This window comes from Sphaerodactylus townsendi, linkage group LG05, assembly GCF_021028975.2.
Source record: "Sphaerodactylus townsendi isolate TG3544 linkage group LG05, MPM_Stown_v2.3, whole genome shotgun sequence".
Lineage (NCBI taxonomy): Eukaryota > Metazoa > Chordata > Lepidosauria > Squamata > Sphaerodactylidae > Sphaerodactylus > Sphaerodactylus townsendi.
The window spans coordinates 34,744,524-34,988,811 of record NC_059429.1 but is presented as its reverse complement, the minus strand read 5'-3'; the positions used below and the strand labels follow the sequence as shown (position 1 = coordinate 34,988,811).

At 41.2% G+C, this 244,288-nt stretch overlaps 1 protein-coding gene across 4 annotated transcripts; it reads right to left on the bottom strand.

Moving 5' to 3' along the window:
- Positions 1-17,303: 17,303 nt before the first annotated feature.
- Positions 17,304-210,790, bottom strand: VAV3 (vav guanine nucleotide exchange factor 3). Of its 4 annotated transcripts, XM_048497152.1 has the most exons (28): positions 210,421-210,790; positions 173,136-173,252; positions 152,466-152,524; positions 151,453-151,518; positions 148,858-148,966; positions 147,526-147,618; positions 146,277-146,345; positions 143,528-143,631; positions 140,639-140,738; positions 138,601-138,696; positions 131,557-131,625; positions 129,656-129,742; positions 128,740-128,825; positions 124,180-124,312; positions 123,273-123,382; positions 96,431-96,532; positions 91,636-91,736; positions 79,668-79,690; positions 76,468-76,513; positions 53,179-53,315; positions 49,122-49,187; positions 45,459-45,493; positions 40,944-41,060; positions 39,891-39,978; positions 33,091-33,220; positions 25,014-25,097; positions 20,668-20,819; positions 17,304-19,851 (listed from the first exon to the last, which is right to left on the bottom strand). In XM_048497152.1, exons 1-28 carry the CDS (start codon positions 210,622-210,624, stop codon positions 19,810-19,812), a joined length of 2,625 nt encoding a protein of 874 aa, XP_048353109.1. In that variant the 5' UTR covers positions 210,625-210,790; the 3' UTR covers positions 17,304-19,809. The 4 variants fall into 4 exon arrangements, with proteins under 4 accessions (XP_048353109.1, XP_048353111.1, XP_048353110.1 ...); XM_048497154.1 differs by lacking the exon at positions 25,014-25,097; XM_048497153.1 differs by lacking the exon at positions 146,277-146,345.
- Between the last annotated feature and the right edge of the window lie 33,498 nt (positions 210,791-244,288).

Here is a 244,288-nt window from a genome sequence, read left to right as displayed (position 1 = left end):
CTCGACATTTCAAATGGCCTCATAAATATATATTGAATTTAATCTTCTAACATGCAAAACCCATTTTCCAGTTGTTTAGGTGGTTTGGGGGATGGTTAGGAGAAACGGGTTCTAGAAGTATTTTCGTTGTACAGTGCTAATTAGTTCATAAATCAACATGTCTAAGTATGGGGTGCAGATTACCCTAAAGCCAGTACAGAGTGAATTGTAGCACACATAACTGCACTTTAAAGACCTTTTACCTATCTCTAATGCACCCTTCTTCTCAGACTATTAACTTTCCTGTAGCAATTTAGCTAAGTACTTAGTGGTAACTCAGCAGGTTTTTATTCTGCTTTCTAAAAATTTCAGGTGTCTGGGGCATTTTTCTCCCTTTCTCTTTTTTGCCTAACTCTTTCAATGAGCAAATGTGAGAAGCACACCTTCTAGTAATTTTAATATTTTCAAGTAGATACCAAAGAATGCAAATATTGCCTCCAAAGGGGTAGACATAATGTCACATTAAATAGAACTACACCATTCTAAGCCCATTGATTTCACTGAATTTAATAAGGGAGTAACTCTGCTTACAAAGGCACTATTATAAATAACTAGCTATTTTCTACTTTTTAAGGTACTTCCCAAATCTACTGCCTAAGGTAGGAAACCTCATCTTATCTTAATAGCAGGGAAAGTATATTCCTGTCTTGTCGTTTTAGTGCTTTTTAAAGGTACTAATTGAAGAACCAGCAACTACATATGGTTGAAACCCCTGAGACTATGACTTCATCAGCTAAACATCTCCCCATTCTGGTTGTGGTGGGTTTTCCAGGCTGTGTAGCCGTGGTCTGGTAGATCTTGTTCCTAATGTTTCGCCTGCATCTGTGGCTGGCATCTTCAGAGGTGTATCAGAGAGGGAAGTCTGTTACAGTGTGTACAGTGTGAAACAGACTTTCCTCTGTGATACACTTCTAAAGATGCCAGCCACAGATGCAGGCAAAACATTAGGAACAAGATCCACCAGACCACGGCCACACAGCCCGGAAAACCCACCACAACCAGTTGAATCCGGCCCTGAAAGCCTTCGACAATACATCTCCCCATTCGTTTGCAGGGGTTCTAGTTAGAAAGGAAAAAAATAATATTAATAAGAGACCAACCCACCCACCCCCAAAAGATCTATAACCCCAGAAGCATCATTTTCCTAATACAATTTTTTCTGCTGCTTTTATACAACTCATTACACATGAAGCTACTCCAAGATTGAAATTATCTTCTCTCACATGTTCCCACAGCTAAAACGCAATGGGTGATAAATGTCTTAATTTTAAAAGCAAGGGCAATATATCTGATCCCATTTCAATCCAGTGGGAGAAAGCAGCTCTCAAAATCAAGCTGTTTGCTTGCTTTCAGCAGTTATTGTTTTCTTCCTCCCTTCCTCCTGCTCATTTAATCCATGTTAACAATTAGTACTGAGTTATCCTAAATGGCACACATCCCATACGATAAAAAGCATTCACCCCCCCCCCCCCCCGGTCCCCCCACCACCACCACCATTAAACAATTATGTATTCATGGCATTATTGTTAGACAACTTGATAGCCAACAGGGAAATACACTTCCAACATATATTCAAGTGCACTGTTAGAACTGTGTGTTCTCTTACTGGAAAGAGGTCAATGCAGAGGATGTTCGATTGTGAAATGAGAGACCCGGGTTCAAAGTCTATTGTGGCATTTGACAGTCATTATTTCTCAGTTTTCCACTGAAAACCTATGTGCATGTAAGTGAATTCAGTGGGATTTGGTCAGTTTGGCCAGGGGCAAAAGTCTCAGCCCTTTAACAGAAGTTTAACATATGGGTATGAGCAATTGAGGTTTTTTTATGACACATCTAAATTATTCCACCTAATCATTGCTGCAGATGCAGCTGTTATTAATGAAGTTTGGAGAAGAGACCTTCAGGGACTTACTAGAACCTTTTTTTTTCTCTAGGACCACATGACTTCATATTCCTACATCAGTGATGCCAACGTAAACCATGACTTCTGGCTCCAACCAGAAGCCAACACTATCAGTCTATGTAGGCAGGAAACAAACTACCATGCAGGCAAAATGCTTGTCACAGACCCGTTCTTTCTGTATTTCTGTCAAATCATTCACTATCATTAGCCAATCTCCCCGCAACCTCAGAGGGGTGCTCCAGTATGAAAAGATATTGGTCTGTCACCCAAAGAAAGGGTCCCTTCTAAGGCACTACATCCTCCTCAGATTGACACCCACCCACCCCCACCTCAATAGCAAAAGAACTGTCAGCTCAGGAGTGGGACTATTACTAGGCAGAAAGTTAAAGGCCAAGACCCCAAAGGTGGCATTCTCAGAATTGCTACTGATTGAATGTGCAGGGCCATCTAGAAAGGCACAGATCTGGGGTGTCAATACATGGATGAGAAAGGGATGCCCAGAGGAACTGTTTAGATTTGTAGGGCAATAGTTAAAAGGAAGCTGAAAGGCAAACAAAAGATTTTAACCCTGGAGGATGCTTGGAAGCTATTTAAAACCATGTTAATTGAAGCTCAGATAGAATACATTTCCCGAGTTAGGAAAGGCCTAAAAGAATTCCTGCATGATTAACAACCCATGTCAAGGAAGCTATGATAATTAACAAAGTTATATTGTCGCACCCATACATTCCACATATGGACGTGGAACTTGAAATCAGAAGTAAGCTTTTGACAGCAACCTTTTGACCAGCAATCTTTTGACAGCAAGCTCACAGTTATTCACATATCTAGCTCTACATGGGGACACAGAAATTATGTTGTTTTTGCACAGACTTTTCCTTCACCAGCCTGACAGACAGAAATTGAGCAACCTTTAAAGGCACAGGAGCAGGACCCACTAAAAGCTGGGGGGAGAGATCATACATGTGAGAAAAGGGGAGAAGTACTGAGACAAGTAATCATAATGTTGTTGACCTGTAAATCATAGCAGAGTGAAGTGAATGACTGAATTTCATAGCTGCATCATTCACTGGGGAATGAGAGAGAAACAGACAGGAGAAAGAAGCAGTAAAACAATGGTATTTCAAGCTCTCTCCCAAAATACATTACCAAAGTTTCTCCTTTCAGATTCAATTCGTCACATTTTCAGCCATTTAAATAAACTCAATGTGAATCAAATGTATAGCTGAAAGGATAAAACATTTGAGTATGTAATCTATTTAACTCAGCTGCAGTACTTAAGATTGTATTGCTCCGAAGCATAGGGGTGAGAGAGAAGAGACTTTAATTTTCTCTAATTTGTCATGGTTTTCAAAAGTATTTGAATGGCTGCAGCAAAAAGGTCTCCTTTTTGGCAAAATTTATCACAGTAAGCTCTTTTATAGTTCTGGACTTGGCCTGTGTTCATCAACATCACTCGGTCTCATTCTGTCTTGTGGGTCCCATGGTACCTGCTGACACTTTCCTGACACCTGTTGAGTGTTTTTAGAATATTGGTGAGGCTCCTGCTCCTGATCGGTCATTGGAGAACTGATTTGCTGGGCAGGGTAAAATAACATTGTTTTTATGGCAGCTGCCACTACAGTGTTGGTATTGTTCTATCACTCCTTTCCCCCCCCCCCCCACTTTAAAAAAATTATTCTTGTGTTCCCTACACTTGGGTTTCCGGGGGCGGGGGGTGCTCTGCCTTCTATAACAGTCATTTTGTGGTTGGCTGCATCTCTGTTAGTGGTCATTTTGTGATTAGCTTCACCTCCTGTGGCAGACAGTTTGTGGTTGCACCACTATCCTGTATCAGAGGGTCAATGTGTTGCAGTGGTTAAGTGGCAGACTATAATCCAGAGAAGAAGGGGGGGAAGAGTTGTTTTCCATATTCTGCATCTCTCAAAGTGTCTTACAATCACCCTCCCCTTTCCCTCCCCACAAGGGACACTTTGTGAGGTAGGTAAATCTGAGAGAGTTCTGAGAAAACTTTGACTGGCCCAGGGTGCAGCAGCTTCATGTGTAGGAATGGGGAAACAAACCTGATCCACCAGATTAGACTCCACTGCTCATGTGGAGGAGTGGGGAATCAAACCCAGTTCTGTAGATTAGAGTCCACTACTCTTAACCACTATCCCAAGTTTGATTCCTTGCTCCTCCACATGGGTGGCAGACTGCAATCTGGAGAACCAGTTTGATATCCCACTCATCCACATAAGGCCTGCTGGGCTAGTCATGGTTATCTCAGTAAGTTATCTCAGAACAAAGTTATCTCAGAATTTTGTCAGCCTCACCTACCTCACAAGGTGCCTGTTTGTGTGGACAGGAAGGAAAGGCAATTATAAGTCTATGGTAGAAAAAAAGCATGGTATCAAAACCAACTCTTCTTCTTCAGAGTTTCAAAAGTACCCACAGACTCAAAAATGTTGGTGACTCTAGGTCTAAAGTCTTGATGAAGACCTTTTTTACCTTTTTTCAGAGAGAAGGATAATTTCTTTGCACCCTGTGATAACAGAATAAGTGTCAAAGGTAGGAATTTGGAATGTTTGGGACAGTATCTTAGAAAAACCCTTCTTCCAGCCTTGGCTCAGTGGAAGAATATTTGCCTTGTATGCTATAAGTTCCAGGTTCAATAACTAGCATTTCAAGTTGAAACAATCAGATTGTGAGTGATATAGAAGGTCTCTGCTTAAGACGCTGGAGAGCTACTGCCAGTTAGAATAAACAGTAACCTTGCTAGACTAATGGTTTGACTGCAGTCCTGTATACAGGGTCCTTCTGCATGTTAACTGAATACAGAGAAAAGAAGAGTGCGCATGAGCATGCTGGTCACATTCCATCTTTGCGTGATCACTGGCTCACAAAAACTACCTTTTTATGGCTGGCAATATAATAACAATAATAACAATAACAACAACAACAACCTTTATTAGGCATTAAAAGAAGAAAACAAGCTTGGCAAGTCAGATTATTCTATGTATGGAGAACCAGTACAGAGTAAATTATTCCAAAATATCTGATAGAACCTTGGCTGCAGAGGTTACAATCAAAGGAGAAGAGTTGTTTAATAAGAATATGACCTTCCCAACTGCTGTATACTTTACAGCAGTGATTCTCAACCTGTGGGTCAGGACCCCTTTGGGGGTCAAACAACCCTTTCACAGACTCTCTGCATCAGTGTTCTCCATCTGTAAAATGGATAAATGTTAGGGTTGGGGGTCACCACAACATGAGGAACTGTATTAAAGGATTGCGGCATTAGGAAGGTTAAGAACCAATGCTTTACAGGGAACAAAGCAAAGAGCCTGCTCCTGAGCCCCTCATATTTAGAGCAGTAGAGCAATATATGTTCCATAGATTGAGTCTCAGAAATGCAGTGAGGGCATTTTTGATCTTGTGGGGCAATCTTAGTAAACCTCCCTTGTAATATAGAGAAGGGGAAGGAGTTAGAGTTAGGGTTGGCCTTCATGTTGAAAACCTTCATGTTGAAAACTTTCAAGGCGGCAGGTATGAATCTGTTGCCTTTTGTGAAGAAGTTTTCAACACCCACCACTGTGGCTCTTCAGGATTTCACAGCATGGTCTCTATGTTTGGACCAGTGGGCTCTATGGTGAAAAACAATCTCTAAGTATTTGCAGAATTTAACCTGTTTGACGGATGCGCCATCAAGCATCCATCTAGTAGGCTTAAAGGTGTTAGCAAACGCAATCACTTTGGATTTAGCGAGATTGATGAATAATGAATTTCGTGTGCCATACTTGCTGAGACAAGAGACAGTTTAGGCCAGCCCTTGTTCTGGAGAGTAATAGTGCATCATCTGCAAACAAAAGAAGTGGGAGAGGTTCATTTCCACAGCTAGGGCAATGTGAGTTTGCAGATCTCAAGTCCAGGGACAGATCATTAATGAAGAGATTAAATAAGAGTGGGGCCAGGACACAACCTTGTTGAACGCCTTTAGAAGATTGTGTTTTTGGTGTTAATTTTCCCAATGGCGTGCATCTCACTTGATAGGTGGTGTTAGTATGCAGAGCTTTGACAATGGCGAGAAGTCTGCCATCTATACCCATCTTCATGAGTTTCTCCCAAAGAAGTTCCCTACTCACAGAGTCAAATGCTCCCTTGAGGTCTAGGAAGGCTGGTAATATTCAAAAGCACAATAAATTCGTGTTGCACCAAACCGCTATTTATAATACACTGTGTAATATATTATACCTGATATAATTCAAGTGCAATTACACAACAAACAATAATACTATACAAAATTCTAATCAATATCAAGGTTCCACGTCCTTCTTAAGGTAACAGTAACTTTGGGAGTCTTTTAACTCAGGTTCTCATACTTGAGAGTCATGAAGGTCCGTCTTAAACGGAATACACATTAATATGCCGTTTTTGATAATGATCTTCCTCAGATATGATTCTCTCATTTGTTAATCAGCCATCATAGGGGTCTATACAAAATCAATACGTTTGGTTTACATATGCAATGATAATATCGCCAATTAACTATCAAGTTTAAATGTTATCTTATTCTTAACACTATTGTATATATAAAACTCATTCTTATTTTGTTATTTTGTTAAATAGACAATTACAACTTAAGCACAACCTGCTTTCAATGATATACCAATTTGCATATATTATAACTTCTGTATGTACATATTCATTGAAAAAATTATTATAAAATTGATGTTAATAATTCATAGTTAAAATAGGAGTAAATGTTCATAAGCTTGAATAATACTATCTACATGTTATTAATATTACTATGTCTACTCTCAATAAATATTTTTCTATTTCATTACTAAATATCAGAATAAATATTCCAAACCATATATCTTATTAATCATTGTGCATTTTTAGTTAACTCAATCTGAGTCCTATTTTTCTAAGTATCATTGCTTATAACTTACACAAATTCCAAGTGAGTCTATCACATCTCTACAGATCCCAATCTAGGCTTCCTATCAGCTGTAAGGCTATTTGGTTCCTTATACTGATGTAACATTAATGTAAAACAGCTGTAAAATCACTGAAGGTAGTTAAAGTTATATCCTACAATTCTTCTCTACCATATGGATTCACAGATCACATGAAAAGCCCAGTTCCTTATTAAGACCATTTCCTAAGTGGCTTCAAAAATCTATAAATCCACTTGGTCTCCCACTGCAATAAATGTCTTTTTATATTGATGGATTTATCTCCCGGAACATCACAATGGTATAATATCACAAAAGAGAAATCTTTCTCAGAATAGTTAGCTTGTCTAAAATGATGCACCAACAGAGCTTCTTCTTTGTGGAGTCTGATATTTGATGCGTGCTCCAACATTCTAGTTTTCAAAGATCTGGTTGTCATCCCAATATAAATGAATGAACATGTACATTGTAATAAGTATACACATTTAGCCGTATTACAATTAGACAGATGTTTTAAATACCATCGGTACTTGGTAACAGGATCAATGACAACTTTTGAATTTTGAGATTGGATACACATGCTACAGTGATCGCACTTATAATGCCCTACTGTTGGAGGAATATATCTAAGTCTGGGTCTCTAATCAGAATGTATTAATTTTGTTCAACTTTCTGATCTAGGCATCTAATCAGTGTTAACATTCCCATTATGCAGATGACAGGGCAATTTCCTAGAAGCAGGTGGTGGGGGCAGCTCCCTTATGCTCTTTGTCCTTCCCAGCACATTCACATTAACTCAAACATGGAGGGGTCACATGCAGAGGGAAGACAAAGAGGAGGAGGGGTTTGGATTTACACCCCACTTTTCTCAATCATAAAGAGTCTCAAAGCAGATTATCAACTTTTTCTCTCTCCACAGGCATCTTATGAGGAGAGGCTGAGAGAGTTCTGAGAACTGTGACTAGTCCAAGGTCACTGAGCAGGCTTCATGTGAGGAGTAGGGAAACAAACCCAGTAATCCAGATTAGAGTTCACCACTCATGTGGTGGAGTGGGTTATCAAACCTGGTTCTCCAGATTATTCTTATGTTCCCTGCACTTGGGTTTCTGGGGTGTGTGTGTGTGTGTGCGTTCGTGCGTGTGTGTGTGTGTGTGTGTAACATACTTCCCTCTGTGATACACCTCTGAAGATGCCAGCCACAGATGCAGGTGAAACATTAGGAACAAGATCCACTGGAAAACCCACCAGAACCAACTATTTCTATCACTGTTTCTCTTATATGCTTTCTTGTTTAGTGGATTGTTGAGTCAGGTTGGGTAGCTTGGAAGACATTTACAGAAGTGTATTATTTACTTGTTAAAAACACTGTACTCCCCCGCCCCCAAAAAACCCACTGAATTTTTTGAAAAGTTGGTAATTCTCTGGCTGCAACACAACAACCCATGTTGAACTGTTGCCTGTCATACAATTGTTAATTGCCAGGAATGCTTCTAGAAAAGTGGGAAGTATGTGTGCGTTCTTGCACTTAAACTATATTGTACTGCAGGAGGGTATGATGTTAGGTATATGGAACGAGTACAGTTCCAGAAGCCACATTCTTAAATAACCCTCTTAAGTATCAACTGTTTTTATTGTTTTCCGAAGAACTAGATCAGAACGTCAGAGTGCTGTTCCTGTGAATTCACATCAGAATTCCAGTTGCGTTTACTTGGAAAGGAGTTCATTTTATATCAGGAAAACTAGTGCAATACTAACATTGTTTCTAATACGAATATACTACATTTCTGGTAAATGGCTTTAGGATTGCAACTTTACATAGTCATAGTAGGGTTTCTACATCCGGTTTGAACTCTATAATCTCACCTTCCTCAAAGAAACTAATGGAAATCATTCTCCTCTCTTGTTTACAAAGCTGTGATCAGGATAAGAAAGTGACTGGTTCAAGGTCTCCCCAAAAGAAATGCCATCTCCAGGTTGGGAAATATCTAGAGATTTGGGAGGTGGAGCCTCAGGAGGTCATGATTTGAGGAGGAGAGGGATTTCAGTGGGGTAGAATGCCATAGAGTCCACAGAGTCCTTCAAGATGATCATTTTCTGCAGGTGAACTGATCTCTGTCAACTGGCAGTCAGCCATAATGCCAGGAGATCTCCAGCCACTACCTGGCAGTTGGCAACCCTGCACCCCATGTGCATCATGGCTGAGTGTACTCTTCCAGCCAATTCTAACCAGAAAACAAAAACAGCTTTGAGCCCATATAGGGATTTTTGTAAGTGTTGTACCAGTTGCAAAATGCAAATGCAAATCTCTGGGCCAATCTGCAGAAAAAGGCAAAGGTGGTGACATTTTCCCTTGTACAGAACTTGTGTGAGCTTCTGTGAGCCTTTCTCTGGGCCTGGGTCCACTGTTTCCAGAGCTAAAAGGGCTCTGATTGCCATTTTGTCAGCCCATCAAATTACTTAGTGCTGCATGATCTAGATTGGTCATAGATTTTATAACCAAAGTAAACAAAAACAAAAACATCCCTACTTTCTGTCCATCACCTTCCTTATTTTTAGGAGGTTGAATGTACCTTCAACATTAGTCCATGTTCAAGTAAGCCTGACACCTCGTGGTCACTAAGAATATCGCAGCCTATTAGCAAAAACATCTGCACACCCTCTCAGATGCAAGCAAGCATGCTAATGACTGCATTATCGTTTAAACAAAACACAATACAGTCTGGAGCCATGCAAGATGCAATTATTTCACCTAATTAGATCTGGGTGCTGGTTTTAGGCCTGGATACTGATGAGACAAGTTGAAGCATGATTGGGAAGATTAAAACACATCGATCAGCAGTTTGGGTTTTTGGGTCTTTTTTACAAGGATAAAACTAGGGTTAATCTTTCAGACATCTTTTTCCTGGAAGACTCAATTAAAAGAAAAGATCTCCATAGCAAAATGTACTGTAAACACGTTTATAAAGGGTTTTTTTTAAAATGTCAAAGGAGGTCAATTGATTCTTCCAATCATTAAAGTGTTTCAAAGCAAAGTCCTCTCTCAGGTTGGTATTGGAAGATCAAATCAATAGGAAAAATAGAAATTATTCACAATATATTTCTAAGAAGGATCTTAGATTTGCCACCATCTACCCCTGCTCCCTTACTCCATTTGGAAGTGGGCTTACCAGCTATCACTACTAGTGTGGATCTCAGGTTACTCATTTACTATAAAAGGTCATATATTTAAATAATGATCACTTGGTCAGTCTGAGCCATAAATTGAAGGAGAATCTGGGGAAACCAAATTCATCCTTTACTTGTACAATATGAAATACCTTCCTTTGATATCATTACATCTTGGGAGAGAAGCAAAATTCGTGATTGAGTATTCAATAAGGATGCCTTACAAGACAAAGCCACAGTGGTGTAACGCCAAGGGGACAGGAAGGTTGCGACACCCCGAGTAGAGCCGCAGCGGATGAGTGGCTGGGATGTGGAGGGGGTGTGGAGGGGCATTCTGGGACAGGGGCAGGCAGCATCACGTCAGGGACGCAGGGCACAAACGCGCCCCGGGTGCAGTTTTCCCTCGCTCTGCTTATGCAAAGCCATAACTACTAGGACAAATTATGCCCCATGGCTTCCAAAGGTAAAAAACAAAAACAAAATGGCCAGATGGCCCAATACTTAAATGCACTTAAACAGGCCCATCTAAAGATTGCATTTACAAGCTTAAGATTTCAGACTTTTAGGTCGTAATGCTTACAAAGGTGATTTGACAAATGCCCAAAGGAGTCTAGGGTAAATGTGGTTTAAAGCAGGTTGAAGCAGGTTGCAAATCTGGCTTAAAGCAGGTTGAAGATATCAGACATTATATTCTATGTTGCCCTTTCTATGCTTATATGCATTACAAATATCTACACAACATTATAAGATATATGATATGTAGCGAAGACAAAATCTTCTTTCTCATGGCTGACGTTTTTGAAGATGTTTCATATAATGTTGTAATCTTCATGTCCTTAGCTGCTAGGATTAGGGAAAAGTTAATTGATGCACAAGCTATAAGAGATAAATTGTAGATATGCCTGTTATATAAAATAAGTGATTTTAATATTTATATTTTGGAATGGGATAAGCTTTATACTGCTGATTTTGTTATGTATGGTTTTTAGGGTGTCTTTGGATTTTTGGATTCTATGTTTTATGTACACACAAGCAAGGTCTATGGCTATCAATAAACATGTTGATTGATACAAGAATAAACTTGGTTCAACGTCAGGATATTTTGTGTGATACTCAGTAGTACTGAGTAATGGCACCTTTTGGGGACTCTCCCAAGTCCTAAGGTGGATATTGGTCAAAATCAACACAACCTTACATATGGAGCATTGTTCAACAGTAAATATGCACATGATGTATGTGATATGCACGTAATTGATCAGTTAGAGAAACCTACTTCTACACAAGCAAAAAAATTTGGCTCCTGTCACAGCTTTTCAAGGGATAGAAAAATCAAACCATGACAGTTAAGAGCTGTATCTCTACTACACATTTCAACTCACTTATTTCAATGATTTTTTAAAATTCTGCCAGACACACCCATATCTACCGAGTGTACTGAATGTAGGTTTATAATGGTGTAAACACATTTCTTTTTGTGCATAACTAAGAAATGGTTCCTTTTTAAAAAATCTTGGTTAATTATGTGAGCTTTAATGAATTAATAAAATGTGCATAAATGTGCATATGAATCTATCCCAAAATAATCAGTGGCCTGTTTCCAGTGTCTCCATCTTCAGCAATTAAGCAGATGATTTTTGGTGGCTCAATGCTGGAACACCCTGCCCTAAGTGGCCCACCTTGGGTGTACTCCTAAAACCTGATTTAAATGTGATGCTTGCAAAAGACTTTATCCATGCATCTTTTCATCCCAGCATCTTGTTTGAACTGGGTTTTCAAGCTGTTGAGCAGCCAACTTTAACATACCAGGATCCTTATCCTGTGTGGGCATTGCATAAGTCTGCTAATGTTATGCTCATAGCAGCACAGTTTAAACAAAACGAGCTCTTTGTTTCCATTGGCAATATATTTAAATCCGGCTTATTTAAATCAGTTTATGACTGCCTCTCAGTTTTATGGCTTTTACAACTTCAATAATTTTTATTACATCAAAGCATTTTAGTTTGTCCCCAGCTTTGGATGGCCCAGGCTAGGCTGATCTCATCAGCATAAGAAGGGCCAGCCATGGTTAGTACTCAGAGTCTGGGGTTGCTACAGAGAGGCAGGCAATGGCCAAGCACCTCTAAATGTCCCCTTCCCAGAAAATCTTATAGGGTTGTCATAAGTTAGCTGTAACTTGACAGCACTTGAACACAGCAGTACATTGATGAATCATTCCTGTAGCAAGCTTTATCTAACATCCAATTGTCATGGTTGCAGAAACAACTACTGAACACTGCAGGCTTAAGTTGTGCACAGGTTGGGGCACACTGACATATCTTCATGAGGTTCCATACATACACTATAATGTACAAGTCTGGCCCACACATGCAATATATCCTTTAAATCTCAATCACTTGGAATAATTTCACTCTAGCTGGTGTTCTACGGCTGCTACTGAAGAGCTACAGTAATCATTTGCAACTGGGTTATCAAATGTGGACAAGTCAGTAAGAATAATTATTGAAATAATGATAGCCCAATTTCCAGCAAAGTATGAATGTAATTTAAGAGATTATCTACATACAGATTAGCCATCTGAGACAAAAATTTTGTTTTGTGTTATTTATTTATTTAAAGCATTTATTAAAGTGTCCTTTCTCCTCGACAGAACTCGATGCCTTACAGTAACAAATATTAAAAACAGAATAAAAACAATATTAATAAAACAATGATTATAAAAATACACACAATGTCACAGTTCCTAGAGCTCAGTTATCCCAGATGCAGGCTAACAGAAACAGTGAGACATCCATCCAGTTCAGGGCAGATGGCTAAACACGTTTGAAATATATCACTGGGAAAATGTTTTAATAGACATATGGCTCCAGCCGTGTTTGGGAAAGAACAGAACTGATCCAGTACAGAACTATGCCACTTGGTTCTTCTTGAAAATGCACATAACAACAGTATTTAGGCAACACTTAGACAATGCTTTGTAATCCAACAGTCTAAGTTTAATGGCCATTTGGAGAATGAGGAGAAATACACCTGCAAAGAAACGGGATCAAAGCCCAAGGAAACTGGGTAACAATTAGTTCTTCATTACTCTCTAAACCGGCCGACTAGCAAATCCTGACAGCTTGACTTAGATATATGTAGCCTTGCCAATGCCATGCAGGCAAATGTCACTTACGTTGTTATTAGAAATCGCCCTTAAGCTAACATCATATGTCTTTTTGACAAGACAAATGGTTGGCTTCTGACACTGAATAATTTTCATTTAGACTGAAAGAAAATGTTGAAAGATAAGACTTCTCCAATTAAAGAAAGCATACATAAATGAGATTTGGGATTATTAATTGAGAATTTTATACACACATCCAGGTACCTCAATTATCCCTTCAGGGCTTTTCAGCAGATCATTTTCAAACAAAGTGAGCTTTATTATGTCGCTGGGTAATGCTTATTCAGTCCCCCCCCCCCCCCCAACACCACCACCATCTGTTGTGATTATGGCTGTTGTGTGCAGTACAGCCCTCAGTCACAGCTTTAACGATATCCCTCAATTACCCTCGATCCTTCAAGCAGGCATTTCTTAAGCCCTTTTGCCCCCCCCCCTTCTTCTAAGGAGCTCAAGAAGATATCCCAAAGATCATTCCAGTTTATCCTTAGAAGTAAAAGAGACTGAAAGATATGATTCATTGCTTGATATGTTTATCAACTACAGCATCAAGGCTATGACTTTCAAGTGCAAATAAGCCATTCAAACACTACAGCCTGACTATTCATGTAAGCATCTTAAATGTAATGCCTTCCGAGGAATCTATTGACATATTTCACTGAACGTCATCCAGCATTCTATGGTATCAGCTGACAGTAGCTTCCTCAAGGGTATCAAAGAGTTTCATGGTTGACCAGGATTTGAAGCCACTGGATTACTGCAATGCACTCTGTATGGGACAGCTCTTGAAGACAGCCTGAAAACGACAACGGGTCCAGAATGTGGCAGCCCAACTGCTGAGTGATTGAATAATATATGTTGCCCATTTTGAAACAGCTTCATTGGCTGCCAGTCTGCTTCCAGTTTCAATTCAAGGTGCTGATTATGGCCTTATAACCCTTCACAACCTAGAATCCACATATCTGAAGAACCATCTCCATCCATATGTCCCTCTGTGCCAACTATGGTCAGCAAACTATCAGGCAGCCTCTGTTGGCTATCCTGTTGCTCAGAGTAGCCTGTCTGGCATCAACCAGATCCTGGGTCTTTTCCATTAAGGCTATAGCTCTGTGGAATTGGCACCTGAAGACTTGGGATGGACACCCTCCTTGGCAATCTTCAAGGCCTCTCTGTTAGCCTGAGATTTTGAGGGTATTTGAATAGTACTCATCTTTTAAGGGGGATGGCAGATTTGGGGCTTGCTATCTTATCTGTGGTTTTAGAGAAAGATGTTTTAAATATTATTGTAAGCCACCTTGAACCAACAGAAGATATGGGATATAAATGTTTTCATAAATTAGTTAATGTTCCATTTTGCCATCAAGTATTCCACACACCACATTTATGCTGAAGACCTTTTGCTACATAAACATGCTGTTATAATCACACCACCAGAGAGATAATACAGTTTGTTTTGCTAAGTGAAGACATATAATAAGCTAGTAATCTGCAACTCTTTGTATGACACTGGGCTGTTGGATTACAGGATCCCATTGATGAGTACTAACAGCGACTTACAGTGCATTTCGAAGCAGAGTTACATTTTTTATTGAAGTCAGTGGGCTTAGAAATGTTTAACTCAATTTAAGATAGCACAATCAAGTATTGGTAGAGGGGCCACTTATGATCTAGACTGCAACCTGATAAATGAAACATTGCAGTTTCAAAGCAAGACATAGTTCTTGATGTTGATCACAAACATCCCCAGCATTAACAAAGAACAGCTGTTGGTTTGCAAAAGGCAGCTGTAACTGCCATACAGTTAAGTATTTGAATATTAATACATTCTTAAGGGCTGGAAAATGATTTTCCTTCCTGTGGTTTTTCAATTTTCTCTCTCATATAGAATTAGAACTTGGAGTTACTCCATGAAATTGATTGCAGTATGATAAAATATGTGAAAAGTAAGTACTTTTTTTTTTCACAACACAGCTCATGTATGGAACTCCCTGCCATAGTATATGGTCATGGGCTTAGATGGTTTAGATGGCTTAAAAAAGGGACTAAATAAATTCATGGAAGATAAATCTACCGTGCTGTCATTTTGTGCAAAGAAATCTAGTCAGCCAGGGCTAAGACAGAAGCTTCTGTGAGCCCATGGAAGCCCCAGGGTTGGTTGAAAAATCTGGAAATAAGAAGTGAGAAACCCCTTAAAAAGCAAAAGTTCAAAAACACAGCTCTTGTGAGACAACAGTGTGGATCCCCTTCTTGTCAATGACTTTTAGAGATAGAAGTTAATTGGAAGCATGTTCAAACAACAGGACAGGTTGTTGCCTCATTGCCCACTTGTATGTCTTTCTGGGAGCCCTTGGCTTGTCTCTGCTGGAAACAAGGATAGTGTGATGGACTTTTGTGTGATCCTGCAGAGTCCTTGTGATTTCTTGTCTTTGTAGATACTAGTGATGCTGCAAGGCTTTTTTTAATGAGCAGTATCTTTACCATCATCAAGAGATCTAGTTTTCAGCATGACTGATGCTTGAATAGAAAGCATTTTCTGTTCCCTACATTTAAAAAAGGGGCTGTATTTTGGAACTTTGTTGATGGGACATAAAAGGAGGTATCTGAAAGCTGAATGCTTTTCTTTTAGGGTCAGAAAACTTACAGGGACCCAATCTTACTTGTGTTAAAAGAATGGGACTTTTAAAGGAAGCCCAGGACAGACACATGTAGCACAAGGTAGCATCTTGGAAAGTAACATTCAAATCGAGAAACCAGTGGCATGTAAAGTATGCCTAATCATCTAACAGAAGAACCAGGAAAAGATTCCATTTATTCATAGAGGTGATCTTGGCCATCAAGAGAAGAAGCAGCACACTGAGCTGAAATTACTCCATTGTGCAGAGCTCTGACTTTTTTTCTCATTGCAATATATCTCGTGATGCTTGTCTTGTGTTTCCTGACCCAGGCTTCCTTGGTCTCCTGCCCATCATCCTGGCCTTGACACCAGTAAAATAATCATTTTGGCTTCCTTTCTTCCTAGCAAATGACCATGTAGCCACATGGTTGCAGCTCACTGGATCTCATTTGGCTGACAGCTAACATTGGGCCCAAGATGTAGAGAGGGTTTCAGGGTTTATAGTCCTTAGGGTTTGCATGGTTCAATCACCTGGCAAGAGCTGTTGGGCCTCACTGTTGCTCTACAATGCTCTGCATTGCAGAGGAAGATTAACGATAATTAGGGCAGTCAACATTTGTACTAGACTCCTGATGGAGTGCCTGATTTGTATATCTTACCAGGTCAATAATGCTCCTTTCCAGCTAAGAAAAGTGCTGGTATTTGAAAGTGTCTGGCACAACATGAAAGTGTTAACTTTCTGATTGTGTGTAAACAGGATGTTGAGGCCAAATTCTGATGAGCTGGCCTATAGATGAGCTGTTGGCCAGTTTGATAGCCCTTGTTTTCATGTTTGTGAGCATGTATACCTGAAGTTATAAAGTTGTTTTCTTTGTTCTCGCTCAGACACCTTCTCTGTCAGTTTTTGCCATGTGCGGAGACAACTGTAAATATGTAACAGTACAGTATAGTATTTATTGTTTTACTTTCATGCTCCCCTATCCTTTTAGGTAGTAAACATTTACACAAAACAACTCACTACTATCTGGATCTTTATTGGTATCTGCTAAATTCTGCTAATAATGTATATACACAAACAAAAAGGCTATTTTCATGCTGACTGGAAATCAACACCTCTATTCAAAGGCACATAGGTAGGCTAAATCAGGTCACTTTTTACTGGTCAGTTGGCAGCTCTAATAATAGTGGACAGGCTGTCTGCTACTAAGCTTCCAAGGAATTTTCAAGTACCCTTGAACACAATGCAAAAAGCACAGCCCCAGATCTACAGGAAAAAATGCTGTATGCTTTAAAGGAAGAAATACAGCCTCGTATACTGCTACAATTCATCCTTATAAAACAATATATTTGCAAGTGTGGGATTTATATTTGAAGTACTCTGTAGGAAATGCGTGAGCTTTATGTTACAAATGACAAGGAATTTCCTTTTTTAAAAAAATAACAAATCAATACCTGGAAATTACTAGTCAAAGGTCTGACTCATTAAACAAAAAGTTAATCCATTTATTAATATATTCACATATTTACACAATATTACAAAGTGTTGTCCATGCTTAGTGCATAAGACCAAGGTTTAGAATAAAGGCAAACATAAAACGTATTGGCAATGGTGGGGGGGATGGGGGTGGCTCTGGCATACTATATCTTTGGTATTTGAAATAACGTGGAGCAGCATTTAACTTGTTCAGTGCAGGGCAGGAAACAAAGACAAACCACTGCACAGCCCTGGTGCAGAGCTCTGAAGGTATGCCAGTGGGCACATGGGACTCTGGTTTCTCCTTGCTGGAAAAAGAAGGGAAATGTGTTGAGCAGCCAAACTATGATTCAGAGACCCTTTGTCTCACTCTCACAGTTTTACAACAACAAAACAGGATGCATCATTGCCCTACTCTTCCATCTCACCGGATATGGGGCAAACATTCTGGCAGGCAGGCAGAAGCGAGAACATCATGGGACTGAAGGATGAGCAGGGTAACTAAAGTTGTGGCTCCATGCTTTTCATTGTGATAGAGGTGTATGTGATAGACAGGATCTCTGGTTTCAACCTGGTGATCTTCCATGCACACAAATAGTTCCCCCTCCCCATACCCACTTAATTTAAAGGAGAACCATGTAGGACTTTTGCCAACAAAACATACTGCATGATACAAACAGGAAGGAGGTGTTTATATATGGCTTGACACTTCTGAGTTCCATTGCCCCCTGAGCTAACAGAAACTTTAGAATATCTAAACTGCTTTTTAAAAGGTTTTGCTGAAATTATACATTTTTAATCTCAACATGAAACCAACTGTCTCTCAATAAGACATACAAACAGTGATGACAGTGCACAATACATTTCACAGAATTAGAGTCATACCTGTACCCAACTTTAAACAGGCAGTAGCTCCTAGCAATGCTATTTTGCTTACTTATGTATCAAGTCGACCAGACAAAACTAGCTATTACAGAGAACAGCAATAAGGAAACATTCCTATTCTAACACATAAGGACAGATCTTTTTATCAAATACAATCCATTGCAAATGTTGTAACTGTTCCATCAAAATAAAATGCAACTGTTCCCATCAAAATAAAAGTTCACAGAATTTTGATTCAATTAATATTTCTTATGGCTTATTTACACAGCCATCATGTCAATTGGGGAACAACATAGGGCTTTTCACTAGATGTGCAATTTTGTGCCTTCCCCACAGACCCTGGCTCTTCTCTGCTTATGACCAAAACAGGCAGGGAAAAGCACATCTGGTCTATCTACTGGGCCAACAGATGCTCCACTGGGTGATTTGCAAATGCAGACTAATTTCTTTGTGACTGTTTTGGTTGCAAGTGGAAAAGAGTGTGCGGGAGGACCAGAGCTCCCATCACATATCAAATGAAAGTCCTTGAGTTGTTCCCCAATGAACACAAGGACTTTGTAAGTTGTAGTTGGACCCTCAGAAGTGGAATACCAGCAATCTTCAGGGGTTGGTGTTTTTTTAGGGCATACATGGGGGCACAAAAAAAATCCCCAAATCTTTCTAAACCCTGAACAATGACATCATTTGCATACCACTCTTTTTTGTTGTATGCTACAGATATGTTTGAACATTCTAATTCGGGTTTGTTTATGAAGTCATCCACTAGTGTGCCCATGGAGTCAGGGATTCTCCACAAATTTATTTCTGTAATTCTTCTCTGCCCGCCAAATTGGGGGCTTCAACGTAATAAAAATTGTGCTCTTAATGTTCTAAAAGACAGCAATGCTGCCATGTGTATTATTCTGTAAGAAACGAATGTGTGTTAGGAACCTGCAGTTTTCAATTCTATACCATTTCTTTTTCAGAGTGTACCTATATGCTGAAGCACAAACCACTTCTTAAAGTTTGCTGCTCTCACAAAACATATAAAAGCTCAAAGTCAGTTAAGTCCTCTGGAATTAAAGACCAAAATATTTTTGTGTTCCTCCCCCTGATCCCGAATTGTTTGGTAACAGTAGACAAAGTGCTGCTGAATTCTTCAAGTCAAATAACATTGACAGTTTTGACCAGTGGAATGATTAAGCTTCCCCACCCCTGTGGATGAAATGATAAATAAGCCAAAAAAAGCTGTCATCTTCTAATGCTATCAGAAATATCTGCTAGTAAGAAATCATAAAAGTTAGTAAATTGCTACCAGTACTTAGTATTCACTGCATTCAACAAGATGGAATGAAAAAGCATTTCCCACCCCAAGACTGCTTTGAAGCATTTTTTCTGGAAGCTGGGGTTAGAGTTTGGCATTGGTCCCCAGTGGTGGCAGGCAGGCAGGCAGTTTCTTTGTATGCATCTGACTGGGATATTCTTCTGTCAACAGAAACTTCTTCAATAATCTCTGCGTTAAGACTGGAGGGTTTTGACAGACAGAAGCACTGCATTTCAAATACTTAACAAGAGGAATAATGCTTCGCAGATGGCTGGTTTTTATAGTCCCTGAAATTTATAATCAGTAGTCCCAACACAATGTCCAAATCATTCATCCTCTTCAACATAAGTTGATGGAAACCAGCCCACCTAAATGGGAGGGAAAGAGCAGATGAAAATTAGACTGGCATTTCTATTGCTCAGCCTGAAAGTTGCAGAGCAGAATGCAGATGGTGACAAAGGCCAGGGCATTTTTAACAGATCATATATACTATGCAGGCTTCACCCCTCACTGAAAGGAAGGAATTTATCATACTTACCATTGTTATTGTGACCTCCAAGGCTAATGATTGAAATACTTTCTATTTAGAGGTTCTTTTACAGATGACCAAGAAGCTACAGCTGCTTCAGCTGTGCTAGTCTCATAACAACTTCTGCTGGCTGCCAGTTTTGTTCTGGGATAAATTTAGTGCTCTTCATGACTATGGACCTTTGAAAATGTTCTTCCTTGAACAAATCCTACAGCAGGTTCAATTCTGCATGCTTGCACTACTTAAAGTGACTTTACTTTAAAAGGTCAAATATCAGTTGTAAGGTGCAGGGCCTTTACAGTAGCTGCCCCAATGTTTTAGAATGTCCTCTCTTATTATATTGCAGAATGGCATCTCTTTCATGACCTTCCTTTGAGACTTTTATTATTTGCACTGTTTTGGAATGTGCATGGCCACTGATCGGGTTGCTGTTACAATTGCTTGTGCTATTATAGCATGTCATTTTTTTTAAAAAAAAAATTCTGTTTCTTTTACTGCTGTTAAGCACTCTACATGTCTGAGCCTCAAATGCTAATGGCACAATAAGTGAATGTAAAGGATCTTCAGTGGAAATCCGTAATAACTCCGTTACATGTTCCAAAAATTTTAAAAACAAGTTATATGTACAATTATGCAGCCTAAAAAAGAAACTTACCCTTCCATTTACTTCACCTCTCCACCAGCCATTAGCACTAATCTTTGTGTAAATTTTGACAATGTCTCCTTTGAGCAGTGATAATTCACGCATGTCTCTGGCACAGAAGTCATAGCGGGCAATAGCAATACCAAGAACCTTGGGACTCAGCACTGGAGAGGAAGACAGAAAGGCAATATTATTATAAGTTTCACTAGTAACATCAGCATTTTTTTTGCAGTAATTCTAGTACAAATGCAAGCAAAGATGTTTTTATGCAAAAATAAAAACTGACCATATGAAAAAGGACAATTTTTTTTATTCCATCTAATATCTTCTTGGTTCTTTGAAGGAAATCTTTTAAAATGTAGGGAAACAATCTTATGTTCACGTAAGAATATTGGCTGGGATTCAGAGGATCACACGCAATGTTCTGAACACATCCCAGGGCTTTTCCAGCTCCCCTTTCTTAGTGAAGGCCCTCTGGTTCTAAAATCAATTTCTGAAAGTCAAAGGGTGTTTCAGAGTGGGATTCAATGCGACATCCAAGATGAGAAGAGAAAAAAACTGTGCACCCTCCCCTACCCACAATCCCTATGGATGTTTGTTATGGTGCTCCTTAAATTTCAGCCATTTTGTTGAAATCAACGGAATATAATTTCAAGGAAATATATTTTGGATCTGGTAGACAAAACCAAAAATGCTAGCTGATTCATGTACAGTAAATTTTGCAATGGTTTTATGTTTGTAGTAAAACGTATGTTATAGGTCATGGGGTTTTTTCCCTAAAAAGATTATTAAAATTCACAATGGGTTTAGCTTTAAAACTTTAGCATGGCAAAACAAACAGCATATAGAAGTGGAGTTTTAGAGGAAAGTCAATCGAATTGAACACTCATATACACAAGATTGGAAAGGGTAGTACATGCAAGACACCATGGGAAATATTTCCACCATAAATGTGGACCTCTGTTTTATATACGGTGGAAATATTTCTATATAATAATTTGCATTATTCTCCCTTTCCCAGTCATTCTGCTACTCTAATAAACAGTTACTTGGATGATACTGGCAACTTCGTGAAGAATCCACATAACATGATTAGAACCACTGTGACATAGTGGTTTGACTGTTAGACTCAGACTTGAGGGAGGGGACCCCTATTCGAATCCTACTCAGTCATGAAACTCACTGTACGATCTTGTGTCAGTCACTTTCTCTCAGACTAACCCACCTCAGAGGTTGTTATGGAGTTCAAATGGAAGAAGGGAAAACATTGTATGCTACTCTGAGTGCTCTAAAGGGTTAAAAATGGGAGGCTATGAAGCAGCCAGAATGTAAGATTAAGGAGGTGCTATTCTTTGGGGGAGCAGGAGATGCAGGTAGGAGGATAATGGGTAAGAAGATTTGAAACTGCTTGTAACAGAGGTAAAGAATTGGGAGATCGTAAAGAGTCTGCACTATTATTCTACAGCGTTATGAACAATCTCAATGCCCACATTCATCATAAATCTGGAGATGGTCCCATAAATAAAATAAAGCTTGCGTGGAACTTAAGAAGGAACCAGCTGCTGGTTCTCCTACGTAACTCTTTTCTATTTCATCTTTATAATTTGAGTTGTCTTTCTAAAAAAACACCCAGTGTGAAAATACAACATAGCAGAAAAAAACAGATGAACAAAAAAAACCCCACACGTTAAAACCAACAAGAAGCTGCACAAAAATGGAACAGCTGGTACTAAAAGGACCCTGTCCTGGTTCTTGAAAGAACAATACTTTGTTCTCTAATACTTTGTAACTAGTTGCTATTTTTAAAATTTAGGCAAACAAACTAGTTCATTAGAACTTGGGGAAATCAAAGAACCTTCTCAGTCCATGACAAAAATAATCCCCAGGTATACTGGGAAGAAATGTTTAGAGGAAATGATGGAATTGTGGGACTCAAGTTCTTCCACAGTACCAAAATTCCCCTCGTCCAATAACCAACATTCAAAAATGTTAAGAAGCCTTCATAGACAGTGAAACTGCCTTTTCCCGATTTAAAACCAGGAGATACATAAAATGGGATCCAAACTAGAAAAATATGTAGACAGCGCTGATAAAGATCACCATTTACATTTCAAAATTGCTGCATAGGCTTTTGTGTCATATTTTATTGTGGTCTCACATGGTACCAAAAGGCAATATTTTACACATTACAGCAGCTTTCCCATAACAGTAACAGATACTGTGCTTTGAAAAAATAATAACTGTACACACTTCAGTGACCCAAATTGAAATGCTTAAGATCAAATTGTAGCCTGAAAATGAATTATACTCTATTTTTCCCGCTATAGTATCTAGTGCATAATCCCTTTATGCAGCCAGCATTATAAATATTCTTCTAAGAGTACAAAAATATTTGGGGCCGGGGGGGGGGGCACAGAGTCTCCACTATTTGATATTAATTTACATTTCAATGTTGTCCACAACTGGCTATGAAACAAACACTTCTCTCAAAATTGTCAAATGTTGTTATTGTTCTCCTAAACCATCTTAGGAGAAATCCATCAAATATGACAGCAGAGGAATAGCAAGGGTAACGATAGGATCAGTGAGAATTCACAGAGGCAAAACATTAAATAAAGAATTGCTCTTATTGGGCAAGACTTTATGAAAGAAGTCCCAGACTCAGCCAGGACTTTATTTTTCTGCCCATAACAACAGAAGAAGAGTCTGTACAACATGTAGAAATTTTAAAAAGCAACATGATTTGCTGGATCAGACCAAAAGTCCCCCCAGTCCCAATCCAGCTTTAATTTCTGGGAAATTTACAATCTGGGTACATTAGGTTATGGCTTAGAAGTCCGACATGTCCAAGGAAGGGCCATGATTTTTGCTGATTCCAAGAGCAGCCCATACCCCGGCAGTCCCCAGGAATAGCTTGGGGGGGGGGGGGTGTGAGATGTCTATCACAGGAGGAGCCACTTGCACACATGGAAATGGGTGAAAATCACCCCTCCATACACATGGACACACACACATATCCAGGATCCAGCCAAATAACTTTTCTCCAGTTGTTCATGCCTCTCCTATCCAGCATGCAAGGATGCACTGGCAATATACTTGGAGTTTTCTTTTAGCAACATCCATGAATTGACCTAAGATCCTTTTAAAATCATCCATACGAATATTTGTGGCAAGGACCCTATTAATTAAGTATGCATTGTATCAGTAAGTACTTTTACTTGTGTGCCAGTCAAGTTCATTGAATGATCCAGATCTATGGCTGAGAGAAGAGAGCTCGCCTGTAGCTTTCAGCTGAAATGTGAGAGGTATCAAAATGTGTATTGTTCTTTATTAGTTTCCCTCGCACACACCATTTCTGGCTCTAACCACTTAATTTTAATTGTAACTTTAAATCACAAATTGGAAACCCTAAATGGAAAAAATCATTCCTTATTTATTTTATTAAACTAAATTTGTCCTGTGAGCATGTCTATCGCCTCTGAATATGTAAAATTTCCTTTTCAAAAGGCCTTTTCCTCCACGTATTTGTCAAATCATGTTGCAATTGTGAAAAAGGGATTTAATAAGGAAAAAAAATCATTCTGCACAATGGAATGTTTATGCTTTCACCTATTATGCACACGGTAGGAATTTAAGACAAGGTAGGCTATGAATAAATATATATGATGGGAGAATCTGCACCTGAAGATTTTTCAGGTTTTAAAGAGAAACTGTTCTTGTGGGGTATAGAAAAACTCTAAATCTTTTCAACATAGACAGACATTGAAAAGAGAAGAAAAACAATACATGCACATAGAAAAGCAGACAGATAACATTAACTTGCAGAAAAAAGCACATGCAAAAATCTAATATCTTTTTGCTAAAACAAAGTACTTTATCAATACGTTTTTCTTTAGGGATGGGACGAATATTTGAGTTACAAAAGCATGCCCTTCATATTTGAGGCTACTTTGATTACAGGAATTTGAGTTTTTCAACACTTATTGTCATAAGATTTACACATTAGACTTAACTGGGTTTTGTAGCTATGGTGCTCTTTAACTGCTAAAGCAATAGCAGATCCTGCATCGCTCTGACTGTGGTAACATTTAAACAACGGGAAAGACCCATACAATCACCCCTCGCTTCATGTGTTTAGGCCCTTTACATATTTTCAGGGCCATGCAGGAGCTGCCCATAGGTCAGTTACTCTGATTATTTATAACTGAGGTGCACTTGGTCAAATTGCGGTCTTGTGAAGGAGGAAAGAGCAAATCCGTCCCTTCCCTAGCTTGCATCGCACAGAGAAACAGAAGTATTATATTTGCAAGAAACAGAAGCAAAGTGAGAGGAAATATAAAAAGCAGTTAAAGCAGTACCTGACCAGAAAGGAGTAGAAGAAGGGGGGACAAAGCTGTAGTCTGGAGAAGTTACAAAAGAAAACCCAAAGAACAAAGAAGGGGCTTAGAGAAAGAAAGAAAAAGAGAGAGACAAGCAAAATGACATTGAAATATTGGTAATGTCAAAACAAGTCATTATATCACTTAAGTTTTTGATAACAAGAAACTAATGTCTTTTTTACTCCCTCAACCTCTCAAATTTGTATTGTCATTCCCTCTTGCCTCAGCAGGTATGGGATTTGCTTCTGTTGCTCTACTCTTGCAGCTGCCTTTCCCCACTCCCTCCTTTATTGTAAAATTAGTATCAATATACCTGATACAGAATTGGGGATACCTAAGAGGAAGATTACCATTTTAGAGGATGGCTTCACATTTGCATCCCTGGACATTTTGCTCATGTGGTGGTCTTTGTCACTTAGAGATGTGCATGTGCAAAAGTTGCTTCCATGGCTGCTTTCACCAACCCATCTGCAAGTCAGCAAAATGTATTTATTATGGATGCTTTTAACTGGGCGCTAAAAAGCAGTCATGGCATACACGTCCCATTTGCTATTTTGAGAAATACCATAGAGAGAGCAAATTTGTTTGTTACAGGCTACATCTAAAAGGGGCCCTATCTCCTTAGCAAGTGCACAACAAGGCAGTGTTTTAATAGGTGCAGTTTCTCCCATCATAATTCTGCAACACGAGAAACATTGGAGTATAGTCAAGGCAGGTAGAAAAAGAGTATATGTTTTCTTTCTCCTTGGAGATCATGTCTGTCCTCATTCACTCATCTTATCTTACATGTGGTACTAGCGTAGTAGTCTTCTGCTTGTTGAGCTTGTCGGCACTTTTGGAATTTTGAAAACTAGTAGTGGGTACCATTGTACAATGGTGCCATGGGAGTAGGGTGGAGCCAAATCAGGAAGTTCCAAGCCAAGTATCCCTCTACAATGGAGGTAAGTGTTTATGGATGGGTTCTCCCTGGAGGCACAACAGTGATGCCCCTTGGATGCTTCTGAACCATCTACTGCTCCAGTAAGGTGGACAAAAAGTAGCACTGGCTCAGGACTTTAGGAAAGAAGCAAGTGGAAACGAATAAATACACAGGGAGGCACCATGGCACCCTCAGGCACTGCAGTGGGAATCACTGCATTAGCCCTTATGGTGTGGGGAAGGAAGAAATACAGCAGGAAGCTGAAGGAACTCTGGCCCCTTCTGCACACGCAAAATAAGGCGTTTTCAAACCACTTTCACAACTGTTTGCAAGTGGATTTTGCCATTCCACACAGCTTCAAAGAGCAGTTTGAAAGTGCATTATTCTGCATGTGCGGAATGAGCCTAAGTCTCTGAGAAAGCAATAGTGAGCATAGATCAACTAGTTATCACAATAGGCTTCCTCATAGCTCAGAGACAGCACAGAGAGACCTAACAATCACAAGTAACAGAAATTGTTGTAACAGAAATAATTAGCCAGCTGTTGATAACCATTCTGACCAGTTTACTGCTGCACACAATCTTTAAGAGTCTGAACCCTTCTTTTTGCAAGATGTCGACTTCACACTAAGTGATAGAGAACAGGAAGGATACCAGATTATTCATCCTTTCAAGGGGTTCCAGGAAGAAGGAATGTAAACCAATACAGGAGTACAGAGTAAACATCTTAGTGTAAAATTCATTTGCCCCTTAACTTATAACCAAAATATTGAAACCAAAATGTGTAAAACTGGCTCTTATGTGGTTTACACCTCCAGCATTTTATAACCCCAGTTCAAAAACTTGAACAGGTGACCAATAGTATCAGTCTATTAATTGCAGACTAAAGTTTAAAAAGGTTTAACATTATGCAGTCTTTACTGCCAGGTGGTTTTCTGAATCTGCAAATTCAGTTCCATTTTCCAATTCTACCACAGTTCTTCCATTATTAGTTCATGACCAAACATCTTTTTCTATTTTTCTGTTTTTTTCCACAAAACTTTAATGAAGCAAGTAGAAAAAGGCAGTGTTTTCTAAAGGACTTTGTGAGGTGAAGGTTCAGATCACACCTGCGTAGTAGGAAGGCACCAACTTCATATCCCATAAGCAAGAGAAAGAAAATAGCAGTCATACACATTTTGTGAGAAAACTGTTCCACAACTGTAACGTTTATCGAGTTGTTTCTGTGCAGTCCCACACTGGTCTAAGCAGCCACAGGTCTGCCACAGGAAAACGATTGCATAAGTTTGGTTAACACCAATGATGAACTCCACTGTGGGATTAGAAGTTTAATGGGGGCATGTAAATTGAGAAGGCCTTTCAGGAACGTTTTTTTAACTGTGATGTAGAAAATATTCTTGTATCTCTGACACCAGTATGAAAAGCCAATATTGCCACCAAGGGCACTTTCAGAGGTGATTTGCTAACCCTTCATCCTGAAAGTGATAGTGGATAAATTAAAAATATGCCATAATGGGCATGTATCTGATGGTATTCCATTCTGAACAGAAAGCATCCTAGATTGTGAAATATTTATATGTTTACTGAGACCTCTCAGGTCTTATCTATTGCAAATATCTCAAGTAGAACCCTGGATGTGCATATGAGGTATGGACTTCCCTTACTGCCCCCTTTTTACATGGTCAAACACTTCGGCCCTTTCCGCATGGGCCTCTATGCGCCCCCACGCCGGCAAGAATTCTGCCGGCGTGGGGGTGGAGGCCATTCGCGCGCAAGCGTGCGAGCTGCCCCAGCAGAGGCCACCGCAGGAGAGGCGGCTCCGCACGGAGCCGCCTCTTCCCCCTTCCCTCTCCAGGGGTCAGAGGACAGCGAGGGAGGGACTTAGGAGGCCAGCAGGGCGACGACAGCGACAAGGTAAGTGGGAGAGGGAAGGGGAAACAGCGTGTTCCCGGCGGTGCTGTTCGCACCGCGCCGCCGGGAAGACGGTGTTCCCTCAAAAACAACCCTTTAAAGGGTTGTTTTTTAGGATGGCCTGACGCCGCCCTGAGGGAGGGGAAGGGGAGCCAGGTCGGCGCTGCTGCGTTTCAGCAGCGCCGCCTGTGCGAACGGCGGCCTGGGAACGGCGTTTTTGCCGTTCCCAGGCCGCCTTTTTTGGCCCGTGCGGAAAGGGCCTTCCTGAACCAAAAAGTGTCCTGTGCGTTATTGCTGACCAAACCTGCCCAAAGTGACTAAGGAGTTGACCTGCAGGTGTTGGAAGAAGTTTTCAAAGTCCTTACCCTTAATCCTACAGAGATTTTCCACCTTTTTGGTCAATCCATGTCCTGATGCTGGTATTGCTCATATGCTGCTTGCTATATCCAGAATTACCTGGATCACAGGAATGGCAACCAGACCCAAATCTGACTCATAAAGTACCTTCATGATAGGCTCTGAAGGCTTGCGTTCAGTAGAAAGATAATCTAATTCTAGTGCCTTAGCCATCCTAAGTTGCTCTGAATACAGCTTCAGATCTTCTGTGGGAGAAACTGGAGCAGGTTCCTTAACTGTGTTCTCAAAATGTCCTTGAAGGGCTATGATCAAAGCCCTCATCCCAGGGGCGTAACGAGGCAACCCTGGGCAAACTGTAGCCCTGGGCAAAACCTGAGTTGGATGCCCCCCCCCCCATGGGCGGCCTCTCCACCACGACCAAATTTTTTTTGCACCAGGACATTGGTGCCTGCAGGGGGTGCATTTTTAGACATATCAGCACCAACATTTCAGCATATCATCAGGAGACTGTCCTTATGCTATCCCCCAAGTTTGGTGAGGTTTGGTTCAAAGAGTCCAAAGTTATGGACTCCCAAAGGGTGTGCCCCTATCCCCCATTGTTTCCAATGGGAGCTAATAGGAGATGAGAGCTACAGTTTTGAGGGTCCATAACTTTGGCCCCCCTGAACCAAATTGCACCAAACCTGGGGGGTATCATCAGGGTAGTCTCCTGATGAGACCTTGAAAGTTTTGAGGCTGTGCATTCAGAAATGTGCCCCCCTCAGCCTGCAACCCCCATTGACAGCAATACAGAAAACTCAATGCAGAACAAAGATTCTTGGGCAAATTTCTGGGATGTTCCTGAAGGGGGCGCATTTGTGGATGTATTGGCACCAAAATTTCAGGATAACATCTGGAAACCATCCTGATGGGACCCCCCATGTTTGGTGCAGTTTGGTTTAGGGGGTCCAACGATATGGACCCTCAAAGGGGGTACGCCATCCCACATTCTTTGCTAAGGAGAAGGGGGCTACCCTTTTGAGGGTCCATAACTTTGGACCCCCTGAACCAAACTGCACCAAACATTGGGGGTGCCATCATGACAGTCTCCAGATGATACCCTGAAATTTTGGTGCTGATACGTCCAAGAATGCACTCCCTGCAAGAACATCCCAAAATTTGCCCAAGAATCTTTGTTCTGCATTGAGTTTTCTGCATTGCTGTCAATGGGGGTTGCAGGCTGGGAGGGGGGGGCATTTCTAAAGGCACAGTCTCAAAACTTTCAGGGTCTCATCAGGAGACTGCCCTAATGATACCCCCAAGTTTGGTGCAGTTTGGTTCAGGGGGGCCAAAGTTATGGACCCTCAAAACTGTAGCCCTCATCTCCTATTAGCTCCCATTGGAAACAATGGGGGATAGGGGCACCCCCTTTGGGAGGCCATAACTTTGGACTCCCTGAACCAAACCTCACCAAACTTGGGGGGGTAGCATGAGGACAGTCTCCTGATGATACGCTGAAATGTTGGTGCCGCTAGCCTAAGAAATGCGCCCCCTGCAGGCCAAAAATGGAAAACCACTAAAAATACCCAAAAACGAACCCAGCATTTTGATGCCCCCCACAAGGTGATGCCCTGGGCAGCTGCCCACCTTGCCCAATGGGCATTACGCCAGTGCCTCATCCAACTTTGATGGCTGACATTCCTGCAGTCCTGTCAGATGCTGTGATTTTTATTTCACTGAAAATCCCTCTAAGTGTTGGAGCTGACGTGTGGAGGTGGTGGGAACATATAGGGAGGACTGACTGTGATGCACATGGTAGATAAGGCCCCTTGCAGTGGGCATCAGGAGAACAGAGTGCTGGGTGCCTACGCCTCTTGATGCTCCTGATGCATGCAAGGATGATTCATCAATGCCAGAGGAGTGAGCGCTTCAAAGATGTCTCTGTCACATGCCTGTTTGGGTGGGAAACTCCAGCATATGATGAAGAAGAGGCGAGGGTGCTCCTAGACTCATGAATCTTCTGAAAAGTTTTATAAATCATTCTCTAGTGGCAAACCTATGGCTGTGAGACTGCACCCTATGTGGGACTGTACAGAAGCCATGAGGATGAACATTCCTAGTCTTCCTATAAGATGTATAAACTCTTGTGCCTTCCTGCAAAGCCATGTAAAGATAGAGCCTTAATGATTACAGCCATGAGTCATAAACTGCAACTCCAAATCAGATTTTTATAAAGCTTCCTAAAAGCCCCTCTGGATCACATTGCTTCTTCCTTAGTGGGTCTTATCAGAGATGCATACAAGCATGATACTGTAGAGACAAGTCAACTGGGCTTTCATAAATAAAAAAGGAAAGATTATCCTGGAAATTAAGGATTTAAATAACTACACAGCAATTTATAATGCTGATAATGAGGACAAAGACAAGAGCTTTTAGAAATCCTTTCAATTAGACTTTTTATATCACATGAAACAAAAGAAGCAAACTTTTCAGGAACAAGAAACTGCTTACAAGATATGAAATACATGGAATATACTCATTGTTAACTGTTCTAGTGAAGTGATGTGAACAGTGAAACAACTTAAGAACTAGCTGTAACAACAAGAATTTTGTTCTGATTATATTCAACTCTGGCCAAAAGAAACAAAGAGAGTAAAAATGGTGGACAGATAAAAAGCTCCTGGCACAGAAATCATTAAATCAAACTAAGGGTTGTAAGACTTAAAAAAGAGAGCAATAGAACAATCTCCTGAATCAAATGAAATAGCTAAATGGAATTTTATCAGGACCAAGTCCTTTTCAAAGAACATAAATAGCTCATTGATTTGTGTGTCATATCACCAGCTTACCCCATGGACTCTGGAATCTTAACCGGAAAATTGTACTGAAGGTTATTTCAGGAATGGCATTAATAAATTCATTTTGCTGTTGCATTAATTAATAGATTAGCTGAATTCCAGGTTATGAAATGTTCATACTTTTGGTAGCTCTTCATCAACAGCTATAGTTGAACAGTTCTACATTTGGACTGTGGTTTTTATACCCCTGCAAACACACCTACACAGCAGCTTGTGTATTTTATTCAATAATATATTTTATACATTTGGAAGAGTTTTCAAAGCCATTTGCTATATGGTATGGCATGAGGAGCTGCTATTGGCAGACAGAGGTAGAGAAAACAGGAGTCACAAAAGTTTAACTTGGGATGCCAGAGTCTACAGATTAATTATTTAATATCCTAAGCCTTCCAGTATAAATCCACATACATACTACGGTATCTCAAGACACAATGTCAACATTAACACTGTAGCAGCATGCACAGCATGTACTTACTAGTCTAAGAGGAGCACTTGTGATATCTGTGCCTGCTCCCACTGGTGAATACTTAGTCTAAAAATAAAATACCGGACAAAGCAAGAAAACTATGCATCTCACAGAAAATTGGGACACAAGATAGAGAGGCATGGGGCTATGGAAAAAAACACTGGGAACAGAAATGCACAAACACTAACTAAACACCAAAACACAGCCTCAGAAGGATGTAGAAAACCAGAAACTCAAATGAGTTCATTACGAAAGAAAACAGACTTGCTTGGTAAAGAAAAAAAATACTGAATGAGAACAGGAGACGAGAAATGAAAGAAAAAGATGTATTAAAAAGACAGTTTTCATTTGTGAGGTTATCATGTTTGAGCAGCTCCTATTTATGTGAAATGTGGGAAAGCGTGATGAGGAGAAGGACGAAGTAAGGCAAATGAGAAATCTGACCGTACGCACTGCAAAGTGCATTGCAAAGTGCTTTCCAGGTGTACTGCAAAGTGATTTCAGACTATGTGAAAATATCCCTAGTTTTTCCTAGAAGCCTGTATTTCAAATAAATTAAAGAAAAATGATGAAAGCAGTGAAGACAGAAAAACAAGGCATAGTACAATCAAAACCAGAGCCCTTCTCCTTAGCAGTTTGAATTAGTTAGTAGTATTTGTATTTTCCCTTTATTGTCAAGGATTGAGCATGCTATGGCTTGTACCATATTTCAAACGACGAACTTTAGGTTTTGTGGTGGAAGATCAAAACATCTACAGACCATTTGGCAGTTTTCCAATGGACCTACATTCAGCATCAAAATATTATTCCTACCTGTGCCTTTTCCAGTATTTAAAAAAAAGTTATATATAATGCAAATCACCCCAGCCAGTTACAAGGCAGATTTACATTTGTGTCTGTAGGTGAACACATGCTTCAAAGCTTCAAGAAAAAGAGTTACCATCTAAACACTGTCAACCGTATTATTTAGTTTAATTTCCATCACCCCAGGAGCACAAAACCACAACTAGACACTGGGTGGAGATTTCTATCATTGCACATCTCAGGGAGGAAGCAAACCAAACTTTTCCCCTCATGCTTTTTAGATGTTAGAAGGAAGTCAAGTCTCCAACTGACCAGCTGGTTCGACCCACAAAAAGAAATCTTCTTTTGAAACAAGTAGAACTAGAGAGAGAATCTGTAGGAATTGAAGAGTCTGTTTCTGGTTTACGATCTGTGGTTTTAAATCACACAAATAATTTACCTATATGCCAAATGCAAGATTAGAATTACATGTTTATTAATTCATGTAGCTGAAAACAGCAAATCCAATGCAAAATGTCTGTTTACAAATCAATCGCTCACTTACATTTTTAATAGGTGTTGAGCAATGATTTGATTTAAGTATAGGCAATCAGGAAATCTAAATAGACCTGTTCATAAACCTGTCAGCAGATCTAATTCTGCTTAGCTGCAGAAAAATCTAGCTAAATGCATTATCATTTTAATTGGTTATATGACATGAAATTCAAAATGAAGACTTTTTTAACCCACTGCAGGGCCTGTAGTATTAAATACTAATGCTTACAGTTGCTAGTTGGTCGGTTACTCCTTTGGTCCACTGTATGTTCATATTCCTTAAATGGATACTGAAGAGTTGTGTCCAAACATCTGAAGCCTTCTTTGAGAGAATGATGCCTGTAGTACTCCACAAGTTCCTTCAAGAGGAAAATATAAAAAACACTTTGAAGCTTCAGTTTGACCTTCCCTCCTCTCCTTCAGTGCTTGTACATAGTATCTTTAATGCAACCTTATTTTAAAAGTAGATATTCTTAGTAGGTACCATAATGGCAAACTACTAACAATAATGTAGCTTCTACTACTTGTTATTGCAAGAAAGCTTATTGAACTTTATGATAAAAAGAGGAAAAATCAGAAAAGTAAGAAATATCAGTAGTATGAAATATGAGAGCTTGATTCACAAAGAGATACTGAATTATCTACATACTGAAATATGAAATATGGCCCACAAAAGACTTAAGCCTTACTGTCACAAACAGCAGATATGAGGGTTAAGCTTGTTTATTTAAATATTTATACCATGTTTTTCCCTTATGGCTCAAGTCATCTTATAATTCTAAATTAAAACTATGGCTAATATAATTTACCCTATTAACACCCCTCCCAAAATGCCTGCAGTTTAAACCCATTTAAAAGGCCCAGCAAATAAGATAGATAAGAAGTTCCTTTTAAAAACAATTAAGGACGGTGCCTTCCTTAGAGATCCTGTTCTACAAGGTGGGAGCCATCATTGAAACAATTGAGCCCTAATAGATGCTAGGCAGGTGATTTTAAAGTGACAGCTAGAAGAAGATAACTTGTAAGAAGGCACATAGTGGGAGAGATGGTTCTTCAGATATGTGGGTCTTACCCAGTACATGAATTGAACTTGGAAACAAACTGGCAGACAAAGTAGCTATATTGAAATAGGTACACTGTGTTCCCCTAGGCTAGCCTCTCAGAATAACTGGAATGCCACCTTTTTGAACCAACTGCCATTTCAGGACAGTCCCATGCTGCAGTAATCCAAAAACAAGGTTATAAAAGCAAGCAATTAGAACAGCCAACTCAGCTGAGTCCAAGAATGAAGTAAGTTGATGAACCAGATGCAGCTGACAGAAAGTACTCCAGGCCACTGAGTCAACCTGTGCCAGCATCTCTTCTGCCTTATCTAGATTCAACTTCAACTTGTTCTGTCTTAGCTTCTTGACTACAGCCCGGATCAGATCCAGCTGATGCAAAGGTGTCAGAGACACACAAACACACAAACTTCATTGCGACCATTACTACTGCTCTGCAGACCTTCAAATGAGCCAATGGAGGGATATGAATTGTCTGTCTGGTTCGTCCTGAGTCTTTCACCAACGATGCTCCAGGCATCTCCCAATCTGTTGCACTACTCCCACCCTCATAAACACCAAGGCATGACTATGATTGTCGCCCCAGCCAGACCACATTCCATGAGGTACCAAGACCTCCACAGAGGCACTGTTGATGCTTTCAGAATTTTCCAGTCCCCTGGAATCCAACAGCATTTTCTGAGGGTAGACCTTGTCAAGAAGTTCCCTTACAGCAAGGGAAATCCCTGGCTAAAAATACTCCTGCCCTGACCCAAAGTTGGAAACAAAGCAGCCAACCAGCCCTTTAAGGTAAGCTAAGTTGTTTAACTGGTAGTGTGGTAACCAAGGAGTTTACTGAATTTGTATTGAAGCCACAAAAAAGAACAGAAATGCTGATTACAAATTCATTAAGTAGAATGCAACAAGTGACAGCTAGACACATTCAAGCAGCAGGAAAACAAATGTAAGTTTCACAAAGCACATCAGTTTTAGGTAGAACCTTCTTAATCAGGAAATCCAATGTGGGGTGAGACTCCGAGGCCAACCATGCCAGCTGCCCAATCTAGATAAATCTGCTGATGAAATTGCCTTAGGAATCCCCATCCCTCCTGACTAGACAGAATCAGGAATGAGGCCAAATGGCCCATCTCCCCCACACCAGAATGATTTCCATTATATGACTGAAAACAAAACCAATAAAGGGAAGTGAGAAGTCAGCCCAGAATGCCGTTCGCACCTGCAGGCTTATCGCATCTGACAATTAAGCATATAGTTATGCAAGGTCACTGTTGGTGTCAGCCTTTTGTTATCTCACCGAAGGCAGAACACAATTTTCAACTTACATTCAAAAAATAGCTTCATTAAATCTTCCCAACTGCTACTAATTCAAGAAAGAACTAAAACAAGACACAAGGACTCTTCAAAAAAGAGGGTTCATGACAGTCCCCAAGGAGGAGTATCCTTAACACCAGGCTAAAGACCAGTTCTGTTAGCTCAGCCAGACAGCAAACCAGCAGGATTCTTAACTCATCCATCCCTTGTACCCAACACAAGTCACATACAATTAAGGATGGCTTCTGTTGTATCTACTGGTGGGCCCCTTCCGCACATGCAGAATAATGCACTTTCAATCCACTTTCACAATGGTTTGCAAGTGGGTTTTGCTATTTCGCACAGTAAAATCCATCTCCAAAGTGCATTGAAAGTGGATTGAAAGATGGTGAAAGATCCCAGGGAAAAAAAACTGCTACTCCATCCTCCCCAGTCATAGCTGGTGGAAGACCTTATACCAAGACTGACACCACCTGTGACAAAATGACAACATTAGAATCTGCCAGCCAGATTTCATTCAAGCTACCAAGAAATACCTGTTCTTCATACCATATGCCAGATATTTCAGAGAACTTATTGTTTCAAATCAAGGCTGAAATTTGATTGTAATATTTCAGAACATAAATGCACTGCTTTAGTGTAAAAAAAATCTCTGCATATAAAGTCTTCTCAGTGATGTGCTAGAACAAATCTTTTCAACATTTTTATTGCTATGCAGTCTAAAATCGTGCAGTTCAGAAATAAGTTTATCTCCTCATCTGTATGTATATGAAGATTAAGGCCTTAGATTCTCAAAGTGTTCAGAGTGTGGTTACTATTGATTTTTTGGTTGCTAGCATGTTTGCTTCAGGCATGTGCAAAAATGTGATGTGACCCAAATGACTTTGGTTTCTTGGCCAGTAAGTAATGCAGATGATGCCTGGGTCCTTGAGAAGTCTGTTGCTTGAATTATTTTTAATCATTCCTGAACCATCACATGGATGAAAGTGTTTACATGTACCGTCCTTGACCAACGTGTGAGAAAAAAAGGAAACAGCAACAACCACATGAGAAAAGGCACATAAAAGGAGCCTGAAATCACCTGAGTCTTTCAACAAGCTGTTTAAGTGAACATGTGACCCTTAGAACAGCTCATAGGAGAGAAACATTTGCAATTCAAAGGTGTGTATATAAAGGTGTAATATAAATGTACATTTATATTATAACGTGATTTCAACAAAAACTGCTTTAAATTCACACATGAGGAGTTTCCAAACATTGTGAAAAGTTTTAAATCCAGTTAATCTCTAGTGGGAGAGATTTGAGTACCTGCTTAACACTCCAATTAAAATCAATGGGACTTAAAAGTGTTTAACTCTGAGGACTGGATTGTGCCTATTACCTCCAGTTTTGAAATGCCAGGCTTCTGTTATGAATAGATATATGATCTATGAAGCCTCTTATTGGCACAATAAACCTTTTACAACCTCTTCAGGGGTTTTTTTCCAGCAATGAAGCTGTCAGAACATTGTTCATGTTTTACATTCTCCACAGTGTAGAATAGTAACTTCTCTGTTTAGTGAAATCAGCCGTAAAAATATAAACACTGCAAAAGCTTGTGCACCCTAAGTAGGCAAGATGAATGTCCTTCCTCCTTTAGCAATATTCAGATCCCCACTTGCCATGAAATATACTGGGTGTCATTGCGTCAGTCCATCTTTCTTAGCTATACCAATTCACAGGGCTGTATGAGGATAAAATAGAGGAGACAGAGATCATGTACTTATTGTTTGACTTTTGGTCTGTCTGTCTCACTAATCTACTTCACAGGGCTGTTGTGGTTATAAAAAGGAGTGTTTACTGGGTGGCTTGGGCCAGTCACTCATTATCTCAGTTTAATCTGCCTCACACTGTTGTTGTAAGGATAAAATGGAGTAAGGAAGAATCATTTACTTTGCCCTGGGCTCTGTGTAGGAAGGATTTTATAGAAAGGCATTAAACAAACTGTACTCTGTAACTGATATTTATCATCAGTTCATGTTATATCATCTCATATCGGCTGCAGATTTCTAGGCCAGAAAAGGCTTCAGTCTCCTGGGTTCGAGGCAAATTTGCCTCGTTCAGTGAGGTAATTTAAATGTCTGCTTTTGAAAAACAGCTATATTCTGTTCTACTAAAAGATCTCAGGAGATTTGTGAATTGGTCTGCCATTTTCTGGGTCATCTTTGTCCTAGAATGATCCGCTTGGGTCCTAGTGCCTTGAAGACAGCACTATGTAAACACTAGGACCCAAGCGGAACACTATAGAACATAGACAGTCCAGGTAAAGGCAGATCAATTCACAAATCTTCCAAGATCTTTTGGTGGGACAGAGTATAGAAGGAAATGTGCCTGCAGACAATTCATCATATTTTCTTTGTTTTTTTTAATATAGAGAAAACAATATTTATACACAGAATGTTTCTAAGAGTCAAAATAGACATCATAGCAGTCATGGGATCAACCTGTGGTCACTGATGCCATTTTAGAGGAGAATTTAGCCATTTAAAAATTGCTGTGGCACGGTGGAAACAGAAGAGGCAGACATGTCGGCAACCACCCACCCCATGGCCCCTCTGCCGCACAACCCAGAACTTCTGGATGTAGCAAAGCTGTGCTAGTGTCCAGAATGGATGCCGGCTTGTGGGGTGGAGGTTGGCCAGAGTATTCCCAGGGGCAGAGCCGACATTAGTCGGCTCCTACCCAGGGTTCAGGGACAGGAGCACAGCGCCCCAGCCCTTGGACTTACGCTACAAGTCCTTTTAGCCCTATGGAGGGCTTCCTGACACCAGGATGGTGGTTTTTTAAGTTTTGTGCTCCCCGCTCCACCGGAAAACCCTCTTGGGAGTGACAGGGTGTGCTGCAATGGTGCCACGTCCCACCACCAAGGACTTTGGATGGGGCTGTTACAGTACAATTCTAAACAGAATTATACTTTTCTAAGCCCATTGGCTTCAATGAACTTAGAAGGATATAACTCTGCTCAGAATTGTACTATTAGAGTCTGTTTTCATACAAGTCCCCCATTTCAGACATTATCAGGAAAAAGCAGATCATAAAAAAATCAGAGCAGTGCAAGAAATATACCCATACCCTATTGGTTCTAGCATTTAATAACCAAAGACACTTTGTTTATTAATGTGAATAGGTTTTGCATTTTTTGAAATTATCCTGGCTGCTGTTCACCAATTCTCTTTGAACTTACCTAATCTAATAAAACATTTTCATCAGTTTCCATGAAATAACTCATGAGTTATTTATTAGATACACTGTATATGATATTTTTTCTGCATTTAATCATAATTAGCCTGTTGCTTCCAATCCTAGGCCTGGTCCCCACTCCAGGGACAAACCATATTTATTAATGAAAGACTTCAAAATCCTCATAGGAAAATACATTCCCTGAAATCAGAAAACAACCCCACCTTTGCTACCTCTCAAGAACACACCAAACTATAGATACCGCTTTCTTCCATTAAAAATGAAACCCCAGGTTGGCTGGACACATGCAGCTAACTGCTGCGCTTTAACTGATCTGAGAGGAGAGGACACAGCAATGGCAAATAATAGTCCAAACCAAATCATGAAAATGCTGCTATTATCTATCGGTCCAATACATTTTAAAATGGATGGTCCAATGGTAAGTTCAAGGTAGCCTACACTGTTCACCTCTCTTCCACTTTATTTTCACGATAACCCTGTGATGCAGGGTTAGGCTGAGAGATAATAACTGGTACAAGGTCACACCAATAGCTTCATGGCAGACTGGAAACATGAATGCAGCTTTCTCAAATTCTAGTCAACACTCTATCCATTACCTCTTGTTGGTTCTGGGCATAACTTTTTACATATCCATTCAAAAACTTCATGGAATGGAAATTGTGCAGAATTCTGCAGTTTCTAGGTTGCTAACGCATGCAGAGTACTATCAATGCAAGATTGGTAGTGGAGGGGACATGAGGAAGGGGCAAGAGCATAAGAAAAGAATGTAATGCAGTTACCCAACATTTCTTATCATTGGCATTATTCCAGTATCACCTGGAAATGTATGCGTCAATATGCATTTTTATTAACACAAGCCAAAGTAAATTTTTGTTAAGGCAATGCATGAGATTACGACAACTTAACCACCAAAAAAACTGAAAAGTGTGTAGACTGAGAAAAATCCAAGATGGACTAAATTGTAGAGAGAGAGAAAACACGTCCTATATCCTTCATGTATAGTGAGGGTAAATAAATCAAACTGTGAAGATTAATAAATCAAAGTAGCTGGAATCTAACACATATTCAAGCTACCTGATGTCCTCAAAATGTGTTGTAAAGAAGTAAGTAGTCTTTGATTCTATGTAGCTGCCATTGTTCTTTCTCCCTTGGATAACATACTTGCTGATCGCACTTGTTTTTATTCAGATTCAAGTTTATCACCCTTTTAATCATCTCTCCGATCACCAAGATTGTGAATACAAATGTGTAGGAGCATCCATCACGCGAAAGAATGGTAAAATGCATGACTATATCTAGAAATGTTCAGCTTCGATATTTTTTCCCCACAGATCCAGAGACTCAGACATCAATACAAGTAACTAGGTGAGTGTGTTGTACATGTGGAATATGGAATAAAATCAAAACTGATGCTTACCATTAAACTTTTAAATCTTCTATTTTCTGCAATGTGAAAAAAGCCATCTCTTGTTAAAATCTTGATGTGCTTCACTTCATTATGGTACCTATAGGCAATGAATAACTTATGAATATAAATGTGTTTTTAATCAGCAAAGATCAATAATTACTTGAGGGCATGCCCTACTCGTACGAATAAATTTTTAAGACAAAACATATATCCATGCCAATACATGGCTGACACCTAATTAACGAAATACATTTATTATGGTCTGGCAGAAGATGCAGTCTTAATTCAGATTTTTAAAAAGCTCTTCAGCAAGATCTAATTATGGGATCCCATGCTAATGCTTGCATTCAAATTCATATTGAGAATCAGCTTTGAAACAAAATAAGATCCCTTTAAATAATTTGCATTGCCAAAACAGACCAGCAACTTTTTAAAAATCAAAATTCTGTAAGACACTTTACAGCTTGTTCTAATTTACATTCAGGTCCAAGAAAAGATTCTGTTTGACTTCAATTTATAGCCAAATCAATTCTAAACATTTTCTACTTAAAATGCAAATAGACCAATACATCAGCTTTTGCTAACTAGCATAAATTTATTTATGCCCCAAGTCACAGACCCATTAATGTACTAAACACTTATGGATCTCTCATCACACCCACTCCTTCCTCAAACAGATTACTAGCAGATCAGGGAAAGGGCATGCATGAACAATATTACCCCTTCTCTAAGCATGGGAACATCAAGAAAGAGAATAAGAGAATATATACACATGTTCTAAGCATGTAGCTCTTTAGTTTGGGGCAAAACATAAGGGCTCAGTGCCTAAATGCAAGAAGAATTATGCCCCAGCAAGGTCCATGAAAAGAAACCCATTTATGCACATGGGCTGATTCTTGCTGGATTTGGGTACAATGATTTCAATAAGTAAATGTCCCAACCAGCTGAGCCCATAAGCAAATTAACAGAATGCATATTCTAAATATGTAAGCAAAACTGACATTTGTTTCATATCACAGCAATAATGAAACCTATTTGGAGAGAAATTTACATTTCACTTACTTAATGCTAATGGCGTATTCTCCTGACTCTTTAGTCCTATATCGTACCAGGTAAGTACTATTTATCCGGTTAATAAGCTCAGTCTCTGCTTGCAACCTTTCCATTGCTCCTGCATACCTACAAAGAAGGGAGGTAAATATTAACCATATTAACCATACTTTCTATCAAAATAAACATGGAGGGCAAGGGCCAGAGAAAAAAAATATTTATTTATTTATTTATTTATTGGGTTTATATACCGCCCTCCCCCGAAGGGCTCAGGGCGGTGCACAAAATATAAATAAGACACAATCAGATTAAAAATAAACCCTTCCCAATTAAAATGCAGCATCGAATTAATATTGACATTGACATTAATATTAAATTTAACATTAGCACAAGATGGCACCTCCTATCAGTTCCCTCTAACCCCAAGGAGGGACGGCAGGATTCACTAGATGTCATAAAAACGGAAGGGCCCCTAATCAACGGCTAGCCTCCCCAAAGGCCTGGCGGAACAGCTCAGTCTTGCAGGCCCTGCGGAACTCAGTGAGATCCCGCAGGGCCCGGACAGCTGGTGGGAGAGCGTTCCACCAGGCCGGGGCCAGAGCTGTAAAGGCTCTGGCCCGGGTGGAGGCCAGCCGTATCATTGAAAGGCCAGGGATCACCAGTAAATTGGCCTCCGCCGAACGCAGAGGCCGATTTGGAACGTATGGGGTAAGACGGTCCCGCAGGTACGGAGGTCCCAGGTCGCGTAAGGCCTTGAAGGTTAGTACCAACCCCTTGAAAATGATTCGGTATTCAATTGGTAACCAGTGCAAGCGGCGGAGCACAGGGGTAATATGTTCTCTAATGGCACCCCCTGTGAGCACACGCGCTGCTGCATTCTGGACCATTTTTAGTCTCCGAATCAGACGCAAGGGAAGGCCCGCGTAGAGCGAGTTGCAATAGTCTAGCCTGGAGGTGACCGTTGCATGGACCACAGTGGCTAGATCGGCTTGGGAGAGGAAGGGGGCCAGCCGTCGGGCCTGACGAAGATGGTAAAACGCGACCCGGGTTATATGGGCCACCTGGGTCTCCATTGAAAGAGACGAATCCAGGTGGACCCCCAGGTCACGAACAGAGGGGGCTGGTGCCAATATAGCCCCCTCCCACACCGGCGGCTGGAAATCCCCCGCCTCCCCCTCACGTCTCAGCCAAAGGATCTCCGTCTTCGATGGATTCAGTTTCAGCCTGCTCTGTTTCAACCAGCCAGCCACAGCCTCCAAACAATGCTGGAGAGCTGCAGGGGCGGCGGCCGCTCCCCCCTCCATCAACAGAATGAGCTGGGTGTCATCGGCATATTGATGACACGTCAGCCCAAAGCTCCGCACCAACTGAGCAAGGGGTCGCATATAGATGTTAAATAACAGCGGGGACAACAGCGCTCCCTGAGGCACACCACAATGAAGTGAGCACCTCCGGGATGCTTGGTCCCCACACCACACTTGCTGCGTCCGGTCCCGGAGAAACGAGGCAATCCACTCAAGGACAGTGCCCCGCACCCCGGAAACGGCTAGGCGGTGGGTCAAAAGGTCGTGGTCGACCACATCAAACGCTGCGGTTAGATCCAACAAAACCAACAGCGCCGATCCGCCTCGGTCTAGTTGTAAGCGGAGCAAATCTGTGACAGCGACGAGAACAGTCTCCGTCCCATGCCCAGCATGGAAACCGGACTGAAAGGGATCAAAAGCCGATGTGTCCTCCAGGAAACCCCAAAGCTGCTCCAACACCACTCTCTCAATTACCTTCCCCAGAAACGAAAGATTCGAGACGGGGCGGTAATTGGCCAGATCACCAGGATCTAAAGATGGTCTTTTCAAGAGTGGGCGGACCACTGCCTCCTTCAACCCACCAGGAAAAACTCCTTGCTCAAGGGAGCTATTGATGATACTCAACAGGTGGGGTCGTAACTCCGCCTGGCATGTTTTAATAAGCCAGGAGGGGCACGGATCCAGAGGACAGGTAGTAGGTCTAACAGCAGCCAGGGCCCTGTCGACAGCGGCTTCCGAGAGCACGGAGAACTGGGCCAAACAAGGCCCGGAAGACGGCAAGGGTGCCTCCAGTTCGCTTATTGTCTCTAAGGTGGCAGGAAGGTCTTGGCGGAGCGACATGACTTTATCTGCGAAAAAGCTCATAAATGCCTCACAGCTAATAGCCAATTGACAATTTATAGACCCCTCGGACAATGAGGTCAAGGACCGAATAATACGAAACAGTTGCGCCGGGCGAGAGCTAGCAGATGCGAGAGAGGAGGAAAAGAAAACCCTCTTCGCCTCCTTCGTCGCCACCTCATAGGCCTTCATAAACGTCCTATAAGATGTTCGTGTAGCCTCGTCACGAGCTTTCCTCCACACTCGCTCTAGTCGTCTAAGTTCCCGCTTCATATGGCGTAGCTCCTCAGTATACCAAGGAGCCAGCCTTGAGCGGGGACGTAGAGGACGCTGGGGGGCAATTTCCTCAATGGCATTGGAAAGACGGGAATTCCAGTCTTCCACTAGCTCATCGAGGGTGCCGGCGGGTTCAGAGTCCCGCAGAGCATTCAGGAATCCAATAGGATCCATAAGTCTCCAGTTATGTCTTGCTTGCTTTCTTTGAGTAGCAGTTACCAACTTATTATTATGATAAAGTAGCTTATGATTCGGGATGTAGGAGAGTTCCATGGTTAGTATGAAATCCCTTGTATTTAAATCATTCACAAAAATGAGCCATCCTTGCACTTCCAGTAATCATGTACAATAGCTCAGACAGAGACTACTAGATTGTATCTGGATGTGGAAGTGCAACAAATCCCATTTCTATTACCATCTACCAAGATCTAAACTCAATGGTAAGAAGAGCATTTGCTGGCCCACAATCAAGCAAATGTACTTCTCAACCAGCTTTAGGTCCCAGGAGACAGTAACCAATACATAAGGATGGAATTCGTTTGTACATGTATCCAGGTATGATCTAGCAGTCTTTGTCTGGGGTTACTACACAGTATGGAATCAAGATTCCCATAAGTGAAAGCAGAGCCATAAACATGTTGTATGCATTCTGCTTTTGCCTTAGCAAAAAAAAAATGGGTTTTTTTCTGTTTTTCTAATTGTATCCAGCCTTACATCAGGCTAGGAATTTTTAAACTTTTTTTGTAGAATACTCTCAATTTCCAGTTTAACCAATATCACAAATCATTCTTATGAGAACACACAATGGTATGACCTGGAAGAACCAAGAAATAACTAAAGCCTCCTGTGAGGCCTTGGAGATACTTTTTATCAGTTTTCAGGGAAGACTACTGTATCTCTGCATCTACCAGCCAAACAGAGATGCACCAAAATTACCTCTACCAGGTGGTCACCTGTGCATGACTACTTGAGTTTTGACTTTGTATCTGCTTCTTTCCAGTTTGTGTGTGTGTGAGAGTGAAGCATGCCTCAGATGTTCATGTATAAAAACTGTGTGCCAGCTATCAAAAGCTGGAAAAATGCTACATCCATGAAGTCAGATTGCTTTATCATCATCATCATCCTGGAAGCCTGAAGCGTGACTTCAGTTGGATAATTCAGGGAGATGATCAGAAAAAGTTCTTTAAAGCACTTAACGTAACTAAAGGTTACCTACAGCGTGTCATCCTAAAGGTTACAGTCTTTTACCTGTAATTTGAAATCAAAGTGAATCTACAAAGAGAATACACACTTATCATACACAGAGAAAGGAAATGACTGGGAATCATGACCTGAGATGTCAGAGAGAATGGCAGTCTAATGGAAAGAAAGGAAACAAATGCATAGGTTGAAAGCACTTGCTTTCTTGCACTTTCCGTGGCCAAACTAAATAAGACATTTTTAACAAGTTGGGTCTGGATTCCATGGACCCAACTTGCCTTCCCCACAACAACAGCATGAAATGTCCTCTTAAACCTCTGAAGGAGCCTGATTCAGTTTCAGTTGCCTGCACTTGATATGTGGGAGAAAGGAAAGCTACTATAGTCTGGGTCTCATGTAGTATGTGGTGGCTCTCAAATTTCAGCTTAAGACTCTTAGGCTTCAGAGCTTTAGCCATATATTTTTTACTACATCATTTCACTGACCAAAGGGATACAAATTTATATACATACATAGAGTTAGGTCTAGCTAGCTTTTTCATTCAGACTTGCCTGATTTTCCTTATTTATTACAGTCCCTACCTCAAACACCTGTCTCATGATACCTAGAAAAGTCTTTTTGATGGTCCCTCCCTCTCCATTTTGTATCAGCAAAAAAATGATTGGATCCAACTCACTGACTTGTAAACAAATATTAAACATATGAAGCTTGCTATGTTTACAGAAATATTGTTATACAGTGTATACATTCAATAATTTTTGCTTGCTTTACAACAAAATGTCTTGTGCTGAAGATTAGCAAGGTTAAACTACAACAAATTAGATAGCTGTTAATACCAGGGTATATATTTTATCTCAGGCTATTTCTTTAAACTTGCTCCCTTCCCAAACAGTTTTCAGGTACTCACCATGGTTGAGAAGAATAGTCTACTGGTTTGGGAACCTACAGTTTGAAAACATAAATAGATGAAAATTATTTTCAGCTTTCCAAAGAACCTCGGTTAGTTAACTTCTCTAAAACCTGCACAAAAATGTACAGAAAACTGAAATGATAAATATGTATTTTAAAAAATAAATTGCTAAATCACACTTCATTATTATGACAATGGTGCAGAATTTTTAATATTGTTGTAAAAAAAGATCACATTTTACAAATTTATTTGAGCCACCTTTTTTTTTAAATCCCCACATGCAGACCATAAAAATGAACATATACTGGTGCTTATACATGCACTGAATCCTGTCAAGCATTCATTCAAAGCTGGAAGCAGATGTTACGATAGATGCAGACCTCCTGCTGTAAAAAAACCGCCCAGCATTGGGTGTTAATTCTTTTTCTAGTTAGGCAAACTTTCATGTGTCACTGTGCTGCAAATTATGACAGAACACACGTAGATCTTTCCCAAGAGAAACAAGGGGGGGGGGGGACTGCCCCAAATTCTGTGTTTTTTGGGGGGGATGAGGGGCTATGTTTTTCTGAGATCAACAGTATCTTGGAAGTAAAAGTGCCTCTCCAAGGGATTATGATATACAGCTAGCATTTTCTCCCAATGTAGGTACTAGCATGTCCTAACCTGAATGGGCCAAGCCAGCCTGATCTCATCAGATCTCAGAAGCTAAGCAGGGTCAACCCTGGGAAGTGTTTAGGCAAGAGATCTCCAAGAAATACTAGGTCATGATGTGTTGGCACGCAGTGGCAAACTACTTATGAATGTCTTTTGCCTTGAAAACCCCACCATGGGTTGCCATAGGTCAGATGTGACTTGATGTCAACAAAAGGTTCCAGCATTTTGCTGGAAGGCACAAGTTAGAAACAGGGGTTTAGCCAGTACCTAGATGAGCCTCCTTCATGTAATCTTCTCCCATGATGGGAGAAAAGTTGGGTACAAATGTAATAAATGAAATAAAATTCATGTCAGTGAACTGGGGCCAATTGCAGTAGAACACATACATTTTCAGGCAAGGTGTGTAAACTGAATTAGTTTCTCAGCAGCCATGGTTCCCTGACACCAATTTACCTCACGCATGAATTTAGAGCATGAGTAGAACTGTTGCTTTGCCACATTCTTTTCTTCTAGAACAGAAGAGATTGTAGCATTTAGATCAGCTTCTGTCAGCCTATTTTATTTCCCTCCCCTTTGTCTAACAGACACCTTACAGTTTTCATCAAGTGGAATTTGTGGAATTTTTGTGGAATTTGTTTAAGTTAAGTGGAATTTGTTTAAGTTAATTACAACACGAGTCTCCACCCCTTCTCCCCCTTAGTTCCATTCACAGGGCATACAAATAATAGCGAATAAAAGTGTGCAATCTTGTGCCACTTCCTGCAAGGTAAATCAAGGCATGGCTGCTAAACTATAGCACATGAGATGGTAGTCAGCTGTACCTTTTTTTCTTTTAATACAGCAGCAACAAACTGTCATAAGGCAGTTGAGAAAATTAATTACACAAATTTTTACATGATACCTAAACATAATACTAATAACAATGAAGCTGAAAGTCAGCTAGTGAATCTAAGCTGTTATTTATACTATTCTGAAGTGTTCTGCTGCCATACAGAGGAAACAGAAAAGCCTATATTTTAGAAAATACTGAATTATAGATATTCCAGAGCTCAGCTGTTTTTCATTCAGTATTTACTTTTTGTGCCTTTTGATATATGTATTTTATGCTGTTTCTGGGCACTTTTATATGGGCAAGTTGTAGAGGCTGTTATTTAATAATAATAGTAAACATTACGGTGCCTTGAAGATTTGATAGATGCTTCAGTGTCTCCAACTGTATCATTTTTCATAACAGAAACTTTATATTTTGCCTTTCCAAGTGAACAACAGTGAAGCATCAATTTATCTTTCTAGTAATACTTTGCCTCAATTTGCCTTTAATATTCCAGAACAGATGCTTATTCATATTTGAAAATTCAAGCAAGTTTGCAATTGACCTCATTTTTGTGAACACCAACATATATTTTAAAAGGCCCCAGCAGTGCCCTGAAATTTTGACATTACCTTCAGGGCCCACCCCCAAAAAAGAATACCAGATGTACAATTTTCACAGTTCATACATGGTTTTTGCACATTTTGCCTGTGAGGAGCCACTGAAGTATTTTGTATCAACTGTAGGGGCAAATGCACGGGGGGGGGGGGGGGGGTCACTTACCCAGGTGACCAAGCACCGTGGAGCAGTACACTGTCTGACCCAGAAGTCGCCACTTGTCCCCAGGCATGCTGGTACAAAATGTGCTGGCATGGCCAGCAGCATTCCAGGGACAGGCCAGGGGATGAAGCTGACCTTAGCCAGCTTTTACTACCCATTCACTGCTCATTTTCACTGCCTGTGTGCCAGCAAAGCCAGTGATGGAGAGACACGTTTTATGTGGTGTATCTCCATAATACCCTATGGGGGATTCTTGGGGCTGTTTTTTGTCTTTTACTTATTGGGCCTTCTCACACTGTGAGAAAGACCTTTCTCTGGATGGGGCTGTAAATGTACACAAGAAATGAACCATTTTATGACAGATATTTTGTGAGTTGTATTCTAGTGCCTCAGTTTGGAGTTTTTTCTTTCTCTAAGAAGAGAAGCTGAGGAATTCTAATTTTATCTCCAATACAACTTGGTTTATAAATGTTGCTTACCCTTAGGATCTAATAAACTGATCCCCTAAGATACTGAGAAACAACTACTCCCAAACACATTGGTTCAGAGTTTTCAAATTTGTTCTTAACCTTTCCCTTGCAACATGCAGCTTGGCAGTCTCACCTGAGCCAGATTCAACTATTTGTAAGATCCTTTCTTTGGTATAATTTCTGTCTCTGTATTCCATGAAGCACAGGAGGAGGATGGGAAGACAATTTTTGACATATTGAGAGGGCGGGACGTCCACTGACCTTTCAAGTCCCTATTCAACGGTCTGAGTCTATGAACTTTATACAGGATGAGATATTCACACAGAGCTTTGCTTGCACTCAAAATTATAAAAGCATATGCCGCAAACTAATTTTCTTGTGAGCAATTTCCAATATTCTGGGATTATGAATACTTTCGTGATAAAAGAAGGGGAAGAAAATCAAAACACATAGGCATATGATAAAATAGGCTGAGCACTTCGATTTTATAGCTTTCCTGGTTTTCACAGGTTCATTTCTGAACCCATTATTATGGTCTAATCTCTCTCTATAACCCAGGGTGACTGGTGAATAGATTAGAAAAGGAAGCACGCTCGCCTCACTGTACAGAAATCTGCCACTTTACTGCACAACTCATTTATTGCCGTTTTTAAGTACATTTTATTTGAAAACTAGTTAAAACAATTGAACTGATTAAATTCTGAATTAAATCTGTCTTTTATGCAGGTTTCTATTAGATTTCCAATTTGAAACCCAACAACCAAATGCATAACAATGTTACACTTTCAACTAACACTGTTGGCAGAACGGCATTGCAAATAAATAAATAAATAAATCCCACGAGGTAGGATTAATACAAATCTCAGCCAGAACTAGGCAAGCTTACCACAAATATTTTTGTAAAAACAATTACACTGACAAACCCAATTACGTAATTCTACTTACACATGGGCAAGGTTTTACTGCATCACTTGGAAAGAAACCAAGTTCCCCTGTCACTAGATTTCTACCCTACAAAGAGAAAAGAGGATCCTATTAGAAGACACAAGAAACAATATAAAAATGATTTTTTTTGTTGACCTGTGGAAGCAGAGACAAACATTGGACCAGATAACCTTGGCACAATGTCTTTTATATACAAGTTAAAGAGCAGGGATGATAAAACACCCTCCTCCCTCCCCCCCCCACCCCATTTTACTCCCTCTCCCATTGAAATTTTGCTTATTAAGGAGCCCTTTTTTTGCATGTATGTGTGAACATAGCTCACATAGGAAGAACAATCTTTTATCAGTATTGACCTCAGTCAATTTCTCCAATAACTGGATTCCTCTCTTTTTTTGTAACTTCTTTTCTAATTTTCTGTAATAAAGTTCTATTTTGTTTATATTTGGTGCGAGTTTACTGACCAAACCAAGAAGCACTCGGCAGTGTTACTGTACAGCAGCTGGCCTGTCACTACACCATCTTTCCAAGGACCTTGACCAGTAAAGGGATGGGGCATTCTACATTACAGAGAAAAAGAGCATGACAGAGATCAAACCTAGGAGATGACAAAGATCGAAATGCAGGAGATGACTGAAGAGAAAGTGAAGACAATGATCAAATAATAGAGCAAAGCTAGGACAGGTCCTCTCTTACAAGGAGCCAGAAGAGAATTGATGGAAGATGGCCTCCCTGACAGCACATGTTGGTTTGGACAGGAAAAGACCGCCAAGCATGCTGAGGGAGAGGAACATCCTAACTTCCAAGCTCTAGGAAGTTAGAATGTTTTCTCCTGGCTGGCCTGCATAGCCCCACATGTGAGACTGCATGGAAGATCGACAATGAGCCATCCATTGCTAAATGCCAGATATTGTTCCCTTCAGCTTGGAGAAACCTTTGTCTTTGATAACCCTAGCTAACTTCTACTTGATGCCCCTACCCACTTTTTCTATGGGAAGAGGAACGGCAGGAAAATACTGCTGGCCTCATGACAATTTCAGCATGAAGCTCTTCTTTCTCCCCAGAAAACATTTCCCTCCCTTACTAAACATGAAAGTCCAAATCCTAATATGCATTTAGAAGTGGCAATAAATGGAAGCAGGGAAGAAAAATGAAGAAATGGACAAAAGGTGCCTAGCAGGTGAAGTTCGAGCTCTTCAGAACTTAGCTATAGCCGGGGCAAATCTGCAAGTGCTCCCTCATCCCAAACAGATAACCAAAAAGCTTGCCTTACCCCAGAGGTCAAGAAATTCCTTTCCATCAACAATGGAGACCAACAGTACATTTGTTGTGGGTCAGCCCTAGGCAGTGATAATTCTTCAGAAGAGTTGGGCCTGGAGAGCTCAGCCCAGCCAGAGATTCAACAGGATGAAAGTTCATGCCAATTAGAGCTCCAGCAAAGTAAAATTGAACAGCAGGCTAACTATGGCACAGAGCCCGAAGTGTCTGCAGAAGAACCTCCTACTCTGACTCAGCAACAGCTGAGAAGTTACAGGTCATTAGTCGACCATGGCCACCTGAGTCTGCTAATGGGAAAAACAGGCTAAAAGGCAAAGTGCCTGATTGCTGGCCCACCGCCAAAATCTTTGGAAGAGGAGAGGAGTGAGTCCTCACACAATGAAGAGCAAAAGGACTGTTAGGGATGCAGATAGATGTGGATGCAACCATGTTCTTTCAACATGGTTGAAAATTACTCCTACTTAGACCTTTGGAGAGGACCCATGGTACTCTGACCTTGCTTAATGGACTCACAGTCTCCTGCTTTGATAAACATGACTCAGCATGGCTTCCTGATTTCAAACTCTCTGCAACTGGCTCTCCCAGCCCAGGCCAGACTCACTGTGTAACCTGAAACTCCTGGCCTGCAGCCAAGCTAGGCAAAATAATGTAGAATTCTCCCCAATATGCTACTTCTCTTCATTCAGGGACTATTCTATGTGAAGTTAAAAAAAAGATGATACCTCACTTGTATTCTCAATTGGCATACTCCTAGAAGAACTTTTTGACATTTGCTGCTGATCAGTCCTCCTTACATTTCCTTTGCTAAGGAAAAGCTCCCAGAATAAAGCAAAAAGGCTGACTCAGATTTATAAACAGTAAATTTCATACTGAAGGTGGCGGGGGGGGGGGGGGGGGGGGGAGAGAAGCAATGAAAAGCAATAATTTAGTGCATTTAGTGGCAATTACAGACATTCGGTGGCACTTACAGACATTCAAAGCGCAGAAGCAAAACAGAGCCTTTGAAATACAAGCTGTCTTTTATTTTTTGATATGGGATATTTTTATTTTGAATTTGAAGTGGAACGATCTTTACTCTAGGGATAAACTTCCAGCTCTGCCAGTATATATAGCAAAAAACTTGCGATACAACATTCACTCTGCAGGACCTCCTGGCAATTGCACAACATGCTTTGGGCCACTGTAGTGTTTTTCTGAGTACTCCAAAAGAACACACACATTTTTCCTATTGCTTGATGCTATTGCTTTGGTGTTTAAAAAATCTTGCTTTTGGACACAGATGAAGGCTGAGCTGAACATGCTTACTAGGAACAAGCTCCATTAAACATTCTGTGCAGACTGGGTATTTAGAATTGTCTATACTTTAGAGTAATCTGCCAAGGATAAATAAGTGTTCTGATCAAAGTGCAACAAAAACGTAAAAAAATACAATTATGTTTACTCAGCATTGATTTTGAAGGTTCTGTTAAGTGGCAGAAATTGAAAAAATAAAGATTACCTCTGTTCAGTATTCCACTAAACATGGAACAGTGAGGAGACAAAGGCTAGAAACGGTACAAGTAGGGACAACTGCTAAAATGTTACCCTCTCTTGAAATATCATGAAGTGTTTCTCAAAAACTTAAAACGCTTCAGGGATGAAACAGCACAATGAAAATACTCTCCACAGAACAGTGAAGAGTTTTCTACTGCTTGTGTCACCTTGCCCAGGCCTGTCTCCAACCTAGGTGTGCCATGAAGAGAGAACATACCCTTCAAGAACAGGCAATGCCAGAAAGCCTAGCGATAATAACTTGTCTAGGAGTAAACCCAGCAAGCAGGCTGTGTGTTCCAAAAATAACATCATATCAGACTGGAAAGCAGCAATGACCAAGGTAATAAGTATAGAAAGTCACTGTGTAGCAATGGTTAGTGCACTTCACTGGAACTGGGAACACCCAAGTTCAAGTCCCTACTCAATCATGAAACAATATATACTTGGGTAATCTTTTGCCAGACATTCTTCTCTCAGTCGAACTTGTCTCACAGGATTGTTTGTAAGAATAAAATGGAGGAAGGGTGAACCATCCAATGTTGCCTGGAGCTCCTCAGATAAAAATGAGATCAACTAGTGTAACAAGTTTGTAGCTGAGTGTCTGGAGTGAGGGGAGATAATGCAATGCAGAAGACTGAACTAGAACCAGTAGTGAGGATTAAGGACCATGAAGTGAAACTGGTGACAACCATTGTTGACTACTATACTCTTTTCCATCGAAAGATCTAAGTAGAATTGTATCTGCCACACATTGGACTGTCCTTGTTTTAGAATGCTCCATTTGGGTCCATAGAGCCTACCTAGTTCTTAGGCATGCACTAGGACCCAAGCTGAGCATTCTAAAACAAAGATGGTCCAGCATGTGGTGGATGAATTTACAATTCTAATCAGATCTTTCAGTGGAAAAGGGTATAGATGACTACTGTTTTGCTAAAACAAAGATGCCAGATCTGCTGTAACTCTCTACAACATTATCCACAAGAAGTTCTTGGTTACCCTCTGCTGCATGGCTAAAGTTCTTTTATGATTTAGTCCAGATCCAAAGTGATAGCATTTCCAACCTGACTTAGCACGGACCTTGCCTTCTTGAACAGGAAGTTGATGCAGTGATCACTTGGGTATCATCAATTATTAGGCTCCAAGACTCACATTCTCTGAGGAAAACCTGGGCTATGCTTTACATAAGTCAACAATACCATGAGTACCATCATCAAATGAAACAGAATTGTCCCTGGGTTAAGTACTCTACCTGCCAAAATAGACTATGTGCATCTCCTCTGATGAGTTCAACTATGTCCCCAGTCTGGATGTGTAGTGGAGGGCCATCATGTGGAGCTGGCTGTGGTATCCCGCTGTAATTTCTAATTACTTGCATTTTTGGCAAGCCTGTTTTTTTTTAAAAAAAACACATACACAGGTTAGTTATATAAGATAACAAGGATAACTTTTCCCATAAGATTTACCACCACCACCCCCCACCCCCAAAAAGCAACAGTTGAGTCTGTGGCCACCAGTGTTGGAGAAAAGACTGTTATCCACTAGAAAGTATATATTCTTGGCAGCGGCCCCCAGTCTGTGAAATTCTTACCTGAAAAATTTTTTTACAAGATCCATAGCATTAACAATTTTGATTATTTTTGTTCTATCAGGCCTTTTGGTATTATGCTGCTGGCTTTGTTGTCTCTTTAAGGCAGTGGTTCTCAACCTTCCTAATGCCACGACCCTTTTATACAGTTCCTCATGGTGTGGTGACCCCCAACCCTAACATTTATCCATTTTACAGATGGAGAACACTGATGCAGAGCGTCTTAGGCGACCCCTGTGAAAGGGTCGTTCGACCCCCAAAGGGGTCCTGACCCACAGATTGAGAACCACTGCTTTATGGTTACAATGTTAATGCTAATTGCTATTTTATTTATCGACAGCTGCTTTGCAGACGATCTGCTGTACACAATCAACTCTGGCATGTACAGTGATAAGCACATAAATAAAGCAAGATTCCAGTTGTAAAATTTGGGGGGAGGGCAGAATTCAGAATTTTAGTGCTTTAAACAAACATACTATTTCTAATGAGTCGTTTAAAGCAGGGGAAAAGAAACAGTTAAGCATTTTTCAGTATCTTACTGTACTTGACATATGAACTAAGCGATAAAAGGAGGCAATGTTTTCCCATTTGCCTCTCCTTCTCCCTCTCTCTTTTTGGTTATTCAAGAAAAATATTTTCCTTAGGCTTCCGCTTAGTTCATAAAAGCACAGCACGTACAATTTAACGGAAAAGAATCAATTTTTTCATCAGCTCAGTCCTGTCCTCCTATTAATTCTCTCTTGAGGCAATAGTCGATTTCATCACCATGGAGGCTCATCCTTTTCTGAGAGTATACACAGCTTTGGCTGTATAAAAGATTTATATCTTAAGGTTATCTTTCTAATTTTAGACCCAAAAAAGTGATAGATGTGATTAAGTAACATGTTGGATACCAACAGGGAGAAATTCTGCCGGCTTGCCTCAGTCTGACTCAAGCATCTCACTGAAAAGGAAACATGTCCAAAGACAACTGGAATTGCAAACCATTCCATGTTTCTGACAAAATCACTGGAAAAGAAAAATCTCATTTTTCTTTAAGTGCTATTGGATTTACAGAGTAATTTAACCTTTCAATTGGACCCTGCAAGCAAGAAAGGCTCTGCCAGAGCACAACAGGTTGCCTGTACTGCACTTTTTAATGAATAGCAGTGTTAAAATGACATCTCCCACTAGAGCTCCAACCTCTGCAGCGGAATAGCGCCAACGAGGCAGGGGGCGTGAAGCCCTGGACACGCACCACAGCAGGGGTGTGGCCGGGGCATGGAGGGAGTGTTCCGGGGCAGGTGGTGCCGCAGCAGGGGCGCAGGGCACGTGTATGCCCCAGGCGCAGTTCCCCCTTGCTCCGCCCCTGAACCTCTGCATTCTTTTCATACTTTTGCATAAACACAGGCACACAAAGTATCCTTTATTTTTCCAAAAGAATCCAGATATTTAAAATAAGAAAAGGTATTTTTCCAATATAATGTAAACAGAGTTATACTTTCTAAACCCAACAGGTGATCAGCAGCAGTGGGACCAACCAGGAGCCCTGGACCTGGCAGCTGCCCCACCTGAAAGTATGATCATGCAGGTTCTAGTTGGGACTCAAAAGTGGATCATAGAGCCTTTGAAAGTAGGTCACAGGACAGCCCTCGTTAATGGCTGCTCTTTGCATCCTTCTCTTTCTTTTTTCCTGACCAATATCTCACATTCTCATTATGGACCTTTTAACTTGACAGTGTTCATGTCAGGGTGCCCACAGCCAGAGTCCCCTCTGCCCAGTGGTGTAGCACCAAGGGGACAGGGGGGTGCGGAGGGGTGGACGGGGGCATGACAGGGACGTAGGGTGCATGCGTGCCCCAGGCACAGTTCCCCCTTGCTTCGCCCCTGCCTACTCTGAAGGTCCGTAAGGTGAGTGTGGGGCTGCCACACCCTGACAGAACGAAAACAAGAAATGTCATTTGATGAGCTATAAACAGAATCTTGAAGGTTCCTAAAACAGCAGAAATGTCTTAATTTTGACATGCTTCATTTCTAAACACATTCCTTGTGAAATTAAAACTGTAGAAATGAAACTCCAACTAGCACCCTTTATTTTGCTACTGTAAGGAAGAATATATTACTGAAAAATAATACCCATATAGACCACTCCTGAAAAGACCTACTAAGAAGTAAATCCTATTTTATCTAGTGAGGATTAATCCCAGGAAGCGTTTGCAGAATTTCAGCCTGAAGAAGCACCCAAGCAAATATCATCTTATACAACAATAAGAAAGATCAAGTCTATCAGACAGCTTTATCAATTTACTTTTATTATATCATTCTATTTGCTCCTCACCCTAGAATGTTTCAGATGGATTTGATCTTTCTCCTTTAACTTACTATGGCTTAACCAAAGCCTTTCCAACTGTCTCATTTCCATCATGCTTAACAGCATCCATCCCATTCGTAAAAGCAAATATCTCTTAAGTTAACCAACCGGCATCAGGAGGGGCAGGAGAGAAGGACTGCATAAAAGATGAGCTGCCTGTTTCTCTGCCATGGAGAAAAAAACCAGGTGATTAGCTTGCCCTCTCCTGCCCTGTGCTCACCCTCTTTCCTTCTCCGCACCACTGCTACAGCAGCTGCTTTTTCTGTCAGTGGATGAAAAGAACAATACAGATCTTTTGGAGGGTAGGAAGGGAATACCATTTTAGGAAAAGCTAAAAAGGTTTTCTCTTCAGTGAGACCAAAAAGCCATAGGGTTGCATAAGCAGAGAAAGAGGCTAGAGCCCATTTAAAGCAATGGCTGTTCCTTTCCGTTCTCTCCACCCAATGAAATCATACCAGCTTCTCTCTAGTTAAACGATTGTTAGCAGACTAAATCCCTTTTTAGACGTCTCCAGGAGTCTGACAATTGTACATTTCAGGGTGCGTGGTAGCATGTGATGCCTCAGTCACCATTTTATCTGAATAGGGACACGTGCATAAAAAGGGACATTCAATTTCATGAACTCCTGCTTACTGTCTGAAGTAGCAAACTCTCAACACAGGTCTATCATGTCAGCTATTGTTTGGTAAGTATTAAATCAGAATTTCAAGCAGAAGTAAATTAACATTACACACAACATATATGGGCACTAGGCAGCATGCACAGAGAGGGAAATCTGATAAAGGGGACTGGTCCTGACCAATGAAGGTGTCATCACCCCCACCCCACCTGGGTGCATTCACCACAAGATGGGTACAGAACCTACTTGTATGGACTGGAGGTGGTGCCAGAATTTGACTGAAACTTGTGTGGAAGGCTTTTCTTTAAAAAAAGTCACATCTGATCAAGCTTCTCTTCAATGTTCACCAGTGGTAGAAAGTGCTGTCAAGTCACAGCTGACTTATAGCTACCCCACCAGGTTTTTCAAGGCAAAAGATGAACAGAGATGGTTAGGCTCTGCCTGCTTCTGTGTAGCAATTCTGGACTTCCTTGGTGTTCTTCTATCCAAGTAGTATCCTGGACCAACCCTGATTAGTTTACAAGATCGGGCTAGCCTAGGCCATCTAAATGTTTACTGCACAGATGTGAAACAACCTGCATATATTCATTTGGAAGTCATCAGGGAGCATACTGAACAAGGGTGCAAATGCTGATCTGCCAAGGAAAGTGACAACACTCTTGAGTCATTCTCAACCCATTGACCTCACTGAGATATGATCTCAGCTTGAACAATTTTACAGGTACCTCTGCTGTAATATAGGTAATATGATGACAGATTTGACAAGACAGACCTCTGTGACTCCTTGTCAGTGGCAGAATATTCATACGTGTTAACAGAAGTGGTACATTTCGATGTGTGCCTCTTAAGACTGCTAAAGGACCAGAAAAAAAGGTGGCCAACTCAATCTTAATTTTTTAAAGTATGCCAGATGGTCTGGCTACCTTTTTTAAAAAAATTAAGGTAAGATTTTTTGCCACTGAAACCACTGAATGTGTTTTTCATGATTTAATAAGCATGGTTCAGCTGTACGGCACACGAAGCTGTTTACCGTGTTCTTGGAATGCCATTTTAAGCTGCTGCCACATGTGAGGCTACAGTGTTTGCATAAAAGACAGAGATTTGTACAGTCTTTATGCAGTGGACAGCTCGGAAGTGCATGCACTGCCTAGTCCTGAAAACAGCTGCACTGCGACATTCTGCACTAACTGGCATTTCTGAGCTGATTTTGGGGGGAGACCTATATAAATTGTATTACAGTAGCCTAGTCTAGATGTTACCATGGTATGGATCCAGAAGGCCAGATGCACTGAGTCAAGATAGGGAATTATTTCCCAGGCTAAACTAATTGGAAGAATTTTTGTGGCTGCATTAATTTGCTTCTCCAGCAGCAATCTTGGGTTCTGTATAACCCCTAGGCTCTCAAACATATCAGAAAAGATCAGGTGAACCCTATCAAAAATGAGAATCCCGATTTCATTCAAGATCTCAATCTTCCCAACCAGCATTATCTCCATCTTGTCAGGATTCAGTTTCAATTTGTTCACTCTCAGCCATTTAACCACAGCAGTCAGGAAGTGACTGCATCCCCAGGAGATTTGGATTAAGAGATACAGGTGTTGTCAGCATCCTAATGACATCTTCGAAAACTACAAATTATTTATCCTAAAAGATCCTAAGAGCTTTACATGGAAATTGAATAGCATGGAGTACAAGACTGCACCCTGTCAAACCACAAAGGACAAATCCCACACCACAGCAAAGCTTTGAGTCAAGTCGAGTCATAAAGAACAATTTAATTAACTCCAAAGAACATCCATTGATGCAGACTTCTGTTTCCAAATGTTTCCACAAGTTAGTACGATACTATCTACTGTTTCAAAAGCAGCAGTTAAATTCAGTGGGAGCAACAAAGAAGTATGGCCTTCATCTACATCCAGATGGAGATCATCAATTAAAGCCACTAGTGCTGCCTCTGTCTCATTGCCTGGGCTGAAACTAGATTAAAGAGGGTCCAGAGCACGAGTTATTCAAGGACGGCTAGAGTTGGTTCCCTCAATTCCCTTTCCCAGAAAGGGCAAACTGGAGACAAAGCAATAATTGGCCACACCATTTTTCTATAGAGATGGTTTTTAAGCAGGGGATAGGTGACTGCCACTTTGAGTGGCATTTGGTCAGAAAAAAACACATTTGGATCACATCTATATGTGCAATATAGACGTCAACATGTTCCCAAAGCCCCCATAGTATTTACTACCTCTTATATTTTTTTAGATAATTCCATGATTAGGATCCTGTTTGAGAGAGCTTTTGGACTTGGGCGCTAGCCTGAATGGTGTACTAATTATTTGACCTGTTTTTAATCTTCTCAGTTGCTGGAGTTTTTGCTTCATTTTACTTGTGCTTTTAATTCTGTAAGCCATTGCAAAAGCCTGTGTGCTGAGCATACGGCTCAAAGGTGTCTAAATAAATATAACAGTATGCATAAACATGCAAATACACTATAGACTTCCCATAGAATAATCAGTAATGCAGTTTCATACTTTTAAAAGTAATCATGGAAGGCATAGATAGACAGACAGACAGACACATATTTATACATGTATACACTATATATAGTACACTACACATACACACATACATGTGTATGTATGTATAGATGTATGGGTGTATGTATGTATATGTATATATCTATGGGAAGTTAAATGTATATTCTGCTATTTTAGCAGTGAAAATATTCAAGAGTGTTAGATAAGCTCAGCAGATACAAACACAATGTTCCCTGCGAAAGTGAACTTCAGGGTAATGTATGAAAATGGTTTTGCATTTTTATTTTATTTTTATTCATTTTCATTTTTAAATAGGGAACCCTCAAATGTTCCTCCCTCTATGCCCACAGTCCTTCTATCCTCTCATTTATTAAGGCTCCCCAAGTAAATGGACAATTTCCAACTTATGCACAGCATGGCTCACCTGAGATTTCAGCATATCCAGACATCTAGAGATTGCCTGTATTGATTACGGATATATAGAACTAGCTATTCTGAAGGTAAGATGCATTATTCATGAGTTTGAAAGTTTCAAAAGGATGGAAATGCATCAACTCGATCATGTTAACAAGGAGAAAAACTGTTATACTTTATCAGAAGCAGGAACCAGATAGGCATTACGAGATGGGAATGAATTAAGCAAATATTTCTATTAGTTTGTCTGCAGAATTATTCTTCAGGGTCCAAGTAAAACAACAAACCACAGCTTCTATATTTTAATTCATGTTAATTGTATATATTAATAGCATAATGCATGACTGAACTACAGCATTTCTATAAAACTTGGAGGTGGACCTGACCTGACCAACGTATCCATTATAAAATTTTATATCCTCAACCAGACTCTGATTTTTAAACATCAATACTTGAACAATTAAAACAGCTACTGGATTGGTAATTTCAGCTACTACACAGGAAATTCATAAGAACCCTAGTCAGTTGATTAGTCATTAACTAACTTTAACAGTATTTGGATTTCTCTCCTGCCCTACTCCGGCAAGCCAGGCTCAGAGCAGAGAACAACAATCCTCAAGCAACATAACATTCAAATCTAATTGTCAGTTCCTAAAACAGTTAAAACATTGTAAGAAACATCTACAATAAATTAAGAATGATGGTATCATAGAACTTCCCAGTTTAAATAATGGAGATGTCCCAACATGAGACCCTCTTTTAAAGTAATATATAAACCTAATAGCCTCACCTTACAGGTATTTCCTAATATATCAATAGAAAAAGGGGGGACATGAAGGACAAGGGGAAAGGAAGGAAAAGGAGGGAAACGGAAAAGGGAAAAGGGAGGGCAGACCAGATGATAAACCACAGCTTCCTCAACCATAGGCCTAGTGGAATATCTCATTTTCAGAGCGCTGCAGAACTGCACCACATAAAACAGGTTCCTGTTCTCAGATGGCTGAGAGTTCCACCAGGCTGGGGCTAGAAGGTTGCTACTGGAGGAACATAAGGTCCTCTGGGGATGGTGTTGGGAGATGCAGTCCTGTAGATATGATAGCAATTCTGCAGGTCTCTTATTATGGCTGAATCCCCACGGAGAAAATATCTTGGGATACTCACCTTAGATATCCTGGTTTGTGCGAGGACTCCTCGCAGCTCCTGGCCCAAAATCGGCTCTGTTCCAGCCCTGTCAAGCACTATCCTCCTTATCCCGGGATTTTCAAAAATCGCCAGGAAGGTAGATCTGTTTGAGAATACTGGACCGAGCCCAGTTTCGTGGGGAAACCAATCAGGTTTATTTTTCCCGCCCCGCTTGCCCAACAGTTCATTTAAGCTGCCACTCCAAACACAACAGTCAATCAGAGTGCAGTGGACTGGGCATGCTCAGAACAGCAGACTCCAGGCAAGCTGGGACGCACCTGGGGGGGGGGGGTGTTGCGTGCTCTGCATGGCTACAAAGCCACAATCATGCCCCCCAAAAGTGCTTAGATGGCGTTGCTTCCTCAAGCAGAGGGGAGAGGACGCTCTTTCACTTTCCCGCCCCCAAACAAACAGCCAATCGGGAATGAGCAGCCGCAGAGCAGATCATGGGCTTGTGGAGGTTTTGATCCCGGCATTAACTCGACCCCTCCACAGATGCAGGCTGTGGTGGGAAGGGAGAGACCAGGATAAAAAGGTATGGGGTTTTATGGAACCAAACCAAACCAGGCATATTTTCAATGTGGGCAAACGGTCTATGATAACCTTCAGTGTACTGCCAAAGGCTTTCGTGGCCAAAATCGACTGGTTGTTACGTGTTTTCCAGGCTGTGTGGCCATGGTCTTGTAGTTTTTGCTCCTAACATTTCACCCACATCCATGGCTGGCTTCTTCAGAGGCATGTGACAGTGAGATTTTCTGAGATTCTCTCATCATGACATGTCTCTGTAGATGCCAGCCATAGATGCAGGCAAACATTAGGGGAAAAAACTACTAAACCACAGTCACACAGCCCAGAAAACTCACAACAGCTAACTTTCAGTATGTTATACCCAATAGTCACTGGTACGGTTACAATTCTTGGCAGTGCTCAGCTGCAGAAACTAATTTAAATGATAATGCTCAACCACTGTACATGGGAAGCACGTGCAGAGTCCTTTGCCTCAACCCTCAACTCCCTGCTAGTTTACAATTAGCTGAGATGAAGAGGCAAGAGCTTCCAGGTAATTTTTAAGCAACAGTGTCAAAAATATTGCCTGTACATAATATAATAGTTCCTCGAGGAGAGTCTGGCACCACCCATGCTTTACAAGATAATCTTATCTATTCTGAATACACTGCTAATCTCATCAAGTACTTATTACAGAAATGCAGGAAGCAGAGTAACTGGGAGCAAAGGATTCTGGAAGGTGGATTAAAACCATAGCTATAAGTCCTTTGAATTCAACATAAAAGCAAAAGGGTAATGGGCTGTCTGTTTGAGGCATAAGAGATCTGAGCCTACACCATTGTTCCAGAACTATAGGTCATTGTTTCAGCTTTGGAAACCAATGCAGGGAGGCGGGGCAGAGGCAGAAACCCTCATCCCCATGCAGGATCAGGGCCCCACAGCAATTTTAAAAGTAAAATAAAGGATCTAAAATGGTGCCAGGGATGTGAAATCATCGAGTGAGGCCTTTACACCTTATATGCACAAGTAGCTATCACATGAGAGATTCCATTCTTTTGCCATTAAGAATATTCTTTCTTATGTATCACATAGAGATAATTTCAAACGTATCAAAATTTTGCCTTTTTACAACAATGAATCCTCAGCTTATTTTTAATAAAGGAAGTCTTTAATGTAGAAACTGTGGGTCTCACGTAACTGCTTTCTATATGCAACTGGGTGAAGACAACCAGGGAGGGACTATAGGACACAAACATGGTTCTGTTTTTAAATGCGAGAGCAGATGCTTTTGTAGCTAGATTAGAACAGGTTCAGAGGATAGCAGTGAACTTTAGCAAGCCTGCTCCCCTGCACCCGCCCCCCACAAAAAGTAGTACAAAAGTTATTTTTAGCATGCATCAAAATAATTTTAAAATGTAGTAGCTTGGGATTGTAGAACGCACCCCTACTCAAAAAGCACCCCCTCTTTTTAACATACACTTCAGCATGGCATGTAATGCTTTAGCATTCAGGCAGTGCAATCATAAGGGGGAAGGGGGTAAATGTGCCACGGCCCAAGAATGGTGTAACAGCATCAGCTGTGCTGAAGCTGGCAAGCCAACAGGGATGTTCACACAATTCCCACGCAACTGCTCCATGGACCTCACCTAACTTTTTGCCGGCATTAATCTATGCCAGCAAATGGGAGCATTTCCCAGCTGAAAGAGCTCAGGAAGTCAACTAAAGCTGTCCCAGCCCCAGGAATACCCTCTTCAGCACCTGAAGAGTGCTGGTGCCAATGCCAGCATAGGTGTCTCTGTGCTGGCATAAATGCCCCTCCCTTATGCCAGCCCAAGTGGCATTTGCATCAGCACTGGAATCATGCTGTCTCCTGAGAGGTCCCCCCTCCGCCTAGGATTGCACTGAAAATAATGACACTTCTATATGGCTGCATTATTTTAATGTTAATGCATGTCATCTGCATAAGTGAGAAATCTTCAAGAGTCATATGGAAGACATATATTTATTTATCCTCTGCCATCTACAGTTCAATTTACACATATACAATATAATTGGAAACCTCCAGCGAACATTTATATTCTTTTTACATGAATATAGATTTGTTTTAAAAATGTTAAAAACATCATTCCTCAGGGCAGACAACCCTATTATCAAAATCCCCATTATTTCTAGAAACTCATTTAGTTGTTTTGACATTTTAATTCACCCTTACTGACTCATTAATAATTCCTTAGTCCTTCATAATCCTATATCATTATATTTAATTCTGAACAATGGCCTCACAGTGTAGATTAACAAAATTGTACAATTGGTTATATACTGATAGAGGGATTTTTTCTACAAATCTGAGGAAAGACTCGAGTATGCAGAAACATGGACTATCAAAAATACATTATAGGGTTAAAAAACCTAAAATCTCAGAAACGATGTCTGTTTCTTTAAGAAAATAATACCATCAAAATTTCCTGAGATTACACTGTAAGATCTTGGTTATCATTTTGGGGGTTGCTACACAAGCCTCACCAGCACTGCAGAGACTTCCAAGCTTTGGTTAGTATCAGTATATGGGGGTGGACGGGACTATATTAAAATAGGTAAAATAAGAGGGAAGAAATGAGGGAGGATAGAGAACAAAAAGAGAAAAAGAAAAGGATAGAGGATGGAAACAGAAAAGGCTAGTTAGGTAATTAGGTGAGATGGAGAAAAAGAGACGGACAGGCTGCAGACACTGCTAGGCGGTGACAAAGAGGAGAAGTAAGAGGAGGAGACAGATGGGGAATGGAAGTCCTCAAGGGTCCTTCCACTTGTAGTTTCATATTTTTCCTGGTAAACAGAAAAATAAATATCCTCCTTCTTCCAGCCCTGCACTTTGCAAGCTTCATAAAGAAAAAGAAGTGAAGGAATTTAATTTAATCACTGGAGCATTCTACAAAATGGTGTGTTATCTTATCAGCCTCTCTGCTTTAGAGACTCTTACCTGCCATTATGAAAACAGCAGTGGGGGGGGGGGGAGGATGCTGATAAGAAGGCACAACAAAAAGCAACAAAGGATGGCCTTGTTAATTACTCTTGACAGGGCCACATTAATAATTTTACACTACATAATGGAGTAATAAAAGCTTGAGATACCCCTTCTAAAAATAATAACAGTTCCACAATACAAACCTTGACTGAAGAGCCTTTCTACTCAATCCTCACTAAGGAAAGAGGTGACACTTTCATGTGCAGGCTATAAAACTGGGAGATCTTTTTAAAATGTAGTGTTTAAGAACTGATTAATAAAGTTATTATGACTACAATTATGATGCCTCACAACATGATTAAATGAACACCAGCCAGGTCTTTAATTAACTAACAACCTCTAAATTGTGCCACAAGCAAGACTAGATTAAATATCATCTCAGATCACGCTGCTGTCCAAATTTGGGATTTTCCTGCTGTATAATTATTCAAGCTCTCTCAAGTAAACAGTGGACCTATCCTGAGCCTGTGTTCTCTTACAACTCCTCAGAGATCAGAATATTAAGGTTGCTCCTTTGTCATGAAATAGAAGAACCACCAACTCATTCCTAATTGTGGGAACGTATAAAATACTGGCTGCCTGCTTAGTAATGGAAAGTATAGTTGGGATTTTAAAGGTTATCATAGCAACATAAGAAATGCTCACTGGAATTGGTCTCCCATATGGATTGGATACTGTTTAAGTGGCTCATACAGAAATGGACCAAACGCATGGAACTTTTCCATAGAAGAAGCCAATTCGATGATAAAGACTACCACAATCAGCTCTTGTTCACATGGCTGAGTCTTTTAAATGTTGAGTCACATGGGAGACACATAAATACAGCTTCCTCATGTGTAAGTAAGTTTGCCAACTTTCAGAGGGATCCCCCACTATTACAACTGGTCTCCAGACAATAGAGATCAATTCCCCTGGAGAAAATGGCTGCTTTGGAGGAAGGACTGTTAGCATTGTACCTTGTTGAAGTTCCTCCCCTCCCCTAACTCCACCCTCCACCCTCAAAATCTCTACTAGGATTGTGTGTGTTGTTTTAAGTGCCATTCAGTCGCTTCTGACCCAGAGTGACCCTATGAATCAGTGTCCTCCAAAATGTCCTATTGTTAACGGTCTTGCTCAGGTCTTCCAAACTGAAGGCCATGGTTTCCTTTATAGAGTCAATCCATCTCACAAAGAGTCTTCCTCTTTTCCTGCAGCCTTCAACCTTTCCTAGCATTATTATATTTTCCAGTGACTCTTGTCTTCTTATTAAGTGACCAAAGTACAACAGCCCCAGTTTAGTCATTTAAGCTTCTTGGGACAGTTCAGCCTTGATCTGATCTAGAACCCACATATTTCTTTTGGGAGGGGGGGGCAGTCCAAAGTATCCATAACACTCCCTTCCAGCAGCAAATTTCAATGGAATCTACATTCTTCCTGTAGGTTTCTTTATTCGCCAGCTTTCACACCCAAAGGAAAGGATTAGTCAATGTTAAAATTTCATAATGAGCATGCTTTGAACAACTACCCCCTCTCCATAATTACATTAAGGAATTTCTTGGGCACATACACACAACTGTCAAACATAATCCTAATGGCAGCCTATTCTTTTTTTCAAGAATGTCACAAGTCAAGTCCAAAGTCTAAAAGATTATCGTATACATATGCAGCTCTCCTTCTGACATGCTGTGGTTTTCCCTCTAGTCTTCTGTAAGCAGTAAACAGAGCAGTGCTGGAGAGACAGGCAGGAGTCAGTACAAGTCATTCTCTGAGCTGCTATAAGGCATACAGGTCCTCCAGCTCTAGTATAGTAGCAGCACACGAACACGCAGGCTGTGATTCTTGAGGCACATGAACCATTGACTAGCACCCATAATTTACCTCATTCTTTATGAGGCAAAGACAATTACTTTGATAAAAGAGGCGAAGAGGCTTCTCTTGTAACCTTGAGGCTAACAAACATGGTGCCTCATTTGCCTAAAGAGAGATTTCCAAATATGGACATCACCACAAAAAAGATTCTGTCTCCACCAGCCAGACATCTCCCCTCCACAATTCAAGGATACATAGTGAATGGCTTTGCATGAAGATCTTAAACGATAAACAGATCATTTCAACAAAGGCTAATCCAGCCTTTTTAAAAGTTAGCTCCAGTTCTTTGAATTGAGCACAGAGATAACCAGAGCAGAGAAGCTGAGTAGTCAAGTAGTTATAGAAGAACTGCACTGAACCCAGCACAGATGGGAAATGATGGGGTACAAATAAAATAAAATTAAAAATGGAGAAGAGAGGCACAGGAAGGACAGTAAACAGAAAACAAGTGAAAGAGGGATGGGGAGAAGAAGAGTAGGCTGTCTTGATCTTTGACCTTCTGCCATCCCTTTCTCCAAAAATAGCTAGAAGTCCATCTGACAAGTACTGGTGGGCAAGAGCTCCCACTGGGATTCACAGTGGGTTTATTTATTTATTTATTTATTGTTGCATTTTTATACCGCCCTCCCCCGGAGGGCTCAGGGCGGTGTACAACACTAACCAACAAACAATAAAACAAGATAAAAATAAATTAAGATTTAAAATGCAGCATTCCATATCAAACCTTATTTAAATTTTAAAATAGATGGCATCCGACTATTTAAAACCTCCTCTTAAGAGAGGGACAGAGGGTCTAGGATGTTTCTCAGCATGTTTGTTTCGGGCACCCACATCAGCGGCTGGTCTCCCCAAAGGCCCGGTGGAAAAGCTCAGTCTTACAGGCCCTGCGGAACTCATTGAGGTCCCGCAGGGCCCGGACAGCTGGAGGGAGAGCATTCCACCAGGCAGGGGCCAGGGCTGTAAAAGCCCTGGCCCTGGTGGAGGCCAGCCGCATCATAGAGGGGGCGGGGATCACCAGCAGATTGGCCTCCGCAGAACGCAGAGACCGACGTGGGACATATGGGGTTCTAATAAAAGCTGAGCAAACTACTGTATGATTCTGCCCAATATCTATTTCCAAGTACAATGTGCCTTTCTGGGCAAAACAGTATGTATGCACACATTTCTCTCTGTAGTGCACGAGCAAGGATGCCTGTTCACATTCATACAGGTGTACGTGTACTGATTATGCGGGGGTTTCAAATGCATGTTCTGCACCTGTTTATGCAGACTTGTATGCATGTTCATATCTTCTGCTGAATGCATGGAGATTAGGGCCAAGACGGCATACACAATGCAGCTCTCTTCCACGAGCATTCATCGTATTCACAAAGGAGTATCTTAACAGGGCTACTTTACATTCCCTTTTCTGACTCTGAAGTTTATTATCCCTGTCTTTTTATTGGTTTAGTTAAAGCTAAATGAAAAATTTCAGTACAAAAAGTAGTCTAGCCTCAAGGTTCTGTCATGCATTGCCACTTTTACAAGTAGAGCTATGAGGGCTGGATCAGTTGTCAATGTGTTTTGAGAGCTGTGACTCATCTCTGCAAGACCTTTGTTCACACAGTTGTTCAAACTATCATATTTCACAGTTTGTTCCTGTCAAATGCAGCTCAAATAAAACTCAGCGACAATGTCAGGCATACAGGTTCGCACTACGAGTGAGAAGCCATTATTTTTTTTAAAGGGGCCACTCATTAAGTTAAAGAATAACCAGAGATATTACTGAGAATGGAGAAAGGTTTCCAGTGTTTTGTTCAAAGTTATTATTGAATTCAATGACCTGTGTTAAAGTTGAATAAGACAACTTTAAATGTAATTATGTGACATAAAACTGTGCCTGCTCTATAAACCAAAACCGTTACGCTTATCTGCAGAATAGCAAATATATCTGTATTATGGTATCTTCATTAATGGAGCTAATCTGTTGCTTATTATGGCTCTTGACCCTCTTTTATCATGAGCAAGTGCTATCTGCTAGACCATTATTTTTCAGGATCCACTTTTACTTATTATTATATCTCTGTTCCATTCTTTCACCAAGGCATTCTCAGAAGGTTTGAACTTACCCATGAGAGAGTAATAGGAAACCCTTGTAGAACAGGACATTCACAGGGGTTTCCCAGAACTCTCCTAACCAGGCATTGGTTCACCTGAAACTCACTGAGAATGACATCAGGCAAATGTCAAGCAACAACAAGGGGCCCTGTCATAAAGCCTCTTCTGCCAAAAAGCCTTTGTGCTGTTTCCTCCCCACCCCCATTACTATAATATTATATGGTATTAATTCTGTATTGGTGGCAGTTGGGAGTTTTTTGTGAATTATTCTGTGTGAACTGTTTCTTGTGAATTAACAAAGGGCCAATACAGCAGTAGGGGATGACTTTGAATAACTATAAACTCAATTGCCAGCAGAGATAAGGCAGCATGAATGAATAATATCCAACTGGTCTTTTACTCCCTTTGTTGGCTTGGCATCCAATCATATATTGTAAATCAATTTGTCATTCCAGTGAAAGGGGGAGATGGCCCATTTGCCCTAAGGAGGTGTCCTGGATTCTGCCTAGTCATGGGAAAGGGGGAATTCCAAAGATAATGCCATCATCAACTTCACCTAGTTTGGACAATTTACATGATTGGTCCAGGGATCTCACCCCACGTGGGATTTCTTGATAAAAGAATGGGTTTTACCCATCCATGACGCACTTTATGAAACTCTACAATGAGGGTCCAGGGTTGCTGGGGCCATCCTGGATTGGAGGCTGGGCTATGAGCTGCATAAAGCCAGCCAAGGAACTCAGAGGAGCTGGAAAAGATAACTATCAAGAAAGCCTTGTCATTGTCTGTACTGTTTGTTAGACAAAGTCTCTGTTTCAGACTAGCCAGGTTATTTGTTTTCTTGCTGTTTGAGGTGTGTTCTGTCTAGCTACCTGCACTCTTCATTAAATAAATTTATCACCAGCATTGCTGTGCTCACCTACTACCTTATCTTTTTAACTGAAGATGGTGGAGATTGCCAAGCAAATGCTTACCATTAACCCATGGCCATTCCTGAAGCTCCTTTGGGTCCCCACTGGGGAAAAAAGTGGAATAAAATACACCAAATAAAATAAAGTAAAACATTTATACACTTGTCCTCTAGATCAATTTTTTTCATTTTGCCACCTATCTGGGGATAATCATGGTATCCTTATGTCCTTTATAAAAAGAAAACTATCAGAAAACCATAAGAACTATCAAAACAACGCATGTGCAAATGACTCCCCATTTATAATTCCCTCTACACTTTAGCAACACACATACACAAAAACACAGAGCCCATGTTTATGCAATATATCACACCTAAAAAGAACTATGTCACTATAGGCATCTTTACCAAATGCTAGTGGAGAGAAGAATTCAAGGTGGAGAGAAGAATTCAAAGATGCACACAACAGGTGCTCTGAGGACAAACATATCACTTTTACAGCAGATTAACATTTGGGCGAAGGCTAGGCCTCAATTCCCCCTTTTCACCCTCCAGGGCAGAGTATACCTGAACCTATATAAAAACACCATCAGCAAATTCACTAAGCAGCACTTTTCTTCTCCTGCAAGGAGAGGAAGGATCATGGAGTCATCAGTAGACGTACAAGGCTTTGTGTGGGCTATATTTGGAAGCAATGGTTGAACTATGATTGATTAAATGAATGAGTCACTGGGGAGGGGGGAACTGACTCTCGTTACATTTTTGCTAAAATTCAGTGACTCTTCAGGATATTATTATTATACATCAGTGATTGATCTCTTAGATTTCTCAGGAACATTCAGATAACTAAAAATAGTAATGGTATCTTTACAAAATGCTTTGAGAATCCCAGAGCAAAAACATTTCTCGAGCGGCAGGACGGGGGGAGAGAGATACAGATTGCAGACAGGATTCAAGTCCACAATTAATGCAAAAGTTGAAGGATCTCCGACAAGAATTCAGTCAGTGAATCACCACCAAGTTCTGGATGAACCAGTGTGAAAGCTTTTTAACAGGAACGGGCCAGACGGAGCCATGTCAGATGATACTGAACCACTATGAGGTGGCTCAGTGGTCTGAATAAGGGGACTCTGGTGGGATTGTGGGTGGCTTTACCCTGACCTTTCTTCAACTTGAAAGAATCTAGGTCCAGATTGACTGTCAACCCAATTCAAATCAAGGTTATCAGCATGAAATATGAATGGGTTTAGGCATGCTCAAATGTTCACAGAATCAATCTGCCAGTTTCTAAATTCCAAACTGTTAGAAGTTTAAGATGAACTGAAATTCTATAATTAAAATGGCATGCAACTTTCAGGCATCTGGATCCTGCCATAAACAATCTATTGGATTAAACTAGTTTATGGCTTGAACACAACATATACCAACCAAGAAAAACATTCAGTCAAAGCACGTGTATGGAGAAGATATTTGCAGGAATGAGGCAAGCTGTTTCTTGTCCTGCAGCTGAGAGTTAATGAATTCTTTTGGGGAGAGGCACAATAACTGGCATTTCAATTCAAGGTAAAATTATACAGGCAACCATTAAACATGTTGTTTGATGGAAAAGACACACATGAGATGGGGAAACCACAGAGCAGTTTATTGCTATGACTGAGTCACTCGATTTGCAATGATTGGAGAAGCAGAAGATAACTGGTAACCTGAAGGGCTCAGTATAGCTATGGGTGGAACTCGTGCGTGTGTGTGTGTGTGCGCGCGCGCATGTGTGTGTGGTGTTTCACAACCCTTATGAGACAATCCAGCTATGAAAACATTGAAGTAATTGAAGTACGTAAGACATAAAGACAATGGTGGGTGTGAAGTTTATGTTTATATACAACCCTATGGCATTAGACAAAAAGATACCAAATAGGCTAGACTGATGGTTTTAAGAGTATGATGCAGGCCTCAGCCAGGGAGGTATTCATGTACCAAGATATAATAAAAATAGTTCAAATGCATTCATTAGGAAGTCAACCATTAAACTGAATGGAGAAAAGGAGAATGATAAAGCCACTTTGGGTCCACATTGGAGAGAAAAGCTGGGAATAAATTAATTACATAAATAAATAATAGATTATCCATGCTCAGAATCAACAAAGCAACCACCTGCCCTCTTTCCCCAATCTTCCTGATTTGCAGATGTAAATCATGTTGCAAGCTCTCACTGTCTGGTTCCCCATGTTTCATGTAATCTGTTTATCGCAAACTGAAGATAACAACAAAAAATGGCAGCCAAATCCTTTATCTGTTCGTGATTTGTGGACATCTGGAGAGTGAGAAACTGCTGAGGGTTGGCCTTCCCTGAAGGACCATTTTCTGTTAATGAAATGTCTAATCAATGCCCTTGCACACAATTCTTCACCTGGCAAAATGTAACTGGATCAAATCATAGGCAGAACTCAGAACTTTATGCTTGTAGTACATTTAAGTTAAATTTAGCAGTTCTCTAACAGCCCCTCTATCCAGTAAAAGTCCCACTCCGTGTTTTGATTGATCCAACAAGAAGGTTTGGGGCCTATCATGGAAGATCATATCCTTCCGCCCCACTGTTTTCAGTTGGCAGGGGCTCATAGAATCATAGAGTCGGAAGAGACCACAAGGGCCATCAAGTGCAGCCCCCTGCCATGCAGGAACACACAATCAAAGTACTCCCAACAAATGTTCATCCTGCCTCTGTTTAAAACCCTCCAAAAAAGGAGATTCCACCACCAAAGCAGTGAATTCCACTGTCTAACAGCCCTGACAGTCAGAAAGTTCTTCCTAATGTTTAGGTTGAATCTCTTTTCCTGCACCTTGAATCCATTACTCAATTATTTTAATATTCAGAAAGTAGCCTCGCAGCACACTTTCACAGACCAAACTTTTTTGTTCATCTGCAAAGACTCCTGGGAGCAATTATTACCAATGTTTTTATGTCTGTCAACATTGGAGTTACCACATGAGCCATCTCTTTGAAGTTTCCAGTAAATAATGAGTAAATCTTGACTATATGCTTTTTGAGTCAAGTCAGCAGATCACTATTAATCCTCCCAAACCGTACCACATCCACAACAAAAAGGTATGGAAGCCAAGGAAGGATGCCTCATAGCTATTCCCATGCAAAACAAGTAGAGACTTATTTTGTGCCAAACCAAACAAGATGTTGAAAGATCAGTTTTCCCCAGAAAGTCAGACAGCAGTGCCTGCTTGAGAAGAAAAAAAACTGGTACAGGAGGAAAAATTAACCCTACACTTTCCTCCACAGTGATGTTCAGAGGAAAAAAATGTCTGTGATATGATCATGAGTGTCCTGGTTTGGCTCCCTCCAACTGCTGCCAATGTTTGTCACGCCAGGGAAAATCCCCACATTTCCCTCACAGAAAAACTCAGGAGCACCAGAAGAAGATGAAGCTTACACACACCCCCACTAGGGAAATTTCAGTTTCTTCTTTGCGTATTACCTAGAAGTGCGAACAGCAGAAGTGATTTTGATTCTTACCACTTCCTTAAAAACCCTCAGAGAACCCTCTCAGAGTTTTTCTTAGTTCTCCTGCTCGTGGCTGCCAGCCATAAACAGTCCCTTTCAAAGGGTTTTAAGTCCTTCTTACACTGAAACGGAAGCCAGATCCAACCTTTCAAATTCTTTTCATTCTTGTCCAATCCCGTTCTACCCATTTTGGGTCCAACTTTTAGATTTGCTATATAGAATTTAAGTGGGGAAACTGCATCTTCATTAGCGAATTTTAATAAATCCACATTTTTTTAAAAAAGAAAGAAAAGTAATGCTATTTGATATCAAGTTCTCATTGGTCAATTCCACACAGCAAGTGTATAACAGGTTGCAGTCATTATAAAGGAACCCGTTTTCCTTTTTTCCCGTTCACATGCATGCCATGCAGGCAGCGACTGGAGCCCATGGAAACAATCTGTGTTGATTTTGTGCCTTCACACAGAGATGTTTCTTTTATTTCCTGCAAACCATGCGTAGCTGCGCAGGCATACAGAAATGAACCCCTACATCCATGCCGCTCGTCTCACAATACGATCAGCTGCAACAGCAGGGCAATGGCAGATTCTCCCTGACTGTGGACAGCACTGTGGAAGGGAGGGAAATAAAGCGCCTCCTGCCTGACTGCTGCGTGGGAGTTGCTCTAACCCAGAATTTTGCAAAAGGGTTGTTGGTATACCAATTTTCCAGGTTAAGGAAAATAAAACAGGTCAGACTTGTTTTGGGGACGGGACCTGTGCAGAGCCCCCCCCCCCCAAAAAAATGGTTTGTATTGTGTCCTACACCCGTTATATTTGCCCTGTGCGGAATCTACCTTTGTTATTCTGACTTCTAGACCTCTGTTGTAGACTTCATAGAATTTAGAGAGAGGATAATAGGAAATAATGTAACTGACATGCCAGATTTCCTCCCTCACACTGAGCTGGTTTGGCCTTGGACTGGAGGCACCGCTGCTGACCCAGCAAGGCAAAACAGAAGGTTGGCAGCCAGGGGATTCTGTCCCTGATCCTTCTGGTACCTCAGTGTACCCTAAGAAACATACGACCAGGGTTCTATATTTATTTTTAGGCACCCTGGGACTATATTTCCCAGGGTAAATTGAGGCATATGTCATGGACATGTCAGAAAGGATGTCTAAAGAACCAGAGTGACAGGAGGGATGATTAGCTGTATTTCTGGTTTGGGTAGCAGCTCTAGATCCAGCCACAGCCTGGGACATAAAGGAAGCTGAGGACTAATGATAATGAAAATGAATAACCACAAATGGGATAGGGTGATAACTAAAATAAGAAAAATGAGTGCATTTTAAAAGTTTAAATTTACCGTGCCTCAAAAAAATAAATTGTACTTGTCCTTGATAGAAGACAGGTCTGATATAGAAACACTTGGAAAGTAACACAAGCAAGACACACTGCAGCTATTTATACATTATGCGCAGGTCATAGATTTGTTCTGGGACCCATAGTTTCCAGACATGTTGTGGCCCAATCATGGCAAACAGAGAGAGGGGACTTGCATCCAAGCATCTAGTTTCCCTGACCTGAAATGACCCTAAGAGAGCTTCTATTTGCCCTGTTGGGGGCAGTAAATGTACAGACATACGAATGAGGGGCTTCTTTCAACTAGACCAGGGGTCTGCAACCTGCAGCTCTCCAGATGTTCATGGACTACAAATCCCATCAGCCCCTGCCAGCATGGCCAATTGGGGATGAGGCAGCATGACCAATCTGAGGCAGCATGGCCAATTGGGGATGAGGCAGCATGACCAATCTGAGGCAGCATGGCCAATTGGCCATGCTGGCAGGGGCTGATGGGAATTGTAGTTCATGAACATCTGGAGAGCCGCAGGTTGCAGACTCCTGAACTAGACCACATCAGTGATCCAACCTGGGATGTACTCAGGAAAAATACAACGCATAAGGACAAACAAGATGTTAAAGGAGACCAACTAAGCTAGAAACTGTGAAATGGTGGAGGTGGGGATGAGATTTACCTTTCCCTCTGAGCTGTTTTCCCAAGCAAAACAGAGCTGGGGAGTTATTGCCCCCTTTTCGGCTGATCCCTGTGCAGCATTCTATGTTTCTGCTTGGGGAAAGTGAGGATCATAAGGATCCCTCGCTACCTCATATTGCAGTTCCCAGCTCCATCTGGCTGTTCTTTATTTTTAAACTGCTGTGTGATTGTGGAGAAACAGAGTCAAAATGTAAAGTCTAGTTTGGTCTGTAATTAAGGTCTTACCTTAACTTTCCTATAAATTACTCTCCAACTCAGTTTGAAAACCAATATCCAAGAGCACCATAAGGCAACATCAGCCAGATTTCCTCTAAAATATTACATAAACTGACTTTTTACTATATTTTTTGAGGGAATGACTTTATTTTTTGAGGGAATGATTTTAATAATTTGAGTTTTAGGCTCCCATGTAAGTGACCAATAAGAATGGTGGCAATGCAAAAGAGCAGCAATGTACTCTTTCATTTCTTTCCTGCAGGTATGAAAATACTCCCAGTCATCTAAACTGCTTTCTTATTTTATAGCTGGATGCAAATCCTTCTCACATTGCTACATTTAGAAATATTTAAACTCATAACTTGTCTTGAATCGGAATCCTTTGTAATTAACTGAGGAAAAAGAACTCATAACCACTACCACCCCACACCACCACCACCTTACACAATTATCATAAAGAATTAGGAATGCTTTTGGAAATGCTAAAGAAATGAGACCATGTGAGTTGACTCACACAAAAAAGGAAAGAACTAAGAACTGTAGGTCCAAATCATATTTTCATGTTGCCACTTTACAATCACAATAACAAGTAGAAGAAAAGTTACAGTGTGGAGAGCAGCCGGTGGGAGAAAACACCAATCTTCTTACATAGATCAACCTTTTTCTGATTCTTCTTTGCCACAGAGAAGTAACAACTAAGATTTGGAACCATGACCTGGCCACGTAAGGTTTTGTTTTTGTTTTGTTGTGTTGCCATCAAGTGGCAGATGCTTTACAATGCCCCACCCCCTGAGGTTTTCAAGGCAAGAGGAAAGCAACTGCAATTGCGAACAAAACGCCCTGCAAGAGTAGACTCCACAGCCAAAAACAGTTGCTTTGTTTAAGCAGCATCAGGTGAGGAAGGATTAACCAACAGCCCAAAGGCTTCTAGTATGTACATAAACAGTATGAGCACCACTTATAAAAAGAGAAAAGAAAAACATACCAGGAGTTCAGTTAGTCATATGACTGTCTTATGACTGTATCCTTGAAACCATGGTGAGAAAACTAATTATGGGCCTGATATGCAATCCAGTTTAGATTGGTTTTGAACTTCTGCCAACAAGCATAACAAGCAGGAACTAAAAGGTCCCAATCATATTAAATAATGCTCTGCCATCAAAACACCCAGAATTAAAGATAAGATTTCCCCAACAGTACAATGTACGGCTCTGTACCAGTGAACACTAAATTGGCTATCAAAACCAACAAAACCATGTGGTGCCATCTATGGAGTACCAAGTACAGAACTGGGCAGGGTTCTCGCTGTGCCATATTCTGAGGCAGCAGAATTTTAATTTCACATAGTATCATCCTAAACAGAGTGACATCCTTCCTAATTCAGTGAAGTCAACTAGTTTAGAAGGGTGCAAAGGATGGCATTATAAATACAGGACACCACATACAATACTGCAGGCAACTTTCTTTGCTGTAGTACAAAACTTGGTAGGGAACTGTTACTTGCCAGGCCTACAGTATTAAAATGAGTATAGATTTATAATATCTACTGCATGCCAGCTTAAGTCTTTGCATTCTGGGTTTTGGTTCAGCTTTTTTGTGTAGTTTGGGTAGTCTGGGTCGCTCAAAGGAAAGAGATGATATAAATCAGCAAATACAAAATTGTTATTCTTCCATGGCAATTCAAGGTTCAAATTAGGAAAAAGAATGAAACAAACCTGGGTCCATAAGCCTGGAGCTGTTTCGTAGTCCATTTGGCCGTTTCTGTGAATTCAGGAAAAAACACACACTAGAGTTTGTACATAAAACAGTCCCATCCAGACAGTTTCAAGCAAAGCAGTTATCAAAAGCCACTCATTTGATTTTCAAACAAGGATTCCAATTGGTTTACACAAAAAAATTCCCTTTTGTATATATCGTTCCCAAAATATCACAGACAATATTTTACATGGTGTAAAAGCGTGAAACAAAAATTATACTCTGAGAGATCACCACACACAAAGGTGATGTTACTCACCTACAGGAGCACTACCCACCATTATTTGCAAACAACTAAATCCAACTTCTTTCTTAGAAGCATGACCTTAAAGTTCTGGTTTCCATTTATACCAAAGCTCTACCTAACCACATGAAACACAGGAAGCAGTTTCCAAGGTAGTTAAAGAATAATTTCTGCTCACTTTAAGTTCCTTGCTAGAGCTAAAGAAGTGGGCTGCAATTCTGAGCAAGAATGGGACGTTTATTATTTCCACATACTACAGCCTGTGGAAGCCATTCAGGTGAAGAAAGATTTCTTAAAAGAAATTACATTCAATCTTCAGAATCAAATTGGTACGGGGGGGCAGGGGGAGCAAAGTGCAGTTCATAATCACTGAAATTAAATGGTGCCTTCATCAGCCAATGTGGAACTGGATTTGCTAGCAAGTCTGCTGCAATTGCAAAAAGTATGTTGACACGCCAGACGACATGAGGATTGAGTTCAGTGAGAATGAGATGCTTTAAACCAAACAGATTACACCATATTTTTAAAACAGTTATATTTTATATTGTTAGTAACTTTCTCAAAATACCTATTGAAAAACGTAAACATTAAGAATAGGTTGAAATGTCACTTGCAGGTTGTAGGAAGCAGACATTAACAAGGACAATTTGGTTCCTGCTGCATAAAATGAAAATGAAGGGTAAAAATACCATGTATTAGTCTTCTTTTCTCTCCTTTTAAAATAATTCTACACTTGCCACACCTAACGTCAGTTGAAAAATTTCTAGAATGTTTTAAACTGTTTTTAAAAATAGTTCAATATACATTTTTGCTGCTCTTCAATGGTATTTCCAAAAGCAGTTGCCTGAGCCCAGCCAATTTATCCAGCAGAGACCCAACAGATGTCTCTAGATCTAGGCTTCTCTGAAAGAAGGGACTTTCAATAGCTTCTAGATTGGACCCCGCCCTCTGTTTTGCTTAGGTTTTTTCCTCTTCTCCTTCTTATGTAGTCCCTGTCCCACGTGGCTTTTGCTCATGTAGGGTCCATTACACCATAGGAGTTTTTGTGTTCATTACCCCTTTTTAACCAGCTGTAATTGGCTGGATTCAGCCCTCAGTTTGACACTGCAGAACCAATAGTAAGGTACACCAAATGAAAGGAACAAGAGTACTTTGGTATACAACAGTCAAAGCAGCAGCAGGGGGAGAAAAATGTTTCCCTGCTTCTCAAAGATCTTCAGGATTATAAAATCCACTCGAAAGAAAGAAAGAAAGAAAGAAAGAAAGAAAGAAAGAAAGAAAGAAAGAAAGAAAGAAAGAAAGAAAGAAAGAAAGAAAGAAAGAAAGAAAGAAAGAAAGAAAGAAAGAAAGAAAGAAAGAAAGAAAGAAAGAAAGAAAGATCTTACCCCTATCCACACTGGCTTCCAAACTGACTATAAATAATTGTGCAAACTCACTGATTGCATTGGTGAACATTAGCCAGTAGGTAATAATTAACACATTTTAACACCACTTTCAATCTTAGCAATCAAAGTGCTATGTTAGGTGTAGCACTCAGTGTCACAGCAATAGACACCTCATTCTTGGGCAGCCTTCATGGTTTATAAATAATTATCTGTGACTTTAGGCTTCCTCAGGACTGGTTAACACAAATGCTTCCAATCCTAGGTGGGTCATATCCATCTTGCTGTTTTTTAATCTATTTTGTACATTTTTAAAGTATGAACAGCACTGTCCCTGGATGTCTGACAGTGCTTTACAGACATGAGAGAATAAAATGCAAGGCAGACAAAAAGGGAGTATTTCTACTTTCACCTTCATGATCCGGGAGAAGTGTAATTCTGAAAACCACTTTAATTTGCTCAGGGATTAATTATCAATTCCAAGTAAAAAAAAAAAACCCTTTGTATTGCACTTCACCAAAGAATGAATGGCTTAGGAGTAAATCCACAATTCTAAATACACCTTAAACTTCCAATTTCACCGAAAGCCCTTCTGAAGTTAAGAAAACTACACTCCAAAAAGTTAAGTGCTCCTCTGAATCATAGCAGGGTACAAATCGAAGAATTAAAGAATGGTCCCAAGTAGGCTTTTTTGATTCATTTTTTTCCTCAGCCTTCTATATTTCCAGCAGTATAAAGGGATAAGAAAGAATTAGCACACTGGTGCCCTGAATTTTTGAAGTCTTGCCCTCTTCCAAGACCCCATCATACAAGAAGCCATTTGCCATTGCTATTGTTGGCATCATGGCAAAATATCAACAAATAATTCTACCAAAAATAAATCAGTTCAAGCAAGCATTTGGCTACATACTCTGCAGCAACACCCCAAGAACTGATGCAAATTGTGATCATAAATTTGTCCTGCTGTTAGTATGTTATGAAAAATGTTATCTACTTGGAAATTCTGTTCCTAAATTACATTATTGCTTAGAATCTTGAATTTAAACAGAACCGCCACTGATGTAAGCTGTAGGCTGCAAAAACCTATGCTGGAATGAGAACCTGCTATTCACAAGTGCCGCTAAATTTGCTTATTTTTTGCTAGGATTGACTCTCTCTGGAATTATTGCCTTTCCTAGTTTCCCCATACTTTTGTGCAAATGCATTGAATTTGAAGAAACCCATATAAATTGCCTGCCATTCACCACAAATTTAAAACTCGACCCAACTATGGTTAAGCACATCCCATCCCATCACTTTTAAAGGGAGAATTACACATTTGCTTAACTCCCTCATGCTGAATGAGAATGGAAGTCTTCAATCTTGAGTAGAATATGTTCTTTGTTTCACTTTTAAATTCTAAGCCTGCAGAAGGGGTTCAAGCTCTGAATTTGTCAACTCCTTTAAGGATCACAACTGTGCAGGATGGCAGAAATATGCATTTTAAGTCGTTTGCAAAAGAAATGTCAAACCAAGCCTCAAAAGAAACACTCACCTCATGTTTCAGGGTCCCATGTTCTGAAACAAATGTAAAAATTGGCATGATCAGCAAAGGAAAATGTGCTCTGTGCAATAATAAGCTGCAGCTACACAGTGTGGCGAGAGTACACGGAACTGCTTTGTTTTGCTAGCTGATACCTGTCCTATGCTCCAACAGCCCCAGGGCTCAGCTAGTTATTTTGCAAACTGTGCTCACTTAGTTTTTATTGGCTGAATTTAAACAGCACTGAATAGCTATAAACAGGGTAGAGTTTATGCTTAACTTTGTAATATGGAGTCTTCCAAATCAACTCAAGCTTTCTGAAAAAATGACAGAAAAACACAAGAAACTCACATAAATCTTTCCAAATTTAAAATCTGCATTACAATTTAGATCCAAACTTCAGTATGGAGCATATTAGTTTTGTATGGCTTGAATCAGATGTAAATTCTTCTGTTCCCTAGTGAAAATCATATTAAAATGTTATGTCAGAATGCAAAATGCATATAGATCTTCTGCATTCAAACGTTAACATTTTGTCATGTTGATTTTGCATTTGGCTGTTACATGTGTAAAATCTATTTTTCTATAGGCATGCCTTCAAGCAAGAAATATACTAAAGCTAGAATCTCTCTTAAATAAAACAAGGCCAATAGTATATACAGGCTACATCATGAAAAGGACATGATGAATTGTCATCACTTGTTATTTTCCTATCAGATGCTAACAGGAGCATTGAGCAGCATCTAATTAATGAGCCAATCATTAGTGAGCCACCACAGATCATATACCACTTAGAGGAAATTATGTGAATATCAAATTGAGACCTCAGAGACCGGTGTCAAAACTCACAAGGAGAGTTGCAGTCAGTTAATCTCAAGCCTAACCTACTTTAAAGGGTTGTTGACTTAGTCTTAAACTGAGATGCTACACTTAACTTCTTAGCTGACAGGCATAACAGATAGTTAGGCAACTAGGCTTTCTATATTAATGCACAATGGATGGGATCCAATAAACAGTGCAATCAGCTCTGTACTTCCTAGGGAGATTCTGAAGTTGTTTCCCAAACAGTATCTCCATCCTCAAGGTAGCTTCAAAACTATATTGTAACATGGCATGAGACTCTGCCATTTGAAGGGAGAAAGTCAAAATATCCAGTAAGTACACCCAAGCCATTGTTACCGATCTAAAACAGCAGCATAGGATCCTCCTCCCTCACCCCCAATATCATTGGTTCACAGGGTTCAGCTATGAGAGGTGACTAATCTAATGATGTGTAGACATGTATGTACAAACATGCCTTCATTTTTTTTATCCAGATACTGTGCGTATACCAACTTCAATCAGCAAGAAAGTAGCTGTGGAGAATTTTAAAAACTAAAATTTAATTCAGTGGTGAAAACTGAAATCCTTTTATTTTATGGAGCATGATACACTTGGGTATATGGCAGTGTTTATACTGAGTTAATCATGCACGTGACAATGTGGACATTTTGTGGCAAAACTAGTGATTTTCTGTTAAAAAAAGTGTGAGTATTCATATATGGTTGTGCCGATTTCCATCACCCCTAAGAGACTTGGGAGAACCCTGGAAAAGGGTGCCAGTATCCAGTTTCACTGAGTAGCATCATAATAAACAAAAAAAATGCTGCAGGCCAATGGAATACTGCTCAAATCGCCATTCCTAAAAATCAGGGGGGAATCCTCCAGAGAATGAAAAGCTTTTCATTGATTGATTGATTGATTGATTGATTGATTGATTGATTGATTGATTGATTGATTGATTGATTGATTGATTGATTGATTGACTGACTGACTGATTGATTGATTGATTGATTGATTGATTTTCTTGCTGAGACTCAAGGCAATTAATACAATATAAACAATGTAATGAGACAGTATAAGATGACCAACAAACAATGTTAACAGTAATAGGATTACAAAGGGTTTTTTTAAATGCAGAGGATATAAACAACACAGAAAATGGGATTTTTAAAAAGTAGACAATGCAGTAAGAGCAGGATAAACATTTACAAATACACACACTTTATTAAATAATCTGCACATGCAGATAGGGTTTCCAACAGCCCTAGAGAAAACTGTCCTGTTTCTTTAATACATGCCTGTTTAACTGTGTGGAAATGGACAGCTGATGTCTTCATGGCATGGAAGTAAACATCACTGGGCAACTAAAATTCCATTATCTCTTTATTAAAAAGCCAGGATGATTTTCTCCAGGCTATTAAAAGTCCTATGTGCAGCCTCAATAATGGCACACAGCCTTCTGGGACAGTTTCTGATTAGGAAATGAACTTACCTACCCCCCCCCCACACACACACACACACACACACCCCAAACACAATTCTGATCTAAATCAGGCCTCAGCAGTCGGGACACTTGGAAACTTTATTTTCTGAAACTGCAAAAGACCTGTGATGCACAGTCTTGCAGAAGACAAATCCAAATGAACAAAAGCACTAATCCCCACCCCCAACATGGTAACCTTGCTTAGGGGAGAAAAGGCATCACGGTACGGCCCAATCTCATTAGACCTCAGAAAATAAGTAGGGCTGGCACTCGGAAAAGAGACCACCAAGGAAGACCCTATCTGCAGAGGAAAGCAATTGCAAACCACCACTTCTTCTGACTTGCCTTGAAAGCATCTTCCTGGGGTCACCATAAGTCAGCTGCCACTTGTGAACACTTTACACACAAACACACATACTGCACATGTTACAACAATTTGCATCTCTCTTTTTCTAGGATTAGGTACATGTTTGTTTTTGTTTGAAAATAACTAATACGTTTCATGTTTACATTGTACTATGTATGCACAATGTTATAAATAAATTATGAAAAGATGCATTTATGCTCTTAAAACAGAAAGATAAGTTTTGGTTTGATAAGAAAATAAAGAGTTGGATTCAATCATTTTTTCTCCAGAAGTCAAAAAGAGGAGTGTGATCATCTAAAAAAACTATTCTGGAAATTATGAGACCTGCATGGATAAAAACCATATGGGTCAGCAGCTGTGGTAAGAAGAAGACTTAGGCAAGATTAAGTTTTAAAACTGGCTGGATTCAACCTAAATATCACAGGCGTTCCAGCTTTCTGCAACATTTCCGGGTGCTTTGCAGAAAAAAAGAATTCCAGAAAACATCTCTGCACGATCTCCTCTCCTCTCGCCCCAACGTGCATAATTGAATTTGAATAGATATTATAAAACACATACTAAATCTTTTTGCAAAAAAATCTATTCTCAAAGGAAAACCAATCTAAAGTTACTGAAGAACTCCTCACCAGTGGGAAATATGAAACAATATAGCTGACCATAAAGCGTAAAGGGGAGAGTAGAGAAGCAGCAGACAAACATCTCACCATGACCACTCCTCTGAACAAAGTTCAACGTTTGCAATTTTTTGATGTGTACTTAGAGAAGTATATATTTCAAGACGTGAGTGGACCTGCCCTCGATTTTATTTGAACAGCTTATCATGAAATCAAATAGACTTCTTTCAATTTGGCAAGATGAATTACGTAATCCATGTACTCAGTTTACTTCTGGGCAGGTTTCCAAGAGTTTGTTTCTTAACGGCACTTTGTCTCACTGAACGGGACCTTTTAGATGTCTCATGTCTTAACTAGTTTTTAGTACACAAGTCCTCCTGCACTGAATCAGGGAAAATTCAAGTAGTCAAGGACTCCATTCCTAAAAGCCATCCACAAGACCCAGGAAGACCAAAAGAACAACATTCACCATGTCTTAAAAAATCACTACTTATTTAATGGAACATATGAGTAAAAAATTTAAAAGTACATGTGTGAACCATGTCATTTTCACTTTAACGTCTTATTTCTATTCAAAGGTTTAGAATTTAGGCCTAGGGAGCAAAAGGTTACAGAGCATGGGCAGTTAGTACAGTAGTTCACATACTACCAACAGCTTTAATGTTATTTATATATCTCAATTGCTACAAATTTTTATTGGAAGCTGCCCTGAGCCTGACTTGCTGGAAAAGGGTGGGTTAAAGGCCAAACAAACAAACAAACAAACAAACAAACAAGCAAGCAAGCAAGCAAGCAAGCAAGCAAGCAAGCAAATAAATAAATAAATAAATAAATAAATAAATAAATAAATAAATAAATAAATAAATAAATAAATAAAAATAAGAGCTTCACCCCCTCAGCTAGTCTGGCTGGCAGCAGGAATGAAAAGGCCCAGAGATTGAAGGAAGGTTTCTTTGCAGGCACAAGCTGATTTCTTTGCAGGCACAAGCCACTGAAGAGCATATGGGAAAGAAGCAGCCCTATACTTCTTTAACATTTTGGACTTTCTCTTTTCCTTGTGTTACTGGGCCCTGTTTGCAAGAATTTGCTATTGTTTTGAGCTCTCTTCTTGAAGGGCATTGAAGATCGTGTCGCTTCAAACGTTGCTATGTTCATAGCCATTATGATTCAGGTTCACCTCTGGTTGTAAAGTTGTTGGGTTTGTGATAAATGTTTGTTTCCTTGAAAGCTATAACACCTTAAATGTTTTTGAAACAATTTCACATTTCTTTTGGAAGCAATTTCACATTTCTTTGCCAAGCCCCAAGAGTGCTGTCATTCATTGATTGGAATCTCCCCCCCCCCCCCCCAACTTTCCAACTGGAAAAGGTAATTTAGGAGAGGAAACAGTGTAGCCAGAGTTCTGCTGGATTACACATGCATGCAAAATGATTAAGCTTGAATTCCAAGGCATGTTTCCACCGGTGGAAGGAATTTCTATCAGTGGAACAGCACTTTCTTACCTCCTGTCACAGCCCTTGGGGGACAGGAACAATGGTAACAAGACTTCAGTGAAAACAGCCCTACACTTTTACATCTTCCTTTTATGGAATTTTTCTGGGACATAGCTGACAGAAATACATCAACTGTTACATGCATTGTACAGATTTACAGTGTGCTTACATAGGATTGGTAACAGCAGCTGTCTATGGTAGTAAAAACAGTAAGGCTACACAAGCATACAAGCCAATAGCCTCTTTACTTCTTACATTTTTAGGTTTACACTTAAAATATCTCAGTGTACACCAAAACATTGAAAAATGTGAGGTAAATCTGTACTGTAACAATTGCACTCATCAGAATGCCATGATTAGTTCTCTTTAGAGCATACGTGCTGCGACATACCCAGATTTAACTGTGTGTAATCTCCGGACTATCTCTGACTCACTGCAAATATTTTAGAAATACTGCTTACTTCAAAGCAATGCAAACAGATTTGTGCAAAATCATCCTCCTGCAGATTTTATACTGCTCAAATCCATACATTTGCAACAAGTCAGTGAATCAGGTCAGATTCAGCAGTTTTAGCCATAAAATTGTCACCTGGTCGAGCTAACCTAGCTTTATCTTCTTGCAACACTGAAGCACTGCAGAGAGCAAATCATTACCCTGGCATGTTTTGGGCAGAGAGTAATAGACCAGGATCCTGGTGCCAGAGTCAGTAGCTTATGGGGGGGGGGGGGAATGGCGCATGGAGACAACAACAACTCTGGACACCCCCACCCCACCCCTGGGCTCCCTGCAGCCTGGCTTTTGCCCTCTCCAGAGACTGGGGAGAGCAGAAGCCAGCCTCCAGGGACGTGGTTTTAAAAGCACAGATGCTGGGGGCAGGGCTCAGGGGCGGGGGAGGCTAGGGAGTGCAGCCCTGCCCCCAAGCCCCACCCCTGTGCTTTAAAAAGTGTGTCCCTGGATACCCCCCAGGGAGGGCAGAAGCTGGCCTTCAGGGAGGCCAGGAGGGGGGCGGGGCACCATGGCATGCACACACCATTTTGTCTCATGGGGGAGGCATCCGGCGCACCCCACGTGACCGAAAGGCGTTCATCCGGGGACATGAGTGTTCCCATGTCCCTAGGTCGGTATGCCCCTGGCCAGAGTTGATGATTTGCTTCATGGAAGCATTTACTTTTGGTTTCCACAATCATGAAGCATCAATGTCATGCTGCTTTTTTGTTAGCAAGTTACTTTTGGTGCCTGGACCACAACGTAAGTCAATGCTACCAAGCACCTTAAGGGTCTGGTTAACGAAGAGGGAGATCTGCAAAGGAGGACAGAGTCCTACCTTCAGCAGAGAAGAAAAGTATTTTCAGCAGGCGCAGCTTTCACATTCTTGCATGATGAGCTGTACTTCTCCCCAAAATACTGCCTTTTATATAACTACTAAAAGGTATATCAGATCTCTACTCTTTTGCATTTTGGTCAGTGTAATGACTAAGGTGAGCAGATTCTTATCAAATCTTTTACAGTTTGCAGTTCAACAACTTTTCAATTGCTGGAGGCAGAAATAACACAAGACAATATCTAGGTCTAATGAGCTGAATAAATTATCATTTTACGACATCACAAAGGTGCAGGATGTTCTTTTCTATCTTTATTAAAAACTTCTGCCCTAATTACTTAAAAAATAAATCCACTGCTATATAAGTGTTCTAATAATGAATATAGTTTTTCTCAGTATACTTTTGCATTCTCTTTGTGCAAAGTATACTGATTACCAAGTATGGCCTCCAGAGTTAAAAAAAAAAATCCCCCTTGTATCAAAATGGCAAATTAAAATTAAGCATTCTGCAAAAAGAACAATATACCAGTATATACTCAAGTATAAGTCGACCAGAATATAAGTCGAGGCACCAAATTTTACCACAAAAAACTGGGGAACTTATTGACTCGAGTATAAGTCTAGGGTGGGAAATGCAGCAGCTACTGGTAAATTTCAAAAATAAAATAGATACCAATAAAATTCATGAGGGTATCTCACAGGTTGTAAGAAAAGTTGACTAAAAGCAATCTTCATGATCAGAGGACGAACAGGATGAAGGCAAGAAGGGAGACTGCCTGGCTGCTTCATGCCAAAGATTGTGAGTACCCACAAGGCCTCCCTCAAAAATGGCTCACTAGAATTTTAAAAATGTCATTAAGCAAGGCAGTTTTTAAAGGAAGCAGATACTGTTTGCTAGCACCACCTTGTGAACAGTGTACGCTTTTATCCTTGCATGTTCAGGGACATATTTTATTCAAAGGTAAGATTTAGCTATTAGGAAGATCTACAGTGTCTCTTTGTCTCCTACCACACTTACTAAATAGCACAGAGGGTATTTCTATCCTTAGAACAGTATGACCATCTCTTTTCAGCTTTAATTTGTACTGCTTTACAGAGAGGAATTTGCACAAAAACTCAGCTTGACCTGATTTACTAGTAACAAATCTTGACTTGCATTTTGCAGTCTTTAAATGCTACAAGTGCAATGGAATCTCTCTCCAAGAGGATGCCATGCCTGTCAGGACACAATTTTCAAAGGCAAAGAGTAATACCTAACACGGCATTCAGAGCCAATGGAGCAACTCTAATTGAAAAGACTGTGGCTTTATCAAAGCTGGAGGATTTACAAGCCTAGCTATACATAAAAACACAAAAGGGAATGATGAATTTAATATTCAAAGTTGGATGCAGGCAAAATGCTTCTGCCACAGCTGGTGTGATCTCCTTTCTCAGTATACTACAGCTCCAGCGGCAATCTTGGAATTACCGTATATACTCAAGTATAAGCCAAGGGGGGCTTTTTCAGCATTAAAAATGTGCTGAAAAAGTTGACTTATACTCAAGTATATACGGTATATATCTGTACTCAAAATGCTATTCTTTGTGTTATTTTTAAGACATAGTTCTATTTGAAAGGGAAAGGAAAACATATACAACAAGAATCATTCCTATATGCACTTCAGAAAGAAGCAACCAGCACTAGTTATACAGGCCCTTTGCAGCCATAATGTCCTATGAACCTAAAAAGACCAGGGTATTTTTTTATTTTATTTATTTTATTTTTATCACATTTATATCCCCCCCCCCCCCAAATCGGGCTCATATGTGCCATCTATGAAGACGGAAACCTTTCAAATTCACAAACAAGGCTGGTACAGTAACTAAAAAGCCTTTTGTGTACGATAAGATATACACCCATACAGCCCATCCTTATCAGGTTCTGACACCCCAGCAAGGGATGGGATAGGCCGAACAGGCATTGCCTGGCTTCACCTTGTCCAGATACCTCGGTTGACTGGGCACCTTTTACTCAGGGCAGATCAAGCAGGCTTTCTCTTCCTCCTTTGGAGGTGGCTGGGGTCAAGGCAGGGCCAAGGCAGGATGGGTTGGGGCCCTCCCCTGGTCTGCCTCTGAACAATGCATTTCCAAACCTTGGTTTATGTTCATTCTGGTTATGTGTTACATCAGCACTGAGCAATAATGTCTTGGGACTTTGTTTCCAGTTTCTCTGCTCTCAGTGTAATAAGCAGATTTTGAAAGTATCAGACTATACATGCTCTCTGGCGGAGGGGCTTAAGCTTCATATATGACAACTGAGTATCTGGCAGAGGTCATGATTATTACATGTCTTATTCAGCTACACAAATTGTACTTGAAACCATACAAGGATCTGATGCCAGATCACAGACAATTATCATGCTCAGCTCTACAAAAGCTAATGAGAATACTATCTAATTTAACAATATTTAGAATTGCAGGCTGGGGGGGGGGGTAGGTAAAAAGAAATCCAGTTTTCTAAGGCTTTTTCGTTCAATCTTCGTCCTTAGAAGTGAAAAGGAAAGGCACCCAGAGCAAGGCTACAAATTATGTGTTTGAGGTCAACACAACTTTAATTTCAGCTTGTTCTGACATTTGAATGAAGTCTTCCATCATATCTGACTCCTTTATGTTTATATTGCTTCTTTTCTTTTCTTTTAAAATGGCTCTCATGTTTTTGCTTACATTTTTTAATCTTCTAATCTTTTTAGAATTGAACTATTCTTATCAGCCAATAACTTATTCCTGTTACCTTGCCCTACCTTGTATTTACCTATTTAACCTGTTCTACTTCATTTGCACATATACAGGCAAAGGTTCTATTTAACTGAATAGAGCTCTTAGTATGCTTTAGATATTTAACTATTACAGTAATGTTAAAAAGCCTTTATTGGTTGAACAGTCTGTGGAAGCAGCAGAGATGAATAGCAGTGGAGAAGAGGACTGGGACAGAAAGGGATGAGTGAGCTCTGGTTTTCTTTTTGGAGGGCTTTTCTCAAAGCCACATCTTTTAAAAAAAATTTAACAGGGTTTTTTGGGGGGAGGGTTTTCTCAAAGCCATATCTTTCAAATTTTAACAGGGGTTTACTTTTGGGAAGGCTTTTCTCTAAGCCACATCTTTTTAACAGTGTGCTTTTAACAGGGGTTATCAGAGGTTATCTTTTGTCTCTTTGTCCCTTTGTCCTAGCTGTGTGCTTCACCCAGACTTCTTATTAGCTGTGTTGCTCAGTCTGTGGAAGCAGCAGAGTCGAACAGCAGTGGAGGAGAGGACTGGGACAGAAAGGGCTGAGTGAGCTCTGGTTTTCTTTTTGGAGGGCTTTTCTCAAAGCCGCATCTTTTTAACAGTGTGTTTTTAACAGGAGTTATCTTTTGTCTCTTTGTCTCTTTTGTCTCTTTGTCCTAGCCATGTGCTTCCCCCAAGCTTCTGAGAGGTGGGGCTTCCTGAGAGGCAGGGCTTGCTATCAGCTGTGTTGCTCAGTCTGTGGAAGCAGCAGCGCAGGTGTTTTGCTGAATAAGGACACATCTTGAGGTATAGTACAATATACAGAAAACTCTAGGGGAAGGCACTCTTTACAAGCTGAATATTTGAATATCTAAACAGAATTATACATGAAGGCAGGAAGCCAGCAGAGGGGTGGGGTCTTTCCAATGTTTTGCACTGAGTGTCACATGGATGACTATCTGCCACTAGGACAGAAGTCGTGGGTGTGCCCTTGCTGCAATGAGCTCCTGGCACTCAGGGAATGTGTGTGTTCCCTTGAAGCCCGGGTGGCAGACTTGGAGAAGCTAAGAAAGGCAGAGAGGGTGACAGACAAGGCTTTCAGGGACCTAACAGCCGGGTCCCACTCCCAAGGTGACATCTCTTCAGATGTCATGGAGAATGAGAGTCTGGGGAATGGAGGGTGCCAGTCTGAGGTGGTGGAAAATGCTCCCTTAGATGGGATCCCTTCCTTAGCTGGTGATCAGCTATCCTTTCGCACTGAGGATACCCCTTGCGGAGATGAGGGGCTCCTCGTAGTGGGCAATTAAATCATTTGGAATGTAGAGAGTTGGGTTTGTGAGAGCCGTGATGACCGCATGGTGACTTGCCTGCCTGATGCGAAGGCTGCGGAAGTCACGTTTCGTTCAGATAGGCCGTTAGACAGTGCTGGGGTGGAATCAGAAATTGTGGTCCACATTGGCACCAACGACATTGGGAAATGTAGTCAGGAGGTTCTGGAGGCTAAACTTAGGCTGCTAGGTAACAGGTTGAAGTCCAGGACCCCCAAGGTGGCATTCTCAGAAATACTACCTGTTCCACGTGCAGGGTGAGCTAGGCAAGCGGAGATACAGAGTCTCAATGCATGGATGAGAAGGTGGTGTAAGGCTGAAGGTTTCAGATTTGTTAGGAACTGGGGAACCTTTTGGGACCGCACTTGGAGTACTGTGTTCAGTTCTGGTCGCTACATCTCAAAAAGGATATCGAAGAGATAGAAAAAGTGAAGAAGGGCAACGAGGATGATTGAGGGATTGGAGCACCTTCCTTATGAGGAGAGGCTGCAATGTTTGGGACTCTTTAGTTTGGAGAGGAGACGTCTGAGGGGGGATATGATTGAAGTCTATAAAATTATTCATGGGATAGAAAATGTTGACAGAGAGAAATTTTTCACAATACTAAAACCAGGGGGCATACATTGAAAATGCTGGGGGGAAGAATTAGGATTAATAAAAGGAAACATTTCTTCACGCAATGTGTGATTGGTGTTTGGAATATGCTGCCACAGGAGGTAGTGGTGGCCACTTACCTGGATAGCTTTAAAAGGGGCTTGGACAGATTTATAGAGGAGAAGTCGATCTACGGCTACCAATCTTGATCCTCCTTGATTTGAGGTTGCAAATACCTTAGCAGGCCAGATGCTCGGGAGCAACAGCAGCAGAAGGCCATTGCTTTCATCTCCTGCATGTGAGCTCCCAAAGGCACCTGGTGGGCCACTGCGATAGCAGAGTGCTGGACTAGATGGACTCTGGTCTGATCCAGGCTCATTCTTATATTCTTATGACAATCCATTTCCACATTAAATTCAGGATGCCAATATTCACTTGAAAAGTCTGAACCAACTTAGATTTAAGGTAACTTAGAGACTATCTCCTCCCATAAGAGCCTCTGCCTGCATTAAGATTCTCTAGATTAGGAATGTCAAACTCTGACCCTCCAAATGTTCATGGACTACAATTGCTGCCAATCCCTACCAACATGGCCAATTGGCAGGAGCTGATGGGAATTGTTGTTCATGAACATCTGGAGGGGCAGAGTTGGACACTCCTGCTCTAGATGCTTCTGAACATAAGACTCAGTGGCATTTCAGATGGAATGTTCTACCCTCTGACGTCTTTGGGGTTTCCCACTGGACTTCATCTGGTTTTTAAGGCAACAGATCTTAATGCCAATTTGTGTTACTATACATCTCTTATAACACTGCAAATGACATCAATGTTGCTCTCATAGTACATTACTTTGAAAAGGTGACAGGTTCAGATCCTTGCCAGTTTCAAAAGCAGTTTGCCATGAAGCTGATATGCAGAAGCTACTTGGGAATGCAGAACAAGGAGCATAGGAGCAACCAAAAACAGAATTCTGGCATATCTGACAGTAAAGTCTCCCATCCTTGCTCTTTTTCATTACAGCTTAAAATTGAGGAGAATAATACCAAAACACAAACCCATAATATCAAAACACAATTATAATTGTGCTAATAAATGACCATTTCAAAAATATTTGTGATACCATGAACACAAATTAGAGGGAAATTAATCCTTAATTATATCTGGCAAGTTTTATAGCCTAATTAAAAATCGTATCCCAAACAATAAAAATGACTTACCGCCCAAATTAACTCTGCCACAATTGTCTAGTCTTCCCAAACATTCTTTGTGAGCTCCAGCGCCACATTTGGAACACAAATAGCCTTGATAAAAAGTTCCTCTGGAAAGTAAAATTACATTGTGGAATGATTAGGAGAAAACTACTTTGTGTGAAATGTAATTTGCATAATGGAGTAACAAAAGGGACAATTTGGAATGCATTCTGTAGAACATCTTTGCTCCTGAATGAAATTTAAAATGAACATCTTAAGTCTGGTTTTTGCAGACCAAACAAAAATACAGAGGGATAATTTAAGCTTCTGAATGTTTTAGCAGGATGGCCCTAAACATCAGGAGATGTTTATCTTACAGTGCAATCCTATTGCTTGCCATTTGTGATGGTAACACAGCTTCTAGGCAATAATACCCCTTACATTACATTGCAGACAATGAGCTTACAAGGGTGTTAGCCTGTTTAGAACTGCACTGTCAATTGCCTAAACTCACTGATAGCAATGGTGCAGCTCATTCTGGAATTTAAAATAATAATGTTACCTCATACACTATTGCTGCCATGCATACACCATCAGCAGAGTATTTCTATCCCTCATCAGGGATGTAGAACTGAGATGCTCTTAAAACAACTTTATCTTCACTGATAGAACTTTCATGTCATGGGGCCTGTTCACATGTATGTCCTCACTCATGCAAACCCTTCTAAGGTAGTTACTGTGACAGCAACAAGAAGACAAACCTAATTGAAATAATTTGATTTAATTAATGTAAATAAGTTTTAATATATTAATAAGGTTTAAACTGCTGGGATATATTAAATTAGCCTGTTGATTACTACCAACTCCATGGTATAACTTTTTTTAAAAAATGTTTTTTTAATAAAATACTTTTCATAATTCATACTTTTTATCTCACTTTAGTGTAAAATAATATTTTCTCCAAGGGCCATTTTGGAAAGCTGTATTTATGGCTTTAAAAGAAAGACAAGCAGCCAGCAATTCTAATACTGGTAGCAACTACCCTAGCAGCAGCCAATTTGAACTAAGAGGTTTCCCACAGATAATGCTCTCCCATGGTAGACAATAGAATACAGATTCATCATTATTTTGCTCTCACAGAAAGGCAGTGAATCATCACAATTTCTGAATTACTTTCAGTAACTGAGAACATATTACAATATAAATACATTTTTTAAAGTGCAATAAATCTTTCAGGGTGATGGAGGAAGGAAAAATGGCTTATCTGTGAAAAAATAACTTTATGGATCATTAAAAATAAAAGATTTTCAGGGTTAGGGGGAGGGTCCAGCTGAGATTCCTCTCCTGATTCAAAAAGCATGTTGAATTCAATAACAGTCAGAAGTTGCTTTAAAATGGTCAAGAAATGAAGCCCAGTTTTTTTTAATTGCCTTTAACAGATACCTCATCCTGCAACAAAGGGTAAAATTTACTGAGGAAGAGGCAAAAGGGTTGTGGAGTCAGTGTGTCCCCACTGCCAGTGTCAGTGCCAGTCCAGATGGCATAAGTGGCACCTATGCTGTTGAGAGGAGTACTAATGATGGCAGCAGCTCCATGCCATCTGGATGCTACTGTGGCTACTGAAATGGTGCTCCTCTGCTGTAGGAGCCAACACCAACACTGGTGGGGCATTCCTGGAATGTTCCTGGGAGTGGAGCCAACTTTAGTTGGCTTCCTGAAGGCTTTCAGCCCAAGAACGCCTCCTTCAGCTACTAGCAACTTACAGCAACTTACTTTCCCTCATTTCTGTGGGTCCTCATTCCTCCTTGGAGGTGACTGCAAAACTTACTTCCCCCAGCCCCCAGTGTTCTGTCCTGGCTATGGTAAAGTCCTAAAAGGAGGAATTTATTTAGATCACTTATGGAGACCACTTTATTTAGATCACTTATTTATTTAGATCACTTATTTAGATCATTTATTTTTGTATGCAACTCAAGAGCTTTGGAAGTATTATCAACCTAATTGCCCACCATTTTGATTTCATGAATTTGACCTCTTCCATCAGTGCTGAGAATTACTATAACATTCAGCTCTTCAAATCTCACTAGGAAATGATCAGCTTCTGCACTCTGCCTTCCAAACCATCATGAGACACGGGGGATAGAGAAGGGCATTTTTGCCAACTCAATTGGCCATCATGCTCTATTTTAAAAAGCTGACAATTCTGAAAACAAAAAAAAGCACCATCTATACCGTTTTCAACAAAAATAACAAAGAAAAGTTGTAACTTCATCTGTCACATGCTGGACCGTCTTTCTGTTAGAATGCCCCACTGTAATTTAGCCCCCCTAGGTTCATTAACAAAGCCCCCCTCAACATATTTTTAAATGATCTACCATTGGCACTCTCAGAAGTTAATGATCATAGTCCCAGACTAGGTCCCTCCAACTTTCCCATACTATTATATGCAGATGATGCGGTTTTATTGTCCCACTCTAGAATTGGACTATCCCGCCTAATGAATGCTTGTGCCATCTACTGCGAGACTAATCAATTAAAGATCAATTTTGAGATATCTAAAGTCCTAGTAATTGCCAAAAAATTAAAAGTTTTCAAGTGGAAAATACAAGATAGCCCAATCAAACAGGTAAAGCAATTCAAATATATTGGGATAACATTAGGCCATAATCTATCATGGTCTACCCAACGGAAAGTAGCCCTTGATATGGCATCTGTCAACTCAAATGCAATTCTGCGCTTCTTCTACAGTAGAGGAAACCAGTATATATTCTGGCTGCTTTGAAAGTTTTTAATGCCAAAATACAATCTCAACTGCTATATGGGCCCCCCATTTGGATTAAATCAGTAAATTACTCTTTAAATTCAGTCCACTCTAAATTTCTACACAAAATCACGGGGCTGCCAAATTGTGTGCCCTATGCGGCATTGTGTTTAGAAACTGGACAATCAACCTTAGAAACAAGGGCTTGGTTGAGAACTTTTAGGTTCTAGTTACGTGTCCATTTTCAACAGGACCCTTCAAGCTATTTATATCTAATGATAACAGAATCCAAATTTTACAACTGGCTCCCATTAATTACAAACAAAATTGAGGAAATTGGCATTTCTATTGAATTCTTAAGTATGTTGCCCCATGCTGAATCCTATAATAGTCTGAAAGAAACAGAATCTCAAAACCTATTTGCAGCGATATCTAAAACATGTTCACTCCTTAGCTCCTTGATAACATTTAAACAGGGATGCATAGCAGATTATATATGCATAATGCTGAACCCTAGCCTTAGGAGAGCTATATCATTGGCTAGGTTCAATGTTCTGCCTTCAGCACTGCTTTATGGTATATTTTTTAAAAATAGAGGGTGTGAATAGATTCTGCTCCTGTAACGCTAATCAACTGGAAACTTTAGTCCATTTCCTCTTCTACTGCACTAAATATGAGGGAACTAGGGGAAAATATGCAAATGCTCTTCCCTTAAACTGTACAGGATTCCAGATACTCAAAATATCTTATACTTGCTAAATAACCCTGATCTTGTAGTTTGTGAATTGGTGGTCAAGTTTTTACTAGAAATTATACACCCTAAAGCAGGGGTAGGGAACCTGCGGCTCTCCAGATGTTTAGGAACTGCAATTCCCATCAGCCTCTGTCAGCATGGCCAATTGGCCATGCTGGTTGGGGCTGATGGGAATTGTAGTTCCTGAACATCTGGAGAGCCGCAGGTTCCCTACCCCTGCCCTAAAGGATAGTTCTGTTTTTTAACTTTGTTGTGTCACTCTGTTATTAAGACATTCTTTTTCTAATTTTTCTAATTTTTATATTTAAAGTCTATTTTGGAGCAGTAGACTGTAGCAGTGAACGTAGTGAAATTAACAAGGCTAGGTTCATTAACAAAGCTTTTGCCGGCCTTACTCATCTTCCCCTCCCCCCTAGCTGTTGCAGCCTTCTTTCCTGCCTACTTTCTTTCTTGCCTACCATGCCTCACCCCAGCTGTACTTTGCCCCATTGGGAAGCTCAGCTAAGCGCCAGCAAGCAGGGCTTGCCCCACCCCATTTCCACATGGAGGTCAGGTATGATGCCAGCTGACCCCCACACCTGATCTCCATGTGGAGATAGGGGTGCGAAGAGCCTGGCTAGCCCCACCCCCAATCTCCCATGGACAGTTGAGCTCTTCCTACCCCCATCTCCATGTGGAGGTCAGGTATGAGGCCAACCACACCTGATCTCTACATGGAGAACAGAGCAGCCAGGCTCAGACTGAGCCCACAGTCAATCCTCCTATATATTTATACTGTTGGCTCCGCCCTCAAGTTCCACCTGACCGGAGGGGAAGCTTGAGAGTGAAACCAACAGTGTGCTGCTGGCTTCAGCAAGGCTGGAAACTGAAGGCTGGAAACCTGGAGTTTAAAGCCAGCTGAAACCAGAAGCAAACCACCCGCACTTGAACTCCACATGGAGTTTGGGGGTAAGGTCAGCTTGGCAGGCCTCCTCCCAAGCTCCACATAGAGTTCTGGATTAGCCAGTCATTAACTGAACTCCAGCTCAAACAAGACTTGGGCACAGTTGTGAGGGGAGGTGCAGCAATGCACACCCCCAAGAAGTGGCGCCCTGGACTCTAGCTCCCTAGTGCCCCCTCATTATGCTAGTGACTAGCTTGTGGGTATGTGGCAGGGAGAGGTAATTGCCCTGAGAGAATTGGTGGAAAAGAGAAGAAACCTTTATTCTCATTCATTTATTCAAAACAATAATTCCTCTCAAGTTTGGTGTAATTATTTTTTGTTCATTCCCCCCCCCCCCCCCCCCCCCCGCCACTTTACCACTTACCTTAGAAGCATCTGACAGACTTTGCAGGATGTTACACGACTGAAGGTATGCATTTTGAAGTCATGAGTAGTTGATTCTACATAATGAGGCCGTATGTTGGATCTGGAAAGAGAAGATGCATGAACTTACTAACCCCGGGGGAAGGGGAGAAGAATAGGCACAAATCAAATACCAATACTCAACTATACCACTGTTCGATTATCTTATTTTCAAACTTTAAAAAGAAAATCACATTCATGGTTTCTTTGACTTTTTAAAGGAACAGTTTCATGTTTATATGGTAAGCCATAACTGAGTATAAAACCATCAGAATAATACTAGAACACATTCAACATTTTGGACAAATTTTACTAAATACCTTCCAAGTAATGGATGAAAGAAAAACATGCAAGGGCTACATGTAATATCCTAGATTAGTGGCATGCTATCAGAGAAACAGATTCGGGACAATATATTGAAGGATATAGAGCAGGGGTAGGGAACCTGCGGCTCTCCAGATGTTCAGGAACTACAATTCCCATCAGCCTCTGTCAGCATGGCCAATACTGTCAGCATGGCCAATACTGTCAGCATGGCCAATACTCAGTTATGGCTTACCATATAAGCATGAAACTGTTCCTTTAAAAAGTCAAAGAAACCATGAATGTGATTTTCTTTTTAAAGTCTGAAAATAAGATAATCGAACAGTGGTATAGTTGAGTATTGGTATTTGATCTGTCAGCATGGCCAATTGGCCATGCTGGTAGGGGCTGATGGGAATTGTAGTTCCTGAACATCTGGAGAGCCGCAGGTTCCCTACCCCTGATATAGAGCCTTTGGGAGAAGACTACTACAGTACAGAGCCTCAGCAACCCCAAACTAAAATCATGAGGACCCACAGCAATAGCAACTTTCCCATCGTCTTATCTTAGAAAGTTAATAAGTTTTATGTTTTTACGCTTTTACTAATTTCTATTTCCACAACCAAACTACTGACAAGTATGTTTGAATCAGTGTGTGAAACTGCTCACATCCTTGCTTCCTATTTCAAGTTCGGGATCACAGTAAGTATGAAGTATGATAACAGAAACAGCTAGAAGAATGTCCCTGTATTCAACTCCTTAAAGCAGGCAGGAAAATATAACAGTAAACCTATACATTTGGCCTACATGGACACTGACTTGCAAAATCCCCTTGCTTATTTACTGCCACAGTCTCTCATGTCCCTGTGTGTGGTTTACCCCAGTCTTAACAAGCATCTTTCCCCCTCAATAACAACTGCATGTTTCCATTGCCCATTCCTGGTCCCTGCATATCAGTCTTTTTTGGTTGACTGGAAGGGAGGCTGAAGGAAGCTGAACTGGAAGTACTTCCAGTCTAGCACAGAATGCCACCCTTCCTTAACTTATGCATTGTAAATTTTCCTCAGAATCCTGATCAGCCTTCCCTTGACTGCCTTTCACATTTGCTCTTTCCTCTCAATCCACCCTTGTCTACACCCTTCCTGAAACCCTGTTGCCCTTGACTGTCATACCTCCTGGCCCTCTATCTGGTACTTCATCTTGTGTTTCACTACTTCACTACGCAATTATTTAAACAAAACGTAAAATTATAGCTGATTTAGATACTCCTGTTTATATCGAGCTCTCAACTTCTGAGATTTTTAAATAAAATAATAAAATATTCCCACAATCAGGAACTCATTTGTTATGAGCCTGATTTTTCTTATTTCTATCCCTGTTTTTTACCTACTCCCATCTCTTCTTTATAGAATTCCGCCCCTTTGTGCAGTTAGAGTACCTTGATCATGGCTTACAATCTTGATCCTCCTTGATCTGAAATTGCAAATGCCTTAGCAGACCAGGTGCTCGGAAGCAGCAGCAGGGCATTGCTTTCACATCCTGCATGTGAGCTCCCAAAGGCATCTGGTGGGCCACTGCGAGTAGCAGAGTGCTGGACTAGATGGACTCTGGTCTGATCCAGCAGGCTCGTTCTTATGTTCTTATGTTCTGTTAGTTAGCTCAAGTGTTATCTGTTCAAGTAACTTTAAAAATAGTCAGCAGTGAAACAAAAAAAGCATTTCCATATTCCCAAACTACAACACTCTTTTTAACTACATATAATGCCTGATTCAATCTTAATAGCTGGCTTAATGTAAGAACACATGGCAGTAATGCAAACAAGAATCATATTGGTTAAATTGTCATTTGTTCATGTATAGATTTTTCAGCAAAGTTATATTTGCTCAAATTGCCATCTGCGAACAGACCTGTCTAAATAGGCAATTGGAAATGAACCCACCAACTACTAATGGAACACATTACCCTTAAGTTTGTGACTCACATGTGCAATTTTTATAATGCCAACATTGATTTCCACTCACAATAAAGTGCGGTTTGTGTCACAATGTAGAACATTTCTTTATAGTTTTGTATAGTTCACAAGTGAACAGAAAGATGTAAAATGTGTAAAACCCACCAAAGGAACACACATAAAATTAATTCTCAAGCTCACTGGATATGTACAATGCAATTTTGCAGACAGAAAATTTTGAATGGGAAGAATAATACAGAATGAGATTCTTTCATGGGTCTGAATTATTTACCACTGATAAGAGCTGACACACTGAATCACACATCCAGGTAAGTCACCAGAAGATCAGCAAGCTGGGACCTCAAGCCTGAACTGAGCCACTCAGCTAAATCATTGTAATGTTGATGTTCTCCATAATTAAACATTATTGCTTCGCAAGAAAAGCAGAGTGGTGCAGCAGTTAGAGTGTCAAATAAGGACTAGAAAGGTACACATTCAAATCCCCATTCAACCTTGAAGCCGAATGACAGGATTACGTTGGGATCATCACTTTCATTCAGTCTAATCTATCTCACAGGATAATTGTGAGGTAAAGGCAATATTCTTTACTAGTACTGATTCTGGTGCTGTGACAGACTGCAGAGAAATGTGTATTTTTTAAGCGCAGTTTTGTCAAAGTAAAATTCTGTTTACCTCCTGAGTGAGGCACAGAAACGCCACCTGATTGGTTGTGGCCTCCTACATTCTGATTGGATAACTGTATGATGCAGAAAGGGAGGAGGTTAAACTCCTTGTTAGTACATTCTGTGAGCCTTTCAGTCAGAATGGTCAATTCCCCACTCACAATTAAATGGGTGCTCGTCACTCCAAACATCCAGGTTTCCAGCAGAACTCCCCACTGCACCAGTGCCGAATGCGCATTCATCCCGTTTCTGCCACTCCCCCCCCCCCAGCACGTGTTATTTCAGAATCTGGAATAAAGCAGACCTTTTCAAAAAACGTGCGGTCGTGCGGTCAATCTGGAGCAGTGGGGAAGTTGGGGCGGTGAATCCAGATTCGAACTACCCGCCCTTGTGAGTGACGTGGAGCCTCCCATCCAATCAGGATGCAGTAGGCTGTGCGCAAAGTGAACAGAGCCCTTTCAAAAAAATTTCACAGAGCTAAGATCCACGTCTATATGAAACAATGTGAGGCCAGTTTGAATGCTTCACTGAGTAAAAGGCAATACAAAGTAGCGCTAAATGTCATATGAGAGGACAAAGCAGCACTGAAACAGGGCTTGCCCTTAATCGCCCGTTTCCCCGTAGAGTTACTCTGCGCATGCTCGCACGTCCCTTTTTCATTTCCCGTGCCCGAGATTGACATGGATACGAGGCAATGTGGGGCCAGTTTTGAATGTTTCATTGAGTAAAAGGCAATAAAATGAAATGCTAAACGTTGTATCCATGTGGATATGAGGGGACAATTGCCTGTTTCTTCGTTCCTGCATAGGGTTGTCTCTGTGCATGATCCCAGAGACGTGGATCCATCAGTTTGAAAATTAAAAAAATCCTGCCTCAGCACAACACAGCAGCCAATCAGGATAGCCCCTGAGCAGATCGCGGGTTTGATCCACCAACAGCAGGGACCCCTGCGTGGCTGCTGCGTTTCTGAGAACAAGGGGGGAGAAGCTGCAGTGTGGACCATGAAACCATGCTCAAAAGGTCCCAAATCTTACCAAACCGGTTTGTATCTACTTTCAGTTTTGAAATGGGGAATCGACCAATCACTCTTGATGTTAAGTGATGCCTACATTAACTGTGTGATAAACGAAACTCTGAGGGGAGTAGATCAGCCAAAGAGAGTGGCTGATTGTGCTGGTTATCAGCCTAAGTGCTGGGAGAAAGCAATTATACACTGACCAAGTGTCCTGGTGGGAAAGGATTTATAGGAGAGCCAAGTTGAAGGCCATATAAACCAGGATAAGAATTGCATCTAGAGAGGGGAGAGTTCTAGTACACTAGTGGGTCTGGGGAATAGGGATTTGATTTAAGTTTACCTCAGTAGCAAGGGGTTTTTTTTGTTTTTGAGGGTTTTACCTAACTGCAAGGGTACAGTGAAAAAGTACCAAGCCAGTATTAGGACTCTTTATGGGAATAGTCATAAGCCTGAACTTCTAAGCAAAGGAACTGTACCAACTGTCAGCTTTCTATGAAACTAATATCTTAGCTAAACTGAGTTAAGTAATCTTAAGTGCCATACTGAAGAAACCAAAAACTGTCTCTGTGCCAAGCTCTCTTGTGTATAGATATTTATCATGCCTCCTGTTAATCTCCCTTTACTATCTCCTGTCTGTTGGATAAATCTGTTATTCTTTTTAAGTTTAAATCTGCCTCAAGTGTTTATTTTATTTGTGCCTTTGTGGGGGGAGTGCCTGTGGAAAAGAGAAATAAAAGTCAGTGGGCATCCTCCACCTTCTGAGTGTAAACAGGGCTGAAGGAAAATGCCAGTGTGGTGTAGTGGTTAAGAGCAGGTGCACTCTAATCTGGAGAACCGGGTTTGATTCCCTGCTCAGCCACTTCAGCTGTGAAGGCTTATCTGGGAAACTAGATTAGCTTGTGCACTCCAACTGGGTGACCTTGGGCTAGTCACAGTTCTTTGGAACTCTCTTAACCCCGCCCACCTCATAAGATGTTTGTTGAGGAGAAGGGAAAAGAGCTTGTAAGCCCCTTTGGGTCTCTTTGCAGGAGGGAAAGGGGGGAGCTAAATCCAAACTCTTCTTCTTTTTACCTTAGGCTGCTATTTATTAGAGCCACTTCAGTCCCTCAAGGGAAAAAGGAGGGAAAATATGACAAGCCTGGTCGCTGAGGTTTCCTAGCCTGAAAAAATATAGAAGGTGAAGAGGTTCATGTCTCAGGTGCAGAATTCAAATTGGAGTATTCAAATTATTTTTAGCCTCATCCAAAGAGAAGGGAGTGGCTTGGGGCCACCCTGGTGGATTGGGCCTCCCAAAGCACTTGCCCTGGTGAAGGGGTAAATCCACCTGTGCGTGGTGTTGCACCCCCCCCTCCTTGGCAGTGAGACACAGCCCTGAATGCCACACCAGCATCCCTGTGCTTCCACTGCCTGCTTAAAGGGGGCAGGCCTGAAGAAAAGCCGACACTAGCATAAGTCCATTAAGTCTAATGGGGGCTTTCCATTGATGTGGAAACATTTTCATGTTTGTAGCCTCCTGACACTGCCAGGAAACCTCATTCAGGCAGGTTGGCGCAGATGTTGCACCATGGCCAGGCACCTGGCTCGTTAGATGGGGCCGCCCATCTGCAAAATGCTTTCAAAATGGGTCATAGCATACTACCATATGTTCTGATGCTCCATACAAATAGGTTCCCTTATCAGGATACAGCTCTACCGAATGGTGAAATATGGTGGAATTTGGACACAATGGTTTACTTTGCCACCATTATTGCGACAAAATAGATGCTTAAATTGGCTCCAGAAAATATTTCATTCAGACTCAAATATACTCTTTCTTCACTGGAATTCCATCCAATGTCCCTCCTAGTTTATCACCCTGAGCTGCCATGAATAGCAAGACGCCAAACAAGCTCTAAGTCAAGGAAGGAAAACCTTGGGATCAACCTATATCCCTAGAACTATGTCAGTAGAAAATTCCCCAAGAATTGTCAAGAAATCATCATCCATTTCTAAGACAGACCAAACAGCCTCACTGGCAACAGAGTTAGAAGACAGTGCTTGAACTAGAGAAGAAAACCTCCCAATTTCCAAAAGGGAGGAAGGAAAATCTTATCAAAATAATATAATTCTGCATTAAATGTGGTCTAAAAACTCTCTTGCTCATTTCAATATTTGACCAACCATTATGCATTGTGTCACAGTCGTTTATGCATTCAAATTATATGTCACATCTGATGAAACTGAAATAATGTGATATGAAACACAAGAGCAGGATGTGTCAAATCATAAATTTAATCTAGTGTTCTTTCCTCTAGTGAAGATTTGTAAAATGTTTCCTTATTTCAATATTCCCACACACACCAATTATGTGCACAGCATTTTATACTTCCTTACCAACTATTCCCACGATCACAGTCAAAGTTTTAACTGAAGCTGTTTAAATCTTAGCATATCAATTTAATTGACTTGTAGATATAAATCAATGAAAGTCCATTCACACATGCATGTGCAACCTGATGATTAGGCTGTGTCACACATATGTGGTGAGTCACCAGCAGCACTGAGAATTTGTGAACCATCTGTATAAAAAATATTCAACTGATGCTAGTCAATATTAAAAAACTGACAGTGCTGTGGTATCCATCTAACAAATAATGTTGAAGCCATTAAAATTACTTAAAAAATTACCGTGGGTTTGAAAACTCCCAAAATATCAGAAACAGTACCTGTAGTTTTAAGGAATTAATAACCCATGGCCATTGCTAGGCAACCACAACAATATTGCCAGCCTTCAAGTTCTAGTTTCTGTTAGTAAAAGGAAGGGTAGGGTACATCAGGGGTCTTCAAACTATGGCCCTCCAGATGTTCAGGAACTACAATTCCCATCAGCCCTGCTACTTGGCCATGCTGGCAGAGGCTGATGGGAACTGTAGTTCCTGAACATCTGGAGGGCCATAGTTTGAAGACCTCTGGGGTACATGGTCCTTTCCAGGACTCATTGAGTAGACCAGTCAGCAACCATCAAGCAGCTAGCTAGCATGCAACTTGCACAACTTAACAAAGACCTGGCTGATAGCTACTTACTGTTCAGCAGAAGCTGCTCTATGAAAGTCAGTGTGGTTTAGTGGTTACAATTTCTGATGAGGATCTGGGAGACCCAGGTTTGACTCCCCACTGGCCTTTGGATCAGCCATACACCCTCAGGCTAACCTACCTCATAGGGTTGTTGTAGAGGAGAGGTGAATGAAGTAAACTGCTTTGGGTGCCCACTGTGGTGAAAGGTAAAAGGAAGAATATAACCGGAGTAAATGAAAAAATATATAGCTGAAAATGACAAGTATGGGGAGGAAGGAGAGAAGAAAATAGTAAAAGGTAAAACTATGGGGGCTGTCAGGACAGAAAGAAGCAACAGTGTGCGGGAGGGGACACAGGGGGAAATTAATTTCCCCCGCAAATCCTTGCAGACTCTCCACTGTGCAACTGAATCTGGCTCAGCCTGCATTTTCTAAGTGGAGCAGAGATTTCCAGGGAGAAGCTGCCAGGGTAAAATAGTTCATGGATGTCAAGGAAAAAAGGAAGCAGGAAAGGGGGAGAGGCTGTGGGGGTTTTCAAGAAAGAAAAACAAGAAATAGTGGGGGAGAGGAAAATAGGATGGCCCCACCAAGTCCTTGTGGATCTCCTGTTTATAAATATTATATCAGTGAAAATACGGCAAGGATCCTTCCTCGAAACATATGAAGTTTTCATATGCAATGAGTCTGCTACAAAAGGAGAGGGAACCATCTAACCATGTGAGCATCTTACCTGCATCCTCAAATGGTATAGTCCAAAGAGGGCTGTTCAGTGTGCTATTTCTGAAAATGTAGTTCTAACTCTCTTTGGGCTCTCATATTACAGATTATGGCATATTGTGCTACTGGTGTTGAAATATATTAAATAGTATTAAGGATAAAACCTGTATTAAAAAAAAAATACCCAAATGGTCCTCTGTGTGTTACACTAAAATCCATACGACTTCCTCCCTTCTTCCAGACAAAACTTAGTTCCCCATTATCTGTCAAGTGACCCATAAATACACAGAAAGGTTGGAACAATGTCCAACAGCACTAACCATTTATCAAGCATTTATCCCCATCCCACCCCCCACCCCCACCCCCACACACAAAGGATTTATCTGTTGCTGACTAATTGCCTTTCATAGGAGATTTCCAGTAAGACACAGTGGGCTGGATCCAGGTTGAACTGGCAACTTCCACCAATTGACCCTTCCAGCTGACGACTTCCAGTGTTATTCCTTGGGGACCTATGTTCCGTAGGAGCAACATTTCATGAAGATTAGTAGTAGGCTGAAGTACCAGTAGTAGAAGGGAGGCAGGAAAGTTCTATTCAGCCACTGGAAAAATTAGCCTGGATACAACCCACTATCTTGTGTGGGTTTGTGACAGCTATTGGAACAATTTGCTTGCATCTAGGTAAATAAATGGTTGGATCTCATATGTTATGCATAAATGTTTGTTAACAGCCCCCAGGAAAGCGTGAACAATAAATCAATAATGTAACTGAATATAATTGAGGGTGTCGGGGAGAGATACTACTTAAACAGATAGGAAAATCAACCGAGATCTTAACAGTAAAACCTGGCTCCTTTGCTCAGGTAGGGAGAGATACTATTTAAACAGACAGGAAAATCAACCAAGATCTTAACAGTAAAACCTGGCTACTTTGCTCAGGTAGGGAGAGATACTACTTAAACAGATAGGAAAATCAACCGAGATCTTAACAATAAAGCCTGGCTACTTTGCTCAGGTAGGGAGAGATACTACTTAAACAGATAGGAAAATCAACCGAGATCTTAACAGTAAAACCTGGCAACTTTGCACAGGTAGGGTTGTGCAAACACCAAAGCAGGGGAGAAACATTCAAATTCTTCAGCTTGGACACTACATTTGCTGGCACCCATGCAACAAGGAAATTTGCATTTTCTTCTAGCAGTAATCAGTCTCCATACACCACTAGAAACCACTGGTTTAATCCGTCATCTATTTTACACGGTGCTGCTAGCAATTACAAAGAGACTGCACCAGACAGCAACTGTACTTCCATCTGTAATATTTCATCATGCTAGCCCAAACATGCATCACCCTATAAGTGTGTCGGTGTTTGATTGTTTGCCTTAAGAGGATAGATTAGAAAGGAATTCTGAAGTACAGTAGAATGGTTTTTCATTCTGTTGAGGATTCTTCTTTCCTGTAAAGGTCAGGTTCCTAAAAATAAGGAAGTATCCAAACCCCTTCAGCAGAAATTCCACAACACTAAACATATATTTCCTTCCATGCAATATTTCTACTCAACAGCCAACTAGAGAAAGAAGTATCATGTATTTTAGCATTAATATTAGGTTGATTTGGCTCAAACATGAACAAGGTCTTCCAGACAAACTTGGGGTATTTAAAAATGAAACCTTTATATAATGCAACACGATACAGGACCGATTATGTATTCAAAGACTAAGTAATGTGTTTATAAAAATCTGCACAGCCAATTAAATCTCCAGTAGCCAATGAGAAGCTTTGTTGGACAAAATCCCTCCCTGGGCCTCCCATTTTCTACAAATACTTGGCAGGCAGCAGGAAAGGTGTTAGTAGACGCTGTGGTGCTCACAGGCACGACACTTGGGACCTCTGGTGTAGAGAGCCAATGCATCAAAGTGCAATTTTCAAACTGTATTCTGGGGCCTGCTATCATGCCATGAAAGTGTGCTGAAAGAAATAAATTCACTAAATACTCTTGTGAGTCTAAAAAAATCCAATGAGGCTTTGTGCTGTATCTCGGCAAAATTTACTGCTCTAGTAATGCTTTTCAACCAGCCTCTGCTGGGAATGGAGAAACACTAACATGCATCTGATAAAACTGTGATAAGCTCTAATGCAGACACAACAGAAGTGCTCACCCTCAGAAAAAGTTTACCCTGGGAAGTAATATTCCTGACGACTTTGCACTGGTGTATCTAGACTATTTAAATATTCTCCAGTCAGCTGCTGTAAACTGACTTGCCCTCAGAGGAGACTAACTGCTTCATCATTGCTTTGACCTTGCCTGTTTCAGATCACTAACTCATTCAGAAACTGAGGCCAACAGGCAGTGGAGTAGCTACGGAAAATGGAGCCCGGGGCAGACTCCAAATTTTCCGCCCCCTATGGCCGCCCTGCGCCCCACTTACCTTAGTTGGCAGCCGGGCCTGGCAGGGCAATGGGGAAGGAGGAGGGCGTGGCTGGTTCTGGGCCAACATCAGCCGACCTGGTGGCCCATGGGCGTGCTCCCCAGAGAGACAGAGAGCATGGCCTACCAGGCCAACCAACGGGTTCAGGCCTCATCCCTGGTGGCATGTGCATGTCATGCCCAGGCCCAGTCATGCCCCTCCTCCTTCCTGGGGTGTGCATGTGCCACCTGGACAGGCCTCGTCCAGGGCAGCGCACACATGTCACACTCAGGCCTAGCCACACCCCTTCTCCTTCCCGGAAGTGTGGGGGCGATTTTCCACCCCCACGTAACACAATGGGGGCTGCCCGGGGCAAATGTCCCCACATGTCCCCATTGCAGCTATGCCTAGGCCAACAGGTAATTCTTACTCTTGCACCAGTTTCAAATAAAAAGGTGAAGTACACAGTGCATTATAATTCAGGAACTATGAATCAGAAAGCAGCATTTGGGGAAAAGGAATCTTTCAAGATTTGAAGGTGGCTTTGCAAATAAATCCACAACAGTCAGATGGGCAAGCAAAAAAAATTACTAGCACACTCACTTACACCATACTAGTCATTTGTGACCTGAAAGAAAAATGCTAACTACTATACCAATTCCTTGCCTAGAAGCGATTCCTATTCACTACAGGTGATTGGAAAGAATTACTATTTACAACTTTGAGTTGAAACAAAATAATTTTGAGGTCACTAAGGCTCTTTCAGCACGGGGCCAAAAACAGCGGCCCAGGGACGGAAAAACACCGGTCCCTGGGCAGTCATTCGCATAGGCAGCGCTGCTGCAATGCAGCAGCACCGTCCTGTGCAGCCCCAAGCGGCGTGAAGCCGCCGCTTTCCACCTCCCTTCCTGAGGGAGGTTTTTGGAAAGCGCCGCCTTCCCCCTGGAGGTCAGAGGGCAGCATGGGCGGGTCCCTGCAGCCCTTCAGACCGTTGCTGGAGGATGAGGTGAGTGGGGGGGACGCAGAAGAGGCGGCTCCATGCGGAGCTGGCTCTTCTGTGCTGGCTTCTGCGGGGGCCGCTTGCACGCTCCCGTGCGAACGGCCCCCTCCCCTCCACTGGCATATTTTCTGCCGGGGGAGCAGCACCCTTTCCGCTGTGTGGAAAGGGCCTTAGTTTCCATAGGTGTTCTGGGCAGACAATTTCAGATTTTTTTCTGTTTTTCTATTCCCAGCCCCAATTCATTACAGAGCCAACTGATTGTCATTGGTTTTATTGTTCACATTTGTTTGCAGCCTAAAATAATTGTCCTACAAGGATAGTATTGCTGTCTCTGAGGAATTTTCAGAATGTAACCGCATTCCATTATGCCCTCCTTTTTTACAAAGCCACTGGCTTCTCTGGCAGCTATTCAATACTGACCAGCCTTCAGCAATTAAAACCCATGCACATTCTCACCTTTCCATGTCAAGGCCACAGCAGAGTCATTGCTTAAACCCATTACAAACATTTCAATTAAATCTTGAAAAATTGCTTTCCTGGGGCACTTAATTAACAACTCACCTCTTCCCACCTACATGCCAAGTAATTTCAATTTAATTAATTTCCCCCCAACAATTATGGGGGGAAAGCGTATTTAAGTGAAAAATACCTTTCTGCATAAAAAATTCAATGATAAGGAGTAAACCCTGGTTTTTACAACATACCTAGTCAAACTTAATAGCAGCTAAAGGGGGCAGCTGGAACATTAGAGGTCTAGGAGAAAGACTACTGTAGGTTTCCACTGCTGTTTTCAGATTCGTTTGGGGTTTTTTATATATATTTTGGCTCCAACATGCATCTGAGGGGAAGAGAAGTGTATTTATAGGGTACATAAGACACAGGTTAGGTAATGGAAATCAGCAGTATGTATGTAGTGATTGATCCATTCCAGTCAATCACTCAGTCTGAGTGACCTTGTTAACCATGTCAGTGAACTGAAGGATCTAAATGTGCTATTACTGAACACCAGTCCAGTCCAGATAAAAACACTTATTCAATCCTGTGTGCGAAAGCTGATCTGTCATAAATCACTGACATCCCCAAGGAGGCCGTGAATGTGAGTATTTCCTAGCTAGGTCAAGTACAACTTGTTGGTTAAAAAGGGGTGTTGCTGTGACTTCATCACTTCCCTCAGGTGCTTTAATAGTTAGAATATGATTTTCTAGAATAAGTACCAAATATTGGAGGCATAGGACCAAGTACAGATTTTGTTGGAGTACCATCTACTCTCTACTTAGCAAACCTTCCATATGAACGTTTGCAGGTTGATCTGGTGTTTTGGTTCACTTGGGCTAATTTACATGAGATCTACTTTACCAAAGTGTTTCAGGACTTCATGGCAACTGTAACTGCAACAGGAATGTTGTTGATATCTCATTTCCAAGGTTACATTCCATTTAGTGGCAGGCAGACAGAGGCATGTGAGATTGTAAGAAGTCCCCCCTACAAGGTAAGGTTTAGACTCATGGAAATTCATAAACTCCACAGAGGTGGGGGATTCATTAAAATTGTGTGACCCAGCCAAAATGAATTTTCAATTTTCCCAGAGCCATTTATGATGAGCCATTAGAATGCCCCTGCTCTGAATTCCAGTAGACTCTTCTCTCCTGAATTTCAGGAGGATATGATTTTTATGATCTGAATATGCATTCAAAATTTTTCAAGAAATATTTAAGGAAACTATAGGATGTCAAAATTCGATTATATAAAAGGGCTCACTTCACTCAAACAATTAAGGTGGCAATAAAGTTTGACATGTGTTGTTCACATAGGTGAAGAGAGATGTGTTACCCCCCCACCCACCCACCCACAGGAGAAAGTAGTTTTATCCTGATGGAGGAGGGGATTGCATTTCACTCTTTGAATAGGATCCAGAAGTAAGGGAAGAATAAAGGTATCAAGTGTGTGCCAAAAAATATACAATAGGCATACGTGAAAGAAGACAGCAAAACCACATTAAAAAGTGGAGAATGAAGTTCATTGACAAAAAGATCAACAAATGTGGAAAGAAATCCAGTAAATTAGCAAGATTTTCCTTATCCAGGCTTATATGGACATTAGGCCCTAGAGAAGGAACACTTCTAGAATTCTGAGTGGGATGGAAGAAAAGTGAAGAGGCAAAATGGTCACGTTGGCCAAAAGTAAATAAGGCATACAAGATTTCAAAACAAAACTGGAAGAGAACAACACAAGGAGAAGGCAGTTATATCATATGACTCCCTTCTACTATGTCTGAATCCATGAGGGGAGAAAAGTTTCCATTGTAGAAAGACTTGGTGGAAAGGAGTTGTATGTTTCAGGTTAGTGAAAGGAAAGTGTTTTTAGTTAAATACCAGATTATTTATTTAAATACCAGATTTATAATAATTAAAAAACATAAGTTAAAATATTGACTATTTTTAAAAAAATATCAAGTCCCCAGAAACAACAGGGGGGATAACATGATTAGTCAGTTCAGAGACAGGTATTTCAGAACAGTAATGTCTTTAATTTAGACGCAAAGGCCTATAGGGCTGGCTGTACTTTCATATCCAGAGGAAGGGAATTAGAGTTTTGAGACAAATGCTGAAAAGACCCTCCCACAGGTTCTAATCAACCTCATGTCAGATAAAAAGTTCCTATAGAAAGGTATCATCTCTGAATATGAGAATCAAAGATCTAAACCTGGGGGCTCACAAAAGAGGCCATTATAAAAATATCACTAGACCCCATGAGTAGGAAAAACATATGGCTGACAGGAGAAGTGTCTTTGTAATTAAGTCTTCACTGAAGAAATTTCCATCTATGATGGCATCAGTTGAATTATGTAAACAGACACCAGAGAGATTTAAATCCAATTGAACTGAAGAATCACTATATCAAGACAAAATTAAAATTTCAGTTCCAACGCTGTTGTATAGTTTGGTGGTCCTCCTGTATGCCATCAAAGTCATAAAAAATACCCGATTAAACACATTACCAACCATCTTTATTCAGACAATAAATTGATACAAGAGAAAAGAGGTTTTCTCAGTGTGTGTCCCCCCACCATTTCCCTTCATGTATTTTTCTGGACAGAGAAATTCTCCTTACACTTAGGACTTCCCATCTATACCGTAGAAATCATCTTTGAAGAACAGGGTTTACTGAATTAATCATTCACGCATCCATATGTTAATCCTTATGCATCCTAGATTTGTCACATCAAAGGATCTTTAGCAGAAAGGCATGTTGTCTAATTAAATTAACTGTATCACAAGTAAACTGCTTTTGATCAAGAGAATGCAATTTACTTCTAAGACTTTGCTAGAAAATTTGCTTATTTGATCATAGGATGGCTGCCCTTTTAAAGATTAAAGGATTTAATCTTGCTAGCTTTCTAGATATGTAGTGCATTGTTTCAATCACGCTAATGACCAAGCTTTAGCCTCTTTCCTACTATGAAAGAACAGTTCTGGTTCACAATGATTTATTCATGTAACAATCAATAGACTGTAATAACCAGGAGATATGAAGGTCCCATTTTTCATTCATACCCATCCTCAGCTGGATAAAGACCTCATCAAACTGCATCCACTTGTTCTTACCAGGTCTTTAAATAACTGGTTTTTTAACCCCACTTTGGGCAACCGCTGCTTTGCAAGTTACCTGGAGCATTACCAAGCTTTGCAGTTAAATTCGATTTATCACAAGGATAGCTGCATGCTGTGTTCATATGCAGCAAGGCATATTCTAAATTTTGTCCTAGGATAAACTACAATGACCACCAATAAAAAGTCCTTCACTACCATGAGCTGTACACCTGTTCAGAAATCACAGTGACTAAATTTATTTGCAGAACTTCAATGTCCACCACTAGTTTGAATTTAACTAGAGAAACCTAATTTTTTAAAAAAGGTCAGAGGCTGCAAGCTTAGGGCAAGGTGAAGGAATAGTAGGGGGAAAGGTAGAATTCTCCAATCTTTTCTCATCCTATTACTTTTTACTCCCAGGTTTCTTTTCATCTCATGGATCATTGAGTCTCAGAAAAGGTAGGGCAAAATAATGCTTCAGTTTAAATTTCACAGATATTTATCATCTACAGAAAACTGGGTTGCAAGGGCATACAAGGCTTAACCCAAACAACCTATGGGACCTATACTTTATTTGGAAAATTAAAGGCAAGAAGGAGTTGCTGACAGGAAATAAGCCAAGAAGGTGATTCCCCAGTCCAAGGAACAACAGATGTTCACAGAGAAAAGGTAGTTTATCAGGAAGGCAAAACAAGCTCCAAATATGTTTTGAATAATCCATAACCCATTGGCTATAGAAGGGAAAGTTGCCATCTGTGTCTACTCAGGTTGCTTATTCTGTTATGATTATTGAAGTTTTTTCTGTTAATGATATTATTATTATGTTACGTTATGCTTATGATTTTTTTGCCATGTGTAATGTTATGATTATTGATGTTTTGTTGTTTATAATGTTATATTTCATGCTGTTAGGATATGCATATGTTTTTTGCTATTTCATGATGTTATGTTACGTTTATTGATGTTTTTGTTGCTTTAATTATGGTTATTGATATTTTGTTGTTTATTCGGTTGTTGTTCGCTGTCCTGAGCCCTATGGGGGAGGGCGGTATATCAATTGAATAATTAAAAAAAATACTTTCAAACGGATTGAGGGAGCAGGGCTAGGTAGGCACTAGGACTCAGAGCATTCTACAACAAAGAAAGTCGGGCATGCTCTGTTCTGTAGCAGAGGAATGTACAATACTACTATCATCTCTCTGTGGAAGAGAATATATATAGAAGTGTTAGGCCTGACCTGATTATGCCATGTTAGCCCAATTTCTTTAGATCTCAGGGTTGACCCTGGTTAATACTTGGGTGGAGACCACCAGTGAAGTCCAGGGTTGCTATGAAGGGACAAGCAATGATAAACCACCTCTGAATATACTTCTTGCCTTAAAAACCCTACAGGACTGCCATAAATCCGCTGTGACTTGACAGCAAAAAAATGTGGAAATGTATCCTTTTTCCTCCTATAAAATTAAATTACTGATCAACTGTAAAACTCTTCCCTGCCCAGCCCCACCAGGAGGAGCAATATTCAGTTTAAAAAAACTGCAAAGTATACTAGAGCCATGGGAGGGAAGGAAGTATGGCACAGGCCTGATCAGATTAGATCTCGGAAAATAAACAGGGTCAGTACAAAAGGGAGACCACCAAGAAAGACTCTGCAGAGGAAGACTATGGAAACCACATCTGTTTCTCACTTGCCTTGAAAGCCCCTTGCTGGGGTCGCCAGGTCAGCTGCAATTTGTCAGCAACTTTTTTTTTTGTCCAGCACCTAGCTACAGGTTTGAACTATATAAAAACCACCACTAGCTGATGTAACAGAAAAGGAGGCTCTGTTCTCTTTCATGCAGGTGTTTTCCATGGCACATTCCTACTACAATACCTTAAACTGCACAGCACAACGATCACAGAGGGAAAATAAAATATTCACTGCAATTAAACACGATTGCTTCTCACCCCTACCACTTCTTTTAGAAATCACTTTCACAAAAACTGACATATTTTTTTCCAGGAGATGTTCTAACAAGTACAACTGAATTTCACCATGATAAACGCAAGCATAAGTGTAGATCCACTGAGCTGTTAAACACAAAGTGCTTTCCCATGCTGTTCAGAGAATACAACATATATTGCAGGCTTTTAGTGTGCATTGATATTAATATTAACTGCTTTAATTTAATGTGTCAGTGTTCAATATGTCAAAGATCAAATATTCCCTCAGAAGTTGCTATGCATATGTATTTTTTTCACACTGCGACTGAAAAAAAGATTGATTTGACTTCAGCTTGACCATTAAGTGAAAAACCTGAAATAAAAACGGAGACAAAATAAGCATCTTCTTGATACCCTGCCTGGAATAAATCAAGAACAATGAAGGGCTGATCCTATGTACAAGTAGCATTTGCAGGTTGGTGTATCAAATGAAATTAGATATTGAAGCTTTGAAGAAAAAGGAACTCAGCACTCACAAGATTGCTTTGAAATCTCTAGGCCTATTTTTAAAATGCATATTCTGTTTTATCACAGAATCAGAATTCAAATTGAATAAAAGTGATTTAAAAGTAGGCAAATGGCAATGATAGGATTTAATTTAATGGCAATGATAGGATTTAATTTAAAATTCAGATAAATATTTACAAGGCTCAGCTGTTACAAGATGTCAAAATTGCTCTTTTGACTGACCTGCTTCCTCACATATCCCTCAAATTTAACCCTATATGGAAATTATGGTATGGTTCATGAAGTATAGAGTTTATTGGAAGGAAGTTTAAAAAAAGAAACACAATGCTTAGCATTACATTGTCGATCACCACTTATATTATTCAATTCCTATTCCCCTTTCAAGGTGAGCTTGTACTTTGCACAATTATCTCTTTTTCCCCCTTAGTCCTCTTCCTCAATATCCTCCCCCCTTTTCCCCTGACATTTCCTTCAGCAAAACTGATATCTGTAGTCAGGAGATCAACTGTAATTCCAGAACTGCAGGCCCAACCAAAGCTACAGTTCTTGTATGCAAATCCTCATTGCCCCTCTATCCTTATCCCCCCATCCACAGTCTTACTTCACCCCCACACTTCATTCTCTTCCCATCCCTTCACACACCTTGTTTTCCCATTTATCCTTCACATCCCCTCTCACCACTACCCTCTTCATCTTTCAAAAAGCAAGGACACAGTGGTCTGTTCCACACAGCACAAATAAGACGTCTGGGGGACATCTTAAAAAGAGGCAACTTCTTAATTTCACTCCACATACTCAAAATAAAAAAGCCGTCTCTCATGTTTGTTCCGGACAGCACAGGCATCAGAGGAAAAAAGAGGCTTTTCCCCAACTGACTATTAAGCTTTCTGGTCAGTTTCCTCCTCAGTTTGCGCCCAACATTTTGTGTGCTGTTGAAGCGATTCTCCCTGCCTCCATTTGCTGAACGTTGCCCCAGGACATTTGGTCTGCAGGCTCCGACCCTGGGTCCCTTTTCAGCCCAAAAAGTACATAGTTGTATTCAGTTCTTCCTGCCAATTCTGGCAATATGTAGTTTTTCTATTTAAAGAAAATACACTTGGAAAAGCTGTATTCGAAGATCCAAAGACAGATACATGAGAATCTTAGGCTCATTCCGCACACGCAGAATAATGCACTTTCAAGCTGCTTTCAGGGCTCTTTGAAGCTGTGCGGAATGGCAAAAACAGTTGTGAAAGCAGCTTGAAAGTGCATTATTTTGTGTGTGCGGAATGAGCCTTAGCCACTTGGCCTCCCACTGAAAAGCAATGGGGCTGTGGAGGGCAGGTCTACCGCCCATTGAGAAACATGATTAAATATCGGCAACTGAGCTTGGCAACTGGTGGGAGGAGTGGGGAAAAGGATGGGTGGGGAACCACAATGTATTTATTTTTTCTACCACTACTTCTCAGAGCAGCATCAGGCCACTACCTGCCAGCCCCAGCTGCTGTCTCCTGCTGGAAAGTTCTGTTGCCCCACTGCTTCTCAGAAGATAAAAAGTAATGTCACTGATGGTGCTACATCACTTTCTGGTACAACCTGGAAGTGGCAACAGATAGCTGTAAAAATGGATGGAAACTCTATGGTGCTAAATTTCTAAAGCTTCCATTTTGCTACTTCATTGCTGCTTTAAAACAAACAAAAAATCAAAAAAGCCTCCTGGTGGCAGGTGGAGGAAAATCTCACTTTAATATGCAACTTATCCCTGAAATCAGGCTCCATCCCTGAAGACTGGAAGATGGCCAATGTCACACCAATCTTTAAGAAAGAATCTAGGGGGGACCCGGGAAATTACAGGCCAGTCAGTTTGACATCTGTTCCTGGTAAATTAGTAGAATCTATCATTAAAGATAAAATTATTAAACATGTAGAAAAGCAAGACCTGCTGAGAAAGAGTCAGCATGGCTTTTGCAGAGGCAAATCCTGTCTTACAAACTTACTAGAGTTCTTTGAGGGTGTAAACAGGCATGTGGACAGGGGTGAACCGGTGGACATTGTCTACTTGGATTTCAAAAGGCTTTTGACAAAGTTCCTCACCAGAGACTGCTGTTGAGAAAAAACTCAGCAATGAAGGGAATAAGAGGGGAAGTCCTCCTATGGGATTTTTAAAAACTGGTTGAGAAACAGGAAACAAAGAGTGGGTGTAAATGGGAAGTTCTCACAATGGAGAGATGTCGGGAGTGGTGTCCCCCAAGGATCCGTTTTGGGACCAGTGCTCTTTAACCTATTCATAAATGACCTGGAAGTAGGGGTGGGTAGCGTGGTGGCCAAGTTTGCAGATGATACCAAATTATGTAGGGTGGTGAGAACCACAAAGGATTGCGAAGAGCTCCAAGCGGACCTTGATAAATTAGGTGAGTGGGCTCAGAAATGGCAAATGCAGTTCAATGTAGCAAAATGCAAAGTGATGCACATAGGGGCAAAAAATCCAAACTTCACATACATGCTACAGGAGTCAGTGTTATCAGTCACAGACCAGGAAAGGGATTTAGGTGTCTTAGTTGATAGTTCCATGGGAATGTCAACTCAATGCATGGCAGCTCTAAAAAAGGCAAACTCTATGCTGGGGATCATTAGAAAAGGAATTGATAATAAAACTGCAAAGATTGTCATGCCCTTATATAAAGCAGTGGTGCGACCGCACTTGGAGTACTGTGTCCAGTTCTGGTCGCCGCATCTCAAAAAAGATATTGAGGAGATAGAAAAACTGCAGAGAAGGGCAATAAGGATGATTGAGGGACTGGAGCACCTTCCCTATGAGGAGAGGCTGCAGCGTTTGGGACTCTTTAGTTTGGAGAGGAGGCGGCTAAGGGGGGATATGATTGAAGTCTACAAAATTATGCATGGGGTAGAAAATGTTGACAGAGAGAAATTTTTTCTCTTTCTCACAATACTAGAACCAGGGGGCATACATTGAAAATGCTGGGGGGAAGAATTAGAACTAATAAAAGGAAACACTTCTTCACGCAACGTGTGATTGGTGTTTGGAATATGCTGCCACAGGAGGTGGTGATGGCCACCAATCTGGATAGCTTTAAAAGGGGCTTGGACAGATTTATGGAGGAGAAGTCGATTTATGGCTACCAATCTTGATCCTCCTTGATCTGAGATTGCAAATGCCTTAACAGACCAGGTGATCGGGAGCAACAGCCGCAGAAGGCCATTGCGTTTACATCCTACATGTGAGCTCCCAAAGGCACCTGGTAGGCCACTGTGAGTAGCAGAAAGCTGGACTAGATGGACTTTGGTCTGATCCAGCTGGCTTGTTCTTATGTTCTTATGTTCTTATGTTCTTAAAATCAAGTGGGGTGACTTTTAAAAAGAATCTATTACCACCCACACTCATCTCCTCCTGAATGGTTGTAACACCATTCAGGCATTATTTCCTGATCTTAATACTTTGGGAAATTAGGCATTATTTCCTGATCTTAATACTTTGGGAAAGGCATTATTTCCTGATCTTAATACTTTGGGAAAGGTACATAAAAATGCTTCCATGGGGTATCTGTGTCTTAGAATGTAGAGGGTGTTAAAGAGTATGAGGGCTGATAAACAGAAGCTTAGTGGCAGAAAGGACTGACCCAGAAGGGCTACAGGTGGCAGAAAGGACTGACCCAAGGATTTGAGGGTTATTCTGGATGGTGTTGCCTTCCACCTAAAAAAGCAAGTTGAAAGTCTGGGGTTCTTTCTGGACCCAGGTGTCCAATTGGATAGACAGGTGGCAGCAATGGCCAGGAGTACCTTCAACCAGTTTTGGCTGTTGAGTCAGCTGCAGTCTTTCTTAAGTAATCGTCATCTTGCCACTGTGCTAAATCCCCTGGTAACATCCAGACTAGATTATCGCAATGCACTGCACACGGAGGGCTGCCCTTTGAAGAGTACAGAAACTGCAGCTGGTACAGAATGCTGTGTGGAGTAGGTCACAAGGACCTTGTCACTTCAGTTTTGTCCCAGTTGCATGGGCTTCCAATATACTTCTGGAACCAAGTAAAAATACTGACCTTTAAAACCCTATTTGGCTTGGAACCTGAATACCTAAAGGACTGCCTACTTATATTTGAATCTACCCAACCATTATAGTCATCTTCTGATGGCCTGTTACAGACACACCCATTATCTGAGGTTAGATGGATGGCCACCTAAGAAAGGGCTTTCTTGGTCATGGCTCCAAAATTACAGAATTCCTTCCCCAAGGAGATACATCTGCTCACCTTGATCACTGTTTTCCACCAATGCATGTAGACTTCTTTGTTTTATCTAGTGTACCTTTACTGACTGTCCTTGTTTGTTTTCAACTGTACAATTGATAGATACATACTGTTTTTAACAGTTAGTTTTTAATTTTTTTTAATTGTTCACTGACTTGAGAGTCCTAATTGGGCAGAAAGGCAGCAAACAAATATTTTTAAAAAATAAAGGTTAAAGCCTATGCATGGAATCAGGTCTAGAAACTAAAAGTAAGCAGAGGTGTTCTTATAGTCCTAGTGAAATGTTTGTTTTAGCCCTGGATAAAAATTGTGCTGCCATGCATAGCACAAGCTTCAGATTTTCTATTGTCTTTTAAGGGCAATCCATACAATGCAGTAATCAAGTCAAGAGGTTACCAAGTTATGCACTAGGTATAATTTCCTCTTGCCATAGTGTTATTGTTTGCTGCAAGAAGATGAGCAATCTTTTTTTCAAGGAAGTTACAAAAATTAATGAGACAATTGAAAGATGATGAGAAAGGTTATTTTCATGTAGGTTTATATTTCACAAACAGCAGATGAGGAGGAAAACTTGTCTCTGGGATATAGTACTTCAAGACTGTACCTGTGAGGGCTGACATAACTGAATATTATCTATATGTGGGAGGGGGAATCCCCATCATATACAAGACTGCCATGTTAGATAAAATACTAGAACCAGAACATGAATCACTGTAGAGATTTTTTTTAAGAATCACTCAATCATGTGAGCCCTCACAGATACATTAAAGTGGTACAGCCAAGATATAGATTTACAATCTCATCTGCATTTGTAATAATCTATAAGGGTGCTTTCAAAAGATCCCTTCCTCAGGAGCAGCAGTGGCGTAGGAGGTTAAGAGCTCATGTATCTAATCTGGAGGAACCAGGTTTGATTCCCAGCTCTGCCGCCTGGGCTGTGGAGGCTTATCTGGGGAATTCAGATTGGCCTGTACACTCCCACACATGCCAGCTGGGTGACCTTGGGCTAGTCACAGCTCTTCTGAGCTCTCTCAGCCCCACCCACCTCACAGGGTGTTTGTTGTGAAGGGGGAAGGGCAAGGAGATTGTAAGCCCCTTTGAGTCTCCTGCAGGAGAGAAAGGGGGGATATAAATCCAAACTCTTCTTCTTAAATGATACAGTCAAGTGAAAAGGGCTGACAAAGAATATTGATATTTATGCTTAGCAAGTCAAGATTGCGACAGCATAGGTAGAGCCATTCAGATTGGGGCAATCCTGTCAAAGCAAACAGGAAAACCAAGTTGAGATTTGTTATTAGGAAGGACTAATATACCAACAGAGAGACCCACCCAGAAAACAAGACCTAGCAAAGAACATGGTATGGAAGATTATCAGTATGCTGTGAGCTACAACCTACTAAGAGATAAGCGCGATGGAGCAAATTACTACAATAGGTTTCCTTCTGTGTATCTTGGAAGGAGGCCTCACTATATGAATACATAACAATGTTTGGCTTTATTTTTAATGGCTCAAAAGGTGGTTTGAATAATGAAGCAGAAAATTTGTGCTGATGGGCTAAAATATACAGAGAATTAGGATGTACTGTGAGAAAGTACAGGCAGATCCTAAAGAAATTAGGGAACCAGTCATAGTGATGACAGGTGAAATTCAGCCTAACTGTGTTTAAGATGCTGCACAGTGAATTGAGACAGAAAGCCTCTGAGGTAAATCACATGCTGAGTTTTCAGTCTGATAAGTTCCAAGTCAAGTATCTTCAGGCTCTCAAGCAAAGCTATCCGGATGTCACTGTGCACAGCTCAGTGAAACCATCTGTTCATTGCACAACAACTACTAAAGAAAGGAAGGATATGTTGGGGGACAGTGGAGAAAATATGATACCAGTAAATCAATTGTTTATATTATGGATTTGCATACTGCCTGTGTTATCTCTTGCATTCTCTCTGCTAAGATAAAAAATTGCAACTCACTTGTTCTTGCCACCATTTTGTGTCATTGCAGTCCACCACCCAGATCTAAAATCCTCTGGAGTCCAGTGTTCTGTATAATGTAGTGGTTACATCATTGGACTAGGATCTGAGAGGCTCAGGCTCAAATCCCCACTGCACCATGAAGCTGGCCTTGGACCAGCCACTCAACCTAACCAACCTTATAGGGTTGTAGTGAAAGTAAAATGAAGGAGGAGACGAAATCAACAACTATTGCCCTGGGAACCAAGGAGAAGTGACAATATAACATGGGCTAAATAAAGAAATTGACTTTCCAAGTGGCTGTACATCAGGGCTGGCGCAGTGCAAGAAAAACCAAATTACAGTTCCCGGGAGGCAACAGAGTAATTGCATGTGTACAGCAAAATTAGTACACCATTATAATAAGCTGAGCAGAATTCTTCAGAAAGAAATGAGTTTTTTCACTTGTTAATAATGTTCATAAAATCAAAACTGAATGCTGTTTGTCCATCACTAAAATTGATCCACAGAAGGATAATCAAAAGTTATCCCTTCTTCATGTGATCAATTAATGTCACTCAAGACTCATGTGCCCCTCCCTCCACAGTTTTTCAAATAAAAAAGAAATGATAGCAGTAGAACCACATTTTAAATATATGGATATGCCATAATCGCAAGAAAAATAGGGTGCAATTTAAAACTCAAAAGAGGTGCTTGAGCATGGTGCTAACCCCCCCACACACACACACACACACTCATAGTTTTCTTGTAGCAATTCCTACTCCAGCTGCTTCCCTCTAAGCCAAGCTCACTTCTTGAACTGCACACTAAATGGAAGAAACTTACCTCAGTGGGGAGGCAAACAAATGTGTGCATCACACAAGTATGCTTCAGTGACAAATGGTTGCTGTTTTGTATCATCCCATACTCGTAGCCCATGCTGCTGTGTTACATTGCCAACTGTAAATAGTACACAACAGTATTCCTGCAGCCGACCATATGGAAGAGCGTAATATTGTGATGTGGTATTCAGTGTGGACAAGACATCCGTTAGGAATGTATCAACTGAGACCACTAATCTGATATTCTATTGTAAATCCAGGCCAAAATACAATCCACATTCAAGTGAAGCACATTAAGTTGCTGAACCACAAAATCCCTCGGTTCTATTCAGTTATGATAATCAACAACAAATCACCTTTAGTAAAGGGCTGCTGGGAGAGGTAGTTATTGTTGGATGAAATCCAACATTTTTACAAGCCTATGAGGTTTTCACAGCTGATAGCATATATGCAGGAAAGTAAGCCACTGGAATGCATTAAAAGCACTAAAGTCTTCATCAAAATAGCACTAAAATGCTAAGTAAATCTCTTAGATCATCAGTTGTTGCTTCCATTAAAATGCCTGTGATGCATTTGCTGAGCTGTATGAACAGTGTGATATATCAAAATGCCTACTGGAAATAACCAAGTGTTCATTATGCCCTTGCAGACACACAGAATGACACAAAGTTTTAGCTTTTGGGGCGGGGGGGGGAAAGGTCTTATGGAAGAACCACCAATGTTTCTTTATATCATAGGCATGGGTATGAGATGTTGGTGTATAGCAGTTTCTAAGAGAATCAGTTATGAATCAAGAAATTCTTGGGTTAAATCTTGCTTCTGCTATGAATTGAGGGTCAAACTACACAATATGTTTTTTCACAAATGGGGTTCAGGTTCCCTGCCCCTTATGAGCTATGAAGAATGCTATTTTAAAACATGATTTGGCTTAAAACTGCAAGGGGGGGGACTCTTGTCTCTCTCCACCCTCCCCATGCCCTTGTTCCAAGCCAACTTATGCACCCCCCAATTTTCAAAATGACATTTCTTACAACTGGTGTGCGGTTGCAGGAAAAGTGAACCCAGACGCAATGCCAAAACACATTCTGAATAGATGGCCTCTATATGCATAATTCAGGCAGAGGAGTCAGCTAAAGGAGCAAATCTATAGCATTTGTGATCTAAAGAACTATTAGGACTGTTGAATACTTATGCGATACGAATACAGGACAACCATCTATGAACAAAAATAAAACTTCAAACTAACATCAGTCAGTTCTCCACAGCAAAGCCTATGTTAAATGTGGTGTCTCCAAATATAGATGTCACCACCTTGAATTGTTTGATCAATGGCCACTTAATAATTTGTTATTTTAGTTCCAATCAATTGGTTATTCGGGAGGAACAGCGGCATGGTATAGCCTGATTTCAGCAGATCTCGGGAGCTAAGCAGGGTTGGTAGTTTGGAAGGGAGACCGTCATGGTAGACTCTGCAGAGAAAAGCTATGGCAAACCACCTCTGCTTTTCACTTGCTTGAAATCCCCTTGCTTGGTCACCGGGAATCAACTGCAACTTAATGGCACTGTAGACACGCAATTGATTGTGGGTCTGTCACATCAAGTCAAAGCTAACTTATGGAGACTTAGAGGGTTTTCAAGGCAAGAGACTTTCAGAGGTGGTTTGCCATTGCCTGCCTCTGTGTGCACTGAGAGAGTTCTAAAGGAACTGTGACTGGCCCAAGGTCATCCAGCAGGCTTCATGTGGAGTAGTGGGGAATCAAACCAAGTCTTCCAGATTAGAGTCTACCACTCTTAACCACTAACGCATGCTGACTCTCCTACCAAACATGTTTAGTATAAATCTTCAGAACGTGTATGCAAAGAACATGAGAAATCATAATGATAGAAACCATTCCTCTCTTTGATATAGAATAGCGTCTACCAATATTTATTTTATCCCATTCTATTATTTTGTTTGTTAGGTTCTGAATTATTCACCAGAAATCAAAAGAATGACAATCATAAATATAATCATATTAGTTAGAAAAACGAAAATAACCCAGATGATCTTTAAATTGGCAGAAGAATATTTGTTAACATTTCTTTGAAAAGATTCTATAGCACATAACACTCTTTTTGTTCTTGTTGTGTTAAGAAGAGAGAGGAATTAAATCCTTGAAGTCAGATTTAATAATCCAGGAAACCTGATCCAAATGCTACATAATAAATTAGTTAGAAGCCACTAGGAAAAAAGCCAACATCCCCATCTCCCTCAGTAATACATTTTAGTTTACCAAGGCAATGATAGCAAAATCAGTCACAATTATGTTAAATATTTATTGCTAAATCCATTAATATTTTCCCTAGATACCAAAGCACTAAAGGCACTGTCTTCAGAGAAGAGTGAGGCACAAAAACAGAGCTTAGAGCTCCCTCTTCTTTTCCTTCGAAGAACTACATGTTCTATTTGTGTATCAGAGATAAAGCTTTTAAAGCATGTATTTTATGAATAGCATGGGACGGGCAAGAAACTACTTTAATAAATAATATTAAAATCATTGCTGGATTTAATTACTATCAGTCACAAAAAGTAGTTTCACATAGCACACAGAAATACTCACAGCGCCATTTCAAACTGTTCGAGCCACTTTTTCTTCAAATCTTTCGTTTTGCAGTAGAGTTCTAGCCCATTTTGTCCTTGTACGTGGATGAGGTAGAAGCCATAAGACCACTGTTGAAATTAAAACACAATCCAAGTCGTGCTGCAGAACCGATTGGGGATATATGTTGTTATCTTTATGTTTTCAATTAAATAATAATATAAGGTTGACCCCAGTGGTAGATTTCCACCACCAAATTTTTATCAGTTCCCCCTTTCCAATGTAGACCTCCCACTACTTTCCCTCCACCCCATTTTGCTCTTGAGGTAGTCCCTTATGCAAAAGGAGCAGAATTTGGGGCTCTGGTGGGATGGAGGGGGTGGCCAAAAAAAATCCACAGGTCCCACCCAAAGATAATGCCTAAAATCGACATTGTGCTTCAGTGCTCAAAAAGCTTCATGTATATTTGGAAGCCGTTCTAGACTGTAGCACTTCAGACTGCTGGTGAGAAATTTTTCATATGAAGCTGCTCTATTTGAGAATCTAAATCTTCCCTAATGTGATAATTTAACTGCATTTAACCAAAAGTCTTTCTTGTAGGAGTAAACTACCAATTGCATCATCTAACGAAGATTGCTGAATTTCAGGGGGGTGCATCTTGTAGACAAACCAATTATTATATGCTTCAACAACATGACTAGCCCTGCTGAATCAGGCCAGTGGTTTATCTCTCCAGGATTCTATTTCACACAGAGTCCTTTAATTGGCCAATTGACAGGACACACTGGCCTTCCCTTGCCAATGCCTCCTATCCCTGGTATTCAGAGTTTTACTGCCTTTGAATGTGGAGATTCCCTTTAGTCTCCAGAGGTAATAACCACTGATGGATCCCATTCTCCATAAATATATCCAACTTCTCTTTTTTTACCTTCTTGTTCTCTTTATCTGTAGTAGGGTTGTTGGCTATTTTGTATTCCTGAAGATCAATTATATCCTTCATTTCATAATTGTCCCCTCGTCGTTTGCATACAATTACAGCCAAATCAAATAAGAAGATATGCCTGTGAAAATTCAAATATAAGATGTGGTTTATCAAGGCTACGTGCTGTCTTTAAAAGCTCTGGACACTGCAATTCTCCAAAGACATTATATTTAGGATGTTGAATCTGAAGTTTTATCTCAAAATATGAAACCTAAACTATGGATTGTAATTTGAGTGCTTTAAATTGTTGGTTGTGTCTCTGGGCTGTTTGATTTCTGACAGCTGTCAAATGTCAAAAGTTGTCAATCAAATAGTTTCAAATATCAAATGCCCTTGTGAATCAATTGTCATATACTAAATATCACTGCATAACCACTGTCAAATATCAAATACCACTACTGTAAGCCAACCATTAATGACCATCTTGAATGCATACATTGGTAATAGAAAATATTTGATTTTAATAATAATATACATTAAAATGCATAGAAGAGAATTTAGAGGGCTTTTTTACACATTTTGTTCCTTGTGATAAGACACATTCCCATTTCAGTACTCCTTTCAGGGGACACATGAACTGATATTAATAATGTAGCAAAACAGTGATTTTACAGGAAAAGGTGTTTTTCTTGTTTCTCCAAGGGAAGCAGTGGTCTTTTTTGTACATAAAATACATAAAAGCAAACAGTAAAACACAAAGGAGGTCAAACATTCTTAAGTCTCACTGACTTAACAGAAACCTAGGTGTATAACATGCAAGACCCCACTGCTTCCAACAGAAGAAAAATGCACGTAACGTCACCCTAATTCATAGTCAGGCCACTGTTTAGAGCAGGGGTAGGGAACCTGCGGCTCTCCAGATGTTCAATTGGCCAATTGGCCATGCTGACAGAGGCTGATGGGAATTGTAGTTCCTGAACATCTGGAGAGCCGCAGGTTCCCTACCCCTGGTTTAGAGGCATATATTTCAAACTCGTAACCACAATGGCAATATATGTGAATGAAGGCCCACTATCAAGCCATTCAGTATGAACCATTTTTAAAACTAATTTGATAATTATTATATGACCTAAAGGAGGAGATCAGGTTTCTAAGAATGTAAATTGGGCTGTCACACTGCAGACCTATACAGAGTAACTTTTCATCAGATTGCACTGTCATTGGCTATTGAACACACAAGCATATTCTCCAACTTTGCGTACATCTTGACAGGACAAAATGTGAATCTGTCTCTACCACCTATTATTACTATCTTTGCACGATGTGCAGTTAATGAATTTTCCTATTTATGATTAGCTGGATTGGGGTGTGCTATTGAACATAAATGCTAAATAAATGCTTGATTTTTCCAGGACTGAATCCAGCAATATCCAATAGTGTAAAAGACACTCCTGACATCCCCAGTTCTGAAATGTCACTCTTGATAAGCATCATCAGCAGGAATCATATGCAGGAAATGCAGCACAAGAATCAGGGAGAAGAAAGCTGAGCTGTAGCTGAGCTGTACATCATCCCTTCAAACTTTAAAGAACCATTATTTTCTGTGGAAAACAGATATCTCAACTCCAGAGGCCAAATGTGCAGAGGCCAAGGCTGGACGGGGCTGTTGTGCTGCCACAGCAACACGCAGTACTGAGGAGGCTCAGAGCTCTGGCTGGGCTGCTGGCAGTTCAGCAAAGAATAAAGTCCAAGATTACCAAGTCCATGGGAGAGTCCAAAGAGAAGCTAATCAGGCCAGGAGACAAATACATGGAATACATGCAGCAACCAGGAGAATCCAAGAATCAAGGTTTGGAGCCAGTTCATTGTTGGTCAGGTCCAGAGACAGCAATGGTGTGCAGACAAGGTCAAGTTGAATCCACTTTGAAACCACAATTGCAGTTCCTGCCCAAAGGCCTTTTATTTCTCAGAGCTACTTGCCTGGGACTGCTGCTGCAAAGACTCTGGGTAATGCCCAGCCTGTAGCCTTGCTGAGTGGCATCTCTCCTTTAAGACCAGTCTCAGTCTCTGTCTGCAAAGCAGGCATCTGGAGACCCAGAGCTGCTAGCACAGGGGTAGGGAACCTGCAGCTCTCCAGATGTTCAGGAACTACAATTCCCATCAGCCTCTGTCAGCATGGCCAATTGGCCATGCTGGTAGGGGCTGATGGGAATTGTAGTTCCTGAACATCTGGAGAGCCGCAGGTTCCCTACCCCTGTGCTAGCATCTTCCTTAGTCCTACTGATTAGTTCTGAGCCAGAAGCCTGTGTAAGTTCAGCCTCTACCAGTTCAGCTGGTGATTCTCTGCAAGGCTCCATTAACCCTTTCTCAGGCAAACTGTCAGCTGCAGCAAGGGCTTCCTCAGAGGAGCTATCAGTTGCAGCAGGGGGGGCCATGACACCAAGTCTACTGCCCTTTGAAACAGTAGGTCATTAAACTTTAAAAGACATTTGAAAATGGGGACCAGCTGGGATGTGCTTCCTCGGTCTCTCCTCTCCATTCCTGCTGCCTCTGAGGTGGTGGTTGTGGTTATTGTTATCACAATTTTGAGAGTATTGATATTATTTTGATATCCAAAGAGGACTTTCCAATACTATAACAATACCCCCCAATATTTAATTAAAACAATTATTACACCCTTCTTGATTTTCTGTTATGGAATTAAAATGATATTTTTAAGTGCACACTGCTTGTATTGATGAATATCATAGACACCTCTTTCACCATTTATCCTATCCACATTACTTTCCTGTGAACAGAATATGCTGTACTGGGTAAGAAACACAAAGGCCTAATTAGGTTCTAAATAATGACTGCCTATACGGAGAGTATTTCCTAAAGGCACAAAAGGTTCAAAATTTAAGCCCCTTTTGAAGTGTTTTGAAAAATGCCTCCCCTAATACTAATATAGCTACTTTGTTAACACAAGGGCCTTGGGAGCCAGGGAAGAAAAAGATTGTTCAACAAATAGCTTTCAGATCATCAACTACATCTTCTACTCATTCAGTGGCTCATTAGCCACATGTGGTTCTTTGATGTGCCACCTGTGGCTCTTCTGAGGATGTACCCCAATTTGGCACATACTTTCAAAAAAGTGGGCAGGAAATTGCCCAGTTCAGCTTGCAGCTGGCAAGTGGTTCCCATTTTAAACAGCCTCCCAGAGTTGCATGTCTCATGTCAGGGATAGAAGTAAAGGTGGCTCTTTTGGTTGATGGTAACTAAGAATATGGCTTTCCATGAGCAGCAAAATGAGTACCAATGCTCTTCAGTGTTATGAATGCAAACTGTGGGATTCCATTCATTTCCTCCTCCAGGAGCTATCTGAAGCTACCTTTTGCAGGCTCACTGAAACCTGTTGGCCATAGGAATAAAAGCAAACGAGGAAGAGGTCACCTAGGCCTCTATTCACTGGGTCCTACAAAGCAGCAATGTCTGATAGAACAGTTACCATTAACTGCAGCAGTGCTACTCTCAGGTCCCTGTTTTTGCAAATTAGAGATTTTGCACAGCATCCCGTGGAAAGGAGAAAAAGAATTTAATTTACATTTAAGAACGTTATACCAAGAAAGAGGCGGAAGGGCAGAATCATGCAGAATTCTTGTAAGTATTTCAAAAATTTTAACTTCCTTTATACCATTAAAATGGCAAAAAAGCTCACAGTGCACAGTCATTAAAATATTACATAATGTATAAATACATGAATTAACAATATAAAATAATCAAAACTTTCAGCGTAGCAGATGCATAACTGCAGGGACATAATAGCACAAATTCAGCCCTGTGAAAACATGTTAAGCCATTAGTCACGAGCACAAGTAAATGAACTAGCAAAATGAATATTAATTTGCAGCATCATGGGTTATTCAGAACACAACAGTTTCAACCAATGTCTGGAAAACTAGAAGCATGGGGGCCTGACTGATATCCCCAAGACCTCTGGCTTCAGGGAACTCCATTTTTGTTATGGCTTGTTCCCCTTTTCTGTACGTATGTACACCTGAATGTGGGCCTCAATGTGATATTAACAGCCTGAATCGAAATGATATCGAAAAGCACTGCCAAAGGAGGAAAGGAATGCAGGGCAGCTCCACCATCAATCATGGCAAATACCCACCTGAAGAGGGATTCACTCCCCGTTGCAGGCAGTCAGCTGTTTCTGGGAGTCTAACACAAGGATCAGTGAAGTTCTTGCTGCTATAAACACAATATTTGCCTAAGCTGTGCCCTGCTTGCACGTTTGTAAACAGGACAGTAATTATAAAGAGACTGTGCTCTGTAGCACTGAGTATTGGCCCTAGAAGTTCTCACCACATGGGAATGTCAAACTGATGCATAAGAGTAAAAAATATGTGCCCTTCTTAACCTGTTGTTGTTTACTTAACAGACAAAGCAATCATAACTTGGTTTAAAAAAGCAACCATAGGAGCTGCTTACATGGAAAAGTCTCCCAAAATTTAAAGCAAGTCTTGTTCCACCAAGGCAAGGATATATACCACACATCAAAGAATAAACTTGGGCCTGTCTCACCTATCTTGCCTTGCCCGTTTGTCCAGGGTTGTTATCCTTATTTCACCATCACCTTGTGGTCTTCCATACAGTATAAGTGACTGGTTCTGCAAACACAGTAGTTGCACAAATCAACAATCAGCAGGTAATATCCAAGCCTTTAAGGGTCTTAAAAAGTTCTGGAAAAAATATTCAGCTGCTACATTGGCCTTCAGGCTAAAGACAGTCCTAATAACAAATAGAACTCAAAGTCCTGATCCCGTCTCAAAGACGCCAACAAAAATGCTGCTATATGGAATGTGTTTTAGCCTTTATAGTGACCATGAAGATTTCCTTCGGAACTTTAGAGTATGTGGTAAACACTGCTATCTGGGTGTTCAGATCATCCAGAGTTTAACCAGGGAAACTGATCTGGCTAACAATGCTTCTTGTGCTAAACTATTCAAACCAGCAGAGAGGCAGAAGTAAGCAGTCTTCCTATATCTCAGCATGATTTTCCTCACAATCAGGCCCACCCACTGGTTTTATCTAGGCTGTCCAGGTTGTAAACACTTTTAATGGAATAAAAAAATCTGTATTAACATTTTTACCTTCAACTCTCTATGGGCTTGACTGTCAAAAGGTCACTGTCTACAACAGGGGTACTCAACCCATTTGAACCTGTGGGCATTTTTGGAATTCTGACTTGGGGTGCCAACTATATAATGGCTGCCACCGGAGGCAGAATCAACTGCAGAATGTCAGAGATTGAAAGCATGGACATTTCAGACAGAAACTCTATGTAACAACATGCATTTTAATATCATAGGGGTTCTGGCTGACAACAAGCAGACATTTTTTGTACAAATGTATAAAGAGCAAGATAACCAAGAAAACAGCAGAACAATACACAAAGCTCAAAAAAAACTAGCATGAGAAAATGAAGACAGAGACATACCAGATTCTCTATTGAGGACTGAAATTGTCTAATTTCACGCAGAGTTTCATTATCTCTCTTCACTTCATTTACATACTGTGCCAAGTCCTAAAACACAGAAAAGGGAAAAGGAAATTTGAAAAGGCAACTTCACATATGAAAGCAGAAGCAATTATTTTCATCATTCGGGAAATACACAGGGTGGTCCTCCAGAGTCTGGCTTAAGGCTGGTTGCAAAGTAAAAACCAACCAATAAAGGCCTTATTAATTAATAAAACCATTAATAAAAACCAGCAACATCAAGCAATACAAGCAGCAAATAGCAACAAGTAATTCCAGAAGTTATAAAAACACTAGAAATAAAAGCAGTAGTTTTAAAAAATGGTCGTAAGATCACTTGAGCAGAATGAAGGCCAGAAAATAGCCAAGAAGTCAAACTATACAGACAGCTGCAATAAAAAGATAAAATCAGTTGAAACTGTTCCCTCATTTTTGCACCTAGCAGAGCCTTGATGCAGAGTTTGGTTTGCAGGCGCAAGAGTGTGAGGAGAGAATTTCCCAAATTTCTTCTTCCAACAGTCCTCTGTGCCACATGCATTGGGGGCCGAGGCGGGACCTTGCTGTCCCAAGCCATATATGCAACCCCTCTTGATTGAATTATCATGCAACACGTTCCTTTGTGGGTAAATATTTGGCCATAGCCAGATGTATTTATTGGCAAGGAGTTAACAGGAAGCAAAATGGTGCAGCATGGGGAGTGATCTGAAAATCTGGGCAGCATGAGTGCTGTTTCCCAGAGGCAAGCAAATTCCTCAGCCCGCCTGCTAGAGGAATTGACCGTGACAGGACAGATTGGAGCAAGGGATGCCAGTTGAGCGGTGGACCCCTTCCTTGCGCCCGTTCCAATCTGCCGCTAGGGCGCAAGCCTGGTAGCCCCTGCCAGGCATCCTAACCTCTGGCTCGCTTCACCCCTGCCTCTTAAGGAGGCGTTCCAACAGGAGAGCTCCCACAGTTCCCCTTTCCCAGTTGATCACCCCCAATGAACAACCCACCAACTGACTATTACATAACGTAAAGCAAACACAAGAAACAACGTAAAAGCATGCAAACAGGGATGGGTGGGCAGTTTTGACTTCGGCCGTCCAGGCAATATTGGCCTTGCCCGTGTGGCTGCCTTTTATATCCGGGCCTCCTTTTGGCTCCACGGGAACGTGGAGTCAACCAGGGCCCAGCCCCCGCACATGTGCGGGCTGGGTCCTAAGACCCTCACTCAGGCGGCAATGCAGCTTGTGCCGGGGCCCACCCGCCCGCAATGGGCAGACCTGATCGAGCCGCGGGCCGCACTTTCTGCACAGAACTTACAATAGGAATGACAAGAATTTCCATAATTGTCTATTCCCTATAAATAGGCTATTAGGTTTGCAACAAAAAAATTAAAGTATAGAAAGAATGCATTAGGCTTAGAAGGATCAGCTTTCAAGATCTGCATTATGCTAGCCCCTTGTTTATTGTATACTTATCTTACATTTATGTAAATAGTTTTTTGTTTGAGATATATCATTGTAAGGGCATAAAAATTATTGCTGTATTTTAAAAAAATAATTGTGAAGGTATTATACCGATGTAATTTTAAAGTATTATTTAAGAAAACTGTGTTTCATAGTACTTGAGCCTTAAAGGTGCAGAATATTCTTTTTGATTAACATCTGGAGATTGGCAACCATAGTGATGGACAACAGTTATTCAGCTGTGAATTGTAAAAAATTACATACATATTTTTAAGGAAGTGCCACGGACATGAACACAGGAAGACAAAAAATGAAAACATATTTTACACAATTCTTTTAATTTCTTTTTCAAAGAGGCTCCTCTACATTTTAAAATGTGCCAAGTTACTCAGCCTCTTCATTAGACACACATACCTTCATTGCATCAAGGGCAAGCTTTAAGTTGGTCTTCTCCATTGGGTCAGTTGTGTGTTTCACCAGCTCCTATATCACAAAACATACAGTTATTTCTGACGACAGCCAACTGCCATTCAAAACAGTTCACACTTATTTCAGCCAGATAAGAATTTATTTAAAAACAAGGTCATTTTGCCTTAGGCTGAAAAGGGCAGGCTGAACCAATTACCTGCAGAAATCTAGAATGCTATCCATGTATTACATCCCATGTGATTGTATTCAGGACACAGATCACATTTTAGACATCAAATGTCTAAAGACAACTCCCAAACTACAGTTTTGGAGACTAGAAGATTTCAGGTTTTACCTGCAATTAATCCATGTAAACCAAAATAATCCAGTGCAAAAGATAACCTGCTTGATTAAAATGCAATGTAAAAAAATGAAAACAACAGAGCAACTAGATAAAGCTGTTTATTTATTACCATCTTGTCTCCTTAAGTAGATGGAGCGTGGGCACAATCTTATCAAGTGGTAAAGAATCACGGTAAAAACTTTGCTATATGTTTTTAGTATCCTCTAAATACCAAAGAGCTTTCACTCGGATTTAGTTTAATGCTTTATCATCAGCTCTTTTGGAAGGAAGATATGCACATATCCCTTACTGTCAACATTTTAGCTCTGCCAACTGGACATGGTTGAAACAGTCAGTTACACATTATTGTATTGTCCCTTGTATAAGGTCATTTGGTATGTATATACAGCTCCAATCTTATCCGGCTTTTCAGACAGACCTGATGAATTTTATCCTCGTTTCTCCTCCTTTCACACTGTTCTACTTAAACTACCTTTAAGGTGGCCAAATTTTGTACTTCAACATATTCAATAAGGCAGCAGCTGGTTAAAACCTAATCCAGAGGGCTGGTGGGGATGGCACCACTCCAGCACAGCCCTGGCCTTTCCAAAGAAAACAAAAACCCCAGTGAGGGCCCTCCATGGCCAGCTCCATCAGCACATGGGGGGTTGGATGGGCAGTGGAAACTGACTAAGATCGGAATCGCCACCTTGCCCACCCTTGGCCACACTGCACAACTTTCTCCATTAGTGGGCATGGGCAGCAGCTTCTGGGTCAGTGCTGCAGAGTCGTGCGGTGCTCGGCCACCAGGATAAGTCTCCCTCTGCCAGGATAAGTCTTCCTTCTGCATTTGCCCCTTCACTGGCAGGGTGAACACTCATGCTAGCACAGGGCTGCACCAGCTCCAGAGGCGGGTCTGCCCCCCGCCCCAGATTGGGCTATCCACCATCTTATTAATTATGTCTGTACTTTTGAAATCAGCCTGTTATGAGGCATAGCAGTTTTATGATTTCTAGATATGGTGATGATGTCATCTGTGTGGCCACTCTGGCAGATCTATGATGGTGAAAAATAAAAATGATTATGGCTTTCCCTGCAAAAATTCACTTTTATGCCTATTAGTGGGAAAATATTACATCACATCCACCATCCACCAAATTTAAAAACCATTTTATATTTTATGATATGATTTTGGGATAGGTGGAACTCTATTACAAAACTTAACTAATATTCATTAAATTAATATTATGACATATATACTCTTCTCATACACACAACTATCAAAGAAGGTGATCTGAAATCACTTTATATCTCAAGAGCTCTCAATTTAAATTCCTACCATTCATACCTTTTATCCTTTCTTTCATACTTTTTATTCTACTTTCACAGCATAACCAAAGCTACATAAAAGGCCACTTTTACTCCTATTCCAGGTCTGACACCATTATTGGGCTACATACACATTTCTAGTCCCTTGATTATAATTAACCATTAGTAGAACCCAAAGTCCTTAATATCAATAGGCACCAGAGGCAGAACACTGCCTGAAGTATAATTGACAGTTCTCAAGCTTCAGGGAAAGAGTGGAATCTTTGCAAAGTGTTTCTCCCTAAAATAGGTTAAAGGCCTATCTACATATTTCAGGTTTCCACAGATCTATATTTCCTACACTGACTTTCTGTCAGACATCAGCTGTGAGTTCCGCACTGGGAATTCATTTCCCAAGAGTACAAGGGCCTGATTTGGGTCAAGATGGGAGCACACAGGGAGAAGCAGTTCAGCCTCCTTCCCGAGTCATTTTTCTGACCTGAAATGGCCTTGGGGACCATTCCCCCCCCTAGAGAAACCCACATATATCCAGGGATGGAGGGAGAGGAAACTGTGCCCAGGGCACAACCTGCCCATGTGCGCCCCCTGCCCTCACCCTGCCCACTAACACCCACACCCTGCCAACGTCACACCCCTGGGAGTGGGATCTGGGGCAATTTTTTTACCCATACGTGATGCCAATGGCGTGCGCCCCACCGCATTGCTGCTTTGCCACTGCATATACCCCATCAGAACACATGTTCCCCAATGGGGGAAACAGCACTCCTGGGGCTGTTTCAGATCAGGGGGAAAACTCAGGGGAAAGGGCTTAAGCCTCTTTTATGAGCCAAGCACTGTGGTCCTGATCAAAACTAGGTTGTTGCATGCTTGGGAAATATATTCCCAAAATCATTTAATTTCTAGCCAGAGGCACACTTCAGTAATGCTATAAGTTCAATCTGAATATAGTGTAAATACTATTCCATTCGAAGTTTTTTCTAATTAAAGCACAGCTATTGCATTCTTAATATAAACTAAATCCACAAAACCCTATGCCATCCATCCATCATTGTTCCATAGATAATTAAAAGAGAGCAATTACATGGGTCCATAAACATTACCCCAAAAGTAAGGAGGTCACGGGCAAGGAGCTCCTTTTGCGATGAAGCTCAAAAAATTTCCATATTTACTGCATTTTAAAATCATCTCCTAACAATAGCTAACCTTACCACTTGATAAGGGCGATACTCCTGATGATACCAGCCAGGTTTGGTGAAGTTTGGTTCAGGGGGTCCAAAGTTATGGACCCCCAAAGGGGGTGCCCCACCCCCCATTGTTTCCAATGGGAGCTAGTAGTAGATGGGGTTACCCTTTCGAGGGCCATATCTTTGGACCCCTTGAATCAAACTTCACTAAACCTAGTTAGTATCATCAGGATAGTCTCCTGTGGACATCACCCAGGTTTGGTGAAGGTTGGTTCAGGGGGTACAAAGTTATGGACTCCCAAAAGGGTTCCCCATCCCCCTTGTTTCCAATGGGAGCTAATAGAAGATGGGGGCTACATCTTTGAAGGTCCACAACTTTGGACCCCATGAACCAAACTTCACCAAACCTGGGTGGTATCATCAGGAGAGTCTCTTAAAGATACCCTGAAAGTTTGGTGCTGCTAGCTTAACAATTGCACCCCTGACAGCAGGCACCCTCCAAATTTCCCCAGATTCTCCTTTTAAATCCACCCCCTTCGGCATGGATTTAAAGAGAATCTGAGGTCCCCAGATTAAACACTGAACATGATAATGTTTCAGGATGGGGGATAATCCACCCAATGGTGGGATTCAAATAATTTAACAACCGGTTCTGATGGTGGGAAATCAAATAATTTAACAACTGATTGTTTACAAGCACCATTTTAACAACCGGTTCTGCCGAAGTGGTGCGAACCTGCTGAATTCCACCACTGAATCCACCCCAAAACAGCATCACTTTCAATGCTGTTTTAACTGGGGACCCCAGATTCTCCCTTTAAGATGGATTTAAAAGGAGAATCTGGGCTCCCTAATTTAAACACCATTGAAAGTGATGCTGTTTGGGGGTGGATTCCAGCATCACAGCAGCCGCCCATGGCGCAAAGCTCAGATTTTGCACAACAGCCAGTTGATTCTGGCTATGAAAGCCTTCAACAATAATTTTTTTTAAAAGGTGGGCTGTTGAGGCAAACTGCCAGTCCAGGTGCTTCCCGTCTGCAATACATATAACAATTTCAGTCTCCAATGTTCTTTATTCACAAAGAAACCATCTAAGGCAAAAGGCTATCCCCTCCTCTCAAGGTTTATCACCACTTGGGAAAGTGGGTAACTAAAAACAATACTTCTGCCAAAATCTTCCCTTGAGAAATTAAGTTTAGAAACCCAGATGCGTTAGAATTGCTGTTTCTTCTGATTTCTACAGTTATAAAGCTTTTTTGCACAAATTCTGTACATCTGTAAAGAAGACAAAATACTCTGAAAGAGTTTCAGAGAGTAGCTGTGTTGGTGTGCAATAAAACTGCCTGATTTAGAGACCAAAAAGATTTTTAAGGTATAAGCCTTTGAGAGTCAAAGCTCCCTTTGCTGAATATCCTTTGAAAGAGTTGTTATTTTTACAATAATTGATACCTCCATCGATTAATTTTAAAAGAATCATGATGATTTTACTTTGAGAAGGAAATACAAAAGTGCTACTATCAGATTTACTTGGGGATTTTTTTTTACAAAAAATTTTTGAAGCATTTTGACAACTGCACTTTATTTAGAGGTATTTGAGGGAATGCAATACACACAATGCAGCTAAATGCTGTGAAGCAAAATACAGCTTTCTGCTCAGGTAGAAGCTCTTTTTCAAACGACATTTTATAATTATCAGCACTGCTGACAGACTAATGGAGTAACATATTTCTTTGCAACTGAACTAATGAGTCTCCCAGCACAGCTATCAAATGATATTTATAAAACTCTCCAGCCTCATTAAAGGACTAACTGCAGAAGCTATAAGCTTTGTAGGCTATAACTAGAAATATCCAAAATAAATACAGTTTTATTAGAACCAGGCTCAGGAAGAAAACAGTCCAGAAAGTAGTTACTTATCCAGTGCAGTACAGGTGTGGCATTTCAAATACCATCAAAGTTAGGGCATAGTTTTTGTTATTGAAAGTATTAGCTAGAGGAAGGGGAGTTTGCGGTTGTGAATCCACTGTATTATTATCCAATAGGTTTGGGCTATGTACAACCAGACTGTGTGTTGGATCCAGTCATGCACAAGTGGAAACATAAATCAACTCATTATAGTTCCATTTGTGCAGGATGCTATGCAACATCTAGAATTTTACTCCCCGTGTGTTATGGTGCCTAGAAAACAATTGCACAAGATTTTACACAAGCAGAAATACACTAAGTCTGACTTAGAACAAGCACCCACTACAGTCTTTCTCACATTTCTGCTTGTACAAGACCTCTAGTGCAAGTAGAAATTGTGTGCTGGATCGGAGTTCAGGAAGATGGTGCCTTGATCCAGGAGTCCTTGAGAAGTGCTCCTGATGTCTCCCACAAAGAGAGCTTATTAAGCAGGTTTAGGTGAGAGGTAGTACATCTAGCCTCCCAAAGGGTCTCTAAATGCGATAGGTGGGGGGTGGTAAACTTGATTAATACCCCTCTCTGTTGATATCTAGACAGTGGGACAATAGTAGCTGGCCAGCTACAGAGGCTTGCCCCCCCCCCCTTTTCTTCCTTGTTATTCTACTTTTCCCATCATAGACTTCAATGGGGCTTTCTGTTATGCCCAGCTGGCTCTGTGGTATAGAGGTTTCAATGGGAGGCACTGTGGTAAGGGTCTTGCTCTGGGTGGGGGCATTTCCTGTAGGGCTGCTGGTGTGAGTCTCCTGAAAAGAGCCAGCCAAATTTGCTAAAATGTGTGTGGGAGAGGAAAATGCTCTGAGCACCCAGTTGAAGGTGAACCTGATGCCCACAGCATTTGGTGTGAGGACAAAATTAGGGTTGGTGTGAGGACAAAATTAGGAAAGAGAGTTGGTGGGGGAGAACCATGTATGTTTTGCTGGGGGCGGGGTGTGATTTGTGAGAGATGATGCTGACATTTGTTTGGTAAATGTTTTGCTGGGGTGATTTGTGAGAGATTTACATGCTTAATATCCACTTGCACTGGCTTGGAGTTGTTTCTCAGGCTAACAACCTACCTCATAGGGTTGGTGTGAGAACAAAATTAGGAAAGAGAGTTGGTTGGGAGAGAGCCATGTATGTTTTGCTGGGGATGGGAGCTGTTTTGTGAGCTGGTGCAAAAAATCATTATTTGGTCATGGTGGGGGAGGGTGGCCACCCATACCGGGGGGGGGGGGGCAGCTCAGGTTTTGTCCCCGGGCTCCAGTTTGCCTAGATTCGCCTCTGGTTACTAGATTAACAATTTCACATTTGGATTCTTCAAGGACTTGGTTATTGATTTTTAGTTTTCCCCAGTAAGTCTAGAACTTCATCTCTCATCACCTCTAATTGTCTCAGTTCATACATACCCCACACATCATAGTGAATACAGATGCAAAAAAATTAGTTTCTCTGCCTCATCTTCCCTTTGTAATCCTTTTATTTCTTGTTCATCCAAAGGCTCAGCTGTGTCTCTGGCTGGTTTTCTGTTCTGGATATATATTTCAAGAACAGCTCACTGTTTGTCTCGATGCTTTTAGCAATCCACACCTCAAATTCTCTTTCTGCATACCTAATTATTAACTAATACTTATTTGGCCAGGCCCTGTGCTCTCTTCCTTTCACTTGATTTTCGTTTTTAAAAAGAAGCTTTTTTGCTTTTTATGGCTTTCTTAACCTGAATTGTTAACTCTGCAGGAATTCTTTCTGATTTGATGGTACTTTTCTGAACCTGGGGAATGCATTCTATTTGGGCTTCAATTTCCCTTTCACCTCCTTTTAATTATTTCCCTCATTTTTATACAATTTACTCTTTTGAAATTAAATGTTATTGTTTTGGACTTGAGATGAACTTTCCTTTGTCAAGTAAGCCAAAGCATGGCAGTCACCACTCCCTGTTGGTGCAGCAACATCTACATCTCTCACCAGACATTGAACCCTGCCTAGACCCAAGTTCAAGATCACCAGCCCTCTGGTGGGCTCTGTGATTAACTGCTCCTGTAAGCAGTCATTAATTATGTCTACAGTGTGACTTAAGCATGTTTATGTGAAGGACTGTAAAGCAATATTGCCAGCTTTAGTCATCTTGCTTATTCTGTTTTACATGCGAAGTCAGAAAAGGCGATATGCTAGCATCCTCTGTTAGTGGCTGAGTACAGACAAAAACAGTAAATATGGATACTCTTTATTGATATACCCTTATAATTAACATACCTGAAGCAGTAGATGGTATTTCAGAACTCGCTGCATAGGAACCACAAGCAGATCCCGCAAAGTAAACTTCCCATTATTGGCTCTTTTCGAACATTCCTAGTTAGGTGCAACAATGAAGGCTCCAATATAACAACAGCAAGTCAGACAATGTATACAGGGCCACTAATTGTAAAATGTTATATATGTGTGTGTGTGTTTGTTTATAAAATCATCAGAATATGTTAAGGGCCCATAATAGCCTAAATTTACACATATGTCATTGCACATAGATAACAAAAATGGGTTCCACAAGATTATTTTTGACATTTGTTGTGAGGTTTTTGGATTATGCAGCTGTGGCTTGAATATCTCTATTCCTGTGGTTCACAGATCCGTTAAGCACATCCTATTAATGTTTTTATTACAAGTCTTTTTTTGTTGTGGATGGTGACTGGAGCTTTTGTGTAAGTAACAGTGTGCGTGAGTTGGGTTTTCTATAGACTTTGTGGCACAAAACAATAGAATCCCTACCACCAAGATTATATGGTCTTCCAAAAATGCACAAAGACTCCATACTACTCGGACCTATAGTAAATACCATAAGATCACTTACATATGAACTAGCAAAACTCTTAGCCACATATCTACAAGCACACATAGGGCAAACTACAACTTTTATCAAGGATTCAGCTCATTTCACCAGTAAAATCAGCTCAGTTAAACTAACTCACTTAAAAACATTAATAGAATGTGCTAAACGGATCTATGAACCACAATATCTCTATGAGGAACTGAATCCTTTAAAATGGGCTTTACAAGCAAATGGCTTCTCTATGACTGAAGTCAAAAGAGCCATAAAACAAAAGAAAAAAGTAGACACACTTGAGGAAAAACAACCCAACATTGAAAAAGAATACTTACCCTATATAAAAGGGACTGACAAAATAGGAAACTTGATGGGAAAAAAACAACCTACAGCCAGTCTACAAACCCACCAAGAGAACACAACTAATATTGCGATCAGTGAAAGATAAAGGATACCCACTCACTTCTGCAAGCGTTTACCATATTCCATGCAGATATGGACAGGGGTATATTGGAACTACAAAATGTAGCATTATCACAAGAATTAAGGAGCATAAAAGACACTGCAGACTTTACCAACCTGAGAAATTTGCAATGGCAGAGCATACACTAACTCAACACAGACACAAAACCTTACTTGAAGAAACAGAAGTGCTTGACAGGCCCAACAATTACTGAGTCAGATTACACAGGGAAGCCACTGAAATACATAAGCATCTGCACAGTTTTAATAAAAAGGAATAAAGTTTGAAAATAAAAAATCTGGCTACCTGTACTAAAAGAAATCAAACGCAAATTTTAAAAATCTTCAAAAGATTCCTCAAATCCATATCCTCTTCCTCTTTCTGAACAGCTGACATTTAACATCATAAACATTCCATATGCACCACTGTGAGAAAAGGCTTATAGAGAAAACCTCTAAAGATGCTAGCCACAGGTGCTGGTGAAACATCAGGAATAAAGATATTCAGACCATACATACCCAAAAACCTCACAACAAATATTTAGCTCCAGTGATAAAAGCCTCCAAAAATATACTATTTTTGACCCATGAGAATCAGACAAGTTTTGGTCAAATGGCCTTTTTCAGTGGTAAAAGGTAAAATATGTAACATCCAGACTAAAATTATTACACTTTTTATGACTGAGGTGAATTGGCTGCTGAAAATGAAAGAACAAGGAAAAAAAGAAATTATAAGTTAATAACAAGAACAAGTAAACAATACATTGGACATTCATAAAGGATCATATGCCAAAAAAAAGTAAAGGCTTACTATAAAAAATAACCTGGAATGGTACCTGAGTATTCGACAAAATTCAAATATAATTCCAGTATGATTAATATTTTTTAAAATACATTTATCTGGAATGGGCCCATATACTTGAAGACTGACCCCCACTTTAGTTCTACAGTAAATTATAAGATACAAATTGGAATGTAGAGTTTCTACTGTAAGATGTAATATAAGTTTACCTCCAGTTTCAATTTAACATCTTCTTTTGTCTTGGAGATACTGTCTAAACAGGATATGGCTATTTCTACTTGACTGCAGTACTGCCCATAGATGAGCAACCTACATAAAGACAACAGAAAAACAAACAATGAGTGGTTATTTAAAAGTTGTCTTATACTTGATGCAGGCCAATTACAGACTGTATATCTGGCTTTACATGCATAATAGATATATTGGGTGGAGGAAGGAATCTGCACCCCAAGCCAAAGAGGGTTGTTGTTTCCAGCTGCCATGCTTCATCTATCATGCCTAGCAACCTTTCACTGACTGCCACAACCACACATTTGTGATTCTCAGTAATCATTATGGGAATTTTTTGCAATCAAAAATTTGTCTGTGAAGGCAGTGTGAAGGCAGTGTTAAATGCCCATATTTTATTAGACTGAAAATGGAATTCTAAAAGCTTTTTAACAGAACATGTCTTATCATAATTTGTTATGCTAATCAGCAGATTTCAAAGGGTGCGATGAATAATGGTCAGCAGTGTGGGATTAAGCACTAGATTAATTACATTCAGCCCCTTTTTATGGAAACAGCAAGTCCAGAATACCCATTTTCCAGTCAGAATTTAAGTCAAGATAACAATACCCAGCAGCATTTTAAAAATGTGATTAAGTTCAGATTGACTTTTAAAAACAGATTTTAATAAGCAACAGAAAAGACAATATAGCAGTTTCAAATTCCTTTGTACAATAGTTATTGAAGAAGAAGAAGAAGAAGAGGAGGAGGAGGAGGAGGAGGAGGAGGAGGAGGAGGAGGAGTTTGGATTCATATCTCCCCTTTCTCTCCTGCAGGAGACTCAAAGGGACTCGCAATCTCCTTGCCCTTCCCCCCTCACAACAAACACCCTGTGAGGTAGGTGGGGCTGAGAGAGCTCAGAAGAGCTGTGACTAGCCCAAGGTCACCCAGCTGGCATGTGTGGGAGCGTACATGCTAATCTGAATTCCCCAGATAAGCCTCCACAGCTCAGGCGGCAGAGCTGGGAATCAAACCTGGTTCCTCCAGATTAGATACACGAGCTCTTAACTTCCTACGCCACTGCTGCTCCTTGCTGTTTTAAATACTGTACTGTTGATTATTTTATTATTGTACTTGGATTCTATGTTGTTGCTACCCTGAGCCCTGTTGGGGAGGGCAGAATATAAATATAAATAAATAAATAATATTTCTTGGTTTTAAAAAATAGCTTTTTATAGCCACAATATTTTCTCTAAAGCAATAACAAGAAGCCTTTTTGGCCCAAGTGTGAGCTTCTAACTCTGATGGTGTTTGTGTGCTGGTAAACAAAACAGAGAGAGAAAGAAGCTGAACTTGATCAGACACGCTGGCAGCAAGCTGTGCTCCAGCAGCGCTGTCAGCACTTCAGGGGTTCACCTCAGCCCACTGGGTGAATATCAAGCCCTGCTTGCTGAGCAAAATACCTAGAGTACGGCTGATTATCACACATGCCAGAAATGGCCTATCCAGTACTAAACCATATACTCTTTCTTTATCTTTCCCACTATTGCTGTGGATGCAGTTGTTCGACATATGAAAATACACAGTTGTATTTTCAGGTGGAAAACTGGTCTTCTAGGGACTATAAATTCTGAGGCCAGCCAAGCCTAAGAAGCATGGACTGTATATATAGAGACACAAGGCAATGAACTAATTGGTATATGCAATTACTTCTAGGGACTATACCAGGTGGGGGGAAAATCACACAATTAATTACATGTTCCCATTAATTTTTTTAAAAAAATTCTATCTATGGAAAGCTGATGTCAGGAAGAAAGGAAGTAAATACCTTCGAATCATACAATCATAGCATCATAAAGTTGGAAGAGACCCCAAGGGCCATCAAGTCCAACCCCCTGCAATGCAGGAACACACAATCAAAGCACTATCAGTCCTGGATATACAAACTGACTTTGTGTATGGACTATTATTTTTACAAAGTCTGCATTTAAACGTGCAAAAACCACCACCCTTGTATTCTGAATTGGTAGATCACTACGCAGTAATATAAACTGGTGTGGAAAATTACTGGGTCCCAGAGAACACAATTTTCCTATATCGTTTCCCTTTGAGACTCTGAGGAGGAAGTGTGTAGGGATAGCAGCTTCAGTCTTGCAGCCACTAATTCCAATCACCCACCCACTTCTGCAATTGAGTACAATGCAAATAGTGGATGTCCAGATAGTGGGTACTGAAAAGATAGGCAGGAGAAGGGAACCAACAGTATTTTGCCCCAGTTAACAGTGGGAAGAACCATGACTGTTGATAGAGCATCTGTTTTTCATAAAGAAGGTCATTTCAATCCCTGGCATCTCCAGTTAAAATGATAAGGTAGTAGGTGATCTAAAAAACCTACACCCAAGATCTGGAAGAGTTAATGCCAGTCAGGGTAGATAATATGGACCTTGACAATCTCAGTATAAGGCACTTTCAGGTGTTCATAAAAGAATGTGGTAACTTAAAGTCAGGAGCAGGAGAGTGAAAATATGTTCAAAAGAGCCTGGCCATCTTTTAGCCATTATATCTCATGTATCTTATATCTCAGATAATAATATAAATATAATAAGATATAATAAGAAACAATATCTTAAGTGAAATATGACTTATTATTGCAAAAAGAATACAGTAACAAAATACAACATGGATCCATGTTGAAATGAAGGACATTCTACAAAACCCCTCAAAAACTCAGTTTAGCTCTCAAAATATTTCAAGTATTTCTCAAGCAGCATGCTAAAATTCATAACAGGAAATCAACACTAGTTTTCTAAAGAACAGTATTAAGAGTACTGTCCACATCAAAGTCATTGGTAATGTGCACTTTGAAAAGAAGAAGAAAATCAGACTATTACCTTTCCTTGTAGCTAATAAAAATCTGATAGAGGTTTTGGTCATTTTTGTTTGCAATTGACTCGTGAATATCTTGTGTTAAACTTCTGTGGATTTTCACCAAATCCTAAAACAAAACAAAAGTCTATAAAAGTGTCCATGTCAATTACTGGAGCTATTTTCACCTATGTCCAAAATATGAAATTGTACAATAAAATCATTCATTAACTGATTGTATAGAAATCAGTACACGCCACAGATATGATATCTAAAATGCAGAAATAAAGGTTTTTATTACTATAATACCATAAAGAAGGCACATTAATTGGCACCATGAGATTAACGGCCCAATCCAGGGAAGGGTCGAATTGCCACTTAGATGCAGTATGGGACATGCAAGTGCATTTCCCCCCTCTGTCAGTGTGAGGGGCACCCTCACAGAGAGGGGAAGGATGATAGGATCCAGGCACCCCACAGCTCTGTGGCAGTGAAACTCAGGAGGTGGGTGCCAGGAGGTCAGGCCAGGGCATTCCTGGGGATGGAGCCAACTTTAGTTGGCTTCCACCTGGGCTTCAGAGCCAGAAGCACCGGGGCCATGACCTTGGAGTTATACCACCTGAAAGGGCTTTCTGGGCGACCAGGGATTTATCTGTAATGGTTGCCTTTCTGCGCTGCCTGGAAGTTCTTAGAGGGTGGCGTGGCAGCAGCACCATCCCCTTTCGATTGGGCTGCCCATGGTTATTCATCTATTCAATAAACTTTAAAAGTTTATTAGGTTTGGTGCAGATGTAATGCTACTTGGGAATAAGAAGGTGAGTAGAACAAAGAGCCTTTCCCTGTTTTCCCTTTTGTGTAACAATTTCACACACACACACACCCTCATCAGGGCAGTGGCATATCTGCCTAGGGATGGGGGGTACCCTCTGTCCCCAGGTGCCACTAATCTGGTTACATGGGGGGCGCAAAATCATCCCCCTATATGACCAGGAAGATGGCAAGGAAGACCAGGTCTTCCTGCTGCCTCGCCGTCTTCGGGCGCCCTCAACCCCACCCATGTTGTCATTGACGTGGCCGGGGCCAAGGAAGCCCAAGGACAACCCCCCCAAGCCTCGCCCCCCTCCCAGCTGCCAGTCAGCAGTTCCTTCTGCCCTCACTTGAGGGTGGGGCCTCACCCCCAATTCCCGCCCCCGTGCTTATAAAAGCAAAGGAGCCAAGGATGGAGCCTTTCAGTTGCTTCTGCTCTCCCCAGAGTGGGTACATTACACTGTTCAGTTTACAAGATCACACAGGCAATACTTATATCAGAAAACAAAATGCTTTGGAAGGCACTGAGCCACAGCCAGATGGAAAAAGCAGTAGATATTGCTATTTGCAATTAGTATAGACACAATCCATGTGTTTTCAGGTGTCTACAGAAAAATAAAATGTATGTTCTCAAAGCTGTACAGGATAGCACTAAAGCAAAAGAGAAATGCTGGTAATGAATGAAACGCAAGCAACTCTCCATGTTCTTCCAGCTCTTCTAGAAGGTCAAATACAACCTTTAGCAACTTATAACAGGTGAAATGTCAAGCATTAATTTTGTTGCATCTACACTATATGCAGGTATAAAGCAGTGAACCATCAAATGCTCTGAAGACCCTGCACTGAATTGCCTTATACATACCAAGCACCTCCATTGTATGTTGATATACAGCAGTGAAAAGAGTCAAATACTGTCTTCGCCAATCATCTAGAGATCTTTCACAGTGGCCCTTTCTGCACGGGCCAATAAAAGCAGGGAAAGGCATGTTGGCCAGGGCGTGTGCCTCCGTATGGAAGCGCACTTTTTTATTTTTCTATGTCTTTTTCTGGTTTCCCTGCCAGCCTGCAAAGCGCAGCTTCATTTCCCCTGCATGGCTCCACAGATGGGAGCCAGGGAAGCGGTTTTTGATAATCGTGTTATGTGCAATTCTCGTGTTTTAGCACAGCTCACACAGCCACAGCCATTCACTCGGCCATGGCAAGTATGTTAAAACAAAAGAATCTCACATAACACGATTATCATTTAACCCACCCTGTGGCCAAAAGCACAGGTGAAGGGCAGGTTAGAACCATGTTAGGGGCGGGAACCGTGCAAAGTTCCCGCCCAACACAGGTTTTTTCCCGTGGTTATCCCAGGTTTATTGGCCCGTGCGGATAGGGTCAGTGTGAGGTAGACCTGGTTTTACCTTGTCTTTATGTCACTCTGGTCCTTAGGTTTTGCATCCTGACATTATCCAAGGCACTAACCCATGCTATACTCACACAGCTATAAAACAGATGTTTCTAATGTACTCATTTGACCATCCCCATAGCTTCTTCTCCCTCCAACAATGGAAAATAAAGCATCCTGCAGACTGGTAAAGGCTGCACCCCTTTCTCCCCAAGTTTGGATCCTTATATGAAGGAGAGATAGTCTGCTCCCACTCTTCCATCTCCCCATAACATCCAGCAGACTGGTAGAGATCCTGATCCTTTCTCAGCCAGACATCTTTAGAGTTCTTGCTAACTTGCCCCAAACCAAACAGAGAATCAACTGGTGGGTGATCAGGCAAGCAGAAAAGGGCAGGACTAATGGCTAAGGCAGAATTTGATTTGTTGGTAAGTCTGTCAGTCTTTACAAGTGCAGTTGAAAGGATGTTCTTTGTATATTACACCTGACTTCCCTATAACTGTGTACTCAAACACCATTTTGCAGCTTTCTACCAGTACGTAAACAAATTCCTGTCTTTTAATTCAAATATTACTTACAGCTATGTTGATGAATATAGTCTCAAACTCAGACGACGTTAGAAACTTTTTCAATGGCACCATAAAATACTGCAGGGGGAAAAAAAATAAATACTAGTTCCCTTACCACATATCTCCACACTTACATAAAAAATGTCTGAATGTATCAGTTTCAAAGGCACCATTTAGGAGGGTAAAGAATGATAGTCATTTTTATTCTCTTATTCCTGTGTCTTCAGTAGACATATTTCAGGTGTACCACTGGTCAAATCACTGACTCAGCAAACTGAGTGATGACTGTTATAAACCAAGGCTTTCAAAACATCTAATACCTCATGTATATTTTTTTCTGAATTAAAACTAGAGGCACAATTTAATCTTAAACTCAAACCATGATTACTTTTACACCTAAGGTTGGCTTTATACATCAGTGAATATCACACTACTGCAATCCTCCATTGCCTGTCCTGCCCAGGAGTAGAATGATTGCAACAGTACAATATCTAGCAATCCATGTTGAAATGAAGGATTGCCCAGCCTCAGTGAACCTAACCCCATGCCCTTTTCTCCTGTATGAATAATTAACCTGGCTGAACATCCTCAATGGACAGAGGTAAGCCTAGAAAAGAAGTTGTTCGCAGAAGCAACAGGCAGCCTCAACAACTTGAGTGGTTGTGCTGTCCCTCTGTATCTAGGGTGACTGAAGAAGGCAACTACACACAATGCAAGCAGACAGAATTACCAATTCTTAATGAAACATGATTGGATGGAGGCAAGGCTCAAGCAGTGGACCATGCCGCCATAATGGGCAACCTCAGTTTTAGTAGAACTTTGGACTCATGGAAATTTATTTTAGAGATAGGATCACGGCTCAGTGGTAGAGCATTAACTTTGCAAACAGAAAGCCTCAGGTACAGTCTCTGGTATTTCCAGAAAAAGGATAAGGTACTAAATGATGTGAAAGATCTCCCTGCCTGAAATCCTGGAAAGCCTCAGCCAGTCTGATCAGACTCAATGGTCCAACTCGGCAGAAGGCAGCTTCATGTGTTCCTGTGGTATACTTCTGTGTTCAGGACACCATTCAAGAACAATTAAGTGGGCCTTTCTAAACACTGCAATAGTTACGTTAAGTAAATAATCTCCCAAAAAGTACAAGGTCAGGTTATGTAATTTAATCCTGACTACATTCAAGAGAGGGCCTCTGCATGTTACTCTGTTTCTTTCCTGAAATGTCTCTGGCTCCTGAAATGGCACTCCTGGTCAACTGTACCTTTTCTATGGACTCAAGCGTTTCTGTGTATTTCTCTTCAGTCTGTTTTATTTCTGATAGGCAGCAGCATCTTATGTCATTCTCAGGATACTTCTGCAAAACCAAAAAGATGCTTGTTGTAAATTCAGGACATGTTGCATTGGAACACTTTTCAATAAGAATGGTTTGCTTGAGAAAATAATCAACACTAGTAGGCTATGATTATTTGCATTCAAATTCTTCCATGTTTTATTATGTAAGAAGCAGCGGGCAGCCTTGTCACACAATGTTGCAGAGGAACTCTTGCCATAGTGGCTGAAAATAAACAATGGAGTAGTTGCCTGTCCCACAGCTACTATCAGTTGGGTAGAGGAACTGAGCTGGAGCCCCTCCCTATCAAACTTCACCTGCATATACCAGGTGCAGTACACACATATCCTACTATTTCACTGAGCAAAGTCTGAAGCCTAGCCTAAGAGCCTTTTAGGCTAAAGGAACCTTTTTCAGCTTAAGATAAGAATAAATTCCAAGATACACTTAGGCCGTTTCCGCACAGGCATTTAATGGCGGCCTGGAGACGGCAAAAACACCGTCTCCAGGCCGCCATTCACACAGGGGCAGGAAGCAGCTGCGTGCAGCAGCGCGCAGCCTCGCGCCCGCTCCGACGCCCGTGAAGCCGGCGTTTCCCAAGCGGAAGCTCTTGTTGAAACATCACCGCCTCGAAGCGCTGCGAGCAAGCGTAGCCCGGCCAGCGCCCTCCACCGAAGCACTTACCTTGTCACGGGCCTCTGGCGTCGCCGAGGAACCTGGGGAGACGCCCCCTGCCCTGCGCCCAGCTGGAGCGAAGTAGCGCCAAGAGGGCCAGGCGTGTCCCCAGGCCTCGGCGACGCGGAGGACATGCCAGGTCGGCCAGAGAAGCGGCAAGGCTCAGTAAACCAGCTGCCATCTTTCCAGGACCGTCCGTCGCCCGGACGGTCCCAGCGTCGAATTACCGTCGGAAAGCGCCGACCCAACCCGTTTTCCGCATTAAATCGCGGAAGCGGTATGGATAGGAAAAAAAAAGTCTAAACTAGTGTCAATGTTAATTCATTTCGCTTTTATTATAGCTAAATTTAATGTGCTGTACAGTCTAAAGAGAGAACCTTAAAGAGTTGTTCACAAAATCCATGAAGGGTGCAGTCCAACTAAAGTGAAACAGTTGTAGAATTTTACAACTTAGAATTCTTACTTAAAATCAGTGGGACTGGCTGTGCTTAATTTTGGTTGGAATATGCCCTGAATATGCCCTGAATACTTTATATTATGGCTATTGTTTAGGGTTGTGTCCTAATTCGAGTTAACTGTGAATCGTACAGGTTGATGTGCTGCTTCAGCTTTCATTAAGTCTTCATACACTTCACCACCTTCATCCTCCCCGTAAACACAATCATAAAGGTCTTCATCTTCATCCACGCCAGTTTCACTAAAGGGCAAAGAGAAAAGACAACAAAATTAAGAACATCCAGTGGAACATTTAATTCAAAGAACGTTTAGGATCTATTGTTAGAAACTCACACTGATCAATCAATCCAGCCCTGCTTAACTAGTGTGTTCTTTCAGCACTTGAGAGAAGTTTGTAGCAGGGGGACATAATGGTGTCCTGTATCGTACTATACTGGAAAATGTAAAGAAGAGTTAATCCTAGTGATATGATTATTTATATTTATATAAATGCTATTTAGCACTTAAATACTTATTTTATGTTTTAAAGTGTATTTCTGCTACTACAACAGGTTGTATTTATTTGATCAGTTAGCCTGACAGACAATTAAGAAGAATTAAAGCAAATGGGAAAATACTGGAAGAAAATAGCTCATGGATAATTGGGTTTCCTTGGTTTCATCCAAGAGAAAATAATATCAGGGTCATCACCTTGAACATCTAAAAATAGGTGGTGAGCATAGTTCAATACAAATACTGAGTGACCCAAGAACTGCTGTGGCTTAACACATTATGGGATTCTTCAGTGATAATCTTCATTGATGGCCTATAAAACATTCCTCCGTGACCTAGGTTCAAAGTATAATCTCAGAATGAGTAAGGGCATAAAGAGGGACACTCTTCAATCTATTTAAGGACAGATTTGGAATTTATGATAGTACAAAAAGAGTAAGTAATACACATTTCTGGGTTTGTTCTATTCTCTTTTGCCTATTTCACTTCTTCCCTCAAAAGACATGACTAGCTGTAAATGCAGGGACAGCTTAGCTAATCTTCCTGCACGGGCACTATGCATTCTCTTCACATAATTGTAAAATCAAAAGCCATTTCATATATTCAAGGAAGCAGAAGCTGCCAGGGACAGTTGAAAGAGGCAGATACCACAAGCGGAGATGTTCAGTTCAATGAAAATGATGGAAGTATTTGGATTATCTAATGCTTTCCTTCCCAAAGTATTCAAGGTTCAATTTCTACAACAATGCTTCAGGTGCAGAAATGTTTCAAAGCAATGCTATGTAAAAACAATATAGACTAATACAATATAAACTAATACATTGCCAAAAGGCAATGAAGACATCTGAATTTTGAAAACATGAATAATCTTCCCCTGCTCAACAGACAGAGTCACAGTCCCTCCTGAGGGCTCTAGAAACTTTTGAGGGGGCTTTTTGTGGGTAGAGAACCTATTGGACTGCACAACAATCATGAACGGGAAGGACTGCACAACAATCATGAACGGGAAAAGAAGGATATTCTTGGGTGTTCATTTTGAAACTGAGTACCCAAGGTTTTTTTACAAATAGTTGATCAGGATTTATTATAAAGAAAAAATGGAAGATAGTCTGAAGTTTTACAGATGGCAGTTACTACCTGCCAAATTTTTAAAATATGGTTGAAGACTGGATTGCAAATATTTAGAGGGGACATCAGCAAAACAGTTAGCATAACCAGGAAACTACTCTAAGTGCATGGAGAAATCCAAGCAAAGAACACATAATTAAAAATGACACATCCATATTCATGGTGGCTTTTTTTCATGCACAGGGGACATATTAATCTTTTCTGAATCATTCCAATTTTAGTGTATGTGCTGCCAGCTCCATGGTCCTCCCACGGCCTTCACTGTAAAAAAGCAACACTGCCGGCTACATTTGGAAAACTTATCTTTTAAATTAATTGTGCCACAAAACATTCTGATTAATCTGAGCACCAAATAAGTCTTGGAACCCTACAAATAAAAATCCCTTCTATGTTCCCAGAAATCAGTCTAAGAAAAGGGGCAATGAAAGAATGAAAACAGTCCATGTTCCCAACATTGCAAACAAACATGCTTACTCCATAGAGTATGTGGACATATGTTTCTATTCCAAATGAAATAAATTTTAATTGTTACCATTTTCATCCAAGGCTTTGGAACGGAGCATGAAATGAGAGCACGAAGCTCCTCATTTTACCAAATATTTGGCAGAACATTCAGATAAATATTTTTAGTTCAGTCTCTCACCTCCTTTTTAAATCATTGCAGGAACTACCTGGGACCACAGTGTGGGGGGAAAGGGGCTACCATCTTCCTGAACTAAAACAGTGCAAGGGGGGGGATTATTTGTCCCATCTGAGGGATTCCATATGCAAATTTCAACGCATGAGGAGCACCTTAAATTGAGCAAATAGAATCTCTTGTGCCATTTCAAGTTTGGAAAATGGGGAGAGAAAGGAGAAAACTTTCATTCCAGCCAAACTGACAACTTTCCCTGCCTTTACAGTCTGAAAACGTTGTACATGATTATATTATTTGGCATCTGAGTCACAAATTTCACTGCCGCAATATAGATTCTTGTTTTCAAACTGAAATATTTTTACATCAATACTATCAACAGATAATAGCTTATACAACGGAAACGCCATTATTTCATTTCATTAGCAGACACGTTTTGGAAACCATTCACTCAGCACTAATTTACAACCTACTCTATTAAATCTGGAAGCCCTTTATAGATGTCTTCATTATCCACACTCTCTTCAGTTGGAAACGGTCTATGGAAACAAAAGATAAAAATAAGAACTCACCAGGAACAGCATCAACATTTTTTTTTCAAAAAACATGGCTATGGAGAGCCTAAGTAAATGTTTAGAAGCTGTGTATGTTGAACACAGCTGGGTGTGGGATCATGCTCTGTGTGGGATCATGCACTTAAAAGATGCAGATACACTCATGCTAAAAGTAAAGATTACCACAGGTCTAAAAGAACATAATTACAACAGTGTATGTCCATCCATTCCACTTTTTATTAAACACACCATGGAAAGAGAGAGAAGAAAATTATTTCTTTGTTGAATGTATGCATTAATCCATGATTATTTGTATATATCCTGCCTCCCATTAAATGCATGCAGGGAGGGAATGCTGATAAGTGCATTTAATCCATCTGTAGCATATTAACTACACAGTTGAGAGTATAGTATGGGAAGATGACATGAAAGTACATGGCAAAATAGAGTAATGGTCAGCTACTGAGGTGACACAGATAAATACAGAATAATTGATAACCCCTGGTCTGAAGTTGGCTTCCAACTTTGATTAAGTGGGTACTTTGGCTAGGCTTAACTACACCCAGCTTTACTATCAATGCAAAGCTTAGTCACCATTAAAGAGGAATAAGGAAGGAGTAATTAAGTCCAAAGAGGGAACGAGCTGGAGATGGAACACATTATCCTTTGAGCCTACTCCTAACCCTAAAGGAGAGAGAAGCCCTCCAATAACTCTGTGTCAGGTAGAGATATAAAATTTCTGGGAATCTTGAAAAAGAGGTTTTTTTAATGGAAACTAAATGGAAACCCAAGAAACGCAGACATATTTTTAATCAAATTTATCTGTACTTTATCTGCCAGATTGATTCATTCAACAATTTTCCATGAAAGTTAACTGAATTATGAACAAATACAAATCAACATTAAAAATAGAATCTACTATTTTATTGTACCTTAGTCCAGTGGCTAAAGCAGGTGGAGTGCGGGATAGTTTGGATAATGTTTCTATGACCTGCAGAAGGAGTTAACACATGTAATGAGCTAGAAGCAAATAAACATATGCAAGAATTCAGGTTCCATAAAGAGAAGATAGTTAATACATTTGTTGAAATGCAAGTCCCATTGCTTGCACAAAGTCCCAATTTTGCTTGCACAAACATATTCAATCAATCATTTATTACAGTCACAGACCAGCTAAGTCTAAAGTGATAATAGTTGCTACCATATTCAGTTGATCACTGACAGAAGTTTTCCAGTTAACACATTTTAAATAACCATAGGAAAAATCAATTTTACTGCTTTATTAACATGCTTATTAAAATGATTTAAAGAGGTCCAGAAAAATTCTATGAACTATAATCAATGCAAGTAATAATGTGGTGTGACAGCCTTCCCCCACTCACACAGAGTGCCTACCACCCTCTACAACCATTCTTTCTCAGCTTCAGGGTTACAAGCAGCTCAAGACATCGAATTTGCCACCCTCCTCATCTCTTTAACAAAATACAAAGAGCCCTGACCAATTACCCTCCCAGGTCTGTTCTCTCGCTCACAGAGACTCCAGCAGATAGGGTAGCCCAGCCCCCCTTCAACAGTAGCCCCATAATCACACAGTTATCAGGGTTGGGGCGCAAACACTGTTCCACTCACATGCTGCTACCATTTTTTCATATGGTATAATATAGATATCATGAGATATTCAATTGTGTGTATGCATGCTCTTTCCCTTAAACCTGCAGCACATATAGTTAAACGAAACAAGAAACTAACTTTTATTTATGGTATTAACATGACACTGAAGAGAGTAAGGTATAAGTAACAATGTTTCACTTCCACTCAACTTTTGAACTAAGGCTTTATTTCTGTAACCAGGATCTTTCGGTTATAAATTGACTATTTTCAGCCCACCATAAAAGTTTCATCCATCCTGACATCCTTCTCTTCCCTCTTAACTCCCCAGCTGCCAACTCCCAAATCCTATTGTTCAATATTCTTTATCAACTCTCTCCCTAACATTCTGTTAGCTCTCATCAGTCTCTGTTAGGGACAAGTGGAACCTAGTCTGTCAGTCACACTCATGTAAAAGTGTTCTATAATACCCAGCACAACAAAGGCCATTTATGCACTTGTGGTCTCCTTTGCATTGAATGTACATTCCTTTTGGGCAGGATTCTTGGCAACACGTACACATTTCCCCCTCTTCGGAACATACCATGCCCTCAGATCAGAGAATCCCCATGGTTTCCAGAAGCTGTCAAACTGACTTTTTCTTTTCCTTTGCAAAGAAAGTGAAGGAGATCCATATGCGCTAGGGTTTTCTCACTCCTCTCTGCCTTCCCCCGCCCACACCACAGCATTTTTTCTCACTATTCAGGTTACCATAATCAGAAGAGGGGGTGTTACACCAAAAGTCTATCATTGCAGATATAGACCCAGTGAGACAGACATGAAATTAACCAGGTGTACCAAAGTAATGATAGAACAAAGATGGCAACCAAAAAATGCACCCAAAAGGGAAGTTGCAACCAAGAAATGCTCCCCTATATGAGACTGCACAGACATAACATTGGAGCAGTGGGTGGGCAAAATGGTGGATCAGCTTGGCTAGGAACACTTTACAGGAGGAGAATTTCTGCAAACGAAAAATGCAAGAAAACCCCACTGCAAAGCAAACTGCTGTGGGGTGAATGGCCCAAGACTTATTCAGAAAGCCCTACATGGCTCCATCCCTCCAAGTTTTCAGGTGCTCGACAAAAGTGATCCAACAAGATTTTGAAATAAATTAATTTCCGTTTTCTTTATTTTGAATATTTATAGTTGCCTTTACTCAAGTATGGGTCACATGATGTCTAACTAGCAAATTGAAATATAAAAAGTAAAGACAACTGTCATGAAACATCAAAAGCAAAAAAAAAAAAAAAACCCCAGTCCCAGTCCCTCCATACCAGTGCTCCTGTGACACTTTTTCAATTGCTGTCCCAGGGCTGGCTATGCCACAACTACCTTCTCAGGCAGTGGCTCAGCGGCAGCATTGCAGTATCCAGCCGTATCATACAATAGCCTTTATTGGCATCACATAAGTAATAGAAGGACACAGATAAAAAAGGGTTGCATAGTTTAAAATTAAGTTATAAAACTCCAAAATGCAATATTATTAAAAGAAGGGGAAAGGGAAATAAACCCATCAAATCCATCCATGCTGCTTGCAAGAAACTAACTACGTCTTCACATATAGTTGGGTCAGAAATATTTAATAAATAAGAAATCTTTAAAATATCGGACAGTCCAACTTTATAGATTAAAATGGGGTTTATAAACTTCTTGCAGATCACCTAATAAAAAGGACAGTAAAAAAGGATGTGCCTTACCGTTTCAACACCACCCGCCCCACAAAGGCACACCCTCTCTTCCTGAGAGACATTCTGAAACCTTCCATACAGTACTGCAGAAAGCATAACATTAAATCTAGCTAGCGAGAAAGCTCTGCGTTGGATAGGGTTCTGCAGGAGATAAAGATAATCAGCTGCTTGACCATATTTAATTGGAATCCCCAAACCCCCAGGAGAGCAGATCTTGCGAGCAGCATTAAACAGATTTTGGGTGTCTAATTCTAAGGCCCCTTCCACACAGGCCAATAAACCTGAGCTAACCACAGTATAAAACCTGTGCTGGGCCAGCTCTTTGGGAAATACCTGGTGGTTCTGAGGGGATCCTGAAGATGGTGGGGCTTGAAGAGGGAAGGAACTTCAAAGAGGCATAATGCTATAGTGTCCACCTTCCAAAGAAGCCATTTTCATTAGCTGAACTGTTGTGTGTTGCCTGGAGATCAGCTGAAATAGTGGAAGGTCTTCAGCTACCCTGTTTCCCCGAATATAAGACATCCCCGAAAAATAAGACATAGTAGAGGTTTTGCTGAAGTGCGAAATATAAGGCATCCCTTGAAAGTAAGACATAGCAAAGTTTTTGTTTGGAAGCATGCCCGACGAACAGAACACAGGAAAAATAAGACATCCCCTGAAAATAAGACATAGCGCATCTTTGGGAGCAAAAATTAATATAAGAGACTGTCTTATTTTCGGAGAAACACGGTACCACCTGGAAGCTGGCAGCCTTATCTCCCCTCCAAATACTAACCAGGGCTGAGCAGAGAGCAACAGCCAGAGTCTGCTTGGCAGCCAAGATCTGACAAGATCAGGCTACAATGGGTCATCTAGGTCAGGGCAAGGATTAGAAACTGATAAATAAGAGAGCTGCAGAGTTAATGGCCAAAATATTTAATTAAGCAGAAATCCGAGAAACAATTGCCATTCCACAGTGTCACTTCTCTTTAGCCACCAATGGAGGGAGCTGTTGGCCAGAATATTGCATCAATCCCAAAGCAGTTCTTCAAAATAAGGTACTGCAGCCTTATATAAGCAAGTCTGCCACCTTACATTTTACATTAAAGTGATGCAGTCTAAGAATAGAACACAAGTAATCATTGGTGGAGACAGAGGTTGAAGAACAATTCTTAAGAAGCAAGAGAATAATGTATGAAAAGCATAGGGAAGAGAGTTAATTTGCTCTCTGCATGGCATCATTCTGAATTCATTTAAAATATTAAGCTGCTGCCATTCTGCTCATTGGATGAAAGCTATGTTTAGAATGAGTTTTTCTGCAGCTAAAGCTCAGAAAGCTAAATGCATATTCTCAGATCATACAGAGTGAAAAAACCCTGCTCATTCTGTGAAAATTCAGCAGCTTTTCTTGTTGATGTCAATCATAAACAGTTGGTACATGTCTCAATTAATCAAAGAATCAACAGCGCTGGTTGGTTGTACAAAAATCTAGGACTAATTTCTCCTTTATTTAAATCACTATGAAAACTCATAGTCACAGGTGCTATATAAACTGGTTACACTGAATAGAAGACTTACAAATAAACCCTTGTAATTGGCAAATCCTCACAAACTCAATAATTTGAATTAATCAATAATTTGAATTAATATAAAACTTAGCCTATGAACATTATAGGCATTTTAAAAACACACCTTCAAGACTGGTTACTACTATCATAACCATCATAGTTGCAAATGGTAAGTAAATATTTCTACAATGCTATCTATTTGGCTGATTTCTAACAGAAAGGGATTTTAAAAACAATGACCTTTCATTAGTTGTGCCAGTCTCACTTCTGACAAATCCTCATTATCCAGTATGAAAACTAATGCATGGTGGAGAAGGCACCATCTTCAGATATTTTTGGATCCAGACTGTATAGTATCTTAAAAGTTATAACCAAAGTTATAAAAGTTATGAACTCCACCTAGACACATGCAAACATGTGATTTACCCACCCCCACACCCTGTGAGGTAGACAAAACATACACCGCACAACACAATCACTCCACACTGTGCCATGGAGAAAAACAAATCTTAACATGACATGCCTCTGAAGATGCCAGCCAAAGATGCAGGCAAAATATTAGGAGCAAAAATTGCTAGACGACAGTCACACAGCCTGGAAAAAAACCCAAAAGCCAGCTGATTCCACCTGTGAAAGCCTTTGACAATATATTATTAACTGCACTTATAATTTAATCCAGAACTAACTGTAAATTCTAATCAGGGGTTTAGGGAATCTCATGATAGATCCTTATTTTTCAGAAAAGGAGACATCTGGTGTACCAGTCCAAGCAGTAAGGGGCACTCCTGGCCACAGCTGACATTTGAGCACACAACAAGAGGACCAGATCCAGGAACACTCCTTCCCCACAAACCCACACATTTGTTATGGGCAACGGTGAAATCAGAATATCCATTTTGCCAAATTATAAGTACCTCCATCTTGTCTTGACTGAGCTGGAAATTCAAAAATGTTGTGAATATCTGAAACTAGGATTGCAAACTTCTAGATCAGTGGTGGCGAACCTTTGGCACTCCAGATGTTATGGACTACAATTCCCATCAGCCCCGGCTAGCATGGCCAATTGGCCATGTTGGCCAGGGCTGATGGGAATTGTAGTCCATAACATCTGGAGTGCCAAAGGTTTGCCACCATGGTTCTAGATGGTGGCTGGAAATCTCCAGCTATTATAACTCATCTCAAGTGACAAAGATCAGTCTACCTGGAGAAAATGGCTGCTTTGGAAGGAGGACTCTATGACATCATACCCCATTGAAGTCCCTCCCCTTCCCAAACCCCACCCTCCTCAGGCTCCTCAGGTTCCACTTCTAGAAACTCCAGGTATTTCCCAACTGGAAGCTGGCAACACTATATATATCCATTATTAAATAAGTAATTTGGGAGAAAGAAACTGTTAGTGAACAGAACTTAGTTCTAGTCAAGGTAATTCTAGCAGCATTACATGTTATCCAAAACAAAAGCAACATCAACTGCTGAAAAGTTAAAAAAATAGATAACCTATAAAAATGCATAAATTACTATCAAATATCATTATCATCACCATGATAGTTAAGGCTGAAACAACCACATCAAAATTACAAGGGTACTTGAAGACATGATTTTTTAATTACTACTGTTACAGCAGGTCTATACAGCATGGTGTGTGGGAAGCTGTAAATTATAAAAAGAAGCTGGTTTCACAAAAGAATAATGCAATGCATAATTAGTGCCCACCATATCTCACTGTGCATATCTTCGAAGAAACTGTATATACCTCCCTAATTATTATAGCACTTTTCAGAACCATAGGATTAGCATTTGATTCACAACAACCAATAAACAACTAGGTAATCTAGGGATGATGCAACATTTTTACTCAGTCCTGCATATGGATGGTTGAATAATTTGGCCAACAGGGACCTGATTTTTCATCTGTCTGGTGAGACTGATTCAAGCCTTTTTATTGGATAACTTGCCATTTATTCAAACAGTACATCATAATGTCATTAAGCAGAGTTTCGCACATATGGTTTCTCATGCATCCTGATAAGAGTTCTAGTTTCCCTCCTCCCCATCATACCTGTTATCATAGCACACTACTCAGTACCAATCACATTAATAGTGAGCAAATCAGCCACTGATCATGAATGCTTTGTTACATCAAAAGTCTCAGCATCTGTGCTAAAGTCTTCATTATAAGACTTTCCACATGTTAAAACACAGCCTTATGGGAAGTATGGTTCTCTTCCCATGTCATTTAATTACTTGACCAAACAACCCCAAGACGCTGGGTAAGAATCAATTTCACCAACTGTACAGATGCAAGATGGCATGCAAGGCAGAGAAATGAAATTCAACACCAACTGCAGCAAGCCAAACCGATTTGGGGCTCAGCAGGAGTGATTATAACTGTCAAATATAGTATGATGGCCTACTAAACATGTTCACTATGATGTTCATGGCATCATTACTCCTAGAACTCATTTTTGCCAACTGCAAAAAAAAAGTTCTGATTCCCAGATTCTATTTGTTTGTTTGAACAGGTACAGGCAACTTAAATGTTAAATTGTCAATTGCAAAATCTTTTGTCTGTCCCAGGATATGTTTAATTGTCCACACAATTTTGTTCACCAGATATCAGTGTAGTAAGTATGTCCATCAGTACATAAAATTACATTTATATCATGGGAACTTAATGTGATACTGTAGGAAAAGACTCATACACCCTCATACAGTAACTTGTAAAATTTATTGTCAACTATGGGCATCTCAAATGCAGAAATAACATGTGCCCAGAGGAGTATCTGCCTGGTGACACAGGGTACCCCATGTCCCCGGGCGCATGCAATCTGGTCACGTGGAGGGTGCAAAATTGGCCCCCCACATGACCAGGAAGATGGCTCCACCCCCGCCCCCCACATGTCCAGGGAGAAGGCAAGGCAGCAGGACTTCCTGCTGCCTTGTCTTCAGGCACCCTTGACTTTGCCCATGTCATCATCAACATGAGCACGGTCCAGGGCGCCCTGCCATCCCATCCCACCCCACTTCCCTACCCTTGCTCCAGGTTGGGCTCCCCTGGGCTCCCCTTGCTCCAGGCTGGGCTACCGACTACCAGCTGCCGGCTGCAGGCTGGGAGTCCAGCCGAGATCAAGGGGGCAGGGCGGGGGGCAGCCAGGCGCCCTTGCCCTGCCCATGTTGACGATGACATGGGCAGGGTCAATGGCGCCCGAAGTAGACGAGGCAGCAGGACTTCCCTTCTTCCTGGTCATGTGTGGGGCGGCGGGTGGAGCCCCCCCCCCAGGTGCAGGGGGGCCCCAGAGACAATTTGTCTCCAGGCACCATTTGCCCTCAATACACCTCTGCATGTGCCACAATATCCCTTCTTAAATTACACCAATATATTACAATATACCCTGCATATACTTTAGGATAATAAAATATGAGCATCTAATAGACAAAGAGTGTCCTGTGGACTGAATTCAGCTTACCAAACATTTTTCCCCAGAAATACCTTTCCTCAGAACAACTACTCCTGAAGTGATTTGCCACAAGATGCTGAAACTGGAAAGTTTTTTGGCAAGCATAAAATGTGCCAGATCATACACCAGAATCATTAGCTACAGCACAGAAGCAATCGCACTTAAGATGCTGGAACTACACAGTCAAAAATTTACATCCTCAGAAGCAAACTACATTAAGGCCTATTTATAGAACACAGCAGCCCATTTGGATTCTTCAGAGTACAGGAAACTTGTGCAAACTAGGGCATGAAATCAAAAGAACAAGGCACTATAATAAAAATCTCATCATAAACAGAGACCCACAATATGATGCTGTAGGAAAAGCTGTCAAGTCTTACTGTACTTGCATCACATATTATTTTTATGTTCTGCCAACATAACTATACAAAACATCTGACTTCTCTCAATTTATTGCATTCATTTATTATAGTCCCATGGTATTTATTACATTTTTTTCCTTTTTTGCGATAAAAAATGTGAAGCAATTTGGTACTGACATTTAAAACTTCTAAATAGTCAACAATTCTGCAGCATTGTCTGAAACTATCTTTGTAAGACAGCATAGATAATTTGCATTTGGATTCATTAATTACTTTGAACATTAGGCTATAGGTAAGAACAATTTATGGGAATCTATTTGAATAGTCATTCAACTGTGATAATGGTGATTTATGTATGCACTGCTTCGCAGTGGAGTTTTCCCGTAGTTTTTTGTTTACAAATTCTCCTCCTGTGAAATATCCCTAGCTGAGCTGATCCACCATTTTGCCCATCCTTGTTGTTTCCATGTAATCTCCAGTTGGGAAGGTTGCCTTTTTTCCCACTGTCATCTTTGGTCTAGCATTACTTCACTAGACAGTGTCAATTTCATGTCAGTTTCACAGGGTCAATTGCTCCAGTGACAGACCTTAACTATTAGATTTTTTTTTAAAGAAAGTATTTTTGGTGACCATGAGGAACGTCTGTTTTGTGCGCAGGGAAAGGTGGGGAGGAACGAGAAAACCAGAAGAAAGCTTAACACATAGTGATCTCCTTTGCTGTCCCTGCAAAGGGAGAGATAAAGGCCATTTATGCACTTGTTAGCTCCTTCGCATACAGCATATATTCCCTTCAGGTTTTACTCCCAGTTATGCACACGCAGAGTTAATAATTCTCTGTCAAATAGAATTAGAGTTATCTCACACAAGAAAGTTCATCACATACTGACCCCAAATCAAAACGTTAGTGAATGTGTGAATTCAGTCATCTATCAATGTCAAGTCAGGTTAAACTATTTTCAATTAAGACAGATCATACACTTTGCTGAGAGTGGGGGGTATTTGCCAAGCCCATCCTTATCCTGAAAAAGACTAGCATACAAATGTTATGGCCACTCTCAAGATGGCCCTTTTACTTATAAGATTTAAATCCTTTCTTTTCCACAGGCAAACTGAATGGGGGGTTTAGATTTTCTTGTCCCACACAACCATTCCACATACTGAATTAGAAAGCATGTGTGGTTGGCAATATGGTTGACACCAGCGTCCAGCTGCCCCACAGCTCTATGGTGGTAAAATGCAGAAGTGGGTCTCACCCAGAGCAGTGCTGGCATCCAGCACCAGGGAGAATGGGGCAGGAAGGTTCCAGGGTGGAACTAACTTTAGTAGGCTTCTACCCAGGCTTTGGTTCCAGGAATGCCATGGCCCGAGGTTCAGAGTTATGTCATCCGTTCAGGTGGTTGTAACCATTTCAGGCATTGGAGAACTTTGTAGACAACCACTTGATTTTTCTTTTTTCCTGCCTCCCCTCACCACCAGAAAGCCACCTGGAAGCAGCCCAGCCCAGCATCATCCCTGGCTGCCTGCGGTTTTGAATGGGGATGTAAATGTCATGGGGGTCAGTCTTGAGTGGTATAGTGCCAAAATGAGGTAATTATAACTATCCTAGCTCTAATAATGGAACACTAAAATCATACAGCCATCCAGTAAAAACTGCTCGCATGATAGCATATCCTATATGATGCTTAGAGCAAATACATAAGACTTTTCATGCATACATAAGACTTCACTATCCCAGTCATAATGTGCCACATGGAACATGGACACCATAGAAAAATGTTCCAGAGCAAATGTCTCCAGACGCATAAAATAAAACTCGTTATAATAACATGACTTTGCTGCATGGAGCACAGTATGGTTTTCATGGCTGTCAAAACAAGAACATGAAGCATAGAAACAAAACAGAAATGGAGGGTGTTATCTACTTCTCAGTCTGCCTACAATGACAATTCAACCTGACATTCTAAATAAGCACAAACATTCAGGCAGAGGAGAATAATAGGAAGTGTTAAAATACTCCTCCTGGATATTTTGCCTAGCTTGTCAGGAGCAAGAAACGTCAAGTTCATTCAGATTTGAAATAAATTGAAAGCACTGGCAACATAACAAGGCTCTGCCCAGGGTTTGCCCGACAGTCTAATTCATGGTGCTAAAGAATGGGTTAAACAGCAAACAAGTTCTTTTCAAGCTAGAGCCAGTAAGAGCCAGTAACTGGCTGAATTGTGATCCTCAGGCCATGGGAAGCCTCACAATTTGCCCTCCTAACACACATCCTGCCAAGTGTGCACATGATGAATTAACACAAATCAATTTGATGCCTTCAGGGATGAAGGAAGGGGCATTGCAGCATATTGATTCTTTTCTCAAAAGAGCTCAAAAATAAAGATCTCCTACTGTGTGGTAGAAAAAACAATTTTACAATTTTGGTCACATAGAAGGAACACACAGGATCTCTTAGAGTCCTTTTATGAACAAAAGATTTCTGCCCATGTCATATGACTTTCTCACTTCTCCCTTTCCACTGTAGTCCCAAACAGTGCTCCACACCTCCAGGAACATTTTGAGTTCCAGCACAAGAGCAGAGTAAAAGAAATCCTTCCACTCATAAGAATAGTTCCCTGTTTCTAAGCCATTGTTCTATATGGGAATAAAGTACCATAAGTGCAAGAAATACAATGACTTAGAAACAGGGGGATAAAACAACCTGACTGTTTTCTTATAATCAAATTAGAGTTAACTGTGAATAGTCAGAACAGACAAGATCCAAGGCTTCCTATGAACGAAGTGAGCTTGTAGCAACAACTCTTATCACATTCCCTTTTTCCTTACAACTTCTTTTTCTTTCAAATATCTCTTCTAATGGTCAAGAACACTTTAGAACAATACGGAATATGGCACACAGGACTGCAACAAGAAGGATTAACTGAGTAAAATATACAGAAACACTTGTGAGTTTTATCTTCAGTTCACTGAATGTTCTTCTTTTTCACAAGCGGAGCCATTTAGGTCATTTCCCCTTCTCACCATTGCTCTTTTGCACCATGTGGCATATTGTTCTGGAGGGTCCCCCATTCTCAACAGATCATGGGACGTGTAAGGAGGAAACAACAGAGAAAAGGGGGAAGGTGATAAAAAAATTATATCACAAATCTGTTTCATTTGTTGAGGGTTTAATGGAGTGAACAAGTTTAATGGAATGAACCTGTGAGTAGTTGGACTCCTCCTATTAAAAGGTGTCATGGAGGCCAGAGCAAGGAACTGCTCCCACAAAATGGATGTCCCTCAGAGTTTTTGGGATTCATTTGTTGAGTTCAAGCGTGGGCAGGAAGGGGATTGGCAGCTGACCTTTCCCCCTGGCCTTAAGGTGTGACTGGCTTAAAAATAGGGCTAACTAAACTCCACAATGTCACCCTGATTTAATCAGCACTCTACGTAGACCATTACTCTTCCTATCAGCACCCATCCCTCCAATCAATCAGTATTCAAGGGAATAGCCCAGGCATTCTCTTGGGACTTAATGAACCCATCAAGCAGTTGGTAAAAGCAATGAGGTCTAATTTGCATAGAATGTTTACAGTTTATAGAGAAAGTGGGTTGTTTGCTCTGAATGTTCACTCTAAAACTAGCCCCTCCTCTCTGGTGCCACTTTAATGTCAGTATGTGTATATTCTCCTCAGGAAGATATAAACTGCTTCTCTGTGTACTATCTTACCGTTGTGTTTCTGTAATGTTATGGTTGTTGTTATTATTCTTCAAAAGAAACACTGTTTAATCCCTCTGTAACAAAAGGGCTATGGGTCCAGCCATGCTAGAGTGATTTTTTTTTCTGAAAGTAATAACCATGGCCACATCTAGAAAAGATTTGAAAGTACTGGAGCCTTCTGTTCCTGTTCTAACCTCAAGTAATTATTCTTTGTGGAGGTTCAGGATGGAAAATGAGCTTGTGAAAAAAGATTTATGGGAGATAGTTGAGGAGTCACTACAGGCAGATTCGTCATCGTCCCATCCTGCCCCCACCCCCACCCCAGATGGAACTCTTAGTATTTATAAAGAAGTTCCTCAAATGGGTTTGGCCAAGGTAATGTGAAACTCCAACTGCCCACCCCACTTTTTAAAACTAGATGTTAAGTTTAGAAATACATCACACATTCAATCAGCCACAAATCCTACAATGCAATTGGCCTGCATGTTATAGCTAGCTAGTAGAAAAGCAATTAAGAACACAAGCATTCCCATTCCCATTCTATGCAAATTAGACCTGTTTTTGTATTCCCATTCTCCAATGTTAACTTATCTCCAGAACATTTTCACAAGCAGCATGCAGTACAATACAGACAGAATAGCAACCAGCCTCTTTTGCCATTTTCATTCATCCTGCTAACTCAGGACAAAGAAACATACTACATGAATCTTAGTAGAATTGAGTACAAATTCGAGCCAGTTTCTAAAGAATATTTAACAATGAATTTCAGTATTGGAAAGCATATGGGAAGAGTGATGCTTGTATTACTTTGGAAAGATTTTTGACGAGAAGCTTCAAAATTGCACTGTGATTGCACTTTCCTTCCCTGTAATAATGAAGATTGCAACTTCCCATTTCAGTGGTGACCCACATTTGACTTTTAAAATAAATTCTCTTCTCTTCTGGAACAGCAGAGACAACCAATATTCCCTGAAGTCATCCATGGGGTTTTCTGAAAGCTAAACTGCACAGAGCAGAACTATATATAGCTAATATGAATTTGCTACTGCCCAAAGCAAACATCAGGTGCCAGGACAGTTCTACTAGTATATTTTTGTTCTATTCACATAAGTGAGATCAACTCTCAAGGCATTAAATAACTTGAGATGGAGTCTTGGAGGAAGAATTTATGCACAAGCATTTAACTGCTAATACCTTTATTTCAATAAATGAAATCAGCCAGACACATAACTGTACTTTCTCATTTAAATAGCATCATATTAAAATTTGTTTTAAAAAACACAAATCAAATCAGCGCTCTTTTGAATATGTCTTCTTCAAATTCAGCTTTTGGTACAAATTGGTACACAATTAGCACTGTATGAACCTAAATATCAGTTTACTTCATTTACACCTCACTTTTCTCCCAAATGGGGACCAAAACCATATTACGTCATACTCCTCTCCTCCATTTTGTCCTCAATAATAATCCTGTGAGGTAGATTAGGCTGTGTGTGCCCCAAGGGGCCCAAGGTCACCCAGCAAACTTCCATGGCCGAGTAAGGATTCAGACTTGGCTCCCAGATTCTAGTCCATCTCACTAATCAATACACCTTATTGGCTGTCACTGGTCTCTTTCACATAGCTGCTCCTGCTTGGGTGCTAGTGGGAATTGGGTGTTTTTTCAGCACATGGTCCACTATACCATTCTATCAAGTTAGCTTGATAGCAGACAGTACTTTCACAGTTGCTTTGGAATGGTGGTGGCTACTTCAAACCACAGGGATTTTTGTCACATCCTGTGAGCTTGTGCTGAAAGAGATAGCTTTGTAGTGAACAGGGGAGGAACACCCTAGGGTTTGCAAGGACATATGGTAGCTTTTTGGAAAACAATTTCGTCTTTTAAAAAAATCAGCATTGCTCGTCTATGTGCTTACATTTTTCCCTAACAAACTTGTACATCTGTAAACAAACAGAACAAAAGAAACCCCATAACTTTAACACTCTCTCCCTCCAAAAGGAAATCATAAAAAAACACTGTTCCTGGATCTTCCAGCTGCTTGGAGAAACAGCAGTGTCGAACAGTACCAACTGTGCTACGAGGTGAATAAAAAAGTGACAGCATGTTCACAGAACAAAACGTAACTCTTTATGGACTCCTTTGAACACAAACTTGGCGTCAATCTAGTAGTCTATCACCTGCTAGTCAGCTGGATCAGAGCGTCCTGTTGCAATACAGCCAGAATTTACTTAAACACTGAAGTACTAGTTGAAATGACTGCTATCTGACCCTTGCTTCTGGGTCTCTATTCTTTGCGCTGGAGCTTGTGGTGTACGTTTTGTTTGGGAGGATAACACCCCCAGCAAGCATGCTAAAAGAACATTGTAATGTTTCCAGCTATCAGATCTCTGTTCATTTCCAAAATAGTTGCTATGTTCCAACATTGAACTTTTAGCCTTTTTGATGTTATGCCATTAGTGTTCTGCACATTTATCAGAGACAGAGGCTGCAATAAAATATTCACATCTGGGTTGGATTTTTTTGCCTTCGTTTCTAAACTTTGGTTAAACCACCAATATAATGAAAGAGTCATCAGAAAGATGATCAAAAACGCATTGGTTACAGTGAGATTACTAAAATAAAGAAAAGCCAAAGAAGCAATGGTAGAGTGGGAAAGTCAGTAGTTTACTAATAATATGGCAACCCCAGTTCAAGAAAATTAGACCACAAAATAGCTACTGAATATCGCAGAGAGAAATAAAGTAACTACTAGTGAAATAGGTTACTGATCTTCTGAAGGCTTGTATCAGTCTCAATCAGTCTTTCATTAATTTTAAAAAAAGTACATACATTTGCACTAACGGTATCTGAAGTGTGGGAAGAATTCCTGAAAGATCCATAAACCTGAATTCTGATTCCTGCACTGAACTATCTCCCTGAAATAATTCAGAATTAATTATCATAAGAATCAGTGTTGTGATTCCTGAATCTCGGCAGCCAAGAAGGCCGAGCTCAGGGTGTGGTGCTTTATATACCCTTGCTCCTCCCGCCTTTACGGCCGGGAGCCAATCATTGCAGATCTTGCAAGCCCTTGCTAAGCACTGCACCTTGCATGCAACCACCCTTTCCCTATTCTGCTCACCACAGCCGCAATGGCTGCCCCCGCTGAGTCGGTTGCTGCTATTTATCATAAGAATCAGTGCTGTGCTGCTATTTATCATAAGAATCAGGACTGCATTCCAACTTCTTTACAGTACCCAAAAGGTTGGGAGATTGGAGGGCACAACAAACAAAGGGACACACTCACAAAGAAGACAGACAGAAGGAGTCAAAGATCAGTTTCTTTAAGAGCCTGAAGAAACCATGCACTCTCTGCAGAGGCAGGAATTAAACTGGGGAGAAAATGGCTTCCTAGGCTCATACAAGAAGTGACATGAAAGCTTTTCCTGATACTATTCCTTATTTTTAAAAATCTACTCAAATAATTTTGCTCAGGTGAAATTTACAAATAAGGGTGAACTAACACCAAAAATCCCAATTACCACCGGAGTAATACAGGGATGTATACTGGCCCCTCATATCTTTAATTTATTTTTAAATTATTTAGCTTCAGCTCTCAAAAAAATTAATGGCCACCCTCCAAAATTAGATACTAGGGATACTCCCCTATTACTTTATTCAGACAATACTACTATTCTATCATTTACCAGAGTCGGCCTTTCAAGATATTTACAAGCTTTCTAAGATTATTGTCAAAAAAATAGTCTTGTTATTACTCTAAATCAAAAATATTAATATTTTCAAAAAGTTGGAATCTGCAAAATTGGTCAATTGGAAAAAATTCCCTTATGCAAGTTAAGGAATTTAATTACCTTGGCATCATATTCCAGCACAATTTACACTGGACCAAACATAAAGCTAAAATAATGAGAACTGCCAATTGTTCATCTACTCCAATTATACAATTCTCCTATGCTAAAGGAAACCAAATTGTTCTGGCCACTTCCAGAACATTTGAATCAAAAATAATATCCTCTTTACTCCATGGATCGCCACTCTGGATTCAGGATTTTGACAATATTGAGTAATATTGAGAAAATACAGTCTTCTCAAAATAAAAAATAATTTGACTGTGTCACATACCGTGCCATTTCTATTAAATGATCTCTCCCCCAAAATAACTCTCAAAGTTGCCACCTTTCTAGCCAAAGTGATAAACGAAAGACAATATTTTTAACAAATTTGATCCTAATTAGTTGATTTAAGCATCTATTTTCTAATTTTGTCAGAAATACAAGGTTTTTAGTCGAAGTGACTAGCAAAAGATATTTTAAACAAATCCAATAAGCTAATCTAAGTATTTAAATATACTGTTGTCAATTCGATGACTTGTATATATAGTTTTTCAATATAATTTGGATATTGGATATTCCATTACTTCGTATTTGTTGTTATGTATGTACCTGTTTGTATGTACATACTGTTTGTATGTACTGTTATGTATGTACATATTGTATGTACTGTTTTATATAATATGCCTAATAAAGGTCATACTGTACTGTACTGCTTTTCCTGCCTCCTAGCAAAAGGAAAGGAAGACCCACACCCCACACAAGATGTCCTCCACCTCCATAAGAAAGGCAGTACTCCTAATCAGGTGAACACTTTCAATTCCTTTAAACGCGGTCACTTGAACACACTATGTTGCTGCTGAAAACATTCACAAATTGTACCTCTCCTTTCTGCTCTATAATCTTTAACAAAAGTGAAAATCACTGGTGAAGTTTCCAGTTCAAACGCCCCCTGAAATAAGCTAAATTCTAACACAACAAGTAAAAATCAGAAAACAGCTGAGCTAGCAAAAACCAAGAGCCTAATAAAGGATTCCCAAGTAAACATATTGCCTTGGCAGCATTTTGAGTGTGAGGAAGCTCTTCTGCAAAATTAACAAGCCAACATAACAGATTACAAATCTTCCTAGACAGCAGGCAGCTCTAACTAAATCTTACGCAAAGTTCACAGTTCCAGCTTTTGAAGATTTCAAATGACTTTTTTGTTTAATATAAATATTCCAAAACAAAGAAAACCGCTGCCTTAATTAGTAGAATAACTTTTTTTTAAGTCACAGATGTAGAATTAAATTTTAAAAACAAAAAGATGTCACTGCTACTTTAGTCTGGAAAACATTGCCAGTATCTTGATAGTTAATCACCTTGTTTGAATCTGCCAGGTACTTAAGATCAGAAGCCCTGCTTTGTGAGTCCACACTTTCAGAGGCTATGTGAGTGGGCACTGAAAGCAGAGCCTTCTCAGCAGCATACCCTTGTGTTCTGAAGCTGTGCCCACACAGAAGATTGTAAAGATGTTTTTATTCTCACAAGCTTTTCAGAACCTTTTTCCTGTGGAGTGCTCTCAACTGTCTTGTTTTTACCTTTTGTTTTAGAAAGCTCCCCCAGATTTTATGCTGGTTTTTCTAAGGTTTTAAAACGATTTTCTCTTTTTTTTACCTAATGCTACTTTAATGTGCTTTTAGTTATAAGGTTTATTCTGTTTTCACTACTGTATTTTTACTGGTATTCATATATACTGTAAGCCACCTCACGAAGATGCAGGAAAAAAAATTAATTGAACAATCAGTATCACACTGTTTATGAAAATCTTGCTTTATACTAGATAAAGTCTAACTTCATGGATTGCACTTTCAATCTAACAAGAATTACCTTTTATTGCCTATATCAGGGGTAGGGAACCTGCGGCTCTCCAGATGTTCAGGAACTACAATTCCCATCAGTCTCTGTCAGAATGGCCAATTGGCCATGCTGGTAGGGGCTGATGGGAATTGTAGTTCCTGAACATCTGGAGAGCCGCAAGTTCCCTACCCCTGGCCTATATTATACCCTGTTTCTCCGAAAATAAGACATCCCCTAAGAATAAGACGTAGTAGAGTTTTTGCTGAAGTGCTAAATATAAAACATCCCCCAAAAGTAAGACATAGCAAAGTTTTTGTTTGGAAACATGCCCGTCGAACACTAGAACATGCAGCTGTGAAGTGGCAAAATAAGACATTCCCTGAAAATAAGACATAGCGCATCTTTGGGAGCAAAAATTAATATAAGACACTGTCTTATTTTCGGAGAAACATGGTAGCAGATTAAATATCATTACACTTTAAAAATAATCTATATATATACATGCAAAACACCACTCACTGACTGACTCATGCACAGAACTCAAAAACCACCAAACCTACAATGTTGAAATTTGGCACACCGGTTCATTATGTGGTTTAGGTGCTCACTAAGAAATTTTTTTTCAAAATATTCAGTTTTACTCGCGTTACTACACATTTACTGTTTTAACTGCTCATCTCTGGCCATCTGCACGAACATTCTAAGGGCAAACCAGCCCCTCAGTCCACAGACATGCTGCACAAACATTCTAAGGGTGACAGTTAAACACCACCAGCTTCAACAAACAAGCTGCAAAAAAGCATGCTGAATGTCACCCCGAAGTTAACAAACAGGCTGTGAAAAAGTACTCCTCCATCCACACTCACATTAACAACACCGCTACAGCCAAATACAATCAAAACAGATTACAAACCACACTATCACCTTGGACTACTAAACATTTGTCAGGTTTTGCATATGGACATCAGATTGATTACTGTGAAGACAAGTTTACTGCTCTCAGTCTCCAATCACCCTGTGTTTGGTGTCGTGCTCTGAAGTGGTGGGATGAGTCCCCAGGAATGTGCTGTAGTGGCGGTACAGTCCAGCTCCCTGCCCTTCAACCCTACCCTGAACCTCTTCACGGCCTTCTCACTCATCAGCATCCAATGGCAGAACACTTCCTTTCTGCATCCCGAAAATACAACGGCTGCTTCCACATGACATCTTTTGGAGCCCACCAGGTGAAAGAGAGCAATAAACCATTGCATTAGAAAAAGACAACTACAGGAAGCTGCTGCAAAATATGCGAAAACAAACCCATCAGTCCACAGACAGGCTGTGAGAAAATATGCTGCATGTCACCCCAAAGTTCACAAACAGGCTGTAAAGAAGTATGTTGAATGTCACTCCAAAATTCATAGAGAGCCTGTGATGAAGTATGCGTAGCGAAGCACGGGTGCCCTGCTAGTATACCAATATAGATCACTGAGCATAGCCATATTATTATGGATGGAGTAAAATTTGGGGAAGGGTTACATCATAAGTGACCAATACAATTGTGGCTTTAAGATAACTAAAAATCTACATATGTAATGGTGTTGAAGGTGCATATTTTAACCCCATAATTTTAGGGTTTCATGGATATCCTGAAAATTAAACTGAAAAATTCTATGATCTAAAGCTAGTTTACCCTTTGGTACAGTTATTTTATACACATACATACAAAATAAACTGTGCTAACTGTTCACTTTTAACACTGGAATTCCTAGTAAGTACAAATAGACATGTTTTGATAATAAATAATATCTGGAGTGGTATTGATTTTGTAACCACCCTCCAAGTCTTAGGTACAAATAATCTATTTTTTGTTCCAACAGAAAAGCAAGTGGGCTTGGCTGCAATCTGCTTCTGTCACTGCTACATCTGTCAATGGAATTTATTGGTGTAAAGGGACTGGAACACAGAGGGATCGTATACTGCTATAGTTACTATTCACCACCTGTGAGTTCTGCCATCACTACTCCATAAAAAGCCATTAACAACTCCCTTGAAGTAGACAACAGCAAGAAAACCAAAGTTAAATCTCCTTTTTTTATGTGAGAACAAAAACAGTACAGATGTCCCTCATATGTCAAACATCTACCTAATCACTGCTTTTAAAAATAGGATTGTAGGCAGTTGAAATGCTTCAGCTACATTTTGCTGCTGTTTGTTTTTTTGAAAACTATTTTCCATAAAACTGAGAACACAAGTAGATAGGTTTAAAAAACATTATTTGAACTAATATCACGATTCTGCTGCTTATCTTTAAAGCCTTTTGTAAACATTACATTATGACCCCAATTGTTACATGCAATTCCTATATGTTTCACAGACACTTTGCTGAATTGCTTTCTGAAAAATCACTGCCCTCTTTTTACCTTTGTGATAATTTTTGAAAAATCCTTTTTTAAAATAAAAATGTGTCAGCTATTAGAGATTCAGTGTAGGACCCAAGTACAAACTCCTGGGCAGCAGTAACCTTACCAGGTGACCTTGAAACAGTCATTCATTTCAGCCTGACCTACTTTGCAGGGTTGTTGTGAGGACAAAAATAGAGAAGCAAAGCCAGGTACGCCAACCTGAGCTACCTAGTTAGACATATATACTAGAGTACGTGAGCTGTCACCTCCACATAATTCCAATCCCCCTCCACAGCCCTAACCTCAGCAAGTAAACACAGTGTTGCTCTGGGCTCGCCAGCCAAGGCCACCAGCACCCACAGCCCTGGTCGCCCCCACAATCCCAATCTTGGCAGGAGAGCCTAGGGTTGCTCCCCGCTCACTAGCTGAGACAGACACCCACTAACACACTTCTGATTCCCCCCACATGATCTCAGGAGTGAGCCCAACATTGCTCCAAGTTTGTCAGCAATTGCTGCCACCTCCCCACATTTCAATCTTCTCCCTGCTGTCCCAATCTCAGCAGAACAGCCTAGAGTTGTTCCAGGTTCACAAGATGAAGTTGCCCCCCTCCATGCATACAGAGAGAGGGGGGGGGCACTCTCAGCAGTCCAGTGTTGCTTTCTTACTTCAAGATCCATTGAACGGTTTTTTAAAAAAAACCCTCAGTCTTTTAGTGATTGCTTACTATAAATGTGCTCCAAGTGCAGCAATCAAGATGCAATTACAGAAAATTCAAATTGTATTGGAGGGAAGGACGCTGGCTCAGTGTTAAAGCATCTGCTTGCCTTGGCATGCAGAAGGTCTCAGCTTCAATTGCCTTAAATATCCAGTTTAAAAGACTGGATAGTAGGTGATGTGAAAGACCCATGCATGAGTCTCTGGAAAACTGCTGGCAGTCTGAATCGACAAACTGAGTTTGATGGACCAAAGATATGATAAGGTAACTTCATTTGTTCAGGTTCGCTACTATGGTATTACAATCTGACAGCTCTTTCATTGTGACATTTTCCCACAACTGTATATATTTCTGAAAATCAATTCCGCAGCAGTTTTAAAAACACAAAGATGCAACTGTGTGAGAAGAAGAAAAAAATTAAATACCTTTCCAAAATCACGGACATCAAACAAGTCAAATGCTTCAAAAAGTTCACTCTTCTTCATACCAAATGTTTCACAACATGCCGTGAGGAATGTTCTTATGTTCTTCAAACAAAGAAACTAAAGAGAAGAAAGAAAGGTAACACCTTTTAATGTATCATCAAGTTAACTGTGAGTACAAACAGCTATCTGTAAAAAGATCTTATACAATATTATATACTGTATCATACAGGCCATTTCTTGAAAACCCATCCTTTTTTGGAAGACCAAATTGAATCCAAACTGCTTTGGCTTACACAACAGTTTGCGCTGCCTTGATTGGCTCGATTTCTTTTCTTTGAATAGCTAATCTTTACGCTACATCACAAACTGCATTTAAAACTTCCCTCCTTTTAAAAAATAACAGGAATGATTCTGCTTGAAACAGGCATGCTTCAACACAGTGGCATAGCACTAACGGGATGAGGGGACACAACGCCCCAGGCGGAGCAGCAGCAGAGGCATGGCTGGGGCATAGATGGGGTGTTCCAGGGTGTTCCAGAAGCATACTGGGGCGGAGCGGGAGTGGGGGCCATGCGGCAGGGGTGCAGGGCGCACACGTGCCCCAGGCACAATTTCCCCTCGCTCCACCCCTGCTTCAACAGTCCCCTCATACCTACAAAACTGGTTTTACAGTTCCAAGGATCCTGGCCATTATTGAGGATTGCTGCACCAAATATGCTGTACCATGGCTAATGGGTACCACACCAATCAACAGTAAAATAAGGAAATCTCTAAAAAGTGGTCTAGCAATTTGTGGGTCTTAAGTATTCTGATCTAGTACACTCAAACACCTAATACATTTCATGCAGGAATATCCAGAGTTGGTATCACCTATATCAACATGGTATAGTGGTAAAGACACTAATCTGCAGAACCAGCTTTGTTTCCCAACTCCTACACATGAAGCCTGTTGGGCTAATCACAATTCTCTCAGAATTCTCTCAGCCCCACCACCTCACAAGGTTTCTGTTGTGGGGAGAAAAAGCAAAGGAGTTTGTAAGCAGTTTTGAGACCACTTACAGTTGAGAAAAGCAGGGTTATAAATCCAAACACTTGTTCTTCTTTGCCAACTTTTTTAGTCAGTTGGCTTTTAGTCATTTGGGGGAGCAGCAGTGGCGTAGTGATTAAGAGCAGATGCATTCTAATCTGGAGGAACCGGGTTTGATTCCCCGCTCTGCCACTTGAGCTGTGGAGGCTTATCTGGGGAACTCACAGGGTGTTTGTTGTGAGGGGGGAAGAGCAAGGAGATTGTAAACCCCTTTGAGTTTCCTACAGGAGAGAAAGGGGGGATATAAATCCAAATTATTATTCTTCCTCAAAAGTATGAATGACTATTTAAATAAGTTCACACAGTGAAAAGGAAGCGCAAGAACTTATAGCAGATAATCCAAATGGCTCATCCTTAGGGATGAAAAAAATAGTATTGTTAAGCTAAATTGGCCATTTAATGCCCTTGTAGTAGCACATTAATGTGCAATCTGAGTCAAGCCAACTCATCCTGAAAAATGATAGAACAAGCTCAAATAGATACGATCTTGTTACTACATATGAAGAAGCACCTGGCAACCTGACTTTGAGAGGGAAGAAACTTTTGAACTCCTTAAGTATTACAGCTTTAAGAGACACATACTTCAGGCATTGACTGCCACATCAGAATTAATTACTTAGCATTTGAAAACCAGCATTTTGTGCACATTTACCAAAACAGTTAATTAGAAGGCTAATTAAACAGATTCTGAAATACATACACTATATTTACAGATTAAAACCACCACAACTGCAGAATTGACAGTAATTATACCTTTGAAGATTGTGCAATTATGATTTTACAGTAAAACTTGCTGAAATGTGAACTAGTTTATTACATTAATGTGTAAAATTAACATTATAGAACTGTTTCTTCTCAGAATTGAACTGGAGAATTTCACAGAAGTTAAATGACTTGTGAAGACCTCACACAGCACTGTGAATTAAGTTCTCTAGATTCTAAACAGCACATCGGTAGACTGAGTCAGTCACACAGGCACAAACACCATTAGTTAAAATGGCCATTTCAGAAACACTACTAAACATCCCAACCCCAACCCCCACCCCCCACCCCAATTTAAAATACCAAAAATTTGCTGGAAGGTAGTGGTTTCTACGCCTTATAAGGTAATTCTCTCCACAGTTCTGAAAATTTTGAAGAGGATGCTGCTCTAAGTGATTTGTATGATGTTGATAAGCCAGTTTATTTTTAATGGCTTGTTTTAATGACTTTAACTGCAAGCTGCCTAGAGCAGGTCTCTGGCATATACTTTTTCCAAATAAATATACAAAACATTGAAATAACTCTTCCTAAATATTAACAAATTATAACTTTTAGCAATGTTGGATAAGGGGTGAGGGTGACTGTGTGTGAATAGTTCACTGAACAACTCTTCTTTTTAAAACAGGGTCTGTTTCCAATATTTTAAAAATGACATTAAAGCAGAGATAGCGCAGTAACCGCAACCAATTGTTTAATTCTTGGATTGTATTTGAATTGTTGCATTCTTTGTCCTGTTGCATAATTATTTGGATGTCTTATGCTATATGATTACATTTTTACAAGTTATAAATCAGCAAAATAAATAAACATTTAAAGAAATCTGAAGTCAGCTTTTAAAGGCAATCATGCTAAGCAGGCAACAGGCTGACTCTTCTTATTTGGAGATGCTTGTCTTTATAGGACAGGTGGCCATCAGGAAAAATGCTGCCATGCTGCTGGGGGTGCAGCCATCATACTCATCTTTGCCACAAATGATGCAGCCACCTACACAGTGGCACAGTCAGTTTCTGATACCTTTGAAAATGACTGCAATCAAACCATACAAGTTCCATGGACAAATCAAACTTACAAGTGTATTAATTCAAAGCGATCTGACCGTTAGCCCCCATTCACACTGTGTTATTGCACCACAAATTACTGATACAGGGATATGTGAGCAGAACCAATACTAAAACAAGTGTGTGGGCATATTTGTAAGGACACCATACGTCTTGTAGCAAACTTTTAAACACACAATTCTGTGTTGAGTGAGGACTTCGTGCTTAAGGTCTCATGGTAAATTAACTGGTTGATAATGGATAATTAGGGGTTACCAGACTAAACATAACTGTTGCCTGTAGAATCCAGGGTTCCGGAGATGATGTGAAGCAACATTCTATTTCTATTAGGATTATTGTCAGGAGCTCAAAACCCACCATTTGTCACCATTTGTCATGCCTGCTTCCAGTGAAAGGGGGAATACATCTAGAGTTACAATGCATTTAGAGTTAACTAGAGTTAAAGTAACAAGCCTCTTGACAATAGGATGAAATCACCCATTAGCTGAAAGCACACTTAGCGTGTTATGTTTCAGATTTAATGGCTCAATAACCATCAATTTCATCTTTCAAATGGATTAAAAGATTTGCCATTTAACAGTTAACTTAACCCAATTAATGCAGACCAGATATGCTAATAAGGCTTCTTTTAAAAAAGAAAAAAAGATAGCTGTGGACTTTTATTTTTTTACCATTTTTAAAGATTCACAAAGCTGTCTTTAGGCTTTGACCCGTATTCTCATGAACACCTCACATTGTGGGGCAATCTCAGTGGTAGGGCAGAATATGATTATTTGGAATATTTGGAATAAAGCTGGGCTTATGACAGTGAACTCAGTGGCTCAGGAGCCAAATGTGGCTCTCAGACACATTATTGTTATTGTGTTTGATATCACAGCTGCCAGTTCTTTACCTTTTATTACAATTCGAGCCCGACACAGAGGTCTAGGATGTTGTAATATATCGGCATAGTATTCGTGCAGAACCCAGCAGGGCTGCCTTTTGAATTATTATTATCATTATTGTTGTGGTTGTTCAATTTTGTTTAACATCCCAGCTGCCAATTCTTTAGCTGGTTGTTGGCCTTTCATTAAAATTCAAGGACATTTTAATGTACCAAAATAGTATTTGTGCAGCTCCAAGCAGGGCTGCCTTTTGAATCTGACAGATGTTGATTCTGTCAATTTGAAGGTGTTTCAAGTGTTTTTGGTATGGTGCGCAGGGTGCCAATTACCACTGGTTTGGTAATAGTTGCTGAATCTTTGTCTTCAGATAATGTTGTTGTTAATATTATATTTATTTAATGCCCTTCAATAGAAGGCCCAGGGTGTTTACAACAACCAATAAAACAATTCATAAATCAGCAATAAATACTTTAAAACCACATATACAAAAATTTCATTTACAACCAAAACATAATCTAATCAATAAGAACTCTCACAGGTTCTAATCTAATACATGGATCCCACCTGCTATCAGTATCCCATTATTCAATTTGATATAAATAGGACCCCACCAGAGGGGGAAAACAAAAGGGGGGCTATTTTGATGAGGCAACATCACTGCCTCAACCATATGCCCAGTGGAACAGCTCTTTCTTACAGGCCCTGTGGAAATGTGTTAAATCCTGCAGGACTCTGGCCTCCACAGACAGTGTACCACCAGGCTGGGGCCAGGACCGAAAAAGCCCTGGCCTTGGTTGAGGCCAGACGGACTTTTCCTGGGACAGAGATCACCAAAATATTTTCATTGGCTGATCACAATGACCTTCAAGGGACATATTTGAAAAGATGGTCCTGTAGATACGCACGTCCTAGCCTGTTTAGAACTTTGAAGGCTTACATCAGAACATTGAACCTGACTCACTACTACTCCACCTGGAGCCAATGCAGCTGATGCAGCATTAGTTGAATGTATGCATGCCAAGTGATCCTCTTAAGGACCTGGGCTACTGTATTTTGGACCAGTTGGAACTTCCAGATCAGGCCCAAGTGTAGCCCTGTATAGAGCAAATTACAGTAATCTAACCAGGAGGTGACCATTGTATGGATCACTGTGACTTGATCGGCCTGGAACAGATAAGGTCCCAACTGCTTCACACGGCATAGATTATAAAAAGCTGTCCAAGCAACATGTGTTACCTGGGCCTCCATTGACAAGGAGGCATCTAGGTATACACTTAGACTCTTCACAGTTTGTGCAATACAATAGTTAAGAATTGTAAATAATCTTGGAGCACTGGAAAGGGTGGAGTGCTTAGTCCCCAGAAACAGGGTGCACATTTCCTTTTGTGCTACATAATTCATGACAATGCCCTCGTTCTAAATCCATAAATATCTTAACTAAAGGGAGGTCTGGGGGAAAACTTTAAGCCTGCAAATCTTTCATCTACTGTCTTTGATGTTGAGCAGAAATCTTAATTTGGCAGTTTAATATATTATAGCTATTTTTCTTCTTTGACAAGTCACAGCTCCAGTGAAGTTTTCAAGGCAAAAGACATTCAGAGGTGGTTAGCTATTGCCTGCCTCTGGGTCGTGACCCTGGTATTCCTTGGATGTCTCTCATCCAAATAGTTGCCAGGTTCAACCCTGCTTAGTTTTACAGATCTGAAGAGATCAGCCTAGCTTTAATATTAATGGTTATATATTTGATTATTGTATATGTGTGGAGACTCATAGGGCATACAGCAGTCATGTGACTCATTGGATTGATATAACTGCACATGTTGATTTACGTGATCCATGGAGTGAGTACCACAGCTTAAGATATTATCTTAATTAATGGACAATAGTGACAGATTTAAACCTTTTAAGTGTCTTCCAGGAGAATTTCATTTGCCCTCATCTGGACAAGATCAACAATTAACATATGGCCTCCATGCCAAATTGGTCTGGATTTGCTGCATCAGAGCCTCCAGAATTCACTTACTTGTGCTGCATCAGAGCCTCTAGAATTAATATTCTTGTTGAATTCTGTACAATCATGACCAATATTTTTATACTTTTCCCTCTACTTGGAATTAGGACCTGCACTCCTTGAGGTATGGATGTTGCTCAAATGCAGAAGCAGCGCTACAAATAAAAGCACCACAGTAGAGTTCTATTCTTAAAGCTACCAAACAATAATCTTTGAACTTAAGACTGCAACTTAAAAAAATCCTTCAACCTCAATGGATCCCTAAACAGGTCCCACAGACTGAGTCTTACAGACCACAATAATTATTAGAGATAGATTGAACCAACTAGAGTATATTATGGACTTAATCTGCCATTTTACCATTCTGGCCAGAGGTGAAAAAAACAGATGAACTTTGGACCCCTTGTTTCAGTTCTCTACTATCTACCTACTCTTGGGTTTCATGCCTCACTATGTGGGAGATGGATTTTAACAGCTGTTATTGCTAAACATCTTATCTTTCAAAACTGGAAAGCAGTAACTGAACCACAAACAGAAATCTGCACAGAAGAACCACTGAATCATGCAGTAAAGAAAAATAGTGTCTCATAGAATCATAGAATTGGAAGAGACCACAAGGGCTATCAAGTCTATGCAGGAGCCATGCAGGAACACACAATCAAAGCACTCCCGTCATATGTTCATCCAACCTCTGTTTAAAAATCTCCAAAGAAGGAGACTCCACCACTCCCCGAGGCAGTGAATTCCACTGATGAACAGCCCTGACAGTCAGAAAGTTCTTCCTAATATTTAGATGAATGCAGGCATGAAATAAATTTTTAGAGCTGTATGAAACTTGATATGAAATATTTTTTATCTGTTTGGATAAGGGTCACATATGACATCCCATTTTATTTCTTTACTTTTGTTCTTCTCTTTTCCTTCCCTCCCCCCTCCCTCTGTTCAGGCTGGGAAAAGGATGGTTTGATTAGAGAAAAGGGTTGTTTGATACTAAGCACTGTATTTTATATATTTTAAAATAATAAACGTGACATTTTTAAAAAATCAAAAGCTGAAATTTGTGCTAGAATTAACTTTCTGAAAGGTTAATGCAACACATAAGCTAGGATATATTTGTTGGCATAAACTGTTTCACTTTCTAAAATACATCGTTTTTGTCTGAGGTCTTGACTGGTTTATTTCTTTAAAAGAAGGGTAATCCTACATTTTAGCAGGATGTAGTGGTAAACCTGAGAAAGCTACCAGTTCAACACAAGGATAACAGGATAAGACAAAGTATGATTTAACCTTTTTGGAGCACCTTGGAACACCACTCTGACATTACAATCCTTCCTCACATCCATCAGTCTTAAATGTGCATTAAGTGCCACCAAGTCACTTCCAACTCATGGCAACCCTATGAATCAATGTCCTCCAAAATGTTCTATTATTAACAGCTTTCTCAGGATTTTCAAATGGAGGGCCATGGTTTCCTTTATAGAGTCAATCCATCTCATACTGAGTTTTCCTCTTTTCCTCCTGCCTTCAATTTTTCCTAGCATTATTGTCTTTTCCAGTGAGTCTTATCTTCCCATAATGTGATCAAAGTATAATAACCTCAGTTCAGTCCTTTAGCTTCTAGGGCTTCTAAGTCAAGTTCAGGCTTGACTTGATCTAGAATCTACCTATTTGGTTTTTTGGCAGTATCCATAAAACTCTCCTCCAACACCACATACTAAATTAACAGTACCTATAAAAATCTCGTTCAACACCATAATTTAAAGGAATCAACTTTCCTGTCAGCTTCCTTCGATGTCCAACTTTCACTCCCATACACAGTAATAGGGAATCCTAGGGCACAAATTAACTTGATCTTGGCTGCTTGTGAACTTCCTTACACTTAAAAATCTTTTCTAACTCCCTCACGGCTGCCCTTCTCAACCTCAATCTTCTTCTGATTTCTTGGTTGCAGTCTCCCTTTGGGTCGATGGTGGAGCCAAGGAATGCAAAGTCTTTAACAATTTCAGTGTCCTCAGTGTCCACCCTAAAGCTGAGTAATTCTCCAGTAGTCACTACTCTTGTCTTTTTGAAGTTTAGCTATAGTCTTGCTTTTGCACTTTCTGTTGTAAGTTTCACCTGTAGTAACTTCATTATTTTCTGCCAGTAATGTGGCATCACAGGCATATCTCAAATTGCTTATGTTTCACCCCTAAATTTTCATTCCACCTTCACCTAAATCTGTTTTTATGATAAGATCTGCATATAGATTGAAGAGATGGGCACCTAAAATACACCCTTGTCTAACACCTTTGCCAACTGGAAACCTTCTGTTTCTAAATATTCTGCTCTAACAGTCTTGGTCAAAGCACAGGCTGTGCATCAAAATAATCAGATGCTGTGGCATACCCATCAATACCATAGGCTATGAAAAAAGTTTGTTTTAATTCTGAAATTATTGTTACATATTGTACATTTTTGAAAAATGCCAGCCTTTGCTACCTCAGTTTAATAAAACCCAGCTAGAGGGTCCAACAATTGTTAACTATTTGTAGGTTTTTGTCATTAAAAAGGGATTATCCTGTCAATGTCTTGAATTTTTTATTCTACTGAACCAAAATGCCCGCAAACAATAGGCATATTAACATTAAAGCTTTGTTTTTCTGGTATTTTTCATTGTAAAATCATGAATTAGCCATCCCAAAAATCAATTTGTCTGGCAAGCTGGCATCCAGTAAACAAAATGGCTAAGTGCTTTAACCATTCTTTTCCCTCATTCTAGAATGTAATTAAATGAATAAGAGTGTCAGACTAGTATTTCAGAGATGCAGCTTCAAAATCCCACCTGTGCTATGAAAGTTCACTGGGTGACCTAGGGACAGTCACACACTCTCAGCCTAATGTACCTCAGAAGGTTACTGTGAGAATAAAATGGAAGTGATTCATTTTGGGTCCCCATTGGAAAGAAAAGTGGGGTACAAATGAATTAAACTAAATTGGATGAGCAATACCTGACTGAAACTTCTTTCAGCTTCTAACACAGTAACTGGCAGTGTATGAAAAGTTCCACAGAGCTATGAACTCTCCATTGAAAATTAGTTGCGGTTGTTTCCTGTAAATCTCATTAAATAATATAAGTAGAGGTAGCTCGTGTTCTTTTCCAAAAGTAGACTTGAAGTTTTTTTCCTCAAGTGCAACATTTCACAAGGAAAATACTCAGAAAGATTTGTGGAATACTTGTGAAGTACACATTTAGCAGGCTCTTCCAGTTCCCCAGTTCTAGCATCTCATAGTTTAGGACTAAACAGAATGCAAAACTAATCTTATTGCCAGCTTTGAATCTGTACTCTCATGCACAGATGACATTGTCCACAGTTACATGAAAACATTCCTCCTCTCATCTCTTTTTGCATTAAGACCTTGGTGCATCAGAGAGGTCATGATTCCTCAGCCTCAGATGTTTCATCATGAAACAAAATCATCATTTTGATTTCATCTCTCTCTCCTTTGGCAATTGTGCTAAAATCCCCATGCCTTCAAGATGCACTTCTAGGGTTGCCAGGTCCCTCCTGTAAATCAACAAGAGATGTCCTTCAGTGGGTTGGTGTTCAAGAACAATAATGTAACTTATGGTGCAAAGCAGAAGCATTGGTATCACACCAGGGTATGTGCTAGCATTTCCCCCAAAACTCTATGGTTTCCACATAGTTTTTGGGAAAGTGGCAGATTAACCCCTTGTTCTACCTCTGGCTTGTAAAAACTTGTTTCCATCCTCAGTACCTGAAAAAGCTTGTACCAAAAGCTAGTCAGATGCTGTTTGCTTTGTCCATCTCACCAAGGGTTCCTCCCTCCTGTCTATGCACAAGGAAGTCTGGGACTTGGAGTTCTCGATATGATAGACCATAAGCTTTACTCACATAGTCCTAGTTTAACTATACAGGCTCTCTGTTCTCAAGGAAAGCCTCAGTGGGGTACTAAGTTGAATAAAATAAAATAAAATAAAATAAAATAAATGAAGTGTCCATTCTTACCAATCCCTAGAACTGTGGATACCTACTTGTGTTAGCGTCATATATGAAATGAGAAAACAGCAGCTTGCCAAGTGCTTCAATGTGAAGCAAAGGATATGTATGTTCTGGTAACTATGCAGCATGCCTGGCAGGTGCTAACTATATTAGACAACAATGCAGACACATTGCATCCTGCTCTGTATAGGCTAAGTGTACAGAATTGCAGACTTAATACTGAATAATGCAACAAACAGGACTAAGAAAGACTGCCCACCCCCCCACCCCCCACCCCACTGGTTTCTTTTTTATTTTTGCAGTAAAGGTCTATCACTGAAGCAGTAGACTGAAGCAGTGAACCTGGTAAAATTGAGAAGGCCATGTATAAAGAAACATACCATCCCACAAGAACCAGTGTTACAGAAGGCAATACTCATTTTTGATGCTTATTCAATATGACACAATCCACTATGCACCAATACAGGAAATGTAAAGAAACACACTACAACCAGTAAAAGGTAAAGCAGATAATTGGATGCTAAACAGGCAGGGGTTTGAAGCTGCCTACAGGCAGAAGGAGGTATCTTTACCATGTCTCCAATGCAATGCCATGTAAGTGAAAACAAGGCATTGAGGAGTACATGACTGCCTTCCACTCTTTGCAAAAAGAAGATTTCAACTGAAGCAACAATGCCAGGTAATATAGGCACAGCAGCCATCTGCGCACATGTGGTCTCCTTTACTTTGAGCATACATTCCCTATGGGTTTGATTCTCAGTCATGCACACTTTTTCCCTCTTCAGCACACATACCAACCTCAGATCAGAGAATCCCTAAAGTTTCCAAAAGCTCTTTAGATGTGACCTTTTTCTCCCCAGTGATGTGACCTTTTTCTCCCCAGTGCATTAACATTTCCTCATGTTTTTTCACTCCTCCCCACCTTCACCTGCACACCCCAAGTAGTTTCTCCCATGCTACTGGCCACCATTTCAGGATGATCAAAAGGTTTGGGGAGCCCACCCCCCACTGGTTTCTTTTTTATTTTTGCAGTAAAAGTCTATCACTGAAGCAGTAGACTGAAGCAGTGAACCTGGTAAAATTGAGAAGGCCATTTCAGCAATCTATTGCTAGGCAAAAGATGCCACCCAAAAGAAGCAGCAAGCAACCTCCCATAGGGAGGTTGAATGACAAAAACAATGAGACGGGAGATGGGCAAAATGGCAGATCAGCTGTGATAAGGAAACAAAAAAACACGAGGAACAAAAGAATGGTATAAACAGGAAAACCCTACTGTGAGGCATAGTAAATTGACTGCTTCTCAGCCATAGGGTAAGTAGTGCATACATAAATGGACAGTGTTTTCAGTCAGGTCCAGATCTTATCTGGATAAATTTCAGAACTAATTGAGAACAGTATTTAACATGTGAGCTAGGAAACCCTGAAGTGCCAACTTATGCCAAAAGTCCGCAATTTTATAGCCCTCTAGCTGGATTTACAAAGTGACAAGCAAATGTGGAACATCTGGCAATCAATTGTTTTGTGTTCATTCAGTGCTACAGAAGAAGAACAGTGGGGTAGTGGGTGAATCAAAAATATTTTGCATTCAGTGTTACAATTTTCTCTCAGAAATCATTCCTGGCTTCTTTGCAGTTCTCACCAGACAAAATAGATTAAATTAGTTCTGCTCTGACAGCGCCAGTAATTGTCATTATGTTCAATAAAAATAGGGGAAACAGCTATGAATGAGTGAACCAAAAACCATGGATTGAGCTTTAATTTACCACACATCCTGTAAGAGATGGGAGGATAAAGAGCCAAAAGAAAGACAGCTATAGGACCGTTTTTTAAAAACTAGAGGAACATAAACATATATACCAGGGGTAGGGAACCTGCGGCTCTCCAGATGTTCAGGAACTACAATTCCCATCAGCCCACCCCCCCCCCCCCCCACCCCCCCCCCCCCCCACCCCCCCCCCCCCCCACCCCCCCCCCCCCCCACCCCCCCCCCCCCCCACCCCCCCCCCCCCCCACCCCCCCCCCCCCCCACCCCCCCCCCCCCCCACCCCCCCCCCCCCCCACCCCCCCCCCCCCCCACCCCCGCCCCCCCCCAACCCCGCCCCCCCCAACCCCCCCGCCCCCCACCCCACCCCCCCCCCCCCACACCCCCCCCCCCCCCCCCACCCCCCCCCCCCACACACCCCCCCCCCCCCCCCCCACCCCCCCCCCCCCCCACCCCCCCCCCCCTCCACCCCTCCCCCCACCCCCCCCCCCACCCCCCCACCCATCCCCCCCCCCCCCCCCCCCCCCCCCCACCCCCCCCCCCCCCCACCCCCCCCCCCCCAACTATGCAAATGCTAGGTGGCTGAAACTAGTTGAGGGAAAAATCAACGCTCTTGGCTTTTCATTCGAGTCGTTCGTCCCTCTTTCCCTATCAGAAGCATATAGCTGCTTGAAAACTAAGCTATTAGAACAAGAGTATCGGGATATGATAACCCCCCCCCCCACCCCCCCCCCCCCCCCCCCCCCCCCCCCCCACCCCGCCCCCCCCCCCCCACCCCCCCCCCCCCCCACCGCGCCCTCCCCCCACCCCCCCCCAAGATATCAACAAATTGATAAACAGAGGAGGCTATGTCCATGCAATATGGGTCAGGTGGAGACACTCGATCATACCCTCTTTCATTGTGTAAGGATTGCAAAAATCAGAATGTCACAATCTGCACTTATCCCATTTCTGTATAACAATCTAACTGATGCTCTTAAGGACTGAGAGGACACTGCACTGAAGACAGCAAAAATTTCCCTTATTGGTTAGACACTTTTAAATAGATGCTAGCTGAAAAGGGATGCAAAGTCACCTGGAAAAACTTTCAAAGCTGCTCAGAGAAATAGAAAAAGGCTAGCATTGCACAAAACCTTAGCTTGTGTTAAGTTGAAAACTGCCACTGGCTATTATCGCTTATGATCGCACAGAGCTGTATCTCTCCATCTCTACAGCAAAATCCTTTGAACTGGAAAATGGAATTTAAAACAGTTCCATTTTATAGCTTAATGCTAGTGAACACCCCGAAGACTATTAAATTTAAACTTTTTTAAAAAAAAAACCCTTATTTGTAATAGAAATGAAGAGTGCAGCAGAATATCTTCAAACAACTGCCAGGCAGATTCCACTTGTACATTTTCATCAGAATCGGAAGTTACAAACCAATTGCCACTGGATACACATGGTATTAAATATCTACATTTTTTATACTTCACGACATTCTTTAGGGATTAGAGCCTGCCATTATATAGCTCATTGATCCCAGCTTCTGCCCTTTGCACCAGCTGTCAATCCTCTTGAATCAAATGTAGTAACAACGAACAGCTGGCATGTTTCTTGTGTCAGTGGGAAAGGAAGGAAGCAAATGAAATTGCTTATCTTTCGAATACTTAAGGCTGTACTTGCAGCCTGTAAGCATCCTAAAACTTTCCCTATCACTATGTGCAATCTCAGTACTTCTGTGGTTTGCTTTACCACACCACTAACAATGTATTCAGTAAAGAAAATGAGAACAAGTATTTGGCTTTTATGTCAACATTTCCATTACCATTTGTTTCCAAGCTACAGCATGCCCTTTTACTACCCAAGTGGCATCTTATTCATTATCTGTTTTGAAAATCAACCAAGCACCCAAGGTACTGACACGATGGCAAAAAGTTTTGATGGGCTTCAAGATACTTTAATGCAGACTAGTATGTGGATTTGTTCAACTCTCTTAAATACAGGAAAACTACAATGTCGAGAAGGAAAACACAGAGGCAGAAGAAATGTTCGGATCTTCTCTAGCTATGCATCAGAAGTGTCACAAGCTTTTTACTGAGGGCATGCAGTTTTCTGTTCATGGAAGGTACAGACTTTTTCTGTGCTGCCACATCTTAAGCACTTTAGCTGTCTGACAGCCAATATTCCAGCAATGACTCCCACTTCACTATGGTCATGCATAAGACTTCTTCCCACATAGTTTGGGTAGACTGCATGATTCAAAATCATGATACTGTCCCATCTAGCAACCACATGATTTTGAACCAACCAAGCACCTTAAACTCATGAGCAAGAGACTTTATATAGCAATCTGGGGGCATCTAAATATAGCTTGAGAGGGAGAGAGTTTCCTGAGCTTACACATTTCCCTCGCTTGTAGCTTTAAAAAAATGGAAGACCTGTATCTTCAATGTTTGTGTTTATCTACACCCTCAGCCCAGAAACAGAGAAAGGCAAGTATCAGAGAAAAGCTTGTATCAGTTTGAGGACAGTATCAGTATCAGTTTGAGGACAGAACACCCTGGCAGTGGCTATTGTATGGATGATATTTCTAGGAACCCGATGTACACTGCTCTGATACACAGTGGTCTGGCCAGCAACATGGGAACCTAAACAAACCAATGGATATGAGACTTCTTCAAAGGAGCTGCAATTCAAACTGTGCAGATAGCATGGAAGAGGGCCATCTGAGGCAGATTCCGCACGGGCCATGAACAGCATCCCCGGAACGGCAAAAATGCCATCTCCCAGAGGCGCTGTTCGCACAGCTGCCACCTCCTGAGCGAGGCAACGCCATGCTTTTCCCCCTGAGCTGCTGTTTTTGAGACTCACTCAGGCCCCTTCAACACGGGCCAAAAACCCAGGTGAGAGGTGAGTTACATGAACTCGTCCCCACTCCCCAACCATTCCCATGGCTGGCCAACTCGTCGACAGACAGCCATGCAAATGGGACGCACAGCAGTCACACAGTGGCACATCCCTTTCTTCCTTCCCAGCTGCCTTTCTTTTCCTCCCCTGACTGCCTGCAAAGCGCAGCTGCAAAGGCAAGCAGGAGCGACCCCCCCAGGCCATGGAATGGGCTGTTTCCCCTCCCCAGCTCCGCAGAAGGAAGCGGGGGGGGAAGGAACGCAAATTGCAATTCTTTTGTGTCAATGCGCCTCACAGCCGCGGCCGTTCACTCAGGCCATGGATGTGAGGCACATTAACACAAAAGAATTGTAGATAACACTATTACCAAAACCAGCGCTGCAGTCAGCAGCACGGGTTAGGGCGGGTTAGACCCGTGTTCAGGGTGGAAACCATGCGAAGTTCCCACCCAACAAGGGTTTTATTTCACCCCCAAGCCGCTTTTATTGGCCCGTGCAAAAGGGGCCTCAGTGAGCAAATCTTTTCAAAAACAGCAGCGTCCACCTGGTGCCAAGCAAACAGCACCAGGTGGAAGGCGCCATTTTTCAGTACACCGCTTCTTTTTTTTTTACTAACCTCCTCTTCCCTGCGTAGCTCCACGGGGATGAGGGAACATGCCTCCTGGCCCTGACCCCAAGGTGTCGCCACGGCCAAGGGGGCGTGTCCCCTTGTGTCTGCAGAACTACGCAGGGAAGAGGAGGTAAGTTTAAAAAAGCGGTGCATCTTCATCCAGAGGCGCCTCCATGCACCGTGGCAGCTCTGGGGCCATGCGCATGGAAGTGTGCAAATGGCCCAGGGGTGCACTGGAATCAAGTATGCTGGTTCATTGCCACTCTTAAGGCCCGTGCAGAGTGGGCCTGAGTTGAGGAACCAAAATTCTGCAACTCTCTCTCCAGGGAGATCCATCTCTCCCATTCTGTTGCCATCTTCTGCCAATGGGTGAAGACTGTTTCATTTAACATTCCCTTGATGATCCCTCATTCCTACCCAGTGTTTTAGTTGTATGTTTAACATTTTTAATGCATGTTAGCTCATGTTTTATGTATGTGTCTTCAGGAGGAGGAGGAGGAGGAGTTGGTTTTTTATACCCCCCTTTTCTCTACTTTTAAGGAGTCTCAGAGTGGCTTAAATTACCTTCCCTTCCCCTCCTCACAACAGATTCCATGTGAGATGGGTGGGACTGAGCGAGTGCTGAGACAACTGTGATTAGCCCAAAGTCACACAGCAGGCTTCATGTGGAACAGTAAGGAATCCAACCTGGTTCTCCAGATTAGAGTCCACAATGCCATGCTGGCTTTAATAGTTTTTAAGGTGTGGCATTATGTATGATTTTAATGTGTGAGCCTCCTTAGTTAGCCCTTTTGAGGTGATAAATGTGAGGCATATATTTTGTAAAATAAAAATAAGCTAAATGAATATATACCATCCATGACAGGGAAGCTATTCCCAGAAGAACATCAACTTACAATGTGAACTTCTGGGGGTAAGGGCAGGGCAGGTTTCATCTAACCTCCAAAGTTCACTGATAGGAAATTTGGAACTGAAGATGGCTCTGCCCTATCAAAATTGTCAGACCATTAGAATCATAGAGTTGGAAGAGATCCCAAGGGCCCTCAAGTCCAATCTCCTGCAATGCAGGAACACACAATCAAAGATCTAAAGTTCCAAAGATCAGTTCCAAAGATCTACAAAACAACATGTAGCTTAATCATATATACATGTTCACTGCAAATAAAGCAGTGTTTATTCACAAGTAAGGGGGCACAGGATTAAAGTTACTGAGTTTGAAAAGTGGTATTGCTTACACTGAGAGAAGCCAGAGGGCTCAAACAAAGAACTAAATTTGTCTGCTAGAACTAAATTTGTCTGCTAGAACTTGTCTGCTAGAACTAAATTTAAACTTCAGCTTTTTAAATTTGTTGTGAAATAAAGGGGAAGATTAATCAAAACTAAACATATAGAACCAATTTTGATTCAGGAAGATAACTGTAGTAAACATTAGATGTAAAGATTTAAAATATTGTAATACTATTATTATAGTATGCATCAGTTCATTGCAAAGGTGGTGGTAGGAAATTTTACAAATAAAGAATACATCACTCAACTTTCACCCACTCATATATTTATAAACAAAAACCTTTTTTAAAAAAGCCAGAGCACCATGCTTCTGGGCACCCAATTTCTCTTTAAAAGATATATTTCTGGAGTAAACAGACAGAAATTTTGTTGATTCAGAAAGTCAAAAGCATGATCAATCTGTGCAATTTTGTTCACAATTGCATTTATACAGAGTTTTCTAGACTGCCTTCATGCTACTGAGATATATTTGCTGCAATATCTATAGTATTTGGTAATTCCCCAAAAGGGCCTTTCGGATAGGGCAGCATTTTAACAAGCAATATAAAGAACACCTTTTAAACTAGAAATAATAATTTGTGAAATTATGCATTCCAGTTACAGATTCAGGACATGCAAACAACTTATTTAAGCCTGACTTTCAGGCAAGACTAATTTATTTAGCAGGATTTATACTCTGTGGAGAAAGGCTTGAACTGCACAATAAAGCCTGTGGCTGGAGGACTGAAATGGCTTTTGGAACAAAGAAGAGTGTGGTTATAATATACTATTACATGGGAAAAAACAGGGTTATACAAATATCATGAATCTGCAGAAAGGGGACAGAAAAAGCACAGAAAGTGATACTGTATGTGGAATTCTTTTTTCGGAGAATCAACAGTCCAATCTATATGTGATACACATTTACATATGCCTTTCTTCAATATTTAAAAATTAAGAGCAGCTGCTAAATGCAGAGGTGGGAAAGAAATTGTTTAACCTTTTCCCTTTGGCCACACTTCCACTCAAAATCTCCCCCAATGAACATGCTTTTGAACCCTTCCATCCTCTTTTCTTAAAGCAAGGAGGAGCAAAAAGCAAAGTAGTAGTAGCACTTGGCAAACTTAAAACATGTAGTTTACACTCAGCTTTCGCTGCATTTTTTAAAAAAGTATTTCCGTCTCTTATGCTGTGCATATATGCCGGAAAGTATGTGGAGAATGCCAACTGATGGCACATTAAAAGCCAGCATGTTGGACTAAAATTCCGAGAGAACAAGATTTGAATCCTGTGGTATTTGAATACCATAGATAGAAGCTCACTGGGTGACTTTGGACCATACATACAAGGGTGGAGCTACAGAAAAAATTGTGCCCCCCCATGATGATGTTGTTATTGAGAATATGCCTGAAAACCATCTGACAGTATAAGGCAGTTCCCTATGTTCACGTTTTCTTGTTCTTTCCTTCTTGTAGCAGAGATTCCTGCTTCTGATATTGTTACTACTGAAGTAAAAGAAATGGGGGGGGGGGGATCTTAGAGAGAGAGAAAATCTATTTCAGAAAATAAACTACTCCTGTAAAATAACACAAACAATTATAATAAAATTACTGAATCCTGCTGTTTAAATTAATAAGACTAATTGCATCCACATACACTGAAGGAAATCTGCTCCATAATTTCAGTCCTTCACAGCCAACAAATCTTAGGATGGTCGAGTTGTACTTTAATCCAAAGTGAAACTGGGGAATGAACTTTTATTCTAAGGAAAAGCTACTGCTAGAACTTATGTACAAGCTTGGTAATTTGGTCTTATATGGGCAGTGAGGAAGGACATTATCTGGCTTTTAAAAAATTACCATTACTCAACCCTTCTAAAAAGCAGTCAGCTCACCTGGGTACTTCCATTTGCTAATAATTACAAAATTGGTTGCCCAGGTTGAAAAGCAACAAACCCAAATTCTCCAGTTGCACCCTACACACCCTTTTCTGAGTGCTATCAGGAGTAAAGGGGGAAACTAATTTTATTCTTGTATAAAAAATAGCTTTTCTGGCAAGAATTATCTGACAGTCTGACCCTAAGATTTCACATCTCTTCAGCAACTAAATGCTTGTGATGGGTGTGATGAGTAAATGCAACCTCCAGCAGCCTGAAGTAACATGAGTCTTTTCAGGGAATGCTATGATGATGTCACAGGAAGATTCCAGCGTTTTCATGTTTCACACTGAATCACCAGTGTCATCAGACCATATGTCAAATTTAGATGCCACTGAGCTGCCAATATCAAAATAACAAATGAAAGTACCAGCAAACCTGAATAATTTATTTTCAACACCCCCAAAACAGCAAACCACTTCTAACCTCCAGATTCCCCACCTTTACAATTGATTTCCAGACTAGATAGATCAATTCTCCTGAAAAAAGCAATACTTTCAGAGTGTGAACTCTATGGCATTATACTCCAAACCAGAGGTGGGCAACTATGGTCCTCCAGATGTTCATGGACTACAATTTCCATCAGCCCCTGCCAGAATAGCCAATTGGCCATGCTGGCAGGGGCTGATGGGAATTGTAGTCCACAAACATCTGGAGGGCCATAGTTGCCCACCCCTGCTCCAAACCCTCCCTAAGCTTCACTCCCAAATCCCCAGGAATTTCCAAACAGGAGTTGGCTTTAGAATACTGGAGTATATGCAGTTTGAATCTTGGTGGACACTGATTGGCCAGGATGCTTCGTTCCTTTGCCTTTTTGATCAAGGTGGATATGCTACTGTGGTGTCCATCTCACCAATAAGCCAAGAGAGGTTTCCTTTGTGCTCAATGACTGATGACTGCTTCAATTCCCTTTTTAAAATTTCATAGGGTGAAAAGATTTTGTTGTTGACCTCAACTCTTGCAGGGTGAGAAGGGGATATTTGGCTGAGCGTGTTTGCCCTTAGGGGCACTGGCAAAGAGTGCTCACAGTCCTTAACCTGCTTTCAGGGCAGCAAGGCAAACAGTTTTTCAAGAGATTCATTCCTTTTACTCAAAGACCACACACAAACTACTGGCACCAGAATCTCTGCTGCTCTTCTACTCAGTCAAGGAGAGATGGAAGAAAAATGCCAACTTGCTGTGATATCCCACTGCTATGGGAGTGCATTGCATGCCTCTTTGCTTGGGAAAACAGTTACTCCTCTTCTGATTAAGAGATGGGGGTGGAAGGCAGGAAAAGGCAACTTCCTCTAAGCTAGCACAGCTGTAGGTTAGGCTATTGCATTTTGACAACAGGCCTATTTCTGTACCTTGAAACTGTCTTAAGCCCCTGAGCCCTTCACCTGCCCACAAGGAACCAGAAGTGGGGTTGGGTCCACCCCCAGTCACACCCCCAACCTGCCCTACAATGCCAGTAATAGCAGGGGCTGTGGCAGCTGCATGTCAGCAGAACCACCTCTCTGCCAAGACAAATGCCCCAGAGAGGGAAAATCTGCCAGGACAGCCATGTGCCATGCCCACAGATGAATTTGCCCCTCTAGGTGGGGCCACCGTCTCCTAGTTGAGTTGCAGAAATGTTTAAAAAATTGCTTGTAAACTCCCAAATGGTCAAAAACAAAGCGCAACTCAATAGCTATTTTTCAAAATGCTGAAAGACTAAGGGTTTGAATATGTGTGTACAAGAGATATTAAATGGAGTCATGAAAGTAACTATCAGAAAACAACAGGAGAAGGAGACATGAGATAAACAGTAAACACTTCACTAAATTAGCAGAATGTAAAAATATCCAAAATAGTTGTGGCCTTAAAATCAACAAACCATTATTTTAAAACGATGTTTCTTCCTGAAAAATATTGTATATAAGAGTTGTTGGCAAAACTTGAACTGAGATTTTGCATTGTAATGACACAAAAGGCACCAAAAAGAAAAAGGAATCTGATATCCATTAACAGATGGCCTTTATAATATAATTTTATTCATTGTTTTGAACAGCATTACACTTTTTCCAGTAGCTTAATCTGATCTTGTCCAGAGACTAAAATCTACTCACTTTTGTTTACATAAAATAATCCTACTGGATGCTTATGGAATTAAACAAATAATTCCCTAGTTGTTAATGCTGTGGCAGCAGTGTGCCATATAAAAACAGTTCAACTGCATGCACTATTTGGAGATAGGAAAGACTTCTATGGATTTTACAGTTACACCCTTCTAAATCCACTTAGAAGGCTGTAATTCTGCTAAGGGTGGCCCTGTTAAAGAAGCAACTGAAGAGCAAAAAGAAGAGTGGAGCCAAGCTGATTCACACAAACAGTTCATCACTCCATGCTTATCCCATCAATTCAGAATAGCTTCAGTTTCTCTATAGTTGACTGCTTTTGTTCATAATGGCAATCACTGAACAAACAACCTAATCAGATGAATTTACTTTAGAAGAAAGACAGCCTTCTTTCTTGCCATTACCATGCAACCAGTGACAAATATAAATTAACGTGAGTAGCCAGGCAAATAGCCTTACAGGCAGGGGTAAACTGGGAGGAAAAAAGGGTCTGGGAAAAGAGCCCTGACCCCATAAAGGAGGAAGGGAGAAGAAGCCAGGCAGCCCACACTCAGGCCTTTTGCAGCCAAAGACCAGGTAAAGCCATCTGCACACTGCGATGGCTTGCACCAGTGGGGCACCATCCTTACATCCTGGGTTGGGCAAGTCCAAAAGGGTACATCATCAGCCCATCGGGAAATTGCCTGGTGGCTATAATGGACAGACCATCACTGCTTATGGAGGTCATCAAATTTTATGAATTTGTTTCCAAGGCTGACTTCAAATGATCACAGAAGTTGGCCAAAGTTGCACTTCTGGGCCTGGTGGAAATCTTAGCTATGATTATGAAGCAAAATGAACAGCTTATATGAAGATACATAAACAACAAACTGTTAAGGGAAAAAAACTTACTTGGATCTTGCCAATCTTATAGAGGTGCAGTGTGATGTAGTGGCTATAGTGCTGGATTACCATCTGGGAGACCCAGGATTGAAAACTCTAGCATGGAAGCTCACTGGGTAACTTTGGGCCAGTCACATGCTGTCAGCCTAAACTATCTCACAGAGTTGTTGCAAGGATAAAATAAAGAAATGAGAACAACACAAACTTTTTTGTCCAGCTGGTCCGCCAGCTCTGCTTTTTCCTAGACCAGGTCACAGTTATCCGTGTTCTAGTAACTACCAGACTGGATTATTGCAATGCACTATACATGGGGCTGCCTTTGAGGACAGTCCAGAAGCGTGAGCTAGTGCAGAATATGGTGGCTCATCTGCTGACCAGTGCCTCATATCAGAATCACATCACCCCAATTTTGAGGAATCTGCATTGGCTTCCAGTGGGCTACTGGACCCAATTCAAAGTGCTGGTACCAACCTATAAAACCTTAAACAACTTCAGTCCTGGGTAACTAAGAGTCTGCATCTGCCCATATATTCCTGCCTCCTCCAGAGGGGGAGACCTGCAAGGTTGTCCTGCCCCCTTCAGAAGTGAGGGGGGGCAGCCTGGGAGGCCTTCTCAACAGTGTCCCCTGCACTGTGGAATGCCCTCCCATCAGAAGTCTGCCAGGCACCTATCCCCCTGGAGATTTGGCACCTGACAAAGACTGACTGTTTTCCCCACACAAACTGGGATCGGGGGGGGGGGGGGCTTAAGATGTCCTGTACACTCCTCCCATTTTTAGGGATTGTTTGGGTGTCACTTCTTATAATGTTTTATGGTTTTATAGATATTTTATTATTGTGTTGGAAAGGACCTTATTAAGGTTTTTATTGTAACCCACCCTGAGACTGTTGTAAAGGGTGGGAAATAAATTTAAATCTAAATAAATAAATTGGGGAGAAAGAAGGGGTTTGGATGAAATAAATAAATGCTTTGAAGAACAATCAGTATTGTTAACAAAGGGATAGGGAAATAATATTAATGGAGCTGATTCAGAAAACTCCCACTCTTAAAAAGAAAGTTCATAAGATTGCAACAGCTGTATTCTGCAAGTGAAGAATGTATCACATCTGAAAGAAACCCTGCTCACTCTTTTGTAGAAGATTTCAGACTTTCTTCCTCAGGCACAAAATGCAGCAGGAAGGTTCTTTAAAGTTATGTTTGGCTGGAAAGGGGGCTGGCTGTTTTGCAGAAACAAAACCTTATAACAATGGGGAAGATGGCAGATGATGTCATTTCCTTATTAAGAGTAAGCTAGTTTTTTCCACAGAATGGTTGAAAACAGTGAAGCAGATTGCGAAGCAGCAAGCCAACATTCACTGTCATTTTAATATGACAACTTGCCAGGCAAAGGGCCTTCATGAGAGACAAATTTGCAGGAGGCTTGACTCCTGCACAAGCACTGGCCACTTGTAATCCTATGAAATGGTTCACTGTTGTCAGCTGCTCATGCGACTTCCAGTAGCTTCCAAAGTTAATGGACACAGCTAACCAGCTTGTTTTGTGAAGCAGGAAACCACTGACAGCTATCTGTATTACCCATTTATTTGCTTCAATTATACCATTCTTTTCACCCTAATATGGACCCAAAGAGGCTTACATTGTTCTCCTCCATTTTACTTTGACAACAAATAGGGTTGCCAGGTTCACCAACCACTGGCAGGGAATAGGGAAGATGGGGTTGCCCGGTCCAGGATGGGAAACTCCTGAAGATTTGGAGGTGGGAAGAACAGGGACTTCAGAAGAGCACAATGCCACACAGCCCAGCCTTCAAAGCATCCATTTTCTCCAGAGGAACTGATATTTGTAGTCTGGAGATGTGTGGTAATTCCCAGGGGTCCCCAGAGCTATAGGTTGTATCCCTAACAACAACCTGTTAGGTAGGTTAGCCAGTCTGTGACTGGACCAGGTAGACAGTCAAATCTGGGTCTCCGAGACACTTGGTCTGATGAACCTGGGCCTGACACCATAACCACTATACCACACAAGCTGGTTATAGATAACAGATGTTTCCCTAATGCTTTCTGTTCTATTAAATTATTTTCCATTAAAATACATTGGAACCAAAATATCTTGCTACATTAACTATTGTTTGGCCTTTCAGTGTGTGCATTCTAGTAGCTTTTAGCTTATTTCAACTAAAATAAATATGTAGGTGATAATCTTATCAGAATCTGTCAAGCTGTTGAAAGAGGAAAAAATAATTTCACAGATTACTCTCTTCCCAGTAGAATTTCCAAATGGATAAAACCGTCCTTGGAAACGGATGTATTTCCAAGCACCACTTTGCTACTATTTTAATTAATGCCGGCCCACAACAGATCAATATCTAGAAAATTCAATGCAATTTCCAATTGGGCTAGATGCAACTGAAGGGGTGTGGCGGGCATTGCAGGGGCGCAGGGCACACACAGGGCACACACACACACGTGCGCAGTTCCCCCTCACTACGGCTCTGGCTCAGGGTAGTATATAAATTATCCCCTCCTCCATTTTACCTGCACGACAACTCTGTAAGGTAGGATAGCCTGAGAGAAAGTGCCTGACTCAAGGCTACTGACTTCAGAACCAGAGTACAGGAGGCAGAGAGCTCTGTCTGCCTGCAGTGTAGTTTGGCCTCCATGAGTGGAAGAAATAATTTAAAAATTTTACCTCTATATTAATGACATTGCAACGTGTTAATCGGTGTGATCTTTGCACAATAACTAGGAAGAGATTTCTTGGTCAGGGAAGGGGATCCTCTGTCCCAGGTTCAAGTTGTTTGCCACTGCTTGGAGTGGCAGCTGTGGATAAATTAAAATACTGAAATGCAAAGATTTTTTAAGAAACTCACAAGCCTCCCAAACATGATAGCATTTCTGGGCACAACCCTTAAGTGACAATGGGTAGCTCTAAGAATTACTGCACACTCTACAGTTTTACAAAATGTCATTATGTTCTCCATCTGCTCCTCACACCATGCCCCTGCTCCTCTCACCATCTTGTCCCCAGCTTCTTGTAAGTGAACTGTCTGCCAAGAATGTATATACGTGCATATATACACTCACATGTTCTTAGGCAGAAAAACTGATAATTGTAGGTCTAGTCCATGGGTGAAGTTATCTTTCCTTTCCTTTATTTAAACACATCAAATCATGATCTGAGTCATCTTTACAGCTGGTTAACTCTAAAATCAGCTGCATCATTCACTAAAATATCTTCTCTTCCAGTTCTGTCTGACAAATTTTCAGTCTCACTGGAAGATTTATTTACACTATACATCCTCCTTTAACACTACCTTCCCTAGAGACAACTTCCAGCATATTTTTAAAATAATTAAGACACAATAAATAACCCAACTGATTAGAAGACATTTAAAACAATTTCTGCCTATTGTTATATTGACACAATAATTGCTTCTCTTGTCTAGGGAGCAGCAGTGGCATAGTGGTTAAGAGCAGATGTACTCTAATCTGGAGGAACCGGGTTTGATTCCCAGTTATGCCACTTGAGTTGTGGAGGCTTATCTGGGGAATTCAGATTAGCCTGTGCACTCCCACACACGCCAGCTGGGTGACCTTGGGCTAGTCCAGGGGTAGGGAACCTGCGGCCATGCTGACAGAGGCTGATGGGAATTGTAGTTCCTGAACATCTGGAGAGCCGCAGGTTCCCTACCCCTGGGCTAGTCACAGTTTTTCAGAGCTCTCTCGGCCCCACCTACCTCACAGGGTGTTTGTTGTGAGGGGGGAAGGGCAAGGAGATTGTAAGCCTTTTTGAGTCTCCTGCAGGAGAGAAAGGGGAGATATAAATCCAAACTCTTCTTCTTCTTCGGCTCTTCACTGATCAGATCTATGCTTAAACTAGTGCCACTCAAACATTGGTGCCATTCCATTAATACTCCTTTGCCTTCAGTCAAGTTATGTGCCTTGCAATGCAATCTTATGCAGTTTCAGCTTATTATAGCTTCATCTCACCAGATCTCAGAAGCTAAGTAAGGTTGGCCTTGGTTAGTATCTGGAGGGAGTTTACTAAGGAAATCAAGGGACACTTCACCAAAACAGGAAATGGCAAACCACATCTGCCTTGAAAATTCTATGAGGTTGCCATACATTGGTTGTGACTCAATGGTACATTCCATCACCACTAAGTCCACTGCACTCTTACTCCATTCTGAACAGGGATTAAAAAATATATTTATATGAACCAACTATCGCACACCCTATCATAAAAACTGGCACCACGCAGTGTATTTTATTTTTTCTATTGCCTTTTGAGATTTTTAGACATTTGGTCCTCTTGCTTTTTGATTTCCTTCATAATGAATTACTTTTTAGTTCTAACGCTGTGCTTGGAATTTATCATTCTCCTTATGTTACCCAGTCCTGGCTCATATTATTTAAATAAACCCATATAATTTTGAGGTGCTCCTGTTCTTTTGCAGGAGGATTAATCAGGTCCTCTGTGCAGACATGTAGTAGTGCAGACAAATCAATACAGTTTTTATAGGTTTTGGAATATGCTTGGATCAGAACAGATGTGCAGGGCGCAGGGCAAGAGTTCAAGCAAATAAAGAATTTTGAATGACCTCTTTTATCTTCATAGTGAGTGAACAGTTATGTAGTGCACAATAATGTCACAATTTTCTTTTTAGTGAGCAGTAAAAACAGAGTAAACATTGGTTGCTAACTGGGAGCAGTAGAAACACAGGATTTGGCTGTTCAGATTTCACACAGGATAAAAATTGTGTTCTCATTTGAAAAAACCTCTACTGCATAGCCACAAAGGGCCATGAGTGAGTTTGAACATGAACAAATATAGCATGAATTTAACAGAAAGAACTTTTCATTCACTGTATAAAGTCACAAAGAAAACAAGCTTCTATTTTAAGTGAGTCCATTCGGTCCTTTTATTACTCCACTGACACGTTCAAGCTGCAGTCTTAATCTCTCTTACTAGGGAATTAGTCCCATTTAATTCAAACCTGCATCTGAGGGTATATGCTCAGAATGACACAGTACAAGATACATTGAGATTTATTGGAGGAAAGAAATCAAGCACCCTGAGAAGTATCTAAAAGGTTTCCCTGCCCTTCCCGCCAGACACATTAGATTTTAAAAACCTCTCACTAAACCACATCTTTTTGTTTTGGGGACAGAAAGCTCCAAGGACAATTGATGTACTGTTTCTATGCAGTGTCTATTTTTAAGAAGACAGTTCTGTACTACTACATCTCTTTACATCAGAAGTATCATTATTCATAAGCTACAAAGTACAGGCAACAGAACAACCATAAAACACCTAGCAGTTTACTGAAAGCTACATTCTTTGAGCAGAAGATATATCACATAAACATTCCATGGATCCCCTGGAAAGAATACAAAATCTATTACGCAGAGAATTTTGGCTCTCCGTAAGGAATCACCTGTGGACCTTACAATGGCAAAGCTAGGATTACCCTCCCTAAGAACACAAATGGATGCCCATATTCTAAAATATTGGAGGAAACATAAATTAAGTGACTTCATGAGGGATTCATGAATTCAACATGACACCAACTTGGAAGAGCTGTCCTGATTGCTGCTTTAACATTGCCATGTTACCAGCAGCCTTTCTGTACCTTACACTGCTCATCGGTTTTAACATACCTGATCCTCTCTCATCACTTGGGACTGCTTTCAATTGGAAATCTGCCTTCTAGCCAGTTAAGGCTTTGATCTCAGCTAATCAATTTCCCAGTGTCTCCTGGTTGGCAGGAAACTATAAAAACCCTCTGCAATCCAAGTAACACTTAAGGAGGATTATTCACTCCACTTCTATAAGTCTGTGATAGCATAAATTTATAAGCATCTGATTTTAAGCAGGGTTCTAGGGCTCATTCATATACTACTAGAATGGCACAATTGATAAACCCCACCACTGAATTCCAGCAGCTTTAGTAATATCAGTACAGAGGAAACATGTATTCAACAAATAGGAAGGTTCCTCACTGGCTTTTTGGAGGTCAACATAGGAGAAATTATACAAAACCTTCTTGCTTGCAGGTATAACAGCAGCTTGAAAGGGGCCATTCTGAGCAGGAAAATGCAGCCATGAAGGAAACAGGTTAAGCATCACATCTTATGAACAACTTAATTACACTTTTCATTTAAAATGTTAACAAAGAAAAACACACTGGAAGAAGCACAATGTGTAGAATGGGATAAGACCAATCCCAAAACTGGATTTTCAGTACATGAGAAATAAGCTTCACCAACTCCCACCCAGCACCCCACCACACTCCCCTTCTGGGCTCCCAGCTGGCAGCCAGCAGTCCCTTCCGACCTCCCCTCTGGGCAGGCCAGAAGAGGCTGCAGTCCCGGCCTCAGAGACCTGCTTTTATAAGCACCGAGGCTGGAGGTGGGGCTTGGGGAGCGGGAAGAGGTGGGACTTCCTGCTCCCCAAGCCCCACTTCCTGCTCCCCAACCCCACTTCCTGCTCCTCAATCCCCTGCTCCCCAGAGGGGAGGTCAGAAGAGACTGCAGGCTGCTGGTTGGGAGTCCAGTCGGCAGGTGGGAAGGAAGGGAGGGGGGAGTCCATGGTGACATGGGTGGGGTTGAGGGCGCTTGGAGACAGCAGGAAGTCCCCATCCAAGTATCACTGACATGGGCGGGGTCAGGGGTTCTCGGAGACAATGAGGCAGCAGGACTTCCTGCTGCCTCATGGTCTTCGAGCACCCTGACCCCGCCCATGTCGGTGACACTTGGACACTTGGATGGGGTCGAGGCACGTGAAAACGACGAGGCAGCAGGACTTCCTGGTCACGTGGGAGCCAATTTTGCGCCCCCACGTGACCAGAAGATTGGCGCCTGGGGACAAGGGGTAGATATGCCACTGGTCTCCATGAATGTGAAATGAGTTCAAAGATAGAAATTAAAGACCTTTTAACTTTCTGGTCCATAGATGTATTGCTAGTAAAGCCATGCTTTGATTAGGTATGGGTGTCAAGGGCTACTTTCCCAACAATTATATTCCATCAATATGCTTCGACAGCAACATGTAATCATCCTGGCCTGATGACAAAATGCCATATGACATGCAAGTTCCTGTTGGCTTGATTTAACTTGGCTTGAAGCTCGAGTAACTTCAGAATTGCTGGGATTTTATCTCACCTTAATGTCTCTCTTCTGTCTTTTCCCCTCTGCATTCTCTACACCTATTCACTGGACACACTTCAATTGGCTTCCCCCACCCCTACTCTCTGTTTGCTCCATCCAAAATCTCACCAATACCCTCCCTTTCAAATGCTTCTTCATGAACTTTCTCTTTCAAAGAAATGCACAATCAGTCTTCTCTCACTGCAGTACTTCCATCTGTTTTCTCTGTTCAAGCAAAAGATACTGTCGTATATTGAACTGACTGCTTCAACCTGACAAAGGAATATACCATGCTGCTACAGCAACGTTTTTCTTATACATATTCCTCTCTGTCCCCTGTAACCTCCTCCTAAAAAACAGAGGTTAAATTACTCTTGGATGAGGACTAGTCTCCGCTGTAGCAGACATAAGCCTTAAGCCAGAAAGTATACTGTTTGAATATCCTTACATATAAATTAGCTCTTGCTGTGGCCATACTCGTGTCAGTTTTGCTGCTAGACTCTTGCAGTTACAGATCATACAACAGATGTGGACTGTATTCTAAATGTGGACTGTATCTCTTCAAATATGATTGAATATCAATAACATATCCACAGTATCTCCTTTTTAAAAAATTCCTATAGCCTGATCTCGTCAGACCCTAAATAGAGTCAACCCTGGCAAGTATTTGGATGGGAAACCTCCAAGGAATATCAGGCTTGTAACACAGAGGCAGGCAATGGCAAATCACCTCTGAATATTTCTTGCCTTGAAAATGTGACTTGAAAGCAAAGAGAGAGAGAGAATAGTATGCCAAGCAACAGGCTTGAACCCTTCTCCTTGACATCTAAATATATGTATATTAATGGAAGTGAACCCAAAAAACACAGGCACATAATATGAACTAGTACACAGATTTGCCACTCATCAATTCTCTACGAAGCCTGCATTTCTATGTCTGCCAGTTGCCTCATACAGGTCTTTGACTAGAAAGAAATCTTTAATGTCTCTCATACTTTGACATGATTCATAAGCAGGAGGGGCTATTCTGCATCTCTGCTGGCTGAGGCTATACATTCTGCAATGCAACAGAGGTGTGGCTATGACCAATCATGATGATGTAGTACAGTTAAAAACACTCAAACTTTCCCCAAAACTCAATCCAACAAGTTGCTTTTGAATGACACCATTAGAATAATTCAAGCAAAAGCTCTCCATTGTAGTAATGACTCCTAATAACTGACTGAACATATTATAACGGTCAATGCCATACTTTAGGCAAAGCTAATAACTCGCAAATTCATGCTTTTTTTTCCAATCAGAAAAAAACCTTAGAAAGTAACAGAATCGAACAGCCCAATTTAGTGGGAGCTGAAACAGCTTTTGGAAGTGGCATGGCATCACGTCGATGTACTTGTTCGCAGAATAGCCAAAAAAACCCAAACTTTATTCATCAACTTTTTATAGTGAAACGGCCATTGAATGAGCTGCAAGCAGAAGAAACACCTGGAAGCACTGTGCAAATGGTGGCTGAAGCACAGAGGCTCCTGAAGCTGACACAAAATGGGGGGGGGGGGCGCTACAAAAAGGAAAGAAGAAACTCTAAGGTGTCGGGAGATGGGAAAAATAAAATGTAACTTTGTGTGCCTCTCCCTGGGCTAATCCTCAATCTCCTACAAAGTCATAAGGGTGAACTTTTAAAAAAAAATTATTTGCATTCGTGGAGTGGGGGAACAGAACAAGGTAGGGGCTAGGACCCAAGTGAAACACTCTACAACAAAAATGGTCTAGGAAGTTGCGGATGAATGTATAATTCTACTTCAATCTTTATATGGCAAAGAGAATAGTCTTTTATATCTTAGATCTGTTTCTCTAGTGTTTCACTTCAACACATAAAGACAGCCTAAGAGAAAGTAGGGAACTATAATTCCATAGTGCTTGCATATATAGTGCTTGCATCTTAAAACTAAACCATCCCAATACTTTATAATGAAACACAGGCACTTTATATCCCAAGTGTACTTCAAAATATATTATATAACATAGCATCTCTATTTCCACAACAGTAGTGTTGTCATACCACAACTTTAGTCTTCATGATAGGAAATGAAACTGTCTAAACAGACCTCTTTGAAGAAAGCAAAATTAGTTTACACAGGAACTATCATAAGCATAACAAAAACTAGGTGGTGCAAAAAAATTTTTAACAGGTTTGCCAATAATCTCTCACTTGACAGCCTGAAACAAATCACAACCACCTGCCCCATGCTCTGTGATGATCCCTTTATATCTCATGTTCAGTATGGTTCTTGCCTTTAAAAGACTTTCAAAAAATCTACTGCACACACAAAATCCAGCATGAAGTGAGCTTTAAGTCTCCGTGCACAAATGGCTGAGCTAATACTTTCATATATGTGACCTTTTGTTTTCCTTTGCAAACAGCATGGCTGCCTTGGTTGCCCTATTCATCATCTTTTGCAGAGCTACTCCAGTCTAAACTCAGTGATTTCAAAAAATCTACTGCACACACAAAATCCAGCATGAAGTGAGCTTTAAGTCTCCGTGCACAAATGGCTGAGCTAATACTTTCATATATGTGACCTTTTGTTTTCCTTTGCAAACAGCATGGCTGCCTTGGTTGCCCTATTCATCATCTTTTGCAGAGCTACTCCAGTCTAAACTCAGTGATTTCACTGGGCGTAGACTGGAGTAGCTCTGTGTGGGAATCCAGTACTAGTCACTTCAACAAAAACATAATTTAAGGTTCTCTCACATTAATGTTAACTAAAAAGAGCTCTTTTCTTTTAAGGGGATTTTTACATCAAAAGGCAATTGAGATAAAGTGGCAACTTTCTGCAAACATTTGAAAGTCTATGCTAAACTTACAACAGATAAACTATCCTACACCATCAGACCACTAGCTTCAGAACTATCTTCATTGACTGGCATCAAGCTGTCTAGGCAGAGGTGGGATCCAGCAGGTTCTCACAGGTTCCCGAGAGTAGGTTACTAATTATTTCTGTGTGCCGAGAAGGGGTTACTAATTGGTGATTTTGCCATGTGATTTTTTGTATTAGTTATGCCCCTCCTCCGCTCCTCAGCAGTAGCAAGCAGAACTTGAAGAAGTCTAGCAGGAGGTGCACCGGCGTGCATGGCAGCCTGCGCCTGCGTGCATTCGTTTCCCACCCAAGGACCGGCACAGGGGCTGCGTCCTTGCCACAGCTCCCGGAATGCCCGGCCATGCCCCCGTCGTGCCCCGCCCAGCCCCATTGGCGCTACGCCACTGTTTGAATCCCACCACCATTGGAACCTGTTACTAAAATTTTTGGATCCCACCACTGTGTCTAGGTGGTGATAGGGGTCTCAGGTGGTCTTTCCCAACATTGGAGATTCTTTAATTTGAAGCACCAGGGATTCAACCGTTGATTATTTGCATGCATGTTTACTAACCTGTTACACTTCCATGATCATTCTACAACCAATTGTTCTCTTGGTATGTTCTCAAATATATACCACAGTTAATAATATTCATTATCACATCTGCATCTCAAATTTCCTCCAAGGAATGGAGCTCAGGTTCATCTGGGCAGCAGTCCAATGCAGTGAGTATTTACACAGCACATAGATGTATCACAATGCTGTGTTTCAGTGCCATGAGTGATACATTCCACCCCAGTTTGGACATAAAGTAACCTGGTCATGCTGGATGAAAATCAGATGGGGCACAGAAGGCTGATACACTCTAAAAGCTGTAAGTAAACAACTCCCTAAGGTTGGCTCCATTGCAGTTTAGTCTACATTACAGTGATAAACCCCTAACAGTCTCTGGGAACAATTACGTTTATTTCAGTTTACTTTGGGAGTTCTTACACATAGGCCACTCTTTGTAAAGAATCCTAAAGGATCATTCTCTTTGTGCAGCCAATGGCTTTGTTCAACTGTACTGACAAATCACAGAGGCTCAAAATAAATGTGTCATGTTCACCAAAGGCATACTTTAAGGAAACACTGGACACAATTCTTTGAATTATGCATCCCCACAGGAATTTGGCTGCTTTCAACTTTCACTAAAATAAACTGGACAGCTCCATTTACTCTGTGAGAAAGAGATTCAGCACTTTAGATAAACAATATATTCTCAATTGATTTCCAGTTGATTTTCACTTTTGGTACACAAGTTTGGAATTAACCGCCCATACAATGCAATTCCCACATAGGTAAATTGATTACGGCTGAGTAGCTCAACACTGCGTTTAGTTGTTGTGGCACAGTCAAAATATATAAGCATGCAAGACCAAGACTGTATGAAGATTTTTCCTCATGACATAGATATAAGGTCAATAAGTTTTCAGAAATTCATCTTGTAAGAAAACTGTTAATTGCAAGCAATGTATTTACTGAAAATGCAAATAAAGCCTCTCGTATTTGTCCAATTCCAAACAATCCTTAATTACTGCAGCTCTTTTTAAAGCCTTAGAGCAGTGTTTCCCAACCTTTTCGAGGTCAGGGTACCCTTGACCTCACTCTTCATATCTCACGGTACCCCTGCTGCCACCCTCCACCTTCCCCTCCCATTGCCCCTGCTTGCCACACACCCCACCTTCCCCTCCCAGGGTGAAGGGAAGCACTGGGGGGGGGCTGCTGATCTTGTGGCAGGCCCTGCCCCATGGGCCAGCTCCATGTCCTTGCTGGCGCCGGTGAGAGATACCACAAAAATGAGGAGGGGGGGGCGGTAGTGTTGCCGCGGTACCCCTGGGACATGTTCACGGCACCCCAGGGTACCACGGAACCCTGGTTGAGAATGGCTGCCTTAGAGTAAAAACATGTTCCAGTATACCTTACCTTAAAAACTAGGCCTAACCTGACTAAAATTTTCTGCCTTACCAATGATGTTTACAATCAGATTTTATTGGCCTAGACAGCTAATATTAATTAGGATATGATGAACGAAAGGGTGTACTTCTACACTGAAACCATTCTAGCTCATAACACAACTGATATCTCTTGAAAGTTGCCTTTTCATCAACTAAGACAAGCATCTGAAAGCATTTTAATATTTTCACTAGACTCCATACAAGGCATTTATACAGAGAATTGACAGCTAGGCATATTACTAAAATTATTTACAAACAAGATCAAGAAGGACCAATGAGCCACAGAATGCCACACCATTTATGTAGCATCAAGTTCTACTGAAATAAATGGACCATATTACTATGTAGCATGTTATGGTTCAGATAAAAATTCACTTAGCATAGGATCCATGATAGCTACTTGAGAAAACAGCAGCAATTAGAACCCACTTTTTAAGTATCAGGGGATAAACTCAGTTCTTGTGGGTCACAACAAGTTCAAATACAAATTGAATATAACAGATTCAATTCAAACAATAAAATCAGCCCAAATAAACCCCCTGATCCATTCTACGTACCCAAAAGCCTCCCTGAAGAATGTTTCAAAGTGCTTAACAAGTACAGACAAAAGAAGAATCATGTCCTCCAAGAATATAAGCCCTGTGCTAGTGAAGCAAGGGAAGTTTTGTTAAGTTGCTTACTGCTTTATCTCAACAAAGGGAATTGTTGTAACTGCAATACAATCCTTTGGACAACTCCTTCCCTTGGCCAAAAAAATCTGTTATCCTAAACATGTTAACTTTTTTTTGTACCTAGCTTCACATATGCTATAATGCCAAGTGATTGGAACTGCCAATAACATTCACATTGCATGCAAGCATACATGCATTTTGTTAGCATGTCAAAACATTGACAGGTAGCCCACAACACTTTTGAAATTCTGGAGCAACAGTATGGGGGTGACCAAGAAGATATATTGCTTCCCAAAAGCTATGGTGTTATTCCATCTGTCTGGCCTCCCCCTCAACTTTTTTCTCTTCTCTTTTTCCCCTTCTTCTCCTCTTCCCTTCCTTTCTTCCTCTCCCTCATATTCTTACTACCTTGTTTCCCCGAATATAAGACATCCCCTGAAAATAAGACTTAGTAGAGGTTTTGCTGAAGTGCGAAATATAAGGCATCCCCCGAAAGTAAGACGTAGCAAAGTTTTTGTTTGGAAGCATGCCTGACAAACAGAACACAGAAAAATAAGACATCCCCTAAAAATAAGACATAGCGCACCTTTGGGAGCAAAAATTAATATAAGATACTGTCTTATTTTCGGGGAAACATGGTAGTTTGATTAAAGATATGAGCAGCGGGAGGCAGGGGAAGTGATTCTGTTTAAACAAACTGATTCCTTATTAGGATCCTTCCGTCCATCTCCCCACTGGAAAGTTTGTTCATTTTTTAAATGACAGCAAAGATATATTGGATGAAATGTGTATTTGAAAATGTATTGGGCTGATTTTATTGTTTGTATTGAATGCATTGTATTGAATTTGTATTTGATTTTTTTGTGAATCACCCTGAGCCCAGCCTTGACTGGGGTACAAAAGGATAAAAGTGCAGAATAAAATAAGTAAAGTTCTCTCCACCAGTGTTCTGGGAAAGGAATGCCTACTATATGAAAAGACCAGGCCCAAACACAATGCACTCCAGTAAGATGAGCTTAAGGCTACAATTTTATGCAGACTTATCATGAAATTCAGCCACTGAGCAAATATGCATATAGGATCATGCCTCATATCTTACTGAATAATGCATAAGTCTGGTAAGGTATTCCTGAAGGTTGCAATATTAAGAGTTCAATCTTAAGTAGGTCTGCTCAGTGGTGCTTACTTCTGGAAAAGTGTTCTAGGACTATATTATTACTATGCAATCCTATGTAGAACCATATCAGTTTAGGACCACTCATTTTCCTGTGCTTTGACCAGAGTAATTTTGCACAGCATTGCAACATTAAGACTACTTTATTGGACTAGCATCTGGGAGACCTGGGTTCAAATCCCCACTTGTGCCATGGAAGCTTGCTGGGTGACCTTGAGCCAGGTACACGTTCAGCCTAACCTACTTCACAGGGTTGTTATGAGGATAAAATGGAGGAGATGGGAACAATGTAAGTCGCTTTGGGTTTCCATTGGAGAGAAACTTAGGGTACAATGAATTAATCAATCAATCAATTAATTAATTAAAACTCCTGCAATGCCTGGAAAAATGAGTCACGCTGCCAGTTCAAATATGCCCTCCATCTTGCTTTAAGCAAGCTGCTACCCCAGAGCAATATTGTATTTTTAGCCTACACTACAGGACTGTTGCAAAAATTACTGAGATAACATATATGAGGTACTTTGAACCTGCTGAAAGCACTAAACCATTAACTTATCAGATTCAGCTTGTGCACAAGGAACTTAAATGCAAGAAATTTTACTACCTTTTATCTAAGTATATACCCCAAGGCAGGGTGCCTGAATTAATACAGATGAGCCCCGGTGGTGTTAGTGGAAGTAAAGTAGCATGAAGCTAAAGGCATAAACTCAGCTTAAATTAGGCATAACTGAATCCCATTAAAAATCAGGGGACTTAAGATAATCTTGGTTAACTCACTCTCATGTGCTAAGTTTAAATCTCAAAGTACTTTAGAGAAATTATTTTGCTTTTATTTGTTTGGAAACAAGCAGGCAGGCAGACACAAAAAACCCAACTGCATATGGAACTGTATTTTAAAATATCGACATAAAGACAGAAAATGACATACAACTAGGCTAGCATCTTTTCGTCCACTGACCAAATACATTGTTTAATACTGAGCGCAATTTGCTTTCATCAGGAACAATCAAGTCCAAATGAAGCACTTTTGTACACATTTGACTCTGACTGGAGTCACCTGTGCTTAACATTCCCACTGAAATCAATGGGACTTAAATGTGGCTCATGTGGGAAGGATGATGCCCATGGCTCTCATCAGTCATGCTGTCCGAAGTCCCCTTCACCATGGCAACTTATCCCACCCACAGATCCCATTAATTTATGGTGCCAGGAAGGGATTCTGAATTCAGCACCAGCATCCCTTTGATTCCTTGTGGTCAGCTCTCTCTGAATGCCAGACTCCTCACACAAAGTCATTCTGACATTGTTCTGGGCTCTTAAGTGCTGTATTTCAAGAGGCAAGTGGATAAATGCCTTAAATCCTCCCATGAAACCTTCAGAGGGCAGCAACAGCATCAGATTTTTGCTTTGGGGCTGTCTTTTTATGCTTCCCCTGTCTGTTGCAATTACAGATAACGGTAATGGAGGCAGTCAACTTTCTAGATGCATCATTTTACATGACACAGTTCCTCTTTCTTTCTTTAAAAAAAAAAGCTGCTGACCAAGAAAAACCAGGCCAAAAATGGGAAAACGAGAAAACAAGGGGTTTTTTAAAAGGTGCTTTATGAATATGATATTGATGATATTGACAGCAAAAGTGACCCACTCTTGGAGAAGAAATACTGGAAAAACAGACCTCTATCCCCCCCTCCCCATTCCCACCAACCTCAGATAGTAAATAGCAGAAATGAAAGTTGAGCCAGCTTGAAGCATTCAGTTATGAGAGCAGAGTGGTAATGAAAATAAAGGCATTTTTTATGTTTATTATTATTCATGACGCATGTCTGTTTCCCCACAGGCCTTGGAGACTTTTGCAACTGATATCTTCATCTACAAAAAGATTATAGCTTCCAAGAACTCCAGGGGAATCTCGATGCCGGTTGCCTTATTTTTCTCTCTCACTTTCTGGCCAGCCTTGCCGGATCCCGCGCCTGCAACCTCCGCATCCCTGCAACTCTTTGCCCAGATCAGCCGGCCAAGTGAAAGCAAACGCAAACAAAAGTGACAGCCCGGAGGTCCCCTCCAGAACAAAGCCCTTAACCGGGCGATTAATAATAAGGCGGCAGGAGGATGAGGAGAGGAAGCGGCTGGGAACACAACAACGGCTCGGCAGAGCCCCGGAAGAAACCCGCTCGCCCGCCCGCGTGGCTTTACCTGGGACATCTGAGGTCTCAGGTTGATCTCCTTGAGGTTGATGGAGCGTGCCCGCAGGTTGTTGAGCAGCTGGCAGAGCAGGACTCCATCGCGGAGGGTCTGGGCCAGGTCGAACACCTGCGCCGTGTCCCAGGTCACCCGGTGGTTGACCGGCAGCACCCGGCACTGGATGAGCCAGTGGGCGCATTGCTTCCAAGGCTCCATCGGCCAAGCGCCGGGAAGGAGCCCTGCACTCCAAAGTAGCGCACAGCTGCACGCCCCAGCCTCCCCTCCTCGCCCGCCGCACCGGCTCTTCCTCTCTCTCGCTCTCGCTCTCTGTCCCTCGCTCGCACTGCCGAGAGCAGCAGCAGCCCGGGAGGCTGCGCGTGCAGTTTCCCTCCTCCTTCCCCTAACAGGAGGCACAGACCGGCGAGAGGACAGGAAGCCAGGGCGCGTGCGCCCACCCGCGCGCTCTGCTGGGGGGACGGGTGCCTTCAAAGGCCCCGCGTGTGCTGGCCTTAGGCGCCGGGCTCGGAGGGGGTTGGTTGTGCCGCAGACCCTCAATCAGCCTGAATCCTTAGACAAAGAAAGCGATGGGGCGCAGGAGGATCAGAAAAGTTGGGAGTTCACACATGCATTCGTGTCACCTTATACTTTGCCACATTGTGTTTAGAGCCCAAACGGTCCAAGCAAGCTCTACAACTATTCTTCAGTGCCTATATAAACTACTGTCTTTTCCGCATGTGCCAGACAGGACGCCTGGCATTCCTTCTGATACAATCAAATCAAACTCAATAAAATCATCCAAACCACATGTGGCATATTCGTATGCATATTGGTTTGCTGAAAATACTGATGTGCTAAGTGTTACTGCAGCCCTGGTGCTAGGCTGTTAGTGCAAACAGAACCTCGTGAATTTTTCTTTTCTGCTCACACATTGGTAGATACCAGTTATGACCCACTGTTCCTTGGGACACTTCCAACTAATTGTGTGGACTGACTGGGCAAAATTATCTTTGGCAATATCCCCACTGGTGATTAATCCCGTGATACTGACCCAATTTATCCAGGTTTCATCAAACCGCCAAACCGTTGAACAGATTCATCCCGGTTCTGGCGCTCCTCCCCCGTCCCATATTTTTCCCAAACCTGCTTGAAAGTGAACTTTTAAAAAAAAAACATGTCTCCAATCCAGTTCAGAGGGGAGGATTGGAGGTCTAATCTTGGTTCAAATTTCCCGCCGTAGAGAGTGACACAAATGCCTTACAATCATTGCACAGTGGGCTGTGTGCGATGCGCGCACAGCCTTTTTTTGTTTCGTTTTTTTCTTTTAGTTTCAGTGAACGTGAGTACAAAGAAACGAGAACTGATCTAACGGGAGAACGGAAGGATCAGGACCAGCAGCTCTGTCACATCAAGATCCAGAGGCATGTTAAGCCCTGCAAATGAGGTTCTCCCACTTTGCCAACTGTGCCAAATGTAAATTGTATAAAGTGGAGAGTTGCCTTCTGTGCCAACTGTGAGCTGTACAAGAATAGCCTTCTGAACAAACTTTACACCTAAGCAGAGATGAGCACTCTGTCCCAATCCAAACAGGAAATAATTGTAAAACTAGGCGCCAATGAGACCACATGGTGCAGTTCTTGCAAGAGCACAATAACCAATCTGAAGAAAGAAGCTTGGGTAGGAATACCATGCTGATGCATGCTTTTTCAGGGAAAAAAAAGGTCGCACCCCAACACGGCACAACAGCCAATCAGGACAGAACCACCAAGCCGATCACGTGGTAGTGGGGATTGTAACATTTATTGCATCCAAGATAGGCCTAGATGTCTTCAGTAGAAACATGATGCAGTGGGGAGGTTGAAACCTCGATGAAAAGGTGCAATTTATTTTGAAACTTGGTTTTATCTAAAATTAATTTTCCAGTGTGGGTTCAACCTTTGTTGGGCTTGGCCTGTGATGAGCTGTTCACAAATTCAAGCGCTCAAGTGAAATATTGAGGGTGTATGTGAAACCCCCTAGGCAGATGTTCCCAGTGGAATGGGGAATAACTCAGTGGTGGGATTCAGCCGGTTCGCACCACTTTGGCAGAACCGGTTGTTAAAATGGTGCTTGTAAACAACCAGTTGTTAAATTATTTGAATCCCACCACTGGAATAACTGCTTTCATACAGCCCCTTCATATGTGATTAATTTTCTGTGGAAAAACAAATGAGCAACCTACATGTGGATTGATTCAGAGGAGAACCATGTTGGCCTTGGTACATGCGTTACTGTGAAACAGTTGATTGCAGGCTTCTGGCATATGTGCAACCAGACACACACAAACTCCCAGCTTAATGGCCAGCTGTCACAGTAAACATTTGAGTTTCCTGTTGCCTGGGAAAGGTGACTTGGTGAACAAAACAAGATCCTACTTTGAGGCTTGATTATTAACTGTTTCACGCAGTTTATAGAATGGGGCCTTTACATTACAAGGCTAAGCCGTGGCTTAAACCTTGCCAGTGAAAATAAACTGTACCTAAGTCAATTATTTAGAACTGAGAAGTAAGATGCGTAAATTTCTCAAAGAGAAATTGTGGACATATAGTGTGCTGCATCCAATAGGTGCTACTCAACACAAGATGACTGACATCATGTAAACTTACAAAAGGAAATAGAACTCACAGCAGAAGTTGAACTTCTGGAGACCCTGGAACACTTTTGCCAGCCTGAGTACACAGTACTGACCTTGAGGGACCAAGGGTCTGATTCACTACGAACAGCTTCATGTGTATTCATGTTCGAAACAACCTGTCCCTACCTTGGGGGAAACAAAACAATATAGTATTTTGACTGGTCAACCAAGAGACAACATAAATGGCATGAAATGTCAGGTTTAAATGAAGATTTTTTTAAAAACACCAAGGTTTACTTTGATTGCAGTAGAATTCTGTGAAAATCTAATAATCCCTACAATTTTAACTCAAACGTGCAGCAAATTTCAAAACCCCAGCTGATTGGTTTTTGGACTGCCAGTTTTCAGACTTCCTTATGACAGGCAAAATTTCTGAGGGATTTATTTATTTATTTATTTATTTATTGGTAAAGAGTGCCTCATATAAAGACTGAAGTAGTACAGCCTGGGCTTTAATACTTCAATGAGAAGTATTAATATTGTAATCGAAATAGTCATGGGAGTTCTCCCTCACTCATCCCTTCACACAATGCATGTGCAGGGGTTTTAAAATATATAATAAATATTAAATTAGAGCAATTGCAGCTAGCTGAAAAGTGACATCAAAAAAAATTTAAGTCCAGTTTCAAGGATAGGACCAGGACATGAGATCACCTCTATGGTGTAAAAAATTATTTGTTCCTCTTTAACTGAAAGAATCTTTTGTGGAAGAAAATAAGAAAGTTGAATTCCAGGAATAGCTCTTTATGGGACATCAACAAGGGATCATACGAAAAACTGCTTTTGTGTCTGTCCACAACACATATCACACTACTACACTCCTCATTTTCTGCTGCCCTCTGCACCAACAGTTCCTCCTCTACATACTCCACAGGGCTGTGAGTGGCTACTTCCATTGTTCCTGCTCATAATTCATTGGCCATCACAAGTCTCTGTGAAAAACTCCTTAGGAACTTACTCAGGTACCACATACAGGTTGGTAGCCTCCACAATGACAGGGCAACATCCCAAGTATTCATAGTACTCTACGAAGGCCAATAAGGAACAGGCCCCAGCTTTTCACTGGAATATCCTCAGCAGCTCATCACTCACACTATAAGGCTCAGCACCAATTTGTTCTGGAGAATATGTATAATTTTTCCCTCTATAGGAAACAGTGGAGGAAGTCTGGAGGTGCTTTGTTTAGAGACCCATAGAACTGAACTTTTTAATCCAATTAACTTGAAACTTGGAGGAGGGCAATATTTAGTGGACAGGTATCATCAATGCCCCGTGTGACTCCACTTGCCTCTGTGTGCTTCCGCTGCCATGAAAACACCACAGCAAACAGAACCAGGAACATTTTTCCACCTCGCCGCTCTGGCCCGCCCCATCAATCAACAGGCACTGGGTGTTTGACAGAATCGCCGCCGCCGCCCACCCCCACCCCCCACCCCCGGGCTTAAAATCCATATGTATTTGAGAGAATTGCTCTCCTCCCGTTCGGGGCACTTTCAATCCCCAGCCACAGTCTAAAATCCACAGTTTCTCCCTCACGGAAACAGCATTACATACCAGCCCTGCCTCAACTCCCAGGAAGAACCGGGGAGCCGCGTGAAGTCAAAAACCAAGAAGAAAGCACCACGGCACATAAGATCCCTGGGGCATCATGACCGTTAAAGGAACATATATTTTGCACTCTTGCACCAATGTGCTTTGCTGGATTATTTTGGGGAAGATCACAGATAAACCAAGTCAAAAACCAAGAAGAAAGCACCACGGCACATAAGATCCCTGGGGCATCATGACCGTGCAAAAATGGCCAGAGTTTCCTGCATATTTCCTGCACTCTTTTCCAAATGTGCTTTGCTGGATTATTTTGGGGAAGATCACAGATAAACCAAGTCAAAAACCAAGAAGAAAGCACCACGGCACATAAGATCCCTGGGGCATCATGACCGTGCAAAAATGGCCAGAGTTTCCTGCATATTTCCTGCACTCTTTTCCAAATGTGCTTTGCTGGATTATTTTGGGGAAGATCACAGATAAACCAGGCTGACATCCATGTGGATGAGAAAGTCTGGATCTCTCTGGTCCTGTCTATATTAGCACCCCAGTCCTCCACAGCAGCAGTTTCCTCAAAACCACATGAGGGTTTTGTTGTTTTTATATCAGCAACTGACATATTGTTCTAATATTATAATGATATGTCTACCGTGTTCTCTGAAATCCCATCTTTTCGTTTATAAAATAGTAAGACTGGACAATATTAATTTGATTGTAGCTAGGATATTCTATTGTCACTTCTAAATTGTTTTGAAGAATCAATGCAATCTAGAATTGAAATTTCAATGTTTTATTGTCATTATTATTTTAACCTTGCTGATTGTAGATAGAATGTACTGTCAGACTTTATTAGCTACTCTGAGCCTGACGTCAAGTCAGGAAGGGCAGGATATTAAATCCAATAAAATAAAGAATAAATAAACCCTGCTTGGGAATTGCTGCCTGGGAAAGGCATTGCAAAGAGGCCCCCGCCATGTCTGCCTTTAAAAGGGCAGAAAGCAGTTGGCAGCCATGCCCATTATGGGCAGCAACATCATAACACCAGCGTGGTGTTATGACGTCCGCAAGAGGGGCGGGCAGGAGCCTTATAAGGCTTGGCCAGCCCTTGGCCCCTCCTTCCTCAGCAGAGCAGCGCAAGTTTCCCACCCACTTCTCCCCTTTTGTGCAATGTTAATGCATGTGTCTTCTTTCATAGTCAAGCCAGCGGTTGGCGCATGGGAACTGATCTGTTGGTGAGGGAAATGCGAAGCTAACCCTCTTTGGTGGTACCTCCTTAAGAGGTTTGGGGTGGAGCAAGCCATGGGTCACGATGCCCAGCGTGATGAGCTGCACAACGAAAACTGGCTTGCGCCGCTTAAGCGGGTAAGATGGTTTCTTCAGAAAGTAAGAAACGCTGCCACCCAGCTGAGTTCCACTATAAACAGCAGCGGTACCAAAACAGATCTCCAGAAAGTGGCTGCCGCCCGGCTGAGATCCACAGTTACTGAGCAAGGTTAATGGTTTCCTCCAACAGGCAGGTTGGAGGAAGGTTTCACTGGGGGACAGCACTCGGGCTGGCCAGTGTTCAGATCAGATCCCATGCTGCGCCTCACGCTTCTTTTCATCTTTTGTCAATAAAACGGTTTGGCTATGACCAAAATTTTAACCCACAGTCAAGAGTGTTGTGTCATTAATTTGGGGGAGGGGGGGGGCTCTGAGCAGTAATATTCCCACCATCAGGTGGCAATAGAAAAGAGCTACATACTTTTTTTTAAAACCCTGAAAGATGGGAATTGGGAGAATCTTAAAGGCAGATTATTATAGTGTTATAATTATATGACAGTTCCTAAATTTGAAAACAGCTCTCCTGGCAGGGGAGGAAAAAGCTAGTTCAGGGGACTGGGCAAGAAAAATGCCAGCTAAAACAGCAACGGGGAAACCACAAAGGTTATTGATTGGTTTATTTAGAAAATGTTAATATCCCCTCTCCAGAAATATCCCCTCTCCATGGCAGTTTACACAAAAAATACCTTTAAATGATACTAAAGTTAAGCATTAATAATAGCCCAGCATAAAAACATAGATCATAAACACAAACTACAGACAATTTAAAACTACATTTTCAAGGCTAAAATAGTATTACAACATCAACATGTTCATTGAAAGCCTGAGTGAGTGGGAATGTTTTGGCCTAATTCTTAAAGAAAGCAACTTAGGTGCTAGGGCAAGCTTCAGAGGGAGAGCACTCCACACATGAAGTGACACTACTGAAAGGCCCTGTCTCTGGTTGCCAGCTGCCTCACCTCTGAAGGTGGGACACAGGGAACAGAGCTTGTGAGCAGTGGGCTGGACAATATGGGAGGTGGTCTTCAAGAACCTTGGCCCCAAACTTGTCCTTGTGTGGAAAGTACCATTCTCTAGTTCAGTGTGTCAACAGGAGAAGAGTTCCATTCGTGTTCCCTTCCCTAAAGATCAATTTAGACTGCTAAAGCATTATCTGGAATGTTCTACGGAAATTTCACAATCTTCCCAGCCAACCTGTTTCATTGCTGAACCACAAGGTGAGAAGCATAATTTCTCCATATGCTCCATTTAATTTTACCTTTGTGTCATTTACAACTACTGCTTCTGAAATGTCTCAAGTAATAGTAAGGAGTTATTTCAGCAATGCTGTGGATGCTCTTTACATCACCTCCAGAACCATCCTTTCCACCACTGGAATAGGGAAGAAGAGCTGTATGATCATTGGATGTGGCTTCCCAGCAGGGATGATTCCAGAGATTTAGTATAAACAACCTAGACTGATCAGATAATATCAGTGATTTTTTCCTGGCTGTTGACATTTGAAAGCAGCAGAAGGGCTGCTTTCAATTCTTGATACACGATACTGATATGGCCAAAGACTTTTAATCTAAGTTTCACTCATGTTATTTTCAATGTACAGGGAGTTTCTTTTTTCCCTACTGATGACATTCAGACTTGTGATCCTCCACCTTCCATCTAATGTGGTCTAGTTTAGGAAATGCTGCTTTGCATGATTCAACTACATGTGTTGACTAAATGAAACCCTATGTGTCATCTGGCCACCTCCCTTTCCTCTCTTAACAACTTCCTCAATTCCTCTCCTGTGAAACAACCACCTGGCTACTGTGGTATATACCCTGCTGATGTCATAGTTGAACTATGCACCTTACGTAATGCTTCCCCTAAAAACATTCAGAAACTACAATCTAGCCATAAAGTTGCTAAAAGGCATAACTGGATAGACCACATGACACCAGTTCTCAAAGAGCTGGTTAGCAATTAATTTCTGGACACATTTTCAAAAATCCCGGTTTTAACTTTAAAAGCCCCAAATTGTCTGTGCCCTGGCTACTGAAGCAACACTTCATTTTACTTTTTTCCCTTCTATACCCTGAGACTTTGAAAAGGTCCTTTTGAGCATGCCTCCTTTGCAGAGGTGTAGCTGGGCCAAACTGCGCCCGGTGTGCATTCTATATTTTCCGCCCCCCCCCCATGCCCCCTGCACCGCCCCCTTGCAGCTCCCCCCTTTCCCCTTTCTCCCTTCCCACACTTACCTTAGTTACTTTCCTTTTTCTAGAACTTTTTCAGGCTGCAAAAGGCCTGTTCACAGTAAAAACAGCCAGCCTGATGGGAACTATACTTCCCAGGAGACCTTGTGAGCCCCAAGGTCTCCTGGGAACTGTAGTTCCTCATGGGGGAAAGGAACCAAGGTAAGTGTAGGAAGGGGAGGTGCCACGGGGGGAGGGGAAAGGGGGAGGGGAAGGGGGAGGGGCCTGGGGTGATTTTCTTGGAAAAACTCCAGAAATAAGCAGGAATATATAGCAATATTCAGGACCATTTCCCAGGGTTGTTTTTGCTTCAGTTTTTCAGTGTGTGTGTGTGTGTCAGTGTGTTCTTGTCAGGTCTTGGTATTAGCTTGCTAGGCTGGTATGGCTTGATTCTCCAGTTTTGATATTAATTCTGTTCATCTTGAAAAAGTATTGCTTGCTTACCTTTGTCTTAAATTCTTTAGTTTGATGTTGGCTCTATTAGATATGTAACATGAATCTGTTATACTGATGGGATTCTCTAGTTTGACACTGAAGCAAGGACAATGTTGCCAGATCAACAGAGTCAGTTGGTTTGATTTGGATTCTCTGTTTTAACATTGGTTGTGTTGAGTTTCAACTTTATTTTCTTTAATTATGTCAACATGACACCAAATCTGATTGGCCACATATAAATGGGCTGACAACACAATGCTATGTTATCCCTGAGTGCTTGAGATCATTATCATTCTCAATTTACTTTGTCTTTTCAAATGTTACCATGTAGCTTCATGGTAGATCCCTAACTGTTTATTTATTAACTTCACATATACTCCAGTTTTCTGCCCAACGGTAATGCAAAGTAACTTGCATCTTTCTCCTCTACTCCATTTTATCCTCACAACAATCCTATTCGGCAGGTTAGACTGAGAGTTAGGCAAGTTAGCCCAAGTCTGGCCACAGCCAGGGATGGGCAGGATATAAATATAATAAAATAAAATGAATGAATGAATGAATGAATGACTTGCCCAAGGTCATCAAGCATGCTTCCATGGTGGTGTTGCTGTTGTGGTGGTGGTGGTGGTTGGATGGTTGATTGGTTGGTTGGTTGTGTGTGGTCAATGACCAGTATTTAAAATCCCATCCCACCATAGTAGCAACAACAATAGATAAAATACATTGAACATAAATTGAAGATTTAAAATTTACAGGCTTTTCCATGGCATAGTGTGGAACCTGGCATTTGAACATAGATCTTAGTCCAAAACTGTGACCCTAATACCTATGTAATTATCTCCCAAAAGAAAAAGTAGTTACTGTAACTGGAATAGGAAAAAAATGGTTCTGCAGCAGGATTCAAAGAAACAATAACAGCAGATATGATTTAAAATTGTGACATTTCCCACAACTCAATAATTTTTAGGAACTATTTCTGCACATGCTATTTTCAGTTCAGAAATTAGAGAACTATTTAACACATGCAAAATGTCAGGTCAACAGCAAAAAAGAAGAAAGGCATTTCAGCAGTTGAAAAAATGTTACTATCTAAAACTTAACATGGTTTACTATACTGAATTACATCCTGATGTTGCCTTGACTTCTTAAGTCTAAATTGTCTTAAGCCCAAGTGATTCTACTTGAATAGGCTCCAGAGTACAGATGAAAAACTTCACACCAGAGTGGGGCAGATTTGTCAGTGAACACAGCTTTGCCCCAGACATCTTCCTTCTGCCCGTGGCCAACCTATATAGCTTCACCTTCCCACTCCTTCGCACCTTCTGACTCACACACACACCCCTTACATGTTGCCGGTTCCTTCCGGCTTCCCATTTGTCCTGCCAGCATCTTTAGGTTGCCAGCATGTGGAAGTCAAAGAAAAGAAGCCAAACCACATGGCCTTCGCCAAAACACACCAACCTCTAAGTTCTCATATCAATATATCAATATCTCAGTATAATAATAATAGAGAGTGATTGGTCCTCCCATACATCCAATAAGTCTTGGCCTCCACATTTTCTAGGGATGGTGTGACTTTCCTCCTCGCACTATAGGGTTGGCAGGGAGCTGATGTGGGGGTTGTACAGTGCTCATTTATATTTGGGGGACAAGTTGGTGTTTCTATGGATAGTACAAGCACCTTCACCTTCCCAACTTTACTTCTACCCTCCCTGATGATCCAGAGGGCTTTTTATAACTTTATTTCAACTTCAACCATTTGTACCATATTAGATCTATTGATATGACAGATCTAATACAGGACTATCAAAATACCAAGGAATAGCAAAATAATAAGCCTCTCCTTCTGTGGCAGCAGCAGCAGAAAGTGTGGTGGGGGGAGAGAGGGGGAGAGAGATTATCAGTTCTAAAACATAGTCCTCTCCTTCAGCAGAGTGTGGTCCAAGGAACTGCTTTTTCCTCTTTCATTTGGGGATGATTATTTTTGGAAAGGGACTACAATATCAATATAACGGCAGTAACAGCAATATTGATATAACACCCACTTAAAGGGCTTTAACAAAGCCAGCCATCTTGCAACTGTGTGCCTCTAAGATTGAGTTGATGGGTGGAGTTAAGAGAACCAGGAAAAGCAAAGACCCAGGAGAGTTCAACAAGCAAGCTACACAGTACTCAGTGGAGTCCCTCCTTGCATGTAAACGGAGAAATGCGAGGAGACCCCACTACATCCCCATTGCGTACAAAGAGTCCAAAGGTAAGTGGCCCATGCATAACAGGTCATAATTCCCAATCTATTTAATGTAATATTTAATTTTACAGAGATGTACACTTCCTATCAAGTATTATACCTGTTCATTTCTTTTCCTGTATATGTACATTCTAAGAAGCTTTTCTAAAGAGGCTTATGAATAGATCCTACAGATAACCACAAGTTTCAGGTCCACAAGTTTCGGAAACTCTGCAGAGGAACTATCTCACTAACTTGAAGTAGAAGTGGGGCCAAACTACAAAAGACATTTTGCCACAATCCAGGTCTTTGTCATCCCAATGCAACTCACCTTTCCTGCAGCCCAAAAGCAGTTACAAAGAATTTATTTCCAAAGTGCTGCAGTGCCCAGTTCAGATTGTGATTGTGATGTAGACAAAAGGAGCTTCAGTACCCTCCATGCCTTGTATACAACCAAAACAGTCGTGGGGGCACTATTTTGATGAGATTAACAGGATGCTCGTGCAAAGAACAACCTCTGCGCCCAGTGTTGGGATAGAATTTATAATTTCAAAATATTCCCTTACGTTATTTGATTGTCTGTTAATATGAAGACCTTCAAGTAGGCAGTTAAGCTAGTTGAGAATGCTTACACAAACCTGTTGGGGTTGCCCCTTAGGTTAAAACTGTTTGAACTACTTGCTCTTCTGGTCTCTATTTTGGAACCCAGGAACATTACTCATAGGACTATCTTCATGTCAAATAGTCATATTCTCTCAGACCAAAGAAAAACTAAGCTTCTGGTTTTTATATTTTATTTTCTGCTGACTGAAATGTGAATTCATTGTTCCTGGAACAAATAGATCCAACTGCTAAAACCATAACATCAACCACAGAAAGCCTGTTAAAAAATCTACAGTTTCTTGCGTAGTGTTTTCTCAGGGTAGTAGTAACAGCACATTGAAAACTCTGCTGAAACAAAACTAAATCCCCAGGACTAATGGAGGCAGCAGGAGTTCCAGCAGATGCCCTAACAGTGTTCAGAAGGGTTCCATTGGAGCTGTTTAGTTCATGTCTGTTTCTGATGGCAGTACAAACTAACAATCTTGATTTTCAGCTTAATTAAAGCAACTGGTCTGATTTGTATATCAAGGGGGGAGAGTGTTAAATGTTTCTTATCATACTCTACTATTTGACACTGAAAAAATATCAGCTTTTTCCTCAAATTATGCTCTTCTTTCCCTGACTTCCCACTGTTCCTTGTTATGTTACCCAAACTGGACCCAGAGAAAGAGATATTAGCTGTGAAGAGGGTCTTCAGAGGGGTAAACAAGAAGGCTTTTATGTATATGCTGGATTTGTTCCAAATAAATATTATCAAGAGGAAAAGTAATGTAGGCCAACTGATTCAAACTAGACTATAACACAAACCTTAAAACCACAACTAAGCTGGAAGTGAATGGCAATCCACGCAAACCATCCTCTCTCTTCCAAATACACGTACACACATTGTAGGAGGGTTGGAGCAAGAGAAGGGAAGAAAGAACATTCAGGTAGGTGATACTACTACTTGACCCAAGATGTGTGAGAGGCTGTGGTTGGAGGGAAGTCCAAAGGCACAGAGTATTAAGGAGGGGGGGTTGCACTGGGGTATCTAGGTGGTAGAGAACCTTGCACACTTTTCACCAGACCAGGCTGGTCCTTTTATAGACAGAGATCCCATGGGACTCCAGTTTCTTAGGACTGGGATTCATCCAAGAGATGAAGTTTGAATATGACTGGGCAGTTTGAAGATTACTACTGCAAAATCTGGCTGGAAGATTAGGAAGTGACCCCTGACATTCCAGGGTGAGGCAGTCATGAAGATCTTGCTGTAAAGTAAAAAATGTTAGCTTAATGGATCATCTTGAGCAGATCAGATGTGTGGCTGGTTCGATCAACAGTTGGATCAGAGGTGATATAGGGTGATATAGAATAGTTCATATTGCTTCAATGGAGCATCTTTGGAAGCAAAGGATACCGTATTGTAGTATGCCTTGGAGTTGAGGGTAGGCAATGTGCCTATAGCTGACATCCTGCTCCATGATAGAATGGGCCTTGGTCATGGCAGACCACACATGCTCTCTGACACTCATCCTATTCCTAAGGATCTCTACCACACCTAAGTTTTTAGGGGATGCTCTTCAAAACAACTAGGAGGAGAATGGGGATGAGTCTGAGGAATCCCTTGAGGAAGGAGGACAGAGGTTTCACAGTTATAGTTGTTTCACTTGGCCATTCATATAGTGTCGTCTTAGTGCTTTACTAGCCTTTCCTGTCATGACTACTCCATGTGTAAAAGAAAAACAGAATGGATGTGATGGTGGGGAATTGATTGCATTCCCAAGCTGAGTTAGGGGGTATAATGAAGTGTCTGTCTAAGGAAACTGATTTGACCTTCTTTCTTTTGCAGTTGCAGGTGTTGTGCTGGGTGTCCGTCAATCGCTCACTGTGTCATGAGTGACTCGTATAGGCTCACTCATTATCAGATTATTCCATTCAACTGCACATTTACCATGGGAAATTAGAAATACATAAATGTAGCATATAATTACAGGAAGTAAGGTGATCAAGTTATAACAGCCACTAGCATGAGTGATGGGAACTGATGGCCATATCATAAGCCACTGATGAATAATATCAAGGTATGTGATCAGAGCCACAGATAAAAAGTTATTACATTAAAATCAGTCTGGCATAAATGTTGCTTAATCTATGTGTTTTAAAATGCTGGTTGGGTGGGCCATCATAGTAAATGGTGTGCTTATTTTAAAGCATGATAGAAATATGCAACTTGCACATATCATAAGTCTTGCTGCATGTATGTTAGGCTACTGCTATATGAGTTTCTGAAAAGTAAGTAAAGACAAGACTCCATATTGCTGTAAAAGGTTCCCCAGAGGTCCATTTGAAGACACTTTACATTTGAAAGACAATAAAACTGCTTAGCCAAGTGCTCCCAGAGTCATAGGAAACAGCAATAATTCAAGGATCGTTTTACTGATACATTCAGTTGGTAGGAAAGAAGGTAATTAACTTAGAAGCAGAGGCCAGGTTGAATGTTCTGTTCTTAAATAGGTAATTCATTATACATTAACATTTACCACCAATCCTAACCATGTTTGGTTCTGGTGGGTTTTCCAGGCTGTGTGGCCGTGGTCTGGTGGATCTTGTTACTAACGTTTTGCCTGCATCTGTGGCTGGCATCTTCAAAGGTGTATCACAGGGGGAAGTCTGTTACACACTGTGTCGAGAGAGAAGGAAATGTTTGGGGTATATATTGTCTATGTCCTAGGGTGGGGAACCAATCAGTAAGTGTTTGGGTGGAACTTGTTATGCAAGATGTGGTTGGTAGTATTGTATTCTGGGTAGGGCTTATCAGTCCAGGGAGTGATTCAGATTTTCACGCCGGGCAGCAGTAGCAGTATTGGTGAATCCAAATCCTGTGTTTGGGTGGAGTTTGAGTGGAGTGCCATTTCTTCTCTCTGGACACAGTGTGTAACAGACTCCTCTGTGATACACCTCTGAAGATGCCAGCCACAGATGCAGGCAAAACGTTAGGAACAAGATCAGTGGTGGGATTCAAATATTTTAACAACAGGTTCCGATGGTGGTGGGATTCAAATAATGACTGTTAAAAAGTATTTAAAATATTTTTAATATCACTTTTTTATTTTAAGTATTAAAATATTAATACTTTATAAAAATATTGTAAGTATTAAAAAAGTGAAAAAGAAAATTTTAACAACAGGTTGTACAGGACCTTTGGAACCCCCTGAATCCCACCTCTGAACAAGATCCACCAGACCACAGGCACACAGCCTGGAAAACCCACCAGAACCAGTTGAATCTGACCGTGAAAGCCTTCGACAATACACTAACCATGTTTGTTCAGAAGGAAATCCCACTTACTTCATTTGGACCTATTCCCATAATTATACTTAAGGCTGCAGCCAAAGGTCAGATTTTTACCTTTTAAAGCACAGACACGAAATGCACCCATGTTCAAAGGACAAAATGTGGTATAATCCATTGTAAATGATTCCCATGTGCTTAAATGGCCAGGTTCCCCTATCATAAGTACAGAGGAGGACCCAGTGATGACACATATGTTTGTACGAGAAGGACTCACAGAGGAGGAGAAATCCCAATCCCTTCCTCTGCTGATTTCCCACTTCTTCCCCTCTTTCTCTGGCTTCGCCTGTCCATCCTTCCACTGTTCCTTCTCCACTTCTTCCTTTTTCATCTAGCCAAAAACGGAAAGCCCACTAAAATACAAAAAAACCCCACAAACGAACTCTGTAGTAGTGTAGTGTAGTATCTTGCATTTATCTCTTTAAATTCATGTTGTTAGTTTACTCCAGCTCTAATCTGTCCAGGTCATTTTGAATTCTGACCCTATCCTTTGGGGTCATCTGCAAATTTGATTAGCATGCCCTCTATTCCAGTTGTTGTTGATTTAAAAAATACTGAATAGCACTGTGCCCAGGAAAGTGGCACCCCACTAGTGACACCCCACTAGTCACTTCTCTCCAGAATGAAGATGAGCCATTGGGGAACATGCTTTTGATTCGGTCAGTCAACCAAGTACAAATCCCTGCCCAACAGATTCTGTGTTTGGCAAATATTTGGAATAGGTTTACATAGAGCCCCACAGTGCTGCACAAAAAGTTGTTGTGGCTTGGGCCCTTTGTAGGTAAAAGCAGAACTTAGAAAATAAACCTGTGATATATTCATGTCTTCTGTCTTTCAAGGAAACTAGTTTTGTCATTAAATATTTGTTGTTGAGTAACAAACTGATACAGCTCAGCATTGATTAATAAAGCTGTTTTCAGCACAGAGCTCCACAAATCTGAATACATATAGAATACTTGTGCTGAATTCTATGGGGGGGGGGGGCAGGGGAGAGATAGAGAGATCTGCTAGATACATCCTAACCCGTAGTAGTAAATCTATATCTGAATTCTACCACCTTAGACAGCAGATAAAGGTTCATATGGCTAAATGCTGCTTTATACATGCAAACACCCCTCCACATAGAATACTGGCATATCAGAGAAAAGCCTGCACGGGAATTCTTCTCCTTAGCATGCCAGAATTAAGGGAGGGGTTTTCTTTTTTGTTGAGAAACATTCTGTCATGTGAGCCCCCATTTACCATCTGAAGCAGCTTTGCTTCAACAGTGGTGTACCACTTCAGTGAGACCTAGGCCTTGCAGACAGATTCCATTTATGGAGGCAATGCCTTGAACCTGTTGCTCTTTCTCATTAGAAACTAACAGATGGTAGAGTTTTGCAAAAGAGGTTGAGGAACCAGAAATGTACAAGCAACAGACTCCTGCGGCCACTTTAAAAGCTGGCAGTGCCTCAATAGCTCTTTCCAATAGCATTGGGAAAGGGCTCCCTGAGGGTTTGATAAAGATGCCATAAAAACAGATTGCCAGGTAACTGCTTGGATTCCCCCAAAGGCCAAAATTAACAGGGTATTTTTAATTTGCTTATCCTGCATATGGTTCAATTTGCCAGTCTAACTTCCCCTTTAAAAAAATGCTAAACAGAGAGTAAGTGGCCAGAAGAATACATCAGTTGTATTTTCAGAACCTTCCCCTTCCTTCTTAATCTTAGTCTATGTTCATCCTAAAGGTTATGTTGCTCAATGAAGCTATTTACCATGATGAGTTCAGAACAATTTGCTGAATGGGGTTGGCAGCAACAAGCCATTCCTACGTGTATGGTTTTAACCCCTCCCCAATAACAGAAGCAGCACCTGTAGCTTTAGGAAATGAATGCCCTCTCAGTGGTCATTGTAGGGGGAAGGAGAATGCAAGACAACACCAACAGTACTGTTTCAAAGCCTTGATTGCAGTTGACAAAAAGGCAGAGCCTCTCCAGGGCTATTCTGGCTTTGGGGGGAGAACTCATTGGGGACAGGACTGGCAGCAATCACTGGGTAACAATACCATGCAATATGATTGATTCACTCTGGGCTGACTGCTTGCTACAGTTCCATAGCAGCCACCCCATGAAAGCCAGTTCTGTGTAGTAGTTAGAGTTTCCAATTAGGATTTGGGGGATCCAGATTAGAATCACTAATCCACCATAGAATCTCACTGAGAGACCTGGGGTCAATTACTTATTCCAAGCCTAACCAACCTCACAGGGTTGTTGTGAGGGTCAAATGGAGGAGAGGAAAATGATGCAAACTGCTTAAGTCCCCATTATGAAGAAAGGTATAAACTACTCAAGTCTCCATTATGAAGAAAGGCAGGGTATCAATGAAATAAATGACAAATATAGCTGAAGATGGAAGGCACATACATGATTGGTTGGTAGGTGGGTGAAAAGGAGAGAAGGAAGAATGGAAAGTTGAGTTATGGGACTACCAAAACAAAGAAAAGAAGAAATGTGGAGAGCGGGATACAGGAGAAAGTGAGGTACCTCCCTTAAGTCTTTGACTATTCTTACCACACCACTGACCCAGTTCAGCAGATGGCACCAGCACTGTACAACTGTGCTATAGTTTTCCTGGGAAGAGGCTGCCAGCGGGAGGAAGGAAGCTAAAGATGGGGGGCAGATAAAGGTAGGATAGTTCGAAGGAGAAATTGAAGAGGGGAGAAACTATGGGAGTCTTCAGGAGAGGGAAGGATAAAATAGCGAGGGGGAGTTAGATGCAGTGCCCTTGTGGATTTCTCCTTAAAAGCAAGCATTCTACTGAACCAGTGCAAGGATATAGTCTCTAAGTTACTTGTGCAGATGGAATTGCAAATGCCTATGGGATCATTTGACACTGGTCACTAGACCATACCTATCTATACACTTACGTACAGCAAATCTCTGCAGGCAGGTATTCTCACTGGTTGCTGTCTACAGAAGAACATTCACACCTTAAGAGACCAACTAAATTGTTACCCACTCAGCCATTTAGAAACACAATATCTACTTTGGCTGGTGGACCAAGATGAAACAATAATGTAATGCATACATACTACATGTCTATTTGCATGTCCAGTTCCAGTGTTTAATCCTTTTTCCTATGTGTATGTCCAGTTCCAGTCTATGTGTATGTCCAGTTCCAGTGTTTAATCCTTTTTCCTGAGAGTTTGGGTGGACTGTAAAATAGGGCACATCCCAAATAAAGATGTGCTGTCAACTTACTGCAAACATGTTATTTGCTCTGTTCAGGTCATTCCAGACTATAAACTTACTGAGCCAGAAAACAAGCAGAGACTGACCTCAAGTGACAACCATGCGGCAAGTTCCAGACAGCAGATAATTCCCAGGAGCTGGACGTTACTTCAGCCACAGCAATTTCCCACCTGAGTTTTTTAAGTAATGACGCTGATGAGCATTTAAACCCTGCCCCACTGCTGGCATCTAAGTGGAATTTAAAGGGATAGCATCCTGGCTTAGAGTTGTGTACTCTGTCCACTGTTCATGGTGTCAACAGACTGGGACACATAATATATACATGCATGCTCAGGTCAGGATTGCAAGATGGGTGAATGTGTCGGCAATCCTCAATATTTACTATCATTTATAAATGTTGGAAAACTTTCTTGTTTGGGCTACAGTGATAAAATCAGGGTGCCCTTCAGGGCAGACATCTGGGATCTTAGCTCAGCAGGGGACTCTGACAAAGTGAAGTATAGCTAGCACAGTTGGTTTTACGTTTGAATAAATATGCATAGAATCACATTACACCATGTGCATTTATCTGAGGACATGGTAAGATTAGGTATGTTTCTGACTGTTCATTTTGTTCCTTACATTTGAAGTATATATTGTTAGTATTTAAAGTAACAGTGTGGCATAAGGCCATTGAGTTCAGAGCCTAACATTATTTCACAGTTGAACTGCTAATTAGGTCTGGATACTTATTTACATTTACACCATAGTCATTTCACTGATGTTATCCTAAAGAAAACTATATACAATATATTCAAGGATAAATTCCAAATAAGATTTCATCTATATCAAATTAACGCCTTAGTGTTAAAATGTATTGCTCTGGCATAATCCCCACTGTTATCCATGGGATTTGACAGATCCTTGTAATTAAAGATCCCTTGCAGTACTGAAGAGCCCTCTCAGGTTAAATGCGAACAGATTTTTAAAATGCACCATGTGTTCTTTCTTCAGCCTGTTTCCTGTGCTATTTTTTGAACACAAGCCAGCCACTATGATAATTTAGACAGTTTGCTTAACAGATGCCACAACCAGACTGTGCTCTCCTCCCCTCCCCACTGCATAAAGCAGGAAGATGCTCTGGAGATGGTGATTCTCTTTCCTCCTTTGCACACTGTGGAGTAAATACTCAGAATGAAGCAGGATTAACCTACTGATAAGCCATATTGTCCTTTTGGATTCCACACTTTGTATCAGGCAACACTGGAAGGGGAAAAAACACCCAGGAGAGCTAATAAAAAAAGCAGTAGCGTTTCCCCATCTGTTACCATATAGCCCCTGTACGTGTGCGGCACATTAATGACTCTTCCCTTCTGTTCCCTTTGAACTCTTTCCTTGTACTCTTTACTAAAACATAAGGGAATTGGACTGAATGTGTTTTTTTCCTGATAAAAAAGTGGTGGTGAAATTTCATCTCTTGTGAAATGGGATGCCTGGAAGATGGACATCATCTCCTTCTTTAAATAGATTTAGGAAATGAAACAGCAATCATGCAAATATTATCAAGATCTCCAACTAATTTGATATAGAAATCCTACAGGGAGAAGCCTACATGAGACAGAGATTAAGTTATTTTATTTTGTTCCTTCATATCTACAAAGAGTTTTTGATTTGAACAATCTCTTTCTGGTGAACAGTTCTACACACAGCCTTTCTATGTGTTGCCATAGTCACATTTCACAGAAATCAAGAAAGAGCAGTGGCGGAGCTACAAGGGGACAGGGGGTACACATTGCACCAGGTGTGCGGCTAGGAAATCAGCCCCCCTTCCTCCCGACCCCGCCAGGCCCCACCCCACCAGCCTGGCTCGTTTTTAGTGGGCAGAAAGCTGTTTTCTGCTGGCTGGAAAAGGTAAGAGGGGGTTGCGAGGGGAGGGGGCGGAAGGTGCACGGAAAACACGGAGTGCACCCTGCCCAGCTACGGCCAGAGGAAGAGTTGCCATTTCTCTTGAGGCCTAGTTTCTACTAACCGTATTGATTCAGGAAGACTGAAGTGGCCCCTTAGGTGGGTTGCAAACATTCTCCTACTGAATGTTAACCTTTGATTCTTATTTGTTTGCTATGGCACCCCAATGTTATTTATTTATGAATGACATACTTTTTGAAACTATGTGGAGGCTTTATGGTGTTTTGCTTCGGATCCATCAACTTCTATAGCACATCTACTATGCTTCTTTACAATAGATAATATTATTTGTCATATACAGTGTGATATAGTGGTTAGATTGTTGGGTTCAGGGAAAACCAGGTTTATATTCCAACTCAGGGCATAACTAGACAATATGCCAGGAATAAGGCAGGGATGCTGCAGTAATTTTTAAAATGTCAGGGGGGGGGGGATACAGTCTGTCTTTGAACCACAATATGAGGGAGGGGCTCCTGTCTTCCTCCTGTGTCACCTCAAGCAGAGTCCCAAAGAGGCAGTACATACATTTTTCAAATAAATAAACACAGTCCTTTAGCTAGGGTGTATCACCTTGTTTTTAAAAGGGTTGTATTGCCTCAAAAAGTCAAGATTATTTATTTGAGAAAATGAGGCATTGCCAGAAATAATCGAACTGATGTTAATTGGGCTGACCAGAGGCTTCTCTCATCTCATCAGTAGTCTTCTCATGGTGAACATAATCTGTTTTCATTAAGCTGTGGCTGGCAGCAGATGGTGAAATGTCAGTCACTGCGACATGTTTTAGATCTCCAAGCTAATGAATAATTAACAAACATTTCTCCTTCCTTCGAATGCTGTGACAATGCTTCTCTAATTGTGTACGCTTTCCATGCTCTCCTATATATCTATTCTAATTATCTGGTATTTTTTATGTAGGCTATAATGCGAAAGAGGCTATGCAATACTTGCTTTCCCTGTCTTTAGCATGTCAGGGTAAGGCCAGGACAACCATATGTAAATCTGCTTTCCTGTTCAGGGTCCCTAAGGTCAGTGGCATGAGATGAAAGAGGAAACCTGTAAAACAGCAGACAGAAGGTTCTGCTCTGCTGGTCAGGCAAAGACAGAACATGAGCTTCTTATATTTGCATCAGGCCCACTCATTTCAGCAAGCTTCATATCTCCTATTGTTAACATACCGCTCTGGCATTGCAGGAGGGAGGGCTTCATAGGTACCCCTGCCCACTTGCCAGCCTAAAGAGTGATGATGGCATTGCAGAGATGGGAAGCCCATTCTCTGGCAATAGTCTGGTCTATCTACAGGAATTGTTTTCCAGTTCTCATCCTCTCCGCTTGCTTGTAATGTCAGCACATTTTTAGCTGAATAACCAAGGAAGAATGTGTTCTCAATACGATACAATAGCCCTGCTAAATGGATATTCATTTCTAACTACAAGAAGACTCCTGATGTCATTGCCTCCCCTGATTAGCTTAACGCAGATACTCCTTTCTGTAACTAACTTTTTCTGACCACTTTACAGTGCACTCCATTGTTTCCCAAACAACCCACTCGGACACCTCCCAGAGGTTGTCCTGACAATCCCCAAAGGTTGTCCTGACCTCCCCAGAGGTGGTCCTCCCCCTATAAATATCTTAACCCCCCAAAAATTCAATTTTTCCAGCGCCACCGCCACCTTTCTGTCTTTGTTGCTGTGCACCCCCCTGGAACCAGACGCTGGCCGTTCGGCTCTGAACCCTGGATCTTATTCATTTCATGATCAGGTCATATTACCCATATATCTCATACCTTTTTTCTATTTAAAAGTTATTTTTCAACCTATTTATATCTTAGGAACTCTGTGTGTACATGTTTGCTTAGTTGAATCAAATGCTTGTGAACCCTTTATCCCTACAATAAGGATTGTCAAATTTGCATTATATTCTTCTCTGTGGATTTTCTTCCAAGAGCTGATATTTGTATACACTGGTACTAAAGATTGCTTACCCAGCCTCTTGCAACATTAATAAGCAGTCAGCTCTAAGCTAATTTTCCCCACTATATTGAGAGACTGTGTCTCCAGCTTGGGTAACACTGTCAATTGCAGAAGCTGAGCTCTGTTGCACAAAAATTGATTGAAACTGTAGGCAACTATTCTGTCTCTTAACATGCAAGGGGGAGAAAGGCCACATAATACCATGGCTCAGAGGCAGAGCATATGCAGAAGGTCCATGGTTCAGTTCCTAGCATCTCAAGTTAAAAAGGCTAATGTAAGAAGTGATGTGAAGGTCCTCTGTCTGAAACCCTGCTGAGCTGCTACCCGTTAAAGTAGATAATACTGACATCAATGGACCAAACATCTGATTCAGTGTAACACAGCTTCAACTGTCAGGCCTAGGGCAGCCAAATTATGGGGGTGTTAGCCTACCCCTCATACCCCCCTCTATTGAAATATGGATCTCATATTATTTTCCTGTAAAACTGTATTGGCAGAAGCCAACTTCTCATATTTGTGTGTGTGAGTAGCAGAGTGTCCACCTAAAAACAGGCAAAAGGCAAAAGGTCTGTTTGCAAGATTAGATCAGCGAATGAGTTACTCCAGTCAATAGAATCTGGAAGCCTCATGAACCATGGACATGCATCTTGATTACCACACCCTGCTAAGCTATTGTGACACAATGGATCCTGGAGAACTCCCTGATACCAGACTGTACATTTACTCTGCCTTTTAGAAGCAATTTCCTCAATAATTGTTCCTTCCCTACATTTCCTCTACCTCTAGATACAATCTCCTTAACAATCAATCCCTTCCTGATCCACTCAATGCCTCAGCTAAATTTGAATACCTGAGCAGAAACTCCAAGGAGTTACTCTGCATAAAGCCATTCAGAGCTTCCGTGATATAATCAAGAAACAATTGACTCTATTATCCCAACACTTAGGCCCCTTTCGCACACACAAAATAATGCATTTTCAAACCACTTTCACAACTGTTTGCAAGTGGATTTTGCTATTCTGCACAGCTTCAAAGAGCACTGAAAGCAGTTTGAAAGTGCATTATTCTGCATGTGCGGAATGAGCCTTAGAAACAGTAGATGAGCCTTTGATTAGCTCAAGTCAGCAATCCCAGCAAGGGAAATCCCAACAGATTCAGGAAAACGAAACTGAAACTTACTTGTTCCCGCCTTACCTGTGCAAAAGGGTATAAAAGTACTGTGCACCCCAGACTCAGCGCTCTTTACTGGCTAAACCTCTCTTGGTATAGTTCAGGGGTAGGGAACCTTTAACACTCAAAGAGCCATTTGTATTCATTTTCCAGAGAAAAAACACTTGGGCTACAAATAATTTTTGACTTTAGAAATAAAGATAACACTGTATATATTGGGGTTTTTACCTTTTACTCCGTTCATTCCTATGGCCTTGTGGATCGTCTGCCCTGCTACTAGATTGCTGGGCAAGGATAGGGCCAGCGGCTGGGCCTTACTGACTGCCCAGGCCAGCTTGCCTTGTCAGCAGGGAGGCGAGAGGGAAAACCTCTTGGCCGCCCAGCCCGGCATGGAGCCATTAGTGTAGCCCTCCCTGCCTGCCTGCAGGCGAGGGCAGGAATGAAGCGATTGGCTTCGGCCTTGCCGACACGCCCGCACAGCGCCCGCCCATGCTCCAATGGGGAAGATGAGAGGGGAAACCTGCGGCGTGGCCCAGCCAACCATGGGCAGTTGGTGCGCCCGCCCTGCTGCCTGCAGGGCGGGCAAGGATGGGGCCGGCAGCTCGGCTCGTGGAGCCGCAGTGCAAGGGCAGAAGAGCCGCATGCGGCTCTCGAGCCGCAGGTTCCCTACCCCTGATATAGTTGGTTTGAGACACGATATAGCGTCCTTCACCTGTATTTCTATGCTGGCATAGGAATCCTTGCCTTCTTCAAGAACTTCTCTGCAGAATTTAGGTAACATATAAGTCCCCTGCTCCCCCTCCTACTCTATCATCCAAATCTATCTTTTCCTCCCTGCTTATATCCATTAGGAACTGTGTGTATGCTTCTTAATGTCTCACTGTATGATTGTTTGCAACCAAAATTTATATAAAAATATTTAAACTACAATTTGGTCTCTGCATTCTCTATGGAACATTTCAAAAGCCAATTCTGGTATAGTCTAAAAGATCCCACCTAGCCTGCCTCTCGCACTGCCAAGTTGAGTTATTACCCCATTGCTACTTTAAAAATATATTCATACTGTTAAGCTAGGTAACAGGGGGTGGGGAGTGAATCAACTGTAGGAGCCAGTGTAGGGCTATGCCAGCATGTTTGCTCACTCTGCCAGCATGAGTGGCACTTAAGCCAGCAGGGAGGACAAACAGGGAGGCAGGTGGGTGCCATGGAGCTCCATGGTACCTGACTCAGAAGAGCCTGGATCCTGCAGAGCCATGTCAGCCTACATTTGGATGTGGCATGGCTGGGGGTGGATTAGGGTGCTCCTGATGGTGGAGCCCCTGGCACAGGCTTTGGACTTATGCCACCCGGAAGGTTTTGGGGTCCATTTTGCCCTATGGAAGGCTTTCAGGTGACCAGGGATTTTTTGGGATGTGCAGCTTTCCCCCTGTTGCCTGGAAACCTATTGGAGGTGGAGCAGCAGTGACACCATCTCTGGCCACTGAAGTTGTCTGGATTGGGCTACCAGTCTTTTTTCCATAGGCTAACTGTTCAAACTGTTAGCTGACCTCTTTTCGGTTGACAAGATCAATTCAGTTTGGGGGCCCTTAGCTTGGATTTGAAAGCAATCTACTTGAGTTCCAATAATGTATGAAGCAGCTATCAGTCCATTCTTAAGGAATCTATTTAGTCTAAAACTTACCAGATAAGATCAGTTAACTTATCAGATAACTTATCAGATAAGTTTTAGACTAAACAGGTTCCTTAAAAACAGACTAATAGTTACTTTGGGCTCCTGAGGTTTATGGGCTAAGATTGTGCGTCAAGCTTGTGTTCCTGATGCTTGTGGACCTTAAGAATGGACTGACAACTACTTTTTCTTGCTTTGACCTCCCGAGGCGTGTGGACCAAGCTTTCTGACTCAAATCTACTTGATACAACCTGGAAGTGCTTTCATCTGCTATACCGAACTGATAGGCACTTCAGTTCACAGCAACTTTAAAAGCTAAGTTGGAATTGCTAGCACAGCAATTCCTTCGAGCAATGTAATGGAGCTTGGTGCTACACAGCACGCAATACATTTGTCAGCATTTGGAAACATGGATGAAACCTATAAGTGAACTTTAATCTGGCTTGAACAGTGGGAAGAGTGGGAAGCTGAATCTGCTGTAAAACAGGAAATACACTTTTGTACTACATTTTCCTCATTTACATTCTTTTTTACAACAGTTAGCTTTTAACCTAGTTAATAATGGATCCAGCAAGCAACACTGCTTAATTCTTCACACAAACCTCTTGGTTTAGTTTAACTCCAAGAGCCTTCTTACAAGAAGATCTATGAAATGCTGACATGTGTATGCACTTAATGCCTCTTTTTAGGGAAAAAAATACCTTAAGGTCAGCAACCTGTGTCACAGTTGCTCATTTTTTCCCCTCTCTGCTCCACCTCCTTTCTCTCCCATGTCTTCTGATTTTTGTACATGCTACACTTAGGCTTAACTAACTTCCTTCACCAACCTGATGCTTTTTGAGGATGGGATGGGGAATAGGCCATCCCCTGTTCCAGCTCTCAGCAGTTATGGCAGGTGTTTTTCAAACAGGGGGAAAATTCTGCAGTTTCCCTGTTGCTGTTAAAGTTGTCAATACAGCTCAGTAGTATCTTTATTTTCACACAGGTTTCTTCATAATTTCTCCGCCCCAGTCCACCTGGCAGCTGCCATTCCCCTTCACCCCTACCATTCCCCACACACACATATATCATCAGGGTTTTTTCTGCTGCTTTTAAATCAGTAATTGAATATCATAATATTGTTAGAACTGTCTGTGTATGGTAACTGTAGAATTTGGGGTAAATTCCAAAGCATTACCCTCCAGTACGATGCAGGTGTGTACCACCCACGGGGACATATGGGGTCAAATCTCCCTGGGCAGCCCCCATTTAGTCACGTGGGGGCAGAAAATTGCCCCCAGGCCCCTCCTCCTTCCCCCACACCACCTGCCTTGGGGGAGGCTGGCTGGCTTTTGGGTGGCGGGTAATGATGCTTGCAGGACCAGGCTGGGTACTGTTGTTTGGGGCACAGAGCTGGCAGCCCCGCCCCGACGCACCCTCCCTCCTTCATCGTTCGGTCTTTGTACTGCTCCAGCTGCCTTTTGTGCCCTCCAGCCTGGCTGTGTTGGAATTTCCAGCCTTGCTTTGCATTCAGCAGCAGCAAGAGCAGCATGGAATTCTGGGAAGCTGAACGAACATTCTAAAGGTGACAGTTAAAATCCGTTGGTAGTGTTCTGTTCCCTCACACACGATCTCCGAGACTGCCTGACTAACTGAAAGAAAGATGCTCTGTATACTGCTGTAAACCAAATGACATATAGAAAGTGCTCTGACTACAACTAATAAGATATTGTAACACAATCAAACTATAACAAACCATTAGCCATGCATGTAACTATGATTATGTGATACTGTGTATATAATGTAAATATCTCTCTCAGGTTAAATGAAGTTCTGCTTATGTTTTAATGAACTTCTGAGGCAAAATGGCAGGTCTTTTGACAGATAACTATTCTAATTTGATGTGCCGCACAATCCACATTTCCGCCCACAACTTTGCTTAACAGGATTATATATTCCAAATATACCTGTTGCCCTTCAGGCTTGGGGCAGGAGGCTTGTGGGGCCAGTGCTGGGCCTTTTTCTGCTCTGCCACTGCCCTCTCCGCATGCTGGGGGGCTGCTGCTGGATTTACTGGCCCAACTGAGTGGGGCTGGCTAGACAGCTGCTGCTGTCTGTGGTGCTCAGGCCGGGTGAAGCACAGTGCTTGTCTTGGCTGGGTTGCCCGGCGGCCAGGGTAAGTGTCACCCCACTTTTTCCTCAATGGCGACTGAGGGGGTGACAGGAGCTCTACCTGCTAGGGAGGCAGCCCGCCAAGAAAGGGCCCTTGCACTTTGTGCTGCCTGCTTGGGCCAAGCCAGCCAAAGCTTCACTGGGTCTGTTGCAGACTCATCTGGTTTAGAGGCCCAGCTGCAAAGGGGGCGCATGCAGTGGTGGGATTCAAATAATTTAACAACCGGTTCTGGTGGTGGGATTCAAATAATTTAACAACTGGTTGTTTACAAGCCATTTTAGCAACCAGTTCTGCCGAAGAGGTGCAAACCTGCTGAATCCCACCACTGGGCGCATGTGCCTGCTGGAGCAACCCCAGATGGCCTGCCGTTGCTCGCACCAGTACATTCAAGTATATTCTGCCCTGCTTTGTGAAGAGGAGCGTTTTCTGTAAGATTTTGAATCAGTGAGCTTGTTGGAAAATTTTAAAAGCCTAAATCGAGTTGGGTCTCATTAGTATGTTTGTGTTGACTCCAATTTAGTAAATGAAACTCTGGATAAATATGGCATGTTAATTTTATATGCTGTAGAAATCAAATTTTCCCAAGCATTAAAGAATAGTTGTTTTGGACTCCCCTCCCCAATCCATAAAGCACACTTGGTAGTAGAAAGTGTTATTAAGTCACTGCCCACTTATGGTTTCCCTGTAGGGCTGTGGTTCAGTGGAAGAGCATCTTCTTAGTCACATGGGGGGTGGAAAATCGCCCCCACACCCCTCCTCCTTCCAGGGGGGGGGCAACCTCCCATAGGGGGGTTGTGGAAAACTCAGATTTTGCATCGGGCTACATTTTCCCTAGATACGTCTCTGGTACAATGTCATCATTTCCAGTTTTGAACCCGGAGTGATGTTGCATGTTGGCCAGTGGAGAGTCAGTGTGGTCTAGTGGTTAGGAGCAGAGGACTCTAATCTGGAGGACTGGGTTTGATTCCTTCCACCCACCCACATGAGCAGTGAACTCTTATCTGGTGAACTGCTTTTGTTTCCCCACTCCCACACATGAAGCCTTCTGGGTGACCATGGACTAGTCAGTTGTTTTCGGAACTCACTCAACTCTACCTACTTCACAAGGTGTCTGTTGTGGGGAGAGAAAGGGAAAGGGGTTTGTAAACTGCTTTGAGTCGCCTTAGAGGAGAGAAAGGCAAGGTATACCTCCAAACTCTTCTCCTTCATGCCACCAAAAAATTTTGCCTGCCAGCCTTCCAAGCAGCAGAAATGAATGGGAGGCAGGCTGGGGGGTCTTCCCCCTTAGCTAGAGATATTATTTCTAAGAGGGTAATATGTGCTCTCTTGCAGTGCAATCCTAAGGAAGCTTACTCCAAACAAAGACCATTTGTTTCAGTGGATTTAGACTAGAGTAACTTCATAAGATTGCTTTGTCTCTGTCCATCTCCTACTTAGATAACTAGAATGCCCTTGCCTTTCCTATCACAATATAGATTTCTTTATCAACAAAGAATATTATTTCTTTACTTCAAGCAACAAACCTCACCTAGACTGTATTCTCAAGCACCCTTCCCTTTCTGTTTGCCCACAGCCAGCTTCTGCTAACAAAAATATTGTAACAACATTCAATTGCCAATTTTTAAAAAGCCCTCCCACAATGGCAGGGGAGGTAATAGCTGCTACAGGGATGCAGGAAGAGGAAACAGCTGCCATGTTGGTGGCACTGGAAAAATCCAAACATTCCCACCCACACAAAAGCAGACTTTGCTGCAATTTTTCCCAAAACTTTGCAGCAAAGCAGGTTTGGGGAAAACCGAGGAGATGAAACAGTAGGAGATGCACAAATGCACTATGGCTCTGTGTGAAAACAAGGAGGAAACTGGCTTTCCAACAGCATCTGAGGGAAAATGAATTTTATTTTGAGATTTGGGTTTTTCAAAACCCATACATTTGGTTTTGAACATCTTTCTTGGTTAGCAGAAGTCAGGATGGAAGGGATAAGTTGATTGCTCCCACGCAGCACCCATCCTTTCCATGGCTATTCTTCAATTTAATTAATTCATTTAAATCCCACCTTTCTCTCCATTGGTGACCCAAAATGGCTGGCATTGTCCTCCTCAATTTTGTATTAAAATAACCCTGTGAAGTAGGTTAGGATAAGACTGTGACTGGCTCAAAGTCACTCAGCGAGTTTCCATGACATGAATGACGCTCTGAATCCAGGTCTCCCAGATGCTAGTCTGATATTCTTAACCACTACTTAGCTATCAAAGCTTTGTAATGCAAATAACCCTCCAGGATGAAGACAATGAAATTGTGAGCTCACTAGGGTTGGAGATTCGGACAGTCCGAATCTGAATTTTTACCGAATCTGCACTGATTCGGACGGATTCGGATTAGCAGGATCCGAATCTGAGCTGTCCAAATCCTATCAGATCCGAATCCATGGGATTCGGATCACCAGCCGAATTGCGTTTTTATTTTTTGGTGTTTTTTCACGTTTTGGCCTGCAGGGGGTGCATTTTTAAATATATCGGCACCAGATTTTCAGGGTATCATCAGTAGACTGTCCTGATGATACCCCCCATGTTTGGTGCAGTTTGGTGTAGGGGGGGCCAAAGTTATGGACCCCCAAAAGGGGTGTCCCTATCACCCATTCTTTCCAATGGGAACTAAGGAGATGAGAGCTACCCTTTTGAGGGTCCATAACTTTGGCCCCCCTGTTCCAATGGGAACTAAGGAGATGAGAGCTACCCTTTTGAGGGTCCCTGCTTTGGCCCCCTGTTCTAATAGGAACTAAGGAGATGAGCTACCCTTTTGGTCACTAACTTTGGCCCCCCTAGAACCAAACTGCACCTAACAGAGCCTGGAGGGTATCATCAGGACAGTCTCCTGATGATACCCTGAAATATTGGTACCGATACATCTACAAATGCACCCCCTGCAGGCACCCCCAGAAATTTGCACAAGATTCTTTGTTCTGCAGTGACTTAGCTGCTTTGCTGTCAATGGGGAATTTCTGATAGAGGGCTGTGGAGTGCACATTTTTTATGTTAAACCCACAAAACTTTCAGGGTATCTTCAGGAGAGTCTCTGGATGACACCATCCAGGGTTGGGGAACTTTGCTTTTTGGGTCCCATAGAATTAAACCCCCTGAAGCAAAATTCCTCAAACCTGGATGGTGTCATCCAGAGACTCTCCTGAAGATACCCTGAAAGTTTTGTGACCATACCTTTAGAAATGTGCACCTCACAGCCCTCTACCAGAAATTCCCCATTGACAGCAATACAGCTTAGTCACAGCAGAACAAAGAATCTTGGGCAAATTTCTGGGGGTGCCTGCAGGGGACTCATTTTGAGATGTATCGGCACCAAATTATCAGGGTATCATCAGGTGACTGTCCTGATGATGCCCACCAAGTTTGGTGCAGTTTGGTTCAGATATGGACCCACAAAAGGGGTGCAACTATCCCCCATTGTTTCCAATGGGAGCTGATAGGGAATGGGGGCTACACTTTGAGAGTCCATAACTTTGGCACCCCTGAACCAAACTGCACCAAACTCTGGGGGTATCATCAGGACAGTCTCCTGATGATACCCTGAAAGCTTGGTGTCACTAGCTTTAGAAATGCTGGTTTGTGTATTTCACCACTCACTCACTCCAGCAGGCTTCATGTGCAGGAGCGGTGAAACATGCAAACCGGAATTTTTAAAGCTAGTGGCACCAAATTTCAGGGTATCATCAGGAGACTGTCTTGATGACACCCCCCAAGTTTAGTGCAGTTTGGTTTAGGAGGACCAAAGTTATGGACTCTCAAAGGGGGCCCCCTATCCCCCATTGTTTCCAATGGGAGCTAAGGAGACGGTGGCTACAATTTTGAGGGTCCATAACTTTGGCCCCCCAAACCAAACTGCACCAAACTTGGGGGTGTCATCAGGACAGTCTCCTGATGATACCCTGATATTTTGGTGCTGATATGTCTAAAAATGCGCCCCTGCAGGCACCCCCAGAAATTTGCCCAAGATTCTTTTTTCTGCAGTGACTTCTGCATTGCTGTCAATGGGGAATTTCTGGTGGAGGGCTGTGGGGTGCACATTTATCAAGGTTCAGTCACAAAACGTTCAGGGTATCTTCAGGAGAGTCTCTGGATGACACCATCCAGGTTTGAGGAACTTTGCTTATGGGGGCAGTGGGAGATGGACCCTACCCATAACCCCTTGAAGCAACGGTCACCAAACCTGGATGGTGTCATGAAGAGACTCTCCTGAAGACACCCTGAAAGTTTTGTGGGTTTACCATGAGAAATGTGCACTCCACAGCCCTCCCACAGAAATTTCCCATTGGCTGCAATGGAGCCAGCCAGCCACTACAGAGCACAGAATCTGGGGAAATTCCTTTGGGTGACTGTGAGGGGCGCAGTTTTAGAGCTACTGTCACCAAAATTTCAGTGTTTCATACAAGTACTGTCCTTATGATACTCCCCAAGTTTGGTGAGGTTTGGTTCAGAGGGTCCAAAGTTATGGACCTTCAAATGTGTAGCCCCCATCTCCTGTTAGCTTCCATTGGAGACAATGGGGGATGGAGGACCCCTTTTGAGGGTCAATAACTTTGCCCCCCCTGAACCAAACTTCACCAAACTTGGGGAGAATTATCAGGACAGTCGCCAGATGATATCCTGAAAGTTTCATTTTGCTAGCTTTAGAATTGCGCCCCCTGCAGGCCAAAATGTGTAAAAACACCAAAAATTCGAAAAAATAATAAAACGGACCTGAATTTTTCGGATTTACCCGAATTTTCGGGCATATCCGAATCGGCTATGATTCGGATTCAGGCATACAAATCATTTTATGCCCAAAAATACCCAAATCCGAATTTTACCGAATTTTTTTAGTATTGACCAACCCTAGAGCTCACAGTTTGCCAGAAATCTGACATGCAGAAGGTGACAGAGACTTAGAAGAATTTAGACCTTACTTTGAATGTAATTGATTTTTTTAGCTTAATAAGCTATTAATGCAGATCTTCTTATTGTTCTTGCTGTATCTTCCCCCTTTCTCCCTCTTTTTTCTTTTCAGTATTATTCAAAAAATGTGGAGAATCACAGAACTGAAAGCGGTGTCAGTGCTGAAGAGGGGAAAACCAATGGGAATGTACACTAAAAGCAAAGAACAATGGGAAGGATGATATAACTAGATATTTAATGGAACCGGGGCACTGATGAAGATTTCTGTACAACTTTAAATCTTTTTCTGTTGGGGCTACATACTTGGTCCAACAAAGTTATCAGCCACACTATTTTGTATCCTCTTGCCTCATTTTGGAACTAATGTGGAAACCATTCCTATAAATAATTCTTCTCTGGAAAGCTTAACCACCATAGATATAAATTCTGTCTTAAAGAGCAGAAATGTGGTTTGTGCCAGATGTATTACAGTAATATAACTGCCACAGTGCTGACGCAAATAACAAATGGAAATGGCATTATTTATTGTACATATTTCATAGTCAGCATTTCTTTTTCAGATGAAGTAACTGCTTCTCTCTAAGATGTTTACATCTTAACGATTCTTCTATATCAGTGGGTGGCATTATAATCACTTATGAGAGAAAAACAAAAGCATTATTTTTTCCACCACTCAAATTGAAAGTTATCTAGAAAAAGGTTAGGCATTCTAATCAGTCAAGCGGACTCAAATACAATTGAAAGTGCCAGATACACCTCTAAACAACTCTTAAAAGTACAGGAATCCTGCCCCTCTTTCTATTTTTAAGGGCCTATTCACATCATACAAAATATTTGTGACTGCTACAAAGACTTTGGATCAGACAAGGGATGGGAATTCTGTATCTTCTAGATGCATGCAGGCCCTATTTTGATCACAGTTGTGGCACATGCAGAAAAGCAGCTGTAGCCTTCTTCCCACTCGTACTGTTTTTGTGTACTGAAATAGCTCTGAAATATGGTTGCACGTAAGTTTCATCCAAGGCACAATAGCAGTTTCCAGATCTGAAAGCAGTCAGGGAGATCTCTGACTGGATCCTTCAATGTTTTTAATACACTAATAGAAGCTGCATGGTTGCCCAATTTTGGCTGCTGCTATGCATGGAGGAAATAGGGGACTAACTCCCCCCATGTGATTTTACTGATTAACGCTGACACCATCCTAATCCCTGCCCTCATTATCCCTCAAATGAAAAGAATGGAATGTCTATAGTTTTTCCTTTGAGAGCTAACAGTTTTGTGTGGGGAGGGAAGAGTTAAATCCTTTCACTCACTCACTCACTCACTCACTCTCTCTCTCACACACACACACACACACACACAGAGAGAGAGAGAGAGAGAGAGAGATGGGATCTGAATAACTTTTGAAATGGGATCTGAATAACTTTTGTTAGAACTTTTTAAATGCTAGGAGGATCCAGCCACTGGGTGTTTTGGTCCTCTGTCATATTGTCAGCAAAAATATGAAATTCCTTCAGCATCGAGTGAGTTGCCAACATGTTAAGAACATAAGAACATAAGAACTAGCCTGCTGGATCAGACCAGAGTCCATCTAGTCCAGCATTCTGCTACTCGCAGTGGCCCACCAGGTGCCTTTGGGAGCTCACATGCAGGATGTGAAAGCAATGGCCTTCTGCTGCTGCTGCTCCTGAGCACCTGGTCTGCTAAGGCATTAGCAATCTGAGATCAAGGAGGATCAAGATTGGTAGCCATAGATTGACTTCTCCTCTATAAATCTGTCCAAGCCCTTTTTAAAGCTATCCAGGTTGGTGGCCATCACCACCTCCTGTGGCAGCATATTCCAAGCCTGTCCTGCGTTCATTGAGAAGTGTTTCCTTTTATTAGTCCTAATTCTTCCCCAGCATTTTTTCAATGAATGCCCTGGTTCTAGTATTGTGAGAAAAGAAAAATTTCTCTGTCAGCATTTTCTACCCATGCATAATTTTGGAGCTTCGATGTATCCCCTCAGGCGTCCTCCTCTCCAAGCTAAAAAAAGAGGTCTAAGCGCTGCAGCCTCTCCTCATAAGGAAGATTAACCATCCTTCAATCATCCTCGTTGCCCTTCTCTGCACTTTTTCTATCTCTTCGATATCCTTTTTTTTTTGGCGAGATGTGACCAGGCTGAACACCAGTACTCCAGAATGCGTCGCTTCCGCATGTATATAAGGGCATGACAATCTTTGCAGTTTATTCTCAATTCCTTTCTAATTATCCCCAGCATAGGGTTGCCTTTTTCACGCTGCCATGCATTGAGTTGTCCCATGGAACTATCAACTAAGGCAGCTGAAATCCCTTTCCTGGTCTGTGACTGATAGCACTGACCCTGTGGCGTGTATGTGAGAAGTTTGGATTTTTTTGCCCTCGTGCATCGCGCATTTTGCTACATTGAACTGCATTT

Excerpts from the sequence above, each read along its gene's own strand:
- VAV3 (XM_048497152.1), bottom strand. The coding sequence starts at position 210,624 with ATGGAGCCTTGGAAGCAATGCGCCCACTGGCTCATCCAGTGCCGGGTG. Across the intron at positions 45,494-49,121 it reads CAGTAAAACCTTGCCCATGT|GTTCCCAAACCAGTAGACTA; the intron begins GTAAGTAGAATT and ends TTCAAACTGTAG. Across the intron at positions 25,098-33,090 it reads TAACCGACCAACTAGCAACT|CCCCTTCTTTGTTCTTTGGG; the intron begins GTAAGCATTAGT and ends TCTTTCTCTAAG.